The sequence below is a fragment of the Nelumbo nucifera genome, chromosome 6 (assembly GCF_055504915.1).
Source record: "Nelumbo nucifera cultivar China Antique chromosome 6, China Antique-T2T, whole genome shotgun sequence".
Lineage (NCBI taxonomy): Eukaryota > Viridiplantae > Streptophyta > Magnoliopsida > Proteales > Nelumbonaceae > Nelumbo > Nelumbo nucifera.
Genome location: NC_142654.1, coordinates 28602003 through 28878551, shown reverse-complemented (window position 1 = coordinate 28878551; position 276549 = coordinate 28602003). Strand labels below are relative to the sequence as shown.

The 276549-nt window shown below is 38.7% G+C and overlaps 6 protein-coding genes, 1 long non-coding RNA gene and 1 other non-coding gene across 16 annotated transcripts; 5 read left to right on the top strand and 3 right to left on the bottom strand.

The window, feature by feature from the left end:
- The first annotated feature begins 7164 nt into the window (after window positions 1-7164).
- LOC148790713 (uncharacterized) lies at window positions 7165-13492 on the top strand. The gene is made up of 2 exons (XR_016077386.1): window positions 7165-9023; window positions 9105-13492. It is a non-coding gene; the product is annotated as an uncharacterized LOC148790713 (long non-coding RNA).
- A 2006-nt stretch (window positions 13493-15498) lies between these two features.
- Window positions 15499-18792, bottom strand: LOC104598510 (F-box protein At5g51380-like). The gene is made up of 2 exons (XM_010260612.3): window positions 17403-18792; window positions 15499-16192 (listed from the first exon to the last, which is right to left on the bottom strand). The coding sequence occupies exons 1-2, from the start codon at window positions 18611-18613 to the stop codon at window positions 15910-15912; spliced, it is 1494 nt and encodes a 497-aa protein (XP_010258914.1). The 5' UTR covers window positions 18614-18792; the 3' UTR covers window positions 15499-15909.
- Window positions 18793-60452: 41660 nt separating this feature from the next.
- UNE10 (basic helix-loop-helix (bHLH) DNA-binding superfamily protein) lies at window positions 60453-64297 on the top strand. Of its 3 annotated transcripts, none has more exons than XM_010260614.3 (6): window positions 60453-61302; window positions 61456-62227; window positions 62388-62486; window positions 62607-62672; window positions 63518-63871; window positions 63982-64297. In XM_010260614.3, the coding sequence occupies exons 1-6, from the start codon at window positions 61193-61195 to the stop codon at window positions 64063-64065; spliced, it is 1485 nt and encodes a 494-aa protein (XP_010258916.2). In that variant the 5' UTR covers window positions 60453-61192; the 3' UTR covers window positions 64066-64297. The 3 variants fall into 3 exon arrangements, with proteins under 3 accessions (XP_010258916.2, XP_010258915.2, XP_010258917.2); XM_010260613.3 differs by having other exon boundaries at window positions 62385-62486; XM_010260615.3 differs by having other exon boundaries at window positions 60936-61302; window positions 61501-62227; window positions 62385-62486.
- Window positions 64298-108106: 43809 nt separating this feature from the next.
- On the top strand, window positions 108107-110049 carry LOC104598512 (cyclin-U2-1). Of its 3 annotated transcripts, none has more exons than XR_735387.3 (3): window positions 108107-108819; window positions 108907-109315; window positions 109698-110049. XR_735387.3 is itself a non-coding variant. In XM_010260616.3 (2 exons), exons 1-2 carry the CDS (start codon window positions 108407-108409, stop codon window positions 109190-109192), a joined length of 699 nt encoding a protein of 232 aa, XP_010258918.1. In that variant the 5' UTR covers window positions 108107-108406; the 3' UTR covers window positions 109193-109614. The 3 variants fall into 3 exon arrangements, 1 of the variants encoding a protein (XP_010258918.1); XR_735388.3 differs by having other exon boundaries at window positions 109689-110049; XM_010260616.3 differs by lacking the exon at window positions 109698-110049 and having other exon boundaries at window positions 108907-109614.
- Window positions 110050-123652: 13603 nt separating this feature from the next.
- LOC104598514 (cyclin-U2-1-like) lies at window positions 123653-125104 on the top strand. The gene is made up of 2 exons (XM_010260617.3): window positions 123653-124316; window positions 124413-125104. Exons 1-2 carry the CDS (start codon window positions 123910-123912, stop codon window positions 124696-124698), a joined length of 693 nt encoding a protein of 230 aa, XP_010258919.1. The 5' UTR covers window positions 123653-123909; the 3' UTR covers window positions 124699-125104.
- Window positions 125105-129980: 4876 nt separating this feature from the next.
- Window positions 129981-130052, bottom strand: TRNAT-CGU (transfer RNA threonine (anticodon CGU)). Its single transcript has one exon. It is a non-coding gene; the product is annotated as a tRNA-Thr (tRNA).
- Window positions 130053-135980: 5928 nt separating this feature from the next.
- Window positions 135981-241936, bottom strand: LOC104598515 (structural maintenance of chromosomes protein 6B-like). Of its 3 annotated transcripts, none has more exons than XM_010260618.3 (28): window positions 241475-241936; window positions 241259-241364; window positions 240509-240642; window positions 238437-238492; window positions 224706-224792; window positions 224116-224436; window positions 221678-221797; window positions 213287-213421; window positions 204569-204645; window positions 204388-204463; window positions 202125-202199; window positions 201562-201666; window positions 173508-173677; window positions 173316-173418; window positions 166673-166785; window positions 161525-161729; window positions 158517-158648; window positions 158308-158422; window positions 158069-158154; window positions 157889-157984; window positions 144038-144174; window positions 143820-143922; window positions 140601-140680; window positions 140419-140497; window positions 140231-140288; window positions 140005-140102; window positions 139257-139351; window positions 135981-136213 (listed from the first exon to the last, which is right to left on the bottom strand). In XM_010260618.3, exons 1-28 carry the CDS (start codon window positions 241623-241625, stop codon window positions 136156-136158), a joined length of 3171 nt encoding a protein of 1056 aa, XP_010258920.1. In that variant the 5' UTR covers window positions 241626-241936; the 3' UTR covers window positions 135981-136155. The 3 variants fall into 3 exon arrangements, with proteins under 3 accessions (XP_010258920.1, XP_088746233.1, XP_010258922.1); XM_088890107.1 differs by having other exon boundaries at window positions 158308-158413; XM_010260620.3 differs by lacking the exons at window positions 238437-238492; window positions 240509-240642; window positions 241259-241364; window positions 241475-241936 and adding an exon at window positions 224980-225118.
- Window positions 241937-253333: 11397 nt separating this feature from the next.
- On the top strand, window positions 253334-262941 carry UMAMIT7 (Nodulin MtN21 /EamA-like transporter family protein). Of its 3 annotated transcripts, none has more exons than XM_010260623.3 (7): window positions 253334-253806; window positions 253959-254024; window positions 254638-254754; window positions 257453-257606; window positions 260131-260292; window positions 262048-262199; window positions 262604-262941. In XM_010260623.3, exons 1-7 carry the CDS (start codon window positions 253607-253609, stop codon window positions 262734-262736), a joined length of 984 nt encoding a protein of 327 aa, XP_010258925.1. In that variant the 5' UTR covers window positions 253334-253606; the 3' UTR covers window positions 262737-262941. The 3 variants fall into 3 exon arrangements, with proteins under 3 accessions (XP_010258925.1, XP_010258923.1, XP_010258924.1); XM_010260621.2 differs by having other exon boundaries at window positions 257453-257696; XM_010260622.3 differs by lacking the exon at window positions 253959-254024 and having other exon boundaries at window positions 257453-257696.
- The last annotated feature ends 13608 nt before the right edge of the window (window positions 262942-276549 follow it).

Here is a 276549-nt window from a genome sequence, read left to right as displayed (position 1 = left end):
TTCCTCGTTGTTTTCCCCAAATCTCGTAGACTTGGCCTCTTGAATCATGCCATCAAGTCATCAATGACTCGACCACAGTCTAAATGAATTCCTGCTTTCTTTCGACTCTCACTCGCTAAAATAATGTTATTGCGTGACTCTGATCTCTCAGCCCAACCATCAAAGATCTCCATCTCACTCATGGATTTGTAATGGTTCTGAAGCTCCTTCGAGCATTCGAGCTTCTCACGGTAAGTAAGCAAGATCATATGAACAATATGTATTTATCGGTAAATCTTTTCCGTAGTTCTCACTGAGATTTATTTCCTTGAGAATCTATTGGAGATGTACTGAATCAATAGTTTTTCACATTCATTCACTTGATTTGAACCATCTTTTTGTTTTATATGCTCTAATTTCGTAGGTTGAAGCTCAATAAGACAAAGATTAATTCTCGAACCGCTTAAAAGTTTGAAAATCATAACTTTGCCTCTGAAAATGGGAAAAACAGGGAGAGATTGATCTCGTGTAACATCCAAGATCAGATTCCTTAGACTGAAATAGAATAAAGCTCCTCCTTGTTTTCGAGAGAGGGAGAGAGAGAAAATTACCTAAGAGTAAAATGAACATTTTCATCCCTTCTGTTACAATTTAACGACCATGGTAATTGTTTGAAATAGTAAGGGTAGCGTATGACAATAGTTAAGCAATAAGGGTATAGTTAGTCAAATAGTTAAACAATAAGGGTAGTTTAAGAAATTTGCCCAAAATCAAATGAATACAGGTAAGTTTATTTACCTAATAAATAACTTTCCAAAAGATGACCAGGGACCAAACATAGTGTAAGGGAAAGTTCTGAACAAATTTTGTAAAATTCCTTAAGAACTTTTCCCCTTAACTTTCAATTTCTCTTTTATGGGTCCTTTTAAGTCAGTCAGAATTTCTGCCATGTGGAAACATGATGTGACTAATATAGAACATACTCATTTTCCAGGTCATATTTATTCTCCACTTAAACAACTTTTTCTCCAAAGCAATGGGATACAAATTAAAAGCCTTTTATCTTATAAATTCTAAAAAAAAAAGCAAATTTCTTAAAGTATTCCTATGATTTAATAAATTGACTAAGGTGGAATTTGATTGCACTTTTTAGAGGTTTGAATCTGAAAATGCTACTTTTCATACATCACCCCTTGTTTGGTTGTACCTCTTAAACTGGGTCTGAAACTGATTTTCAGATCTGAAAATCATAGACCTTGGGCCAGCTCTTAACACGCTCATACGCATTTCAAAGCCGACCCAATGTCCAAAATATCCTTACAATTTTTCGTAAATGACCCGAATTACCCCGATGACCCCAAACCCAAAAAACCTAAACATTCGATCTCTCTCTCTCTCTCCCCTGTCTTTGCTATGTGTGTGCTGTTCATGGCGATCTATTCCATTGAAGTGGAAATGCTCCCAGCTCCCCTGGTCTGTACGAGTAGTGAGCAAGGAGAGACAAACCTCTGCCTTTAACTTGTTCAATTTTCCCAAAGGAAAGCTCTATAAGCTTCCCATGTCTTTTATAAGTTGTCATCAATGTTTTGGATCTGCTCACGGCTGGCTACCAGTCAATAGTGTTGACATTGAACAACCTTACCTGTTCAATACTCTCACTAGAGTTTAGATCTGTTTTCCAGACCTAAAAAACCCTAAAATCAAGAAACCGATCAACAAGGTCGATGACTGCTATTGTTGGGTACAGAAATCAACTTTCTTCAAATTTCCTTGTTCTGAGTCTAATAACGAAGACTTCGTAGTTGCCATGGCTATGTTCGAGCCATTCAACCCTCATATGGCCATAGCATGGACTTCCATAGATGCTCTTGTGAGGAATAAGTGTTTGGTTTCCATAGGACCTACAGACAAAGCGTGGACATACATTGAAAATCCATATGAGACTTCATATGGAAAATTGTACGAAGATATCTTATATTTCAACGGCCAGCTTTACACCTTCACCAACAATGGAGAACTTCTCCTCTGTGACACAACAAAGGCAGTTAAGTTTGCATCCGAACCGATTCAAAAACAAATCTATGATTATGATCTATGTATGAAGTGGAATAGGTACTTCTTGGTTGAATCATTAGGAGAGTTGTTAATGGTAAAACAATATCGACCTTATGACCCAGTTAGTATGTTTTTCAAAACAAGAAAGTTTGAAGTGTATAGAATGGATTTTGGGAGTCGGAGGTGGGTGGAAGTAGAAGACCTCTACAACCGAGTTTTGTTAAGAGGTGAGGATTAATGTTTGTCTCTGTGGCCGTCGGAATTGCCTTTTTTAAGTTGCAGAGGTAATTGCATCTACTTTGTTGATTCCTTGGTAAATGACGGATCAAGAGAACATTGGGTAAAATGGAATCGTGAATGGGTATTTACGGTATGACGAAAGGCATGTTAATTAGTAATTATTTATTATTTGTATTGTTTCAATATTATTTTGACGAGGTTGAAAATTATTTTTTATAATATAATGCAAATTGAATTCAACATTTCCAAATAGTATGTTTTAGGGGTAAAATAGTAAAATCAATAAATTTCAAATGGTAAAAGGTTGATCCAACGCAAACAAACTTATGGATTCAGATCCTCTAAAAAGTAGAAAAGCATGTATGCCTCTTTTTAGATTTCAAACACATTTAATATATTTTTAACTTTGCATATATGAATTTTTAGATTTATCAAAGGCCACCTAACTTTACCTTTATTGTTTCCATATTATCTTAAAACACCCTTATTTTTTTTTGACAATTGTCTAAACCTCTGTTACCATTAACTTTTCATCGCACATGTGGCATCACCTGATTGATACATTTTCTAAAAATTCTTAAAATACCCTTTTTGACATATAAGTTCACTCCATCTCCTCTTTGTGGGAGAGGATGTCGGTGTATCCTTGGTCTCTGTCGCTGCCACCAGTGAATATGTTCCATCATCGCCTCATCAGTTTCTTCTCGTATAGTGGTGGCAATGGTAGTAACGATCACAGGGGTGCTGGAAGTACTAAAAATGGTGTGACCAAGCATCGCCGATGACTAATGAAACACAAATGTAGGTGTCTGAGAAAGAGAGGAGACGGGGGACATGGCACACACTGGCTCCATCTAGCCACGTCCCTCTTTTTCTCCTCTTAACTTGTGCCTGCCCTTCCCTTCCCTTCTCTGCATGAAACTCACTAACAGAGCCAGGATAATCTTGTACAAACCACACTCCTCTCCCTTCTTGATTCTTCTTTTGTTGGTAGCTTTTCTTTCGATCCAATCGCTGCAAAATCTCCAATTCGTCTTTCCCTCATGGATGTCGGTTTTGATTGTCTGAGAGTTGTAGATCGATGGACCGATATAGGATGCTGCTGAAGCAGAGTCTGCCTCTGGGATTGGATTGGAGTCCCCACCTAATAAATGGGTGAGCTTGTATTTGTCTTTAATGGTTAAATCCACACATCTTCAAGTTTAGCCTCATGCTTCAAGGCAGGATCTGAAACAGATCTGTGACTTCGCACAGACAATAAGGGGATGAAGGTCGTTTGGGATCAGCCAACACCTAGACTAATTAATTAGCTCTGAGGCTCTGGGTTCAATGCTTAAATGAAATTGAGAAAAAGCATCTACTATTGCTTATGAACCCGGATAGACATCCATAACCGAACTAATGGGGTTGAATTATAGGGTGAGTATGTGATCTTCAGTTGAGTAATAGATTTTTGAATTGTGGAAAGAAATCCTAATTAGGGTGTTCAAGTTCGTGGAGTTGTTACATTTGGGGCTATCGTCAATGATGAGGTAAATTTCCTCTTCGGAGGTGTCATGGAGAGGGTGGGGAAGTGAGGTTTTGTAAGGATTGGTGTGGCCTTGTTGTGGGATATCCTTCAGGGTTAGGATGAGATAAACGAAGTCATCCTCCTCGAACAATTGTGCCTTTTGTAGCTTTTCTTGGCATTGATCCATTTCAGCAGAGCATCTACAGCTTTTCCAACAGTTTTCAAGCTAACCCTAGACGACGGAGCAAAAGAGTTGTTTGAAGTCATGGATGGTCAATGAAGAAGATATCGACGACTCTTAGCAATAAAGGAGGACAGAGATGGAGGTTTTGCTTACTCTGGTCTTGTCTGGTCTAAAACCCTAACAAGTTGGAGGTTTTTTTCTGCGAAGTTTTAGTCAAATGCATGGGTTCTCAATCTCTTAGAGTGGGTAATTGGGCACTAGGGGTTCCATCAACAACGATGAAGAAGAAGGGTAATTGGACAGTGGGGATGTCCATGCAAAAGACGAAGATTGGCGTATTTTTAAAAATTTAATGAAGAGTGGAGGGTAAGATCGTCTTTTTCATATTTCATTAACAACTGTTAATGATAAGAAATGATTAATTAATTGTCAGACTTAAGGGTACTTTAAAACAATATGTAAACAGTAGTTAGTCAATTTCTTAAACTATAAGAGTACTTTAAGAAATTTTCCAAAAAAAAAAAGATTCTAAAAAAAGTGAAGTTAGTGGGGGCAGAGTTGTGTGAAACTTATGATATGATAAAAGGCTGGAAAGAGAATAATTGAATCATTTTCGAAAAAGTACAGATTTTCCTAATGCAGATTTTTTATTTACATTGCAGAGCTATAAATATTCAAAAGGACCACAAACCACACTCTCACCAATGCCCGCCCGTAAATTGGCATCAATTCTGAGCTGGCACCTACGTCAACAGTACTTTGAGCCTACAAATTCTGACCCAGGGCTAATCGATCATTCTCCCTTTCATTTTTGGGTTTGGATTGTAAATTACACTGTCGTGTATAATCTCTCTTTTCAGAAAAGGATTGTTGATGGAGAATTTGTGCTCTATGGCTAAAGGAACCTTACATAGTGTAAGTGAAGGCTGAAGGGCTTTACGCAATAGATTTTTAGTTGTGAGGCATGCTCCACTTCCACCTACAACGTCTGGTGAAAAATCCAAAAAAGCCCAAATTTACCATCATCTCACCAAAAGCAATTCAACCAAAGCTTCAGCCCTCTCAAATGGGCCCTAAATTTTGTATAACAAACAATACTCTTTTTTTTCAGTTTGTTATATTTACAAATAAATTACATATCTATACTATTATTAAAGGTATATATGAATGAGAGTCTAGAACTTTTATTTGACTAAAGAACCCCAATTTTTTAATTTGGTCCCTTTCTAATTGTAAGAACATAAATATAATTTGAACAACCACTTTTCTCCTCATTCAAATCCCTCGCACTAAGTTTTATATTTAACATTTATTGAATCCTATTCTTTATTAAAATACCCCTATTTCTGAATTTGGTCCCTCTCTAATTGTGAGGGCACAAAGTGTAATATAAACTACTACATTTCTCCTCATTCAATACCCTCTATTTAAATCTTATATTTAGGATATTAATTTCCATTCTTTCATTGAATCCTATACTAATTAAATGTATTATATTAAACAAAAATAAGTGTGACAAAGAATAATTGTTTTTATTAACCATAGAAATAAAATACAAATTTAAAACTAACCCAAAAATAAAGTCATTCTCTTGTTTGGTGGCGAGTCAATAATCCAACATTTTGGGTCAAAATGTGTTAACCTTTTATGTCATAGTGAAATAATAATAAAAATTTAAAAAGATGAAAATACACAAAAGTATAAAAATATAGCAAGGCTTACTCAATTGGCAAAATCAATTAACTTTACAAAATAATGTCAAATTACGTTGCTAGGAAAGAAATAAGTTTTTTAGGACAAAATAATCCCTACATTGTGACTTTTGTCATGTTCATTATCATTTCTTTCTATATTTGAATTACTCACTGGACAACAACCCTACAAGTACCAATGAACCAAGGTTGGTGCACCAACCCCTTTACAGAAGGCATTACTGCAACCAAACCAGAGGCTTCTCAAGTTCAACAAAGGCATCAAAAAGTTTAAGCCACCCAGAGCTTTGGCCTACCACCATGACTATCGTCATTGCCTTGTTTAAGAACTCCATCCAAATTAGAATAGTCGAACAAATAATGAAATCAATGTTTTTTTTTTCATGATTTTGAGTAATTTAGATATCATCAAGAAACTGGATATAATAGTTTGTGGCCTATTCGTTTGCTCTGACATTGTGAAAGTGCAATAATTATATTAAGAGGTATATTGGTATTGGTGAACTTTTCTTTCTTCTAAACTCTGAATGAAGAGAATGTTGTTCTGAATTCTAAATTCTGAAAATTGTCAAATGTCCATTTTAACCCCATATATAAGAACTTTTGTTTATGTTTTGGGGGTATCATTAGAAAACAAAAAGTTGTAAGGTTACACTTTAAAATATAAAAGATAAGAGGAAGAGGAAACAAACACCCATTTTCCTCTTAAAGTAATAAGATTCTTCTTAATAGATAATATTTAATTAAGAGGAAACAAACAAGCCCTTAGTGATCTTCATGAGACTAAAATTTACTTGGGTGAGGGTGAGAATGGAAAAGGCTCATGACTAAAAGGATGGGGGATTGCTGGTAAGTTACAAGTAATGTTAATATAAACAGGCTTGGTTTTATTTATTGCTTTCTTTTAGTCATTGAAATCACTAATTGTATAATCAATTCGGGATAGCATCTTCTAGCTAGTTTATTCACAGCAAGTGCCTAGGGCTTGTCCTCATTAAAATAAAAATGATCAAACAACATCGAAACATGTTCTCCAAATTCTAATTCATTGCCAAAATCAGGGTTAGCTAGCTAGTAACAGGTGGTAGTCTGGAAGCATTATATTATTGGCTGCAATTTGAAAATCCCATGGTGTGGTAGAGATTTCTATTGATGCCATAATCATTGGAGTTGAGTTGAAATCAGCCCCCACAAGATAGTTTCCCACAACATCCCACAGCACATTTCCGCCGTGTATTGAAAACATTTCCCAACGATTCCTCATCATTTCTAATATTATCACTGGGAGATGTTTCCAATTCATGGCGAGGATGTGCCGTGGGGTGTTGTGGGAAACTATCTTGTGGGGGGCTGATTTGAACTCATTGGAGTTGGGCCCCTGATGATACAATTGGAGTGGAGTCAGGATACTTCAAATTGTTTATAGGAGCCAATCTTCACTCTCTAACAGCTGACCCCAAGCAAGTTGCACGGGGTGCATAGACGTTTCTTCTGTTAATGGAGGAAAAATCCAAATCCAGATTGTTTTTAAGTGCTCGGTTGCAAGAGGCTTCAATATCTCTTTACAACCTCTTTTGTTTGCCTTTAATATCCATTCTTGCTTAGAAATAAAGGTTGTAGCAAGTAGCAACCAACTTGAACCTAGTAAGAGAAAAATCGAAGAGCCCAAAAGGTTTGCATGAATAGAACATGAAAAAGAACAATGAAATCTAGGATTGCGAGACAGGCAAAACTCCAGTGCTCTTGATTATTGGAGATCATCACTTCACTGCAGTCCATCCCAACCCTGGCTTTCTTCAAAGTTCAAACTTCTGCAATTGCCCAAAAGATGTATTACTACAAGATTCCTTGACTTTGTTGTGAGAATGGCTTTAGAACGACCAAAGGCTCTATGTGCAATAGATTCCTTGATTTGAACCTTTTCTGGTTGATTAAGTAAATCTCTTGGGTTTACTTGATCCAGTTGTTTCAAGCTGGGACCAACCTCAACTAATAAGGCAAGTTATATATCTTATTTGTTATGAGGTCGGCTCCAACTTGAAACAACCCAATCCAGTAAACCTAGGAGGATTTATATGGTGACGTTGCATTGGCATTGTGTGTTGGGTTCATCAATATAAATCTGTAAGAGAGAGAGAGGGAACTTGAAATGTTTTGAATTGATTGATACAAATTGTTTCCATGCACAGAGTGGGAAAGGACAAACTTGTCCAATGGAGCTAGAGCTGCCAATGGGTTGGGTCTTGGAAGAGTGAAAATACATATATGTGTAATGCAAATGAAAGTAGATTGTACCTGGATCGGTTCAGTTTGGTTTCATGTACTTGGACTAACCGAGCTGACCCTGTTCGGTTTATCTATTTAATCAACCAAAACCAATCAAGAAATTTGTAAAACAGTTTGGTTTCATTTTGGATGGGGCTAGATTATCTCATCACAATAACAAGTCCACGATTCAAAAGATGCAGAGCACTGGTGGTAGAGACTATCCGTTGAAGTTGGACCGAATGCCTAAAAACATTATCAATTGAAGAGAAGATTAGATAGTCAACAGTGGTCCGTTTTCATTTCTTCTCATGAAAGACACACGTTAGGGACAAAAGGGTTTCTTTTTTAGGATAAGTGGACTGCAATTCACCTCAGAAATCTGAATTACGGCCCCCTCCTAGTCTACTAGTAGCCCCCCTATAAACCACATCCTGCCCATAAATTTGACATCAATCTGTGGGCGAGATTTAGTCCACTCTTAGAAATCCTAATTCCACCCTACCCCTATCTTTTTCGTTTAACATGGATTGTAGAGATCGCCTAGAGCCTCTGGTACCTGTAACATACTTTGCCAACTGCATGGGGACTTGTGTAGTGATGGGCCTGATGGCTGAGAGGGCTGATTTACTGAGACAAGATGGGATTGTCGTCGTAGCACAGCTGATTGAAGACTCAATCAATGGTTTGAACGACGGAACTTTGGGTTTCACGCTTGTTGTCTTCTGGGGTTGAGGGGAAGATTTAGGCTGCTGGGTCAGCACGATGGGGATATGCAATTCAGATTTTGGATGGGGGAGACCAAATAAGGTGGAGTTGGCGTCTGTGGTTCTCCTGTAGGTTCAGTAGGGAGAGACCCCATTACTCTTGACTCTGTGGTTCTGCCGTCAACCACTCATGCCCTGCTATCCTTCCCAAACCAATTGTCCTTGACCCTAACTCGTCTTCTGATTCCTGGGTTCATTCTCTCCTAATCTCCAATAGAAGGAGATCATCTTCAGCATCTCAGCCCTGATTGTAATTCGTGCTGCCATCGTGATTGCCTGGTGTGGTTGTTCTCACTGTCCTCAACCTCCAGGTACGGTCATTCTACTTCTTATCTGCTACAGCCCTCACACTATCGAGTAGAGATGAGTTCAGCCAATCTCCCTGATTTCAGTGTTGGTGCCATGCCCTGCTCAACAAGGATTGTTAACAGACCGCTACAACTTCAGCGGTGCTCAGAGACGGTAATCCAGTTGCCATCAAGAAGCTTACCGTGTCGAGCCTTGTTTAGTCCCAAGAATATTTCAAGAGAGAAGTAAAGAAGTTGGGTAAGATAAGACATCTAATCTTGTGGCGCTTGAAGGTATCCAACCACCTCCTCTCCCCCTGTGTTTTTATTTTTTATCTTCTTTGTTTAACCTCATATACATACAGCCACCCCTACAACTCCAGCAGCGGCAATGTTTTTGTGAACACTTCAAAGGGTCCCTCGATTTCATCAAGGTGTAGGTTAGATGGGTCATGAGCTGTTTTCTAACACTCGGGAGGGGAGTTTCTTGTTGATACCCTCTGGCTTTGACGGTGAATGATGTACAACACTAACTAGTGTGAAAATTTAAAAGAAAATAATGGATAAAATAGTCTTTTCATCTTTCCATTAACAAACGTTAATGATAATGAGGTTTAGACACTTGTCAAAAACATTAAGAGTAGTATTTTTGAACTGTAATCCCCCTTAGAAATAATAATTAAACAATAAAGATAAAACTAATCAATTAGTTAAATAGCTAATTTAAGAAATTTGCCCTTATTATAAATTGGTCAGGACAAGTAGGAGCTAGTGTAATATTGTGAAATGACCTGATGTCATAATCCCAGCAATATTCAATGCATTAAACTACGGTTTGGTTTCGGTTTATAACATAAAAAACCACAACTGAACCAAAGCATCTGGTTTTGCATTTTCTTTTTTTCAAACCGAGACCGCATCAATTTTTCTTGAAAATTGACCATTATAACATTTTCTGAACAGCCCTAATACAAAATTGAGGGATACAAAATAATACAAAACACAAGGTTTTGTACTGTGCATATTTGTATTTGTATTTTTTTCAAGGCTCAATTTGAAAAGAGTACAAAAACAAATATGTACAGTATAAATACATATAGAAAACAATACAAAACAGAAGGTTTTACACTCTACATCTTTGTATTTGTAATCCTTTCAAACATAGCCAATCATCAATGAATTGGGATGGCTATAATGTGGATTCAACAGCCATAATGTTAACCCAATCATCACCTCCACGATCATCAGAAATCTTCTAAAATGCCTTATAGTTACTCTTTTGATCTATCTTAGGTGGTTTAATCTTGCATTTATTGATTTCATGACCTGATTGCTTATAGTAATTACAAAAATTATGTTTCTTGTAGCGTGAAAAATATGTCAGAACTCCTTACATTTTTGTTACCTAACCTGTGAAAATCCTTCAATTGATTGCATGACCTGATTGTTTATACTCAAATTTCTCCTCCCATACTCTTGTATCCTCCTTTCTCCCTGGAAGCACATGAAGATATTGTTTTTGACAGACCTTTCTTCCTCATATCTCTTTATCAATACTAAATCCCCTAAATGGGATCCCTATAGTTGCATCAACAGACCCAAGAATCCAAGATACAATTTTTGCATTGTCAATCTTCCATAGTCGCAATTCCTTCACCTGATCATCATTAGGTTTGGGCTATATCCTATCAATATGGCCCCAGAGACCTCTACCCTCAGCAACAAACTGAAAATAAAACCTTCGTTTTTTTTAATAAATAAAATGAAAAATGAAACCTCCATATTGGATAATTAGATCTATCTAATTTCACAAATATTGCAAAAAGTGAATCACCCTTCTCTATGATATCATTAGCTACTTTTTTAGAAATTTCAACATCATCTACACAAATTCAAATGTAAATCTGATATGGTTAAGATCAAACACACTCACACTAGTCCACCTTCCACAGGAAACAGCCCAATAAGATCCCCTACAAAAGCACAAATATTGAACCTAGAGATAAAAAATCGACACTCCCAGTCACTACTAGCAGAAAGCATAGGCTTAAGCTCAGGTTTCTGGTACTCAAAGTTGTATGCAGCAACAGTCATACAGAAGTAGCAGATTACAACTTGAGAGAACAAATTCTCAATTCAGCAATAGCTACAGTCCAAGAACAGAACCAATTAGGATAACCTACCTCATTGTATACCCAGGAGATCCAGATCATAGGAGTCTTTATAGAAACCAAAAACAAAATAATGTGGAATCTCTCCACAATCGCAAGTATAACTGACCCAATGAGAAAAAGAATCAAATAAGATCTGTAACAGGGCTTTTTCCCAAGCCCGAACTATATTGTTATCCCTTTCCTCCTGATCGTACAGCTTTAGAGATACAAAATTTCAATTGAGCGCCTGGGATACTCTCTTGATGTCAAGAGGATGCTTTAAGTTTAAGCTTCCAAACCTGCTATGGTACCATGTCAGTCATGCAGGCTGTCAGAAAATTATAAGAAAGAGGGATTGGAAAGTGCGGCCTGTCTAAGATCGGTTTCAGTGCTCACAAGACCGTGCTCACACCGTTCGTGCAGCCTTTTACAGCCGTGCATTGGGAATATCTCCATACTATATTTTTTTTCATGGGGAGATATTCCCAATGTAAGGCTGCAAGGGACTGTGCGAATGGTGTGAGCATGGTCTTGTGAGGACAAAATCCAATTTCGGCCTGTCTAATTCAACTAACCCAAGAAAAAAAACAACACTTATATTAAACTCATGTAAATTTACATCAATACCCTTCTAGATGCAGCTCATATAAAGAACAATGATATGGTACAACTGATGTACATTAATATGGTATAGAAATATGGAAATGAAGTGCCATGGACATTGTTTTCTGGTTAGACATGCTAGAGCTTTGGGATCTAGTTTGAACTAAGGGTGATTATGGGTCAGGCCAGGCTGGCCTTTGGGCCTATGGCATCTAATAATAAAAATTTAAATACTTAGAAATTTTAAATTAAATAATGTAGATAATACATGAAAAAATATTACACAACGCCACAAGCCCAAGCTAGGCCAGGCTTGGCTAGGCTTTGGGCCGATAGCACAAAAATAAGGCATGGGCCTCATTAAATTTCTAGACTTGGCTTGACTTGGTTTTCCTATCCTTTTATAGATGGAGGCAAGACCTTCATTCCCATTCCTGAGCAATGTGAGACTTGGAACAACACTCGATAGTGATCCGTTGAGTATTGTCCCAAGTCCCACATTACTTAGGAACAGGAATGAAGGACTTGCCTAGGACTCTAGGAGGACAAGGCTCATATTTGAGTTGACTCGTGTGTTGACTCATGAATATGTATATGTTAAAAGTTTTATGTTTTATATAAAATAAAATATAATTGCACATATATAATATATAATATATTATAATATAAAAATATCACGTGTGTATAGGATTCCCAAGTCAGAAAATAACAGGCTGACTCCTTATCTCAAGAAAACTTTAATTTGGGGTAAACTAAGATTGAGGGAACCATTGTAGAGAAAGTGAGAAACCAATGCAGAAAGTGGAAAAGGAGGTGGTCAACTTTTTGCTGTTTTTTGTTGTACAGCATCTTGTGCAGTTCGGGATTTGTCCCCTTTATTTACAATGCTCAAGATGAAGCTATAAAATGTCTCACTTTAAGCTGGAATATGTTAGAAAGCAACAACTTGAAAACAACATAAAACTAATTATTTGACAGCTGACACCATTCTTCATCAAAACTTGGACAATTGCTTGATTATTGTTAGGGTACAAGGACCAAAAGAAGCAGAAGAGGAATGGATAACATATATGTCATTGGTAAGGGTGCAAGTCAGGCCTGGTTAGGTTGGGTTGAAGTCAAACCCTAGCCCAAGGCATATGCTAGAGGTGAGGCACTGCCAAAATGCCCTAAGGCATATGCTAGAGGTGTATGCCTCATGCACACCTCATACAAAAAGACAAAGAAAGAAAAGGTAAAAGGAAGGAAAGGAAAAGAAAGAGAAGAAAGAGAAGAAAAAAAAGTGAAAAGAAAGAAAAGAAAGGAAACAGAAGGGAAGGAAATAGAAGGGGAAAGAAAGTTTTGGCTGAGGGCTCCGCCCCCGAACCACCTTGGCTGGGGGAACCCCTCCCCCACCCTCCAAAACCCTTTTCAATGTAGCCCAATTTTGTTTTTTGTGCTGGGAGTCTTGTCGGCCAGTGTTATGCATCTTAGTTCTTCTTGATATAAGACATCTTTCATAAAGAAGAAGGTTGGGATCCTCCTTCCTCTTCCACTACTTGCATTCTAAACCACGCCTCACACCTCCAGGTAGCAAAACACCTTGCATCATGCCTCCGCATTTTAAAACATTGGTTTCAAATAATTGAAGTCTATTATGAATTATGATAGACCTATCAAAAAATCAGTAATGGTAATATGGCACGAGGGTTAGGGCTTAAGAACTAAGATAAATGGATTATTATAATATGTAGCAGGACTATAATACATGTGTATATTAGTAATAGTAGAGACTGGTTTGGCTTGCCTGAGGAGTCAACCCTAAACCAACCTGAATTGGAGTTGGTTGGCAAAAGTCAACCTTGACCCTAACCCAAATGTCAACTTGACCTGGGTTGGGTTTGGGCTAACCCAGTCCAAGTTGCAGACTCATTGGATCTATTTCATGTTATTCATCATGGTAGTTTATTATGAATCAAGGACAAATGCAATTGATAGGAAGTCCATTGTATCAGTTGTCATGAGAAGGCAATTACAGCAAAGAAGGCAACTTACCACTTACCTAGAAAGTCCTAGCTCTTGTACGCATCCTTGAAAGTGTCCACATTTGACTTCAAGATCTAGGTCATTACTACTTACCCAGAAAGTCATAACTCACCTTCTACCGAGCATAGAAATGGATGAAGAAAAGGAAATTCATTCAAATGGTTCTAAAAAGCTTTATGAATACTTCTTCCTGGAATTTCTACCACTTCCTGCACGATAAAATTCACAAGAAAAGAGGATGGCATTGATGGATACCCTAGGTCTTGACAACCTCTGTATGTGAGGCCATAAGGATCTCCTGTATGGCTAGTTTTCAGAATCTTCACTAAAGGAAGCCATAGGAGAGCTGGAGAATCACTAATAATGTATGGGAATGTGTGATAAAAAGGGTTTTGATGGCAGGTTTATGGGTGTCAGTTTGGTGCCAAAAACAACAAGGTTTCAAAAGATTACCTCAGAGTTTCAGTAATCCTTCGAGCTTTCCATGTATCTAATTGATGAAAATTCCCCTCATCTGATTTTCCAGTAGATTCATTCACCTCTTTGCACTGATACCAATATATCCATTTCCATGCATTAAAGTAACTCTTACCCTCTTAGTCGAGTGGTGTTTAACAAAGTGGCAACTTTTTATGTAAGAAATTATCTGGCAAGATCATTCCATAAAGAATTAGTATAGCACATTGTACAGGTCTCCACTCTCTAGCAACTGCATTACCAACTCTTTTTCAATAGTTCAGTGGAGAAAGGAAAAAAATAGCAAAGAAAGCCCATTATTTTCACATAAAAAATTGAACCGTTTATCAAAATGTAAAATCTTCCATTTTAATGACTTCTACATATTTCTTCAATAAATAGCATTTTCTCTCATTGCAAGGAATAACATTTCCCTACTTATTCGGAAAGTACAACCAACCTAATCTTAGTATAAAGAAACAAGGTCAGGGAGATCAGTAGCACAGTTTAGAGCACTTACAGATCACCACCACAAACAAGTATCAAAACCAACCGACCAGCTGGAGAAGTGGCAATTGCACCATGACCACATATAACTTCATCCTTCTAATAGTAGTTAAAGGCATAGTTCAACAGGATGGGAGTAGCCAGGGTAATCCAGGACCTTCGGGTATAGGAGGGGTCCTAAGAAATAAGGACAGCAACATAATCTCCTTATTTTCAGGACCAGTGGGAGTGGGTAACTCTAGAAGAGCAGAGATACTAGCTTCCGTACAAGGGATTCAGATTTCAAACTAGCTTGGGGGGGCACTTATTAATTAAAGGTGATTAACAGGTGGTGGTGGGACCCCTGAACCCAGATTCTGCCATTTGGGGTTAGAGATCTCCCTAAAAATGTAAATTGGCTGACTAGCAACATGACAGTTAGTGTTCAGTGGGTGAGCAGATCGGCAAATGCTATAGCTGATTCATTAACCAAACAGGGGGCTTCTTGGGACTGTCTGTATTGGACAACCTTGTAACTTATTCAAATTAAATTTGAGAATCTATCTTTAGTTTTTCCGAAGAGGTTGCACCTCGGGTCTCTTCTTGGGATGCTTGTAACTCTTTACTTTCTGTGATTAATAAATTTCTTCATTCATAAAAAAAAAGACATAGTTCAACAGGATGCAGTGCAGAAAGAAGGGGGCTGATCCCTGTGACGACTCAACAATAAAAATGTTTTATATAAGCCAATAAGCCATGCCATACATCCAAGGCTGTCAAGAAATAGCTATAAAACGAATGATAAAAATTGATATTAAGATATCCAATTACAATAACCCCTTTAAGTAACTTGTTTCAACTACTTAACAGAAAAGGGATTAATATTCCTAGCCTTGTAAACATAGAACTGTATAAGAGATGCAGGGTTAGGGTAAATACATCAGTGGAGTAATTTCAGCTGGGAAAAGTTGAAGCTCAGGCAAACAAGTTACTCCACATGCAGAAATAATAGGTGAAGAGGGTTTGGCATATTTAAAATGATTATCTCCTTTTGCTGGTTCACTGTAGGCAAAAAAAGGTGAATCGTCTTCTGTTAACAATCATGTTAACTATCTAAAATTGGATAAAATAATGATTATACCATACTGATAGTGTAGTATGAACCATCTGAATGTAAGCTTAGATTCTCATTTTCTGGTAGACTTCACCCTCTTGAAAAATTTACGACCTTTCTTTCTCATTCCCGTCCCTGAAACACTTGATGAAAGAAGAGAACGGGAATCTGGTCTCCACTTCAACTTCTTAAGCACAGAAAACAAACTTGACAGTGCAGGAGTGACTTCATAGTCCTTTATATTGTTACATGAGACTACACTAAGCATTTTAAGCTCCTTCCAATAAAGAACTACAGACTCCAGACCATCTGTTGTTAGCAATGAACATCCTTCCAAAGATAGAGACTTTACCCTCCTGTGAAGAAAGTAATCAGGCAATCAAACCTTCAGTAGGTGAATCATTCTAAAGTAGAAAAACATAACCCCATAATAAAAAAATCCTGATCATTATATTAAATCGCAGTTTGTGCAATCAGCCATAGACAAAACACGCCTATAAATAAAAGAATAGGACCAATGGTGGAACCAGGAGATGTTTGTGAATTTCAAGACTTCTCCATTTGTTGCATTAAATGTAAAGTGTTCTCTATGGAGGCAATGAATAGTAAATCCTAAGTAAGGGTATGTGGCACAGCACAGTCTCCAATCAATGCGCTAAGAATAGTTCCCCCAACCTAAGGCTCTGGTGGAGCCCCAGGCCCAAACCAAATGCAAATTTTGTCTAATACAAGGTCCATGCAAGATATTTTTGGGTATTTTGTTTTCACCTACACGTTTATACACATATATAGGAGAGAAGCACAATTATTTGGGTGTTTACAGAAGAAGTTAGAGTTGTAATTCCAGTTGAGAATATGGTGAAATTTCATATAGGTTCAAGTATGGATGTAAGGATACTGCCAAACCGTGTTAAACCTTGTGCTCTGTGTCCAATTCTTTGCTTTGTTATCCATCTCCTGCTTGTCTTGTTTAAAAGTTAAAACAGTTCTGAGGTTGGAACTTAGAATTCTTTAAGTTGATTAGAAGGATAAATTTTTCTGATGATTATTTCAGTGAAGAGAAAATTTCTACCCTTCAAGTATGTCACTATGTCAATAGAAGTATAGCTGCTCAGTTCAGAGCTACTGAGTGCTATACAAGGGAAAGGACCAAAATGTGATTTTGATGGAAAACATGTCATTCTTCCTTGTCAGTCTCTAGGTTTAGCGTGACCAAGTGCATCTTCAAGGTGGCTTTGAAACAAAGTGTCAGTCATTGAACAAAGGAATATACGGAGTTACAGTCATGAAGCTACTAAAGATGTAAAAATAAACACACCATCATTTGAACTCCTTTTTCCTAACCATTATATATACAAAAAAAAAGAAGAAGAAAAAGTACTGCAGCGGATAAACAATAAGAATCAAATCTATATACAAAAACTGAAGATCCAACGGCATGCATGTTCTTGTACAACCATGGTTCACCAATCAAATATTTTTTTTTTTCTTTTGCAAATTCGATGTGTAAAAGTATAGGGCATATTGCAGTAGAAACTAGAAAGAACTGAACACATTAATCAGTACCTGCAAATGCTTGCAAAGTAGAACATCGCATTATCCAAGCCCCAACAGTCCTGAAACACGATCTCTCTGACACCCTGGCAAACGAAAAACAATGACTTAAGGCTTTTACGATCCCGGATTTGGCACCTCTGCAGGTGCAACCGTTCAAGGGTCTCGCAAGACCCCAAATACTCAGCCGGCCCGGGGTTCGAATCGATCTTCTTACATGATTGTAGCCTTAATGTCTTCAAATTTCTACAGAATGACAATCCTGCCATCCACCCTTTATCCATCCTGTGGTCGGACAGCGTGAGCTCCTCCAGCATGTCGCAGCATTGGCCAATGGCTTTGATCCCATCGTAACTCCCCTCACAACCGATCAGCTCAAGCTTCACCAGCCGCTTACACCCGTGCGCCAAGATCGTGAGACCGATATCAGAGACCACCGAACGGTAACAACCATACGCATTACCAATCAATTTCAAGATCTGGAGGTTCTGACAGGCGGCAATCCCACGCAACGAGAGATCCGTGCAGCGGTGCAGCTCCAATTCCTGCAAATTGGGGCACTCCTCGGCGATACTCGCCAACCCAATCTCAGTGGCACCGATTAGAACAAGCTTCCGAAGATTAGGGCATCCACGGGCAATAACTCGTAGTCCACGATCAATTGAAGCATGCGGGAGTAAATTCTCTTCGTCGATCAAGTTGAAGCCATTGGACGAGAAATCAGAATCAAGGTGAAACGAGACGAATTTATGGGTCAAAAATATGCCAGAATTCCTAGGTGCGTCAATACATGCCGGGACGAGATCAACATCGGTAAGATTGGGGAAACGAGAAACAAGGCGACCGGATTCGAGAAAATCCCAGTCGAAGAGCTTGAGGGAGCGAACAAGGCGGCCATGAAGAATTAGCCATCTCTTGCATACAAGAGAATTAGAGTTTCTCTGTGAGTCGGGAAGCTTAGAGAAGATTCGAAGGAGAAGCTCGTCGGATAACAGAGCGGTCAGATCGTTGGAAGCGCCAAAGTATCGACTTTTCTCCGGCCAGATTCTTGGTGACCTCTCGTCATAATCTTCTGCCGCGAAATCTGATGCAGAAGCTGAGCTTAGAGATCGAAAGTGCAGCGTACGAAGAAAACGTTTGATAGCTGGATCTTTGAACCAGAGCTCTGGCAAGCTTGGAGGTCTTCTCAATATCTTGCGTTTTCTCTTTGGTGTAAGTTGCATTGACGGTTAGCGTTTCGACTTTCGAGTCCAAGGTATGATTTGATGCCTCTCTCTCTGCTTCTACTTCTGCTTAACTGCATCGCCTCGATCCCTGTCGCTCTTCTTCTCGCTCCGTGTTTCTTCTGTTTTGCGTCTTCTCTCACTTTTCTCTTTCTCTATCTGGCTTTTTCTTAATTCTTATTAATATTAAGGGATCCTTAATTTTCTTTTTTTCATATATTTTTCTTTCTCTGGGATATATCTGAATCTGGATCTGATGGCTGATGCATAGTAACGTGGGTCCCTTGATTTTTGTATCATCTAATTGTTGTTACACATTCTAGAGCTTTTCATTTTGTTTTTTCTCTGCCATTCGAAATGGTCATTCAACCTGGGGCTTGGCCTTCGCGATTATTACGAAAATGCCAAGAACTTTGAATTTCTGTTGCATCGTATCGATGTAACAAACGCACTAACGCAGCATAAAACGATACGTCATAATCGAAATACATGATAATGCGAAGGTTTTGACCAATAAAAACGCCTAGCATTTCCATTTCCGATATCATGTCTTCGACATTTTTCGTAAATTACATATGACTAGTCTCACTCTAATACTCCAAACTCTTAAGGTGGCGTTGGAAAAGATATTAAAAATGTTTGAAATATGAAAAATTAAAAAGATATTAAAAGTGATTGAAATTTGAAAAGAGATATAATTGTTTTTTTTATTTTTATAGGTTCTGAATAAAGAAGATTGTTTGTATTGGATTAAATCTTTGACATTTGAAATTTACTAATTTTATTATTTTACCCTTAAATTAGACTATTCAATTGTAGCGGCGAGAGAAAAAGAATAAGAAAAGAGAGAGAGAAGGCGAGAATTCGTCGTCGCTAGTTCATCGAAGGAGTTGTAGCGATGAGAAGAAGAAGAGAGAAAGAGAGAGAGAAGGCCAGAACTTGTTGTTGCTAGTTTGCCGGAGGAGTCACTTGCTACCGTTAGTTCGTCGCTCTGTCAAGTGGAGAAGATGAACGATGAGATGGAGAAACGCAAGTAACATTTTCAAGGGTATTTTGGACTTTTGACTAGGTTTGAAATGCACTGAACGCATTTAGTGCCTGACCCATGTCTTATTATTTCAGATCTGAAAATAATTTTCAAACCCAAATTCAGATACACTTTAAAACACCTCTCACGTCTGAAAAACAACATTTTTAGACTTTAGAGGTCTAAAAAGTGTATCAATCACCACCTTATAATAATATCTAAATTTTTTGAAAATTGAATGTAATGTTAATTGAGGTTAGATGGCATGTGATATGGCTCGGGGTTGATCTGGTATGGCCTACGACCTGAACTAATGTGGGCCTATGCCATGTCGTGTTGTGTTGCAAGTCCGCAAGCCAAATCTTGGGTTAAGCCATATTTTCTAAAAATTTTGAAAAAAGTAATGAACCTGGGGCCAAGTTAAGTCAGTCAACCCTAATCCAACCTGAATTGTGGAACCCCCAATTCTAACCCTAACCTAACCTGAAAAGTTTTCAGAGTGGGCTGGGTTTAGGTTAGCTTGACTTCTCTACTTCCTTTGGACAAATGTTTCTATTTTCTAGACTCAAGGGTTGGGATAAATTTAATTTTAACATCATTTTTTGTAATATGACATACATACATACATAGACTCAAGGGGCCAAATCTTGGATACGCCCCTACCGGCATATCGGGCATATCGATATTTTGAACCTTGGTAAAGGTAAATTGGTCTCAAAAATATTAAAAAAAAAGGTAGTTTTGGAATTTTTAAAAAATTTAAGTTGTGCATGTCATAATGTGATGCAGATAATTGACAAACTACTAACGATAGGTACTAAATTGGCAATTTTCTAGAGTTCAAGTATTATAGTTGCATGTATTGAAGTTCAAATACTAAAGTGAGAATTGCCCCAAAGTACAGGGTACTAATATGCAATTCACCCTTTTTTTAAGTTTAATTAGTATTTGGCATGGGAGGTTAGGAGTTTGGTGGACAAACCTGAGAATTCTTGGGTTGGTTTAGCTCACAAGAATAAGGGTTTAGAATTGGAATTTTAATGGACCATTCCAATTCCAACCATTTGATTAAGAGAATTGGACCATTCCAATTCCAACCATTTGATTAAGAGAATTGGAACCCAATTCCCATTCCTAATGGAATGACATTCTCCCATTTGAGGGAATGGCCATTCCCTCCTCCCTTGGGAATGATAATCAATTTCAATTGATTCCAATTCTGATTCCCATTCCCATCTGAACCAAATAGGTGGGGGGGGGGGGGGGGATGGGTCATTCTGATTTCCATTCCAAGAAAATCCAAATTTGACTATAAACCAAACAGACTCTAATTGTCCACAAAACGTTGGTATTTTGGACTTGGGTTCCCATCGAGAGTCCTGCCTTGAATGTTAGGAATTGATTTAATTCTTCTATCCCCAACGCCGTAAAGTTGCAATTTGGGCCAATTTAGCTCATTGGATTGGGATGAAGTTAAGTTTAGGGTTAGGGTTGAAGAGTATGAACTTGATTTAACTTCAGGTTGAGATAGAATTGAGACCTTGGCCAATCCAATCTAACCCAAACCTGAATTAATTTCATATGTGTTATAATCATGATAACAATGTCATATTACAAATAATGATGCTAAAATTAAATTTATCCCAACCCTTGAGTCTAGAAAATAGAAACATTTGTCCAAAGGAAGTAGAGAAGTCAAACTAACCTAAACCCAGCCCACTCTGAAAACTTTTCAGGTTAGGTTAGGGTTTGAATTGAGGGTTCCACAACTCAGGTTAGATTAGGGTCGACTGACTTAACTTGGCCCAACTTGCAACCCCATTGAGCCCCTTCCCCCCATTTGCAAATCAATCCACATTTTACCCAATTCTGCTTCACTTCAAAATGGATCTAAACAATGGAATGTGGTGATTTACAAATGGATTGATGAAGGGAGATTTGGCCCGACCTCGTGCTCGCCCGACGCGTGGTAAAGGCAAGCAGCTCGGGACAGTAGAGCACCCAAAGCGAACATCGGAAGCAAGTCAAAACTCACTGCCAAACCCCAACTCCAGATCGTTGTGTTTAGTCCGAGCTCCTTATTAAAAGCGAACTCCCTGTTAAAGGTCCCAGCTCCCTAAAACCCGAGCTCCCTGAGTCCTAGCCCGGTACCAGGAGCCCGAGCTCCCTAAAACCCGAGCTCCCTAAGTCCTAGCCCGGTACCAGGAGCCCGAGCTCCCTAAAGAACCCGAGCTAAAGGACCCGAGCTCCCTCAAAATTGAGCTCCCTAAAGAACCCGAGCTAAAGGACCCGAACTCCCTAAAAAACCTGAGCCTCCCAAGTCCAAGCTCCCTACTAGGAGCCCGAGCTCCCTGATAAGAGCGAGCTCCCTCCTGAGAACCCGAGCTCCCTGCGAGGAGTGCGAACTGTACTGGGCCCCAAGCCTCACGAAGCCGACCCGAGCTGACCCATGGCAGCTCGAAGCATTCCAAACCGAACTCAAGACACCTCGCTCGCCACTCCAACACTTCCAAAACACCAGGCCCGCCAGACGTACCCGATGCCAAGGACGTCCCCATCCAAGGGCGGCGTACCTGACTGGTTTGGGATCTGACTCCTGACAGCCGCATCTCAAACGGCTTCCTGCCACCGCCACCTGCGACCGTCGTCACCAGCCGCAGAGACGGCTCCGACAGAAGGAACAGTGACGGTTCTGCCCGACCAGAGGAAGTGACACCCGAACTGACAGGAGTTCAGAAGTAATCATGTCCGACCTGACGGAGGCCTGGAAGTGAGTACGCGAGGTGGTTATAAAAGGATTCTACCCCCCCAGGGAGGAGGTATGCTAACTCTCGCGTTATCTGGTTATTCTTGCCTCTAAAGGATTCTAACTTGAGCTTCGGAGCCCTTACGCCGGGTTCTCCCCGGAGCTTCTCTTCCCCCATTTCAGGTTCCTGTTACTCACTCCAGAGGCAAGATCGTCAACGGCTAAGACCGGCCAGATTGTGCATCATCAATTGGCGCCGTCTGTGGGAACGCTTCAAAAAGCCTCCCTCCAAACTTTCATATCCTTTCCTTCTTCCCTGAAAAACTCATTACTTATGGCCTCATCCAGCAACGCCGGACGCGGCACAGAGACAAACACCACCGGGGAACAGCTCCAAGTTCCCGTGGTGTGTGTAGGGCAGTTCACCATCCCCCTCACGGTGGATGGAATCCCCAATCTGACTACGCCACAAGCAGTGGCACCTATAAGCCTGCCCTCCGCAAACATCTCCTTCCCTCTTCCCATCGAGACCACCTTCACAGAACCGACCGCCATCCCCCTGGCAGCTAGCTAGAATCGGTTGGACAACTTAATGCAATGCATGCGGGCAATGCAAGCCCAGATGCAGCAGTTCCAGCAACACCAGCTTCACCAACACCAAGTGTTGCACAACCTCTCCCAATACCACTATCAGCAGTAGTTTCCCCAACTGACACCAAACCAACCACCGCTTCCACCTCGCCACCCTGCCCCGAAGCCAGTAAAGGCCTCTCCGCAGGATGGGCGCCTTCACCAAGGAAAGGCCTCCAGGCCCCAGAATCCCCAAAAACAGCCAGGCCTCGTCCCCAGGCCGGAGAGAAAGAAAAGTCATCCCCGCCTCACGGCTTGCAGGCGGATCAGGAACCTCGCCCGCGAGGTCAGCACCTCGGGTCTCAAAATCGGAGTCCCCACTGGTGGAAAACCGATTCGGCGCACTGGCAGCAGCGGACTACCAGAGTTCCGAGCCCATCGAGCTCGGCAACACGGAGGCCAGCAGCGCCAGCACAAGGCCCACTCAGCAGCGAAGACGCCGTCAAAGTCGACGAACCGCCACCCGCGTCCTATCCGAGCTCAAAGGCAAAGGCGAGACGAGCTCGGACGAGGTAGGAATCGCCCCGATTCTCTCGGTTCCTTCCCCCCTCGCCTCGGAACTCCTGGCAGTCCCCTTGCCTAGAGATTTCAAGCTCCCGCCCCTAGACAAGTACGACGGATCCTTCGACCCCAACGATCACGTGGACGCTTTCCAGTCCCAAATGCACCTCGCCAGGGCCAGTGAATCATGCATGTTCGTGGCCTTCACCACCACCCTCAAGGGGGTAGCCCGCACTTGGTACAGGAACCTAGCCCCCGGATCGATAAAGTGTTGGGCTCAGTTCGTGCAGGTCTTCACTGCACACTTTGTTACCAGCAAACGGTGCCCCAGAGCAGAGGAAAGCATCTTCGGAGTAGTCCAAAGGGAAGGAGAACCCATACGGGGCTACACCAAACGATTCAACGAGGCATGCTTACAGATACCTCGGTTAGACCCCGCGGTACAGCTCGCCGCAGCAAAAAGAGGGGTGACGCACAAGGAATTCAAGTGGCACATGGTAGCTAACCAGCCCGCGACCGTGGCCGAGTTCCTCAAGCTCGCGGACAAGTTCATGAGGACGGAGGAGGAAATCAACCAAAGAACCGAGGGCGGAAATGAGAAAAGAAAGAGGGACGGCGAGCCCTCTAGCTCAGCCGACTGGAAAAACACGGCCCGGGACCCGAAACCGAACCAGTCGTTCCGAGCTCCCCCGCCATCTCGGACGGATTACACGCCACTGAACACAAGGCGGACCGAGATCCTAATGACGATCAAGGACGCCCCCTTCGTGAAATGGCCACCTCGCCTGAAGGGAAATCCGAACGAAAGAAACAAGAACTTGTATTGTAGCTTCCATAGGGACCACGGTCACAGTACCGAGCAGTGCAATAACCTCCGAGACGAGATAGAGGGGCTCATCCGTCGCGGATACTTAAGGAACTTTGTACAGCACAACAATAACAACAATAAAGCGGATCAACCGGGCGAGCACTTAAAAGACGCCCCGGAGACTAGCAGCAGGCCTGCCGAACCGATGCAGCGACAGCCTCCGGCAGAAAGGCCAATGCGGGGAACCATCCACGTAATTGTGGGAGGTTCAGTGGTGGCGGGGTGCACATCAGCGGCAGCTCGGACCTCAGTTCGCGAAGCGGTCCTCGAGGAGCGGAACCCCCCGAAGAGGCCGAAGACCGAAGAGCCGATCCTTTTCACAGAAGACGACGCGCGGGGAGTTCGCTACCCTCACGACGACGCACTCGTCATTAAACTCAGGATCAGCGACTTCGAAGTTAGGCGCGTACTCATAGATTCAGGCAGCTCGGCGGACATCCTATTCAAGTCGGCATTTGATCAGCTACAGCTGCCAAGGAGCGAACTAAAACCTGCGAGCACTCCCCTGGTGGGCTTCAGCGGGGAGGAAGTCAGGCCCCTTGGGAAGATAATGGTGTCCGTGGAAGTCGGCACATGGCCTTGTGCGGTCAGACTCAGCCACGATTTTCTGGTGGTCGCGACCCCCTCCCCATACAATGCCATAATAGGACGGCCAATCACGCATATCCTGCAGGCGGTGGTCTCTACCTATTATTTGGCAATGAAGTTCCCTACGGACTTCGGTGTGGGGGTAGTGCGGGGCGACCAGCTTGAGTCCCGCAAGTGCTACGTCGCCGCCCTAAAGGGCAAGTCCAAGCCGGCCGGCGACCTCGACCTGGAGCGGCCTACGGAGCAAGGCGAAGAACGAGCCTCACCGACAGAAGAGATAGTCGCGATCCCGACCTTACCTACGGACCCATCTCGCGCACTCCAGATTGGTGCTTCTGTCAAGGAACCCCTACGGGCCGAACTGGTAAGTTTTTTACTCCAAAATTTAGATATTTTTGCGTGGTCCACGGCCGAAATGCCCGATATTGACCCTAGTCTTATAACTCACAAACTCAACACTGACCCTTTAGTCAAACCCGTTAGACAGAAGAAACGGAACTTAGCCCCGGAGCGCTGGAGAGCGGTCGACGAGGAAGTCGAAAAGCTCCTCGCGGCAGACTTCATAAGGGAAGTCCATTACCCGAGCTGGGTGGCCAACCCTGTGCTGGTGAAAAAGGCGAACGGCAAGTGGCGCATGTGCGTCGACTACACCGACCTGAACCGAGCTTGCCCGAAAGACTGCTTCCCCCTTCCTAGGATCGACCGTCTAGTGGACGCGACCTCGGGACACGAATTGCTAAGTTTCCTGGATGCCTACTCAGGCTACAACCAAATCCGGATGGACCAGTCCGACGAAGAAAAAACCAGCTTCATAACCGAATTCGGTATATACTGTTACAAGGTCATGCCCTTCGGGTTAAAAAACGCCGAGGCGACCTTCCAAAGACTTGTAAATAAGCTGTTTCGGCCCCTGATCGGCACAAAGATAGAGTGCTATGTAGACGACATGGTCGTCAAAACACAGTTTTCACAAGAATTAATACAAGACTTAGATTCTGTCTTCCAAATCCTGCGTCGGTATAACATGAAATTAAACCCCAACAAATGCGTCTTCGGCGTCACCTCGGGCAAGTTCCTGGGCTACGTTGTCAATCGACGTGGCATCGAGGCCAACCCAGACAAAATACAAGCCATCCTAGATATGAGACCACCCCGGAAAATAAAAGAAGTCCAAAGGCTGAACGACCGCATAGCCGCCCTGAGCCGCTTCATGTCCAAATCGGCAGACCGCTGCCTACCCTTCTTCAAAGCGATCAAAGGCCAAGGGTTCGAGTGGACCCAAGACTGTCAGCTCGCGTTTGACGAGCTAAAAGGCTACCTCACCAAAGTACCAACCTTAGCTCGGCCTGAGGAAGGCGAAGTCTTGGAGCTATACCTCTCGGCCAGCGACGAGGTGGTCAGTTCGGTACTAGTAAAGGAGGCAGACCGGGTCCAACGACCCATATATTATGTTAGTAAAATCTTGCAGGGAGCAGAGACAAGGTACCCGCAGATAGAAAAGCTAGCGTATGCTCTGGTGATAGCAGCACGGAAACTCCGCCCGTACTTCCAGGCCCACACCGTCATCGTCCTAACTAGCAAACCTCTGAGGCAAGTCTTACTCAAACCCGAGGTTTCCGGCCGGCTGACGAAGTGATCCATCGAGCTCAGTGAGTACGATCTCCAGTACAAGCCAAGAACTGCCATCAAGGCCCGAGCCTTGGCAGATTTTATCGCAGAATGCACGTTTAGCATCGAAGCCCCTGAGCCGGTAGAGCCCGAGATCCCCAGTTCGGGCGAACTCGGAGCTCCCGAGCCAAACGAGTCCGAACCCCGCGAAGTAGCAGCCAGTATGGCATCCCTCCTGGTTAGACCAAGCGCGAATTGGGAGGAGGAGCCCTGGATCCTTCACGTAGATGGCTCCTCGAACCAACAAGGCATCGGGGCTGGAATAGTGCTACGCGGCCCGGGTGGAACAAAACTGGAATACGCACTACGCTTTGAGTTCGCGGCATCCAACAACGAGGCAGAGTACGAGGCACTGATAGCCGGGCTAAACCTAGCGCGTGAGGTCGGGGCAAAGCACGTGGTTATCTGCAGTGATTCCCAGCTCGTGGTCAACCAAGTTATAGGCGAGTACGAAAAACGTGAACTCACTATGATTGCGTACTTGGCAAAAGTAAAGGAAGCTCTGCTCAACTTCCAATCACACTTCATCAAGCAAATCCCGAGGTCAGAGAACGCTGAGGCCGACGCCCTGTCCCGATTGGCTAGCACGAGCCACAACGCCAGAAGAACCGTGTACATAGAAGACTCGCCCCGGCCCAGCATTCTCGGTGGGGCAGAAGAGGTCGCTCCCGTCACCGAAGCAGAGCCAAGCTGGATCGACCCACTCGTGAGCTTCCTGTTAGACGGAACACTCCCCGCGGACCTCAACACAGCCAAGAGGGTGTAGCGCCAAGCAGCCAAATACGTCATGATAGACGAACGGTTGTACCGACGATCCTACACGCTCCCCTATCTGCGATGCTTGCGCCCAGCCGAAGCCGAGCTGGTACTCCGCGACATCCACGAATGCTTGTGTGGCGGACACCTGGGGGGCAGAGCCCTCGTCCAAAAGGCACTTCGACAAGGATACTACTGGCCAACGATGAAGGCAGAGGCAATCGAGCTCGTCAGAAAATGCGGCAAGTGTCAGAAGCACGCCAGCATCCACCATCAGCCCGCTGTCGACCTCAAATACCTCACCAGTCCATGGCCCTTCGCCCAATGGGGCATCGACCTCCTGGGGCCATTCCCACCAGCGACAGGCGGGAGGAAATTCCTAGTGGTGGCAGTAGATTATTTCACAAAGTGGATAGAAGCCGAACCCCTGGCAATAGTTACAGCTCGAAACATACAAAACTTCTTTTGGAAGAACATCGTATGTCGCTTTGGGCTACCTCGGGTACTGATCTCCGACAATGGCAAACAGTTCGAAGACATCAAGTTCCAAGAATGGTGCCAAAGTATGGGAATTAGTCAGAACTTCACATCGGTCGCACACCCGCAGGCAAATGGCCAAACAGAAGTAATGAACAGAGCCATCCTCCGCGGACTAAAAACGCGATTGGACCGAGCCAAAGGTTTATGGGCAGACGAACTACCAAGTGTTTTATGGGCACACCGAACCACGGAAAAGACCGCCACGGGTGAGACCCCCTTTAACCTCACCTATGGCACCGAAGCAGTGATCCCGGCGGAAATCGAAGTGCCTACATTACGACTGGAAGCGTACGACGAACGGACAAACGAGGGCGAGTTGCGCACCAACCTCGACCTACTGGACGAAGTGAGAGACCTCGCGCACATCCGAACTGCGGCTTACCAACAAAAGGTAGCTCGGTACTACAACGCACGAGTAAAAAAAAGGAACTTCCATGTCGGCGACCTGGTTCTCCGTAAGGTCATGGTGCCCGAACCCGGCGTAGGGAAACTGGGACCGAACTGGGAAGGACCCTACAGAGTAACGAAAACACTCGGTGGGGGAGCGTACGAGCTCGGAACCCTAGAAGGTACTATCCATAGGCCACCAAAGCAAGTACGCCGAAGTCATTTATTTAAACAAACTGACGGACCGAAATGGTCAGTTCGGCAGAAAATATATAAGCTCGAAGACACCAGTACATGAACAAAAAGACATTTCATTTCAAAACAGGTGTGTACATTTCATTTCATTTCATTTTACAAGCCCGGAGCTACTTCATCGTTATCAGAAGCCTCTCCGACAACGCCCGAAGGACCTGCCTCCCCCTCGGAGTCTGGTTCGGCATCCGCGGCATTAGCCATCTCCGGAGTGATGCGCGAAGTGGATATGGCGTTGGTATCGAGGTCGGGGTACGTATTCCGGATCATCCACCGACTTAGCTTGAAACCCCTCCTATAGGAGTCTACCATCAGGTCATCGAAATCCGGCGAAGCAATGTAATCACTGACAGCCTTCTTCTTCGTGTCTTCGATACCCTAAGAGAAGATCTGAGTCCTCTCCCTGATATCCTCCTGAAGATATTCGACTTGGTGCTCCAAGTCCAGCTTCATTTCCGCCATGCGCTGCACCACCACCCCCATGGCCTCGGCATCCCTCTGAGACCTCGCTTGCCTAGACCGCGCACGGCGAGCAGCAGCACCAGCAGCGCGAGCATTCTCCTCGGCAGCGCGAGTATTCTCCTCGGCAGCCCGAGCAGCCTCCTCGGCAGCTCGCGCCTGCCGCGAGCATTTCTCCACCTGGTTCGCCAAGGCGTGAATGGAGGAGTTCACCTATCAAAGGAAAAGGAGATCAGAGAAACGAATGAAAAAATAGAAGCTAAACTCGGAGGCAGGCCACTTACCACCATGGCGTGAGTAACGGCACGGCAGGCCACTTGGTGTAGAGGGAGCTCGGTCCACGCCGTGACTTCCTCAGGAAACATCGCCTCCTTACTCCGTTGAAGAGCATGCACGGGCGACAGCACGCTCCTGAAGTCCCCCGGGGCCTCCGAGCCCGACGGCCCAGCTTGCATATGAGCGGACTCGGAATAAGCGGGAGCCCCCGTGTATGTGGTTTCAGCATAAGGAGCCCCCGCCGGCCCCTGCATGGGAGGAACCATCTCGGGCTCCTCTGCCGGGCAATCTGGCACCTTGGGCTCCGCAACTCGGGATGGCTCGGCGCGAGCTCGCTTGGCCACCCGCTTTCTCCTCTTTATCCCCTCGAATAAGTGCACACCTCGTGACCCTCGTGAATCCATTGTACCTGCGAAAAGGAGTTCGGCATTAGTAAGACGTAAGCGAAGAACCAGACAAGATCACTAGGGAAAGAACCTACCCGAACTCAGGCCCGCAACAATAAGCTTGGCCTCCGTCAGATACCATTAGCAATCCAGCCCAAGCCGCGCCCATTGCCGAAGGCCCTCCGCCGTCTCCTCATCAAGTGTGATGCCGGAATCAGGAGCGGCCACCCCCCAGCCGGTCTGAAACGGCCACCCCATCGCACTTCGCACCCCGAAATAGTCCCGCTTCCACGCCGGGACCTTATTGGGGAGTCCGTGTAAGAGCTTGAAGCCCGGGCGAGGGGACAGGTAGTATGCCCGCCTACGCCCAGGGAGGGGACCCACTTGCTTTTTTAACATCAAGATAGAAGAAAAAATCTCTAGATCCAGAGGGAAGTTCTCGTCGCAAAATAAAGAGATCGTCCCCACTAAGTTCCTAATAGAGTTCGGGTGAAGCTGGCCAACCGTCACACCGAAGTGGTTTAGGACCTCGGCAACAAGAGGGTGGAAGGGCAGTCGCAGCCCCGCGGCGAGCTGTTCCCGGAAAATCACCATCTCATCAGGGCCATGTTCCCAAGGGAAGCTCCCCGTAGGGATAAAATAACCGTACTCACTGGGCAAATTATAGTAGTCTACGAGGGTTTGAAGTTCCTCAAGCATCATGGTCGAAGGGCCGAACTGATCTACAACCCGGCCACGGCGGGAGGTGGATGCCGACCTACCCGAAGCACCTCGGGTGGTAGGCCCAACCCCTCCCTCAGGACCTACATTGGGCTCGCTTGAACTACCGTCGGACGCAAACTGGTTCGTAGAACCCACATCAGACCCGCTTGAACAGTCTGAACCCTCCAAACCAGACATCGCGAAACGGAACGGGATTCCAAAAAATACTCACCCGGGAAAAAGACAAGCAGACCACGAGAACTCGAACAAGCAGGACCTGGGACGCGAGCTGAAAAGCCTGGACGCGAGCTGAAACTTAAGGCGCGAGCTCAAGATATACGACAATAGCAAGGACGGGCCCCCCCTCGCACTATTTATATCCACAGCGTACGGAAAGCGACGGCCCAGATCGAAGCAAATCCAACGGCCCACAGCCGCGTTAAGGCGCACGTCTTCCGAAACCAATCGGTGCATGTCTTTCAGAGACGACGGAGCGTCGCGCACGTCTTGTCAGAGGACAGGTGTCGGCCCGCGTCTTCCCAAAACGGACGAAGCAACGGCGCACTTCCCCTCGCAATAAAAGCGTCTGCATCGCAACTCCCGAATAACTGACGCCACGACTTCCGAACGCGCGCCCCTTTTTGAAAATCAAATTGGAGCGAGCGCGCTCAGCATGGACCAAAACCCTCCCACTACCTTGCAACTCCCCGCGCCAAGACGGAACCATTGTCACAAGGAGTGGGGGGCAATTGATGAAGGGAGATTTGGCCCGACCTCGCGCTCGCCCGACGCGTGGCAAAGGCAAGCAGCTCGGGACAGTAGAGCACCCAAAGCGAACATCGGAAGCAAGTCAAAACTCACTGCCAAACCCCAACTCCAGATCGTTGTGTTTAGTCCGAGCTCCTTGTTAAAAGCGAACTCCCTGTTAAAGGTCCCAGCTCCCTAAAACCCGAGCTCCCTGAGTCCTAGCCCGGTACCAAGAGCCCGAGCTCCCTAAAACCCGAGCTCCCTAAGTCCTAGCCTGGTACTAGGAGCCCGAGCTCCCTAAAGAACCCGAGCTAAAGGACCCGAACTCCCTAAAAAGCCTGAGCCTCCCAAGTCCAAGCTCCCTACTAGGAGCCCGAGCTCCCTGCGAGGAGCGCGAACTGTACTGGGCCCCAAGCCTCACGAAGCCGACCCGAGCTGACCCATGGCAGCTCGAAGCATTCCAAACCGAACTCAAGACACCTCGCTCGCCACTCCAACACTTCCAAAACACCAGGCTCGCCAGACGTACCCGATGCCAAGGACGTCCCCATCCAAGGGCGGCGTACCTGACTGGTTTGGGATCTGACTCCTGACAGCCGCATCTCAAACGGCTTCCTGCCACCGCCACCTGCGACCGTCGTCACCAGCCGCAGAGACGGCTCCGACAGAAGGAACAGTGACGGTTCTGCCCGACCAGAGGAAGTGACACCCGAACTGGCAGGAGTTCAGAAGTAATCATGTCCGACCTGACGGAGGCCTGGAAGTGAGTACGCGAGGTGGTTATAAAAGGATTCTACCCCCCCAGGGAGGAGGTATGCTAACTCTCGCGCTATCTGGTTATTCTTGCCTCTAAAGGATTCTAACTTGAGCTTCGGAGCCCTTACGCCGGGTTCTCCCCGGAGCTTCTCTTCTCCCATTTCAGGTTCCTGTTACTCACTCCAGAGGCAAGATCGTCAACAGCTAAGACCGGCCAGATTGTGCATCATCAGGGTGAGCATGGGTCTGTTTGATTTATTTCCAAGGAAAAACCTGGAACCTACCCTATCAAAAATGGTTCCAGGGTCCGTTCTAGCCTTGATGGTACAGGGATCAGTTCCGAAGGCTACCCGTGAAACTTATTCTTTCTTTACCCTTCAAAAAAAAGAACATATTCTTTAAAAACATATAATAATATAGTTCAAAACTTATAATCAAACATAACCTAATTGTCAAGGATATTATGGTCAAATTAACACACCAACTATGCAAATAACTCAAATGTGATCAGCATATATTGTGACCTATTTCGAAGATAGCATATTGTATTAACAAGAATTGCCTTTTACACGAAGGATGATACCATTTGATAATGGCGTCATTACCAAAAAAATCCTCCCTGAGAACGTGGGTATAGTGAATGTTAATGTTATCCACTTATCCATGCCCACAATCCTATAGCATTCTTGAATGAGATCTCTAATGAACCATGGAGGTTCATTTTTTCCTTTGTAATCTGTCAATCACCAATTTCGAGTATCCATGATAGTATCGTCCCTTATTGTGAAACTACCTTTGGGATCCCATTTCCAAACCATAATATCAAGGTTTTCAAAACTGACCCGGGCAACTAACTGGTCAGAGGTCCGGTTCTCGAGTCGAATGGACAAAAAAATAAAAAACTGTTAAAACCATTGAGTGGTTTAAATGTCCGAGTCAAGAATTTACTAACCAAATCAATGTTTTTTTGACAAAAATCCAGTTTCAGGGAAAAATGGAACCGATCACCTGACCGGTTCCCGGTTTTTCCAGTCCGACCATCCAGTCTGGTCTGATTTTAAAAACCATGCATAGTATCGTCCCTTGCTTCATGCAAGACAAATATAGTTTTTATTATTTTCCATATATTTTCATTTAGAATTTCCTTTACTTTATTCCTTATCCTCATCCAACTCTCTTTCTTCAACTTTCATGAGTTCTGCAACTTGCATGTTAATATTTTGAATGGGTACCATGATTTGGGTATTAAGAGGTAGATCCCCCCACCATAGATTCGTCGATATTCCATCTTCTATGACTTTCCTTATCCCACTTTTCAACAAATCTCTTTGGGCCAGAGTGCCTTTCTAGGCCCAAGAGCTCCCCTTTCTCTCACTTCCCAGTATGACTCTTTCTTTATGTACTTGCTTGTATGGTTCAGTAAGAATTTTTTATCCCAATTTTGCTAAACAAGCTGAATTCATCCACTTCATGTTTTTGAACCCCTACCCCCCAAGACCAAGAGTGCTCCATTTAGGTCTCCTGTCTGACTTACTCCACATAAATCTTTTTTTAGCTCTTGTCAATATTCTTTACAGTTTCCCTTGGAAGCCTAAATGATCTCATGATGCCGTCGATTTCAGCAAGCTGATTTTCCCTGTTATTGATAAGGTTTTCTGCTTCCATCCCGATAGCTTGCTTTCAATTTTTTATTCAATCTTTCTAAAATGGGTCCTATTTGCTCTTCCTTAAATAATGGGGGCTCTCGTCTTCTAGATAGGTAGTGTCCTTTATTAGGGAACAGTTGGGCAAATAACTGTGTAGGAATGGGCCTTGATGTCCTTAATCACTTATAGAGCATTAGATTTAAGAGTGGATTCAAGCTGAGCTGAGCTGAGTCGAATACTTGGTTATTCAATCTTGGCTCATTGAAACTGTTTTAGGTTCGAGTTCGGTTCAATTTAAAGCTTGCAAGTTCAAGCTCAGCTTGGTTCAAGGTCAACTGCAAGTTATTTTTTTTTCTAAAAAATAAAAAGTATACATAAAAAATAAAAATTATTTACTATTATACATAAAAAGTAAAAATATTATCATATAAAATAAAAATTATTACGGCGGCGATATGCGGTAGAAGAATGGTTCGGAACGGAAGAAGAAAAGGTTAAAATAACAGGATTTCTTGGAGAACAACTCCTAGATATCTTCAGTGGATTTCTTGCAAACACGGTCGGTTTCCACTGGTTTGGGGTTGTCCCTGGATGATAGGCGTATGGCTTCTTCAGGTGATTCACCTCTTTTCTCGCTCCTCGATGACAATATCAATGGGGAATTGCAGAGGCAAGAGGTGGAGATGGATCGATTCGTCAAAGTTCAGGTCTAGCTTTGTATTCGATTTTTCCCAATTGTCGAGCTTCCGGTCAACCGACAGCTCCGATTCGAGGAGAAGAGGGCCAGCTTCAGCTCACGAGTTGCATTAAGGGGAAGGGAAAGAAGAGAGATCGAAGGAGAGAGAGGGAGGACTTCGGTCCGGTGCCGGTACAACAGCTACCCCGCTGCTGTTCCTGTCGTGAGGTCGGGGAAGATGAATATTGTTTTTCCCCGGATGGATATTAGAAGGGTAATATGAGAATCAAAAAATATTGAAAGGAAGATGGATATTAGAAGGCTAACGGAAAGGGGTCTTTGTCTCACGGTCATATTACAGAGGGCCTTTATCGCAAAACAAAGTATAGGGGGTCTTTGTTACAGACCCCATAATACAGGGGAGGTCTTTGTAATTTATCCTAGGTTTTATTTTTAAACATTAAAGAATGCTTCTTTTTTGAGCGTGAAAATAACCAACCTTTTATACTTTTTTTTTGAAAGAATACGATTTTTATTTGCTCAAAAAAATTGCAAAAAAAAAAGAAAATTTAGAAAAAAAATTACGAAATGGTTTTAGATTATCTGTTTTTTTATTTAAATAATAGATTATCTTTTAAAGTTGTAACTTGTAAGCTTGAAACAATGAATGTTAGTGGTCTTGACACCCTCATTAACGCAAGTAAGTTTGTCCAAGCCAAACATTTCTGAGAAATAAACAACCCAAAAATCACAAAAAAAAAAACATCCAAATATTGTTTTGCCCGTCAGTTTTCAATTTGGTCCCAAGCCACAACAATGAGAATTAAGGTTGGTTCCCTAAGGTTATGTTTGGCTTGAAGGAAAAGGTAGGGAAATCCATACAAGGTTTGTAAAGGTTTCCTTACATTTTCTTTCCTTTCCCTACTTTTTCCTTCAGACCAAACACAGCCTAATATGAAAGATATATAGTAAAAATACTTATATTTTGTAGATATCAGGAATTGATAACTTGATCATCTGAGCAGTAGTTGATTAATATTTAACTCTTTTTTTTTGCTGCAATAATTGAATTGTTTCTTGTAAGTAGACCTGTTCATGGGCCGGGCTGGGCCGGGTTCGGGCCGGGCTTTGACTCTTTATTAACAAAAAACTGTTAGGCCCGAGCCCGAGCCCGGCCCGACCAACGGGCCTATAACTTGGGCCCGAGCCCGGCCCTGATAAAAAACCCGAAGCCCGAGCCCGAGCCTGAAGCCCGACCTAATAAAAGAAATTCAAAATTTCCCTATTCAAATGGACATTTTTTATTTTAATTTAGATGTTTTTTCCCCTATTTAAATGAACAATGAGCCTACAAGTGAATCAATGATCTTCTCAAATCAAAAAAATTATTCAAATAGACATCACATAGGGTTTTTACTTAGTTTTAACTATAGGTCGGGGTGGATTTACTTAGGTTTAACTATAGGTCGGGCCGGGCTGGGCTCGGGCTGGACTATTTTGGCAAAGCCCGAGCCCGGCTCGAATTTAATGCGGGTCGGGCTTTTTGGCCCGAGGTTAAGCTCGCAGGCCAAAAAGCCTGTTCAAGCCCGTCCGGGGGTCAGGCCGGGCCGGGCCGGCCCGTCGGGCCACCCGGCCCATGAACAGGTCTACTTGTAAGATTGCCCTCATTGTATAAGTTTTGCTATAGCATTAATGCTTGATGTAATGGACATGTGGGGTTTGAATCAATAACTTTCATGAATTCTACCCATTAAAAAAATTAATCAAATCAGTCTTTCGGTTCAGCCATTTCAACCCTTATCAAAACCCCTTGATATAAGAATGTTTATATTTTTAAAACCTGCATGCAAAACAAAATGCATTAAAAATTATTCAATCAGGCTGATTTTTTATATGTAAACTTAGAGTGTGGCTTCGATCAATGCAATCCCGTACTCACATAATTTGAACATTCTTTTGTAACCTTGCATTGGGAATATCTTCCCAAAAAATAAAGCATATAAATACAAAAATATTCCTAATACAAGACTGTAAAGACTGTTTGAACGGGTGTTGCAAGGTCGAAGCCTAAACCTTGCATGATGGAATGCATGACAGCTATTGAGGCCCCTACCTAGCCTTGAAGGCCCATTCAAAATAAAATAAGGGTTCATTTGTTTTACAGTTGGAATTGAAGCAAAATCCTCCAGAATTAGAATCGGAATTCCATAGTTTGTTTGATTCAAACTGGAATAGGAATTGAAATCAACAGGAATGGGATTTCATTCCCAAGGAAGGTGTAGGGAATGGCCATTCCCTCAAATGGGGGAATGTCATTCTAGTAGCAATAGGAATGAGATTCTGATTCCATCCAACCACAAAGTTGGAATCGGAATGGGTTTTGATTCCAATTCCAGACCCCTATTCCCACGAACCAAACAGGGCCTAAGATTGAGGGCGATTTGTGCCTGGGGTCTAACTGGGTGGACTTGGATTGAGCATTTGTTAAAATTTGAATGGACCTATCCCACGGGCCTGGGCCTAGGTTTTGTGTGATGCTATCTCACAGAGATAGTCTTCCCCCAAACCCCTAGACCCCCTAACTTGAGTGAAGGTGGGATTCCATCCAAGGTCTCTGCTACAATTAATTAGAAACTTTACTAGCAAAGTGGTTGGCACCTTCAAATGAGAATACATATTATACATTGCAAGGTTCTAAAAATCAGACTAGATATGGAACCATTTTGGCCATTGCTTCCCGGTTTGAATAGACGGCCCATTCTGATTTAAAAATAAAATATAATTAAAATAAAAAATGGTCAAAACCCCATTGTCCAGGTCAATGGATCAACTGCCCAGGTTAGTGCATCGCTGACCAAATCAATGGTTTTTGGGTGAAACAAAACCAGTTGCCTGACCGGTCCCCGGGTCAACCAGTCCAGCCGTCCAGTCCGATCCGGTGTCCAAAACCATGGTATATTGGATGTATGTGACTGGGATGGGGTAAACTTAGTCGGGAGCCATCAAAATTATCTTTTCAAAAATTGACTCTTCAAACAAAACAAAAAACACATAACAAAGAAGTTTGTGTTTTTGTTTTAAGTTTCAAAGTTCAAACCCGATGTTTTTGATCTACTTTTTTGGAACTAGTAACAAGAAAATCCAGAATCGAGAATTTTTAATTCTACGCAAGCTCTTGATTTATCTAACACAGTAAAATAATATTTTTGAAGAAAACATATTATCAAGATATTGTATAGAACTAGTTCAAGAAGCAGAGTAATTACTAATTAGAAAACTCATATATCACAAGGCAAATTCAGAATGTGAGAGTAGGAATTGAAGAGTAAATCCAACAGTTTCCTTCTAATTGTTGATGATGTTTTTATACCATCTAACAATGCTGCTACAGGGGTGTTAACGTTGCGTCCATATAAAAATTTTTTACAGCCCACCGGAGATATGTGTTATGCGGTTATGCCCATAAACCGAATGAAGCTTAACTATGGGCTATGGGCAATGATTCATACAAGGCGCGAGCAGGGTAATGACTATGAGAAGGGAATGCATGAAGTCACGTGCACTTTGGTTCATGAATTTTAAAATACAATAATTCAGTGTCCGAACTTTCATAACGTATTAATTCAGTATTTATTGTTAATCAACCGTCAGTTATATGTATACAAGATGACATATGTGATTTAAATTTTTTGAAAATGTTAAAATTATCGTTTGAAATACTGTTCAACATCTTCTTCCAAATTAATTAAGATTGAACCAAGGTAATGATGAACAACCCCAAACCTAACGGGTTTGAGGTTGCATTGAAAACTTTCCAGCAATTGAGTCATGTTTCTGTGTGATCAATGACAGCCATCTAAGCATTGTCCAACATACACGAAGACAACTGCACTAGTGGAAAAAGAAAGAGAGTGGCAATGGTGATTCTTCCATGGTGCAATGGAGAGTTGGAGACAATACGAATTAACTCTAGGTGGGTCAACCAAAGGGTTTTGATCAAGCTCTTTGCTATGCCATTTTGTTTGGTTCTTTTTGTAGCAGTGATTCAAGAAGAAAATTAGATAACACTTGAAGGACATTTGTGTCTTTTTGTATGTTACTTAATGGCTGATTAATGGTAGGTACTAGATTGGCACGTTTTAAAAGTTATAGGCTGAAAGTAGAGTGTACTAATTAAAAATTTTTTCTTCAAATATTGGCCACAACTAGCATATATTGTTTCATTTTTTTTTTTTTTATGTTTTTGGGTTGGGTAGAATGTGTTAGGAAGTGCTCATGTAGCATGGCTTCAAGTAAGTTATTTCTTCCTCTATTTGATATCAGTTAATTAATAAGGCTGTGTTTATTTTCGGTGTAAATACGAATCAATGTAAAACTCCACCGTCGATTTGATTCCGGTGTAAAAGTGTATCGTATAAAACTCCACAACACTCGGTTCATTTTCTCAGGCATTTGTTTTCAATGTAGACTTTTCAATCAAGCTGTTTTGGAGGGCTGAAATTTTAATTGAGCTGCTTTAAGAAGCTACTAAAAGCCCTCTCAAACTAAATAAGATTATCTTGAATGCAGTAGCTGTTTAGCAGGCTGTGAAATCAATAATAAAGCTCCATATCAGTCACAAAATATAATAAGCTCACAACCATTCAATCTTTCTCATTATGGGTCCCATGTATTTTATCACATGGTGCATTATCGTTGGTTCCACAGCCCATTTGAGTTAATCTAAATTGCTCCCAAACAGGCACTGTGTACGTAAGTGGGCCCGCTTGTATATAATTTTTTTTAAGTCAGGTATTCAACTTGGAGTTTGGATCTCCTGTCCATACAAACTCTGCCCACGTCTACCGACATAACATCACAGTCATACATGAAAAACATCTCATCCTCCTATATAATATTATGCAGAGGGAGATATTCCTAATTCATGGAGATAGTGTATTGTGAGTAGACGTGGGCAGATGATCAGTCTCCAACTTGTACCCTTATTTACATCGCCAATGAATAATATGAATCAGCTTGCAGACACATACATAAGCATCAAAGTTTCATGACTAATTCAACCGATTTATTTAGAATGTAAGTAATAACTCTTTTATACATCTCTGGCAAAGCAAATATCGAGGCTTTATTAATTTTTTTTGAAGGCAAAGGCAAATTCATTCATTAAATAATGCTCAGATTATAAATCAACCTCATATATTCAACAGAAAGGTGAAAACAAAGGAAACAGGAGAAAACAGACCATTTGTCCTTTGGGCTCAGTTGGAGAAGTGTGCAAATACATATATGTTCGGTGTAAAACCTTGTATATTTACACTCGTTTCAAATTGAGCCTAAGAAAGAGTGCAAAATACAGATATGTAGAGTACATATTTGTTGTTTGGACTCTTTACATCTGCTTTACATTATGATGAATGAGAAAACCTAAAAGTTCAGCCCAAATATTTAAACCTGGTGTGTTGTGGGCTTTGTCTCGAATTGTTTCATCTTGTCATGGGCTTCAACATTGGGTTCAGGTCCTTACTTAAATTTTTGGTCCCTGGGCTGGGTGTAGTCCTGGAGCTCAGGGTTTTTGCATTTCTTGGGTTGATACTTTTATCTAATGGTTCACTTCACTGGTGTGAAATAGTATCAAGGGCTATTTTTTAATACCTCAGGTCCAGTAGGCCTGTCAATTGATCCATACACGCTTGAGCCTAGTTTGACTGGCTGGGATTGGTCCAGGCTTGGACCTGGTTGACACTGAGCCCAGTCCACCCAACTTGCACTCAAGACTGATCTTATGTGCAATTATACCTTTTTATATGAATCTAGATTTGCTCCTCACAACACTTCCAGCCTCGAATTGGGAACATCTCTACATTTGTATGTTTTAATTCATGGGAAGATGCTCCCAATGCATGGCTAAGGGTGTTGTGAGGACCAATTTTGTGAGGAGCAAATTTGAACTCCTTTTATAATTGGCTCACCCAAAGGAATATGAGAGAGATGGGATAATAGAACATTATGACTGAGGCGAATTTGTTAGGTTGAAAGAGACAAAGGTAGTAAGGTGGTTGTAAATGGATAAGGAAGATTAAAAGAGAAGAATCTAAGAAGTGAGTGATAGCTTGGATGGCAGACCAACATGATGTTCAGATTCTAGGTGGTTGACAACAATGTGATTAATACCAAAGAGTGGGACTCGACTCCAGTCCTTATTTGACTCTTCAACGCATCTCGCATCCACTATCCCCAGTTGCCTTGAATTGATTGTCCTTGCTTGACAGCCCACGGCCGGCTATGTGATAAGCACTACTCTCATGAAGCCGCTAGCATTAGCATTAGCTGGGCTGAAATCTGTGGGATGTAATTGCAAGAGAAAGCAATGAAAGCTAAGCATAAGCTCTTAAGTGCCCCATTTGAGAGGGCTTTCATGCAATAGCTTTTGGCATTATATGAGCTGAGAAACTTGAAACATCATGAAGTCGTGTTTCATAAAAATAAAAAAATATTGAAAATAAGCTTTACATAAACTGCACAATTGACTTTTACTAAGCTATCTCAAATAGCTTCTCCGAAACAGTTCAACACAGCTCAATCAACAAAGCTAAGCATAAACTCTCCTCTTGTCTCCACTGTTTCTCTTTTTCTTTTTATGCGTGAGCGTGTGGGGAGCGTTTCACCTTTGACTTGGGTTAACGTCTTCAATCTCTAAAAACGATGGGTAAGAGACTATCAACCATAAAATTCAATATAAGAAATAAATAAAAAATAATTCAAATATTCCATCCTGGGACCTAACTATTGGAATACCCCATTTCAACTATGTGTTTGATTCCGTGGACGCTTATTGATGAATGCTTATCAGATAAATATTTATATGATGAAAAAGAATACTAAGTTTATTATTTTTGTTATTTGGTTGAGAATTTTATGGATATTTCAAGTTACTTTCCACCTTATCTTAAGGTGCATCACATAAACATTTCGTTTCAATAAATGCCCAGGCATCCGAGGAAACAAGAATTTGAAGTTCTCCCAATGCTTGTGTACATAATTAAAGCATTTCTGTTTTTAATGTTTATTTGATAAATTTTGAAGTCAAACGGTGGTTTCATGTACAATAAACACTAATGTCTATGTGGTGCTTATATAGTGATGTTTTTACAATAAACACCTATAAAACCAAACGTAGCTTATACGTGATTGTCAGTATCCACGTTTGGCTGTTAAAAGTTTCAATAAATATTCCCTTTTGTCACATGGAAAGTTTTTTTTTTTTTTTTGCTCAAATTTAACAGCAGTAGAGCGATGCCAAATAATGTAAAGGGAAACTTCACATAGGATGCTTGGGGTTTAGAGTCACAAGGTCACGAGGGATGCCAAAAGACCACTAATTTGAGAAGGCATCGTCTTCTTATGTTGGATTCTCATCCAATCAGCCATTTTCCTTTTCTAGCTTAAGTATAAACCCGTTCAAATAAGTCATTATCAAAAGGAAAGATTTCTCTTCAACTCTGTAGGCTGTGTTTGGTTGCATTGTACTGATGCAAAGTCATGGTAGTGCATTTCAATGTAAATTATAATTTATTTTTATTTCAAAATTTATCTTATTGTGTTTGATTGCAATATAAATAATGTAAAATAAGGCCTGAAATAAAATAAAACCCAAAACAAAATTAAATCACAATTTGCATTCTTTTCATTTGCACTCCCATGCATTTGTACTAATACAAAAAAAGTTGCACTGCAACCAAACACAACCTAATAGACTCAGTTTGGAAGATGTACAAATGCCCGTTTACAAATACATAGAGTGTAAAACCTTGTATTTTATATTATTTTGTACTATACATATTTGTATTTGTACTCTTTCCAAACTGAGCCTTCTTTGCAAATATGAAAAACATTAAGAATTCCCCAATCTACTAAGTGCCCGTTTGGGAGGGTTTTCACTCAATAGCTTCTTGTGTTGCAAGGTAGGTGCCACATGGAAAAGTCATTAAGCTATATTTGATAAAAACTCAAAAAACCAAAAATAGAGTTACATGAACTGAGCGCAGCTCAATCACCATCAAAGCCCTCTAGAAATGGGGCCTTAAAATTAATCACATCTACGCTCCACAAAGCATGCCCCACAACACATCCCAACCATGTATTGGGAATTCACATCTGCCATCTCCCAATGATAAGTATGGCAGATGTTCCCAATGCATACTGAGATGTACATGTGGTGCGTTTTTGAGACGCACTCTGTGGGGTGCAGATGTGAACTCCTTAATTTGATAGCTGTATTTGAGGTTGTGGGACCAATCATAATGTTCCACGCAAGCCATAAAGTGCATATGATCCACAATTAATGAGTGGCATGGGGTGTTATGATTGGTCCATAGCCCAAAACACAACTTATTCTTTTAAAATGACAAAAAAAGAGTTTTAAAAAAAATAATTATTTTTAACTTATACATGCATAGTATATAAATAAAACATTAACTTCAAAGGTGATAAATACATACACACCAATCAGATCGAATAAAGGGTGATCCGATTTTGACCTAATTTTTGATTGGATTCTATTATCTGATTCAATTTAATTAAAAAAATCCGATAAAAAATTATCTGAATTTAACAAAAATAAAATCATAATCATCGGATCATGATCTAATGCATTTGCACCCCTAATTTAGAAGCGACAACTACTTAAATGGTTTATATTAACCAATTCATCAAAATTGGGCATTTAAATATGGTTGATCTAGATAAACTTGTAAGTGTAGAAAGTACACGACATCCAAACTCATGTCTTAGGAAAGGTAACAGGCTTCATGGAATGCCCCTTCACTCAAGTAATTCTATTTGCTAATCCTTGGAATATCCACTTCCAACATATTTATCAAGGATCATGGAATAGTTGTATTAAAAATCTCTTTAATCAAATTCCAGACTACTCTTTATTTATGAATATTTTCAGCTGGATAACTACTGCCATATACTATATTTAGTATGCTAGAAATGAAATAATCTTTTAAAAGAGAGCCATTCATCCTCTCGTTCTCTTACGTCAAATTAAAAACCCTTATTATCCTTCTCAATATCAAACTAATAATGATCCCCTTAGAAATTTGCAGTTACCGAAAAAAATCAATCTAAATATCTCACATAATGTATATTTTCTTGTTTTTACTGATGCCGGGAAAATTTCAGATTCTCATTATTCTTATGGTGCTATATTAATCTCCAAAAACTTAATGTCTCTGAATATTAGGAGGAAGAACAAACCAAATCTCATCTGTCATCCAAGCTGAACTATATGCTATTTTGCAAGCGATATAAAAAATATCTCAATACAACTTTCAACAAGTTTGTATATACTCAGATGCTCAATAGGTAGTTCAAGCTCTTCAACAGAACACTCTCCTCCCCTGGTCCTGCCAATGGCTTTTGTGTAGGATCAGTTCTCTTTTGTTAAAGTATAGACATGTTTCTTTTATAAGTACAATGCTACAGCTCACAAGGTATCCCAATTAGTGAAATTCCACTGTCTATTTTCTTATGGTTTAAGAGATTATCAGGAAGGGATACGTAGAGTGGAAGACTTTGTTTCCTTTTCTATTGCTTAATATAATGAACCTTTCAAAAAAAAAAAAAAAAAAAAAAGAGGAAACGTAATAGGTGATGATTAATTGTCTAGAATGGATGCTTTTAAAGTTTCATGGGGAGGCTAGGAATGGCAACGGGGTGGGGATCGTATTCCCCATCCCTGATACCGACCCCGATTCTAAAATTAACCTCTATCTTTGTTTCAAATTCTTGTTGGTGATAAAATTTGTCCTCTATTTCTGATTCCTGATAGGATAAATTCCTTATGGGATTCGAATCCCTGAAATGTTTTTAGATAATAGTATTCTTTTTGAAAAATAAATTTATTTATAATAAATAAAATTTTTAAATTATAAATAATATTTTAAATATGTTTTGATATATATTTGAAGAATGGGTTTTGAGCGAAATAGATGGGGCATTGATTATTGAATTCTGACAGCTGGAGCTCATTATGACACCGTACGTAGTCATACGTTGGGTATAAAATAGATCCAAACAAGAAAAGGGAACATGACATGCAACGAGTTTCACATGGTTCAGTAGATTGATTATCATGACAATATAGCTAGATATATGGATTTATTTTTTTACGGAATTCATTGGAAATATTTAATTTAGAATTTTTAATTAGTAGTCATTAAATACTAATATAATTATTTATTATTTATGCAAATTGCCAAAAATCAAGGAGAAAACAATTTTTGATAAATTGTTGTTGGATAAATGGGTTTGACACATCATTGGTAGAAATCCTTTAATACATAAAAATAAATTGTTTTCTTAATTTTCATATTTTTTATTTTTTAGGGAAAATTCATAAATATACTAACAAGGCCTAAAAGCAAACACCATAAATCTTGATGTTTATTAGATTTCTGGATTTTTCCCTAAAAATGAAAAATCAAACACTGTTAATTTAGCTACAAATATCCTTATTTTTGCAATCTAAACACCAAAATACAGAGACTCATTTAACATGAATTATTAAATATAAAACATGCGAAAATACATTGTCGTCATCATCATCATCATCATCTTATTATTCTTCTTCGTTTTGCAAGTTGGGAATCCAGAGATCCTCTAAAACAAGCTTAGGAGACAATAATGTCAAACATAAGAGATATCGACATAACCAAAAGCTATAAAACATGCATTAACAAGTAAAAGAGTGGAGATACCATTAATTCAGACTCAGTATTGCATTCTATATATCGATCAACACAAACCAATACAATGCAATACCATCCAATCCATTTGTGTCACGTGTCTTTTGTTTTGTATACTGATTCAAATCTTGTATTAGATGTATCGTATCGATATTTTGAATCTTATTTCTTATAATAAAGTACAAACAAATTAAAGATATGGATTGATGAAAAAGAAAAAAGCAAATTACAGATAGAAGTTAAAAGTCTACTTTTGATTGTAAAAATCAACACTGAGATTTAGATTTGGATACAAGAATTGTTTATATTGCATGGTCATTAGAAAGTGTGCTTTTGCTTGCATCACAAATGTCCTAAAAACACCGTGGTTCAGTGATGTTTCTTGTTGGAGCCTTATGACCAAGTAGTTAGGCAGGTTCTAAGCCACTAAAATTCTACATCATGTAAGGAGATGACGTTCATTTATGTGATAGAAGCTTTCGGTGGACAATGAAAGGCATTCGATGTCAATTTTGGGGTCTCACCTGATTTGGGCTTTTACCCCTTTTACAATTGGGTAGCTGGGAGGAACCATAGTGATGGGTCCAGCCACATGGTTGGACCATAAAAGGATCTCAAGGGGGTTAATGAATATATGATCACCTCTGATCCAATGTTGTATAAATGATTTTATATAATTAATTACCTACCATAAAAAATAAAATCCATTTGATTATTAGCATTCATAGAAATAATCTACATCACCTGGCCGTAAGAATAAATCATTTGTTACAATATAAGATGGCGATGTATGGCTGTAATTCATGGTGGGTAGAGAGTTGTCGGGACGAAAAAATTAGGGAAAAAAAACACTCCTTAAATGGTTGAAGCATTAAGAAATGATTTAAGTATTCATAATTTATCAATTGATATGACACTAAACCGAATGGAATGGGACAAGGCTTAGATGATAATGATGTTGATTATCTTATCATAGTTAATTTCTATTTATAGATAATATCTATATACTATTAAAAGTGCCCTTACACTATTAAATATATGGAGAAGTATGGATAGACCCAATGCAGATTTCTAATTTTCAGTGCAGAGTTATAAACATTCAAAATGTCAAAAACCTCTATTCTATACAACAATCAATTCTGAGCTAGCACCCACCCCAACTGTATTTTGGGCCTAAAAATTCTGACTCTGGGCTGAACCATCATTCTTCTGTAAATATAATAGACTGACTTGTATAGAAAGTTGGTTTAATTTTTTTTTTAATTTTTTGTGATGCCAGGTAATTGGGTTTGTTTTCTTCATGAATCCCCCGTAAGAAAAATATACAATTAAGCTTATTTTTTTTTCCAAATATTGATCTTAAGGTGGGAATTGAAGGCAAAAGCCAAATAAATACAAATTACTAATTATTAAACAAAAATTATTATTATTTTTTTTGTTTTCTATATAATATTTTTAGGCTTATCCCCGGCCAACCTGCTCTGGGCATTTCAGAATTTGATGAGAGAGAAGGTTTGGATAGAGTTATCCGGTCAACACTTATCTCAGTTTGGCCGCTCACATGGAAAGGTGGTTAGACCTCAAACATGAGACATGGGTCAAGGATAAAATTGAAGAGGAAGGAGAGAGAGAGAGATAGACCCACAGTCGACAGTTTGGAAGGTATATGCCAAAATAGAGGGTGGATAGAATGTGCCGCCAAAGAAGCCAACTGTGACTGTGAGGAATAGCCATTTGTGTGGTTTGAAATTAGCCAAAGCAAAAGGCCAGAAGCTGAGAAGATGATGTTCACATTAGTCAGTCGGTCCTTGTTTCTCATTCATGTTGGTGTTGCGACCTGTACCCCCTTCGTACAAGAACCGGTCCCATTCCTCCGCCAATCGCATCGCTTCACTGCCCTCCGGCGTCAACAGTGTTTCTGGTTAATCATGAAATTGTCCACCACAGACAAAGCTAGCCGACCCTGCAAACGAAAATCTAGGCTGTCTACGTGGGCCATGTATGGATTTCTTTGCCATTGACTTAGGACCCCGTTTGGAACATTAAATATGGGCCGAAGCTTTGATTGTGTTTTCTACTTTTTATTAGTCAGTCGCTTTAAAGAAACTACATTCTCAACATAAATTCACCAGAATTGAGAAATCCCTTATTTTTACCGATCACAAGATATTTCGGCTTTCAGGATTTTTTTTTATTATATTGTGTTCTTTTAGTACTGGCCTTATGGTAAAGAGAGATTCAGTTATGGGGATATAATTTATCATCTCTTTATTTCTTAGGTGGATAAGTAATTTTTTAATTTAGTAAAAAAGTTTATAAAATATAGTAGAACAAATTTGTCTTTTTTATAGATAAAAAGGTTATTATATTACTAATGAACAGAGGTTGGGTAAGTGTTACCCATGAAACATTTAGGCTCCGTTCGTTTTTCGGTAAGTTACTTGGGTAAATGCACTTACTCAGGTAAGTGTGACCCATATTCTTTTATTTCTCATATAAATAAGGTAATAATGACCATTTTAGCCATAAAAATCTATAGTTAAAAATGGTATTTTTGTTCCATTCAAATGTTGGCAACTTTCCCCCTATGTGGGAAAGTTATTTATCCACCTAGGAAAATAAACTTTCCCCGGTCCCCACATAAATTTGAAAAAAGAACATGAGATTCATGGTCAATGGGAACCAAAATCCCATTGACCAACTTTCCCCTCTCTCAAAATCCGAAAAAAAGAATGCCCCTTTACTTGGATAAGTGCACTTACCTATATAAATAAGAAATTTGTAAACAAATGGGCCCAAATATAACTAGGGGTGCTCACGGTCCGGTTAACCGAACTGGTACTACTGGTTTTTGAAAAACCAATAACTGAAACCAAACCAAAGCCTATCGGTTAACTGGTTGATTGGTTTGGTTAACCATCAGTTCGATTCGATGGTTTTTCGGTTTTTTAATTTTTACAATATATATTATACAAATATATAATAAAAAATTATAAATATATAAATATATATAATGCATATTTATTAATTTATAATATATAAAAAGATATAATATATAATATACATAAATATATACAAATATATATACCGATCGATTCAATTAACCGCCATTTTTCTATATTGATTAACCAAAACCAAACAGGTACCTTCGATTTTTTAAAAACATCGAACCGATTAGTTTGGTTAACTGATTTTTGATTCAGTTTCGGTTGATTTTTTCGATCGGTTTAATTTTTCGATTTTCTTTTTTTTTTCTCACCCCTAAATATTGCTGCATCCAGTCCGGTTTTCTAAACCATAGTGAATTTCCATTCCTTTATAAGTTACAAAACTCCAAATTGCCGTCAACAAATTGTCCAATTTGAAGAATTTCTACTACATCAGGCTCCGGTTTAGACTAGGGCCCATTGAAAATTTGACAATTGTCCAACTCAACCCAAACCAAATTGCACCCCTAGTTGCCGATGGATTCTTGGTTCAATATGATCTCTTTGCCAGTAGCTCCCGCTGACCTTTGTGGTAGATTCTGATTTGCCAGTCTGTTGGTCAGAGTATCGCTGCTCAAAGAAGCTTCTTTCATGGGAAACCGGATTCAGTGAGTTCAATGCCCATTCGAACAGTCATTATAACCCATTCGAACAGTCATCATAGCAAGGTTATAATGGCTGTTCGAACAGCGTTCGAATGGGCTTTGATCTGACTGAAGCCGATCTCCTTTCATGGATGAGAGTCTTTCCTTAATTTTACCACCCTTTTTTTCTGACCCTTCTGATATAATAAAGCTAATCCGGATGTCTACGGGCTCATGTATCACTATCGTCGCATTTATTGTCCCAACAGTCATCCAAATCTATCATTGAGAAAATATTGGAAAATAAAGAAAGAAAGGGACAGAATAGTTCATGCATTTATGATTTATCAACTGGTGAAAGGATTAGATTCAGGCGCTCATCCATCAGAACGCAAGAACCATTTTAGCCTTAGCTTTGCTTTTCTTGGCTTATTAACCTCAATTAAACGACATTAATGGATGCAAAAGCGTGTCTCAATTGTACTGATATGCGGTATAAACTTCAACAAATTGATTGAAATAACATATGTATCATTGTTTGCACAATTGTCAAGTGTTGTGTTATATGATACCTGGTCGGCTCCCCTGCTACACGATTCTCAATTGGGAATTGGGATATGCTCCTCACAGAGTACACCTCACACCAACCTCACAGGCACATTCGGTCTCGTCAATTGGCCGGGTTGGGTCCAGATCCAGTTAAGAAAGGAAATAAAAAACTCAGACCCAGACCCTTTAGGGTTTATTCTAATAATTACCTTAGAACTGATTCTATATATTACTAAAAAGACTGAAATTTATCTCATTTCCCAACGTATTGATGTATATTGTATGATACATATTGGTTTTTGGACCCTCCTAAAATGCTTAATAATTCCGAAACATGCATCAGACCGGAAAAGCCTGATTATAATGCAGAGCTAAAAATTTTTCACGAGGGGGGCCAAAACCTAAGGTGGATTGGGGGAGGGGGAAAGGCTCCGCTGAGTCCCCCTGGCTCCGCACCTGATTATAACTAACAAACTTTTAACTTATAATTTGACCATTAACGTAATTATAAAAGTCAAAAATATATATATATATATATATATATATATTTTTTTTTGGTTAGCAAAAGAAATCAAGATATTGGGGGCGATATTTATTATGTGCTAATATTCAGAATTAGTTTGTCTTGATTCAGTAGTTCTAAAACCAATTTAAACCCTACAAGTTGACCCTGACAAAACCTTTGACAATGTAGGTGCCATTTGATAGCACTTTTCAAACGTTGGAGGTTTGAAAATTTTGCTTTTCAGACTTGATTGATGTTTGGGTTTAGGTATAATTAGAGGATCTGAAATACGAATTCAGATCTAAAACGGTAAGACCTAGTTTCATGTTTTACCAAAATCAGTCACATTTTAGATGTGATAGAATGACGTTAATGCCCTCATTACTATCATCTATTTAATATTATTAAGCATTTTAGTAAAAAATATTATGAAATATTGTAATTTAGTAAAAATAATAATATTTATTTAATAAATAATATTATAAAATATTATTTCATAATATAAAAATATTACTTAGTAAGAATAAATATTAGTATGAAATATTTAATATTAATTAATTAATAAAGAATATTATTTTTATTTGAATAATTAACCATTAGTAATAATATTTATTTAATAATAATAATAATAATGATAATAATTTATGTAATACTATTAAATAATAATAACAAATCAATATTGTTATAAATATTTACTATTAATTAATAAATATTATTGTTTCTTTATTTAAATAAATAATATATGTAGTATTAATATTTGTATAGTAATAAGAATAACTAATAATATGTTTATTAATATTAATTAAAATGTTTTTATTTATTATTATTTAGTAATAATAAATAAATAGTATTATTAATTATTTGAAAAAATTATAATATTTGTTTATTGATATAATAATATTTATTTAATATTCTTTTTATTATTTAAAATATTATCAAACCGTTTATTTCTAAGGGTAAAATAGTAAACTTAACAGAATTGCTCTAACTCAAATGACGTTATCTTTCTAAAACCTTTAAAAAGTAGAAAATCATTTCTACTTCTTTTTTTTAGATTTTAGACCCAAATAATAGCTTTTTGACTTTTTAGAAATCAAACTTTAGATTTCTCAAACACCAGGTGTTAAGTTGGAGCATTTAAGGTTACATTTGGATAAGCCTCATGATTTATGTTTTTAAAGCCATAAAGCACAAAGCTCCAATTTTTACAGGATTTTGTTATTGCCAAATATGAAGCTGAGGGCAACAACGTAATTTCTAGCATTCGAGGCCAATGGGTCTAACCTGCTAAGAGAAAAAAAGAAGATAACAAAGGCCCTAGGAGTTATCCAAGGGGCAAAGGCTCCGACAGTCAAGTTAGTAGAGGGCCCCAAGAGGTCGGACCAAGCAAGAGAGTAGACTTAGAGATCGAGTTCTAATGTGTCTTACCTCAATGTGGGAGCCCTTTTTATAGTCGAAGTTGCTTGAGAGGAGGAATAGTTGGGAGTAGGTGATGGCGGTTGGCAGTGATTGATGATGGGTGGTCAGGATGTATTCGGCCGATACAACGTGTTAGGGTTTGTGGGATGGCCGGGATGCATCCGGCCGACGCCATGTGTCGAGATTTGTAAGTTGGCCAGATACCCCTACATCACTTGCCCACCACTCTCGAGGCCATAGCGACCGAGGTTGGTTGGCAGGTTACATTGAGGCCTCGACTTTGGCCAAATAGAGTATGGTACATTTGCATTGAGTCCTCGACTTCGGCTTTGGCTACAGAGCTCTTCTCAGTGGCTTGTGTGACAACCGCTCCTCCGTTTACCCTTTGCGTCAATGAAGGACCATCTAAGGCCGAGGGGACATAATTATGGCCTGTGCGGGTGTAGGCTATCCGCGTCCGTTGTCCGTGCCTCGCACAGGCATTGATGTCATCCGTCATATGTCCATATGCAAGATGGGCATTGTATGTTCGTATGCAGGACGGGCGTCGTGTGTCCATATGCAGAATGGGCATTGGGGTCGACCGAATGAAGCCGTGCATGAGACAATGGGGGGGTTCGGTTAGGCATTTTCTTGAACCGGAGTCGATGGGATAATCGACCCGATCTCTTGGTGTCGTTTTGTCTCCTAAGTTCAATGCCATGTGGAGCCCATCGGTTCAGGCTGTTAGGTTGGTAGGTCTACGGCCGTTGGATCAATTGGATCTGAGCCATACAACTTTTTTTTTTTAAATAGGGAAGCTGGTTGAGAGACTCCCTACCATTCGCTCGAAACCTTATACCCGGTAGCTATTGAGGACACCTCGGCTATCAACAACCAACCCCTTAAACTTTCTTTAACAAACATCTTTAGGTAAAGGATTCCTGTCTTCAACATGTTGGCTTTGGATTTTGGTTGTGAGACTTATAACCTTCCTCACTAGAGTACTCCTAGTAGCATTCCAAGTAGTGAAGGAAGTGACAGTAGTGACTCCGAAAGCTCCTCTCGGACGTCTAGTGCCTAAGTACTGAGGAAGAAAGTCGTATCTCACGGGGTTGAGTGCAATCAGTAGAGTGTGGGCTCTGCAAGTGAGAGCACTTGTTCCATGCAGCCAAGGGTCGATGCGCCAAGAAATGTTCTTGGGCACCTTGATGTGGTGGATGTGGAAGAGGCTGAGGCACCCACGACAGATGAGTGGTTCGAGAATGAGCGCCGAGGCATGATGCTGGGGTGTTATCATTGCTCTGACTTAGATAACACTCTCAGAAAGGTGCAAATTAATGCATTGGACAAGAAGTACTACATCCCGGGGGACTATGGGGTTAGAGTCCCCTGCAGGGGTGATAGGTCGTGGCTTGCTCCTGAATGGGAGGTGTGTGTCCACGAGCATTACCTTTACTTTGGGTTGCGGCTTCCCTTGCACCTCTTCATTCCTGAGATCCTGAACCATTACAACCATTACACCTCTTCATTAAAAGCTCGGCTCGTTGCCACCCCTACTTGTGAAGGAGTTAAAGTCCTCCTTGGCATCAATGGAGTAGTAGTTGGAGGATTCAACCGCAAAGGCAATCGAGAAATATAAGACCTCAGAGGAGCACAAGACGAATCTGACCACCTTTGCCTCACAGGCTTACTTAGAGTGCTTCTACGACTGCAAGGCCCAAGTGATGAAGTTCCTACCTAGCTTTGACGTCGGCTAGTTGGTTCTATTCGCCACTAAAGCTCAGCAGATAGTGGACATACTGGGAACGAATGAGAACCCAACCGCTGATGCCACTTCCTAGGCCACCGCTCAGATTGGAGGGGGCCAATAAACTTTTTTTCTTTGTTTTCTTTTGTTTGGGCTTGCATGCCCCTAATACTTGTGTATTTTTCCTATTCTTTCTTGTAAGGGGCCGACACCTCCCCCATAAGAGGCCCTTTTTTGTAAAGAAACTTGAGTAAGTGCAACTGAAGTTTCCTACTAAAAGATGTCATTCCCTTCTTCTTTTCTCTTCTTCTTTTTTTTGCTTTGTGCTTGGGGCTGATGCCTCCCCCCGAAGAGGCATCTTTGTAAAGAAACTTGTGGTCCATTAATAAAGTAATCCTTTACTTTGAAAGTGTTCTTTACTTAGTCTTTCATGAGGATGCTTTGTATTAAAGTCCTTTAGGCTGATGCTGACACCACGAGTCTTTCTTTACTTAGTCTTGGAACTCTTTGCCTTAGCGAAAAAAAAGGAAGTTGATTGTGGTTGAGGTCGACATTATGCTCAGTGCATTACTGCGTAAGGGCTTTGTGGCCGAGGTCATGAGTGGTTGCCTTAGTGGAGAAGTGCCATTTACTTAGTGTGTTGTTCATCGTGTTTTTTATTAAGTAATTAGCCCACATCGGCTCTTTGACCTCCAAAGACCCTCTTTTCTTTAAGGGTCTTTGAGGCCGAAGACGGGGTCGTGGCCTAGCCTATCAATAGTTGTCGAGGTCCCAGAAGTTCTTGCCTTAGTCATAGAAGGTCAAAAGGCAGTTAGGCGTATGACTTGCAAAGTGTCATATGCCTTGGGCCGCATCTAGTTCGAGCGCATAATCTTAAGGAAGGTCTTATGCTGTGGCCGGTTGGATGGGGGGGGGGGGGCGCCGTCTAGTTTGGGCGTATAATCTTAAGAAAGGTTGTATGTTGCGGTTGGCGACCGAGGGGTCCTGGAAGTTGGAGGGGACAAGAACGTTTACACAAAGAAATATCCAAGGTGAGAGGAACTTGCACTTTTCATTTAGAATTTTCCACTAAGGTATTTACAATTTTATTAAAAGTACATTCGAAGATTCTCAGTGTTTTAGGTGTGAGCCACTGATCTTCCTCCCATATACTCCAACCAAAAGGTGTCGGGTCTTACTACTTGCTTGATTTTGTAGGGCCCTTCCCAATTTGGGCAATGCTTTCCGACGCCGGGCTCAAGAGCCATGACTTTTTTGAGGATGAGGTCACCTTCCTTAAAGTGACGCTATCTGACTTGGGAGTTATAGTATCTTGCGACTCTTTGTTGGTATGCTGCGACTCTGATTTGGGCCTGCTCTCGGACACCTTCCAATAAGTCGAAGTTGTTCCTTAACTCTTCACTGTTTCTCGGCTTCCTGATATGCCTCAATTCGAAGTGTCGGATAGCCAATATCTGTTGGGATGACAACTTCTGTCTCATATATCAAGTTGAAGGGGGTTTCACTTGTGGTAGTTCGAAGTGTCATTCGGTATGCCCAAAGAATGTTGTACAATTCGTCCACCCAAAACCTTTTGGCTCTATCTAATCTCGCCTTCAGTCCATATAGGATTGTCTTATTGGTGACTTCAGCTTGTCCGTTAGTTTGAGGGTAGCCAATCGAGGTGAACTATTGCCTTATCCCTAGCCTTCCACACCATTCTCTAAATTTGGCGTCATCGAACTGTTTGTCGTTTTCGATGATGAACATGTAGGGCGTGCCAAACTGACAAATGATATTCTTCTAGAAGAAGCTCTGAATTGTCTTTGCCTTAATGGTTGCCAAAGCCTCAGCTTCAACCCACTTGGTGAAGTAGTCTACTATCATGACAAGGTATCTCTTGTTCCCCATGGCTGGGTGGAAAGGTCTATGGAGGTCCACCCCATTTTTCAAAGGGCCATGGGTTACTGAGGGCTGAGAGGGTCGTTGTAGGCTGATAGAGGATGTTGGAGTGCCTTTTGCATCGATCACACTTCTGTACCAACTTAATAACATTCTTTTAGATGGTCGGCCAAAATTATCATTGTTTGAGTGTTTTTTGGGCCAAGGCCTTGCCCCCGAGATGATTGTCACAGATGCATTCGTGGATTTATCTCCTTGCTGCATTCTTGCCGGATGGTAGTTGCTCATGTTGCAAGTAAGCGAGAATGGAATCCATCTAGTAAGGCTCAGCTTGGACGGAGCACACTTGCTTCTCTTTGATGTTGGGATGCATTAAGCTCTCAATGTGCATAGTGCAGCCGAGGGCCGACCTTGTATAGTTTGCAAGTTTTGATAGGGCATTGGTTTGTGTGTCCTCAACTCGTGGGACTTGGTGCAGAGCGAAGTGTCGGAAGTGGTCAGCTAGCTCTCTGACTTTGTTCAAATATCTGGCCATATTTGGCTCTTTGGCCTCATATTCTCCATTCACTTGGTTCACAACCAATTATGAATTGTTGAAGACCTCAATGCTCTTGCCTCCGAGGTCTTTTGCAAGATGGAGGCCCTGGGAGAAAGAAAGAAGGTGTCAGAGGCCGTGGGAGGTTATCCCAAGGACGAAGGATCCGACAGTCAAGTTAGCAGAGGGCTCTGAAGGGTCGGACCAAGCAAGAGAGGGGACTTAGAGCTTGTGTTCCAGTGTGTATTTACCTCAATGTGGGAGCCCTTTTTATAGTTGGAGTTGCTTGAGAGGATGAATAGTTGGGAACGGGTGGCAGCGATTGGTAATGGGTGGACAGGATGTGTCCAGCCGACGTCACGTGTCAAGGTCTGCGGGATGGCCGGGATACATCTAGCTAATGCCATGTGTCGAGATCTGCAGGTCGACCAGATACCCCTACATTAGATTTTACTACGGAGGGACTATACTAAACTAGAAAACATTATTCGATAATCTTGTTCACATGATGGCCTTCGGTATCAGCACACTAACATTTTACATTATTTTGGGTTCGGACATTGGGTCAAGCCCATTCAAATTTTGGCAAAAGTTAAAGCCAAGCCTAGTTCACGAACAAGTCTAATTTTGAGAATATGCTATATGGTTCATTGTGGGAAGTGTTTGGCAATGTGTATAATTTTGTTTTCTAAAAGAAAAATAACCACCTCACCCAGGTTCTACTATGATGCTAAAAAAATTTATAACCAATCAACCAACATCATAAAAGTGGCAACCAATCAGGTGTGTTTTTTATCAAAATTTACTTGGGGGTTTGATTGGACCAATTGGTCAAATCCCTTTGAGTATCATATCTTTCCAAAACCATAGGTTTTTCCACCTGACCCCTTTGAATTCATGAACATAGCTACACTTTGGTCCACTTCTTAAATGGCATGCTTGGTTTCATCTTTGCCATAAAACACAATATTCAATGGCTATAGGCAAGGATTAAAATATCGATATGTATTGGTGCATATCGATATGGTCGATACTTTTTTTATGTTTTTTATTTTATAATAATAAGAGGGTCCCATAAGAGGTATGAGACCCTTTGGTGTTTTCAAAATATTTGTGTATCGGTGCATTCAAGTATATCTGAATACACCAATACCAATACGATACATTCTATATACAAATGTATCGGGCATATCATATCGATACTTTTAATCTTTGGTTATAGAAATGTCAATAAGACAATGATATAAAACCTGATTCTAAGGCTCAAGTGCTAAACCACTTCCCAATTCCCCTCATATCAACGGGTTAGTTCAATTGTATGGGGTTAAATGGTCAATGGATTAAGTCATAATAATGTTATAGTAAAAAAAGTTAGACTCAGTTTAGAAGGAGTACAAATACAAATATGTACAGCACAAATACATGCAAAATAATACAAAATACAAGTTTTGCGCTTTATATATTTGTATTTGTACTCCTTCCAAACTGAACATTAAGAACAAAATAATAAAAAAACTGATAACCCGTTAAATAGGTTAGATGGATCTATGGTTCAACCATTTGGGGTAACGATTTATTGACTAAATAAACATTTTTTTTTGAGTCACCAATCCGACAGGTTGTGTTGAAAACAATATAAGAAAGTATCTGATGATAACCCAAGTGCTAGCATCGGCTAGGTCCAAATTAGTAGGATCTAGGTCCGGAATTAAATTTAGACCGGAGCATAGCTTTATGACCAGCTAGGAGTTGGGTCCGATCCCGCACCCTGGATCCGGTTAGTGATTATCTTATCAATATTCAAGTTTATATGCAAACTCATTCTAATTTTTAAGTATTCATGAAATTTGAAATTTGAAAGAGAAAAGGGAATAACGCAATAAAATATAGGTTTTACTTTTTAGTTTTATTCAATAGCGTTTCCCTATGAGTTCGATCATTTGATGGGTCTGGATCTTGATAAAAAACGGTAAAAAGCCCAATATCATACCCGGGCCCAAGTCCGACAAGACCCTATTCAAGCAATACTATAGGTCCAGGTCTGGGTACATATGGACCTGGATCGAACCCTACCCTCTGAAAGTACCAAGTATCCAAGAAAAATGTTATTGCTTTTACCCAATCGCTAACCATCAAGATATCAACTAAGTTTTAAATCTCTGATTTTTTTTTGGGTATTTTGTCAAGTCATATCATTTTTTTTGGAAAAGTACAAACAGATTCAATGCAGATTTCTGAATTCTACTGCAGACCTATAAACATTTAAAATGTCAAAAAACCTCATTCTATACATTAATGTCCACTTGTAAATTGGCATCAATTGGGAGTTGTCACCTATCCCAATTGTACTTTAGGCATAAAAATTCTGACCCTGGACTGAACTATCATTCTTCCTTTTCTTTTGCTGCACCATCTCAGGTTGATCCAAGAGGTGTCAATGCCAAAAATTTAAGAGATGTATCACTAGCAAGGATAGAGACACATCACTGTAAGACATCTACCTAAGACATCAGCAATGCCAAAAATCAACGGGACCCTTTATAATTACCATTTTAACAGTTAGTCAAACTAATCTAAATTAAAGGGTCAACATCATTGTTGTCCATTTTGGTCATTTTCTTTCTTTCTTTTCTTTTTGAAATATTGGATTTTTAAATGAAAAGTTGAGCTTGACTTGAATAAATAGGTAAATGGCTCATCTCTTTTATCATTTCTGTATTTTAAAAACAAAAAAAACATTTTCCCACGGAAAGGAAAATAAAACATAGAAAGAAATGTCCTTTTTCCTGAGTTCGGATCACTTACCAACAAAATACAACCCTCTACCAATATGATCTCACACCACACATTTCATATATGGCGGGTCCCAGCTTCATAATGAGATGTGCGGTGTTAGATCAAGTTGGTAGAGGGTTGGAACGAGTTTTGTTGACAGAAAATCTCAACTCCTTTTTCCTTCCTATCTACCTCCTTGATGCCATCCCTTTAGGGCTAGCAATTTTCTGACCAAATCTGTGTGATCCAGCCCCTGATATCCGGTAATAAAAAAACCCATGTGACCCAACCAACCCATCGATGACCTAGTAGTTGAGATGGTCACTTGGCATCCTTTTGAATATGGAGGCACAGGATTGAATCCGTGTAGGTACACTTTGCTCTCGGTTCTGTGGTTAGGCTCACATACACTCTGCTGTTCCTATTCCCACCCCTTGATCCCCTTGTTATCAGTAATATGTGTACCAAAAAAGTCCCAAGGGCATTCTACAACATGAATTGTTTTTTTTTTTTTTTTTGTTGTCAGTTCCAAAAATAAATCAAAATCATTTTGTTTGAAAATAGATTGTTTTTTAAAACAAAAGCACAAGAAACACATTCTTGGTTGTATATGCATTTTTTTATTTTCAGAACTAAAACCAAAAACATGTTCTGGAATCTGATTTCAAGAACACGTTTTCATTTGATTATTCAATATTTATTCCATAGACATATAATTTTTTTACTAGAAAATTTGTTTTTGTTTTAAAAATCAATATTTTGTAGGTTTTAAAAACATTGTATTGTTTTTTAAAACAAAACCAACTTATTTTTTTCTTTGAAAACAAAAAACAGAGTTCAAGAACATATTTTTGTTTTTTTGCCAATGTAACGATTCCAAAAACAACTGAAATGAAACAAAAACACTCATGTCCTAGAACGGTCCCTTAAATTGACAGGTTAGAACTGCTTGTTCTTTCTTTCTTTTTCAAAAATTCAGGTTTGATGATCGGTTAATAACTGAATTTGATCCCTTATAGTTAGATCGAATATAGAAGCATCCCAATCCGGTCTATCATGGTCTGATACATGCATTTGTCAGTAAAATCGGTTTGATAGGTTCGAGTCACAGTTAAGTTATTTTCAACATCGAAATCGTTTTTAATTCAGCCCATCTCAATCTGACAGACAATATTTAATTCGAACCCGAATGTTAAACAGATTAAATCCATATCCAATTCAATCCAATCATTTTGCAGACTTACCATCGGAAATAATAGTTGCAGCCCTATTTCAATTCAAGAGTTCATGATTGCTAGCATAGTCATGCAAAGGGGGAAGGGGGAAGGGGGAGGGTGTGGGTGCAAGGGCACATCCTTAATATGGGTACAAATCGGGTGCTCAATTTCAAAAGTTCACAGGCTTGGGCCCATTCAAATTGAAACAAAAATCCAAAGCCAAGTCCATCCAAGTTGTACCTCTAATCAGTATTTGCACTCTTTTCAAATGAAGCATAAAAATTCAAATCATTTTTAATGTATCCGATTCCATAAAACCTTTGAAGTTAAGCGTGCTTATGTGAGAATAGTAATAGGATGGGTGATCTCCTAAGAAGTCCTTATATTGCATTCCAATTTTTATTTAACTGATTAGTGGGGAAGAGTTACCCCGTCTGGCATGTATATCTCCCTTGTTTTCCCATAAAAAAAGAAGCATAAAATAATAAAATATTCAAAAAACATTTTGTATTTACATGGAACATATTTATATTTGCACTTTTCTCAAATAGAGCCTAAGGGCCTGTTTGGATAGACTTTTATAAAGTACTTTCGTATTTTGAAAGTATAAAAGTACAAAAAACACGACATAGCGTTTGTATTATATACTTATATTTTTTGCTTTCATACTTTTAAAAGTATGGAAAATCTCAAAAGCACGAAGTTAATTTTTTATACTTCGTGCTTTTGACAAAATTGTGCTTTTGTTTTCGTGCGAAGTGATTATCCTTAGATAAAACTCTCGACTCTACCTCTGCTCGCCATTGCTAGATTTGGATTGTCGTCATCGGTCTTAGACCCCAAAAGCATCGGAAACCATCATTGGAAGTAAAAATGAACGTACTTCTGCCAAAAAGAAAATGATACTTCTGTTTTAAAAAACATACTTTTCAAAATTTTTTATCCAAACGATTTTCAAAACAAAAATACCAAAATAAAAATATTTTATATATTTTATACTTTAATATTTTTGAAAGTACAAAAATAAAAATCTATCCAAACAAGGATATAAGGCTAGTCATTTTCTTGGGGGTGTGCCATGTTTATCAGATTTTAGATGTGATTGACAGGTTGGGTCAAAACATATTCATCTTACTTGGTGTACACCCTATATCTATCGGGTGAGACAATTTATTCCAGAGTGTTAAATATAATCCCTTTACATATGATTGGGATACTTGCTTTGGCTTAACGTACAGGCATTTTCCTTCCCCCACTCTATTCATTTCTTATTCACTAAACTTGTGTTTGGTTTGAAGGAAAAGATAGAGAAACCTATACAAATCTTACCTTCCCAATATATGGACTGTCAATAATCTAGGTCACTCAGAATGTTTCCGATCTGATTAAGACCCAAAGTGATTATGTAAATACATTTTAGTTATAGGAGGTCTAAAACTAGCAGTTTGGTTGTCAAAAACACCTAGCTAAAGGCTTCTCAATGGTTGTGTATCCTGACCCGGACGGTCCAGACCCAAGCCATCAACAGTCTTATAATTGATCAACTCTATCAACGTAATACTGTTAAAAAGAAAAAACAGTGAGACTCATCAATAATCAAAAGGACCCAGCTAACCGGCCCAACCCCTTCTTTAGTTATTAGTTAGTAGAGATTTTAGAGTTTGGGATGAGATATAGATTAGATATTCTTTACATGCTTTCTCTTTTCAACCCTCTTTTCTCTCTCTTTTTCTTCACCACATAATTAATAAATCTCTGCTCCTCTCTCACCTTCTTCTTCCCAATCTTCCTACCTGCAGACATCCCATCTCTCTCTCTCTCTCTCCATAATGGGTTGATTCCCAATCTGAACATGGCCGCTGCTTGCTGATCAGAGAGAGAAAAGAGAAGAAAAAGAAGAACCATCTCTGAGAAATCGATGAAGCACATACATCTATCACTTCTCTCCAAGAACACAGGTGTTACTACTCCAAGTACCACCACTTAGTACTACCAACTAATTGTGCAAATAGACATATTTCTTTCGTTTTTTCAAGATGAATCAGTGCGTACCAAGCTGGGACCTCGACGAAACTCCCACCTCCGCCGGTGGGGTTAGCCTCCGTTCACTCTCCAACGCCGTTTCCGCTGCCACCGACGTCCCAATGTAATCTCTAATCTGATCCGTCTTTCTTTGATATGTATTGCAGCTTGCAAACCTGAGTAAATGCTTTAAACGAGATTAAGCCATAGCTTTTCATCATCCTCCAGGCTAGCCTCATCGTTATACTGATTATTGCTGTTATTGTTTCATTAAAAGGTTGGACTGTGGACGTGGTGGAACTGACGGTGGTCGTCGGCGCAGGTTGGACTACGAAGTGACAGAGCTGACATGGGAGAACGGTCAGTTGGCGTTGCACGGGTTAGGTCCCCCTCGGCCCATCACCAAACCCCTCCCCTCCTCCGCCACCACCACCACCACCACCACCACCACCACCAAGTACACGTGGGAGAAGCCACGCGCTGGCGGTACTCTCGAATCCATCGTCAGCCAAGCCACACGCTCGGCGTCGGCCCCGTGCAAGGCTCTCTTCAACGGAGATGATGACCTCGTGCCCTGGTTTGATCCGCGCGGCACCGCCGCCGCCCAGTCCATGACCATGGACGCCTTGGTCCCTTGCACCAACCGGACGACCTCCGCCGACGACCATTGCACCCGCGTGCCGGAACCCAATCCGGGCGTTGGCACGTGTGCCATCGCCTGCTCCACACGTTTGGAGTCCTCCAGCGAGACTGGCACACTCGATCGCCGGCTGGAGCAGGAGGCGCTCGCCAAGAAACGCCCGAGGCTGGAGCATGTTCCCGTCGAGGGAAGCAGCAAGCAAAGCGTGAGCATCAGCGCTTCCTTCGGAAAGGACAATAGCAGGCAAGACATGACGCTCGACACCTACGAGCTGGACACCGAAGTGGGTTTCACTTCCACCTCTTTGGGATCGCCGGAAAACACAAGCACCGGCCACCCTCGGGCGTCCTACACCAAATCCACCACAATGGTCGACGACCATGACTCCGTTTCTCATAGCAGACCTGAGGTAAAAACTAAAAGCCCCATCTTCTTCTTCTTTCTGAGTGCAAGCTCCCGTTGCATCTGCATGTATATACATTTTTTTTTTCTTTTAAATTATCGGCAAGGAAGTGATTTTAAACAGGTTCCTTTCTTTTTTTCTTCTTCTTTTCTAATGTTAAAAGAAGGAATCAGGTTTTGAAGAAGACAAGAAGGGCCAGACAGGAAAATCTTCCATCTCAACTAAGAGAAGCAGGGCTGCTGCAATTCATAACCAATCTGAACGTGTAAAGTTCTCTTTTTGTCTAGTTTTTTTTTCTGATTTCTTTTAGTGGCTAATAATTCTATTAATAGCTGATCAGAGTTTATGACTAAAACAAAGAAAATTCATGGTGGTGTTGTTGCAGAAAAGGAGAGATAAGATCAACCAAAGAATGAAGACTTTGCAGAAACTGGTCCCAAATTCCAGTAAGGTATGATAGGCATTTCTCTTTTTTTTTTTTGTATTAATCTTTGGTAAATATTCTCAGATGCATGCATTTTAGTGAAAGGAACATGTCAGAAATTAGTGCTGAGAATCATTTACGAGTTATGTGCAACTCTGGAATCGGAAAGGAGAAGACCCAAAATGAAACTAGTCCACACAACCATTTGAAATGGGGACAATTCGCCTGGAGCCACACAAATCGGTCCCATGGTAGGTCCACTTAGAGACAGTATTTGTCGGAAAGTGTAGGAGTGTACAGTTCCGGAATCAGAGATCAGTCGTTGTAAAGTTGTGTACTTGTGTAGACTCTTTGGTGGTGTGTTTGGATGCTACGGTCTTCTAAGATTTCTTTCCCCTGAATGGTATGAAATACTACAGGGCAGAGCCGGTAACTAGACAGTACAGATGAACAGTGTTCCGAGGATGAGGGTTGCTTTTGGGCTTTAGATGATGCAGATGTAGCAAGTACCAAATCCGTGTTAATGGGGGTTGAGGAATTGGGAATCCATGCCTAAGGGTTCTCAACTTCTAGTTGCTGTTTGGCTACAAAGAGTCAAAATAATAGTATGATCAGGATCTGCTATGCAATTGATGAACTTACTAGATTTGATTATCTTACTTGTATGCTTTGAATTGTGATCAAAGTTGGATAATTGTCTAATTGCAGAAGTAGAATTTATCCCCTGTTTGGACTATGGATTTCTAATTCTGCAATCAAGTTTGAGGTGGGTAGGGATGGATATGGAAGCAGCCAACCCCAAACCCATGAAGCTTTGATTTTTGTAGGATGCTTTTGATGATATGCATTTTGACCTCCTTGGTTTGTTACAGACTGATAAAGCCTCCATGCTTGATGAAGTGATTGAATATCTTAAGCAACTACAAGCCCAAGTCCAGATGATGAGCAGGATGAGCATGCCACACATGATGCTGCCAATGACCATGCAACAGCAACTTCAGATGTCCATGTTAGCTCAAATGGGCATGTTCATGGGGATGAACATGGGAATGGGGACGATGGACATGAATTCAGTCACGCGCAACAACATCGCCGGAGTTCCCCCTGTTCTCCACCCTAATGTCTTGATGACCCTACCTTCATGGGATGGCACCGGCGATCGCTTGCCCTCTTCTAGCACAACCATGCCTGATCCATTGTCCACATTTCTTGCTTGCCAGTCACAGGTAGGGACATAGACTGATCATGTTCAGTCATTAAAACCAAACCATGATTTTGAATTGCAAGTTTGATAAACCATGATTTTGATTTGTATTGTCTCTTGATTTCCTTGCAGCCAAATAACATGGATACTTACAACAGGATGGTTGCCTTGTATCAACAGCTCTATCAATCCACAACTTCCAATTCCAAGGGCTAGAGGCTAGACCCTTGGGATCAAGTAATAACTATACATTGACCTACATGGGTTTATCATCTGTTATTTGATTCTTATAAGAAGATCCTTCTTCGAGAAATTGTATTTATTTTTTTCTTGCTATATATGCTAAAAACGCTGTATTTCTTCCTGTTCCTGACTTAATTCTGCAGTGTGAAAGCATTATATAATTGTAATTGTACTTTTGATGTATGATATATACTATTAAGCACTAGCACTTCTAACACTCATCAGATGAACACAAGAACTGAAGCTTGATTGTCATCCTTAATTTATGGAATACTATTTCTTTTGCATTGTTGCTTGATTGGTCTTTGGATGATAAGTAAGGTCGTGTTTGGATAGTCTTCAGGATTTGTGCTTTTGAAGCCCCAAATTACAAAACCCCAATTTTAGGCTTTGTCCTTTGGGGCTTAAAGGTGTTTTGGCTTCATATTATAATGTTTTTAAAAGCAACTCGAACGCTAAGAACACTTTTTCGCAACCCAAGCTTGAAACAAAAAGCTTATCCAAACGATGCCTTAATTTCTAATTATAGCTTCATGTGTCACATATCTCTCTTGCTTGCTCAAAGGAACGAAATGAGCTAGAGATAAATGTCTGAAAAATCTGCCCGCTCCATTAACTGCAGAATCCTGATGAAACAGAGTATGTTGTGCATTCAAAATTATTCAATCCTCCGATAGCCTTCAGAAATGTGCTTCAGTAATACCAGGACCATTTATCGAATAGCTTAGAGAGCTTCTGAGCTCTAAAATGAGGGAATAAACGTCCAATTCAACATCGATAAAAATCACAAAGTAAGTTTCAGAGAGGAGTAAAAGACAGAATGTATAAAACTCCTCATTTCAATGACTGGATCAGAAAAAAATGAACTTTTCTGGAGAGGGAACTTCAAATGTTTTTATTTTGGAAATATGATCAACAGGTTAAACTTAGAAGCTATGCATTGTGGAGACTATAGAACGATCTTAAGGATAACAGTGCAATTTTATTTGTACTAGTACAAATGTATGGGAGTGCAAATGAAAAGAATGCAAATTCTGGTTTAATTTTGTTTTGGGTTTTACTTTCTTCTGCCTCAGGTATTATTTTAGTTTATTTATACTGCAATCAAACAAAATAAGTTAAAATTTGAAACACAAAAAAAAAAATAAAAATTCAGAATTTGCACACGCCATTTTTTTGATGAACGTTGCACACAAGTCATTTGCACTATCATGATTTTGCATCAGTGCAAATAAATTTGCACTGCAACCAAATGCAGCCTAAGGCTTGGTTTAAAAGGAGTACAAATACAAATATGTAAAATGCAATACCTTGTATTTTGTATGCATTTACGATGTAGTCCTAGATTCCGGCACTTTGCCCTTCATTAGTTAGTAGGGTTAATGGTGAAAGTGGAATTGCCAAATTGCTTATTTGAGATTCTATGGGCTGACAAAAACAATAATAAAAATTACAAAAAACAACCATTCTAAAGCATGGTAACCATTGTTTGTTGAGAGAAACTCAAGAGAAATATATGAGAATTAGGATTTTGAAAAAAAACTAAGTTAAAAGGCAAAAATTAGGGTTTTGAAAAAAAAATACTAAGTTAAAAGGCAAAATGGTCTTAAATGTAGTTTGGGGTTTTAAAAATGTATAAACCCCGACTCATATTGGAAAATCCATTGAGTGAACTAAAGTGTTGGAGTCTAGGAATACATGAGTTCACATCTGCACCCCACCTCTCAGAGTGCATTGGGAAATCTCTCGTACTTGTTATTGTGAGATGTTAACAATACATGGTTGCCATGTACTGTGAGGTGCCCATGGGATGCACTCTATGGGGGCGCTAATGTGATCTCGGAAGACATGTGGGTCTTAGTTAACAAAACAAAGTTCGGGGGGCTAAGTATCTTGTCCCCTTAGTATAGGGTGATGTTTGTAACTTTCCCCTTCTTATACAAAAAAGTTAAGCTACAAACATGAACTCGGGTTCAGTCCTCACACCATTCTCACAGCCACTTGTAGTTGTAAATTGGGAATATCTCCCATGAATAAAAACATATGAATACGGGGATATTTCCAATACATGGTTGCAAGCGGCTGTGATGACAGTGTAAGCATGGTCTTGTAAGGACTAAATCTGATCTCTATAGACCTGGTAGTCAACTGATGGAATAGTAATGAAAATGTCAGAATCTAGGAGTACGAGGGGGGTCTTTGTCACAAAACAAAGCTTGGGGAGCTAAGTATTTTGACTTCCTAATTACAGGGTGGGTGCCTATAATTTACCCTTTAGAAACCATTAACTTGGTAAAAAACATGGTGATCTAGCTAATTGATTGATTGAACTATTTGGAGTCATGTGTTTAGACATTAATTCTCCTTTTTCCTAATTTTTGTATTCTAATTTTCATCATTAATAAAAATAAATTTTATTTAATGATGAATATATAATATTAGAGATATGCCCACATATATATATATTTTTTAAATGTTTATATTTTTACAAATTATTGTATTTCTATCCATTTTTTATTTTTTATTATTTAAACATGACATTATGATTTAACCAATTTGACCTAGATGATTGAACCATTAACCTATCACCTAGATGGAAAAACCGTTTTTCTTTTGAATTGATTTTAAATTTTGTTTTTCAGTTCTATCATTAGTAAAAATATTTCTTAATTTTTACAGTTATTTTTGTTTGATATGATAAATATATACTAGTAGAGATGTGCCAAAATGTTTCTATAAGATTTCTATACTTTTTTATATTTTGTGTTTCTATATTTTTTAATTATTTATTATTGAATTATGACATCATAGGTTAACCCATTAGATATAGAAAATTAAATTGTTGACCAATCACATAGATAAGAAAGAACTTCCTTTTTCAATCATTTTAAATTTTGTATTTCATTTACAAGCTTACATTTGTTCTTGTTATACAATTAATATATAATGTTAGACATGTGTTTAAATTTTTCTATATTTTGTAATTATGTATATTTTCTGTTTTTAAAATTTTTATTGTTTAACTAAAACATAATGGGTTGATCTATTTGATTTTAATGGTTGAACTACTAAGCCACTCACACAAGAAAAATGGTTTCATTTCCAAACGAATTTTAATTTTGTATTCCATTTATATCACTAATAAAAGTAGTTATTTATCATACTTGATTTTGTTTAATATGAAAAATATATAGTATTAGAGATGCACCCAAAATTTTCTATACATTTTCTTGATTTTTATCTACTTTTAATTTTTTAATATTTAATTATAACATCATGGGTTTACCTATTTGACCCCAAATGGATGAATTGCATACCTATCACCTAAAAATTAGTTCCGTTTTTATGTCAATTTTAAAAATATAGGTTTTATACTATTAAAATTATTGTTCATGGATTTAACTTCTTTATTTTTTTGTGTTTCATCTATTTTTAATTTTTTAATATTTAACTATGGCATCGTTGGTTTACTTGTTTGAGCCAAATAGTTGAATTGATTGCCCACCACCTAAAAAATAAGTTTTGTTTCTATGTCAATTTTAAAAGTGTAGGTTTTATACTGTTAAAGTTATTGTTCATGGATTTAATTTCTTTTTTTTTTTTATTTATAATTTTTAATATTTAATTATGACATCATGAGTTTAACTATTTGACCCAAATGGTTGAATTGCTTACCAACCACCTAAAAGACCAATTTTATTTCTATGTTAATTTTTAAAAATATAACTTTTTATACTATTAATACTCATGGATTTAATTTGTGGAATTTAATAATTTGAAATGATAATACCTTAAATGTAGTATGTAATGAGAGAGAATGATAGTTAATACTTTAAATATGAGACTTAATAGGATGAAATAGAATGAATTGAAAAGTGGCATTCAAATTATACTTTTGTCCTTACAGTAGAGGACCAAACTCAAAAATAGGGATATTTTTGTCAAGAAAAAAGTCCAAAAACCTTAAAGAACTATTCTTGCTTTTTATAGTAGTATAGATAGTTTAATTGAAAATAACAAAATTTAGGTAAGTGAAGCCATCCTATGGGTTATAAAAAGGCCCCATGATGAAGTCCTAAGAGAGATCACATCTCCGTCCCACAATGCCCCACAACCCATCCCCGCTATGTATTGAGAACATCTCCCGATGATAATACCAGTCTTGATGATAATACCACATCTCCCGCTGTGTATTGAAAACATCATCATCGGGAAATGTTCCCAATACACGGCGGGAATGCACTGTGGGGCGGCTTCTTATGGGGCAGAGATGTGAACTCGTCCTAAGGGCAATTGCTTGCCATGAGAGATAGGTGAAAAAACAAATAATTCAACTGGCTTGCTCCGACTATTAGGTGTGCAAAAATTTCAACTCAGGCAATCCTGCTTGCACCTCTAATAAAAACTTAAACTACATCTGATTTGGGTTCGGGCCCCATTCAAAATTTGATGAATGCTGGACCAACCAGACCCAAGTTGCAACCATGTGGGGTCGGCTAAATGAATCTTGTTCTACGGGTTATCATGGATCATATCTAGGTTGGGCTTTGGACCTATCTATCATTATATAATATTTTAGATTTATGCATAAAATATGTATAAAGTACATGTTATTATATTTTATATGAACTAGTGTAAGACAACTGCTATGCAAGTGTCCCTCTAAAGAAAAAAGGGTAAAAAGTAAAAACTATAAAGATGAAAAGATATTTGTCGGCGTTTGTTTGTGGTATAAAACTCTATTTTCAGTTTATATTTTTTGGCGTTTGGATTGAGTGTAGTTTTACATTATAAATCAATGTAAAACTTATATCAGAAGGGAAAAGACCAACCTCTCCATGAGAATCCCAACGGGTAGATTAATTTATGGGTAGTCGAGAGGGTCTCTTGGCACCCCCTCCAATTTGTGAGTTGAGATCTTCTGTCAACAAAACATGTTCCAACCCTCTACCAATTTGATCTAACACCACACATCTCATTATGAGACCAGCACCCATCATAAAAGTGGGACTCACCATGTATGAAATGTGCGGAATTTGTAGGTACGGGATCAAACTCACAGAACCATAGGCTCTCTCCGTGGTATGGCTAGCGGGCCTCGTGTGCACCTTGCTCTCCTCTATCCCTGATTCCCTGTAATGTGTAGTATGTATGTAATACTAATGCCGAGAAAAAAAAAAAAGATTTATGTATCAATCACAATATCAGAATCCCCTTGCCAAGCCCCCACCTTCGCACTTAAAAGAAAGAAACAGAGGAGGAAAGATTCCAAAGAAAGCTACACTGCATTTTTTTGGTGGGGATGACATGAAATTTTCAACCACCGTCTCTTTCTGTGTACCAAACTCAACGCCTCACCCGAAAGCCAATCCATCCAAAATTTGATTACTTTCTAGTGTTCCAACATTAAAAGCAAATTTTTCTGCACTCTTGACAAAGTTTGGGTGATTTCTTGTGTCTTATAACCACAAAGTAAGAAATATCCCTTGGCATTCAGTTCTAGCTGACATTTAAGTAGAGGTTCCACAAGAGTTGAAATCTCCTGCCAACAAAACACGTCTCAACACCCTACCAACAAGGTCTGACATCGCAAATCTCACCATGAAACTGAGACCCATCATGCATGAAATGTGTGGTGTCAGATCATGTTGGCTGGTTGTTGAAATGTGTATAAAACAAACAATCCTTAAAAAGGTAACATTCTAAAAGCCACTTTAGAGGGTCCTATCCATCCTTACACTCTTCTTTTTGTGCTATCACAAGTGCAACTTGGTTATATATTCTAGGAATACAACAAATTAAACATGACTTCATGGAAAGACTGTTGCATCCACAACAAATTCTCATCTGGTGTATTATTGTAGTTTGGATCAGGTAGGCACGACATTGTAAATACGTTAAATGAATACTTAGAATTTTTTTTTGACACCTGCCCCTTAAAATACCCAGTCTACCCTTGAAAAAGATTAATACCCACTTTAATAGTTGTCAAAATATTTAACAAGTGCTCATTTAACGTGCTTACTAGATCCGATCCCGTATTATTGTCACTTGGGGTGCAACTTAAATACGCCTGGATTGGAATTTTGTCAAATTTTGAATAAATTCGACCTGACACCCGAGCATAGCACAAGAAAGTGTAAAATTTTAGCCACATGATCATGAGTCATGACCGATGACTTCTTATTATTAACTGCTATCTAGAATTATTGTTAGTTTTGGAATGCATCTTCTAAGTTGGTTGCTTTATGCCTCAGCCCTATTCAACCTTTCTTGTTGTTACTGTCAAAGCTTCAAGTCTTCCAAATAAGAAGAAATAACCTGCAAATACATAGCTAAAATTGTCATGAACCATTCAACCTAAAATCTTAAGTTGTTAGATCAAATTTTGAATAGGATTTCATTCTCTAACAAAACTGTTGGGCAACAAAGCACAAGCTAGAAGTAGGGCTGCCAATTGGATTTGGATCCAATCTAATGCAATCCAAATTTTATATTGGAAACTTCCAATTCCGTTATAATATTTGGATGTCTATTGAATCTGATTAAATCTAATTCAATCCAATATAGTAGGATTGTTTGTACCGTGCAATACTTGGCTCCTACCATGTTGGAGGAAATGCATCCTACCACCTCCTGATTTTTAGATCTAAATCATAAATTCTTAAACCATAAACCCTAAAATCTAAACTCGAAGTCCTTAACTCCTAAACCCTAAAACCCTAAAATCTAAACTCTAATAAATCTTCAACACTAAACCCTAAGCCCTTAATCCCTAACCCTAAATCTTTAAATCCTAAACTCTAAACCCCTAAAATCTAAAATTAGTTTGTAAAATAGTTATGGTAGGACACATGTCCTCCAACATATGGTAAGAGCCAAGCATTTTCCTTTCATACCAAGGTGACATTAGTATGCTAGATGGTGATTATTTAAGTAGAGGAAATAAGTCATAAAGAAAATTTTGATTTCCCTCCTTTGAGAATGGTCCTGAAAGCACTTAGAGCTGCACATTGATAACATCTACCCATAATAAATCAAAATAAATATAAGTACTGGAGATGTTCTGATGCTCAGCTGCAATGCACTGTGAGGAGGAAATCCAAACTCTCATAAAGAGGTTAAATGTAGTTCCAAATGGCGTCAGCATTCTCGATAATTTGTCACCGGAATAGAGTAATTGAAGCATGTTCTAATTAAAATAGTATTTGTTATTTGAATACTCTAATAATGAAGAAAATCAAGACCATTACCAAAACCTTCTCTTTGTTGTATTTGATCTATTGGGTGGTTAGTGAATTATCCAATTTAATCCAATAGCGGGCTGTAGAATCAATGATAAGGTTCTATATCAATAATAAATTCAGCGGGCATAGAACCTTATCATTGGTTACACACAAGGTTCAATATTTCGATATGCTTCTATGTATTGGTACCAAGACCTATGCGTTCTATGTTTTTTTTTTTTTTTCAAAATTTGATTTTTAGGCATATTTTTTAAATGTTTCTTATTAAAATAAAGGGGGTCTTGCCTGTAAACAGGTGTATCGGGACCCAAAAGATACAATATACCTGATACAGGATATATCGTATTGAAAATTTGAACCTTACTTCCATAGCCCACTGAACAGCCATCGCATTTGGCTAATCTGAATTAGGGGTGATCATGGGCCGGGCCGGGCCGGGTTGGGCTTTGCACTCATGATAAGGGCTATAGCTTAGGCCCGGGCCCGGGGTTCCGGGCCTGATTCCAAGCCAATGTCACTCATATATAAAATATTACATATCTATATATTAAATGACATAACATGCATATAAAATTATTTTATACATTATATAATATAAAATGTTACATATAATATAAATTATACATGTCATGTTATAATGTTAATATATAAAATATATAATATAATATAAAATAACATGTATACATATTTATACATTATACACAAAATGCGTAAGTTTAAATATATGCAGACCGGGCTGGGCTTGAAGTATTAAGCCCAAACCCGACCCTAAAATTTGCGGGCCTGATATGGGTCCGAACCCAAACCAAATTTGAACACAAAACCCAGATCTAAGCCCGAAACTTCTGAACTGAAATGAAATGATCACCCCTAATCCGAATTCCCAAATTGGAGGCATTAAATTAAAGAAGAGAGCTTTTAATAATTGGATTGGAAGGAGAATTGATGTTCTCATCTTAGGTACAAATTAAAGAAGAGCAGCTCTATGGTATATTATAGAAATATGTTTCAAGGTATTGGTATAATAAAATACACCTGACCTACAAATGTTGTACTATATAACATTACAATTAATGTTGCACATGGATGAATGCAATATTTCATGGGGTACAACATTAATTACAATTCACACGTTCAAATGTTTCTGATTTTAGTTGCAATTTATATTTATCATGTGGGTAGCATTTAAAAAAGAAAAATTATAATAAGGACCCAGTTTGAAAGCAGCGCGAAGACAAATATGAACGGTACAAAGCCTTATATTTTGCATTTCTGTTTGCATTGTATATATTTATATTTATATATTTTTTTCAATTAGCTAAATAAAAATAAGTATTACTATTTAAATTTTTATATTAATCATTTTTAACATGTTAGAGGTGTAATTAAAGATGTCATATGATTTATTTATAACTATTGTTGGTTCACATTTTATATAGGGAAAATTCCAAATTAGTATACTCTGTATTTTGGGTCTAGTGTTAATTTGGTCCCCAAACTTTAAAACAGGACAATTTAGTATCCAAACTTTCAAAACGCGCCAATCTAGTATATGCCATTAATCAGCCATTAAGTGCCATTTGAAAAGACACAAATACCCTTCAAGTGTCACCTAATTATCTTTATCAACCATCCAAATATTGACAAAAAATGAACAATCCCAAATCTTTGCCTCTTCTGTTCAAGAAAATCAGGGTCATTAGAATGCCCACTGAAACATAATCCCAACTTACTTGAATAGAAGAGGCAATGATTTGAGACTGTTCATTTTTTATCAACATTTGGATGGTTGATAAAGAAAATTAGATGATACTCAAAGGGCATTTGTGTCTTTTCAAATGTCACTTAGATGACTGGTTAATGGATTGGTCAATGACAGGTATTGATACATTTTGAAAATTCGGATCTGAATTATCGCAATTTAAAGTTGGGGGACCAAAGTAACACTAGGCCCAAGTACAATGGCTTATGTCTTTGCTTCATCTCACATGTAACATCTCATATTTCCATTGTTACTTTGACAGTATAAAAAAAAAAAAAAAGAAAAGTCAATTTGTTTTATGATATTGATATCAGTATCATGCTGTTTTAACTAAGGCTGGGTTTGATTTAAAAGGTAGGAAAAAACCTATACAAAATAAAACATAGCCTTGAGGAACAAGAATCTTTGCACAAGTTTGACGATGTTTTTGGATCAACTTATTTGATAAAGTCAACATGATGTGACAATGAGTTATAAGAACCGACTAATCTTTTGGTTTAAATGTCACGAAACAGAGGAGGAAGAGAGTCCACAAATGAGCTCTGATGTGTCTTAAACATGTTTCCTTCATTGTCCCATCATTCTATCATCTCTTTTCATTTGTGATCCATAACCACTACAGATTTGTTTGAAGTTCATGGCTTCATGCACCCACCCCGACATGTTGAGACAACATAATCAATTAGGCTTGAAGAAACAGTAAAAGAGGTCTCAGGGCATATGACTGGCCATGTGTTTTAGATGAAGAGGTTTGGACTACAATTATTTGGGTCAGAAATAAAACCATGGCAGTGATTTGCACAGTGTTGAGTTTACTTGGTTAGAAGTTCTGTTACAAGGATTTTTCATTCCCCAAGGCTATGTGTGGTTTGAAAGAAAAGATAGGAAAAGGCAATTTAACCTATACAAGATTTGTAAAGGTTTTCCTATTTTTTTCTTTCTTTTCCTACTTTTTCCTTTAAACCAAACACAGCCTAAGTTTGCAATGTAAATGCCAGATGGGTGCATTAATGCACTTTGGTACCTTTTGCATTTGTACTTTGTAAATATGTGTTTGTACTCTTACCAAAAGCAACCTAAATATGGTAAAACACAAAGCATCATGCATAGCTGGCCCTGCAGCCAAATACCTAGGCAGGGGAGGAGTTACATGTATTTGAGTGGGGTCAATTGACCCCAGGTTCAAGAAAAAAGAAAAAAAAAAAAAAACATCAACCCTATGTTTGGTTTGAAGGAAAAAGTAGGGAAAGGAAGGGGAAGGCAGGGAAGCCTATATAAACATTGTATAGGTTTCCCTACCTTTCCCTTCTTTTCCCTACCTTTTCCTTCAAACCAAACATAGCACAAGTTCATGTGTTGTTTTAGGCTTTTCAACCCACTTTTCCATATTGATCCCTACAAAGATAAATGAAAATATAGAGCGCAGAGTCATTTAGGCCATGTTTGGGAGTGTTTATTCGAAATAAGTGTTTATTTAGGCCATTAAGCACTTATTGGTGTTTGAGAAATTAGCCCAAAATAAGGGCTTATTTTTTAAGCCCAAATTTCCAGTTTTTTCAAGTGCTTATACAATAAGCACTTATTCAATTTTTTCTTCCAAAATTATCCTTAGTTGAATTTTATAAAAGTAATTTTGTAAAGGTGCTTTTATTAAAGTGCTTTCAATAAAGTACTTTCGTAAATAAAGTACTTTCATAAAAGTGTTTTCGTAAAAATACTTTTATAAAGGTGCTTTCATAAAATTTGAAAGAAAATGAAGGACAAAATAGTCACAAATGCTTATTTAAGTGCTCATTGGAGAAAAAGACTACCAAACGCCCAATATGAAATAAGTGCTTATTTTTTAAAATAAGTACTTGAAAAAATTGAATGCCAAATGCAAATAAGTGCTTATTCGAATAAGCGCTTGTTTTAAGCACTTATTTTTTAAAATAAGCACTCCCAAACATGGCCTTAGGCATTTTATTTGGACTTTAAACTAATTGGCTTTTAGATTAGACTATACATATAAAAAACCCATTTGGGAGAGCTTATAGGGTGATTGAGCTGCATTAATAGAACTACTTCTGAGAAGCTACTAGTACCTACAATTGCTTAATTGGAAGGTTGATTTTTGAGCCCACATAAGCCTATTTTTAGCTTTCCGGATTTTTGGCTCGTACAATGCCAGAAGTTGCTGTGTGAAAGTCCTCCCAAACGGATACAAAGGAGTGCATTTTGACATTTAAGAAACTTTAAGTTATTGTATTTCACTAGAAAGAGAATTTTAGCTCTTAGCTTTTAACCTCTTTTAAGACCATATTTGGTTTGAGAGTATAATAAGAAAGATCAAACAAAAATAATTGGAGAAAAGTTTTTTAAAAAAAAATTATAAAATTTCTTGACAACTTTCACTTATTTTCTCAAACCAAAAACAGCCTAAGAATTTCTGGCAAGGTCAAAACCATGGGAGGAGGCACATCCCACTGAGGCAGAAGATATCCAATCCTCCTAGAGCTACTTTTGTCTGTGTTATTTAACAGACACAGCTTCTCTGGCTAATCACATCATCATGTTCCCATTTTATCCAGGTCCAGGCCTGGTCTCCAAGATCACTTGGTTTAGGGCAAATTAAAAGGTAGTTGAAACAAGCTGCTCAAGTGGCTGGTTGAATGGTTCAACCATCCAAAACCTTGAGACCCCCCGGTCAAACTTGTTTGGTTAACAACGGTTTGAAAATAATAGATTAATTTAAAAGTAAAGGAGATACAGTCTTCTCATTTATTCGAGAAGGTAAAGCCCTAATTTCAGAAAAAAAAGGGTTAGATATAACACCCCACAATTCTCCGTATTGTAAAAAAAAAATGGATTAAGGCATGTTTAGGGATGGCAATTTTCCCCATTCCTGGCAGAGACCTGACTTTTTCAAGCCATTGGGGTCGGAGATGGGGATTGCTTTGGCAGAGTGGGGATGCGGATGGGATTATTAGGGATCTCTGACGGGGTTGGGGTCGGGGATGGGGATTGAGGTCCCCTCCCTGCCCCAACCCCGATTATATAATATATATTAGATATTATTTGTATATATCAAAATATATTTAAAATATTATTTATATTTTAAAATTTTTATTTATTTTAAGTGAATTTATTTTTCAAAAAATACTATTAACTAAAAACATTTTGGGGATTCGGATCCTCGCCAGGAACTTGTCCTCATCGGGGATCGAGGATGGAGGACAACTTTTATCCCCGGCAGGGATCAGGGACAGGGACAGGGATAGAGCTTAGTTTTAGAATCGGAGTTGGGATGGGGAATATAATCCCTGCCCCGAATTAGGGGTGCAATTTAGGCTCAATTTGAAAAGATTACAAAAATAAATATGTGCAGTATAAATAAATAGAAAATAAAACAAAATATAAGATTTTGCATCTTATATATTTGTATTTATACTCTTTCTAAACCGAGCCTTTGGGAAGGCTTTTGTCAAAATTTGAATGAAGGAAAAATCTATGATGTGGATTGGCTACCACGCTTTATAATTCTAATTGATTGGCCAAACATTTTTCAGATATATCATATGTTTTCCATATCATAGTCGAACCCTTGAATGAAAATAAATACAGTCCAAAGGTTCGAAAACCTAAATCCAAAGCAGTGTAAAATGTTAATTCGGGCCAACCCGAATTGCACCCCTAACTAGAATTGCTCATTTCAGAATTCTTGTGACCTCTCAAGGGTAATTTATTGTTTTATTTGGCTCTTGGAGCATTTGAGACCGGACAAAGCCTTGTGACCAATTCACAATTTCGCTCTGAGCATTTATTAAAATTTGAGTCATATATAGTTTAAATTCCTCAAATTTCTTCAAATTTTAAACACAACTTGCACCCCTAAATTGCCTAGAAGAAAACAAAATTAAAATAAAGAAAGGTTTATTTAAAGAGAGAATTGGTTATCAAAAAAAAAAAAGGGATAGAAGATTCAAAGATTCCTCGTCTATTGGATTAGGTAGCGAGTTGGGGCCTTTTGGAGTTACAGTCCATGACATTGTCTGTTCATTAACATAGCATGGTTTTAAAAACCGGACCAGTAAATGGACCAGGCGATCGGTCAGTCAAATGGTCCAACAGTCTGGTCTAAAACCTGATTGGACGGTTTTGAAGTTTAAAATTGGACCTGGAGCCATGACCAGTTTCTGGATCAATCGGTTTGATTGTCCAATTTGGTCAATTTTCAAAATCATGCTGCTAAAGGCCCATTTCGTTCCTAATTGGAAATAAAATCAAAATCAGAATTAGAATGAGATTTCATTTCCAATGAAAAAAGAGGGACTGGTCGTTCCCTTGAGAAATACCAATCCAGCAGTAATGAAATGAAATTCCGATTCCAATTCCCACTAAAGGCCTAAATTTGTGCCCATGATATCTATAAATACAATTTCTAGTTGACATCATTACATGCATGCATTGACAGTCTTTATTAAATCAATTAATGACTCTCATTACTTCAATGACTCAGATACACACAGATACTCTGTTTTTAGACTAAGAAAGAAAAAGCTCTTCTCTGTAAAGTTCTTAATCAATCACTTTCACGCTTTATGCTCATTTTTTTTTTCTTTGCAAATTTGGTTGGAACACTTTAACATGCGATGCCCACTTAATTAAAGACCTATCCTTGGTCCATGCGTGTTCAATTTTTTCATTGTTTTCTTTTTGGATTATGAGGTGGTGTACGAATTAAGAAGATTAATCAGATAGTCATTATTGGCGGGCAGGGCCGAGCTGCAAGAATGAGGCCGTGTTTCAAGACCTATGATCAAGGAAATAAAAGTCAGAGTCCTAAAGAGTTATTCCTGCGTAAGTACTCTAACACTCAAGTCAGTAGGAGGTGGTGGAATGGTCGGGCTGAGCAATCAGGATGCTGGTCCGAGCTAAGTGGCTATTTGGGTCTTAGAAAATTGGATCCCTTACCTCGAGCATGGAGTGTCTTTTTATAGCCAAAGATTTGTGTCCTGGTCAGATTGTACTTCAGGGGTTGTCGGGGTGAGGTTATCCACCGAAGTATTCGGGATAGAGTCCCATTCCCTGGCGGAGTCATCTTCCTTGTTCCTCTTCGGCCGTAGTTGTGCTCATCCATGTGACGTGTAGTTGATGTGGCTGAAAGGAAAAGATGGGGGCCACCACAGTAGCATAGCTCGGCTGAGCTAGGCCGACGTGGTCGAGCTATACCAACGTAGGCGAGCTAGGGTGACGTGGTAGGGCCGGGTTGGCTATGACCCGATCACCACTCCCCCAGTTTTGAAGTCAAGGAATGAAGTCTCCTAGGTTCATTGCCCGGCTGAGGAACTTCCGAGCATGCGTATTATTCATGCCGTGTTGGTTGTGGCCGAGTCCTCCAATCGTCGGTTGCAAAACTTAAATAAGAATCGAAATTTCGATTCCCGAACCACTCCCCCAGTTTTGCTGCCGAGGGGGGGGGGGAATGCTCGACCAGGCTATTGTGCGGCCTAAACGAGGATTTGCGTTGAAGGCTGAACCAGTATGGTAGGTCTCTACATCGAAGGTTTCATCGGTGCAGTAGCTGAACCGACGTAATTAATGGGTGCAACCATTGTCTACCGAGGGTGTCGCTTCGATTTCCGAGGCTTCCTTATGCTCGTTATTGGCTGCATCGGTTGGCCTTCCGAGAGGTGCTTCATCTATACCATTGATCTCTCCTCGGTCCGTGCCCCTGATGGCTATAAAAGAGAAAAAGGGTCCCCCCCTTTCCATCCTTAGTGTCATTTGCAAGAATTTGGCATCCATTGCTCGGTAGATTTGTCGGTCACAGTTCAGTAGATAGCTCAGCAAGTAGCTCGACAAGTAGCTCGACAGCTTTCACTCTTCAGCTCCGCAAATTGCCCGGTATGTCTTCCTCATCTCCTCAGTCCTCTCCCTTGTCCAAATACTCTAGTAGTTCTAGTTCCAACTCTTCTCGCGGCTCGACCTACAAGCTCGAGTTGAGAGACTTCATGGTTGCCGAAACCAAGGAAGCCGAGGCTGGTCCCTCTGGGATGGAGATGGAACTTCCTCTTCGAGAAGGTCGCCGGTTTGGTACCACACCCGACGTCTTGACGGCTGGGGATATGGCTCGGATCTGAGCTACATATGTCATTCCCACGGAATACCAGATTAGGTGTTCGCTGCCCGGGGAGATGGCTACTGACGCTCAGCCCAGTGAGTTGTGCATTTGAGCACAACTTGGAGGCTAGGCTGAGGTTCCCGTTGATTGAGGGGTTCGTCGAGGTGCTAAACTAGTATAAGGTGTTGCCGGACTCCTTTAGATTCTTGCTCAGCCTCATGTCCTATTGAGCAGTCCGTGACATTGATCTGACCCTAGGGATGGTGAGCTTTATACTCCAGTTGAAACACCACCATTAGGGGTACTACTATTTCTCCACTCGGCAGAACATTCGGTCATTGGTCGGAGCCCCTTCTTAAGTAAAGCACTGGAAGGAGTCTTTCTTCTTCATGCGAATCCCTAGGGGTCTCCCTTTTTCTGCCGAGCTGCGAAGACCGAGGACGTCTTTACTGCAACCCCAATGGCCGGCGCTTACTTGGGAGGAGAGGTTGGCCCTGAGCATGAACCATGAAATCGACGTTATAGCGTACACATGCTCGGAGATGCTAATGCTTGCTGGGCTGATGGAGGGGGTGGCTGGTCTCTTTCCTTTCACTTCTGCTTGCTGATCTAATTTTATCTTTGTCACCTTTGTACTGATCTTGGACCTTCTGTGTTGTAGGTGCAAGCATGGCCAGCAAGGAAGACATTGTGCGTCGGATGAGGGCTCTTCAACAGAGGCAAGGTGGCCTGTCGGCAAAGAAGGGTTCGTCAACTAGAGGCTGGGGAGGACGACGTTGTCGTGGTTGACCCTCAAGGGGTCTGTCATCCTACTGGTACGCCGATGACCAAGGCAGTCAGCTTTCAAGTCTGCATATACCGAGGTGGTCGGTTCGTACAAACGACAATCTAGACACTCCCGAGGTTCTCAAGCAGTTGCTGCGGGGGTGCTCTGCTTCGGTCGGGGTTGGTAGTGGAGCTCTAGAGTGTGCTCTGCTTCGGTCTGCCACCTAGGTAAAATCTTCTTCCTTTTGCTCCTTGCGCATTGCTTTCCTTTTCAATGTACTTATCACCTTATTTTTGTTTGCAGAATGCTTGTGCGGCGGTTACTCTGGTTGATTGTCTTTGGGACGTCTGATCGACGTAGAAGCGGGAACATTTGGAGTATCTTCGACAAAAGGCCCAGCTGGCTGAGTTCCAGGCTATTGGGGAGCGGTCGGCCGCATTGGAGAGAGAAGTGGCCGAGCTGAAGGTGCAACAGGCTGAGCAAGTTGGTCTTGTCCGAGAGTTGAAGCGGGAGATTGCCGAGCTCAAGGCTAAACGAGACAGGCTAAGGCAGGAGGCCGTCGAGGAAGCCATCTCCAAGTACAAGGTGTCTGATGAGATGTAGCTGCATATGGAAGAGTACACTGAGGCCTCTTTTGCGGCTGGGTTCAACCTTTTCCGACTAAGGATCCTTCGTCATCACCTAGAGTTGGCCAAGGAGTCGTAGGGTTGGGACGCTTTCGACCAAACTTCTCCTGAAACCGCGGTTGACGCTGTTGATTCTGCCGCCGAGGACTAATCGTCGGCCTTATGTGCCCGTTATTCTTGTTTTGGTGTTGTGCTGCTTCTCTCTTGTTTTTGTTGGCTCGAAATGCCAGGCTTTTAAACAATTGTAATGGATTGTTTTCAAGTTGAATAACAACTCTTCTTCCTATGCTTCTTGTCATTATTGTTGTATTTGTGCATGCGCCTTTTCTCTTCGTTTTTTACCCGCAACATGCCTAGCCGGGCTATTATGCATGTACCATTTTCCTATTGCTGGCTTGGGTGAGGTCGGCTGGGCTGCTGTGTGGGCCTAGTCGGTCTGTTTTCATACTTCACGCTTCTAGTTCGTTTAATCGAGGTATAGTCGATTGAGGTATGGCCTATGGGAGTAGCAGGCCGGGCTATGCCTTGGCGTCCCCGGTCTTGTGTTGACCGAAGTTGCTTTCAGCTCGGCCGGGCTATGCTTTGGTGTCGTTGGTCGAGATCTTTTCGGTTCCCGAACCATGACTGAGTTTGTTGTTGATCGAGGTGTAGCCGGTTGGGCTATGCGTTGGTGTAGTTGTTCGAGATCTTTTCGGTTCTTGAACCATAACCGAGTTTGTTGTTGACCAAGGTGTAGCCGGTCGGTCTATGCGTTGGTGTCGTTGTCCGAGATCATTTGATTTCTGAACTCTCAGCTATGGGATGCTCAGTTTCTGGTCTCAGGAGCCTTTGAGGCCCTTCTAGGTCTAGTCGTTTCTCAGCTAGCTCAGCCGTTAAGTCGGCGGTAGGGCGGAGTTCCTTGACCGCCCTTAGGTCTTGGTGGGCGGGGACGCTCTTCCTTCGCGTTTAGGCTTAGTTATTGGCAACTGAGTCGGGTAGCATATTTTGGTAGTCCGCTGCCGGGCTGAGAGTAATAGGCTCAGCCGTTCCGGGGGTCGGTGGAGTCAGTTCAACTGGCAGTGTGACTTAGCATGTGTGTGTAGTGCGCGAAGTTGGTCGTGGGTGTGCCTTTGGATTGAAGAAGTAACATAAAAAGAAGACTTGTATTGCTTATGGGTCTACTGGTAGTACATCCTGAGGTTTCCCGAGTTCCAACTCCTCAGAATCGGTCGTTCTTCGAGATCTTCAAGTCTATAAGAGCTCGGTCTGAGGACTTTGGTGACCCTATACGGTCCTTTCCCAGTTCGGTCCAAGCTTCCCTTCTTCTGGCGTTGGTACGATGACTTTACGCAGAACGAAGTCGCCTGTCTTGAATTCGCGTTTTCTTACCTTAGAATCGTATTTCCATTCCATCTTCTACTATTGCGCAACCATCTTCACATGTGCTCGGTCTCGAGCTTCTTCTACCAAGTCTAACTCCGCACGTAGATCTTCATCATTCTGTCCCTCATCAAAGAGCTCGATTCGAAGAGTCGGGGATCTTATCTCCATGGGGATGATGGCTTTGGCCCCGTAGGCCAGACTGAAAGGGGTCTCTGTAGTGGTAGTCCGTGGGGTCGTTCTGTAAGCCCAGAGGATGCTCGGCAACTCTTCAACCCATCTTCCCTTGGCCTGATCCAGGCGTGTTTTCAAGCAATGTAGTAGGATGCGGTTGGTTACCTCGGTTTGCCCATTGCTCTGAGGTCAGTGTACCGCAGTAGTCTAGGGATCGATCCTTAGGTCAACACATAAGGCCTCAGACTTCTTGTCGGTGAACTGGGTTCCGTTGTTCGTGATGAGTACGCGTGGGATGCTGAAGCGGTAGATGATTCCCTACCAAAGGAAGTTCCGGGCATTGTGAGTGGTGATGCGTGACAGGGCTTCGGCTTCTACCCACTTCGTGAAGTAGTCCACTACTACGATGATGAACTTCTTTTGTGCCACTGCGGTGGGGAAGGGGCCAAGGATGTCCATTCCCCACTGAGCGAATGGCCATGGGCTGGCAATCGGTCTGAAAGGGGCCGCAGGCTGGTGATGTAGGTTGGAGTGACGTTGGCAACTATCGCACCTCCGGACTAACTGGGCGGCATCTTGCTTCATCGTCGATCAGAAATACCCCTGTCGGAGTGCCTTATGGGCCAGTGTGCGTGTGCCGGGGTGATCTCCGCAGATGCCCTTAAGTATTTCCCTGAGGACGTAGTCTGCCTCGGCTGGGGAGAGGCACTTTAAGTAAGGAAGCGTGTAGGAACGGCGGTATAGTTGGCCCTGTATCAGACAATACCTGGTTGCTCTGTGTTGGAGTTTCTTTGCTTCTGCCTGATCTTCCAGGGAGGTGCCCTCTCGAAGGTACTCAATTATGGGGTCCATCTAGGTTGAGCCATGTTGCACTAGGAGGATGAGGACGACTGATGGCGCGATGCTCGGTTGGGCCTACATATCTAACCGAATGGTTGAATCAAGGTCAGACCGCGGTGAGCTTTGAAAGGGCGTCGACTCGAGTGTTCTCAGTCTGAGGGATCTGTTGGATGTCAAAGTGCTCATGCCGATGGATGAGCTTCTGGACTTTCTATAAGTAGCTCGCCGTAGAGGGAGTTCGAGCTTCGAACTAGCTGTGGATTTGGTTGACTATGAGCTAAGAGTCGCTGAAGGCCTCGACCCGTCATGCTCCGAGGTCCAAGGCAACGCGGAGCCCAATGATCAGGGCCTCATAATTGGACTCATTGTTAGATGCCTTGAACTCAAATTTGAGGGCGTGTTCCATTACTACGTCATCTGGGCCGAGGAGGATATGGTTGGCGCCACTGCCCTGTTTGTTTGACAAGCCGTCAACGTGGAGGGTCCATGCTGGGGGCAGCGGGGCCGGTTCCTCCACTGAAAATGTACATTCCGCGATAAAATCTGCTAAGGCTTGGGTTTTGATTATCGGTCAAGGGGCATACGTAATGTCAAACTCACTTAGTTCCACACTCCATTTGACCAGGTGGCCCGACACTTCTGGTCTCTGTAGCACTTGCTTGAGGGGCTAGCTAGTGAGTATTCGGACGCGGTGATGAGAGCTAGAGCCATCTTCTCGAGATTGGAGTACTGGGTTTCTATGCCATTGAGGACCTTACTAGTGTAATAAATCGGCTTCTGTACTCGGTCTTCTTCTTTAACTAACACCGAGCTGACGACCTCGTCCCCGACCGAGAGGTAGAGCAATAGCTCATCCCCTGGGCTCGGCTTAGTCAGGAGGGGCGGTGAGCTCAGATACTGTTTTAGTTCCTGGAAAGACTACTCACACTTCTCCATCCATTGGAAGTCCTTTGGTCGTTTGAGTGCTTTGAAAAAGGTGAGGCACCGGTCTGCGAATTTGGACATAAACTTGCCGAGGGCGGCTATTCTCCCGATGAGCCGCTGCACCTCTTTGTGGATCCGGGGGGATGGCATGCCAAGGATGGCTTTTTTTTTCCAGGTTTTCTTTAATTCCTCTCTGTGTCACCATGAATCCCAGAAACTTGCCAGAGCCAACCCCGAAGGCGTACTTGGTCGGGTTCAACTTCATCTTGTACTTTCTAAGTGTGAAGAAGACTTCATAGAGGTCGGCTAGGTGGTGCTCGGCCTTTTTGCTTTTTACGAGCATATCATCGACATACGCTTCCACATTCCTATCAAACTGCTCCTTGAATACCTCGTTCACCAGCCGCTGATACGTAGCGCCGACCTTTTTGAGGCCAAAGGGCATTACCTTAAAGCAGTAAGGCCTCGGTCAGTGATGAAGGCCGTCCACTCTTGGTCGTCTGGGTCCATCTATATCTAGTTATAGCCTGAGAAGGCATCCATGAAGCTTAGGAGCTTGTGCCCTGCAATCGCGTCAACGAGTTGGTCGATCCGAGGAAGGGGAAAGCTATCTTTGGGACATGCCTTATTTAGGTCGGTGAAATCGATGCAGATCCTCCACTTTCCGTTAGCCTTCTTCACCATCACTACGTTGGCCAGCCACTCGGGGTATTTGACTTCCCTAATGAAACCGGCATCGAGCAATTTCTTTACTTCCTCGGTGATCACTTGCCACCTTTCTAGGGTGATGTTTCTGTTCTTCTATTTCACAGGTCGGTAACGAGGGTCGACGTTTAGCCGATGTGTGATGACTTCGGGATCAATTCCAGGCATGTCCTCTGCCGACCAAGCGAACACGTCGGTGTTGTTCCTCAGCAATCGAACGAGCTCCTATCGGAGATGGTCACCTAGCAGGGAACCAACTTGGACCATATTTTCGGGGTCTTCCTCAACCAAGGGGACCTGGATGAGGTCTTCCATAGGTTAGCTGCAGTCTTTACCTCATCGCGCAAGTCGTATGCTTCCGCCATCAGTGTCTCGGTCACTAGACGTGGTCCTCGGCAAGATAACTGGTAGCAACGTTGCGCTGCTTTCTGATCCCCGTGCGCCACCCCTATGCCTTACTTGGTTAGAAATTTAATGGTGAGGTGGCACGTTGAGACTACTGCATGCAGGGCATTGAGGGTCGGCCTGCCGAGGATCACGTTGTAAGAGGAGGGGCAGCGTACCATGATGAAATCCACCATGGCCGTTGCAGTTATGTCACCATCCCCGATCAAGAGGGGAAGAGTTATCCTCCCCGTTGGCTAGAGGGACTCTCTAGAAAATCCCATCAAAGGAGTGTTGACTGGTGCAAGCCGATCTCTGGCGATGTCGAGCTTTTCGAATGCATCTTCAAACAACACGTCGGCGGAACTCCTTGTGTCAATTAGGATCCACTGTAGCTTGAAATTGGCCACTTCGGCAGTGATGACCAAGGCGTCATCGTGCAGTGTCTGGACTCCTCGAAGGTCGTTGTCAGTGAAGGTAATAGACATGCCTGCGCCTCCTTTTGTGACCATGGTTGTCGATCTCGCACAGCTGAGCATATCTCTTCTGTCCCGAGCTGCTTTTCCCTCTGGAGGCGCTTCTGCCCGATATCACATGGATAATGCCGGCTGGGGGGCCACGAGGTGGAGGCTGCCGAGCTTCATCCGCTCTTCTTTCCTCTTGGGCTGACTTCTCCATTCTGTCTACGAAGCCGCTGAGATAACCGCGCCTAATTAGATCTTCGATATGGTTGCGTAGATCGAAGCAATTCTCTATGTCTTGGCCATGGTCCTTGTGGAACTCGCAATATTTGTTTCGGTTCCTCTTGTAGCTTTGTGTTTTTATCTTCTTAGGCCACCTGACATAGTTACAGTTGCGGATTTGCATCAAGACTTCAAACAGTTGAACATTAAGCGGCGTGAAAATCTGGTAAGTCGGTGGAGGGGTGCGAGGCCTATGGTCAGCCTGACGATCTTGCCTCTTGGGATTTCTATCTGCCCTCTCTGACTTCCACTCGTCGTTCTCTCTCCTTTTTCTATCGGGTTTCTCATCCTTGTCTTTGAGCTACGCCTAATCCTCTTTAGTGTTGATATACTTCTGTGCGTGGCTCATTAGCACGATCAATGTTTGAGGAGGGTTCTTGGAGATTGAGAAGTTGAACGGGGAAGGGCGGAGTCCGTGCTGTATGGCGGTCATTGCAACTGATTGAGTTAAGTCCTTGACCTGAAGCGCTTCTTTGTTAAATCTCGCCAGGTAGTCCCTTAGGGACTCTGCTTTCCTCTGTCGGATTTGCATGAGGCTGACCGAGGTTTTCTAGTGGTTTTGACTTGTTGTGAACTACGCTAGGAACTGGGTCTCCAGTTATGCCCAAGATGCTATGGACCTTGGCAGCAGGGACGAGTACCATGCCAAGGTCGGGCCTTGCAATGTGGTCACAAGCGCTTTGCACATCAGTCCCTCCGACACACCATGTAGCATCATCTAGGCCTGGAGCGCCGTGATGTGGTCGAAAGGGTCAAAATTTCCGTCGTATTTGTCGAGTTGGGGGGCTCACCATCCGGCAGGGGGTACCTTATCCACGATGTCCTGGACGAAGGGCGGCTCTTTGGTGATATGCGCGATGGCCTGCATAGGTTGATCTGTGGTGGGGATTGCACTTCTAGGGGCGGACATACGCGCAATCCCGTCAACGGGAACGGGCTGTGGTGGTGGGCCTTTGGGTCGTGTCCTGTCTCATGTGCTCAGGCCGTTCTCCCCTTATGTTTGTCCAGTGCACTTTGGGGTCCTCGGTCCGAGTATCATCCTTCGTGCGCGTTGGGGCGTGAGGGGTAGCCCAGTTGAGCGGCGCAGCAGATCCTAGTGTCTACATAAATTCGAAGATCTTGTCAACCTTTCCTGCATGGCTCGGAACTGTGCTTGATCTACCGCGGCTGAAGGCTATAGGACTTCTTGGTGCGGGGAGTGTCGGTTCTCCCGAGTCGGGGAATGGTCAGCTGATCGCTCAGGCTGGATTTTAGGCATCTGATTACCTCCTTGATTACGCTGCGATGAATGAGATTTTCGGGAAAGGCTTTTCGTACCAATCCCACAGACAGCGCCAATCTGATGCTGATTAATCCGAGGTGGTGCATGAACTGAGGAGAGCAACCAGATAGTCCTTGTTGGCAAGGCGGGGCCGAGCTGTAAGGACGAGCCCGTGCTTCAAGACCTGTGATCAAGGAAACAAAAGTCAGAGTCCCAAGGAGTTATCTCCGGGTAAGCACTCCGACGCTCAAGTCAGTAGGAGGTGGTGGGATGGTTGGGCCATGCTATCAGGATGCTGGTCCGATCTAAGTGGCTATCTGGGTCTTTGAAAATTGAATCCCTTACCTCGAGCATGGAGTGCCTTTTTATAGCCAAAGATCTGTGTTCTAGTTGGATTGGGCTTTCGGGGTTGCCGGGATGAGGTTATTCGCCGAGGTATTCGGGATAGAGTCCCATTCCCCGGCGGAGTTGTCTTCCCTATTCCTCTTCGGCCATGGTTGTGCTCATCCACGTGACGTGTAGTTGATGTGGCTGAAAGGAAAAAATGGGGGCCACCATACTAGCGTAGCTCGACCGATCTAGACCGACGTGGCCGAGCTAAGGTGAGGTGACAGGGCCAGCTTGGCTATGACCCGATCAGATTACTTAACACTAATGGAGGCTCCCACAAAGTACAAAGTTTGTCTAGCTTACATTCTTCACTTCTAAGATGCTTGTTCTCTAGCTATTTCACTTGGACAAAAAATTCATCTCCTCTTGTGATTGGAAACATATATAGTTTGATCATTGCATTTGAATAAATCAATTCAAAAACTGATTGAACATCAATAGAAGATCATGTAGACTACTTGTTAGAAGAAGTGATCTATTATTACAAGTTTAATGAGCTACTAAGGGTGCAATTCAGACCGGATTGGTTTAAGTTAGCATTTTATACTGATTCAGATTTCGGCCTTTGGATCGGGTTCATTCAAATTTTGATAAAAATTCAATCTGAGTTCACCCAAATTGCAGTCTTAGGAGCTAGAATAGCTAGTGAAAGCCCCAAAAGCCCTTGGGTGGAATTAAATAGTAAGAAATGATTTAACACCCATAATTCAATGACCGATATGGCATTTGAATAGAATGGAATGATGAAACAGGATTCATGTAATGGGCTCAATATAGTTGGGACAAGGCCTAGATGACTATGATGATGGATGAACTAATTAATTGATTCTCATGCTATCTATATCTATATATTAAAATGGAAAGTGGCAAGATGACACTTTCCTACTTTCTGGTTTTTTCTCAAAGATATTGATCTTTTTTCTGATGTTTTTTATTTTTCTTTAATTTTAAAATTGAACAAAATAACTAAAGTGGCCAATCACTTTAAAGACTTTTAACTCTCCTCATTAACTCTATTCTCATTAACTCTTTTAATTATCTCTTCTCTTTAATTATGTCATTAACTCTTTCCTTCAATAAATCATGCCACTAATTCTCTCTTCTCTCCATTATTTCATTAAATTGCCTAAAATTCATTAAATTCATCTATATCTGTATCTATTTCAATTTAACTATAATTATATATATAAGATATATTTACATTAAATAGTAATTATTAATAAAGATTAATTATATTGAAATGTAGATATTCAATGATATATTATTAAGCCTAAATAATTTACTTCTATTTAAGAAATAGTTAATCAAATAAATTGTATTTCAGAATAAATATTATTTACTTCGCCTAACAAATAAAATCAGTGTTTTAAAAACTGATTTGGAGGTTGAATAGTTTTTGCCTCTAAGTCACAGGTCAATGGTTTGATTGTCCGGGTTGAACGAGTCAAAGCCTGACATGTCATCCATATATATATATATATAGAATATTAGATCTATTTGTTTTTAATATTTTATAAATATAAAACCCAAAAATTGAAATTAGAAGCTAATAATTAAGTATTTTTTTTACATAGTGCGGTTATAAAGATCATGCAAAGCTAACCAAAATAAAAAGATCCCCAATCAGACAATCAAGCACAAAGTTAAATCCTTCAAAAGTTTTCAATACATTGTATATTGTAACATGTGATCCAATGATTGCATCAAAAGGGTCATTGGTTCAACCACACAAGTCAAACAAGATAGGTTTTAAGAAACTCATAATTAAAAATAGGATCAAGTGATGGCTTGAATAGTTCAACTATCTGAGTCAATGACGGGTTGAAAGCATTGAATAAAACATCATAAAAATTATAATCCATTTATATTCCATTTGAAAAATAACAAAAATTAATTATCCATAGTAAAAACAATTTAGTAAGTTACTTAAATAAAATAAAAATAATTGTTAATTATTGTTATTCATAAAAAAAATTAATATAGTAAAAGTAATTTAATTAATAAAAAGGAATAAGATAACTAAATATGAAATTGGCCACTCATTAGAGTACAAGTTGGATTGTGATCGAACAAACTAGACATAACCCAAAAAATAATACCTAGGTACCACTTAATTGGAAACATCATGGAGCTCTGTACTAAACTTTGCTTATAAATAAGGCTATAAAGCCCCTGCATGATACGGGTCCCAAATATCACTAATTAAGGCAGAAAGGTTTATCAATGTAGTAATCAATCCTTGAGCTGAAAGAAGAATGGTTTCCTTACTTATATGTAACAACTCAGTGGGTCTTCAGTCCTCTTGCAATGTTGACTAAACAGGGTCAGAGATGTTGGTAGAAAATTAATGCTCACAAATTGAATGATTGTAAGCCATTGAGAAATTATGAATCAGCCAATCAGTAATCAGTCTCCGGCCAAAATTTTGAGTACCATCTGACTCTGGCCCAAAAGTACTTTTGGAAAGAGGTTATGGAATAGACCTGAGTCTCTCCGTCAAAGGCCCAGTTAGAACATAGAACAATCAATAATTAGGAATTAGAATTTCATGCTTTTTCTCCTTTCAGCACCCTTTTTATGCAAGTTGCAAAAGATAGTTATTTTGTCAAACACAAAAATATTGGCTTTTCATGCTTCTTAGGGTTGTCTATTAGAACCCCAGAACTTTCTGAGTTGGAAATCTGTTGGGTTGAGTTGTAACTGGCTGAGTCAACTAATCAGTACATAAGATAGTTAAAATTCTCATATATTTTAGATATTTATTTAAAATAGTTCTAACTTTTGTTCATTTCTAAGCAATGATTTAAATGCCCATATTAAATATGAAATAGAATAGAATAGAATGGCCCACCCAAAAGATGATGATCATCACCATTTTGCTCATAGAACCACTTTATTATATACCCATGTTTCAGAATAGTGTAGTTCTGGTCAAATTTTGGATTTTACATTTTTGTCTGAAACATGAAGACTATCAGAAAACAAATTTACCGGAATATTGAGACTCGGACATATACCAATATGAGAAATAATGGAGTAAGCACAGATGCAGATGCTATTTCTGGAGCAAAGACAAAAAGAAGTGGATGCAAAAATCCCTTTCTGTCTCCCTTCTTTTTCCACCACCTCAACTCAAAAACAGTCTAAAGTCTATAAAAAACAAACACTTAAAAGCAAAAAAAAAAAAACAGTTATAAAAAGAAATTTGTAAGTTTTATACTCTTCAAATTTTTGTAAGCTCAATTTAAAAAAATACAAATATAAATATGTACAATACAAATACATACAAAATAATACAAAATATAAAGTTTTGCGCTTTGTAAAAATGTTAAAATTATTTATTTATTATTAACAAGTTTGAATTTATTTGGTAGGTGGAGTAAAGTATTGACAACTTCACATTTCCCCACCTGAAACTTCTATCATTTATGGCAAATAGGAAATGTCAACTCAAATCCATTGAAATAGGAGTTGGTGAATTAAGAATCACCTCCCCTAAAATTGTCACCCAATTGAGTAATGGGATCTGAAGCTTTGAATTGTGACCGAGTCGGGTTTGGTTTTGACAGGGGGACAGAGGACATAAGCATATGATCAGTGTTTCTCAATTTGGCTTCACTTAAAAAGTGTCCCTGTAACATCCATTAATGTCTGTTTGGATGTGAAGGAAATGGGTACCCACTTGCTGTCTCTTTTAAGATTGCACTGGAGATGATTGGAAATTAGAGGAAACGCTTGGACAAGAAGATCACCACATGCTATTGTGGAAAATCAATTCTTTTGCTTCCCAGGAACCTTTGCCTGGTTTTGTTTGTTTTCATGTAATACTCAATTATATTAACACCAAAATAAATCATTTTGATAGATTTATGCTTCCTCGTGTAAGAAATTTAGGGTTACAAACAGACCGAATCGAATTGGATATAGAGAGATTCAAATTTGATTAATTTATATTCGAATTCAAATCGGAGATCTTTCTTTCCTGTGACAGAATATGTTCTGTTGCAAATAGAAGAGCTCTTTAATGTGGATTATGGGTGAAGATGAGTGATCTCATAGGGACCATGCATAACCCTAATATACTAGTCTTTGTATCAGCCCTGGAAGCTGGAAAACTCCATTATTTTTACTTGTAATGGCACTCAGACTCATCTCAATGTACTGCTAGTGGAGCTCATCTAAGTACTAGGTGTGTTCATTATAAGATTTAAACCGTAAAATCAAACTGAATTTTTTAAATTGTTATTTGCAGTTTTGGTTTGGTTTATTAAATTTTATAAACCAAATCAAACCGTAAACCATAAACTGTAAACCGAAATTATATATATATATATATATATATATATAATATAAATACATGATATATAATGTCCCTTTTTGCTTTTCGGTAAGTTCTTTATCCAGATAAATGCAGTTATTTGGGTAAGTTTTTTCTGTGAAACACTTATCCGGGTAAGTGCATTTACCCATGTTCTTTTATTTCTCATGTAAATAAGGCAATGACCATTTTAGCCATAAAAGTCCATTATTAAAAAGAGTATTTTTGTCCCATTCAAGTGTCGGCAACTTTCCCCCTAGGTGGGAAAGTTATTTAATACCTAGGAAAATAAACTTCCTCCGTCCCCACATAAATCTGAAATATTTTTGTCCCATTGACCAACTTTCCCCCCTCTCAAAATCCGAAAAAAGAATGTCCCCTATATATGATATATCTAAATGGAATGTGTAAAATTATAAATATATAATGAGCTCTTTATTTTATAATAAAATAATAAATAAAAATTTTAAGTTTTAATTTTTAATTTTTAGGGGAGCTATTTGAGCTTTTTAATTGGATTAAACCCAAAAGAACCGTAGAATGGTCCAAAGTCCCTAAATCGTATTAGAAACTGTACCAAACTGTAATAAAACTATTTGGTTTGATTTGGTTTCTATAACAAAACAGTTTAGTTTGATTTAAAAATTTCTTAATCCGTAATTTATTGTTTTGGTCTGAAATCTTCTCCAAACCGCACCAAACTGGACCGTGAACACCCCTACATCTAACACCAAACGTTAATGTCAGGTACATCAGACGGTTGAAAGCTCTTATATAAATAGCTTTGTTCTTAGTAGCATTGGCGAATGCTTGTGTCCTGAACTTAATTACTCGTTATGTTTTTTCTCTTGTACAATGACAAATGCATTGAAATTATTCTAATAAAATAAAAAAGAAAGAGACTTCCCAATAATTTTTCCCTTTGATAAATCAGATTTAGCAAATTGGGTTTACTGAACTTTCTTGATAAAGAAGCTTCAATAGCAGAAAAACTACATAAAGCAAACTATTAATACTGCATGTGATATGTTCCTTTCTGCTTATCTATATTTGGTTTCAGTACAAATCATAAAAGTTCAATTCAATACATATTTGATTAATGCTTATTTGCACATGTGCAGCACACGCTCTTACATTAATATCTATAAATGCAGATTTTTAAAACCAATCAAAACTCCCCGTAAATTTTGATGAAAACCCACCTGATTGATTATCAATGATGATGATGGATTGGTTATAAAATTTTCCAGATCATACATATTTCCAGCATCATAGTCAATACATATATATATTTGCACTTAAGGCTGTGTTTGGTTGCAGTGCAATTTTATTTGCACTAGTACAAATGCATAGGAGTGCAAATGAAAAAAATGTAAATTTTAATTTAATTTTATTTTGGATTTTACTTTATTCTATTTCATGTCTTAATTTACTTCATTTTTATTGAAATCAAATAAAACAAGTTAAAATTAAAAAAAAAAATCAAGATTTACACTCAAACCAATTGCACTGTCATAGTTTTGTATCAATGCAAATTTATTTGCATTGCAACCAAACACAGCCTAGGTATTTATTTCGATATTTTGCAAAGGGACCGGATAGAATTGAATATGACCCATGTGCAAATTTATTGAGATTTGAATCGAATCAAATTGAACTAAAAATGACTTACAGTGTATAATATGAATAAAAAGATCTGAAAATAACTTCTATCAGACTTATGACTTGTAAACGTAAGACATATATAGATTCCAATTTGGTTCAATTATAAATAGATGGAAGAACATTGGTCACCCTTAACCAGAATGATTAATTCCAATTGTATGGGTGTGTTAATTTTGTCGTTAATGCCCAGTTTGTTTGCAGTTCAATGTCATTTTGAATTATGCTGGTGCAAAGTATGGGAGTGCAAATTTTGGTTTTTTTTTATTGTTTTAGGTTTTATTTTATTTTATTTGTTTGCAGTGCAGATGAAGTAAGCACAATGATGTAAAACCTGAGACAAAGTGAATCATATTTTTCATTCCTGATTTACAAGGTTCAAAGTATCAATATGATAATATCCAATATGGGCCGTGTAGTTTGATTTTCAAGGCCACCAGTATGCATTTTATTCGAGGCTAGGGTATATATTGGTGTTTCAATGCTTTTAAATGATATATTCTTGTTCATTTGGACTGTCATGCATTTATACTAGTGTACTATTGGTGAAAATGAAATTGCATAGCAAACAAAACAAACCTAATTGAAACTAAGGCTGTGTTTGGTTGCAATGCAAATAAATTTGTACTGATACGAAATTGTAGCAGAGCAAATGATTTGAATGTAAATTTTGATCTATTTTTGTTTCAAATTTTAGCTTATTTTGTTTGATTGCATTACAAATGAATTAAATTAAGACATGAAGCAGAATAAAGTAAAACCCAAAATAAAATTAAATGAAAATTTGCATTTTTTTTCATTTGTATTCCCATGCATTTGTATTAGTACAAATAAAATTGCATTGTAACCAAACACAACCTGCAACCTGAGGTTGTGTTTGAAATCCATATAAACATTTACGTCAGTTTAGTTTTATCGACATTTAGAAAGAGTGTAAATCAAGATCGATGTAAAACTCCACTTCAATTCAGTCTTATGTACGTTTGGAAGGAGTGTAATTTTACGTCTTAAATCGATATAGGACTTCATCGATGTAAAACTCCGCTTTTATTGTCACGCTTTTCGAAATTCAAGCAGTCACTTTTTATATAGTTCGATGTAAAACGTCATCTATATACTTTTACGCCGATGACGGCTTACATCAATTCCAAAAGTAGCCTAAACTGACCAAATAGCTGATTCTTTTTTTTTATTTTTTTTTATTTTTGGGCTTTATACTCTCACATCATATGAAAAAACCTTTTTGTACGCTGTATCATTTGTCTTTTCTTTTTTATTTTTTAACCTAACTAGAGAGCATTAAGCATAAATAACAAGTTAGGTATGGATCATGGTCGGGAGTATATATAACTTGGGTGGACTTGAATTTAGCATTTAATAAAATTTAGGGGGGTCTGGCCTAAGGACCAGGGCCTGATGCTATGTAGATCCTTCAAACTTTGGCACTCGACTTTGGACTCCTAGCCCATGGTTGAGGGTTTAACAAATTGCGTTGGGCTAGGTTTGACCTTTACCCAACCTAGAGTTAGACCCTTGTTCAATATATTATATTGTCTTTAGTTGGAAGTTGGAACAGAACTAGCTGATTGGTGAAACTCCCACCACTCAATTCAACAAAGTCCACATCTGCTCCTCACACCAATCTTACAGCATTTTCCAGTGGCACATCATGAGGATCTCTGGTACTTGCATATTATTATTCATAGGGATATGTTTCCAATAAAGGGTGGGATATGCATGTAAGGTTGGTGTGAGGAACGCTCTGTGAGGAGTAAATCCCAATTCCACTCATCATCCTTTGCTTTTTATCTTATCTAGAGCGAGACAGGATATGCTCTCAACAAAAAAGAAAAAATGTTTTCAACACATTCTAACATTACCTGACAGACTGACATTGCACAGAAAACCCAATATGTTCCTCACGAGACCGGATCTGCTTCTCACACCTGGTGCCTCACAGGCGCCTCACACGCACATCTTACCATGCATTGGGAACATCTCTAGTACTTATTAATTATTATTCATGGGAGATGTTCCCAATGCACGGTGAATGTGCCTGTGAGGCGCCCATTTGTGAGGAGCAGATCCCGCTTCGTTCCTCACATAGCACTATTCATACCAACATCACAGCACGTTGCAGTCACACATCTAGAACATCTCCTATACTTTCATGAGAAGATATTCCCAATGCATGGCTGCAATGTATTGTGAGATTGGTAGGAGTGCTCTGTGAGGTGTGAATCCAAATTCATGGTGCGCCCATAGTCTCATGATGAATTGTACAATATTAGATCATATTGGAATGCATTTTGTTGGGAGCAGATTCCAACTCAGTGCAAACAGTTCCCAAATGACTCAGTCCTCCAAGCCCAAGGTGCCCACTTCACAAAGAATTTGAAAAGTACATACATTAAAAGCTCAGATTGCGGTAAGTGGAAGTGCTGGACCACCATTTAATCTAATCCATTGAACCAAGTCCATATCCAACCCATCAAATTGGTACACATCAATGAATAAAACTTCGTACCAAACATGTCAAAACAAATTATCCTACAGTAGAGCTTGTTAGAATTCATCCAATTGGATCCTTATTTACCTTGGGCCCATCCCATTCTGAGTCTCACTAAGCTCAAGACGATCCAATTAACTGACTCAGTTTTGCATCTACGGTTGAGCGACCATGTTACATGGGCCGGGCTTTGGTCCATGTAATTGTTCGTAGTTTAAGGTGCTACCCGGGGTCTCAATTGCACTGGATTTGATCCAATCCAATCAGGTCCAATATGAATTTATTACAGATGGACCAGGTCCAATTTAATCCAGTAAATACTTTGGACCATTAAGTCTGGAATGCTCCAGTTCAATATGTCTTATTGGTCAGTCCAATCCATCTAACTTGATTTTCATTTGAACAGAATCCAATCCAAAACCGGTTCAGTAATACCCCTAGATGCTATCTTCTGTTCAGATTCGGATGGAGGAATATAGAGTCGCCCTTCTTTTATAGAATGCTCTACTAATTGGGCTACTGGCTGCATTGATAGAATACGTTTTAATGATAATTAGTTTAAACCAAACCCATTTAGAGATCAGGAATGCTAAACATTTGAAAATGCAACGTTGTGTGACATTACGACTACGAGTTAAAGACTCGAGCCTCATGAAGTCATGGGGTGTTTATATAATTATATGGGCTGTGATAAAGGGCCTGAAAGGGCCCATACTATGTCTCACTAGACTCAGGTATGGGCCCAGCAGTATGCTATTAATAAAATAGTCAAAACCTTGAGAATGGACATTTGTGTCTTAAGCTCAGTTTGGAAGGAGTACAAATACAAATATATAGAGTATAAAACCTTGCATTTTATATTATTTTATATGTATTTGTACTGTACATATTTATATTCGCACTCCTTCCAAACTGAGCCTTAGGGATCAATTTCAGTTTCAATCCAGTTCGCACTCCTTTCCTTTGTTTCTTCTTTCTTCTTGTCAGTTTTCTTACTAGGCATTTTATCAAACAGCTCATGTTGAAATTCATACTAGTCTTGTCAATGTAGGTGGAGCACTATCTTTCCTTCTTTGTTACAGTCACCACCACCGTCTCACAATCACACCCTCTACTTTCCTTCCACTAACCTTCAGGCTTGGTGGTTTGAAGGAAAAGGTAGGGAAAGGAAGGGAAATGTAGGGACCTTTCCCTACCTTTTCCTTCAAACCAAAGACAGCCTCAGAGATAAATCATTAATTCAACATAAATTGACAAGAACAAACAAAGAAGATGTGCTAACCAGAACCAGGTTGGTCTTAGTTAGGTTGATATCAACCCTAAGTCAATTTGAGCTGATGAAACCCTAATCCCAATGAAAAAGCCAGAATTTTTATTAAAGGTTGTAATTTGGGCGGGTTCGAGTTGAGCATTTGTTAAAATTTGAATGCACCTGGCGTGAAATCGAGGGTGCAATGCAGTGTAAATTCTTCAAATTGGATATCCAATTTGCACCTCTGATTTTTCTATTTCAGTCAAGCTAATGGGGTTTAGAGGTGTAAATCTGTTCGGCCGCTATGGTTATAGGTCAGCTGCTGGGTGTAGCCCATAGCTCAATCTCAGCCCAGTGGGCTGGACAGAAGCCCAACTCAACATAGTAAGATATGCCTCAAGCCAGGCTTTGCTTGGCTGAGATTCTTAATTCCTATAATGTCGTACATTTTTTGATGTATTTATCTATAGTGGCCAAGTAATGATTGCGATAAATTAAAATGAAAGCATTGCAGAAGTTATAAAATACAATAGACCCAATTTTAGGGTTTTACACTGCATTAAGGCTGGGATTTTAAGCTGGGCCCATTTAAATTTTGACAAAATCCCAATCCGAGCCCACTTAAGTTTTGGGGTTTATAACGGAGGACATTTATGTTTGTCTTTCATAATTTAAAGCCCTCAGATTCAAAATAAAAAAAAAAAGGAGGATTTCAATCTAATACTCTTTCTCCTTATACCATAAGGGCATTAATCCCATCGACTTTCAAATTTTAAAAGACTTTAGGGTCCGTTTGCTTTGCAGTTGGAATCAAAATTGGAATCCTTTGAAATTGAAATCAGAAGGAATGGTCTATAGTCAGGAATTAGATTTCATTCCCAAAAGGGGGGAAGGGAATGGCCATTCCCTCAAATAGGGGAATTTTCCCCATCCCCAACCCCGACTGGATGGCAATTTTCCCTATTCCCTCTATTAGGGTCACTTATTAGAACACACTTTTAGGGATGACAATTTTCTCCATCCCCGACCGGACCCGACTTCCCTGACCCGATGGGGCTAGGGATGGGGATTGTTTTGGCGGGGCGGGGAAGGGGAAGGGGATTGAGGTCCTTGCCCCACTCCGACCCTGATTATATATATATATACACACACACACACACTATTATATTATTTATATTATATATATATCAAAACATATTTAAAACATTATTTATAATTTAAAATTTTTATTTATTTAAAAAAAAAATACTATTATCTGAAAACATTTTGGGGATTCGGGTACCCACGGGGAATCCATCCCCGTTGGGGATCGGGGATTGGGTTAATTTCAGAATCGGGGTCGGGGACGGGGAATATAATCCCTGCCCTGTTGCCATTCCTATACACCTTATAGTTTTACACATTTACTTAAACCTACCTTATAGTTTTCATTTTACAAAAACATCTCATATATTTTACAACTTATTTACTTAATCAACCTTTCATTAAGAAGTGTTTGTTTTGCCATTAGGCCCATGTTTTTTATTCCAAAAATACCCTTAACACTTTTTTTTTTGTATAAAAAGCAAAATTGACCAAATATAGCCAATAGAGTGGTTGCCCGTGTCTTATTAAGGGCAAAAATGGTATTTTTATTTTTATTTTCTTTTGATTAAATTTATTTAAATGAGCATTAGGGTCTATACTGTCATTTTCCACTGTCATTTAATGGAAGATTGATTAAATCCATTGCAAATTATAAGTGGTGTTTTAGTAAAATGCTAACTATAGGGTAGATTTTAGTAAATCCATGAAACTATAAGGGGTATTTTATTATATGACCCTTTCTATTGTTTAACGTTCTCTTAATAAATCCTGTGCATCGCACAGGTCCTCACTAATTCATTTTTAAAACAATGCATACATTAGGGCCAAACAAGTAGAACACGCGGAAATAGTAGAATGGGATCAAATCTACAGTACAAGTTCTCTATGGTAATGTCAATGGAGCTTCCGTGCACCTTGCTCTCACTACCCCCTTAATCCACTGTAATATGTAATATGTACAAGGGAAATAAATAGCATAATGGGAATTCTATTTTGGTTTCATGCCACCACAATCCAAAGAGAAACTTAATTATTACTATATTGTTCTTAGGCTCTGTTTGATGATTAAGTACTTGTTGCATAAGTACTTCTATTTTAACAATCACTTAAGACTGTTTGGTAACCTACTTTTCAAATCACTTATTATGTTTTTAAGTACTTATTGGGGTGGGGATGTTTGGTAAGCTACTTTCCCCATAAGTGCTTATATTGATGCAAATGACAATTTTAGCCCTCACTTCACTCATACATATATACAATGCTTTTCACATGTTATGTTATACATTTTAACTGAGAGTCCACATGGACCCACTCGTGAATTGCCATGTGGACCCAATAACAATAATCCTAATAAATAATAAATAATAAATACTTTGGCCTCCCTCTCCATCTCATACTTCTTCCTTTTCTTCTTCAGAACCCCCCTGGAATCCACTTTTCATCATCTTCCTCACGACACAGAACCAACGGCGGTGGTGAATCCATTCCGATCTCCACCTCCACTCTCTCATCTCTCTTTCTTCTTTTTTTTTTTCTTCTTCTTCTCCTTAGTCTTCACTCTTTCCCTTTCCCTGTTCATCATCGCCGTTGCAGCGGTGGGTTCAAACCAGCAACAATGGTGAGTGGTGGCATTGAACAGGAATGATGACTAAGGAAGAAAAAATAGATTTGCAATCCCAGAGTTCGACCGCTGTGGCAAGGCTGAGGACTGAGGAAGAAAAAAACAGGAACGGTGAGATCTGTGAAATTATTAGGGACTGGTTCAAGTGTAGATCTACGAAACCCCAGAAAAAACTAACCTCTTGTCATCGGTTAGTTCAAGTGTAGATCTACGAAAAAACAGACAGTTCAAGTGTAGATTTGCAAAGAATAAGGAATTCAAGTTAGAAAAAACCAAAAATAAATTGATTAAATGAGAAAAAAAACTTCAAAAAATAGAAGAAAGTGGCCAAACGACAAGTCCGCCGGCTACTTTTCCTCACTGCCGCTCGTCGACGGTGGACCTACAACTGGTGCACCGCTACCTAGGTTTGATGTTCGAATGAATGGAGAAGCAGGAGGTATAATCATCACAGGGGTATTTTAGGCATTATAAAAAATTATTAGGGATTAGTTCGTCCCATTTTTTTGGAGAAGTACTTCTTCAACATGTACTTAAAAAAAAGTCAACTTGAAGTCACTTTTTTAAAGAATTAATTCTTTAAAAAAATACTTCTTCCCCACTTTTTTATCAAACACACAAAACCACTTAATACCACTTAATGTATGGTCTCGACTCTTAAAACAAGTACTTCTTTTAATTATTCTCAAACACTACCTTAGTTGAATTCATGATCGAAAAAGGCTTTGCGATATAATACATCAAAATTTCAGCTAACCATGTTACTTATCACTATTTTTCTTGAGCCCAACTACGATGCGTTTATAAATAAATGAGATAGAGTATATTAAAATTTCAGTTAAATGATTTACTTACTTTTCATTGTTTCACAATTTTACAAGATGTATTTACCATTAAGACTTCGATATCATTAAAGATCTTACTGTGATCGATGTATCACATCTCACTTTATCATTATTCACGTTTCTTATTACAATTTCTATACTATAATTTTATCATCAATCAAATTTCTCACGCCATTATTTGTTTCCTTGCAAGAGAAGGAAAAAGAAACATTTGAATAAATACAACAACCGATTAACATGTAAAAGTTATTGTCATTACGGTTAGTGGGTGGCATGTTGCCTGTTTTCATTAATCATAAGGAAAAGTCTTAACTTTCCTATGCATTCACTTTCAATGATACATTGTTTCTGTGGATAAGAGTGAGGTGGAATACATTTCCTTTTTTTTTTTTTATTTTGTGTACCAAATTGGAATAAAGTAAAATTAAGGACAAGTATACACGAATTAGATAAGATATTATACGAATATTTCTATTATATAATGGGGAGTGATTTGGCCATCTCCCTTTTTTTTATGTTGCCCCTAAGCATCACCGACAAGTATGTCTTAAAAGACAAAAATACCCCTTATGTTTTGACTTGTTTTATAAAGTAGTTTTATTTGTCTGACTTTTTGTGAAATTGTGACAATGAAAAGTGATTCCTTTGTCGCCTTATTTGGAATGTGCGTGGTTTATAAAAAAAATGGAGTCCTGATCACTTTCCAGTTCCTCCAATGACATTTGGTGTCCGTAATAAAGAGAAGTTATTGAGGTATTATTTTTCACAAAAGTGGAATTCAAGCTTATTTATCCTTTATAATTCACAATACATTAAGGTACCATTTGGCAAGGCTCTTTAAGAAGATCTTCTAAGAGTCTTGATGGTCAAAGTAATGAGATTTTGGGGTATTATTTTAGACTTTCATGAGTTTCTTAGGGCATAAATCTTTCTAATTCCTTGTCTTTTATTATCAAACAAAGAGAGACCAAATTTTGGTCTTCCAATCTTTGAAAAGCCCGAAAGACCACACTAAAAGATTTTGCCAAACGTCTTTTAATTTTAATAGGCCCATATCCATGTTTTCTTCTTCTTTTGTGTGTGTGTCGGCTATTGTGATGAATAATAAATATGTAGCCCAATGTAGCCTATAGATTCGTTTGAGTGAAGAACAAAATCAACAAATGATTTAGGGTCCATTTGGTTCATAGTCAGAATCGAAATCAGAATGGTTTATTCCCATAGCCTGTTTGGTTTAGATAAGAATTGGAATCAATTAGAATGAGATTTCATTACCAAAGAAGGAGGAGGGAATGACCATTTCTTCAAATAGGGGAATGCCATTCCACAATAAGAATGAAATTCCGATTCCATCCAACCAAACAGTTGGAACCGGAATTTCCAATTCTAGACCCTATTCCCGTGAGCTCTCATTTTGTGCGCCCGTGGGTGCACTGGATGAGTGCACCCACGAATGGCTGATTGACACGTCGACTAGGTCAACGTTAATGTGCGTTTGAGCGTTAACGTGGTCTATTCCAGTTCACGCGGAAAGCCCCTTTTTCCAATTTCTTCGATTCTTCTTTCAGTTCTTTCTTCCATTTCTCTCCTCCGAACCCTACCCATACAACAGAGTAACCCTTGTCCATTGGCGGCAACCGAGCTCTGGTGGCGAATCGACAACAACAGAGCTCTGGCGGCGGCGACGTATCCTTCTTCTCTTCTTCTTCGACTCTCCATTAGAATTTCTTCGACTCTTCTTCTTCATCTTCTCCGGTGGTAGGTCCAATCTGAAGGACGAACATGTAGGACACATCGACCAAAAACATCTCACATCCCACATCCCACCATTGTTTCTCGATTTTGAATGAAAATCAATGACTGATGAAACAGGGGTTAGGGCTTGGGATGTTTAATCTACTGAAACAGGGGTTAGGGCTTGGGGAGATTAGCTTTGTTCTGACGACTGATGACTGCTGGTGTGAGGAGTAATGATTCTCAGAAGAAGATGGGAAGAAGAGGAAGAAGAAGAAATAAGAGTCATTGGGAGATTGGAGAGAACTTTTATATATTTACCATCGAAATTCTTGCCGCTGTCGGTGGACCACGCTTATGGACGCCGGTGTATGTGAGTGGCTGATGGGATGATTTTCTGGGTTAGGACTGGGACTAGGAGAACCAAAGAAGTGGAGGAAATGGGAGGGACTGAGGGAGTTTGAATGAAATCCCTTTATGGGCAGTTCAATCGGAGGAGAATCAACAATAGCCGGTTCAACCAGCCAAACTATTAATAACGGAGAAAACTTCCGTTAATTCGTGTTTGCCTCTCATTCGTGGCGTCCAGTGCACCCACGGGTGCACAGAATGCACCCTCTATTCCCGTGACCTTATTCATAATGAGGCATGGATTATAATTAATTTGTTGCAACTTAATAGGCTAACCAGGAGTCTATGACCGAGGGAGAGGACATCGGCTTCGGTCAGGGCAAGTTCGTGCTCACACTATCCCAACAGCCTCTTGCAACTTTACATCGAGAATATTTCTCCATGAAATAAAACACATAAGTACAGAGATATTCCTAATGCAAGGCTGTAAAAGCTGTTTGAACTGGCATTAATGGAAGCCGAACTCGAGGGAGAGACTCTTAACCTTTTCCTTTTTCATTTTATGGTAATTGATTGTTAATGTTTTTCTTTTTCATTTCAAGACTTTCTTTTCTAGTTTTCCAAGAGAAATTTTAAGAAGTAAGCCAGAAATATATGTAATTGAAGCCTGATGAATAATTCATTTGACTGTAAGAAAAGAAATTGATGTCACAATCTTGAATGTTGGGTTGCAAAGAAAAGAGCTTGGAATAGTTGCAAAATTGCTTCTCCTACTTGCTTTGTTTTAAGCCAAAGAATCATCTTTTCTGTGTCTCATTTGCTCACGAGTATGACATTGTCCAAACGAAGACGATATTTCATCAAATGGGTACTGACTTTGTGCCTAAGTCTGTCCCATTCTCTTGTAAAAGGTCATTTTTTAACCTTTTTTAACTACTTCTGACGCAAACAGAATTAAGGGAAACTCTTTCCCTTCTCAATTCCAGGCTTGTACAGTGACATTTCAACAACCCCATTTAATCAAAGTGAAAAGGATTTGAAAACAATATTGTCCAATAGCTCTCATTATATGATTAAGTGTGACATAAACCAAGTATATGATAAAGACCACAAAATCAGGCGTGAATGTTAATAGTGGAGCATTTCTGTGATTTGGATAACCGTAGGGCCCAAGTTCATTTGACTACTATTAAATATCACATAATAAAAGCACAGATACTTGGTCGATCTGGCCGGTTCTCATTGGCTTGATGGAGCCTACACTCTGTTGTTGTATTTGTTGTAATTGCTTTGAAATTGAAATCCCATTACACGGTTATATGTATAAAGTTCAACTATGATGCATTTATTAATATTGTTTGTATGTTAAATCCAAATCTTAATCAATTATATTTAAGTCTATTTATTTTTTAAGGGTTTTTATAGTTCAGTCCACTCTTAGGGTGGAGTTAGGATTTTTAGGGATAAACTGAATCCTGCCTGTGGATTGATGCTAAATTTACGGGCAGTATGCGGTAGGGGGGGGCTACTAATAGACTAGGAAGGGGCTATAATTTAGATTTTTGAGGTGGATTGCAGTCCACTTATCCCTATTTTTTATTGATTCACATTTCACAAAGTGTAGTACTTTGACATTTTACAAGGTGCCCTTATTATCATGGATTCCATCTTGGGGTTTTTACTGTTTAGTCTATTTTCAGAAATTTTAACTCCACTATACAATTGGGGTAGATGCCAGTTCGGAATTGATGTCACTTTACGGACAGGTATAGGTGTTATAGGTAAAGTTATTTTAAATTTTGAATTAACAGTTTAAATCAGAATTGTGAGGTGGAGTGCAGCATAAAAAATCCTTACATCTTTTGCTGCACAGTGCACAAGATGTAGCATAAATTTTGCCTTTATTTTATTGGTTGTTTGAATTTTTCATTATCATGAAGATGGTCGTTAAAATCACCAATCAGTCAGTCAATCACCATCCAATTACCATCCAAAGTGCTCTTGGAAAAGGTATTTTAGTTGAGGGTGAAATCTCCATGGGCCCAGGCCCAAGAGATTGAATAGAAGTAAGTTTTTTATTTTTATTTTATAATATATATTTTTTAAGGTGAGAGGTTAAGATTTTTTTCTCTCTTTAGTTTTGTCATTGACTCCTTGTCTGTCAGTTTGTTAGGCTTGTGCCCATATGGGCCTATATCAGAAAATGATTCATTAAAGTACGAATCCTCTCAGGATTCAGGAAACTTTAGTTAAGAGAGATTTGATGTTTACATGTCCAGACCTGCAAGATGATAAGTATGGATCTTAGTTGCAACTTGCAAATCAATGCACAATCTCGTCCATATCTCCTTCCTCTTTCTCTATTTTAGTTACATGACTATCACTTGTTTTTTTTTTTTCTTTCTATCTATCAAAACCAACTAAAAAAATCAAATTCATTGAATTTCTTCTACCTCTTTTTTCTATTAAATTAAATTAGTGAAGCCCTTGGAGGGCCTCATAATATTATTCTTCAAAATTTATGCTCTAAATAAAATATATTCATTAATATAATGTAGATGGAAATTCACAAGAGGTTTTGAATAGTCAAATCTTTTCCGGTATCATGTATTTCCTACATTATAAATTTTTCCTATGATCTATAATATTATTTACCGGTTTACCAATGGATGTGGCATCAAACAGAGTGGATTAGTGAAACAGGATTCATGTAAACGGCCCCATATAATTTTAGGGTCTGTTTGATTCGCAGTTGGAATTGGAATGATCTATTCCCATGATCTGTTTGGTCCAGACAAGAATCGGAATGAAAATTAGAATAAACTGAAATTAAATTTTATTCCTAAAAGAGGAAAAGAGAATGACCGTTCTCTTAAATGAGAGAATGTCATTCCACCAAAAATAGAAATGAGATTTAATTTCACCCAATCAAACAGTTAAAACCAGAATGATCGATCTGATTCCAATTCCAAACCCCTATTCCCACAATTATATAAAGGCATATTGAGATACCCAGATAAAAGGTAAATCAATAACAAAACTGCTAACTCAATTCAGGACAAAAAATAATTGCTCAATGCCACTTTACTAAAGCATCCAGATGTAAATTGAGATGGTGTCCTTTATACTGCCCGGAGACCCTTGACAGAGATGTCTATATCACTGTACACATACCATGGTGCCAATGCCGACGACCCAATAACTATTGCCAATTGCCATTTGGCCTCATTCCAAAAGCCGTTGGACCTTATATACACCCTGCATTGTCTTCATGCAAAGTTCAGTCCCACCAAGATTTAAAATATCCCAACGTATCAGATCATTGAATCTACCAAAATGCCAAATATCAGGATTTAGGACGAAAGGCCATATTCAATAATAAATACCCTTCCTAGAATCCTAGAGATAGGCATGGTACAAAATTTGAAACCTGAAACAATTTCAAACCATGCGTGTCGCTCCCTCGAATTGCGCGTATCACATCTATCGATACTTTAAACCATGGTCCCTACCAACACCGACTGACTTGCTAATACAGGTAACTAGTAAAAGAGCACGTGTTGTTATGCACATATGTAAGATCAAGTAAAACAAGTAGCCTTACATGAATTCCAATAATTTGATTAAAATCAAGTAAATATATGTGATGTTTTTCGATCTAAGGTTTTTTAAATTGAGGTTGTAGTTAGATAGTCCTGTCAACTGGACGAGGCCGAGGTGGAAATATAGAGTCACGCAGCAAGAACTAAAATAAAAAAAAAAAACAGTTAGAAGCCCGAGAAGTTATTTCCTAGTAGACTTGTTCATAGGCCAGGCAGCCTGACGAGCTGGCCCCCAGACGGGCTTGAGCATGTATTTTAGCCCGCGGGCTTGACCTTGGGCCTAAAAGCCTGAGCCCGATTATTTTACGAGTCGGTCTCGGGATTTGCTAAAAAATCCCGTCCCAGCCCGACTTTTGTATAAGTTAAACCCTAACCCTAAATATTAATCCCTCTCTTCTCAACCCTTCTCTTATCACTCATCTCTTTTTCTTAGCCGAACAAACTCCCTTCTCGGTCACAGTCTCACATAGCCAAACTTTCTCAGGAAGACAAAACCAGCACAACCAGTGAACTCCAGCGGTGACTGGTGAGTCCTCTCTCTCTCTCTCGTTCACCTTCTCACTTCTCCTTTTCTCTCAAAATTGATCTCAGTAGCTCATTTATCAGATGCGAGTCATGCAAATTCAGGCACCAGCTATGAATCCTCTCTCTCCCTCTCTCTCTCTCTCTCTTCATTGTTCGGTTGTTCCTCTTCTCATTCTCAGAATCTCAGCTCAATTCATTTATTAGACGTGAACTCAGGCACCGGCGAACACAGGCATCGGCAGCGAGTCCTTTCTCTTTGCCCTTTTGTTCTATTCTTCTCTTATTGTTTGGTCGGCGGCAAACACAGACACAGACATAGGCACCGACAGCAAACACAGACACAAGCATCCGATCTATCTTTTTGTTAGGTCAGGCTTCGGGCTTGGGCTCGGGCTTCAGGCTTTTTATTAGGGCCCGGCATGGGCCCAAGTTGTAGGCCCGTTGGTTGGGTCGGGCTCGGGATTGGGCCTAACAAAATCCTGTTTATGAAGAGTAAAAGCCCAACCCGGCCCGGCCCATGAACAAGTCTATTCCCTGGGTAAGTACTCCGACGCTCAAGTTAGTCGAAAATAATAGGTGATCGGGCCGAACAATTGGGAGCAATGTTGAGTGGAGATAACCTACTTATAGCTGAAGATCCATGTCCAATTCGGATGAGGCTTCTAGGGTTATTGGGATGAGGTTGCCCGCCAAATTTTTCGGGATAAGACCTAACCCCCGACGTAGCTGTCCTCCTTATCCATATGATGCTCTCCTATCTTGGTCTCACTTATCCGATAACATGGTGCCAACGTAGACGAGGTGATAAAGCGATCGCAGAGATGACATGTGGCACTCGGGGCTAGTTCAATCATAACCCAAACAATATGTATAGTAGGACTTGCTGCATACCCAACATTGTAGCCCTTGTATGGGGTTCTTCATTTGGAGGAACAATGACTACTATCTGCCCTCTACAATGGCAAATCTCCTCTATACAATGCCCATATTCAATTGTTCATACAGCATTTGGGCCTGGGTCTAGGGCTTCTTCTGACCCATCTGGGCCACTGATTAGTTGTTTGATGGATTTGTGGGCCAAACAAAACCAAGGTAATATCTATTTGAATGATGGATCACCTTCCTAGTTCTTACCTCTTACAGTCTTACTACGGTGCTAGAGATAAAAACATTAATATCAGAAGCAATATTCTGCGTTATTCGTACATAAAACATTAAAACCTACCCACTGTCGGCGAATTTCTTTTATAAGATCAAGAGGGAGACATGTAATCTTACATGATCGATCCTCCTTTCCAACCGCTTTCCATTGATCGATCCATTCCCTGATAACCTCCCTTTTCTTTATTCACATCACAACTAAGACTGATCCCACTCTGCTCACTGCTCGCCCAAAGTAAATGAAAATCTAACCCTCTTTATTCTGGTATAAAGTCATTCTCAGAGCTCCAGCATCTGACAGACACGTCTCCTCTCCTCCTCCTCTTCCTCCACCCTGCAAGTGATAATCAACGCTATAGCAACAATGGGTTCATCCCCAATTCCAATTTCCCCAAGAAAACTTCGCTCTGATCTCTACACCTTCTCGTCCCAAGAAGATTCGACTTCAAGCACCCCTTTGGTCATCTCTGTTCTTGCTTCTCTCCTCGAGAGAACCATTGCTAGGAATGAACGGATTTCGGGAAAATGCAGATGGGCATTGCCGAAAGATGCTAGAATTCATGTCTTCGAATGCTGCCAGGTGCCAAACATGACAATTCAGTCCTTTCTCGAGAGGATTTTTCGCTACACTAGGGTTGCTTCCCCAGTTTACGTCGTTGCCTATGTCTACATTGATCGCTTGTGCCAGATCCAGCCTGAGTTTCGCATCACCTCAAGCAATGTATATAGGCTTCTCATCACCACCATCATGGTGGCCTCCAAATTTGTTGAAGACATGTGAGTTGCTAAGTTCATCAATTCTTTCTTTCTTTTTTTCACTGTTTCTTTCTTCTTTACTTAATTCTTCGCTCCAATTTCGCGCAGGAATTATAGGAATTCGTACTTTGCGAAGGTTGGGGGATTAACGACCAAGGAGATGAACAAATTAGAGGTTGATTTTCTATTCTTGATGGGTTTCAGATTGCACGTTAATGTAAGCGTGTTTGAGAGCTATTGCTGTCATCTAGAGAGGGAAGTTAGCATAGGAGGAGGATACCAAATAGAGAGGACTCTGAGGTCCATGTGTTCCGGAGATATCAAATCCGAAGGAGGAGGGGAAGAAAATGATCTCAACCAGCTTGCGCGTGTTATCCGATGCAGCTCATATTAGAAGCCCCTTTGTAACATTTTTGCCTGCAACTGTCGGGCAGGATAAACTCATGTACAGAGAATCGTATACAAGAGTGTTACTTTGTTATCCCCGTCAATGAGGAAGGAATTACTGCAATTTTATGTAATCTACCATATCCTGTTTTTGATTTACTGTTACTTACTTTGGATCACCATGAAGCTTTCTTACAAGGGTGTCAAATTAGATGAAGTAAAGGAAAAAATTAATGTAATTAATAAGCATTGAGAGTGATGAATGGGTGGGTGTTTTGAATTCCAGAGGATCTGTTACAAGCAAAACAGAGCCAAATGGGGTGAGCTTGCATAGAAAGAAGAGATGAGTTTAATTGTCAATTAGGAGAAGCATGAGAGATTGCAAGAAGATGAATAAATTCATAGTGGAACTAAATGGTTGATTCTTTATATTTCTTTTTCTTCTTTCTGTTCCTTTTTCTGGTTGATGCATTGAGGTTGAATTTAGAATTAAGATTGTGCAGCTTGTGCAGATAATGTGCTTGCAAAAATGGCTCAGGAGATGTTGGAAGGTGTGAGCAGGGCTCATGCATGATGAACTTGCATAGATGGCTGTCAGGGTGACTTGGTGAGTGCTTGGCTGCTTGTTAGGAAGGATTTGGTCATTTGGCACGTAGAACTAACATGCATTTCAGCTGGAATACGGAATGGACCATAAACTTGATATATGAACAATGGAATTAACTCCCTGGAGAATCCATAACTCCACCTACAAGAGGAAACTTTTTGTCCAAATGATAGTTTCTTATGTTAAAGATTTCCTTTCTTTCTTGAGGAGTAAAATTTGGAACTCAAATGTGGGGAGTAAAATTTTACTCTTGTACAGTTTTTATTCATTTGGTTCACTCAAATTTTATTTGGTCAATCCGTGAAAATCAACTCTGGGCATCAAGCTGTTCCTAGTCATTTGAGCATTTACAACTCAGAGAATCAGAAGAAAATCGTATTTGCCACTTGAGCTTTTACTCTCCCTCCTCTCTCTTCCCTGACATTGTAGCAGTGGGTAACCCTAGCCAACAATATTTCCTTTAAGAACACAGTATTTTCTACAGGTATTTCCCATGCTTCAAGCAAACAAAAAAGTGAGCAAATAGTGGGAAAAAACTAACCCTCTTGCCAGATTTTACTTCACCCAATTTTAATTTGGGCTGTATTTGGTTTGATTGAATATTGAGAGAAACACTTCAGGGAAAGTTGTTCAGGCTCCATTTGGGAAGAGTGCAAATACAAATATGTAGACTGTACTCTGGTCCATGCAAATGCAAAGTTGGTTTAGTTTTGCAATTTGCATTGATAAATTTATTTTCTTGATAAACGGTTTTTAGTTCTAATTGGTGAAAATATGTCCCAAGACTGGAATATACCCTTTTAACATTGATCAACTTTGAGTGCAAAGTTTACATCCACTTTTTAGATGCAAACTTTGCTCTTGTTTTCAATGCAAACATGTCTTAGAATCTGTATTTGTTGTCATTATCAATACACAAATGCATTCTTGCCAAACACTAGCAGAACTGAACCAGCATTTGCATCTTCCCAAACGAAGCCTAAGAAATTTCACAAAATTTATTAACAACCTTTCCGACAACATTTTTTTTTCTCTTTTATTTTCTGTCAAACCAAACACAACGTTCGGTTCTGTTGAGTTCTTTGTAGATGTGGCAATTTTTTTTTTTTTCAGTCTCTAAAATCAATTCTAGTTATATCACAAAAGTTTATGCTTTACCTCTTTTACATAGAAACAAACACATCCAAAGTAAAATTATATTTTATATCCAAACAAATAAATGGAGCAGGAAGGAAAACATATCCTCACATTGTGTGGCAGGGCTTTGGATGCAAAGTGATGAGATTAATGGCGAGATGTGATTAGTTCTTGGGATAGTTCAGATTCTCTGATATTACTCTCCAATGTCACTGACATATGGGTTCCCCCCTGGAGGATGGAGGACACAAAAGAGATTTCACCCAAACTTTTCAGACACAGAGAGACCAATGGCCACATATCTATATAACCCCTAGGAGCCCACCTCAACAATCTCCTCTAGTAACATTCATTCATTGGATTCGAAAAAACAGAAGGAAATGGTAGACCCATTAGTGCTTATGCTTTTGACTCCACCAGCACTAGAAATCATGTTTAACAGTTTAAGTAGCCCATTTGATCATTATGAAGATACTTTTTTTTTGACCAAACCACTCCAAAGCGTATATTTATAAGAAAGATGTGGGGAATGGAGGCATCTGATGCTATTCCTTTCGTTTAGCAAATTTAACACGACCATGTTAAAGGGGCATTTCTACAAACATTTGGTCCTCTCATCCTGACAAGTTCTTTGATTTCATGGAAGCCCATACAGAATATTATACAGGAATTCTACTAGACATGTCCAGCGTTGGCTTGTGGCGTTCATTGCATGGATCCCACCATGTCTCTAGAGCGTGGAATGGAATAGCTCAGGCTCATTGTTTACTAGAATTTCTCAGTGGTACATATAATGAAGCTGCAATAGTTTATGCCCAAATCCTAATGTGAAAGAAAGCACAGAAAAGGTACTGAGATGATGAGAGGACAAGGGTTCCTACGAGGAGAATCTACTTTACGCATGCCCCAACAAATAAAAGAGGGAGCAAATCACTCTAGGCCCTAGGCCCTTAGAAAAATTTGACTGTCTCAGTAAAACTGAAAATATACAAGCCTTTCCTCAGTTGCTTGCTATATCTATATCATGACAATACATCACTAAATTTACTATTGATTGATACGTAGAAAGTCGGGGTGTTCACGGTTTGGTTAATCGAACTATGGGCTTATTTTTTAAACCAAACCGAGGTAATCAAAATTGAACCGAAGCCGATCGATTAACCAGTTGATCGGTTCAATTCGTTGGTTCATCGATTTTTTATTATTTACAATAAAACACTAAATTATATATATAATATTATATATTTATATATAATGCATATTTATTAATTTATAATGTATAGAAAATATAAAATGTATATAATATATATAATACACATAAATATACATAAAATATATATAAATATATGTATACTGGTCGGTTTGGTTAACCGCCGATTTTCTATTTTGGTTAACCAAAACCAAACTGGTACCTTCGGTTTTTTTATAATACCGAACTAACTGATTCGATTAACAGAATTTTTAGTTCAGTTTTGATCGATTCAGTTTTTCGGTTTTTCTTACTCACCCCTAGCAAAAAGAAAGAGAGGAAACATCCCAGAATCTGCTCGCCAAGAGATGAGATAAACTGAGAAGCAAGTTGTGAAAGGCTTTTTGATGCTGAGATGGCATGTTTGCATACTAACCATGGTTGATGGAGTGTAGCTTATGTTTCACCCTTTCTAACTCATTGACAGCTTGCTATTGTTCCTTGTTGCAGTCTGCAGATACAAACTTGTGTTGCCAATTTCTCATTTTCACCCAGAGATCAATGGTAATTAGGGCATGTTCGTTTGCTCTGAAGTTTGGCATTTGAAAGTGCAATAATTACGTTAAGAGGTATATTGGTATTGGTAAACTTTTCTTTTTTTTGAACTCTGAATGCAGAGAATGTTATTATGAATTCTAAAAATTATCAAATATCCATTTTGACCCCATATATGAGAGTTTTTTTTTGTCTTTTGGGGGTATCATTGGAAAGTAAAAATTTGTACGATTACACTTTAAGAGATAAGAAATAAGAGAAAATGAACAACCATTTTTCTCTTAAAATTAAAAGATTTCTCTTAAGAGATAAGAATTAAGATGAAACAAACAAGCCCTAATTTCATTAGTCTTGGCTGCATCGCAGGACAAAGGTTAACATATCACAAATACAAACTTTGAATTTACCCCTCCATTTAATTTCACTCCTTCCATACCAGATCTAGCTGCATCATACTGCTTCTTGGGGTGCTTAGATGTGCTTTGGTGTAAAATTCTTTGAGCAGTGGGTCGACTTGTGAGAAGTTTAATTTGGATCAATCCAAATCAAGTTTTTTGTTCGGCTTAAGCCCAATATATAGGCTTATTTGTTAATCAAGCCAATTTTAAGTTTGACGAATCTTGAACTTAAAAACTGGTGAACCCAATTGAGTTAATATTAAAATATTTATATGTATAATAAAAATAACTTATATATATATATATATTATATATTAATTTATTATATGAAGCTTGACCTCCTATTGAGCTCGAGTCAAACTGAACTCAAACATATGTGCTTTTGAGTTGAGCAGAATTCAAGCTCAGGTTTCTAACACGAATCCAACTCGAGCCTTATGTTTTTATGTCGAATTGAGCTCAAGCTCATGTTTCAATCTGGTTGGACTGTTCAATTTGTCACATGGTCATAATATTGGCTCAAGTTAACCCTTATCCTGTTGAAACATAATCAAACGTTCACTCGGATCAAAAACCTAGTAAAAACCTTTGATTTGGTTGACCTAGATAACTAGAGGTAGGTTCACCACTTCCAAATCAATATCCTATCAAATAATTTATTTTCATTTTCAAGGCTTATTTATTATAATAGGTTCATTTATGTATACACCCCTATAGTTTTGCAAATTTAATAAAGCCTACTTTAGTTCACATGTTATTCAAACCTACCATTTTATTTATCATTGTTTTTTTTAGGCGACAATGGGAAATAACATTTTTATTTGCACTGATCATAGATGAATTAACTAATCATATTTTAGAGGAGGTCTTTTGGTGCATATTATTTGTTGATGAAATTGTTTTAATTGATGAAACTAATAAAGGATCAAATGTTTATGAGAAAATACTTTAACAACAAGAGGTTTTAAAATAAGGACTAAAATAGAATATAATATATGAATTTAATAATAACAAGAGTGAAAATTAGGGCAAGAAGGATTGGTGATCGAGAGTTAACTCAACGTGACCTTCTCTATTATCTAGGTTCAATAATTCATAAGGGAGAGACTGAAGAGGATGCCACCCATAGAATTAGAGTAAGATGGGAAAAATGGAGGGGTGAATCCAAGGTTTCATGTGATAGGTGAATACTACTTAGATTAAATGGAAAACTTTATAAAACGGTTGTAAGGCCGGTAATGTTGATGGAGTAGAGTATTGAACAATTAAGAAAGAAAATGTCCTCTAGAGGAGTGAATTCAGAATTTTATGTGATAAACAAATACCATTTACATCAAAATGAAAACTTTATACAATGGTTGCAACATCAGTTACATTGAATGTAGTGTGTTGGGCAATCAAGAAAAAACATGCCCAAAAGTTGAGTGGTAGAAATGCGTAGCTAAGATGGATGAGTGGAAAAAATAGATAGGACAGGGCCAAATATGAAGTCATTCTAAGAAACTAAGAGTATGCCTCTAATAATAATAAAATGAGAGAAAGTAGACTAAGGTATAATAAAAGATAGTTTGCCTAGTTATGTGCATAGAAGACCATTGACAACACCCTTAAGAGGAAGGGATCTACTTCAAGTCGAAGGTCTAAAAGAATTAGAGGGGTAGATAAAAAAGGAAATAGGTTAAAGTAGTAAGAAATGATTTAACATTGGATATGACATAAAACAAAATAGAATGGTGAAACAAGATTCATGCAGTCAATTCTAAATAGTCCAGACAAGGCTTGGATGATGATAATGATGATGATGATGATGACGACGACGATAAGTAGGAGATAATGTTTTTGATATGAGAAAGGGATTTTGTTTCTAAAAGGTTGATAATGAGAATTATTAGGTTTATTTTTGGAATAAAAAAATCCTAGGTCCATCCCCTTTCACATTTTATAATTGTTTTAAGAGGTCATATGGCCATTCCCAAATGAAAATACAAAGAGTTCTTGATGGAGGGTCAATTAAGTAAAGTAGTTGCACATTAGAGGTGTATTTTTAGTAACCCATCAAACTATAGGGGTGTCTAAATAAATACCCATTATAATATATTTAAACTTTATTTTTTAGTAACTAGATAATAATATTATTTTGGTATCCTAAGGTTTGAGGAAACTACTTATATATGCCTTGGAGTTTCAAAAACTGACTTATGTATACCTTGTAAGATAGCCCCACATAACACAAATAGGCCATCCATTAAGAAAACATTGAGGGCCGTTTCACATACTCTTTAATTTTTTTTTCAAAATCCCATTTTACCCCTTATTTTCTCTCCTTTTTCTTCATCATCTTCCATCTCTTGACCAACCAAACAAACCCAAGTGGTAACACCCCATTATTCTCTCTCTTCCTCTTCCTCTCCTCCTCGTCCTCCTCCTCCAAAATACCTACATGAACTTTCCTTATTTTCTTTTCCTCGCCCTTTTCTCTAAAACCCTAATTGACCCAAAAATACCTCCATTTTTCTCCAAATGAAACCAGCTAAAATGATATTGAATCATTTCAATGACATAAAAAAACAAGTTTCTTTAAATTCTTGTTTCATTTCACTGACATGAATGTCTCTCTTTCTCTACCAAGAATCATTTTCCACTCCTTTCTCTAATAAATTAAGAAAAACCAAATGAAACTTTAAATTTATATATAAGAAAGAAACCTCTACCATTTCATTTGAATATCAAATCCATGTAGAAATTCACAAGGATCTCTTAGAGAAACCGAGAGGACTTTGATTAATATTATATTTAGAAAAATAATCAAACTATAAGTTGTTCAAATAAATAAGAAAAATGGTAGTTTGGGGAATTAAAAAATTTAAATAGTTGAATAAGAATCTTTTTCGAAGTCAACTGATGAAACTCTAACAAAATGGGGTATTTGTCAAAATGTGAAAGTTCAAGGGGGTAATTTTCATTGACCCCATAATAGGGGATTTTGCCATAAATGAAAGTTCAGGAGTAATTATCGCTAATCCCATAGTAGAGGGGGTCTTTATCGTAAATAAAAGTTCAAAGGGCAATTGTCACTGACCCCATAGTATATGGGGGGTCTTGTAATTTACCCAAAAATAAAATGAATAAAAATTTTGGATAAATGAAACTATCAACTGGAAAATCATTTTGCATAAGTTAATATTTTGAACAAGGTTCAAAGTATTGACATGTATCGGCCCATAGCCGATACGTATCATGTCGATGGCTTCCCGATACGCCCCTACAGGGATTGTATCGGGTCAGCCACTGGTTCAGAGGGTAGTTGAGCTGGTACGTCCGTCGTACTGGCCCGTGTCGATATTTAGAACCTTGTTTTGAACCATGTATATACATAGACAATTTTGAAGACTAAGATGTTTTGGTGTGAAGTATGGTACTCTTTAAAACACAATGATCCCCATACCATGCTAAAAATAATTAACCTTTACTATGCTTTGATGAAAGTTGTATTAGAAATCACATTATCCTTAAGAAATTTCCAAATATATCAACCACTAGTTAGCTGGCTTATATTCCATATCTAGGGTGCTTTTGATCGTCATTGAAAATTTGAATGTTTGTTACATATCCAATATCCAGACATTTCAAGCCTTGGATTTTTGGGACACTAAAGCTAACCCTAACCTTTGTTAATCCCGAGTAAGGGTGCAAGTTGGACGGGTTGGGCCGAGTTTATGGTCAACCCAAGCCCAATCTTAAGGTTTGGTTCTAAGGGCCAAGGCTGAGGTCAAGCCTAATCTTTTCAACTTGATCACAGCCTGCACGGTAATTTAATGCACTCAGGTTGGGTTCGAGTTGGTCAATGAATCCACTCTAAAATTGTATAGGTATGTATGCATTTAAGCAAATATGTATACATATATTTATTTATGTAAATATGTATTCAAATATGCATGTATATATGTAAATATATATCTATATATGCATGTATGAATGTGTATTGATGAGGGCGGATTTGGCCCTCCAATGACATTGTGACACCTGACACCCAGGACCACTTTGGCAACAACTTGCCTTTGCTAAGTTGATGGTGTCCCACTAGGCGTAGCCTGGCACAGGCGCGGCCTGGCACGGGCGCGGCCTGGCGCAGGCGCAGCCTGGTGCAGGTGTGACCTGGTGGCCTGACCCTGGCGCGACCTGGTCTTGGCACGAGCAGGCAGCCTGGCCCTGGTGCGACCTGGCCCTGGCACGAGCTGGCAGCCTGGCCCTGGCATGAGCCGGCAGCTTGGCACGAGCTGGCAGCTTGGCCCTAGTGCGACCTGGCCTTGACATGAGCTGGTGGCCTGGCCCAGGCGCGACCTGGCGGCCTAGCCCAGGCACCGACCTGGCGGCCTGACACAGGCGCCAACCTGACAACCCCGATGAGCTCACCATCGTACCTCGCATTTTACGGGATTGTGACTTGTAACGGCTATATTAGCTCACCCACTCCCCGAGTCAGGCGGAAATGGGCAACCTTACCAATTGGTGGCTTTATCCCCACCTAACACGAAAGCAAGTCCCATCACAGCGGGAATCCAGGAACTGCTCCACCTAATCCACGAGGACTCCAGTATATAAAGGCCTCACCCCCCAGGGGCGAGAAAAGGGATGGGTAACCTTTGCTCTCTAGCTCTCTCATTCTCTAATATCATTCTCATCTCTTCACTAAGTGCTAACATAGGCATCGGAGTGACCTCGTTGGGTTAGCCACCCCGGGTCCTCTGACATTTGGTTCCTTCCAGGCCTCTAAAAGAGCAACAAAGCTCATCAAGGTAGCTCACCACTAGGCAACTCGCCACAGGTAGCTCGCTACAGGCAGCTCGGCACCAGGCATTTCACCATTAGGTAGCTCGCAACCAAGCAGCTCGCCAGCAGGGAGCTCTACTTCAGCCTCACAGGCCACTTGGGAGCAGACGAAATGACAAGGTACTCAACCAAAAAATTGACACATCACGAAAAAATGATATGTGACCAGAATCCGTCACATCATGTATAGTCAGGGTTGCGCTTGGACTTTGAGCCCGAAGATAAAAAATCTAAACCCAGTCTATATAAAATTTCGGGCTGGATTAATCCAGGCTCGGGTTGGACCGGCCTAGTTGCACCCTTAGGCTATATTTGGTTTGAAGGAAAAGTTAGAAAAAAGGAAGGGAAAAACGGAAAGACCTATAGAATGTTTGTAAATGTTTCCCTAACGACTTCTGGACTTCTAGCAGTTATCAGTTCTCTTGAAAATATAAAGTTCCGTCTTTCTTTGTTTGTCTGCATACATTACATTAAGAAAATCACCTCCCTTTTTTTCTGATAAAGTCTGACAGAATTTTGACAAAGTTTTCTTATTTCAAAAAGAAAGATATAGTTACAAATGAAGGATTTGATTTAATAATTCCCTACCTGAAAAACATGACAATTCACCCAGAACTTGACCCAACCCAAGAATCAATATTAGTGAATTGGTAAAGGTTTAGTACATGTCTAACGCGGTGTACCCAATTCCATGCTACAACTGTTCACAAATTTATGTTATATCTTTTTTCCGGGCAGAGTTCGGAAAAGATTGGACAAGTGCTTTGCGTCTACACAATGGCTCCAATGTTTCTAGAGGCAAATGTCCTCAATAGATACTCAAGGCATTTGGATCATGCTATGCTAATTCTAAAAACCCAATCCAGAAAGCTTAAATGCTATACTCATTTCCATTTTCAACTTATGTGGATAGATCAAAGTTTTAAAAACTGACCCGGAAATGGAAATGTTTTGACCTCCGATTTCTGGGTCAGAGGTTCAGATTTGAACATGTCAAACCGGTAAGATTTAAAATAATGCAATGAGGGGGGGCGTGAGATTTTGAGAAGGGTAACTGGTTAAAACTGAAGAAGAAGAAGAAGAAGAAGAAGAAGGAGGAAGAGGAGGAAGCACCAGCGGCACACCGTGTTCACTGTTCATAGTTGCAGAACTGTTTGCCTGAGGAGGAGGAGGAGGAGGAAGTGCCACCAGCACACCATGTTCATGATCACCACCACTGCAACACTGTTTACCCTCTTAGATCTCTCTCATCTCTCTAAGTCTCTCTTAGATCCCTAATCCTGTTTGCTTCATGTATCTCAGATTTCAAATCTCAAATGATTAGTGTCTTATCTCTCATCTCTTACATCGATTGATTTTCTGATCTCTTCATTTATAGGATTTGCAATTTCTTAGTTGTTTACAACCTAGAAAACTCAAAATCAAAATAGAAAAAATAAAAGCCCTAACTACTTTTGACCATTAGGAATAATCGAAGAAGATTATGAAAGGTCTTTTGCTTTTTTTTATTTTAAAATAAATAAAAATGGAATTAATTTGAAAGAAACCCAAAAGCCAATAACCGGGTCAAATGGTTTAGAGATTAAACCATCCAAGTCAACGGTTCTCTGACCATTTCAATAGTTTTTTGAAAAAAAAGGAGTAATAGCATATAAGGGCAACTTTTGGGGTTTAATATCAATAAAAGTAATATTTAAAAAAAATCAAAAATAGGTTAACTTTTTAAAAATAATATCAATAAAGGGCAAAACACTGTTCATCATCTTCTTCTTGCCATTTGTTTAGTAGCGTCATTGCCTCCGCCTCCAGCAACGTTGCCGGAGGTGGTGGCGGCGGCGCTAGTGAACAAATGGCAAGAAGATGATGAACAGTGTTTTTTCCCTTTATTGATATTATTTTTAAAAAGTTAACCTATTTTTGAAATTTTTTTAAAAATATTACTTTTATTGATATTAAACCCCAAAAGTTGCCCTTATATGCTATTATCTCAAAAAAAAAAAAAAAAGGTTTAGAGCCAAAACGGAACTAGTGACCTGACTGGTTCCTGGCCAAATAGTTCAACCGTCCAATCCGATCCAATTTTCAAAACAGTGGGATAGATAATCCAGAGTGTGCACACATTATAAAAGAAGAATGGGAGAGATCATTGGAAAGTGATGTAACAAGAAGAATAATACAAAAACTTACAAGATGAAAGCTTAACCTTAAAGGCTAGAATAGATAATGTTGCAGGTTTATTAATGCAAAGCTTTGTCACATAGATGCTGAGTTAAATATCTTGCAAAAGAAACATCCACATCTACATTCCCATGATTTCCATGCCTTGCAAAATGAGTATTATACATGGCTCCTGAAGGAAGAGCAATTATGGAAGTTAAAGTCTTGAGAAATTTGATTAAAAGAGGGTGATAGAAACACACAATTTTTCATTAGTGGAGAAAAATTAACTACTATGAGGGTGTGAAGGATCAAACTAATCAGTTTCTAACCATAGAGGAAATCCCAAATGATTTTTAGGAAATGGCAAAATAAGTTGCAGGGGAAGAAAATTGTGAGGGTGATATAAACCTAGTAGAAATAAATCTTCCACAGTTAACTGAAGCCCAAAAAGGGGATCTACTAACTGTTCCTTCTTTTGAAGAAGTATGGCAGGTGGTTAAACACATGAATCCTCATACATCCCCAAGACTTGATGAATTCAACCCATTTTTTTACCAAAAGTTCTGGAATATAGTGGGAAGGGAGGTCTATAAATTGGTCCTGCACCTTTACAAGAAGGGTCATATCCCATGGGAAAAATCAATTGAACAAAATTGTTCTATATCCCTAAGAAACAAAATCCTAAAGAATTAGTCATTTTAACCCATCAGCTATTGTAATATCTTATACAAGATAATTGCTAAAGCTCAATTTGGGAAGAGTACAAATACAAATATGTACACTACAGATGCATACAAAATAATACAAAATATAAGGTTTTGCACTCTATATATTTGTATTTGTATTCCTTCCAAACTGAGCCTAAGTGTCTAGTCACCCAACTTGAAGATAAATTGAAGGATCTAGTATCTCAAAATCAGGCAGCTTCTATCAAGGAAAGGCCATGCCTAATTGACATCATCATAGCCTGAGAGCTCATTGGAAAGATCAAAAAACACAAAAGAGGGGTAGGTTGGGTGGCGATAAAATTAGACATGTCTAGAGCCTATCATAGGATGAATAGAAATTTTCTTTTATAAGTTCTCCACAAAATGGGTTTCCTTCAACGTTGGTGCAATGTGATTAAATGTTGTATAAGCACCCTAAGCTTTTGAGTTAAAGTTAATGGGGTCCTTTTTAAGTTGTTTCACCTCAAGAACAGTACAAGGGAATGTGATCCTTTATAACCATACATATTCATGCTAGCAATACAAGTGTGATCTTCACTCCTACATGTTAAAGAGGTGAAAGGATTCATAAAAGGAATTAGTTTGGCAAAGAATATCCCCAAATAACACACTTTCTTTGTAGATGACTTCATTATTCTGCAAAGCATGAAAGTGATATAGGATGATGAACCTTCTTATCATCTGTTTTTTACTTGCCCTTTCATCTTCCAAGGCATGAAAGTGAAGAGTTTATACATAGAGCTGTTATTGCTTTCCGAGTGATATAGGATATGAGAAATAGGAAATTGAACCCTAAGAACCCTAAGAAGAAGAAATAGCCTCGTTAGCCAGCCAGTTCACAGCTTGATTTGCCTTGCGATAAGAAAATAGACACAAGGAGGCCACACCTTCCTTCTAATAAGTCACAACATTTCCCGCCTATAGAAATACAGCAACATTGTTTATATGTGGATGATTCGTATATTCATTTCATAAATAGAGCTGCTAGTTCATGTGTTAATTAGGTTGCATTTGGAAACAATGCAAATAAGTGTGAATGCAAATACTTAGAGTGTAAAATGGTTCATATAAATTGCAAAATTGGGTTAGTTTTGAACTGACAAATTTATTTTCTTACCAAGCAGACTTTTAGCTGTAATGGATGCAAACATGAATTCCAATGAAACATATGCTTTTTTTATCAAAAGCCCACTTGAATGCAAATTTACTTCTTTTTTATTGATGTACTTTTACATCTTATTATCAATGTAAATATGCATTGGTCTGTCATTTGTCAATGCATAAATGTAATATTGCCAAACACAAACAAAAATGAATCAGAGTGCAAATTTACCCTGAACCGGGATTTATACTCCATTTGCATTGTTTCCAAGCACAGCCTTAAGGATGAATATAGGATAGTAGTACAACGGGCATCAAGGTTACAGCTCAACAACCAGCTGAAGTTGAATGGAAGACAGTCATTTGGAGCTACAGGAAGCTAAGAGGAGAAAGAATCAAAAGCTTACAGTTCTTTGTGATGACTTGGTCATTGTACATACTATAAATAGTAATGAACAGACATGCAAATAGATCAACAAGCTGTATAGGGATCAAGTGGCAAGCCTACTGTGTAAATAGAAAATATAATGACATAGCTAGAAGGATTGCATGTATCACTTTTCAAGTCATTAATATAAGGCCCCATTTGGTTTGCAGGAATCTGTCTGGAATCGGAATTGGAATGAGCTATTTCGTTTTCAACTATTTGGTTGGGCAGAATCGGAATCTCATTGTCATTCTAAGGGAATAGTTATTCCCTGCCCCTCCCTTGGGAATGAAATCTTATTTCTGCTGATTTTAATTTTCATTCTCATTCCTATCTAAACCAAACAAACTATGAGAATAGACCATTCTAATTCCGATTCCTGCTACGAACCAAACAGATCCTAAGTTTTCTTTCTGTTGGAGGAAAAAAAAAAAGTAGAACTGTAAATAGACTCCATGGTAAATCCCCTCTTCAACTGTATTGGCCAATGAAGGGGAGAAGAAGACAAGAGAAACTCTTTCACCTGAAGCAACATTGGGATTGCTTAACTAAACAGGTCAAAAAGGAAGGAATAGGTCTGTTAGTCATGTCATGTAGACAAGTCTAAGAGACCCAGCCCTTTAATTTCCAGGTTGTAACTTTAGTTGGGGGGCCCCAAACAAAACCTTGCCACGTTTTAGAATAAGTTCATTTTGTGTGCTTTCTTAACAAGACAGCTTGGACGACCACTATTGGTAAATCATATTGGGAGAAAGAATCCAAATCCAATACATTGGAGAAGTAAGCTAAGCGATTGGGCAATCCAGAGGGAATGGTTTAATTGAACTTTGGATTCTCTGCATTTGCATCATCAATTTGCAGAGACAGGTGGCAGCTGCAGGTGCAGTTGTATGGATCAGATGTAGATTGCCAGCTTGGCCTTATTTAATTTATTACAAGCAGGAGAGCAAAATTTACCACCAACCCACTTCTACCTTTTGGTTCTCTCATTCAATTACATGAATTCCCCTTGGATCCCATTATTCCCAAACCCTTTGTTTATCCTTTTTTCCCATGCAAATCGCCCACTGCTTTCAGTTTCAGCCTGCTACATTAAAAATGCTTATTCAAGGAAAGGACAGACCCTATTTGTTTTTTAATACCTGCTCTCTCTCTCTCTCTCTCTCTCTCATATATATTTCTTTAACTTTTTTTCTGCAATAATCAATCACTGTGTGATAGTCGTCCATGACTAGTGATTGGTAAATGAAGGAAGAAGGAAGTGCAGGGAAAGAGTTTAGGAAATCCCGAGTTCCACTTGATTGTCACCCCTCCTTCCAGCCACCTTCCAATTGGCCGAATACAGACCCAACATTCGCTTTCTTTATTCACGTCACAACTAAGTCTACTCTTTCCCTACCCACCCGCTTCTTATTCTATAAATCCTTCACATCACAACTAAGTCTACTCCCCTACCAGCTTGTTTCTTTTATAGATCCTTCCCTCAGTACCCAACACTCCCCTAAACTTTCTCTCTCTCTCTCTCTCTCTGTGTGTGTGTGAATTCAGTTCTTCTCAGGAATAATCAAGGATACACCAAATTAACCAATATAATGGATTCATCTTCAACCTCAATTTCCCCAGCTAAGCTTCGATCTGATCTCTATTCCTTCGCATACCAAGACGAGTCCAACAGCCCACTGGTGATTTCGGTTCTTGCTTCCCTCATGGATAGAACCATGACGAGAAACGAAAGAATTACAGGAAAATGTAACTGGGTGTTGTCCAAAGATTCCAGAATCCGTGTTTTCGATTGCCATCAGGTACCAGACATGACAGTTCAGTCTTTTCTCGAGAGAATCTTCCGCTACACTCGCGTTGGACCGCCGGTTTATGTCGTCGCATATGTTTACATCGATAGACTGTGCCAAATGCATCCCCAGTTTCGAATCACACCCAGCAATGTACACAGGCTTCTCATTACAACCATCATGGTGGCTTCTAAATTCATCGAGGACATGTATAATTTCTTCTGTTTTCCTCCTTTAACAATCTTTCTCATTTTTTGATGAATTGGGTCTGAAACGGAACTCATCATATTTCATGTTCTGTGCAGGAACTACAGGAACTCTTACTTCGCAAAAGTTGGAGGACTGACGACCAGAGAGATGAACAAATTAGAGATGGATTTTCTCTTCTTGATGGGTTTTAAGCTGCACGTAAACGTGAGTGTGTTCGAGAGCTACTGTTGTCATCTGGAGAGAGAAGTGAGCATAGGAGGAGGATACCACATAGAGAGGACTCTGAGGCTTATGTGTTGTGGTGAAATCAAGGCCAAGCATAGAGAGGAAGATGGCTTCAACAATCAGCTTGGCCGTGTTATCGGATGTGGTTCACATTAATTCATTTGAACGCGCTTGTGTCCTAACATTATACGTTCTCTGTATATAGACTAATTATTAAGAGTTGTTGGTGTATGAACTTCATTGGAAGTTCATGTGCAGTCGGTCGATCTGCTTGGTTAGAACTTAATTATAATAAGTGTAAGACGCCATACTTAAAAGAATTTAGTCCGTGTCCCATGGCTGCTGTTTGTGCGTGATGGAATCATGAAAACTTTTCAGAGTTTTCACAGAGAGAGAGAGGGTTACGATGTGACTGTGACCGACAAACTGACAGGGGGATTGGTGATTACGCATGGGATGATGGGAATAAGTGTTTGATTATTAGTAAGTAACACAATAATCAAGATACTCCTGTTAGGTTATTAAGATCCGTCCCTGAATAAGTTTTTATTCTTTAACACACCCATTCATTCAAAAATACCATTAGAAAGGTGTGGAGGCAAGGTTAATTCAAAGTATGGATACGTATTAACTCGTATTAATCCATATGTATCATGTTGATGGCTTTCTGATATGTTCTTTCAAGAGTTATATCAAGTCAGGCCATACTTTAAAGGATAGTGGGGACTTAAAGCAATCCCTCTGAATCAGTTTTGAGAAATAAATAAATAAAACATAAAAAAAGTATTGATACAGATCGATACACCTGTATCGATACTTTAAACCTTGGGTGGAGGAATACAGGTCCATTCAGGAATTTAATTAATTGTAGTGGAGAAGATAAGGATAGAACATTAGATCACTTATCATACTGAAGAACCATTTAAGTTAAAATTTTAAACTGGTAGGTGAGGTCTCTCTAAATAGATTTTTATACTCTAACGTAGGTTGTATGTAGTCATTTTACAATTGTCTTTCTATGGACACATTCAAGTTTCTGTGTAGAATCTATATATAGGATTTAATCTCCAATTTTATTATGAAAAGGGTTCATTTGGCCAATTAATCATAATCATCAAGAAGATCGATCTCGTATGTAGTGCCCCTCAACACAAAATTGACCATATCATGCAAATTTTAGGAGCTTAAATCTATCCCAGGAGTTTAATTAATGTTGCCACCTGGTACCTGCCTTACCAAAAGAAGGTGATTTTCCTTGGTTGGCTGACAAGAGAAAAGAAAAATAAAAGAGTAAAAAAAGTTACATATAATAGTACTAAAACCGATGATAGTACCCCCACAAGGAGGCGCCCCACAACGTTTTACAGCACATCCCTGTCATGTATTGGGAACATCTCCCGATGATAGTACTAAAACCGATGATGTCATCATTGGAAAATGTTCTCATGCAGACGGGGATGTGCTGTGGAACATTGCGGGGCACAGATCTGAACTCGATACCCTCTAATACCTATAAAATTTAAAAAAAAAGTAAAAAAGTTAAAATAAAAACAAAAAATATTGATCATATTGATACACACTAATACCCACTTAAGAGTATCAGATATATCTATTTTTATCTTTGCTCCCAAGTTACGTTTTGTGGCATCCAGTTCATGTATAACAGTCCATTTACATTCACCCTCCAACAAATAGAGAAAACAGAGGAAAATAGCCTGGAGCGAGAGGAAAAAAAAGTTGTGTTTGGAGCAGTTGGAAGCCAATTCTTATTCTAGGCTCAAAACTCATTTAAACCTAAGAAAAAAAACTCAAAAAAGTGAATTATTTTTATTGCTCAAAATTCATTCTTTAAATAGTGATTATTAGAAGCAGAATTTTAACTAAACATGGCCAGAAGGCCCAGAACTGCCACACTATCTCCTAAAAGAGAACTTTGTTTTATTTTTCCAATCTTTTTTTTTTAATTTTTCTTTCATTTTCTTTACAACCAGGATGGGTGTAAGAATTCAGCCAAAGTTTACGTATGAATTTGAGAAAATCAAGTATCCTCTACTCAGGTTGTGTATGTTTCATTATGTTCTACAATTCAACCTTGTTTCCAGCTATATAGAGGGATAAAGTCAAGTGGCCAATTCAGTTTTGATGATTTTAATTTCTTAATAATTTCCATCATCCAGACCATGAAGTAGTGAAATTACATATATATATATATATATATGGTTGAGAGTTGAGACTACTTAAGATCAAGATCATCATGGGTATTACCATGGGTATGGATATGGATATGATAATTTTTTTTCCCTTTTTATTCTTATTTTAATTTGGTAAGTGAACAATCAACTCCTCATAGTCATACATATGAGGATGTGTTCATCTTAATCTGGTACACGAGGCTGAAAACAAGAACTGGAGACTGATTATAATTAATTAACAAGGGCTTATGCCTTAATACATTATTAATTATGAAGATTAATTAAACCAAGGTTTTATTCATCAATCATTCAAAGGGTGCCATGAAACATGGAAACATCTTTTTCAGAGTTGTAAGGACTAAGGGGTGTTATTCCTTTTCCGGTAGGGTGTGTGAACCCTGAACGGTACCCCCTTCGCTGCATCACTGCACGGGTCGCGTGGGATGTCTATCTCCTACCAGCAAAATCAAAATAAATATAAAGTATCAACCAGCTTTCTCCAACCAAAGATGGGAGGGAGAGAGAATAAAAATGCTAGGGTACTCATTAGTTGACAATTGTGCAGGGACAGTCACCTAACCTTGAATGTTTGTTAATTTAAAGGCAACCGGCCGGCCTCTCCCCCACTAAATGAGAAGTTTCATTTGTTATATAATCAGAGGAGATGCGATTCAGTCTTCACAAAACGTCACAGCCACTTTAGCTCTGCATTGGGAATATCTTTCCATGAATAAAAGCATATAAGTATGAAAATATTTTCAACGGTTGCAAGTAGGGGTGTTGATATTAAATGTTAAACCGATCAAATTGGCCGACCCAATCCGAGTTTATCAGTTCTTTAAAACCATCGGTTGGTTCCAACTTGTGTGAGAAAATAAATTGATAACTTAGTTCGGTTTTCGGTTTTTATACATGATAACTGAAATCGAACCGACCCTATATGTTTTAAGTAATTACTAAATAGTCCCTACTCAACCCTACTCCCAGTCATAATTAATTTTAAATTTAAATAAAGTTATTTATTAACTTTTTGGGTTTAGCAAGCATTGACGTGAAGGATCTTGTAAATTGGAATGGACATACAAGTTGGATTGTTGGAGTCTTCACTCCTCAATTTTGGAAAGAAAAAAAAGAGAGGTTAAATAAAGTTTTTTATTACCTTATCAGTTTATTTATTACCTTTTTGGGTTTATCAAGCATTGTTGTCAAGGACTCTTGGAAATTGGAATGGAGAGACAACTGTTGGAGTCTTCACTCTTTGGTTTTGAAAAGAGAAAAAAAAGATATACTAAATAAACCGACTAAACCGATAAACCAACCCTTCATGTTTGGGTCGGTTTTGCTTCAAGGTCGGTCGGTTTTGGTTTAGTCAATAAATAAACCAACTAGGTTGGGTCGATTGAAGAAAATTACTCAAACTGACCCAACCCGACTAGTGAACACCCCTAGTTGCAAGTGGTTGTGAGGATGGTATGAACATCGTTTTGTGAGGATTGAATCCAAGTTCTAATCAAAGAGCCCATTTTGCCATGGAAATGGGACGAATTTGGGTCAATAACCATACTCCCCGTTCCTGACCTCAAATTTTTTGACTTTACAAATTAGGGGAAATTTCACTTTAGTATCCTGAACTTTGGGGGTAGTGTCAAGTTAGTACTCGAACTTTCAAACGTGTCATTGCAATACCTAAACTTTCATAAAGTGTCAAGTTGGTCCCTACCGTTAACCGGCCGTCAGTTATTTGTTGAAAATGTCAAAACTACCCTTCAAAAGAAACTGTTCATTATCTTCTACTTTGAGATTGAACCAATTATCTTCAAAGAAAAAGAGAGAAAAAACATGAAATATGATTAAGGGAAACAATAACTGAAAGCAAAGAAATAACTAGACAAGAATGTGTTTTAGATCTAAAGGTAGAAGATAATGACTTCATTAGTCTAGAATCTCAAACACCTCAACCGGTTCAGTCTCAAGGTAGAAGAGAATGAATAATGTCTTCTTTTGAAGTGTAGTTTTAACATTTTAAATAGATAACTACGATCGATTAACAGTAGAGATCAACTTGACACTTTTCGAAAGTTTAAATAATGCAGTGACACATTTGAAAGTTCCAATAATAACTTGACACTACCCCCAAAGTTCAAGGTACTAAAGTGAAAATTTTCCTTTTACAAATTCTACAACAGTGTTTCCCATCAGCGAGAAACCAACTTTCATCTCTAACTCCAATGGGAGATGGGTTCCCAGCCCATTGGGGATTTGATCATTTGAATCCCTGAATTTTATTTTTTAATTAAAAGTTTGTTTTACCTTGAGAAAAAAGATTTTCTTAAAGGAAAAAAAAATATTATTATAAATGAGTTTAATATTTAACTAACATTATTAATCACCAAGTATACATAGATATGGACTTCCATCCCACCCTAACCCCAAATCCAATCGGGTATCTTTCTCCATACCACAAGAACTGTCTCCATTTTGAGGGGCCACCAATCAAATGGGGACAAGAAAATTTGCCATATATCCCTAAATTCATCAATCACGTTTTAATTAGTTTATATTTTATTCACAAATGAGAAAAAAAAAGGTTTATCTTTTAGTGAATGAATTTGAAGTTCTACTAACCTGCTCAAACAAAAAGCCCAAGAGGTGAGAGGTCCAGCATAAGGAATATAGACAAGGCCTGAGGGAAGCTACACCAACACGTTTGTCAAACCTTTGTTTTTGGTTAATGTTTGGTGACAGATGATCCATGATGTCCCCCACCAGCACCAAGAAGAGATGCTTTTGCAAATGTAGGGCAGGTTCCATTGTCGCATCATTAAATTGGGCCCACTGTGGGGCTCCCCAAACTTCCAATACTTCAATCCTCTCCGTCCGATTGCCAGATTGGACCCAAACCAAGGAGTGGATCAATGAGATTCCTTCTTTTATCTGCACTATATAATATAATGCGGATGCTTTGCTTTGGCCTCACGTCAAGACGATCATCCCAGTTTTTTTTTTTTTTTATTCATCAGACGGCGGAGAATACAGATTATGGTAAATTTGGCACGTTGTATAGTAATATTGACTTTCATTCTGAGCTAAAGTGGGAGAAGTTTTAAATGATTCAATTCATTATTGATGGCTCCTACCAAAGAAAAAAGAAAAAGAAATGTTATGGATGGCTGAGATTGACCGGTACGAATGATTGGATGAGGATGGAAAAATAAAAAAGGTAGAGGACAATGTATACCAAAATATAGCTCCCGGCGAGGATCGAACTCGCGACCTTTCGCTTACGAAGCGAACGCACTACCACTATGCTACGGAAGCTGGATGACACTGCAATCGAAAAAGTAAATTATAATAGTAAAGTTTAGAAAATCTATAACAAAAACATAACATCAAAGAGTTCAAATCAGCCCCTACAAAATTGTCCCCAACAACGTCCCACGGCACATCTCCGCCGTGTATTGAAAAGTGGGAATATCTCCCCATGATGAATCATCATTAAGAGATGTTTCCAATATAGGAAAGGAATGTGCTGTAGGATGTTGTGGGGGACTGATTTGATCTCAACATGAAAATAGCTTTGACCAATAAAAACACCCTATGAGTTGTGATGAATACCACGTGATTGGTCACCTTTTTTATGATATCAGTTAATTAGAAGTAATTTTTTCTAGTATCATAGTCCAATCCATCAACCAAGTATCAAAATCATTTACTATATAGTTTTTTTACAAATTACCACATGTATAAAAGAAAAGCAATAGTACGTTGTTCTTGTTTAAGCTTAATTATCAATTAATAGTTATAAAAATATATAATTATTCTTAAAAGTATATTGAACCCATGAGAATGCAGAAGATTCGTAAATCCCAAGATCCAAGACACAAATCGTTAAATCAAATCTATGAGTTTTCACAGTTTGGAGGTCTGTTCAGATGGTATTAATCAAGGTTTGAAGTATCAAAGATGTATCATCCCATATGTATCAATTTTTTGACAAATTGATATCTGATATAATAGATTTCTTTTCTTTTTTTTTTTGGTATTTGGTGCCACACACCACTAGTAACCCCATTTTTCTCAAATTGGTGGTTGCAAGATCGATTCTACATCAATGCTGAAGCGAGTCAGCTAACATACCAATGAGCCATTCCTCGGTTGGTGGCATAGAAGATCCACCACGAATTGAGATTGTATTAGTGTGGTGTATTGATCACCGTTACAAACAGATACTCAATTATTAAAATCATTAAAACTATCATAAACTAATATTCAACTATTACAAACAATTACAAACTCAAACACTGAGATTAGCATGAAACCTGAATTTAGGCAGAGTAATTTGGAGTCAGACGGCAAGATCCTGATTTCAAGTAGGCTAAAAGCTTCAACTTATCTCCTAAAGTGTTTTTCCTTTTCTTTTCTTTTCTTTTTTTTTTTTTCTCTTGTGAAAGGATATTTTGGACTTAGCTGAGGTGCTTTCAGTCTCCTTCTGTTTTGTTAGCAGGGAGCTCAATAAGGTGGCGCATTCTCTGGCTAGGAAAGGTGTGGTTCAACAGGGTTCCTTTGTTCGTCCCTGCCCTGACTGGGAACAAGCTTTGGTGAGAGTGGACCTGATTAACTTGTAGATTTTTGTTTCTTGAATATCTCCTCTACTTGTCTTTATTAAAGGATTCGGCTATAATACCGAAAAGATATGATATCAGAAAGTCTTACGGCCAATCAACTAGTATCATAAAAGAGGTGACCAATCAGATAATATTCATGACAATTCACAAGAGTGCTTTGATTGGTCAAAATTATTGTGGTGTCATATCTTCCAATATCATAGAATTTCTCTTTCTTAAATGTTGTTCCTTTAGGGATGCACTGCAGTATCCCCTTGGACTTGTATCTATTGACCTTGGTTTCATTAATGAATTCCTATTTTTCTTTTGTCAAAAAAATAGAAAAAAAGGTATTATAATCATCCTCAAAAGTTAAAATATTTTTGTTCAATGGGTTCTTTTCTTTAGGAAGATTGATATGATAGCTTTTGGGTATTAATAACTTTAGACACATGGCTACCTATAAAAAAGCTAACTACTCCAAAGGATGTGGGGTTCATGTTAATTTTTTAAACTAATTTTGTAGATCAAATAAAAATTTGTTATAAAACTTTTAAATTACAAATTAAACCCGATTTAGTTATTTAAATTAAATAAAAAATTCATAGTAGATAAAATTATAAGATAAATAGTGAATCTAAAAAAATGATATTTTTGCCAAAAAAAATGATAGACAGGTGTAGCTGCTCTATATTTAGCACATGATCATTAATTCTCTACTACTCAAACATTACAAACTGAAGCTAACCTATACTTAGATTTCACAAACCATGCTCAACTCTCACAAATTCATACTCAACCATCATAAATTGAGATTCGATTAGAACAAACTGTTACAAACCCATAATCAATCATTACAAATCTATACTAACTACTAGAAATCATGTATAATATTGTATAATATTTACATACCCATACATGACTATTACAAATCAATGTTCAATTTAATACAAACCAAGATCTAATTGGTACTTATCATTATAAACCATATTCAACTATTACAAACCCCATGCTTAAATCATTACAAATCCCATACATACATCTCTATTTCAAATTTGAATTATCTTTATCAATTAATGCTGCTACAAATCATATACACATAAATGCAGTTGTCAAGATCTGATCACAAACAACAACATTAAAGAGAGAACTCTTCACTAGGGTTCAAGTTCTGATAACTACTTTTCCTGATACTCTTTATGTCTTTGAACTTTGGCTTACCAAGCGACAACCCATAACCTCAAGAAATTACTTGGGTAAAAAGTGTTTTTAGTATTATCAAACACCAACCGATGCATCGAGAAATCTGCACATTTTCTCAAAATGTATTCAATACAGAGATGGGTTCGGATCTCCTACCCGCAAACTCTTCTCACATCCCGATCCACATGGCATTGCAGGCTCACATTGGGAATACCTCCTTTGTCATGGGGAGATGTTCCTAATTCATGACGATAGTATTGTGTGGGTGGTAATGTGGGAAAGAGTGTGTGGATAGGAGATTCGGAACAAGTTTCAAAATATCGATACACTCAATATGCCGGTAGAGGCGTATCAGAGTGTATTGGTAGTTGTTTCTTTTTTTTATAAATCTGGTTCAGAGGAATCGGTTTAAGGTCCATCCACTCCCTGAACCCACTTAGACCCCGAAACATCCCCTTTAGGGACGTATCGAGAAGCCCCCGATATGATATGTATCGGCCGATATGGCCTGATACATATTGATATTTTGAACCTTGATCTAGAGTATACAGAGATGGCTATGATTCCCTTCGAAGGATGTATGTGAAGTCGATACACATTTCATTCTTTAATGGGAAAATCTATGATAGGGAAAAGATATGATATGGAAAGAGTCTTGACCAATCAAAACCCACCCATGAATTTTGATAAATAACACCTGATTTGCTACTACGTTTATAATTCCAGTTTATTGGTCAGTTATTTTTCAGATATCATATCTTTTCCATATCATAATCGAACCCCTTGGTTGATGCAAAAGTCATTGTATGACATCTGATATATTGATTATAATGTCTTTCTTATGTGCTTTTAATGTCATTGAAGTGTCTGTTGGATTTATGACAATTTTATTGATGCTTGAATGTGTTCAAACCATTCTACATACATATCCAATGGATACCATGATACATATCCATTTTTTACATTAGTGATACATTTTGCACAAACTGATGGATGGTTCAAATGGTATGGATGGTTCAAACTTACAGATAACCTAATATTAAAGCATATCTGTAAGTTTAAAAACTGATATGCAGGTGCTAATAATTTGAATCTTGGGTGCTGACATGAAAATTTTAATAATAGTTTAAATGTTGGTCTTTTGCATTAGTCTTACGTTTAATTCTAAAATGGTATCATAAAACATAACATGGAATTGAAATATTAGTAGTTTTATTTCACAAAACTAAAAATTAAACCAATTTTACATGTACTCGTTAATTGACAACCGATGCAAATGATTCACAAACAAAAGAAGATCTTGGCGTACAACATCGATGATAACATTCTGTATTTTTCCATAGGCCTAATTTTGTTTGTTATGCAATTTCATTTGCACTGGTTCAAAAGCATAGGAGTGCAAAATTGCAAATGAATTGAATGCAAATTCTTTCACTGTCTACATTGCAAATGAAGTAAAATAAAACTGAAAGAAAAGTAAACCCAAAGAAAAATTGAACTAGACTATACAATTTTTTCTATGCTTTCCTATGTAATTGTATTAGTGCAAATGAAATTAGATTGGAAGCATAGCCTTGAGAAAATTCTCCTTTCACAATATAACTTTCATGAAACTCCTTGATCTTTCATTCTTGTTTTACCTTTCAACAAAAGTGCATGCTAATATACTGACAGTGCACAATCCAACTATGCATCAGAGAATCCATACTTGTATATGTAGTCATTCATGGGAAATGTTCTCAGTACACAGGTGGGCTGCCCTGCTTGCTAGCAGGTTTTATTCTGGGAGAAGGTCAGGAGCCAATCTCCAAAAGCAAAAACCATGCAGACACTCCATGGCATCCAGCCGCACGTTAGTAATGTGCCCCTACATTTTTTAAATTTATAGGGAGATGTTTCCAATGTGCAGCTGAATGCCATGTCAGGAGATAGGGATGTTCATCATATTGGTTAGACCGGCAAACTACACCGAACCAAATCAAAATTAGTGGTTTGGTATAATCTGGTCATAAAACGACTTGATTTGGTCTGCAAATTCCTCTGATCATAATTTTATAGTTTAGTTTCGTTTCAACTTTGAAACTTGTAATTTGATACCCAAGGAGATATTTATATTTGAGAAAGTGTGAATGACCAAGGTTCAAAGTATCGATACACCGGTCCGTATCGTGCCAACGGCTTCCCGATACACCCCTCCAGGGGTTGTATCGGGTCAGGTACTGGTTCAGAGGGTGACCAGGCCTTAAACTGACCCATCTAAACCGGTTTCAAAAAAAAAAAAAGTAAAACCTAAAAAATAATACCCTGTGTCAATACTTTGAACCTTAAATATAACAGTTTGATTTCCATACCCAAGAAGTGTTAACACAGTTTTTGCTTTCAGTAAATCCCATCTCCATAACTGGGACCTTTCAATTTAATGTTGGTGACAATTGTAGCCAGATTTCTTTTTTTCAGATCCAAGGGATTACACACCGTGGGAGGGGAGTAGCCCATCCCCCAAACCCATAAACCCCCAGTTCAGGTACAAGTGAGATTTGATCCAAGTCTGCTACAACTAGGAGACCTTACCAACCAACCAACCAACCAGTTGGCACCTTGCTGTAGGCAGTAGGAGTGTCAATTGGACTGGAATTGGTCCAATCCGGTCCAGTCCAATGTGAATCCATTATAAATAGACTAGGTCCAATCCAATCCAATAAATGTTTTGAACCAACTTGGACCGGTCCAATTCAATGTCTGGACCAGATATTGACTTAATCCAACCCTATCAAATATAAATTTGTTATGGACAGGCCAGGTCCAATCCAATCTAATAAATATTTTAGGCCAGATTGATCCAATCTAAAATGTCTTGTTGGTCCGTCCAATCCATCCAAATTGATTTTGGGTCCAGTCCAAAACCAGTCCATTAACACCCTTAGGCAGAAGAAATCCGAATGCCAAAAGTGCATGGATTTTAATGCGTTTGTTTACAGTTAATTTACTTGAATTTAATAACGAAGGCAATATTAGGGGCCTTATAACACAATGACCATCAAAACCCATCTTTTGTTTGATTCATATGAATAATTAAAGATATCTTAATAAATACAACTTTAAATACAGATATATTCGCACCATTGTAGTTTGAATAGATAGACCGTAGACGAAAAGGTGTGAGTATATAGGTAAGGTGTCCCTGGAAAAATGAAGTATAGGAACTTGGGAAGAAAAGAAAGTTAGGATTTCAACGAACAGGGCTTCTTGCATTGCATCCATTCAATGGTGGACCTCCAACGGCTGATCCGTTTATAAGACACGTTTAAAATTTCAATTATTTAATAAAATAAGGTATTGTCCAATTTTTCTTTAGAAGAAAATTCCTTGTTCGTAGATCTTAAAACAAAACACGGTAAAAATAAAATCTGCCATGATAACACAACCAGAAAAAGGGAAATGGAGAAGAAAACAATTAGCATAGACAAAATGACAATATTATACACAGATTACGTACATTCAACAAAAAAATGAATACAAGATAGATAATGGAAATTCCTATAATTACCTCAAGAGCACAATTAGAACTTAGAATTTACACGTGAGAATATAATACAACAAACTGCCCTTGAGAATTAAGAACGAGGAGCTGCCATTTGCTGCTTCTTCACCCTCTCCCCTGGCTTCACCATGCTGATCAACAAGTACCATAGAAGTTGGAATTCAAAAAATAGAAATAAAACTTCAACTAAAATAAAAGTAAAATAATCCCAGTTCCATGGAGTAGAAATGAGCACTTCTCTTCTGATTTCCTATACTAGATGCCACTCTTGCTTGCAAATTTGGCATCATTGTGGTTGACATGGCATGTCAAACTCTACATACTGAGCACTTTACGTTAAGGCCCCATTTGCTTTTTAGGAAGTTATTTATCTGGGTAAATGTTTATTGGGAAATACTTGCCCGGATAAGTGCATTTACCAGTGTTCTTTTATTTACAATGGCTTCCCGATACGCTCCTATTGGGGGTGTATCAGGGTTCTGACCGGTTCAGGGGGTGGAGGAGCCCTAAACCAGCCACCCTGAACCGGTTTTGAAAAAAAATAAAAAAAAAAGCATAAAACACACTATCGATATCGCCCGACATATCGGGCGTATCAATATTTTGAACCTTGGTTATTATTAGAAGGGGAATTTTTGCCCCATCCAAATGTTGACAACTTTGCCCCCAGGTGGGCGTATCAACTTTCCCCCCTCCCAAAATCCAAAAAAAGAACAGGCCCCAAGTCGCAAGTGGGAGATCGCAAAACAAAACGTTAATTCAAACATCCATTTATTGTTATTAATGCTCCTCATACGTTAGCTAAGTACTCAAAGCTCAAAGTGTCAATACTCTCAATACACAACTTTAGTCTTGAAGCACTCTTTTTTTCTTTTCACTTATTTTCATTTTGACAATTTCGAAGTAAATAGTATATGGAACTTATTAATGATTAAAACCATTGAAAAGTTCAAAATCCTAATAGCACACATATCGGCACCCACACCACCATGCTGTGATATTTTGAACCCTGTAGGTACTACATAAGTTTTTCCTTTTTTGTATTACTTTACAATAATGTTCAAAAATTTTCTGTAAACCTATATCCAACAATTTGTCCTGTCATTTCCTTGCAATATCTGGGTAGCATAGCTTCTTTTCATGGATAACCCTTTTTGACATCATCATCATCATCATCAAAGCCTTATCCCTACTACATGGGGCTAGCCACATGAATCCTGTTTTTCCATCCTGTTCTCTACTATGCATGGGGCCAAACCATCTTAGTCTACTTTCTCTCATTTTATCACCTATTGGAGCTACTCTTGGGTTCCTTCAAAGGGCTTCATTTATGACCTATCCTTTTAATTTTTTCAACCATCTATCCCAGCATGCGCATTTCTGGCACACTCATTTTTTGGACATGTTTCCTGATTGCCCAACACTCAGATCCATACAGCATAGCTAGCCTTACAACTGTTTTATAGAACTTTCCTTTTAATCTAAATAGTGTCCTATCATATAAGATTCTCGATACGTGATCCACTTTGCCAATCCTGCTCTAATTCTATGGGAAACATCCTCCTCAATCTCTCCCTTGTTATGAATTATAAAAGCAAGGTGCCCGAAAAGGTCACTTTAAATAGTTTAGCTATTTAGGCATGCTCCTCTTCTTCTTGAAGTAAAGAAAAGAGCCTCTGCTTTCATGCTCCTTCTGATCCTTCTTGCTTGCTCCGTTCCTTGGCTTCAGCTATTTAGGCATCTTTTCTTTAATTATCTTATTAAATAGTTTAGCTAGCCACAATAAGCCTATTTAAATACCATTAGGCCCTAACACCTTTCCGTTCTTCATCTTATTTAGTGCCCTCATTCACTTTAGTAGTTTTGATAATTGATAAATCAAGGTACACGCTATTTTTAACACTATTGGTATTACTAACCTTTCCTCCATTAATACCCTCTATATGTTCATTTAATAATTTTTCAAAATAGCCTTTCCATCTTTTCTTGATTTCCTCATCTTTTTACCAAGATTCTTTGATCTTCCTCTTTAATGCATCTAACATGGTTTAAATCTCTGTTCCTTCCTCTCATCTTTGCTAGTTTATAATTCATTTTTCTCTATCTTTAATGCCTAATTTATTATAAATCTCATCAAATGCCTTAAATTTAACTTCACTTGCTTTATTTTCAACTTCCTTTCTTATGGTTCTATATTTTTCTAAGTTTTCTCTATTTTTAGTCTTTTGCCAATCTTTACAACATGTTTGATTTAATCTGATTATATTTTGAACCTCTTCGTTCCATCACAAAATTTCTTTAGCACTTTTCCATTTCCCTTTAGATTCTCCTACAACATCATTTGCTACTTATGCAGTTATCCATTTCAAGCCACATATCATCATCAGTCTTCCATCTAAATTCCACTTTCCATCTACTATCAGCTTGTCTCTAAATTGTGCTAGTTTTTTTTTTTCTTTTAGTTTTTCCTACCTAATTCTTGGACATCTATTTTCTTCTCCGTTTTTCTTCCATTTATTAATATGCACATCTACCACCACTAATCTATGTTATGTGGTTAAGCTAGAAATCATGTCAATGGAGGGATTTGTGTAAACATCCAAGGTTTTATGGTTGCTTCAAGAATAAAAATTACATTTCCCTTGCCCTTTGATTATAAAAAAAGAAAAGGAATTGCAGTGCTGCATTTACTGCATATTGAGCTGGGACAATGATCGTTGCACTTATCATTTGATTATAAAAAGAAAAAGAATTGCAGTATTGCAATTACTGCATGCTGAGCTGAGACAAGTCAAAGGGTTACTACAGACTGAACAGTAAATACCATTGGAATCAGGTATAACTTTAGGTCTTTTAAGGTAGAAGGAAGCTTTTATGAACTCTTGATTTTAGCAACCCCAATTTGCCTTGAGGCAAAGGTTTTACAGTGCAACCAATGCAGTAACATCAGTGGCAGGGGCAGTGGATGGTATAAAGTGGGGAGTTGGTTTTGGTCAGAGCAGGTTAACCAGCAGTTCTACATTCTTGGTGAACAGATGTACACTGCAGTATAAATATCGTCCACCTATGCATCAACAACATCCATTCCTGAAGTGCGCAAGCCTCTTAAATATTGAAATGCCAATAATGTGATTTTGTAAAAAAAAAAAAAAATATATATATATATATATATACCTGATATCATGTGGAGTTATGAATATCCATTGTGACCCTTGTGTCAAGGCAAAATCCACAAGGGTGTCCAAGCTGATTTTACGGCTAACAGCATCCTGAGAATAACAGAAACCAAGGAGAACCTCTTAGGGTGGGTGGACTCAGAACCCAATAAATAATGGTAACCACACACTAAAATAGATCTTCAATTTACCATTTTAGACAGATCAATATTTGAGAATACTTTGTCTGTTGGGGAACAACAGCCTGGGATGTTGAAGTGGTTTTTCCAATTCCACATGACACATCAACCCATTCAGACCCCTTTTTGTCTTTTTACCAAAGGATTATTGAATGCAATTACTCTTTGGCCCCACACCCATGGTAGCGTGTCATGTGGAAGAAACTCCTCAACAACATAGGCTGTTGGAGGACAACAGACAAAGTTTCCCCCCAATATTTTGGGACAAATTCTAGCTTATCAACAATTAGGGTTTCCAGTTTTAACTTAGATATTCTTGTCATATTAAGGTACATCAATATCCAAAACTTTATACTGTTTTTTGTATTTCATAACATCATCATCATCATCCAAGTCTTATCCCAACTATATGGAGTTGGCTACATGAATCCTGTTGCATAACTCTTATGAATGCAACAAACAGCATGGCTGTATCATGTTTTTCCAAGGCTGGTAAATCTAGCACTCCATGTCGACTCTAATAGAATGCTACTCAAGTCTCAATTACATACGAAATGAACTACTTACCATAAATACATCAAACTCATCCATTGCTCGAAAGGGGGCTTCTGTCATCTCATGAAGTGCTAATGCAAAGCATAGAGTAGAGAAAGAGCGTTCCCCACCTAATAATCAAAAGCAAACAACTATCTGTAGCTACTGTGATTTATATTTCAAAAAAAAAAAAAACAATCAAGGGTCATTGTATCCATGTTGCAGATCAACAAGAACAGAAAATTTTGAGTAGGAAAACCTGAAAGCCCCCTGGTATCACGGACAGTGTTACTCGATGCATCTTGTGGCATTTTTATCTATAAGAGAGAATTTGCCTAGGTCATTAAAAGGGGAAATGTATATGTTTCTAGAATAGATATCATTGGAATCACGTTCCAATCAATAAACAAGTGGATTTAATGACCTGCTATGAAAAAGATTTCTCACCTCTACAGAAAGTGTCTTATCTTCATAACTAATCTTGATGTGCCCACTGATCCCTTTCTTCCTCAAATGACCATTAAATCTAACCAAGAATAGAGTAAGAAACAGAACATACATGTATTTTAACATAAAAGCAGCTTTTCAATGTACTCAATGATTAAGTATTATGAAGAAACATGACATACTGCCAAGTCAACTGACGTTTAAGCAGACTTGCATTCCTTTGGAACTTGCTCCAACGTAATTCCAGGGCTTTCTGGCATGCCTAGATTCAACAATATACAATTCATAAAGGGAAACAACTTACTAGAAAATGAGAGCAGAGCATAGCCAAAGATAAACAATACAAGTAAGTCACAATAACAACCAATTTAATTATATTTTCCCAACTTCCATAAGTTCTAGAGATTTTACTATAAATAGGGGAATTATTATAAATAGTAATTTTGTTTTTCCAAAATTAATTACTGTCATTTTTAAATTGCTTTACTTTTAGAGGTTGTTTGATCTTTTCACTTCAGGATTTTTTTCATGCCTAAGAAAGTATCCTAAATATTTTGCCGGAAAGTTCCAAGAAAAATCAGAGATTTGCTTTGATCTTAATCATTGTCAATGAAGATTGTTTTTAAGTGGCAATCTAGCATTGTTTGGTCATTTGCATGTTTCTACAGAGGTAGGAAGTGACAGATTTTCTGTGAAGTAGGGGCAAGCTCCCACCTCTTCTCCCTCTATTTTAATATCAATTTATAATGGGGCTAATCCCTACAGTGTACAGTTATTTTATTTTCAACTAGGAGGAGCTAAAATATCCAATTGAAGGTTGGAGGAAAATCGTATTTGACAATTGCAAGACCAGTAATTCTTTGATTGTAAACTTATTTCTTTTAGTTGAAGATTCTTGGTGATGCATGTTGCTGGCTTGTTCAAGTTTTCTAGGACCAAGTTTCATTGTGTCTTACACATGCTTGATGAAATTCTTAAAAGGATATAGGTCTTGATTAAGAGGGATTCTTAGACATGTTTAAGTACCATCTATTTTGTTTTCTGTTATCAAATTATTACGATATTTCCTACCAGGCAAGCTAACTAGTATCTTGAGAGGGATTGTTGATAGCTTTACTTGTCTTTTATTATTCTGTTTTATTCATTGGTTATGGTGGCAGAGGTATTTCTATAATTTTTTGAGTTAAGAATCATGATATAATAGGATATGAATGAACGGGGTGCAAACAAAAATCAGTTCAGTATTTTCTCTTGTCCTTTCCGCTCTCTTATTTCTTGATTAAATCACCATAGCTTTGTTCAATTTTTTCTTTATTTTTGGAGATCTTTGAAGATATTTTAAGGAATATTAAATTGTCCTTAAGTCTTAACTAGAAAAACAAGGCCACAAGGCGCACAACCAAGGCTATTAAACTATTTATTGGTGGAAGAAGAAAATTAGGGAACCTTATTGGTAAGATAAAGGAACCCAAAGAAGAAGATCTTACTCATGAAAAATGGAATAGGCATGGTTTAAAGGGAAGGAGGATGAAGAGGAAGGGGGGATCTCATTTTTTTCTTAGTTTTAATAAAATCTTTTATATTAAGAAGAATAAAGATGCATAACATTAGTTCAAAGGGGGGTTTGGGGGCGAAGCCCCCCAGTCAAAGGGGCAGGGGGCAAACCACTTTCTTTCCCCTTATCTTTTCTTCCCTTCCATTTCCTTTTCTTTTCTTTCCTTTCCTTTTTTTTTTCTGTTTTCTTTTTTTCTGTCTTTTTATATAAGATGTGCATGAGGCGCATGAGGCGTATGCCTCTAGCACGGCTCGTGAAAAAAGCACATGAGGCGTATGCCTCTTGCACCTGAGGCGTACACCTCAGAGGTGTCAGCGCCTCTGGCATAAGCCTCAGGGTGTTTTGGGAGTGCCTCGCCTGGGGGCCCATACCCTTTAAAACACTGGTTGGCTATGATTCAAACTCCTAGAGAATTTCAAATATGAGTATTGCCAAAAAACAAAAGTACAAAACATACCAATAGGTGCTGCAAAGTACATCAACATTTGAATCTAGAAAGATTCCACAAAGGAAAATAGGAGATGACAAAATTGCTATTGCATCTACCAATGAATCTTAGTCTAGCATGAATTCCATTGCTACAAAATTGCTATTACATATACTTCCCATTCTCATTCACCTTCTTTAATCAACCCCAATGTGTTAGACTATATTATGGGTTTGTCATCTTTTTTCTTTTCTTTTCAGTTCTTAAGAGTTGTATCTAGATAGAGATTAGACTACCATTGATGATAAGTCTCTTGCATCTATTTCTTGCAAGGGAGATCATACGTGGTAATTAGTTGTTGCTGTGTGCCAAGGTTAGGTCTATATCTAGTCCACCAATCCGAAGCCCCAGATAGTTGGGACCAACATTGTGGATAATGGCCTTTAGTTATCTGTTGCTATTCTTTGTTCTTTATCTCCCACAGCTATAGTGTTTTAAAAGCGCAAGGGGCAATTTGCGCTCGAGGCACAAGGCGCAAGGCAAGGTGGGCATCTTTTTTGAAGCAAGGCGTAAAAATACAAAAATGCCCAAAAAAATAAAAAAATGTCAAAAAAATGCCAAAAAATAAAACATGTTAAACATAATATTAATAAAAACATAAACTTAAATAAAATAAATATTTTAAAAAACCTATTATCTAAAATTAAAATACATAAACATAACATGTAAAGCACATTCAAATGAAAATTTAAAAATAAAATCAAACATATTTAACATTTTCAAGCATGTAAAGCTCACAATCTCTTTTTTCCTCAATTGCATTGCTGTAAATAGCTAATGTGATGTAAAATATCTTGCATTACTGATTCTACGAGCCGCCTTTGTACCAAGCCCCTCGAGGCAAGCCCAAGCAAATCCATGTTAGGGTCATAAGTTCTTAATCCTTACACAAAAATAAATGATTTTATAATGTTTAATTGTCTTTTAGAAGATATTTTACTAGGATGAATGAATGAACAAAAGGTGCAAAAAATTAAAAAGGAGCAAGTCCGGGCTGAAGCGCAAGGCACAGCAAGTGCACTCCTAGACACACTAGGTGCACACCTTTTGAAAGTGCCACACCTAGGACCTAGGCAAGGCACAAAACTTAAAATGCACCTTGCCTAGGCATGCCTGAGGCACACCTTTTAAATCATTGCACAGCTAACTACTAATCTTTTGTCTATAAGTAATCTTAAATTAAACTGATGTGTAACCTTGTTTCCTGCTCATTGTGTTGCCATCCTTTTATTCTTACAAATTTCTGTCCTCTTTTCAGCCTCTGTAATTGAAAAATATTGTACAAACCACTAAAAGAAGAATGGTATATAATATAGTTATAACCAACATTATCATCAAGAAAAGCTAATCAGAACTTACACTAAGTTTCTCCCGAAAAGCTTCATAAGTTTGCTGTTTCCTAAGTATTTTGCGCTTTTTCTTCTCATATAAAACTTTGAGATCATCAATAGATTCAGAATACCTGAAAAGAGATTATAACAACATTCAGCAACATGGAAAAACAAGCATTCTGAATAATATAAACAGCTTTAGGAAGTTCCATAACACTGATAAAAGGCATACAATTGCATGCTAACCTTTGGCTCTCTTGCTGAAGTCTCTGATTTAGTCTACTTAGTTGAGCGCTTAACTGATCTGGTGTGGTCCCATCACAGCCTCCTAAAGCTTTGATCTCACTCTCAACACAGATAATAGAAGCTTTCTTGGAACTCTCCTGCAATATAATATCAAATGACAACCATATGAAACTCTTGGAAATAGAAGTACAAATTACTTGTCAAATTAAACTTTACCATTAAAAATAAAAAACTATGGATGAAGCAGCTAAGTTAAATGTAGCATTATTGCAGATATTAGTTCATAATCTTAATGTTGGATATGACACTTAATAGAGCACAATGGCGGAACAAGATTCATGTAGCTGACCCCATACAGTTGGGACAAGCTTCTCTACGTTGAGTTCATAGTTTGAACAATTTAAAAATTAGCATGTCAGACACTATCTTGCTTTGTCCAGAAGAATATTTTCAGCAAACAGAAAATGCAGATATTTCCTATAGTTTATTCTGTGTCATGTGTATCTAAAAATATTGCTTTCATGTGAATGTTTCATACAAGGAATATACCTAGAATATGCTATGTAAAACTATATAAATGGAAAATGCAAGATCCATGAAAAATAAAGTAAAAATCAGTACAGTATTTGTCTAGATGTGATGATGCAAAGCTGGAAGAAGTAAAAGAATCCTGGAGACAAATTGCGAGAAAGTGGGAGAAATCTAGAGATTTTCTTTTTAGAGCTCACAGGTCTTTAATGCAATCACAACCCAAATTGATGCCCTCTAGAGAATGTCAAAACAAACATGAAGGCTCCTTAAGTCCAGTGATCAGAGTATTTCAGGAGAGATTCAAGTTCTTCCATGTAAGGGTTAGTGGCATTTCTGTTATTGATCAAAAAAAGGGTTAGTGGCATTTATGCAGCGTCATATACCTGGATATTCTCTTTAACATTTTTATTGAGAATTGATTTCTATTGTTTATACCTATAAAACTTCTAAGTGAGACTTGGTGTTTAGGAAATTAGAAGGAAGAATAAAAGGAAGAGGAGTGAAGAGAAAGAAATTTGTGAGAACATTGAAAGTGTGAAGCATCAACCTATCAACAAAGTAAAATAACCATAATACCCTTGTTCGTCTAAGAAACAATATATAAAATAAAAGGTAATGAACCAATAAAATATACTGTTTCAACACTCCATCTAAAGTACATTTTAGCCTCAGATGAGGAACTCCTTCAGTGAAAAAGTCTGTTAACTATTTATATGTTATTAAAAAGGCATACATCTCCTAATAACATCAGCTCAATATGTTTGGTGCAATCATTCTAATACTGCATTGTGAACAATGTTAATAGCTGCTTGATTATCACAACAAAGCACAAAAGGCATATTCAAAACAACTCCCACCTCCTCCAGCAGTAAATATAACCATAAAGCTTCTAGACCAAGCACCATAGACCCATACTCTACCTCCAAAATAGAACGACCAACAGAAGACTACCTCTTGCCTTTCCAGGAGACAATGTTACCTCAAACAAATGTGCAAAAACCAAAAGTAGACCATGTGTCATCTAGCCATCCAGTGATCATACCATAAAGCTTCTGAAAGACCATGCACCGTAGCCCCTTCAAGTAGGCATGTATATTGTAAACAATAGCAAGGTGTGCACGTATTGGATAACAAAACTCATTGTGTATGCAACATCAAGCCAAATCATACACAAATTTAGAAGTATACCAACTAGCCACTAATAAATCTCACAATCCTTAATGGCATTCATGGAGTTGCCCTCCACACATAGGGAATGAAGGGCAAGCTGTCTAGAAATCCTTAGTCCAGTAAAAACCACCAAAACCTCAGCCTTGGAAGAGTCTGCCATACCAATAGGACCACTGAAGCCCAACAAATACTCCTGTCTTTCCTTAAAATGATCCCACCAATGCCTGCCTCCCCTAGGTTCCCTTTAGAGTTACCATCAAACCTAAGAATGAAATCAGCCTTCATCTTCCAAGTGAAGTTAACTGAGTGTCACATGAACTAGAGGAAAGAAGAACCTCCTGGAGGTTTAGGTGCATACCCCTAACTGCAACACCTTCAAAGATAGTAGAAAAAGTGCATGCAAGATACAAAGATTTCCAATGTGTTCAACGGTTCAACCACTTCCTCAAAAGGTCTTGCTTTGTTCTTAAATATACACCTATTATGCTTCTCCCATATGCCCCACATGGCCTCATGACTGATAATACCCTAAAAGAACTAACCCCTCGTGTACCAACTCTTTACAATGCCACTGAGTAATAAAATCCACGATATTTCCAGGGGCCACCAAGAAAAGATCAACTAAGCTATGAATGGATATAGCAAGAGCTGCATACTCAAAGAAACACTATGACCATTATGAATATTGCAAGAGCTGAGTAATCTAAAGGGTATATCTGTACCATAGGTCCATAACTAAGCTCTCCCCTTATCCTCTTCAACTATGAACAAGAGAGTAGACCAATGATAGAGAAATGTCACCTATAGTAAGGATGTGCTGACATGTAAAATCATATTCAGGATTCAGCTCCTACCAAGAATTCAAACACATTGTTTCTATCTATAATCTTCTGGTAGACAATTGCACCTTTAAATATTCCACCTCAAGACTCAACTATTTCAAGATAATCAATCTCTTGTCATATTTTTTTCAACATAGAGAAGTACATAGAAAAAGGCTTCTCTTTGCTGGAGGTTACTCACCTGACACCTAAGTTGGTAGGCCCTAGCAACAATGAGGTCTTGGGAATAAGTTGCAGATGCATTATCCTAGATTTCTTTAGTTGTTTTCATCCACAAATAATCTCTACCGAAATGTCATTACATAGAATTTACCAGCTATTATATCACAAGTAAAATCTCCTACATCCGTGGTTTAAAATGTCCCTAATTTCCCTAATATTTCCATGACATATTTCCATTTCCATGGGTAGCGACACGAAATTTTACTGTAATTGACATTTCCCCAATAAACACTATCAACACTATGTGGAGTACAAGAAATAGTTTCCAAGACATATTTCCATTTCCACTTCAATGGGTAGCAACGTGAAATTTTTCTAGAATCGACATATTCCCCAGTGAACACTACCAATACCATGTGGAGTCCAAGAGATAGTATTATAACAAAAGTTGCAGACAATATTGTAGGTATGTTAACTAACAATGTTATTGTCTGCCTAACTTACAATGATTACCACTTTGAGCTAGTTCAATATTCATTTCAAAAATGAAGTTAAATATTGGTTTTTTGTTTGTGTAATAGATTATTTGGTAGATCTATTACAACCATTTACATTTTCTATGAGTTAAAATTTTGCTTTAAGTCATTCTATCATGAAGCTCTAAATCTTAAGGTTTACAGGGCAACTTCAGAATGTATTCTTTTGTCTATAACCTTAGTTTCTTACATAGTTACCAAGGTGCCCGCCTAAGCGTCACCAAGGCGACTAGGCATCCTTGGCTGAGTGCCTCACCCAAACGCCTTGACTTTTAGCAACTAGGTGCCCTTCTAGGCGACTAAGCGCCCGCCTAGGCGACAAAAATGACAAGGCGGGTGCCTCTTATAATATCATCTACATTGATGTATCTTATTAATGTATGTGTTAAAACATTTTATTATATGCTATATATATATATCAATATACTTTGTTTTAATGTTTTCTATTCTATCTCTCTAATTAAACAAAACAGAAACTCCATCCTTGTTTTTTCTATTTTACTTTCCATCTTGAATATTTATCATATAAAGTTGACCTTCTTTAGCTGCTAATTGATATGAAATTCTCTATTAAATTGTTATTATAGCAGTATTATTTTTTAAAATAATTAAATTAATATATGTAAAAGATTTTTGTCTTTTAAATATGATGATTTGCCACATTTTTAGACGAAATTTAATGTTCTTAATAAAGAGAATTGCTATTTTTCGAATATTATACATGGTGAATGGTATATAAAACTAGGGAACTAGTCAAAAGTTAGATTTTTATACTATAAAATTTTTATTGCCTAGGCGCACGCCTAGGCAACTAGGTGCCCCAGTGTTGCCCAACATCGCCTAGGCACCTTGAAAACCATGGCTTCTTAGCTTTGTTTAATGATATTTCATTAAATATCATTCTATATTTTGCATATTTTACAATGTTTCCACCATGTCTATAATTTTTACAATATTTCCATACGATATTTCTGACATTTCCGACATGTTTCTTATATTTGAATGACTGACATATCCACCAACATCGACATTTTAAATCATGCATCCAATTCCCATTTTCCAGAACTTGGATATCTAGTTCAACCTCTACTGCTGTTAGGTAACCAAGTTTACCATGACCTCCTATAAACATGCTTGCAGATTCAGCCCATTCTAAATAATTGTTCTTGTCCAATTTCACATTACTGATTAGGGTGTTCAGACCATCTCCAAGACTAATTACACTCAGACTAGGGTCCCATCCTTGCTTGTAATCACCTCCTATCGAATCCATATAGTGATAATCTTTCAAGGATGTTGCAAAAAATCCACTAGGATACGCAACAAAGGCTCTTAGGGTTGATCTTCCTACAACACTATGCATATGTGTAGGGAATCTCCTACCCTATAACTAATAGAACATGGAAATCTTTGTGACACTCGCTCTAAATCTTCCAAAAGCCTAACCAAACCGAACTACCCTCTCTAGGAAAAGCCAAGTGCTACTTTAGATTGATCCCAACCTTGCTCAAATTGAGGAGAAAAAATCTCTGAGTTTCTTGATATTGGGGAAAATGAAAAGATCTCCTTCTTGAACACCAATCAACCATCGATAAGTTTGTTGAAGATTAATTAGTTTTATGATGTTTTTCTGAGTAGATGCTTTATGTTAGTTGTTAGATAGGAGGTGGGGACCACAATAGTTATGTGAGTCCAAATTTTATTATGTTTTTGAGTCTTATATATGTTGTTTTATGTTTTGCCGCCCTATAAGGGCATAGTTGTCTTTGTACTGCTCTATTATTTTTATTATAAATAATAAGTGAAGGGGCGGCCAGATTATTGCTCTCTTTTCTTTTCAACTTCTCTTTTTCTCCTTCTCTCTTCAAAAACTACTTTTCTTTCATATTTTTTAATTCAACAGATTTCTACTTGGTATCAGAGCATCAGCTAGGGTTTCTTGAAGCATTCTCATGCAGCTCTAGATCAACTGACTGCATGAAGTAATAAAAGGCTGATCGATCTGCTATAGATTGCCCAGTTCTTGGATTTTTTGGTGGGATCTAGTCATCAGGAAGGTGATCTACTGTTCGGCATCAAAATCAGGAAGAACTGGAGTACGGGGAAGAGTCCCAGAAAAGTTGGACTCTTTGCTTTCTATCTGATCTTTGGCGCCCAAGTATTGTTAGTTTTCTTTTGATTTCCTGAAGAGGGCAGTTTGATTTCTGGAATTTTTTGAGGCTCCTGGAGTGATCGATTCACTCTTCTCTGTTGGGAGGCATGAGGAGGAGAGAGATTTCTCTCCAGATAGGGTTTTCTTCTTTCGGAAGGGTTGGTTTCTATGTGTATGATATTAAAATGTTTTTGGAAAGTCTCCAATCTATTTTTTCTTATTGTTGAACTGTTTGACGTAAGATGGAGAGTTGGAATACCGAGATGAAATCTACCGGTACTGTGGGACTAGGTGTTGGAGGTAGTAGTGAAATATTTGGGTCCGGGATCATTACTACAAAAAAACCTGATGGTACAAATTATTTGGAGTGGGCACAATCAGCTAAGATGGCTATTGATGCCTGTGGAAAATTAAGGTATCTCACTTGGGAGAAGAAGAAACCTGATACAAACTCTTCCCGATGGGTGCAGGAGAATTACATGGTAATGCCCTAGCTGTGTAATTCTATGTTACCTCATATTGCAAAAAAAATTCCTATGGGCTAATATGCTAAGGAGATTTGGGATGGAGTGATTGAAACCTACTCTCAGAAGCAAAATGAAGCCAAAGCCTATCAGTTAAGAAATCATGTGATAATTATGAAACATGGAGAAAAACCTCTTGTTGTGTATTTCTCCATGTTGAAAAATGTATTCTTGAATGGAGAATTACATGAGGAAGTTTATATGTCCCTCCCACCAGGGATGTAGACATGGAGGGAAAAGTGTGCAAGTTGAAGAAGTCTCTCTATGGGCTCAAACAGTCGTCTAAGGCGTGGTTTGAAAGGTTTAGGGCTGCTCTTGTTAACTTTGGTTACATACAGACTCAGTCCGATCATACCCTCTTTGTGAAGAGGAGAGGTTCATTGGTGGTATATCTCATAGTCTATGTTGATGACATTGTAGTGGAGAGGTTCAGCACTTGTTGAAAATTGTACTCTTTACACCACAAACCCTACTCCTACGGTTACCTGAAATCTCACCACTATATGATCACAATTCTTCCTTCGTAATACACAAAAACAACATAAACCCTAGCACGCTACTATCTGAAACCCCAACATACTTCCTATTTGATCCATAACAGAAATCATGCAAAGAAATCTCTTACCTTGTCACTGAAGGAACAACCACACGAGCAGAAAATCAGTCCACACAAGACAGCCACTGCACCACACAGATCGACCCTCTTCTCTTCATCAATTAGGGGAGGGCTTGGAATCCAAAACAACCGACCACACAAGACATGACTGGAGGCATAGAAACCTCCAAGGGGAGAGAGTGATCACTCCTTTTCAGCCCTTTCCCTTATCTCCAGTTGAATGCAGGAAAATCAAGAGAAACCCTACACTAGGTGCGCAGAGAATAGAAATCTAGGCAGACAGAAATCTAGAAAAATCCAAGTTGCTCTGATACCATGTTATGATTCGGCCTGCCTTGGAGTTCTATTTGTCTGAGATTAGTCACGTAGAGAGAGGTAGAAAGGTGGAAGAATGAGAGAGAGAGAAAAGGAGAAAGTCTGGTTCGAACTGGAAGTCAAAAAACCTGACTCCCATTCGGCCAGACATGTGCTTTTATTATTAAAATAAATGGAAAAGGCATACGTGCCCTTATTTAAGTAAGGAGCATTGGTTCTAACATAATATTACAAATCAACAACCTTAATATAAGTATAAAGGTAGAAATACCCCTTACGCTAACACTCCCCCTCAAACTGGTGAGTATATATCATATAATCCCAACTTGTTACATATGTAGTCCACTCTTCCCCGACTCAACCCTTTTGTAAATAAGTCAGCCCACTGGTTTCCTATATTAACGTATGCAGTGTCTAGCTCTCCATCAGCACCTTCTCCCTCACAAAGTGACAGTCAAACTCAATGTGCTTGGTTCTTTCATGAAACACCAGATTAGAAGAAATATGAAATGCAGCCTGATTGTCACAATAGAGTTTCATTGAAGTATTGATGTTGTACCCTACTTCCTATAGAAGGTTCCTTAGCCACACTAATTCACAAGCAGTATACGCCATAGCCCTATATTCTGCTTCTGCACTACTTCTTGCCGCGACTGTCTACTTCTTACTTTTCCATGTCACCAAGTTACCCCCCAGGAAAGTGCAATAGCCTGTGGTAGACCGCCTATCAGACATAGAACCGGCCCAATCAGCATCAGAATACCCTTCTATTTCAAGTTTTCCACCACTTTTGTATATCAAACCGCGACCCGGAACCCCTTTTAAATACCTCACAATTCTCATAACTGCATTCCAATGAGGAATCAGAGGTTTCTGCATGAACTGACTTACAACACTAACCACAAATGAGATGTCTGGCCTAGTAATGGTTAGGTAATTCAGTTTACCTACAAGTCGTCGGTATCTGCTAGGGTCTTCAAACACTTCACCCATATCACTGCTTAGCCTAGTATTTGTGTCCATAGGTGTTTCAATTGGTTTAGCACCCAACAAACCTATTTCTTCCAGCAAATCAAGCACATATTTCCTCTGGCACAGATTAATACCATACTTAAATCTCGCTACCTCTATCGCCAAGAAATATTTCAGTTTACCAAGATCCTTTGTTTGAAAATGATCCTATAGATAAGTCTTCAACCTGCCAATACCCATGTTATCATTCCCGGAAATAACAATATCATCTACATACACCACCAACAGTATTCTTCCTCTCGGAGAGTCATGACTGAATACAGAATGATCAACTTGGCACTGTTTAATACCAAACTTCTTTACCACCTCACTGAACCTACGAAACCATGCTCAAGGAGACTGTTTAAGCCAATATATAGCCTCACTTAGTTTGCACACCTTACCATCCTCCCCCTGAGCAATAAACCTTGGAGGTTGCTCCATGTAGACCTCCTCGAGTAAGTCACCATGCAAAAAGGCATTCTTAATATCAAGTTGATATAGCGGTCAATCATACATAGCTGTATAAATAGGTTTGGGAGTACCCTTTGGCAACCAATCGCGCTTTCAGGTGTTCAACAGTACCATCAGGCAGATACTTAACTGTATAAACCCATTTACAACCAACAGCTTGCTTCCCAAGAGGAAGAACGGTGAGGTCCCACGTATGATTGTGATGAAGGGCTGAAAGTTATTCTTCCATCGCACGGCACCACCCTGGAGAGGCAAGGGCTTCCTGGACATCCTTAGGGACAACAACTAATGATAACAAGGTGACAAACTGACGATGGGAGGCGGAAAGGTGAGTAAGTGAAACATAATTACAAATATGATGAAGGGTGCAAGTGCGTTTACCTTTCCACAAGGCAACGGGAAGATCAAGATCAGATGCTGGGTTCGGGTCTGGAGTCGGATCTGTCAACGGTGATGTAGCCGGAGTAGTAGATGGTGCGCGTGGGCGATGCGTATACACTTGACGGATAGGTGGGCGTTCAACAGGTGGTGGCACTGGAGGCAAGGATTTGGTCACGGCTGGAACAAGGGGAAGAGGGTCGGCAACGGGGAGTGGAAGAGGAGGTGACGAGGAGGAAAAAGTATCACCAGACTCCAAAAAGAACGGAGTAGACTCAAAGAAGGTGACATCAGCACACACAAAGGATCGTCGAGAACTAGGATGGTAACACTTATACCCTTTCTGGGTCCGAAAATAACCAAGGAAGATGCACTTGAGAGAACGGGCATCGAACTTGTTCCCAGGACCTAGATTATGGAAGAAGCAAACACACCCAAATACCCTAGGAGTAAGAGGAGACGGAGACAAGACGGGAAACAGGATCGTAAACGGAGAATGACCATCAAGGATGGATGTGGGCATCCGATTAATCAGAAAGCAAGAGGTAAGCACCACATCACTCCAAAAGGGTTTGGGAACATTCATGTGATGCATGAGGGATCGTGTTGTTTCCAAGAGATGGCGATTCTTTCTCTCAGCCACCCCATTTTGTTGTGGGGTGTAGGTACATGAGGTCTGATGTATAATGTCGTGTTGGTCCAGGTATTCTTGATGAGGATAAATATTCACGGCCATTATCAGAACATAAAACTTTAATGTGAATACCAAATTGATTACGAATCTCAGCATAAAATTTTTGAAAGATGGCAAACAATTCACTTCTTTCTTTCATTAGATAGAGCCACATCATCCTTGAAAAATCATCTACAAAAATGACAAAATATCTATACCCATTATATGACATCACTTTATAAGGACCCCAAACACCGGAGTGAATCAAAGAAAAAGGACTCGACACACGGTTATCAACCCTAGAACTAAAGGGAACACGATGGTGTTTCCCAAACTGACACAACTCACAATCCAAAACAGAAAGTTGACTCAAAGACGGAACCAAAGACTTCAAAACTTTCAGCGACAGACGACCAAATCGACAGTGCCACTGGAGAGGAGAAAGGGATGACTGGAGAGCTATTGAAGTTTTTCCACCACCGTTAAGGTAATACAGTCCACCAACTTCATGCCCTCCACCAATCTTCATCCCCGTCTTGAGATCCTGAAAAACACACAGAAGGATAAAAAGTAATGGAGCAATTAAGTGATTTGGTCAACTTACTAACAGACATAAGATTAAAAGGCAATGTATGAACATACAAAACTGAGGATAGGGATACAAGGTCTAGGTCAACATTACCAACCCCACAAATTGAGGATGTGGAACCAGATTGTGATGTTAAGCAATGAAATAGGGAAGAAAACACACCTGGAGTTCCAGTCATGTGATCGGAGGCTCCAGAGTCAATGATCCAGGGATTGGGTGTGGATGCCAAACAAGCCATACTTGAGTGAGCGAAAGTAGTTGTGTTCTACTATGATGTGGATTGGATAAACCTCTCATATTCATCACGGGGAACACTCACCATCTCCTTCACGGGACCATCTGTGGATGTAGGAGGTATCTGATCAGATGAACGATTCTCCTGTCTAAAGCTAAAACTGGTGTCACTAGTCACAACATGATTGGCCCAGGTTGAGGGTGGACCATGTAGATCATAACAATAGTTAATGGTATGTCCATCCATACCACAATGAGTGCACCTCCTCGAGCCTGAGCCACGTCCTCTACCACGGGCTCCCCCTAAATCTCTGCCCCCAATACGACCACCATCACGATTATAAGTAGGCCCACCATTGCCACTTCAGCCATACACCGGACCACTACTACCACCACGACCAGACTGAGCTCCCCGAGCTCCACCTCTAGAACCATAGCCTCTCGACACAGCAAAGGCAGATCTATCTGAGATATTAGAGTTCTCAGTAGATCCGATAGAAGTCCTCCGGAGTCGAGCAAATACCTCTTCTAAAGAAGGGAGAGCTGACCCTCCTAGTATCTGAGCCCGTGCTGGTTCATATTCAGATTTCAGTCCCACCAAAAATCGAGTCACATCAAGTTCTCTCTGTTGTTGCTGAATTTTGACATCAGAAGTGAGAGGGTGATAGACATTCAACTCATTACGTATGTTTCTCATACTGGCATAGTACTCCTCAAGACTCTGATTACCCTATTGCAGATTAAAGTACTCCTGATACAACTGATACACTATGGTTGTATTGTCCTGACCTAAATACAATTTCTTCGCATGGTCCCACACATCTTTGGCAGTGTCAAGAAACATGAAATTTACACTAATCCTGGGTTCCATACTATTCCATAACCATGTGATGATCTGAGCATCCTCTTGCTCCCAGTTTTCATACTCGTGAGAGTCGGTGGAGGGTTTCTCCTCTCTTATGTGTTTTACTTTCTTCTTTGCCTTCAAAAAGACTTCGACGGATTTAGCCCAAGGCACATAATTCTCTCTATTTAGTTTAATGAAGGTCATCTGAACATTCAAGTAGTCTGTAGGCACCATCACATTAGATTTACAATCACTGTTATCTCTCATTTTGTTATCACCGATTCTGCACACTTGTTGAATTCTATTATCACTGAATTCTGCACACTGCACACGACTATATCACACTTGTCACACTGATTTCAGCACTTGTTGTTGCTGAAAATTGTACTCTTTACACCACAAACCCTACTCCTACGGCTACCTGAAATCTCACCACTATATGATCACAACTCTTCCTTCGAAATACACAAAAACAGCATAAACCCTAGCACGCTACTATCTGAAACCCCAACATACTTCCTATTTGATCCATAACAGAAATAATGCATAGAAATCTCTTACCTTATCACTAAAGGAACAACCACACGAGCAGAAAATCAGTCCACACAAGACAGCCACAGCACCACACAGATCGACCCTCTTCTCTTCATCGATTAGGGGAGGGCTTCTTAGAAACCACAGCAACCAACCACACAAGACACGACTGGAGGCATAGAAACCTCCAAGGGGAGAGGGCGATCACTCCTTTTCAGCCATTTCCCTTATCTCCAATTGAATGCAGGAAAATCAAGAGAAACCCTAGACTGGGTGCGCAGAGAATAGAAATCTAGGCAGACAGAAATCTAGGAAGATCTGAGTTGCTCTGATACCATGTTATGATTCGGCCTGCCTTGGAGTTCTATTCCTCTGAGATCAGTCACGTAGAGAGAGGTAGAAAGGTGGAAGAATGAGAGAGAGAGAAAAGGAGAAAGTCTGGCTCGAACTGGAAGTCAAAAAACCTGACTCCCATTCGGCCAAACATGTGCTTTTATTATTAAAATAAATGGAAAAGACATATGTGCCCTTATTTAATCAAGGAGCACTGGTTCTAACATAATATTACAGATCAGCAACCTTAATATAAGTATAAAGATAGAAATACCCCTTACGCTAACAATCTTAAATCCTTCCTTCATACAAAATTTGAGATCAAAGATCTAGGGGAGTTGAGGTATTTCCCTAGTATTGAAGTGACTCGATCTAAGGATGGAATCTTTATCTCTCAGCACAAATATGTGCTAGACTTGCTCACTGAAACAGGCAAATGGGTGCAAGACCAGTGACTACTCTTATTGATATGAGTCACAAACTTTCTGCATCTGATGGAGAACTGTTGAAGGATAAGGGAGTGTTTCAAAGGTTATTAGGAAAACTACCATATCTTTATATGACTCCGCTTGACATTGCATATGTTGTTAACTGCATTTTCCAGTTCAAGCATGCTCCCAGGGACACTCATATGGAAGTAGTAGGACGGATTTTATGTTACTTAAAGAGTACTCCTGGGAAGGCATTCTTTTTTGCTAAGCATGGTCATATGAAACCGGAGGCTTACATAGATGTTGACTGGGTAGGCAACATTGATGATAGGAGGCCAACTTCAAGATACTATAGTATGGTGGCAAGTAATATTGTTTCTTGGAGAAGCAAGAAAAAATATGTTCTTGCTAGATCTTCAACTGAGGTCGAGTATAGGGCTATGGCTAATGGGGTTTCTGAGTTACTTTGGCTTCGATCCTTGATGGAGGAACTAGGTGTTGAATATGATAAGCCATTGATGCTATATTGCAATAATCAGGCCACCATCAACATTACCCACAATCCAGTGCAACATGATAGGACTAAGCATATTGAAGTTGACAGGCATTTCATCAGAGAAAGACTGGCTTCTAGAGAAGTTTGTCTACCATTCATTACATCAGAAGAACAAGTAACTGACAATCTTACCAAATGAATCTCCAAGGCCAAGCTACAACATGATACTGGCAAGCTGGGCATGATTGACATCTATGCTCAGCTTGAGGGGGAGTGTAGAGAGGATGGGCCGAATGGCCCATAGGCTGTTCTTATTTCTCTATGTTTCTATTCTTTTTGTTAATGAGCCTTTACTAATGGGCTTTTATGTTTCTTTATGTTTCTTGTTTAATTAAGTTAATCGCCCAATTAAGGCCCTACTTGTAATTACGAATAATTTGTAATTATTTTTAATGAAAAGATTAGGGAAAGGGAGAGAGGTTCGAACAACTCTTCTCCTAAACCTAATCACAGCCAATCACTTCTTCTTCTTCTCACTTTGCTGCTGATATCCACCTTATTTTCACACTTTTAAAATCAGTTTTCTCATTCTTTTGGACTGTCTTTCTTCTGTTATGATTATATATTTTAATTTGACATATAGGCATTTTAAAACATTTAGTTTAAAATTAAAGTGTATTTTTTAATTAATACTATTTTTAATATTTCTTGATTTATTTGTATTTTTTTACATTAACCTCGCCTTGCACCTCAGGCACAAAAAGCCCTTTGTGCTTTTCTTTTGCACCTTGCACTTTTAAAACACTAGCCTTCTCCCAACTCTATGCAGTTACATGAATCTTGTTCTGTTATTCAACCACATAGTTCCGTTAAGTGCCAGTTTAGTTGAAAATCAATTAACAGGAATTCGCAAGCACCGCTATGCAGCAAAGGATATGCTGGTCCAGTCTCCACTTGCTATTCTACATATACAGTTCAGAAACACAAAAATGGTGGCATATACCTGCCGCTTGACTTGGAGCTCCTTACACGTTGCCTCTGCTTCTTTTACATCTGGAAGAACCTTGTTATGCATGACACCTTCATAATGAGCTTTCTCCTGAGATGAAAGAGTATAAAATTTAGGATATACCAATCTCCAAAGGAAATGATAGCAACTAGATTTGCAAGCAGAAAGAGAAACCATCTCTAGTGAACGCAGATCTTCTTCAATTTGCATCAATTCCTTCTCTGCTTTCTCAAAGGCATCAATGTCCCCTTTTGCCGACTCTACAATTTTGTCAAGGACATAACGAGAAGTAAACATCAAGTACAACAACAAAAATAAGAACAATAAGAATGATGACAATATAGAATGTAATGAAGATGGGGGGGGCTTCTCAAATCTTCATTTACTTGCAAGACAAGCATTTACTTGCATACCACATAAATTCTCAAATGATGATTTTAGATTGCTTGCTTTTACTTCTGCTTCAGTCATCCTTGCTTGGAGATTCTCTAATAACACTTCCTTTTCTTGAATTTCTTCCTGCAGTTTCTACACACCATTCAAGAAAGAAGACAAAAGTGTAAGCCAACCACCAATTACATAATCAAGAGTTGCCACTCTTAGATGACAAGGGAGAACAGACCAAAATTTCATGCTGGAGCTCATCTACATCAGGTGTGGGGAGCAAACTCTTTTCAGCAACATATGAATTCCTCACATCTTGTAGAGTTAGTTCCTTGATCTTTAAATCCCTCTCTGCATTTTGGCGCCGCCTCTAAAGGTAGTAATGAAGAGAAATGGATGATTAAGTTAAAATCTTGAGTATAGTATGCCATGTAAACTGATTACAACAAAAAAAAACTCTGGTTGAATTGAACCATGTATATGATTATTATTCTAAAGTAGAAGCCTAGCAATCAAGTGTATAAAATATCATTCAATCCTCATATTCAACATCAAATAACAAGAAAGATTGTTTCATCAAGAACTTCTTTCAAAAGAAAACAGCATTCTGATATAGGTGGCATTTGATAACGCTTAAACAGCATAAGTCTGAAAAACTTAATTTTCAGACTTCTGGCCAGTTTGAAACATTCTCTAAACACTACGTCTGAATGAAGAATTAAGATCTGAAAGATTCAGTCATTGGACTAGCACAGAACGCAGTTAGACACATTTCAGACAATGGCCAATGACTGAAATGCCCCTAAATAATTTCAAAATGACTCAATTTTCCCACTTTTAAACCCAAAATTTAGCCCTAGATACCATATTCTCCACTTGAATGTTGCTGGCGTAACCTTGTTCTTGACACCACTGCTCGTCGTCATCAGCCATGACCATGAAACAGGTAGGTTTCTTCCACTTTCACCATTTTTCTTCCTACACTTTTCTAAGCTGCTGCTCTTTTTTTTTTTTTTCATTTTTGGCAGTGGCTTCAAGCCCTAGAATCACCTTCTCCTCCACTTGAATGTTTCTAGTATACCATTGCCACTGCTCACTGTCGTCAGCCATTAACAAGTAGGTTTCTTCTGTTTATACACAATTATTCTTCCTACACTGTTATCCGCCACTGCTCATTGTTTTTCTTCGTTTTTGCAGTGATTCCAAGCCCTAGATGACCTTCTTGTTGAGTTCTGAAACAGGTGCATTCTCCACCATTCTCAACTGCTATTTTTTGTTTCTTTATTTTCATTTCATTTTATGAAACTAGAAGTCTTTGGGGTGGGTGTGTGTGGGGGGGAGTTGAATCCTATACAGGGGTTTGGCAGGGTTTTGGTGTGATAAAAATATTGTAAATGTCCATTTTATTTAAAAGGGTTTTGGTGTGTGTGTGTGTATCAACCAATCTATTTCCAATGCTAAAATAGTAAATTTGACATTCTCAGACGTTGGAGAATTGCTCCAACTCAAAAGATCACAATTTTTCACTCTCTAAAAAGCATAAAAGCATTTCTGCTGCTTTTCAGGGTGCATCTTACACAACTTAGAAGAGCTGAAGAGTCCACACAACACTAGTTTGGAATGGATGGTTGTAAAGGGTGGCCAAGTTTGATGGAGTTCAGGGTGCATCTTACACAAATGGACAAAAATCCATTTTTGTAAAGAAACCCCAAAATCCTGGAATCTAGGTTCTAGAGGGAGTGCAAATAGACCTGTCACGGGCCAGACCAGGCTGGGTTCGGGTCAGGCTTTGCCTTTACAATAACAGAAAATGTTGAGGCCCGAGCCCGAGCCTGGCCCGACGATTGGGCCTAGGTCTTGAGCCCAAGTAGAGCCCGAGCCTAACTAGAAATTTGGAAAAAAAAGATTTTTCCTTTTTAATTCAATTAAAAGTTGTTTTATTTATACTAAAAGACCTCAAAACCTAAAAAATAATGAAAAGTCTCATTATTACTTGAAAAAAGAGAAGAAAAATATATTATATATATGCTTTTTTATTATATAAAATATATTTTATTAATATAATACATTATCAAGTCGGGCTCGGGCTTGGGTTGGGCTATTCTGAGAAAGCCCGAGCCCGGCCCAAAAAAAAAAAAGTCGGGCCCGATATTTTAGGCTTGAGCCCGAGCCCACAGGCCTGAAATCTTGTCCAAGCCTGACTAAGATCGGACCAGCCCGTCGGGCTACCTAGCCCATGAATAGGTCTAAGTGCAAAGACAACATAGAGTTTTCAGATCAGAAACACTTAAAAAGATTTGCAGTAATTCAACATATATTTATATAATCATTTTGGGAGAGTTGAATCGGGCAAAAGAAATGAAAAACCCTAAGACAACGTTAGTCTAATAAAATTGAATATATGGCAAGAACACAGCAATACAATGACTGTAAAATTTGAAAAACCCTTGTCAAAGGATTCGTACAATTCTAGCATATTCACTAAGATCAAACCAATAGACCACCCTGGACAAAACCCAACTCCACTTGCCTAATCATATTACATGTTTGAAATATATATATAATTCATTTGAAAAGAAATCCATATAGCATACCAATAGTTTCTATCCTCAAATATAGTATGACCCACTTTGTCACCTAAACCTTTAATATGGTGCAAGAAAAGTTGATACCAAAGAGTGGAATAGAATGCCTAATGAATAGGTATTATAGCATCTTTGAACCTGTTATTGCATCCTTTCTTTTGAATAAAGCAAATATGCAGGCAGAAGAGCAGCGACCAAACCAAAAACTAGAATGTTGTGCAATCAAGAAAGAACATCTGCACAAAGTAAATTAACCAGAGGTGTGGATGGTGGCATGGGAAAGTCAAAAGTGGCTAAACCAAGGACAGAAATAGAAATAAGCACATCTATAAGCCTAGGCTTAGCACAATATCTGACAAGATGATGGAAAGTTGACTAGGATTGTTTATGATGTGAATAGGAGACCAGCTGCTGTGTCACTGAGAGAGTGATATGATGCAGATTGAATGCTCTAATTTCTACAAGAGAGACAAAGGTTGAAATAGGTATTGGTTGAAGCAGACTATGAACTCAGAATTTAAGAAAAGATAATGGTGCTTGAAGAAAAGAATGAGAAAACAGGAGAAATATAGCCAGCTGCCAACCCCAGTTGGGAAAATGTTTTGTTGAGTTGAGCTTGAGCGTATAAGAGTAGTAGGGCAATAGCAGCAAGAGTTATTACCTTTATGCTTTTTATTTTCTCTTCAAGATTCCAGAGACTTTGCTCTGCATTTCGTTTCTTCCCCCTGCTTTCTTGGGCTTGTTCTTGTGCCTTTAATGAATCTTTCTCCAAATCTTTAATTTGATCATCAAATGAACTGCTAAGTCGTCCACTTCTAATTTTCTTGTTAGGAGGGAGAATTGTCTGGACAGAACCACGAGAAAACCTAACAAGGCATTGGAACCAATTACTTCTTGATATATATTGTACCCAACCATCTAGAGAAGTTTGCAATAAGAGGATAAAAAACTACAACATATTCAAAAGATAAAAACTAGATTGTGTGTGTATATATAGGACTAACTTTACAATTATTAAGAACTTTATTGCACAAAAGGAAATATAAATACAGCTAAAAAAGGAACTAGTGTCACCATAATGATGATGATGATGATGATGCAAGAGTAATGAAGATGATAACACATATAGGTGAGAAAGGTAACAAGACCTCTAAATGAAAGAAAGGGAACTTCTAATATAATTTCCAGCAGTGGCAAATTTTCAGTCTTTGTTAGCTAGCCTAAGTTCCTAAATGGTTGAGCTTTTGGGAAGAAACCCAAATAGTGTGAATATTCAGTTTAACCACAAGCTCAAAGGGTATCACTCCTTAGTTGTCCCATAATTCCCCAACCTTGTCAAAAAGATTTGCAAGATAATATAGGTGAGTCCAATCAATACTGTATCAATCCATGTATGACATAATAAGGTCATAGTAGACTTATAGGACCTTAAGCACGTAGAGGAGTGTAGTAACAACTTACAATGTAGAAACTTGTATTTGTTCATCTTCTATGATTTCAGACATCACACTAAGAGCCTGTTCGTTATCATTGAAATCTTATATCTAAAGTGATTCTGTACAAAATCTCAAGACTTCAAAGTGTTCAGTTGCCAAAAGGCTGAACGTTCTAGAGTTGTACGAACAGGCCCATCATTCAATTAAATGGCAAAGTCAATTCTTGTTTTGCCCTTGGTTATTGTAGAAAAGTGTTGTCACAATATTTTGGGCTTTTTGGGCCTGTTATTACTGTTACTTTATGTTTCTGTTTGTCCTTCCTTATTAATGGGCTTGGGCCTTGTTATTTTATCTTTATGTCTTATAGATTTTTGTCACATGTTAGTCACATGACCACTTAAGTTACAACAGCCCTATTAGAGGCACTGATGTAATTTGCTTCACATTAGTCCTTGAACATAAAAGTAAGTAGGAGACTAACAGTCCCCAACGATCTCTTCTACTAACAGAAGTCTGTGGTCATGTGACCAACTGTTTCTTCTGAAAACTCACAAAAAGTCCGTGGTCAACAACTGTTGTCACAACCATACCCATATTCCAAACAGGTGCATACCCAATTCAGGTGACCCATGTGGAGTACGGATCCGAATAACAACAAAAACAATAACAAATTTTAGATATGGCTAATAGAAAATGAAATTATTATAAAACAATAATAAAAAAGTTAATTACATAATAAAATCAGAAACCATGTCTTTTTTAATTTTTTAAATTATTTTACAAATTTTCTATTCATATATTATTTATTTTAATAATTAATTATTAAATTAGTTATTTTAATAAGTAACAAACATATTAATAGTTAAAGTAATTATTTTGTAATAATTAAAATAAATATTTTAATCATTAATTGTCACATAATTAATTTCATTAATAAGTAATTATTAAAGTAATTTAATATTTAATTTATAAACATAATTAATTGAGCTTTTAATAATTAAAGTTACTAATTTTTAATTAGTAAAATATTTACTTTCGATATTAATTATTTAATTATTCAAAAGGCACTAAATTATCACTAATGATTACTAATTAAATAAATAACTTTTAACTAATAAAATAGTTATTTTAATTATTCGATATTAAATAATTACTTTAATTGTTATTATAATTGAATTAATTAATTATTTTATTTATGATAATAATTATTTACTAATTAAATATTTTTTCATTTACTTATTTTAATAAATTTTTATTCATTTTATAATGTTAATTAATTTTTAGTTTAAACATTATACTATTTTTTTAATTATCTATACATTTTTTTATCACTTTCACTATTTATTAATCATTTAATTAATTGTTAACTAATTTAATAAATAGTTATTCAAACACACTCCTCCCCAAGGTTAAAATCATCAATTTTCATTTTTCAAAACTAAGCATTTAGATTTCAAAACAACATTCTCTGCATTCAGATATCAGCACCAAGAAAATTTCACTAACTCCCATGCATCTCTTAAAATAATTATTACTATTTCGACTGCTGCTACAGTAGTCCGAACAGGAAGAGGAGAAGAAGAAGAAGAAGAAGAAGAAGAAGAGGAAGAGAAGAAGAGGGGTCAGTCGAAAATCTGATGGTTAACCCATTCAGTCGACCCCCTTAATCTATATTAGCTTCTAATCATGTTTACAAAGACAGAAATGCCCTTACTTAAGTGTGGGGCAGAGTAACTCTAATAACACAGCCACATAAGCAAGTTACTTAATAAACAGAAGAAGACTAAACTACCCCTATTCGACACATCTTAACACTCCCCCTCAAGCTGGAGAATATGTCATATAATCCCAGCTTGTTACATAGATAGTTCACTTTCCCTGAGCTTAGAGCTTTTGTAAACAAGTCTGCCCACTGGTCATTGGAGCTCACATGTTCTGTATTTATCTCTCCGGCAAGAACCTTCTCTCTCACAAAGTGGCAATCAACCTCTATGTGCTTTGTTCTCTCATGAAAGACAGGATTGGAAGAGATATGGAGTGCAGCTTGGTTGTCACAGTACAATTTCATAGGTTTATCCATGTGAAACCCAATTTCTTGTAGAAGATTCCTCAGCCACACTAATTCACAGGTAGTGTGAGCCATGGCCCTATATTCGGCTTCAGCACTGCTTCTGGTTACAACCGTCTGCTTTTTACTCTTCCATGTCACAAGGTTTCCTCCCAGAAATGTGCAATAGCCTGTAGTAGATCTTCTGTCACTCACTGAGCCTGCCCAGTCTGCATCTGTATACCCAACTACTTCAAGTTTTCCTCCTGGTTTATACAATAGCCCACGGCCTGGAGCTCCTTTCAGATACCTCACAATTCTAAGGACTGCATCCCAGTGAGGTATACGAGGGTTCTGCATGAATTGGCTCACCACACTGACTGCAAAGGAGATGTCGGGTCTCGTGATAGTCAGATAGTTCAGCTTTCCCACTAGTCGTCTATACCTTCCAGGATCTTCAAATACTTCTCCTGTATCACTGTTCAACTTAACATTTGGTTCCATAGGGGTCTCAGCCGGTTTTGCACCTAACAGTCCTGTTTCTTCCAATAGATCAAGGACATATTTCCTTTGACACAGATTCACACCTTGTTTTGACCTGGCAACCTCAATTCCCAAGAAATACTTTAATGTTCCAAGGTCCTTTGTTTGAAAATGATTTTGCAGAAATGCCTTTACTTTGCCAATCCCCAATTTATCACTACCAGTGATGACAATATCATCCACATAGACCACTAATAAAATCTTCCCAGCTTCTGAGTCATAGCTGAAATCAACCTGGCATTGCTTCATTCCAAAACTCTTCACCACTTCACTGAACTTCCCAAACCAAGCACATGGAGATTGCTTCAACCCATAAATTGCTTTCTTCAGCTTGCACACCTTACCACCCTCCCCCTGAGCAACAAACCCAGGTGGTTGCTCCATATATACCTCCTCCTCTAGATCACCATGAAGGAAGGCATTCTTTATGTCAAGTTGAAGGAGAGGCCAATCATACATAACTGCCAAAGAAATTAGAACACGAACGGAACCAATTTTAGCCACCGGAGAGAATGTCTCCATATAGTCCACACCATACGACTGTGAGTAACCTTTAGCAACAAGTCTGGCCTTCAGACGCTCCACACTACCATATGGCAAGTATTTCACAGTATACACCCATTTACAGCCCACAGCATGCTTCCCAAGTGGGAGAGTAGTGAGTTCCCACGTTTGAGTATGTTGAAGAGCAGAAAGTTCCTCCTCCATTGCCCGCCGCCATCCAGGTGAACTAAGAGCTTCTTGAACATTGTTAGGTATGGAAATAGAAGACAAAAGTGAAACAAACTGGCGATGTGAGGTAGAAAGACGAGATAATAAAACAAAATTGGAAATGGGATGGAGTGTAGAACTACGTTTACCTTTCCGTAAGGCAATGGGTAGGTCAAGATCTGAAGGTTCAGCAATAGGAGCCATGAGAGGATCCGCAGACGAGGTAGAAGTAGGAGGAGGGGCCGGTGTCGTTCGACGTGTATACACTTGTCGGATCGGTGGTCGTTCAGTGGTGACTTGCACTGGATGAGGAGATGAGTCTACTCCAACAACAGCCTCTGGAACTGAATCACTGACAGGAAGAGGAAGAGGAGGTAAGGGTGAGGACAAGGGTGCTTCAGGACGGGAGAAGAAGGGAACAGACTCAAAAAAGGTGACATCAAGGCAGACATAGCACTTTCGGGAAATGGGATTATAACACTTGTACCCTTTTTGAGTCTGAGAGTAGCCAAGGAAGACACATTTAATTGAGCGTGCATCTAGCTTGTCTATTCCAGGACTCAGATTATGAACAAAGCACACACAACCAAAGACACAAGAAGAAGAAGAAGAAGAAGAAGAAGAAGAAGAAGAGGAAGAGAAGAAGAGGGGTCAGTCGAAAATCTGATGGTTAACCCATTCAGTCGACCCCCTTAATCTATATTAGCTTCTAATCATGTTTACAAAGACAGAAATGCCCTTACTTAAGTGTGGGGCAGAGTAACTCTAATAACACAGCCACATAAGCAAGTTACTTAATAAACAGAAGAAGACTAAACTACCCCTATTCGACACATCTTAACAATTACAGTTACATATGTCAAACTTCCGTACAAAAGAATAGGCCCTAAGAATTGTAATTACTTTGGTTAATATGCTTATACTGTTAAATTGACATAAATTGATTAATATGAATTTACACATATTTGCTCTGATGCAACACAAACTATGAAGATCTAAAATAGAAATAGTCAAAAATTAAATAACAGTATACGCATAGATGAAAGAAATAAAATTCAATTTCCAATCTTACATTCTATATCCCTCTATTGTGTAAACATCCTTAAGGTTTGGAATCCTTTGGTCAAATGCAACAGTTTTTCCCACTTCGTAATCTTTCACAAGTACTTGCCTCTCAGCATTACCCTAGAAACAAAGCAATGGTATTAGATATAGTTGAAAGGATTTTTCCAATCAAAGATATTTAAAAAATGTTCACAAAAGATCTACCTATCTAGATCATGTTTAATAAAGAAGAAGAAAGAAGAAAGAAAATGTTATAACCAAAAAAAATGAGCATTCACTGATGATATATAAAACTAAATTATTATCTTAAGAGAGGTAAGATGCATTGTATGAGAAGATTATCATGAGAAATTATTTATGCAACATAACTGAAAAAGTTTTTTTCAGAACTGTAAAGTGCTTTCATAAAAAAGATCCACTACAAAAGGAAAAAAAAAAAAAACCCTGTCACAGAGGATATACAAAACACCATCTCATCCTGATACAGCCTTAATCCCTCCAAACAAAAACAAAAAACTATCCGTTCCTTACAAACAGAAAATTGAAGTCAAAAAATACACTTGGATGTCTGCCTTTAAACATTGGGTGTATTGCCAGCCACGAATGGATCATCCCCAGATTTTTTCTCGGTACATCTTCTTTTGAGTTCTGAGTTCCTTCAAATATTCTGTCAGTTCTTTGACTCCACACCATCCACATAACAGCAGCGGGGATGATACTCCATGCCATCTTTCCAGCCTTACTAAGATGCCATCAAGCTTCTATGAGCCCCTTTACATCTGCTGGAAAGCACAGCTTAGCCTCAAATAAATCCACCACTCACAACCAAACCCAGTGTGTAAAATCACAGTGTAACAGTAAATGACTTGAGGATTCCACATTCCCACTACATAGGGGACAAGCCAAGTCAGCCACTTCTACCCCTCTTTTGGCCAAGTTCTCCTTGGTTAGGATCTTGTCCAGTACTGCTGACCAAACAAAAAATGCTATCATTGAAGGAACAGCTATAATCATCTTTTTTGACTTGGAAAAGAGATGTCTTCCTCCTCTGAAACAACTTTAAAGAAAGAGTTCACAGAGAATACCCCTGATTTCTCAAAGCTCCACAGTCTTTTATCTTCCCATATTCCTGGTATGATTGAGTCATACAGCAGCTGGAGTAATCTGATTAGGGATGCCACCTCCCAATCATTTAAATTTCTCCTGAACAGGGGGTTCCAAGTGCATTGCCCATTCTGTCTTTCCAAGCAGTCAGCAACTGTTGCATTTTTGTTTGTGGAAATTTCAAACAGATCTGGAAATGCAATCATTAGGGGGCCTTCTTTACACCAGTCATCCTTCCAAAATTAGACCTTTCTACCATTTCCCACTTTGTATTTAATACCCTTCAGAAACTGGGGCTGTATTTTTTGAATTGCCTTACAGTTTGAGCAACCGTATGGGGAAGCTATTTCCTCTGTTTCCCAACCTCTGGTACTCATCCCATATTTGGCAGCACCTATCAGCCTTCTCCACAAATTTTCTGTCTGTTCATTAAACCTCCATAGCCATTTTCCAAGCAGAGCTTTGTTTACCTCTGTTACTGATCTAATCCCTAGGCCACCATTTGCCTTGGAACAGCAAATTTTCTTCCAATTCACCAGGTGGCATTTTGATTCCTCCCTCCAACCCCTCCACAAAAAGTCCCTCATCTTTTTTTTTCTAAAGCTGCAGCCCATTTAGCTGGAATAGGGAATAAAGATAAGTAAAAGACAGGGAGGGAGGCCAACAAACTTTTAATTAAGGTTACTTTGCCACCTTTTGATAAATATTCTGTCTTCCAAGAGGCTAGTCTCCTGTCCACCTTCTCCAGAATCGGTTCCCATATAGATTTGGATTTACAACTTTCTCCCAAAGGTATGCCCCAGTATTTACCAGGAAGCTTGCCGACCTTGCATCCCCAATCATCTGCCCATTCTTCCATATTTAACACCTCCCCCACAGCCATTACTTCACTTCTCAAGATGTTTACATGTAATCCTGACACCACCGCAAACCATCTCAAAATAGCCTTCACATTCCAGAGCTGCTCCCAGGAAGCATCACAGAAAAATAAGGTGTCATCTGCAAATTGAAGGAGAGCTATCTCCACCTCCCCACTGCCTACTTTAAAACCTTCCAACAGACCTCCCAACCGGGCTCTTTCTACCATTTTGAGCAAGGCTTCCGTCACACAGATGAACAAAAGGGGAGAGAGAGGGTCCGATTGTCTCAGACCCCTAGAACTCCTAAACATTCCACACACACTGCCGTTTAACAAAACTGAGAAAGATGGAGAAGATATGGATACTTTTATCCAATTTCTCCACCTTTTCCCGAAATTAAACCTTTTCAGCATATAGACAAGAAAGTTCCAGTTCATCTGATCATAAGCCTTCTCCATATCCACCTTGCACAGCAGACCCACTCTTTCACTTTTCCTTCTTGAATCTGTTAACTCATTTGCAATCAGAACCCCATCCACTAGCAGCCAGTCCCCTATAAATGCCCCTTGAGATTCTGCAATCAGATTTAACATCACCTTAGCCATTCTATTAGCTAATACTTCAGCTAACATCTTGTACATGCTACTAATTAGGCTAATTGGTCAAAAATCAGCCAACTTCACTGCCCCCTTCTTTTTTGGGACTAAGGTGATGAAAGTGTGGTTTAGGCTTCTTTCTAAAGTATCCCCTTCATGAAATTCTTTTAAAACATTCATCACATCCATCTTCACAATTTCCCGACATTTCTTGCAAAACAACATTGTAAACCCATCCGGACCCGGTGACTTATCACCCTCAAACCCTTTTACCACTTCCCACACTTCTTCCTCTGTAAATGGCTTCTCCAGATCACTAGATTGCTCGGTTGAAAGGGATTCAAACTGTAAACCTTCTAACAGAGGTCTACGCTTCCAATTTTCTTTGTACAGGCTTTGGTAGAACTTTACTATGTGGGATTTAATCTGCCTTTCCTCCTCTATATCCACTCCCTGCACTTCTAGTTTTTTTTTTATTTTGTTCTCTCTCCTTCTTGCACTAGCCATTTTGTGGAAGAACTTTGTGTTACTGTCCCCCTCTCGAAGCCATAAACATCTTGATCTCTGCCTCCACTTAATTTCCTCTTTATAGGCTAGCTTGTCATACTCCCTTCTTTCCATGTCCCTTCTTACTCTTTCCTCTTTGCGAATATTTCCATTTTCCTCTTTCCTATCAATTTCAGCAATTACCTCCAGAAAATTATTCTTTTTATGCTCACTTTCTTGGAAAATCTCTCTGCTCCACTTTGTAATCTTCTGTTTTAACACCTTTAATTTTTTGCTGAAAATGTGACTTGTCGTGCCTTCAAAGTAAAACCCAGCCCATCACTCAGCTATCAAATCCAGAAAGCCTGGTTCCTCAAACCATGAATGCTCAAATCTGAAAGATAAGTGACCTCCCCTGATACCACCACAGTCAAACGTTACTGGGGCTTCCAAGGTCAGATTTGGGAATAAATCCTCCCACTTTGTTGATACTACAAACCTGTCTAATTTGACCAAAGTTGCTTCATCTTGGTTGTTTGTCCATATATATTCCCCCCACCCCCCAACAAAGGTAAGTCTATCAACTCCCATCTCCTCATGAATTCTACAAAACCCCTCATTCCCCTCCTATTCTCCCTTTGACCCTTCTTCTCATAAGAAAACCTGATTGAATTAAAATCCCCACCTATAATCCAAGGATGACTCCATTTTCACCTAATCTCATCCAATTCTTCCCAGAACAAACGTCTCAAACCCTCCTCATTTGGACCATAAACCACAGTCAAGACCCATTCCCAATCTCTTTCTCGTGACTAGAGAAGTAAAGAGATCGAGAACTACCCTAGAATTTTATCCTTCATTGATACCAACTTAGTGTCCCACACCACCAAGACCCCCCCATTCGTTCCCCCCATAAGCTTCTCACCACTGCCTGATTCATTTTTTCCATCTTCATTTCCTGCAAACACAGAATATCTGGATTCCATTTCTTTAAATAAGCATTTGCAACCACCCTCCTACAGCGTGAATTCAACCCCCTTATATTGCACGACACTAACTTGAGCAACTCCATTTGTACACTAACTTAACAATTAACCCTCTCCACACCCTTCCACTTTTTCACCACCCCTTTCCCAATTGCTGCCCTCTACTCACACTTCCAGTCTAAGTTCTTTCTCCATTCTTCTCCATCTTTTTCCTTTCTCTTCTAAAACTTTCTTTCAATTTCTTCCAGGAACTTCTTTGTCACTCCTTCCAGTCCCTTCATTGACACCCCTAGAAAATTTCCTATGCCTAGGAGCTTTGAAAAAGCCCCAACTTGAGACTTCCACTCCCTCTTCTAATGTCGATTGAAGATCCCTCTGCTTGTTGTCTATCCATTCCACCCTCTCCTCCGCCATTACCACTGCAAGCGGTTGCACCTCTTCTTCATCAACCATAGCATTATTCTCTGCTACCGTGACTAAATCTCCCCCTCTATCAGTAACTTCTTTTCCCGTGCCCCTTGTTTCATCCTGCACTCTATCGTCCCCTCTTTCTTCTTCTCCTTCCCCCGCCAACATCTCCTCTAAACTCTCTTGTCTGAGACTACTTTCTGCCATAGCTCCCCTATCTTCTTCTCTTCTATTTTCCCTTCGGTCCTCCCTCATTTCCTTTTCACAAGAGCAACCTTTGCTAGACACTAGTCCAACCAGACCGAGCCGTTGACTAGTTCTCCCACAGTTGGCCCCCTTCTTGGTCCCCCACGATACCTCCTCACCAAAGTTCGTAGGTGGGTTCAGTCTCCTATCAGCGTTTTCCCACTACTATTCTAAAAATCAAGTGGGGACATGAAAGACCTAGATCGCCTTCTTCCATCGTGTCTTCTCGATCTACTCCTCCCTCTTCGATGGCCTAGATCACCCCATCTGCCTTCTAGCATCTAACAGCATCCCTCCACTACTTTTTCACACAACCTTTCAAAATTTGAATCTTCTAGAAGGTTAAAGCAAACCCCCTGCCCATCCTCTGACAATTTGCCGCCCACTCCCTCTGGCTGAATACCCCTATAAGCTTTACCTCCCATCCGATCGGTGGCAGTGCTTACAATGTCTACAGAATCCGCCACGCGTCCCACAACCATAGTTGTCCTTGTCCCCCTAGCCTCTCCTTCTCCGGCGTCGGTAGGTCTATCCCCTTTGTCTCCGTAGGTTGTCTTCCCATTCATCTTTGCTCTTATTTCTTCTTTGATATTATTCCCTAAGAGAAAGGAATTTATCCAGGGCCTCTCCGCTAACACTGCTTGCCTTGCTTCTTCCGTTTTCTTACATTTTTCTTGTGGTACCTCCGGCCACAATGTTCCTACCACCATTTCATTTCCTTCCACAACATTTGTTGTTGTCGACGGATACCCCTTCCATTTTACCATAATCCTCACCCATTCTGCCTTTTCTTTCACCTCTTGTGAGTTATCCCTCTCCACAAACCCTCTGCATAAATCACCTATCCAAATAACCACTGTCTCACTCCAAAGTTGCAACAGGAGCCCAAAGATCTTCCCCCAGTATTTGTCGCCCTCTTTAAGAGGTTTACCCAGTCCCCCAGAAAACACTTCCCAAGGGACCAAGTGCATCAAGGAACTTCCAATATTCCTTGCAGCTGTATTCCAGACCGTCGTCGCCTCCTCCTCAGAAGGCAAGATGAAAAGGTAGCTTCATCCCTGCAGTTTGCTAACCCTCACCCCGAAGGCTACATTCCATTTTCTCACCGCCCACTGTTGCAGCTTTGAGATTGAGTACAAGGTCTCCACCGAGCCAACCAAGCAAGATTTTAGAAACTTCCTTCTCTTCTCCTCCCCTGAACCACTGACTTCCGCGAAGAAATTTTTTCTCCCCACTTTAATCTTGGCTTCTCACTCCTTTGTCCATCCAAACCCTTTTGCTTTCTTTGTGAAGGACTCCCCTCTCTGAATTTCCCCTCCATTGTACCTCTTACCGTTTAGTCCCTCTGCTCTTCTTGTTCTCTAGGGAAAAGGCCTTTGGTAGTAATGGGGACGACCTCCACTCTCTCTCAAGTGGAAGCTTTTTCGAGCAGATCTATTCCCTAACATCTCTGGTCACCTCCAAACAACCCAGAGCATCTTCGATCATCTCCAGCCATGCTGAATTTCAATTATCTGAGATGAAGAAGTATACTTCTGAGCCTTAGCATCATCATAGAATATCTCCGGAGGAGCTTGTAACCCATGCCTCAAAGACATCTATTTCACTCCAACTAAGAAAACCAGATGCCAAGTTCTTCATACAACCCCTAAAATCATATTCTAGATAGTTTTGATTCCTCTGAAATAATCCCTTAAAGCACCGAAAGCCTTTTCTCTCCTACTTCACACCCAATAGCCTCCACCCTCCGATGGTTGGAGAATCAAATGGAACAGCCGCAAGGGAAGCTTCTTTCTCAAAAGCCATGGATGGAAGAGCGGACAAGTGAAGTGACATGGGATTTTAATCTTACCTATACATACACAGATTGAAATGAATCAATCACAGATTGAAATGAGAAGTAACAAGGTAAACAAGGTAAAAAGTAAGAAAAGCAAGAAATAAATAGTTATGCTAAAGTTTACCATATCCACTAGAACGTTCATTACAGTAGGATTATCAAAATGTAAAACGGAAAGAGTAGTTGGGTGCTTTGTCTGGGGAAGCATGTGACTAGGAATGTTTAACCTACAAAAGAAGTTAATGATGGCTTAATAATAAGTTTAATAATGAAAACTAGATTATATAAAATCTAAGTAACAACACCCCATCATTACCTTGGTCTAGCAAAATCATATATGATAATTTGAAGGTGGTTGTAATTCGCCTCCCTTGCACATTCTCTCAAAAGAAGATTATCTCTATGATCTGTGACAATAAAAGCATTTAGCAGCTTCCCTATGGCATTTTCAACAGCTTGAGCCCACATATCACCATTAGCCAATGTCTGCATTTGCATAACCACAAGGACAATGCAGAATAGTTAGTTGCAAGAAACTAATGATCTATAGACGTAATTTCATAAAAGAAAGTGTTTTTATTTCTTTCTCAGTTCTATTGTCAAGTGCAAGAGGAAACAAAACATAACAAAGAGATAATGGTAAGATACCAACTAGTTATCCAAGAATAGTTGTAGGCAACTCCACAAATTTTTTTGATAACTCCTGTTTCTTCCCTTTTGCTAGGAAAAGGTTCTTGTGCTTTTCACTCTTTTTGCTTCTACCACAATTTTTTTCAAAAAACAAAGTATTCTGATATGGAAATGACACTAAACAGAACAGAATGGCAAAACAGGATTCATGTAGCCGACCCCATATAGTTAGGATAAGGCTTAGGTGATGATAATCATGATGAAAAAGTGTCCTGAGAGCTTCAGGCACACCCTACTAGAAGGGCTACACAATTCTTTGATATAGGGAATCACCCTACCCACTGACTCCCCAATGAGCTGAAACAAGTCTTCATAGGGATATATGGCTCTGGAAGAGTAAATTCATTGGTCAATGAGCCAAATGCTCCAGCTATCCACCTCGAAAGGCAGGGCATAAGATAGTCTAGTACATCAAAACACTTGACTAACCCTATGTGGATTTTCTGGTCTAACAAAATTGATTTATTTAGATGTATCAAAGGAAGAGAGAAAGACCAGTATATCCCTGGTCATGTAACCTCCATAACCACAACAAAAACAGAAAAATATATACTTACCAAGCCCAAGGAATACTATAAGAAGACAAATGATAAAAGACTCCAACTTAAACCCAAATACTGTTAAAACCAGAAAACATACAAACCATACAATACCCCCCAACCCAAGCTGATTACATAGCTTGCATAGGTTTAACTGAAGCTTGAGCCGAGAGCCTCATGAAAGAATGCCTACTAGCTTCCTATGATCTGTCTCGATGTATGAAAGACCCACTTCCCCAAACAGCTCTCTCCCCCCATATAAAATGGCAATCAACCTCCATGTGCTTTATCCTATTATGTTGCACTGGATTATGAGCTATGTTAATTGTTGCTTCATTACCACAATATGATATCAGTGGTTCATTGATCCCAATACCAAACTCTTTAGGTAGTGTTTGGTTTGAGAGAAGATTTTGGTGGCATGGGAAAGGCTGGGATGGGATGGGATAAGAAAGGGAAAATAGGTGAAAATATTTACATTCCATTGTTTGGTTGCGAAAAGGAAAATAGTCTGAAAATGAACCCCAATAACAATTATTAATTAATTAAGCAATTGGTAATATTTTTATTATTTTGTATTTTATTATTAATTAATTTTATAATTAATTAGTTTATTCATTATTAATTAAGAATTAGTATTTTAAAATGTAGTTAATATTTTATTTTATTAATATTTATAATGAATTATATAATAACTTTTCTTTTTTTATGAATGAATGGTGTTTTTATTAAATGGAGAAAGAAATAGTACAATCACCCTAAGAGGAGGCATGAGATGTTACCTCCCCTTAAGGATGATTCCAATCCCAAACTCTTCTCAGATTACAGTTTACAAAGTAGCCCAAAACAGTGAAACCCTTGAAGCCCCTTGTTTAGCTAGAAAATCTGCCATGGCATTGGTCGATCTGCTGACCCACTAAAATCTAGCTAACATAGTCCTTGTAAGCCATTTAACACTTTTGATCATATCCTTAAAGCCCCAAATGATAACTTTTATTTATTATTATTAATTATTTTTAAATATGTAACATTTTCATTAATTATTTATTATATTTATTTATTTAGTAAATTAATAAAAAAATTATTTAATTATTCATTAGTTACTTAATTTAATTATTACTATTTTGGTGTTGATTATTAAATGACTATTATTTAATAAATAATATTTTTAATTATTTATTATTTTATTATTAAATATTAATTATGTATTAACTATCAATTAATTAATATTAATAATTAGTTAATTAATTATTAACATTAATTGATATTTTAATTTTATTAGTACTTATGAATTAATTAATAATATTAATGTTTTATTATAATTAATAATTAACACTTAATTTATTTTAATTGATTAATATTTCTTTAAATTTACTTATTAATTCCTTTCATTAAATTATTCTGGTGGTATGTCATTAAATGATTAATAATTTATTAATGGGTCATGGTTCTAATATTAACTCTTGAAAATACTATAAGGGAGATGTTTTTTTCTAATAGAAAAGTCCCCCCATCCTTTCCACTTGTTTTACACCAAAATGGTGGGATTCCACACCCCAAGAATTGAGAACTGTAATCCCACCTTTTTCCCATCACATCTTATGACACCCCACAAACCAAACATGTAAGGAAAGAATATTCAAGAATATTCCTTTTTTGCAGTTCCCATACACAGACTAAACAGAGTGAACAAAGACCACAAAGAACCTCTAAAACCCCACGTATCATGGCTTTGTACCTAGTTTCTGCACTAGAATGAGCTACAACAAACTATTTCTTACTTTTCCATGGCACTAAATTTCTACCCACAAAAGCACAGTAGCTTGAAATCAATTGTCTACCAACAAGTGATCCTGCCCAATTAGCATAGATGAAAACATCCACCATCAAGTGACTATGGTGAAAATACAAAATTTCCTTCAGTGGAATTCCTTTCAGTATGCAAGTGCATGTTCTATCCCTGCTAGGTGTGTGCTACAGGATTCATGTATATACTTGCTAACAGCATTATTTGCATATGAATCTAAATTTAATAACTTACCCACCAATCTCTAATACATGACAAGGGAGAAATTGGGGAGGAAGTTGCCCAAAGAATTAGAGCAGAATGGGAAAAATGGAGGGGTGCATGAGGATCTTTATGTGACAGGCAAATACCACTTAGGCTAAAATAAAATTTCTATAAAACAGTTTTTAAGGCCAGCTATGTTGTAAGGAATAAGAGTGTTGGGCAGCCAAGAAACAATGTGTCTAGAAAATGAGTGATGCAGAACTGGGAATGCTGAAATGGATAAGTGGAAAAACTAGAAATGACAGTGATACAATCTATTAGTCTCATCAAATGAGCTTATTCAAGGGATCTCTTCCTCCTGAAATGGAGAGTTACAGGAGAAGAAAGAAGAGGGAGAAGAAACTTTGGTTTTCCTTATTCTTTCAGATCTCACATAGGGTATTTATATCCCACAACATCTGGGATCTCATGCCAGTTTCATGAACATGGAGGGGCTACATTAAGTTATGCTGACATGGCTTCCTTGTATAAACAAATTTGATTAGGGACGTGACATGAGATATCCTCTGTGGGTTGCTCAACTGGGAGTCCATAGCAGCTGGGACATCGGCCTGCGCCTTATGAGCCTGAGGCTTGTCTGAGTACAGGTTTGGGTCTAATAATTCCATCCCCCTTAAGAGTGACCTTGTCCTCAAGGTCAAGGTCTGGGTAATGCTGTTGTAATTTAGAATCCTCCCAAGTTGCATCTTCCACGAGAAGATTTTTCCAGGCAACCAAGGCTTGATTGATGGTCTTCATACCAGCCTTGACCCACCCAAAGTCCAATATTTGCTGAGGTTCCCAAAAGAACATTCCCTCTTCTGAAAATTCTAGTTAAGGTGGAACCGAACATGGCAGATGAAGATGTGCATGGTTTCAGCAAACTAACATGGAATAGTAGATACAATTTGGAGGATGATGATAAATCCAGGTGATAAGCTACTTGCCACACCCTTTATCACCTTGAAGGGGCCAGAATAGCGAGGTGCTAACTTCTGCCAGGCTTGTTGAGCCAAGGAAAACTATCGGTAAGACTAGAGCTTGAGGTAAATAAGGCCTCTTATCATAAATTCCAATTCTATGTGCTTTGTTTTTTGGCCACATCTCACACCACATCCCTTTAAGTCAGTTGTTGCTCTACCTCAGCAACAGTGGTGAACACTTTCTCATAGGGTAAAATTTCTGGTGGGTCTCTGCCATACAACACCTTAAGGAGGGTACTGTCAACGGAAACTTGATAAGAAGTACCAGAACTTGGCCCATGGCACTTGGCAACCATTGGGCCCACTGTTTTGGCTTTTCTCCTATGAAACAATGGAGATCGGCTTCAGTCAGTGCAAGACCCGTTCGAACACCGTTCAAACAGCCTTAACAGCCTTGCATTGGGAACATCTCCATACTTCTGTGTTTTATTTCATCGGAGATATTCCCAATGCAAGGCTATAAAGGTTGTTGGAACAGGCCTTGCACTGACTGAATCCGGATCTGAAACAATGCAAGTTTGTCTCCAAGCAATGGTTGACCACCTCAACTGTCCATCTATCTGAGGGTGGTAGCTGGTTGTGCACAACATCTGGACCCCTTGGACTTGAAAGTAAGCCTCCCAGAACTTGGCCACATCATTTACATAGACCTTATAGGCCTTAGCAACTGAACAGGTTGTATTAAGATGTGGGAGAGCTACAAAATGAGAATACTTGCTCAAACGGTCAACCACCACCAAAACTACTGATTTGCCAGTAGACTTGGGCAAACCCAAGATAAAGTCCATAGTTATTTCATCCCAAACCATCTCAATTATCAGCAATGGTTGTAGCAGGCCTGCTAGGGATTGGGTACTATACTTTTGCAGCTGACATGGGCAATCAAAAAAAATTTTTGGACAATTGCCTTCATCCCCTTCCAATAATAATGCATAGCCAAACGCTTGTATACACATCCGAAACTGGGCTAAATCCAGATTTTGTTGAGCTTCCATTTTCAACTGATCCAAGAGATGGTACCTAGGCCGTGAGCAGGGTTCGAAATTTCAATAAATATCAGACCATATCGACTGATATGTATCGTATCGGGTGCTTCCTGATACACCACTACAGGGGGTGTTTCGGGATTTAACACAGTTCAGGGGGTAGACAGGCCTTAAACCGACCCCTCTGAACCAGGTTTTAAAAAAACTAAAAAAAAAAGGAGAAATCAACTTCGATACGGCCGATGGGCGTATCGGCCGTATCAATATTTTGAACCTTGGTCGTGAGACCAACAACCCCCATTATCCCATAAGGTGCAATTCTTCGATCCGGAAGAGACCATCAACCACAGCATTGGAATGGCTAAGACAATGGCCATCAAGTCATCATTTGTCAACATTGTACTCGATGTGAAAAGCATAACCCAACAATTTATAGGCCCAGAGTTTCTGTTCTAGGTTAAGGATTCTTTGTTCTAATAGGTGTTTAATGCTCCTGTTGTCAATACAGATTGTGGATCTGTGGCCCAGAAGATGGTCTCACCATTTTTGAATGGCTAAGACGATGGCCATCAACTCCTCATATGTCAACTTGGATTGAACTTATGGGGTTAAGGATTTGCTGTAGTAGGCTGTTGGCTCGCCTTTCTGCATTAACATGGTTCCAATCTCTGTCCCAAAAGCATCAGTTTCAACAGTGAACTCCTTGGAGAAATCAAGAAGGGCTAGAGTAGAAGATGATGCCATTATTCATTTAAGTTCCTTAAATGCTTGATCAGCATTCTCATCCCACTCAAAGGAGTTTCTTTTGAGTAATAGGGTCAACGGAGCTACAAATATACCATACCCCTTAACAAACCGATAACAAGCTGGTAAGGCCCAAAAATCCCCTTAAGGCCTTCTGTGTAGTGGGTCGGCCCCAATTTTACATATAGTCAACCTTTTTTAGGTCAGTGTACACCCTTCCACCTGCCATAATGTGTCCTAGATGCTAAATGTTTGTCTGCCCAAATGAGCACTTGGTAACTTTAGCAAATAATTGTTGTTACCTGAGTAGAACCATGGTAATGTGCAAGTGTTCCATGTGATGTGGGATTGCCAAGTGGAGCTGTTGACCAGGACATCATCAAAGAAGATCCATATAAAACAAGCAAAAAGGGTCTAAAGATGTCAATTGTACGCCTCTGGAATGTTGATGGGGAATTGCTTAAGCCAAGTCGTATAACCATGAATTCATAGTGCCCATTCAACGTTTTGAAAGCTGCTTTGTGTGCGTCTTCAGGGTGCACATGGATCTGGTGGCACACCACCCTCAGATCCAACTTGGAAAATGTCACCTTCCACAAATTGTCAAATAGCTCTTCAATAAGAGGTATAGGAAACCAATCTTTCACAATAATATATGTTAGAATGTTAGAGTGATGTTCGGCTGATAAGAGTTCTTATTAGCCCATTCTTATGTTTAACTTATCTTGTAACTGGGCTTGTGTTAATGGGCCTAATCCTGTTTAATGATTTAAGTCATCTGGGTGTCCCATCACTAATCAGGGGCATCCCAGTAATTTCTTGTACCTTGTACTATATTCATCTATAAATAAAGAACTGGTCGACTGGCTAGTACAGTTCGACATTTTCAGCATCTCTTCTTCTTCTCCTCTTCTCTGCTACTTAGACTACAGTGGTTCAGCTTACATGGTATCAGAGCATTGAGCACTTTCCTGGTTACTGCCAGCGCCATCTCATCTTTCTTGCTGTAGTTCACCTTTTTTTTATCTGGGTTGCTGCTGTGAAACCCTAGGGGTGCAGGAGAACAACACAAGGTTCGACCTAGGGTTTCCCTTGGTTGTAGGGCGCAAGGGAGGTAAGACCCTGAAGCTGGAGTCCTACTAGTTTCTAGCAATTAGCAGCTATTCGGCTGCTAAGAAGAGGTCTGTATAGGACAGACCTAGTTGAGGACTGATTTCAGCAGTCCCAGTGTTGTCTGTAAGGAGGGAAACTCCCTTTACAGTAGCAGTACTCGAAGTGCAAAGTGGAGTCTACATAGCACAGGTTGGTTACCAGCCCAGAACATTTTTTGCTGCTGTAACAGAGCTGCTTCAGAACTGTGACAGTCTCGGCAAGTCTGAAACTGTGTTGCGAGCTGTCAGGACCTGCTGAGGTTACTTCAGATAATCAGAACCTGCATCAGAACTGGTTCAGAAAAACCTTTACAAGACTGTGGCGACTTCAGTTACTGATCATTTCCAGGTCGGTTACCAGCCCTACTCCAGCTCTGTGAACTGGTTCAGTTACAGGACTTTTTTTTCTTGCTGCTGTACCCGAACTGGTTTAGTCCAAGTGAAGCCTATCCGGTGTGCTATCAGCACTGTGAACTCTATGACTACTTCAGCCAGCCCTAACCAGAACCACCAACAGTACTGTAAACAACTCCTTGACTGAAGTTAGGATGTCATCACTATCCAGTGAAGTTTCTTCTAAAGATAACAGACCTCTTATAAGGTCTTCAAACCTGGAGAACCCTAATCTGCATAGCTTGCATATTACAAGTGTGCTATTGGATGAGTATAACTTTAGAGAGTGGTCTGTCTCAGCAAAACTGTTTATTACCTCTCGTGACCTCACTAGCTATTTGGATGGAGACAAGAAACAACCAGAAATTGGCAGTCCTGAATACACTGTGTGGCGTAAGGAAAATGCCACAGTCATGTCTTGGTTGCTGGCCTCTATGACTCCTAGGGTGGCCAGAACTGTTCATCACTTCCCCACAGCTGCTAAAATTTGGGAGAAAGTATCCAAGACATATGGCCAGAAAAAGAACAATGCTACAATCTACAGGCTGAACCAAGACATTGCAGCCCTAAGGCAAGGAGACATGTCCGTGGCAACCTACTTTGCAACACTGGAAGGCCTCTGGGAAGAGCTTGACCACCATTTGATTTTGGATTGGGAAAATGCTAATGATAAGGGGAGGCATGATAAGCAGATTGAGGAGGGCAGAGCCTTCAAGTTTCTGGCGGGTCTTGACCCTGTATATGAAAGTATAAGGTCACAGATTCTAGGGAGAGATGAATTACCTGAGCTTCACCATGTCTACTACCTGGTGAGGAATGAAGAAGTAAGGAGAAAGGAGATGCAAGTTGACTCCCAGACACAGTCAACAGAACAACCTGGAGAGCATTCAGCCTTAATCTCCACTAAGGGGAATAGATTTTCAGACAAGAAGTCCCTCAAGTGTACACATTGTGGTGGTGAGAAACACACAAAGGAGAAATGTTGGGTCCTGTACCCTCATCTGAAGCCAGCTGCTCTGAAAAAGGACAAAAGGCAACAGAAGGGCCACACAGCAAGTGGGAATCTTGCCACCAATAACAGTAGTGACAACTCACAGAGTATTCAGACAGTGTCATCTTCCACCGCAAGGCAGGCTGCCGACTCCTCTGGACCAAGTACTTTGGGCTTCACAGCTAGTGAGGTAGAGATTCTCAGTCGGGCATTGGCCCGTCTGAAGAACAATTCTTTAGCTTCCACCTCTCTTGCCAAGTCAGGTACAGCCTCTGCATTTAGTGCATCTAGTTCCATTAAATCTACCTCTTGGGTGATTGATTCCGGAGCCACTGACCATATGACACATATGTCCTCCTTATTCTCCACATATCATTTGTTGTCTGGCCAGGATAAGATGAGAGTAGCTGATGGGTCCCTCTCCACCATCTCTGGAAAGGGGGTGGTTGACCTAAGCAAGGATCTCTCTCTTAAATCAGTCCTACATGTTCCTAGTCTTACCTCAAATCTGTTGTCTGTTTCAAAACTTACAAAAAACTTGAACTGCAGTATAACTTTCTTTCCTTCTCATTGTGTCTTCCAGGACAGATTGACGAGGAGAACGATTGGGAGTGGTCATGAGTATGGGGGCCTCTACTACTTTGATGAAGATGTCAGCTCAGCCATGCAAGCTTCTACTACTAGTCCGGAGAGTGTGGAGTCAATAGCTAGGCTACACTTGTGGCATGCTAGGCTAGGTCATTTGTCCTTTTCTTCCTTAGCAATGTTGTTTCCCGCATTATGTAAGGGCATTTCGAGTCAAAGTTTAATTTGTGATGTGTGTCAAATGTCAAAACAATGTAGATCAATGTATCCAATTTCTAGTAATGAAATTCAAGCCCCTTTTGACTTGGTTCATTCTGATGTTTGGGGTCCTTCACCCATTGTTTCCATTGATGGCTTCCGTTACTTCATCAGTTTTATTGATCATTATTCTCGGTGCACTTGGATTTATCTATTGAAAGGACGTGAAGAAGTTCCCCGAATAACTATGATGTTTTGCAAGATGGTTGAAACACAATTTGATAAAAAGATCAAGCAATTCCGTTCAGACAATGCAGCTGAATACTTTGAGAGATCCCTGAACTCATTCATGGAAGATGCAGGCATGTTACATCAATCATCGTGTGCTTACACCCCTCAGCAAAATGGGGTCGCCGAGCGCAAGAACAGACATCTATTGGAGACAGCTCGAGCCCTTCTTTTCCAGCACAATGTGCCCAAGCAATATTGGTCTCAAGTTGTTCTCACTGCATCATACCTGATAAATTGGATGCCATGTAAGGTACTGGGTATGAAGACCCCTTTCTCTGTTTTGTGTCCCACTCTTCCAGAATTTCCTCTTCCCCCGCGGGTTTTTGGTTGTACATGCTTCATACATGTGAAAGATCCAAAGAAGACCAAGCTGGATCCTAAGGCTACAAAGGGAATATTTTTGGGGTACTCTCCTACGCAGAAGGGGTATAAGTGTTATGATCCTGTCTCCAAGAAAAAATATGTCACCAGGGATGTAGTCTTTTTTGAGTTTCAACCCTATTTCAAGTCTTCTCAGAATCCTCTTCAGGGGGAGAGTAGTGGGTTGGAAGAGGATTCTCATTCTCCCTTCCTTTTTGTTCCCATTTCAGCACCCTCCACTACTACTAGCTATAACATTCCGGGTCAACCTAGTGAGACTTCCACTGTGCCAGTTGCTTCTCCAGATTCGGCTGATACTTCTGAAGGTTCCAGTAAACAAGAGAAAGAGATACTTACATACAGTAGAAGGAAGAAGGCCCCTCAACCTCATGATTGCAACCAGTTGAACTCAGATCAATCTGTCTCTGCAATCCAAGGTAATTCTGATTCACTCAATTCAGATTTGGATCTTCCTATTGCTCTCCGTAAGCCTGTTCGTTCTTGTACCACTCGGCATCCCATAGCCGATTATGTTTTTTACTCACACTTATCCCCTGCCTATCATTCCTTTGTGTCTGCCCTTTCCTCTGTATGTGTCCCTTCCAGGTATTCAGAGGCGGCATCTGATCCAAGGTGGAAAGAAGCCATGAATGAGGAGATGAAAGCCCTAATGAAAGCAAAGACAGGGGAATTGGTGGACCTGCCAGAAGGGAAAGGCACTGTTGGGTGCAAGTGGGTATTCACAGTAAAGCACAGGGAAGATGGGTCAGTTGAGAGGTACAAGGCCAGACTCGTGGCAAAGGGGTTTACACAAAAGGAAGGAATTGACTACAAGGAAACCTTTGCCCCAGTAGCAAAGCTCAACACAATCAGGGTTCTACTGTCACTAGCAGCAAAATTCTCTTGGGAACTTCATCAGCTGGATGTGAAGAATGCCTTCCTAAATGGTGATCTTCATGAAGAGGTATTCATGGAACCCCCACCTGGATATGATGCTGGAAAGAAGGTATGTAAACTAAGGAAAGCATTATATGGTTTGAAGCAATCTCCCCGGGCATGGTTTGAGAGACTTTGTTTGGCCATGAAGAAAGTAGGGTACACTCAGAGCAGTGCAGATCATACATTGTTTACAAGGAGACAGGATGACAAACTTACAGCACTCATTGTGTATGTGGATGATATGGTGATTACGGGAAATGATGTGAGAGAGATGAAGAGGCTGAAGGAGTTCTTAGCTTCAGAGTTTGAGATCAAAGACCTGGGAAATCTGAGATACTTTCTTGGAATTGAAGTTGCTAGATCAAGAGAAGGAATCTACATATGTCAAAGAAAGTATGTGCTGGATCTCCTAGAGGAAGCAGGCATGATGGGGTGTAGGCCAGCAGACACTCCAATAGAACCAAGCCATGGATTACAAGAATCAATGGGTGAGGAATACTGTGATAAGGAAAGGTACCAAAAGTTGGTAGGAAAACTGATATACTTATCCCTTACTCGGCCAGACATTGCCTATGCAGTGCATGTTGTCAGTCAATTCATGCACTCACCAAAGACCCCTCATATGAGAGCAGTGGAAAGAATCCTCAGATACTTGAAGACTTGCCCAGGGAAAGGAATTTTATTCAGAAAAAACAGCAGACTTGAAATTGAAGCCTACACTGATGCTGATTGGGCTGGGTCTGTTGGAAACAGAAAATCAACCTCAAGTTATTGTACATTCTTGGGAGGAAACCTAGTCACATGGCGTAGTAAGAAGCAGAATGTTGTGGCTAGATCAAGTGCAGAAGCAGAATACCGGGCTATGGCACACGGGGTTGCTGAATTCTTATGGCTCAGGACTCTCCTTAATGAGCTTGGTATCAAGACAGAGGGTCCTCTCAAGCTGTATTGTGATAATAAAGCTGCTATCAACATTGCCAACAATCCTGTGCAGCATGACAGGACAAAACATATTGAAATTGATCGACACTTTGTCAGAGAGAGAATTATTTCAGGAGAACTCTGTGTGCCTTATACTCCATCAGAGATGCAGATTGCAGACGTATTAACTAAAGGGCTGGCATCAACGAAGTTCAGGGGCATACTTGGCAAGCTAAACATGATTGATATCTATGCTTAGCTTGAGGGGGAGTGTTAGAATGTTAGAGTGATGTTCGGCTGATAAGAGTTCTTATTAGCCCATTCTTATGTTTAACTTATCTTGTAACTGGGCTTGTGTTAATGGGCCTAATCATGTTTAATGATTTAAGTCATCTGAGTGTCCCATCACTAATCAGGGGCATCCCAGTAATTTCTTGTACCTTGTACTATATTCATCTATAAATAAAGAACTGGTCGACTGGCTAGTACAGTTCGACATTTTCAGCATCTCTTCTTCTTCTCCTCTTCTCTACTACTTAGACTACAGTGGTTCAGCTTACAATATATTTAGAGCACAACAATCTATGTAAAACCACCAAGAACTGTCCTCTTTGACTAAAAGGACTGGTGGAAAGAATGGATTATTGCTAGGTTTGATGAATTGCTTCACCATTTTTTCAATTTACTTTCATTAATAGTGTGGGTAGAAAGTAGAGTCTCACATTAGGGTTGTACATGGGTCGGTTCGGTTCGGTTACACAATTTTTTGAACCAAACTGACCACTAGAGTTGAGGTTTTGTCCAACCGAAACCAACCGACCACTCAGGTTGAGAGTCAGTTTCATGATTTGGTAGGTTTTAAGCCCAATAACTTTTGACAGTCTTGATTTTTAACATTTCAGGTTTACAATACCCCAATAAAAAGTTTGCTTGACCTAAAAAGTAGAGCTTGTACAGCAAAGTGTCATTTATGCAGTTTTTACCTAAAAAAACATATATGATTGTAACAAACAAAAAGGTCAAGACAAAGCTTACTAAAATAACATCAGTTAAATGGCATTTGAGTCTTTCACATGTTAGGCTAGAAAGAAGGCATCCTTAAAACAAAAGGAGTGAAAACAATTAATGAAGAGAGAGAGAGAGGGTTTTCTACTTTTGTTAAATAGCATTGGTTATTAAAATAGCATTAATTAAATAATTTGAAGTGTTTCACAAGTTAAGCTAACAGCCTCAAAAAGAGTGAGAATTAATGAATGAGAGAGTGAACCAAACCGAAAACCAAAAACCAAACACATAGCTGGTTTGGGTCGGTTATTTTCAGTTTACAAACTTACAAACCAAAAACCAAACAGACTATTTGGTTTTCACGTATTGATGAACTGAAATCGACCCAAAAACTTTAAAAACTGGCTATATCATATCAGTTCGGACAAATTTGGTCGGTTTGGTCAGGTTGGTGATTTTTGTGAACAGCCCTATCTCACATTAGTAGGAGGAACCCATGTTGAATAAGGACTTTGTGATCATGGACTCATACCAGAGGTAAGGCATTGGGCTCTTAAAAGATATCGAAAAACTCATACAACAACAACTAGAGTGAAGCTTGATCGACCTCTCATACTTCTCCATGGGGAGGTAAGGATAGGACCAATTCCTAACCTAGTGGGCCTAGGTGCATGAATGTGGGAACAACATAAATCTGGCAACACTTCAACAATACCTTAGTGGTGTCTAGAGCAATGCCCATGGTTCTAGCCCAATGAGTTGATGTTGGGTTTCATTAATGTTGAAGTGCATAGTCAATCTGGCCTAGTCACAAACCACTGGGCCTAATTGGCAAAACCATTGAATTCCAAGGATGATGTCAGACCCAGAAAATCCCAATGGATGCAACCATACAAGTCCATATGGAATAGGCAACCCTGTAGCTTAGCCCAACCATCTTACATGATGTAATCTCAGTTATGTGCCACAAGGGCATTTTTGTCTTTTTAACCTTTTATTTTTTATGTAGTCGCCCTAACATATAAATACAAATCCTGGGCACCGCCAGTTTACGTTTTTTTGGTCTAAATATTTCGCCTCTTTCTTCTCTCCTCTCTTCTTCTTTCTTCTTCCTTCTTCTTCTCTCCTCCTCCTCTCATCTCTTGATCGAGATCATTCTTCATGCTGAAATCACGGTATCAGAGCAGGTTGGTGCTCTGTAGATTTTTTTGGTCGATGACATCCTTTGTGTTCACTTGACTGAGAATGAAGAAACAAAGTCAGCTCTGGACCTGAGAACTCATCGGCTGAATCCCCCTCTCCGGTTCTGGGCAGAAAATCAACTGAAGTGATTGCAGAAAATTCTTGATGACTGGTTGAGTCCTTCCAAGAGGTTGGCGGCTCCTTTTTTTTCTATTCTCTTTTATTATTCTTGGACTGGAAAATCCAGAAACCACCTGAACTGAACTTGGACAGGTTTTTTTTAAAACCTTTTTTCTTTGGTTCTTGGTGCTGGTACCAAGAACAGGTTGAGGGTTGCCTTGACCGAATGGTATAAGGGAGGTCTAACCCTTTCTTTGTGGGTCGGATAAACCAGAAACCTGTGAACTTGTGGAATTAGTTGTAGGTCATGAGTGACCTGGTTTGGTTGACTGTTACAGCAACCATGTACTGATGCTTGTGGCTTATATTAGCCTTGGAGAAGTCTGTTACACCTGTGAACTTGTTCAGATGGCTAGTACAGAAGCAGAGTACCGATGCTTGTGGCTTATATTAGCCTTGGAGAGGCCTGTTAGATCAGTGAGAGTGTTGCAGCAAGGGCTGTGATTGTGTTCTAACTGTCAGAAAACTTAAAGTAAGGGCTGTGTAGTCCATTTGTGTGTATTGACTGAAGTGAAGGGACAGTTGTTGTCTTAGTGAGCATCAGTCATGAATTCTGAAGATTCAGCAACCTCTGGAGCCTCTTTTAACCAAGGAGGAATGAACAGTATTGACTCCATGAGCTTTCCAACGACCATTACTCCCTTAGATGGCAGAAATTATTTGACAAGGTTTAAGGAGATGCAGTACATCACACCTGGGGTAAAGCAGGGTATATCAATGGAAAAGTGAAGGAATCTAAGACTGGTACGGCTGAATATGATAAGTGGGACCAGGAAAACTGCATGATTATGTCATGGCTCTTGCCTACTATGCAACCATCAGTGAAGCAGAACTTTATGTGGGCTGAAACAGCCAAGGAAATATGGGAACAAGCAAGGTCAACTTACTCCGAACAGAGGCACTATGCTAGAATCTATCAATTGCAAGCCGAGTCTGCCACGTGTAAACAAGGGGAAAGAAGCTTATCCACCTACTATTCTGCCCTCACATCTATCTGGAAAGAGTAAGATTACTATCAGAATATTGACTGGGAGAGTGAAAAGGATGCCAAAGCCTACAAACAGTTAGTGTCACAGCAGCGGGTGTTTGCTTTTCTGTTGGGATTTAATCCCATATATGAACCCATTCGAGTTCAAATTTTGGGCAGCAAGGATCTTCCTTCTGTCCAAGAGGTGTATGCGTTGGTTCAATCCGAGGAAAGTAGGAAATCTGCCATGAATCCTCCCAAGGGGGAGACCATTGCCTTAGCCACAAGAGGTAATATCAATTCAGCAAGAAAGGGAAATGGTCAAAAAAGGGTTGATGATAAGGATAAACTGTGGTGCTCTCATTGTCAGAAATCCCGACACACACGGGAGACATGTTGGGAATTGCATGACAAGCCAAAGTGGGCACAAGACCTAAATAAGAAATCAGCACAAGAACAGAACAAGAAACCAAATCAGAAAAGGTTCACCTCGGCTAACTTGGCTTCTCATGAGTTGCAGAGTGGAGGAACTACTATGAACTCTCAAGATTGCCCCCCCTAGGTCCGATCTTAAGGAAAATATTATCACTGCCTTTCATGACCATTTGGAGCAATATGGTAGGGCCCTCACACAAACTGATTTTGGACCCACTCCTTCAACCTCTTTTGCCTCTTCCTCAAGTAACTTAGCTTCTGCATTCCATGTGTCTACCGATACCTCTGAATCCCCATGGATTATTGATTCTGGTGCTTCCAATTACATGATGGGTAAGTCAACCTTTTTCCAATCATACACCCTTCTTTCTAGCAAAGATAAAGTGAGGTTAGCCGATGGATCCTTCTCCTTAATTGCTGGTCGAGTATCTATATCTTTGCCATTTGGCTTACCCCTATCAGATGTTTTACATGTTCCAAAACTGCCTATTAATTTACTATCTATTAGCAACATTACACACTCTTTGAACTGCTCAGTAACCTTTTTTCCTCAATCTTGTGTCTTTCAGGATTTAGCCTTCGGGAGGACGATTGGTAAAGGAAACATGGTGAATGGCCTCTATGTGCTGGAGAATAGAGTTGGTCTTGCGGCCTCAAAGTCTTTGAGTCGATCAAATAAAAGTCGGGTTACTTTGTGGCACAATCGTTTGGGTCATCTGTCTTTCGAGCCCTTAAAGTATTTGTTTCCAAAATTGTTATAGTCTGTGTCTATTAATGATTTTCAGTGTCAAGTGTGTCAGCTAAGCAAACATTGTAGAACTTCATTTCCTTTACATAATAAAAAATCAGATGTTTCCTTTTCCATTGTGTATTCTGATGTTTGGGGACCTGTAAATATTCCAACAAAGCATGGCTACATATACTTCATATCTTTCATTGATGACTTCTCTCGATATACGTGGGTGTACCATATGCACTCTCGATACGAAGTTCCTAAACTTGTGAAAGCCTTCCAATGTATGGTATACACACAATTTCAAATGGAGATTTGAACTTTCCAATCAAACAATGCCAAAGAGTACTTTCATGGTGACCTCACAGAATTTTATGAAACTTGTGGCTCTATTCATCGAAGTTCTTGTGCTCGAACCCCTCAACAGAATGGGGTTGCAGAGAGAAAGAATCGCCATCTCTTAGAGGTTGCTCGGGGGTTGTTGATACACATGAATGTTCCAAAAAGGTTCTGGGTGGATGTTGTTATGACTGCGGCTTATCTAATCAATCGGATGCCATCTAGTCTCTTGGAGTACAAGTTCCCTCATCAGCTCATCCTCCCTACAACTCCATTGTTTCCTATCCCTTTGCGTGTCTTTGGGTGTAAGTGTTTTGTCCATGATCTATCACCTACCCGTGGTAAGTTAATCCCAAAGCCATTGTCTGTGTATTCCTTGGCTATCCCCTTTCTCAAAAAGGTTATCGTTGCTTTGACCCAATTTCCAAAAAGTACTTTGTATCTATGGATGTTTCTTTCTTTGAAGATGTGCCTTTCTTTCTTGCTTCTCCCCAGGGGGAGAGTCCAAGTGAGGAGAGATAGAGACAGGTTTTGTTGCCTTCTCCTTCTGACCCCCCTCCATTTCGGGTCTTTAGTAGATAGCGGTACAAAAGTCAAGGTCGTGATCAACGAAGTTCAATAAACACAGAGCATCTTGAAGTTGTGCATCCTGTGCCATTGAACTCTCAGGGTTAAATCAATCACCGCATCCAGGTACTATTGTTCCAATTGACATCCCTGAGCCCATTGATATTGATACTTCTAATTGTGATCTAGATCTTCCTATTGCTAAGAGGAAAGGTGTCAGATCATGCACCACACACCACCCAATGGCCCTTTCCTTATCCTATGAGCATGTTTCACCCCAATGAAGGACGAGATCAATGCACTTCACAAAAATGGCACGTGGGAGCTGGTAGATCTTCCTGAAGGAAAGGAACCTGTGGGGTGCAAATGGGTATTCTCTGTGAAACATAAGGCAGATGGCACAGTGGAGAGGTACAAGGCCTGGCTAGTTGCAAAAGGTTTTTCACAGGTGTATGGAGTTGATTATGCGGAAACCTTGGCACTTGTAGCAAAAATGAATTCTATTCGAGTTCACCTTTCTTTAGCAGCAAATCTAGATTGGGAACTTCATCAGTTGGAAATTAAAAATGCTTTTTTCAATGGTAACCTAGAAGAAGAAGTGTATATGATCCAGCCTCCAGGTTTTCTTGCTAAAGGAGATGAGCAGAAAGTATGTGGACTGAAGAAATCTTTGTATGGTTTAAAACAGTCTCCAAGGGCCTGGTTCAGTAGGTTCCACAACGCAGTTCAATAAATGGGTTTAAGTAGTGCCAGTCTGATCATACACTCTTTGTGAAGAGAGAGCAAGAAAGAATGGCAGCTTTAATTGTGTATGTTGATGACATTATTATCACCGGTGATAGGAACTCAGAGATACAAAAATTGAAGAGATTCTTGGCCACCCAATTTGAAGTGAAGGATTTGGGGCCTTTACATTCCTTGGAATTGAAGTGGCCCGCTCTAATCAGGGTATTTTCATCTCCCAAAGGAAATATGTTCTTGATCTCCTGAAAGATACAGGGAAGCTTGGAGCAAAACCTGCTGGCACTCCTATAGATGTAAACCACAGGCTCGAAGATTGCAATGATGAGCCCATAGCAAATATGAAGCAGTATCAAAGATTGGTGGGCAGACTTCTCTACCTATCTATGACAAGACCTGACATTGCGTATGCAATGGGAGTCCTTAGTCAGTTTATGCATGCTCCCAAGGCCACACACTTGGAGGCAGCACACAGAGTTCTTAGATATTTGAAGAAATTCCCTGGGACAGGACTCTTGTTTGGAAAACATGGGCATATGAGAGTTGAGGTTTACACTGATAAAGATTGGGTTGGTTCTGTGGATGACAGAAAATCTACTAGTGGCTATTGTGCTTTTGTTCGGGGAAACGTGGTTACTTAGAGGAGTAAGAAATAAAGTGTGGTGGCCAGATAGAGTGCAGAAGCTGAATATAGAGCCATGTCTCATGGTGTAGCAGAACTTCTACGGATAAAGAATCTCTTGGGTGAATTGGGCTTTCCTCTTAGTGATCCTATGTCATTATACTGTGATAATAAGGTTGTTATTAACATTTCAACCAACCCTGTTCTCCATGATGGAACTAAACATATAGAGGTTGACAAACACTTCATCAGGGAAAAATTGGAAAAAGGAGAAGTTTGCACTCCCTACATCAACTCTGAGGAACAACTGGCAGAAGTAGAAATCACAGATTGCAGATTTAGTCGAATTTCTTGTGAAGGGAAAGAGGAGGAACATAAAGATTTCAGCAGTAGAGAAGAAAAGAAAAGGAGAAAAGAGTAGGAAGTCAACCAGGACTCTTAAATTAACCATAGCCGCCAACCCCTCATTATATTTATACTTAACTTAAAGAATGAGATATTACAAGGATGCCCTTAGTAGGGCGGCTACAAATGTAGTTGAATAGTCACAACTTAAAAACATAAATTGTTGGGCCTAAAGCCCAACAACTTCCTAACTAAAAAACTTAAAATAAGAATAAAAACAACTAGGCCCAACTCAACACTCCCCCTCAAGTTGGGAGTAAATGTCACACATTCCCAACTTGCGTAGATCATGCTACAGCTTGTTCTTTGCAAAACCTTTTGTGAAAACATCAACGAGCTGCAGATCAGAAGCAATGTATGGAAGACAAACTTCTCCAGAAGTCACTCTTTCTCTGATAAAATGTCTATCCACTTCAATGTGCTTAGTTCGGTCATGTTGGATTGGGTTATGGACAATGTTAATTGCAGCCTAGTTATCATAGTATAACATCATAGGTTCTTCTGCCTGTACACAAATTTCTTCTAATAGGGAACGGATCCAGAGAAGTTCTGAAACTCCATGTACCATGGCCATGTATTCAGCTTCAGCACTTGATCATGCCACCACTGTTTGTTTCTTACTCCTCCACGAGACAAGGTTACCCCCAACAAGGGTGCACACTCCTAAAATTGATCTCCTGTCATCAAGGCATCCTGCCCAATCTGCATTTCTATAAGCCTCTAATTTCAACTGTCCATTATCAATAAACAATATGCCTCTGCTCGGGTGTCCCTTCAAATAAGCAAGAATCTTGTCAACTGCCTCCCAATGTTGGACTCGTGGAGCATGCATGGTAAGGTCCCCACACATACGAGAGGGCACCCTATTAATCAGATATACTGCTGTGAGAACTACATTACCCCAAAACCAAACTGGAACAGTAGATGTGATCATCATGATTCTTGCAATTTCAACAATGTGTCTATTCTTCCTTTCTGCAACACCATTCTGTTGTGGACTGTACGGACAACTAGTCTAATGGACAACACCATATTCTAACAGATATGAGGCAAGGTGTTTTTCAAAATATTCCCTGGCATTGTCTGATTTGAACACCTTTATTCTTGTTCCAAACTGTGTTAGCACCATCTGGCATTGTCTCACCAAGGGTGGTACTTCATCGCGGGATCTTATCAGGTAAATCCAAGAGTATCGTGAGAAATCATCCACAAATAAGAGAAAATATCGATAGCCTCCCATAGAAGGAACATGGTAAGGTACCCACACATCAGAATGAATAACATTAATAAAAAAAACACATTTTATTACTAGGTTTAAATGAATGTCTACAATGCTTTCCAAGTTGACAACCTTCACACTCCAGACTTGACAAACTAACAGACTCAAAAAAGTTTTGGAAACAAAAGACTCAAAGAAGAAAAAGGTAAATGGCCCAAACGATTATGCCAAAGCATAAATTGGACCACAGACCCTGACTCACTATCCCTGCTAACATGATGACTCTAATGAGGAGCAAGTACATCCAGGAGGTAGATCCCATTCACTTCACGACCACTCCATATCATTCGCTTTGAATCCAGATCCTGCAAAATACAATGACCAGGAAAAAAAATTACTGAGCAGTTCAGGTTCTTAACCAAACTACTAATAAATAACAAATTAGTACCAAAACTGGAAACATGAAGGACAGAGGGTAGAGAAATAGAATCACTAATCTTGATAGATCCCTTCCCAGCAATGGGAACATGGGATCCATCAGTTATGGAGACCCTATCTCTGCCAGAACAGAGCTGGTAAGAAGAAAAAATAGTAGAGATATGGGTCATGTGCTCTACGGCTCCAGAATCTATAATCCAAGGAGGTCCCTCCTTACCTAAAGTAGAAACATAATTTGTAGTGACGTGTGAACTACCTATGTAAGCAAAGGAAGTAGAGTGGACTCCACCAGTGTCACCTGTACCTTGTTGTCCGCTTGCTGCTGAACTGGAACTGGTTGTATCCCGCTGGTTCAGAAGTTGTCCATACCTCTCAAGTTCGGCCCTTACTACAGAAGCTGCAACAGACTCCAGAGCAGCTGTAGGAGGGGCTAGAATGTCATCAGTAACTGCCATGTGTGCATTTCCCTTCTTATTTTTCAGTCTAGTCGGCACAAGGTGTGGGTGAAGCTTCCAGCAAGTATCTCTTGTGCGTTTAGGCTTCTTACAATAGTCACAGATCAAATCTCTTTTATCTTCCTTCTTGATTTCACTGCCACCCCGATCTCCACTTTGTTTAAGTTTCACAGTACTCACCATGGCAAACTGATCAGAAACAGGATTTTTCATCATCACATCTCTCCAGTTCTCCTCCCCTAACACAAAGGCATATGCCTGGGAGAGGGTAGCATTGTCCCTGGAAAGAAGATGTTGTCTTGCAATATCAAACTCGGGATTAAGGCCAGCAAGAAATTCAAACACCCTATACTTCTCTAGATGTTTCTGATAGGTAGTTGCATCCTTAGTGGTTTCCCAAGCAAATGTCTCAAAATTGTCAATCTCCTACCACAGGGTTTTAAGGGCTGAAAAATAGGCTACAACAGGTCTATCTCCCTGCCTTGTAGAAATAATCTGATTTCTCAACTGATAAGCCCTAGCAACATTCACCCTCTGTGAATAGGTTTCTGCAACCCCATCCCATATTTCCATAGCTGTATTTGCCCATAAAAAAATTTTACTTATATGGGGCAACATGGAATTACACAACCAAGTCATCACCATATAATTCTCCTGTACCCACCGGGAGTTGCTAGTTTCGGGTTTCACTACTCCACCGGTGATATACCCAAATTTCCCACGAGCACCAATAGCCATCTTTGCAGATTGTGACCATTCTAAGTAAATTGCACCATCCAACCAAACTATAGTAATGGTCCCAGTCCCGAAAAGGTCTCCAGCACCTCCTCTCACTAGTCTCATTTCACTCCCGGGCTTATTTTCAACTCCGTAACCCTCCATGCTTCTCAAAAAATGTAAAAAAAATAACTGAAATATGCAAGAAGATCAAACGAAACACTTCTAGAACCAACAACACCTTTCTGGTTTCCTAGACTGTCTTCCCACAAAAGATTCCTTTTCTGTGGGACGGGAGAAGAGAGAGAAAAGGCAGCCGCCCTCTCTAGAAGCCTCCAAATTAGGCAGGACTTGAATCGCCCCTTGCAGAAAACTCCAAGGAACCCTAAAAAATTAGGGTGCCACTTCCAAGGTCAAAATTGAAGAGTCCAACAGAAACAGGACTCTTCCCCTTTCTCCAGTTTTTCTTGGTTTTGATGAAAACACTAGACCAGCTACAAGGCACACAGATCCACCAAAAAATCCAAAAACTAAGCTTACCTGAGATCCTTGATCAGCCTCTTAAATCACCAGGCAGTCGGCCGATCTAGGGCTGCATGAAAAAACAACTCAAGGAACCTTCGGCCTGCTCTGATACCAAGTAGAAATCATTGATTGCAGATTTAGTCGAATTTCTTGTGAAGGGCAAGAGGAGGAAGATAAAGATTTCAGCAATAAAGAAGAAAAGAGTAGGAAGTCAACCAGGATTCTAAGATTAACCATAGCCGCCAACCCCTCATTATATTTATACTTAACTTAAAGGATGAGATATTACAAGGATGCCCTTAGTAGGGTGGCTACTAATGTAGCTGAACAGTCACAACTTAAAAACATAAACTAATGGGCCTAAAGCCCAACAACTTCCTAACTAAATAACTTAAAATAAGAATAAAAACAACTAGGCCCAACTCAACAGCAGACATCCTTACTAAAGGATTAAATTCCATGCAGCACTATAATCTTTGTGACAAGTTGGGGATGAATGATATCTACACCCCAACTTGAGGGGGAGTGATGTAATCTCAGTTATGTCCCGCAGGGGCATTTTTGTCTTTTTAACCTTTTATTTTTTATGTAGTCGCCCTATCTTATAAATACAAATCCTAGGCACCACCAGTTTACGTTTTTTTGGCCTAAATATTTCCACTCTTTCTTCTCTCCTCTCTTCTTCTTCTTCTTTCTTCTCTCCTCTCTTCTTCTTCTTTCTTCTTCCTTCGTCTTCTCTCCTCCTCTCATCTCTTGATCGAGATCTTTCTTCTTGCCGAAATCATTACACAAGCCATCACAAGTAATACGATTATCATTAGCCACATGAACTACAAAGGGTGTAATGGGCTCAACAATAAGTTCCAACTATCTAAACAAATGGGTTATAACAAAATTTAGGGAATTACCGCTATCAATCAGCACCATTACACTCTAACCCATAAGCGTGCCCATTATCCTCATGATTTGAGGAGACCCCAACCCAATGAGGGCCTATAGTGATATCTCATAATATTTATGGGGTGGAACCTTTGCTCTATGGGGTCACTTAATTCTTCCCTTTCCTCCTTAGGCTCTTCTTTTGTCTCATCTAGTTGGAGGAGGAACAATTGTCGGGCCTTGCACTGAATACGAATTTTTTGTCCCAATTGTAACATAGGCCCTTATCCCTATAGGCCTGCATCACGACCCAAGTCAACCTCTTAAGGGGCAAGGTAGTTAAACCAATGGTTTTACTAGCCCCTGGTTCAAATTGGGTGGAGGTGTTTTAGGTGAAGGGACTGTGTCCAACTTGGTTGGTAGGCCTAGGATTGTCTCGAGTGTTGGACCAATGGGCCAAATGGATTTCTTAGAGGGTTGTATTGCCTTCACTTCCAACTCAATATCATCTCTGAGTCCCCCCACAAAGTAACCGTTAAGAGTCTTCTCTAGCCACCTCTGAACCCTCAATGCCAATCTTTCAAATTGGTTTTGGTATTCCCTCACAAAGCCAATCTATTTTAATTTGGAAAGGGCTTCATCAAAGTCCTAGAACCCAAAAGGGTCAAATTGGATGGTAAGTACCTCAATGAAATCCAATCATGTAAGTTGGGTGAGATTTCCGATACCATTGGTACAAGAGGTTGGCTTCTCCTTCCAAGTGAATCAAGGCAATTGACAACCTCTAAGAAATCAAAACTTCCATGGAATTCAAAATATTGCTCAACACAATAAATCTAGGGAACATGGTCCTCACCTAAGAAGATTGGAAAATTAATCTTAATTGTTCGATCGGGGTAAATGTTGGACAATCTATGGCTAACAATGCTCAATCCTTCCTGGTCTTCTACCCGTCCAATTGCAACTATCATGTTGGGAGACAAGCAAAGAACGCCACTCTAATCTCCTTCAAATCCCCGCTCATTGTGTGCAAGTATACTTCCAAGCGATCTACTCGATCAACTACAAGCTCAATCTGGTATTAATCATACCAAATATTGCTTTGATACCAATTGATACAATCTATTACAATTTGATCAAATGAGCTTCTTCAAGGGACTTCTTCCTAAAATGTAGAGTTATAAGAGAACAAGAAGAAAGGAGAAGAAAGAGAGAAAGGAAGAGGGAGAGAGGAGAAACTGTAATTTTCCTTATTCCTTCAAATCGTATGGTATTTATATCCCACAGCATCAGGCATTTCATGCCAATTTCATGCAGGGACCGCATTTAGTTATGTTAACATGGCTTCCTTGTAGAAACTCGATTGGGGGTGTGACATGGGCTTAGGCCTTGTGAGTTTGAGGCTTATTTGAGTACAGGCTTGGGTCTCTAATAATAATGAAGTCATTTAAAGGAAGTTGGGAGTAACTCCAATAGGTGACAAAAATAGAGAAAGTAGATAAGACCATCTAACCAACCCATATAGTTGGGACAAGGTTTAGTTAATGACGATGATGATGACCAACCAACCTCTCATACATTTTTTTATCAATAACATATTTCATTAATTAATCAGAAAAATATTTACAAAGGGGAAGATAAAACTTTCTTATCTTCCAGCTGAGGCTTGAGCCCCCAAGAAAGGAAAAAAGAGTTACAACTGAGCTCAAAGCAAAGAATCCCTCTCCACCCCTTGTTTAGCTAACCCATCAGCAAAAGAGTTAGTTGATCTTTTCACCCAACTGATCTTGACTTCCATCTCTTGAACCAGCCACCTAAATGTCCTCCTCTCATTGCTGTAATTCCATAACCCACTGTTGTCTTTATTCAGCCACCCTACCACCACCTCCAAGTCCCCTTCAATTGGGCCTGAGAACAAGGCTGAAACAATCCCATTCTCATCCCTAAACACACCCCCAGTCTCCGAGTGTCCAGGATTCCCTCTAATACTCCCATCAAAGTTTAGTTTTAAGAAACCAGCTGGTTCACAGATTGCACATTTGAAGGAGGTAACATTGTTTTCTAGAGGAGCAAGAAGAAATTTGTAGCCATAATATAGAACCTAAGTACAAGCTACGGCCCATGAGGTGCCAAAACACCTATGGTTGAAGACCTTGTTAGGTGAGTTGGGCATCATCTTCATCATCTTTAACAGTCTGACAAAGCTCTACTATGATAGCCAGGCAACTATCAATATTGAATACAATCCAAGTCAACATGGCAACACCAAAAATATAGAGGTTGGCAGACATTTCATTACAGAATGTATAGCAAGTAGAGAATTGCACTTACCGTTTGTTAAAGCTGAGTTTCAGTTGGCCAACATTCTGATAAGGCCACTGTTAAGTCTAAACTAAAAGATAACCTATGCAAGCCAGGCACGTAAAACGTTTATCTCAACTCGTGGGGGAGTATTGAGAAGTTAATTACTATGTAATGCAGGGCTAGTAAGGTCATTATGTAATCATGGCAATGCTTGTAACTTCATCATTAATATAAAACCAAATGACCGATGTGGGCCTTAGCACAATTCCTTCTCTTTTCTCTTCTCTCTTCTTCCCCTCAATATATTATATTGAAAGCCCATAGGAACAAAAAAGGAGCATCTGAACCTATACAGTGAAAAACATTACACAGTGAGACCAAAAAAGAATAAAAAAAAGGGAAAGAAAGCCATATGAGAAAGGACCAAGTTACACCCCAAAAGAACAGAGACCAGAAAGGAAAGAAAAGACAGGTATGACTTTGAAAGCAAAGCCCATCAACATCCAAGAACAGAAGTGCCCAACGTCTTTCCTCAAAATCTGATGTTTTTTTTATCAGTTTCCTCAAAATCTGATGTTCTTAAGCCTTTACCTTCAAAGCTTCTTTAATTTATTTCCACCCAAATTGACCAGATTACAACTGCTGGAATGGAAAGCCAAATAACTTCACTTCTTCTATTCAAACGTTTCATCCAACAAGTTTCCAACAATTGCTGAAACTTGGGAAAGCCCAGTAAACATTCAAAGACTTGGAGAAATGGCTCCAAATTTTACATGAGAGTGCAGTGTGCAAATAAAAGTTCAATGACTTAAACTGGATCTGATTCAAAGTCATACAAATAGATACCGTTTAAGGTCAGAAGTCCAGTAACTGACTACAATATCATTCTGCTTCTCATCTGACAGAGTATTGTTGTCCAAAACCCAGAAATACAGGTTCAAATGGCACCCAACAACAAAAGAAAAACAGAGATGAAGAGAAGAGAACAGAGAGAACACACAGATTTACGTGGTTCAGCTTATAGCCCATGTCCACAGGTGAAGGAGCAGAAATAGGGCTAGCAATCTTGACCCCAACCCATTTGACCCAGCCAATCTATTGGCGGGTCAATATGGGTCAAGTAACCCATTAGGGTCAGTGGAAAAGGGTCAGGGTGGGTTGGGTCGAGGGTACCCATTAGGTTTAGGATGGGTTGGGTCGCATAGGTCAGGATGGGTTGGGTCAAAGTCAGCTCTATCTATACTTGCCAGATCCCAAAAAACAGCAGTTGAACTTACTTGAACTCAGACCTCCTAACCCGTCTACATCTCATTACAATTCCAAACCACCACGCCACATTTCATTTTGAGATTAAAAGTGAAATAAAATGGATTTTATTAACTTCCGTGTTCACATGCAATTTTACACAAAAGCACTTCAACAAAAACAATTTTATAAAGTAATTTTATGAAAAGGACTTTTACGAAAGCATTTTACAAAAGTACTTTAAAATGAAAGCACTTTTATAAAAAGTACTTTTACATGAAAGCACATTTATAAAAGTAATTTTACGAAAGTACTTTTACAAAAGCACTTTTACATGAAAATACTTTTACAAAAACATTTACTTTTACACGAAAGCACTTTTACGACAGTACTTTTATGAAAGCACTTTTACGGAAGTACTTTTATAGAAGTACTTTTATCAAAGTACTTTTGCGAAATCACTTTTATAATTTTTGGTATTCTCTGCAATTTTTAGTTTTTTTTTGCATTTTTCGTAATTTTCTGGTGTTTTTTGTATTTTTCTGCAACTTTTTAGTATTTTTTGCACTTTCTGCAATTTTCTACTATTTTCTGCATTTATCTACACTTTTTGCATTTTCGGGTATACAGGCTTACCTAACTCATTTTTGTCACGTGGCAGTCTTGAGAGAGATTATTCTCTCAAAAGTTATTATTTTGGGTATACAGGCCATCCCGACCCATTTTTTGTATTTATAGGTGAGGGTAGGTGGGTTAGTATGGGTGAGGGTGGTTAAGGGTCAATATGGATGGGTTAAGTGGGTCGGGTGGGTCAGGGAGGGGTTAGGGTTAGGGTGGGTTATGACCCTTTAACAAGGACTGATGATGGGTCATGGTGGGTTGGTGGGTCAATATGGATGGGTTGGTATTCAACCCTTACCCAACCCAACCCACCCATTTGCCACCCCTGCAGAAATCCACTTTGTAGTCAACAATGGTGAAGAATACAAAGTTGTGCACACACAACCTCACTCACAAAAAAACCTAAACCCCAAATACACCCAAATAGCTCGACTTCTCTCTCAAGCCAAAAACTAGTAGACAAGAGAAAACCCCAAATCCATAACTCTTCGTATTCGGGCCGAGCCCATGAGCTGCATATGGATCAGGTACCCAAAAAAAAAAAAGTTGTGCTTCCACCACAAACCACTATGAAATTTTGCCTTTGGATTTTTCTCAACTTAATTCAGAGACGGTCATGAAGAGGGTCACGACAAATAATTCGAGGCACAAACATAACAAGTATGATAAAGCCCATAATATTGATTATCCCCAACCTAAAAGCAGCTGCCAGTTGCTTTAATTGAACAAGAAACCAAAGGTGTTTCCCAAGTCATGAAATAATGATAAAATCCTTCTATAAAATGCTGGGAAAAATCCTGAAAGTTGTATTACTACGGAGAAATTTTTATCAGTATTTCAATGTAAAAGTAATATAAAAACTTGATATCTAATGGCTTCTTCAATAAATTCTATCTCCCATGACTATTAGAGTATCAATAGTAGTAAAATCATAAAGACAGAAAATACATGTACATCCATATGCACTCACCACATGAGCCCCAATAGGACCAATTGGGGGCCTTCTGAATTTTTTATGGTGTCTCTCAATTGCACGTAAGAGATAGCTTACTCTCTCTCCTCCAAAAGCTGTTACCTGTTGAGACAGGAAATGATGTCATACATCCAAGATGATAAATGTGCATAAGAAAATTCTGCTAAATACAACCATATGACATTCTAGCCTTCAGAGACATAACAATAGACATATGGTGGACCTAGTGGAAATTAAGAAGGGATAATGAGGCCCAGTTAAGGTTGGCTAAATCTCAAATCCAAGACCTTAAAGTTCACTAATCATGATAAAGATGTCAAGATCAACATGGAAAAGACAGGTCTAGTCAAGTAGAGGCAGCTTTGGGATGAGAAATGCCATCCTGCATGGACATGGGTGGAGTGGCTAAGTCGGGGCAACAAATAGGTACCCCAGTACACATGCATCCATGTTTCATGTAATGATCCTATAAGAAAGTCCGGCTGATGTACCCTCAAGAATATATCTCAAACTGAAGACTGACTTTAAAGAGTTCACCTACCTAACAATTACATCAGTACCTTGTTTGTTTTATGCTGCTCAAGTTCACAAATTTGAGAACGTATTTCACGAAACTTTTTCTCATTATAATCGATCTGAAACATCAAGAAACAAATCAGTTAAAATATAAGCAAGATTGAGCAAAGTGAAACTTTTAGATTCCCACCATTATCTTGTTAAAACCAAGAACATAAGACCAATTTTAAAATTATTCAACTGAGCTTACAACCAAAAAAATAATGTTTATGCAACTAGGTAAAAAAGAAAGAAAGTTGAACATAAAAAGAGACTAACTAGTGGAAACAAAAACAAAAGGAACAAAATTGAAATATCAAATCTAGAAGCTGGCATTGATAAATTTTTGAGAAGCTAACGAGACGCTTATGGATTCTATGAGACAAGCACTCAAAAACCAAGATTAAATTCATATGAATTCTATGAGACATTCATAAATTTTATGAAGCCCAATGATTAAATTCATATGCAAGCACTCAAAAACCAACTCAAGAAGCATGAATAAATGCTAAGCTCTACAGAAGTCACTCAACCTCTAATTCCAGGTTCCTAAAACCCATTGTTTTGTCAAAAATCAAAAACCATTGACTTGGTCAGAACCCATTTGACTAAAATTATCCAACTTTTATGAAAGTAGATTATTTAGACTACTAATATATCATTGAATATTAAACAGATTATAAATTATAATTAAACAGAATATATTTTATTGTGAAGTAAATAATTGCTATATTAATTTAAGGGTAAAATACAAAAACCTCCCCTGAAGTTTCTGACAATCATAAAAACCTCCCCTATCGTTTCATTTTAACAAATATCTCCCCTGAACTTTTGAGAAACTCAACAAAAACCTTCCTTCCGTAACTGTCCTAGACGGAAAACGTTAGATTGATGCACCAGTTTTTTTCCAAATATCCATTCTACCTTTTTATAAATTATTTTACATACAAAATTACTGAAATAATCCCATTTTAACTCAACAAAAAAACATATTTCGGTAATTTTGTATGTAAAATTACTCAAATGATCGTTAAAAGAGGTTTTTATTGAGTTAAAATGGGGTTATTTCAATAATTTTGTATGTAAAATAATTTATAAAAGGTTAGAATGGGTATTTGGAAAAAACTGGTGCATCAATCTAACGTTTTCCGTCTGGGACAATGACGAAAGGGAGGTTTTTGTTGAGTTTCTCAAATGTTCAGGGGAGATATTTGTTAAAATGAAACAATAGGGGAGGCTCTTATGATTGTAAGAAACTTCAGGGGAGGTTTTTGTATTTTACCCATTAAATTAAGTTAATTATGTTATAAATTGTAATGATAGGATTTGAATTTTTAATAATCTTTATAATTTAATTTCAATATACATAAGGTATATAAAATTATAGTTAAATTGAAATGGATAAAGATATAGATAGAGTTGATGAATGTTAGGCAATTTAATGGAGTAATTGAGAGGAGAAAGAATTACTTGCATGGGTTATTGGAGGATAAAGAGTTAATAGCATAATTAATGAGGAAGGATAACTAAAGAAGTTAAGGAAAAAGAGAGAGAGAGGGAGTTAATAGTGAGTTAATGAGGAGAGATAAAATTCTTAAAGGTGATTGGCTGAAAAATTCCAAAAAAAAAACAGAGCAGAAGGTTGACAACTCAGATCATTCCATTTTAATATACAGATATAGATAAGTGGTTGATCAAATGTTGGCTAGTCAAAACATTTTGAATGCAGATCCACAGGCTCATCTTTAATCTTAGATTTCCATCTACTTTTCATCTTTTGCTCCCCCAACATATTAGTACTTTATATTGCATCAGAATGACAAAGTCGAAAGAAAAAGCACTCAGTGAACATATATGAAAGAGATAAAAGCAAGAGATGAAGAGTTAGTAAAAGAAGCCTACAACTGAGAACATATTGTTATTGGAATAATCAGATATAATACCTTTACAGGAAAAGGAATAACAACAAAAGACATATATCATGCTACAGCTACAGAACTTTATATGGTCATCACTCATCACGATAACTATAAAATAGGCATCCAAACTAATGTAGACATTTTCCTATAACCAAATTTTGCAGAAAGAGAGCTGTAGATGAAGCCATAGCAAGAGCGTTGTCATATAACGGCATCCTCCAAAAGAAATTTCAAGCAAAGCATTTAAAACATAGAAGAGAGAAGATAATAAATCCGTGTGACAGGTGATAGAACTCAATAGCATATCTGTCATTTATAAATTTAAGATAAATCCAAGAGACATGCACACCTCAAAAACAATTTTCTTGATTTCACTTGTTATGGTCAATATGTCTTCAGAAAGGGAATTCTCTTCTTCCATCAATCTGAAATGATTCATTGCTACGGTTAAGAGAAACTGAAAGCAGTACAAGGCAAAATATATACAGACTATCTGGAATGGGCACATTGATGAACAATAAGAAAATAACCTTGTAAAATGTAAATTGGCCACAACAACTTCATCTTCTAGTCCTTTCAGTCTTTCTTCCATCTCACATTCTTCAGCCTTCCAGAAATGACAAATACAGTATAAGTCACATCCTATCGCTGCTTGGCATAAGTAATAAAATCAAATCTGCATGCCCAACAATCAAATCATAATGCAATTTCACATTCATATTAAGAAAGACTTAAGAGCCCCACTATGGTATCAAAAGGCATGGTACCTAACAACTTAATAACCAATCAATTGGTATTTCATTCAAATTCACCTTGGATTCTGATTGGTAAAACTCCTTTAGGTACCATACAAAATTGCCAAGATTAAAATGTCATTTCTTAGTAGATGTTGTGACACTAAATGTGTCATTTCTGTCAATACATATCAATATAGGCTATGCATATTGTACCGGGGTTTCATGATTAAGTTCTAAATATCATCTTGTTGAACACCAATGGATCATTTATAGCTGAACCTGACATATTGAATCAATTTAAACAGTTATGCTAAATTGTTCATATTGCATTATGGTCTCATAATTAAATTCTATAACCCTTTCTTGTATAACTCTGATAGATACAAATAATTTATAGCTAGACCTCAATGGCTGAGTCAATTAAGACAATATCTTGACCAAATAGCTTGTCTTGAAAAGTAAACCAAGACTGTCAAAACTTCCCCTTAAGCAAGTTCCAGATCACTTTGCCTGGAAGGAACTAATGTAATAATCCGATAACAAAACAAAAAATAAATAGGCCTTGAACATAACAAAGACCCCCTCCCCCAATCAAAACCGGTAGCATTTCAAGAATCTCATCAAGAACATATAGAAGGCACAAAGAATCTCACTACTATAAACACTTAAACAAGTGAGAAATATCTTGACCAAATAGCTTGTCTTGACAACTAAACCAAGACTGTCAAAACTTCCCCTTAAGCAAGTCCCAGCTCGCTTTGCCTGGAAGAAATAATGTAACAATCTGATAACAAAACAAAAAATACATAGGCCTTAAACATAAGAAAGACCCCACCAATCAAAACCTGTAGCATTTCAAGAATCTCATCAAGAACATATAAAAGGCACAAAGAATCTCACTACTAGAAACACTTAAACAAGTGAGCAATATGCATCACCTAGGATCTTCAATCAAAACAAATTAGCTCACAATCAAAGAATCATTCATGAATTATCATCTTGTAATTGTTAAATCTGATGTTCCTTCAGCTTCCAACTATACATTCAACAGTTCCCGCTAGCACACTAAACAAGAGTGTCCTTGTAATTAGCCCCAAATAAATCCTTATTAAATTGTAATGAACATATAACAAAAAATAGAATCAAACTCAACCTTACAGGGAAGATTTACAACCTTATTAGGAGTTGCAATAACTGGATAAATAGGGGCACTCACTCTAGAGGCCCTGCAAACCTCCAGAATCAAAATTGCCCACTCCAGAATGATCCAACTTCCAAGAAAACTAGAAATACCTGTGTGCCACCGCAGATTCCACCCAATATACAAACATAAAAATCGTTTCATTCTTAATTATTTAGGAAATGCTTCAAGACATCTTTCTTCATCTCAATGACTCCTTGTATTACTTAGCATCACTAGTATCATTCATTGTTTTAAAAGTCAGTGAGATGAGGCAGAGCCAAACTGCCTTGCCTCAGCTGCCTTGTGGCAAAAGGCAGATACCTCATCAAAATAGCATCGAACTTAAGAGCATATTAATGTAAAATACTTTGCAAAATTGAAGAAAACTTGGTTGGTTACAAATAAAATAAAACAATTTACACTCAAAAAATCTCTCATAGTATATCTCTCTCTTAAACCAAAAATCTCTTCACTATTTTCTTACTTAATTTAATAATCCTAATGTGCAACTCTATGTCTCGATGTACTGTATGTGAGAATAGCATCTCCATTGTTATGTTCACCCATGATACATGACATGGGACTGACCAACCCGAAACTAAAAATGGTAGTAATGAATTTTCTTTAAACCAAAAAATAAATAAGAAATTATCAACACAATAAAGAAATTGAGCAAAATTATTAAGTTCTTTTTATCCACTCTCACTTAGAAGCCATTTAGTTCCAATAAAGAAGTCGTATATGATGAAAAAATATTCATTTGAACACTTTATAAAATTATTTACACTGAAAATTAGAATAAAATGCATGTAAATTGAGTAAAGAGATTATTTTATTAAGGTAGAAAAGTTTATTAATATAAAATAAAATTTCAAAAACATAGAACTCATATTAAAACGAATATATATATAAGATAAGTAAATATAAATTGGCCAATTAAAAATAAATTGTACCCAAAATGCATAAAAAATTACAAATAAACTTACTAATTTAGTAATATATAAATGAATAAACTAACATCTACATAAAAGTACAAAAATATTCAATTTATGTAGATAAGCTTAGATGTTGAAAACAAAGTTTCTAAACATAATATTCATATTAAAAAGAAAATATATAAATTGGTTATAAAAAAAACAAATTGTACTCAAGCATATTAAAACTATAATAAATAAACATATTGGACATTGCACTTATATGCATAATGACTAAAAAATTATATGCAGATCAGAATTTTAAGAAGGAAGGTAAAATCTGAACCTTTAGATTAGAATATTAGGTCATGCTAGGTTATATATTTGATAGGAGAAAGGAGACAACTTTAGCTAAGTGTCTCACTTTCAATAAACATTAGAGGAGAGCAGACCTTGGAGTATCCAAACTGCCTGATTTGCTCTCTTGTGCTGGAGACAGCTAATCATATTTTTCTGCACTGCTTCTTGGCTAGGATTTGGGGTCCCTTGCTTGCTACCTTTGGGTGGATTAAAAAAGAGAAAATTCCCTGGCAAAAACCAAAATCCGCTAAACAAAATTTTATTATTTGTCTTGATTAATTAAAGAAAACAATGACAACACTTCAAATATGGTACATCCAAGAAGTAGATTTAAGAAAGAGAGTAGAGAGAAGAGAAATGGTGAGAATGGAAAAATCAGTTAAGAGAGGGAAAACTTCTTGGGGTGCATACACCTCTCTCTCTCTCTCTCTCTCTCCTCTCCAACCGTCATCTTTTTCGGGAGGGCGAGCTCCCTCGAACCAGCTCATCGGCCACCCAGAAAGAGCAGGGTCTTAACAATTGGTATTAGAGCCTAGCTACGATGCCGACCACCAGATCCTCGTCTGCAGAGGAACGTATTGACCACATAGAAGGTGAAGTCCGCCAGACCACCAGTGAGTTGAGGGAAATCAAGGAGACTCTCTCAGCTCCTGTAGGCTTGTTCGAGCAAATCTCGGTAGGACCCAGAACCCCAAAGGCAGAAGGATCAAGCAGCAGCGGCGCATGGCGAGGAGTGTACCCAGTCAAGGTTGCTAAAATCGACTTTCCTCTGTACTCAGGTGTTGATCCCATCCCCGTTATGTGGTACCAATGGTACCAGAAACCTACCCTCAGACCACCTGGCTAGACCTTACCAAAGCACTACGTGTGAGGTTCGGGCCTTCTAGGTATGACTTATGAGAACTTTAATGAATCACTCTCCCGAGTGAAGCAGACTAGTACGGTAAGAGAATACCAGAAGGACTTTGAAAGGTTAGCCACCCGGGTTCATGGTTGGCCGGAGACAGCCCTAGTGGATTGCTTTATAGGCGGCTTAAGGGATGAGATAAGAATAGAAGTGAACACCATACAGCCGACCACCTTGATGGTGGCAGTGGGCCTGGCCAAGCTCCAGGAAGAAAGGTTGGACAAATTACAGAAGTTGGGGAGGCCAAATGGGCCTTAGGTGGGCTTGAATCAGAAAGAATCTTACCCCAAGATTGACTCAAAACCAGGACCTCTACTAACAGCACCCACCACCACCCAAAACCAGGACCTCTACTACAACAACGATGAAAAGTCCGTTCCTGGCCACAAATGCGAGACCCAACAAGTGTTCCTACTACAAGTAAAAGGGGGAGAGGACCCGGATACCCCAACGGGAGACCCGGGTGTACAACAAATGGAGGTGGTACCGGAGGAGGAATAGTACGTCATATCCCTATAGGCTTTGGCAAGTTATCAGGCCCCCAGGACCGTGTGAGTGAAGGGGCTGATAGCAGGGAAGAGCGTTGTTGTCCCGAATGACAGTGGGATCTCTTTGAACTTTATTACTCCTCGGTTGGCTGATCAACTAGGGTTAGCAGTAGAACCGGTTTCCCAATTTGTTGTAAACGTGGCAAATGGCCACCAAATCACATGTGATGGGAGGTGCAAAGCTATAGAGTTGTGGATTTAGGGGTACCAATTCAAAGTGGGCCTACATCCATTAGAGTCCACAGGGGCTGATATTGTCCTGGGCATACAATGGCTAAAATTGTTGGGCCCAGTGGTGTGTGACTGGACCGAATTGACCATGCAGTTCACCTATGATGGTAAACCTTATACACTGAAGGGGGTTAAGGCCCAGCCCATAGCCACGGGAAGTTTGCAAGTCGTCCTCAAGGCCTGCCAACATGACTCAACACCCTTGCTGATGAACATGGGCTTAATGCATGCTGGGCCCACTCCACTCACAGGAGGTAATGACCCAACTCCAGTTACTACTTCGAGCCTATTCGGATGTTTTCCAAGAATCCACTACATTACCACCCCCTCGAGCCCATGACCATCGGATCCCCATCCAACCAGGAGCCCCATCCGCCAATGTCAGACCCTACCGCTACCCCCATTGCCAAAGAGTGGAAGTAGAGCGAATGGTGACAGAGCTGTTAGACAAAGGATTAATTCGGCCCATCAACAATCCATACACATCACCAGTGATTTTGGTGAGAAAGAAAGACGGGAGTTGGAGGTTTTGCGTGGATTACAAAGCCCTGAACTGCATTACGGTCAAGGACGGGTACCCCATACCACTGATTGAAGAATTGTTTGGTGAACTGGGCCAAGCTAAGTATTTTTCAAAGATGGACCTATGGTCAGGCTACCATTAGATCCGGGTCCATCCAGATGACATCCACAAAACTGCCTTCAAAACCTCAGATGGACATTTTGAGTTCCTTGTGATGCCATTTGGGTTGACCAATGCCCCTTCTTCATTCCAGAGGATTATGAACGGAATTTTTAAACCTTACCTGCGTCTCTTTGTTCTGGTGTTCTTTGATGACATACTAGTTTATAGTTCCAGTTGGGCTTCTCACTTGGAACACTTGCAATGTGTGTTAAACTTACTACAGCAGCACCAACTATTTGCTAAGCCCTCAAAATGCTCGTTTGGATATACCCAAATTAGTTACTTGGGCCACATCATTTTTGGAGGGCAGGTAGGCACAGACCCTGAGAAGACTGAATGCATGATCTCCTGGGCCTGGCCCAACTCCCCAAAAGCTCTTAGGGGGTTCTTGGGGTTAACAAGTTACTACCAGAGGTTTATTAAGGGGTATGGAATACTTGTAACACCTCTCACCCAACTGCTTAAAAAGCATTCATTCAAATGGGATCAGAAGTTAGAAGAAGCCTTTCAAGCACTTAAGGAAGCTGTCACCTCACCTCCTACACTAGCTCTTCCTAACTTTGAGCTGGAGTTCATAGTAGAGTATGATGCTTCGGGTACCGGAATTGGTGCAGTCCTGATGCAGCAGGGCCAGCCCTTGGCCTACTTCAACAAGGTCCTCTCTCCGCAAGCCCAAGCCAAGTCCACCTACGAGAAGGAGCTTATGGCTATCGCCCTAGTAGTCCAAAAATGGAGAGCTTACCTGTTGGGTCGGCGGTTCATTGTCAGGACTGACCACCGCATTATCAAGCACTTATTGGAGCAACGAGTTTTGGGCCTTGACCATCATAAATGGGCCTACAAGCTGATGGGGTATGATTTTGCTATTGAATACAAGTCGGGACCTTCTAAGGCAGTAGCAGGCGCCCTCTCTAGAGCTGAAAGCATGTGCTTATTGGGCCTGTCTCGGCTGAGCTACCCATTGTCATCACAACTAAAACAGGAAGCCCAGGACAATCCCCAATTAACCCAAATACGGGCCCAGGTCCTGAGTGGGATAGAATACACTCTATGGCAACCAAGTGAACATCCTTGATAACATGCATGTACAAACAATTATTACAACATATAAATCTCTAGCCGACTCATGCACATGTATGATAACCTTCCAACCCAAAATAGAAGCATCCCCTTGTTTGCTTGTCTTCAAGTATCTATCCATCTGAAGCTAATAAATGGGCATGCCCACAGATTTCACACCAGTATGCTTGTATCCTCCAAAAACTCCAGGGCCTCCAGAAAACATGCCACGCATGGATCGAACTACCTCAATGCCTAGAAAATACCTTAGTACTCACGTCTTTAATTTCAAATAAAATTCTAAGGAAGAACATCAGCTGCTCAATTTTTTTTTATCAATAACAACCTTTTATTAAACTTTCAATATAGAAAGAAGTACAGAGGGAGGGGTAAATTCTCTTAATCCTCCCCAAAGAAAAATAATTCAATTACAAAATGCCCAAAAACAGTTGTTCCCTTCCCACCCCTTGTTTAGCAAGGGTATCGGAAAAAGAATTAGCACACCTCTTAATCTACTAAAACTGAATCTCCACATCTTGTGCTAGCCGATTGAACATTCTTTTTTCATTAGAAAACTTCCAAAGACCTTTCTTTTCTTCTTGAAGCCATCCTATAACCAACTTTGAATCCCCCTTTTTTTTCATGAATGATAATAAATTTATTAATTCAGAAGCAGATTTAGAGTGAGTTCATACAACATCCCAGGGAGAGGTGCGAGCTGCAGCCCCTTCTTGAATCTTACAAGTAAACTAGGAAACAAAAGCAAGAATCACAACTGAGCCCAAAACAATTCTCCCCTATTTACCCCTCGCTTGGCTAACACATCTGACAAAGTATTTGCTGATCTCCCCACCCACTATACAGTGACCAACATATTCCTTGTCAACCAACTAAATTTCTTCATTTCATTCTTGTAACACCACATAGCCTCTTCAGGATTTTTCAACCAACCCACCACCACTTTGGAATCCCCCTCGATTGTTAGGTGTTGTACCCCCATTCCGGATAATCCTGGATTTCCCATGCTACTTCCATCAAAGTTCAACTTCAGTGAGCCTTCGGATGGAGGAGACCATCCCTTCAACAAAAATCCCCTTCAATAATGAGTTTGCTGCAGCCCAGCTCCCTCGCCTTCTTAATTCCTTCATCACAGCCAGAATCTCAGCTCATAGAGAATCGCCCACATCAGCTGCTCAATTTCAGCCCAATTATTTTTCTATCACAACAGTATCATCTACATACCCAATTTCGGCCAAGTTCATTATATGATTTATGTATCATGGAGCACAAATAAAATACCACATATGATAATGTGACTGCACCGCCCTTTTCTTGCCTAAGAATGCACCAAAAATGTATGCAAAAAGGTGCAATGTAAAAGCAGCCCCTAGAAAGGAATTGTCACTTAGACACCCACCTAAGCATCATCTTGATCATTTTGAAGGTGGTGATGCATGTCAGTACTTCAACCAATGAAAAAAAAAGGATTAAGGATACAAGTTCCTTCATAGTGGTTGCACTCATGCTTTGCAATTACAATATTAGTGCACATTTCACCATGTAGAAATTGTGAAATTTCACTGATATTTCACTAAATTTGCTAAGATATTTGGAAATTCTAAAAACTCAAGAAAGTTTTCTAGAAACACATAATTAGTTAATAAACCTTCATGAAATCATTACAAGTATAATTGCACATTAAAGCTCAAAAACTATAGCAAAGAACTATATAAATCGACTAGGAGAAAATTAACAGACTAATAGGTATCTTTCTCTGTGTCTCCCTTTTAGTCTTTTAGACATCTTCTCTTCATTAAATATGTTACTTTTTTATCAGCTTAAATATGTCACTTATTTTCCATTTTGACTTTTGTCTTTTTTGGTAACTACATGTTTTGGTTAGATTGAAAATACACTTTAGTAGTTATATGCATCTTTCCTTTTTCTTTTGAACCTAGTAAGTGAATAATATCAAAATAGTAAGCCAATTTTTTATTGGAAAAATAGTAAGACAATAATCTAATAACCAATTCCCCATTAATTTTTTTGGGGAAACATTTTAAAAAAAAAATGTGATGATTTTAATGAAATATCGAAAAGTGTTTAATAATATTCTAAAATTTTAAACATTAAATATATAGTTTAACAATGAAACCTGAAATATCGCCAACATATCAGCAAAATATCAGAGATATTTGGAAAAAAATATTCCCTGAAAGTTTCGCATTGTCACCTAGCAAAATGGGGATATTTCATGGAAATCTTGCTAAATATCACCAATACTTGCACTTACTCTTCATTCAGGAAAAGAAATAGTTTACTATTTTAGTTCAAGGAAGAAGATATTATCCCTTCAAGTGAGAATAAACTACAAAATCTAGTTTTAGTCAAGTTTTTCTAGCATTTTAGTGACTAATCATGTATGGACTGAAAAATTGTAATATGCAAATGTCCCTAAGCTCTAAAATGAATGAAAAGAAAGTAAGCTGCATAAAGCAATAAAAGATGACAGTTAAAATATCAAGTCGGAGATGCACAAATAGAACAAGGAGTTGCAATTTTAGAATTACTAAACCTAACAAAAAAAGAGGTACTGTAATTCACAAGTCAAAAAGAACAGCAACCTGTGTATTTTTTACATGTTGCTCCTGAATATCAGAGATTTGTTGCTCAAGCTTTTGAACATCCTTGACCAGGTTATTAATAAGGTTAATTTTGCGCTTCTGTTCCTCCTCTAGTTCAAGCCTCTTTTTTGTAGCCTAAGAAGCAGCATTTGCATATGTAATATAAGAATCCATAACTGTAAGATTCTAGGGCTTATCAAGAAAAGTTTGCAGACAACTTTACAAGTTAAAGACAACCAAGATGACAACAAACTAAACAAAAAATTATAATAGATACAAAGTGGAAGTGGATAGAATCAACATGCATGAGTAGAGCATCATCTGACGGATTGCCAAAGGTGGAATATCAAGAAGTGATATTCCAGGCCAAGGCATCCTTGTTTCTCTGTTATTGTTTTCCCCTTTTTGGTGGAGTTCTGGGGTTGAGTCTATTTTACAGTAATATCATTTATAGATGCAATTTAATATTATTGCTCTCTGGATGATAATTTGAGTAGATGGCATCACATAGACATAGATTCTTCAACAAGGTGAAACATTATCCCCATGGCTCCGCTCCGCACCCCCTGTAGCTGAATCTGATGGTTGCTTGTTAGATGTAGACAATAGTCAAAAAGGGTACTTATGTGACTTGCCTACGAAGAGTAGGGATATTTTTGTCAGTCTCTTTCTGCTTAAGGGTAAAAAGGCCATTTCAATGGCTGAGTTCTTATTCTACATTAATTCTTTTCTCTTCCCCTCCTCTGTTATTCCTCCTTCCTACTTTACACTGTCATCTTTATTTTTTCTCATTGATCAAAACCTTGGTAACAGAGCAAGTGAAAATAATTCTTCCTCTAATGATTCTTTTCATCTGTGCACATGAGGAAGACCTTATGACTCCAGTTAGTGGCATAAAGGTAGAGTAAGAGCACTGACCAATTGTGTTCTATCTTGGACCTAATTTTTAGAGATGCTTAAGTGATTTTTTTAGATTCTTATTCTGCCTGCGTATGTTAACCTAGAGAGGATCTTCAGAAGTTTTCCAGAAAAACCGGTTAGGCTTGTAGATTAAATCTAGTCAGGCTGGCTATGAAAGTTTGATCCAGAAGATATTTCTTGAATGCCAGAATCAATCAGTGAGTGATTTGAAAGAATTGAAGGTTATGTGAGGATCCCGGCGCCTATGTTTTACCACTGCCCATAACTAGTGAGATAGAATTTGTAGGAGGAAGTCTCCCTATGCTTCAGGTGATACCTAGGAAAGATTGCTGCTACTAAGCTATATTCTTTTGTCTTGGGGTGGTTGTTTGGGTGGATTCTTGGCAATAAGCAGTTGTTGGTGTTATCTTTTTTTAATTGTTAAGGTGACCTGTTGATACAGAATCCAGTAGTGCTAGTTCAAGTTCCATGGTATAGGAAGCAATTTTGGTACTTGATCCTATGCACATACCCATCACTTCTAAAGCTTGATGGTACAAATACCAATGGGCTCAATTGAAAAAGTTTAGAATAGGTGGACCCGTCAAAGAGAAAAAAAAATGGGATACTTGACTGAAAAGGAACCTAAACCAGATAATGACAATCCAAAATATGCTAAGTGGGAGCAAGAGAATCTTCTGGTAATGTCATGGCTTGTGCTTTCCATGTAGCCATGCATAAGTAGAAATAGTTTATTCTTGCCTACAGCAAAGGCAATTTGAGATAAAGTGAAGGAGACTTATTCCCACATATTACTGGTTTCTTTATTTAGTATCTAATACATGAGAAAACAGCAACTCTGCATATGTACTAGAAGTATTGAGTTGAAGAATATTAACACATAAAGCGCATACAGGTAAGGTTATCGTCAATTAATTTTCACTTTTTCTAGGTTTTTCATTTCATCTATTCTCTTATTAATCTACTCATTTTGCATGTGGAAATCCTAATATTATTGAAACGTCTTCAGTAGATGTTCAAGACTGCTATCAGCCTTGAACCCTAATAGATTTCAGGTTCGAAAAAGGAGAAAAAGGTATAGAGGAGAGGGGAGAAAGAGTAGAGAGAGAGTGGGACCACAGCTGTGGGGCCCACATCAGTGTTCTCTACACTCCCCCTCAAGTTGGGAATAAATGTTCATCATTCCCAACTTGGATACATCCGCCTCTAGCTTCTTTCTTGATACGGCTTTGGTGAGGATATCTGCTAGTTGCATACTGGATGTGATGTAAGGGAGGCATACTTCTTGAGATGAGACCCTCTCTCGTACAAAATGTCGGTCAACTTCAATGTGTTTCGTTCTGTCATGCTGCACTGGATTATGTGCTATATTAATAGTTGCTTGATTATCACAATACAGCACCAGAGGCTTCTCATACTCAATACCCAACTCCTCAAGTAGAGATCTCAGCCATAGGATTTCAACCACTCCGTTAGCCATTGACCTGTATTCTGCTTCGGCACTAGATCGGGAGACAACACTCCGTTTCATACTTCTCCAAGAGACAATATTACCTCCCACAAGAGCACAATATCCTGAGGTAGACCTTCTATCATCAACACTCCCAGCCCAATCGGCATTCGTATAGACCTCCCACCTTCATGTGGTTATTGTTCTTGAACAGTATACCCCTACCCGGGCATCTCTTCAAGTATGCTAATATCCTTTCTGCCGCAAGAAGATGTGTACTTTTAGGAGAATGCATGTACTGGCTGACAACACTAACAGCATAAGTAATATCTGGTCGAGTGAGGCAGAGATATAGGAGCTTTCCTACCAATCGCTGGAACATAACCTTGTCTTCAAGAGGCTCCCCACTCTCTGCACTAATCCTGTGGTTCTGTTCAATGGGTGTATCCGCAGGCTTGACACCTAACTTTCCAGTTTCTGCCAGCAGATCTACAACATATTTCCTCTGAGAGATAAAGATCCCCTGTTTGGATCTAGCAACCTCAATACCCAAAAAATACCGAAGTACACCAAGGTCTTTCACCTCAAATTCTTGATGAAGGAGTTGTTTAAGGGACTCAACCTCATGGCTATCATTCCCTGTCACCACAATATCATCAACATATACTGCAAGTAGTGTCAAGGAGGACTCTACCCTCTTGATGAATAGAGTATGATCTGACTAGGCCTATACGTAACCGAACTTCACAAGGGCTAGTCTAAATCTATCGAACCAAGCCCTAGTGACTGCTTCAAACCATACAAAGCCTTGTTGAGCCGGCAGACCTTCTTACCTGTTTCTGCATCATAGAATCCAGGAGGCAAACGCATGTAAACCTCTTCCTGCAGGTCTCCATTCAGAAAAGCATTTTTCATGTCCATTTGGTATAAAGGCCAAGTGTGACTTGCTGCAAGGGATAATAGGACTCGAATGGTAGTCATCTTGGCTACCGGGGCAAAGGTCTCCAAGTAATCTATACCATAAGTCTGGGTGAACCTTTTTGCAACTAACCGAGCTTTATACCTCTCAATGGATCCATCTGCATTGTGCTTCACGGTAAATACCCATCTACAGCCAACTAGTTTCTTTCCTTTGGGCAGATCAACTAGCTCCCAGGTGTTATTTTTCAACAGGGCATCCATCTCAACCTGCATTGCATCTTTCCATTCCGGGACGGATAGGGCTTCTTGCACTGTTCTTGGAATAGGGGCATTGGCAACAGAACTAAGGTAGGACCTATAGGTAGGAGATAGGCGATCATAGGATAAAAATTGGAAAATACAGTGGGCTGTGGATGTGGTACAATGTCGTTTCCCTTTACGGATGGCAATCGGAAGGTCAAGGTCATCTGCAGGAGGTGAAATGGCAACAATAGAGGAAGTCTCTGTGGGCCCTGGGAATGTAATACCTGGACTTGGAGTTGCAGATGAGATTGGAGCTGGCCTGAACTGCTGATGACCGGGATCAACCTGCCTGCATCGCCTGTGATAAACCCTCAACTCTTGATCCCTCTGACCACCCTCACCATTGCAGCTCTCATCTGGAATAGGTAAAGGAATTGCCTCACTCTCACTGCTCTCCCCCTGAAGAAAAGGACTCAAACCCCCACTCTCACTACTCTCCCCCAGAAGAAAAAGACTCAAACCCCCACTCTCACTGCTCTCCCCCTAAGGAGAAAACCCGACGACAATAGGGTGTCTCCTCAAAGAAAGTGACATCCATGGAGACAAACTTCCTCCCTGAGACAGGATCATAGCAGCAATAACCCTTTTGAGTTTGTGCATAACCAAGGAAAATGCATTTGGAGGCCATGGGTTCAAAGTTGGAGTGATGGGGTCCGATAAGCTAAACAAAGCAGGTACAACCGAATGTTTTAAGGGGAATAGAAAACAACTCCTCACTTGGGTATAGAAGGGAAAAAGGAGATCTCATATCAAGGACTCAAGAAGGGACCCGATTAATAAGATATACCGCCGTGAGGATAGCATTACCCCAGAAGCGAATAGGGACATTGGAGGTAAACATAAGACTTCTAGCCACCTCCAAGATGTGCCTAATCTTCCTTTTTGCAACTCCATTCTGCTGAGGTGTATGAGGGCAAGAGCTCTGGTGTATAACCCCATGATTAAGAAGGTAAGATGCCAATGGTTTAGCAAAGTATTCCTTTGCGTTATCGGATCTAAGAACTTTGATCTTGGCATCAAATTGGGTTAGGATCATTTGGTGAAAGTTTTGGGTCAGGGCAGGAACCTCATCTCGTGAACGCATGAGATAAACCCAAGAAAAACGGGTATGGTCATCAACAAATAACAAGAAATATATGTACCCACCCATGGAAGGGATGTGAAAAGGCCCCCAAACATCAATATGCACAAAATCAAAAGAATTATTACTCCTTTTATTACTCAATAAATAAGACTTTCTACAATGTTTAGCAAACTCACAACTTTCACACTGCAACTGAGACAACTCAATAGACTCAAATAAAGCTGGAAACAGACTCTTTAGAGACCGAAAGGACAAATGACCCAATCGGTAAGAATAATGAACTCACACTCTGAGAAACAAAAGACATCTTCTCTACTGACTCTTCCTAACGAGACCTCTCTCCGAGCAGATAGATCCCATTCGTCTCATGACCAGTCCCAATCACCTTCTTCGTCTCCAAGTCCTGAAAAACACATCGGTCAGGGTAGAAGGTTACTGAGCAGTTCATATGCTTGGTAATACTACTGACTGAAAGAAGATTAGTATCAAGCTTAGGAACGTGCAAAACAGATGACAGGGAGATAGTATCTGATAACTTGATGTCACCCTTCCCAGAAATAGGGACCAGGGAGCCATCAACAATAGATACTTTATCCCTACCCGAAGACAAATGGTAAGTGGTAAACAGTGAAGGCAAGCTAGTCATGTGGTCGGATGCACCTGAATCTATTACCCAACAAGGTTCAGTAGTACCTGGAGTTGAGGCATGGTAGGCTGAAGCTCGAGTGCCTGAATGTGCGAAGGCAGATGTGGCAGGAGCTAATGGTGACTGCGGTGGCTGAGATGAACTTCCAACTTCCTTTTCTAACTGTATTAGGGCAGCCCAAACTGCAGCTAAGGTCTCTAAAGGTGTTCCTCTTGTGCTAGATGAGGATGTTGAATCAGTGTTCACGGCCACATGAGCATTGCCCTTCTTGCTTCTCAACTTTGCCAGAACCAAGTGAGGATACAGTTTCCAACATGTTTCTTTTGTATGTTTGGGTTTCTTACAATGTCCGCATACCACATCCCTTTTGTCTTCCTTCCTCCCGTCCTTCTCTGAATCACCCCCTGATTTGGGTTTGACATCTACAAAGGCTGGTGTGAGAGGCTGAGGTTGCATCATAACTTTCCTTCTGGTCTCTTCACTATGTACTAAGGAGTATGCCTGAGAGAGAGTCACACTGTCTCTAGTCAAAATCTATTGCCGCACAATATCATACTCTGAATCTAGGTCCGGCAGAAACTCAAACATCCGGTTTGTCTCGACATGCCTTCTATATATTTGTGCATCTTTGGGACTCTCCCACTCAAGAGTCTCTAAGTGATCAATCTCACGCCACAAAGACTGCAAGGTAGAGAAGTATACTGAAATCGGTTTCTCCCCTTGTTTAAGGTTTTTCACTTCACATTTCAATTCATATGCTCTGGCAACATTAAGGGGTTGGGAATAAGTTTCTTTCATAACATCCCATATCTCCTTAGCTATCTTTGCCCACAAGTAATTTCGGCTAATATGAAGCTACATAGAATTACACAGCCATGTCATAACCAAGTAGTTTTCTTGGATCCACTTGGTATACGTAGGGTCTCCCTTGGAGGGTTCTTTCACATCTCCCAAGAGGTACCCTAATTTACCTCTTCCCCCAATAGCCATCACGGCTGATTGGCCCATTCCAAATAGTTTGATCCATCAAACTTTAAGGTTGTAATCTGACCACCTGTCTCAGAAACACTTCCATAACTGTTGTTCCCAAAACTACCTTCTGCCTGATTTTTAAACTCCATCTCGGTCAAGTCTCAAAAACAGCACTTGGACTACCAATCACAATCAAAACAGTGTAGGACCAATCTGTATTCACAGTGTATGTGCACAAAACAGGTATAAATCTGATCTGAAACCAACTAGCAAACACAACAGAAGCAGTCCGTACAGTTCTCACCCCTTAAGAGAGTTCGAAAACCCCAAAAGGATCTGAAAAATCAGCTTAGAAGCAGGTCTGATATGCTTGGCAGAATTAGGGTTTTAATCAGTCCTTAAAGAAAACATTTCAGTTGCACATTCCAATCAGTACCGTACAGATAGACTTGCAATAGGGTTAATATGAAACCCTAAAAGCTGATCAATGCTAACAAAACTTGAGGACTCCAGGTAAATCGCAAGGTTCACTCTAACATTAAGGCTTGCCGCAAGCTTATTAGGGTTTGCCGCAAGATCACTTTCAAACCCTAAAGTAGGAGAAAAGAACCCTAAGGCAGTTCGGCCTAACAGTAGGGTTTGCTGTAAAACCCTAGAGAATAGAAGGGAGAAAACCCTAGAATGGTTCGGCCGCCCTTTCCAGATAGGTCCAACATATCCTCTCTGATAGTACTTCTCTTAGAAAATAGATAACTTACAAGGAAAAATTGTTCGTTGCCTTCCAAGGTTACCCGAACCCTAGTCTTCTCTGATTCTTCCTGATCACCAACACTCTGCAACCGTGACAAGTCTTCAACAGCTGCTAAACCCTCTGGCGATCTCCAAGAATCAGTCCACGAACTCCACTTTCTCAGCTTCCAGCCCTAGGGGATTCTCATGTGGTCGGATGGACTAGACTCACATGAGAAACCCTAACCTTGCTTTGATACCAAGTAGATGTTCAAGACTGCTATCAGCCTTGAACCCTAATAGATTTCAGGTTCGAAAAAGGAGAAAAAGGTATAGAGGAGAGAGGAGAAAGAGTAGAGAGAGAGCAATAGAACACCAGAATTGAAAGGAATGACAGAATCTGAATGTTCTGCAGCCGCCACTTCTATTTAGTATTTATAGGTTATGGTAGTTACATGAAAGGACAAATCTGCCCTTGGTATTTACATAACACATAAAACAATATAAAACTGAAATATAAATAACAACTGGAATAACAGATTGACCATCAGCTAACCCTAGGATGACTGGGGCACATTCTACCCTACGGACAGAGTGAGACCACAGCTGTGGGGCCCACATCAGTGTTCTCTACATCTTCAAATTCTTTGTCATGACACTTTACAGCATATGTCAGAACAATGTTGGGGTTTATTCTGACAGTGTGCCATTACATCTTCTCCATAGAAACAGATTTCCCTGGAATTAGTAAAGCTACGGTAGTGCGTCATTGCATCCCACTAAATTATTTTAGGGTATGTTATTGCTTGTTTTTCATTCAAGGCTACATAAGCATCTGAATGTATTTTGTAAGCAATCAATATTGATATTCAATCTCTTTCACAGAAAATTAGTAGTTTTGAATTGAACAACATTTTCTTCCAAATGATAAAGTATCGTTTTGCATTCATTACTAAACAGTAGAGTCCTAAAAGAGATGAACTCTATTATCACTTGTAAGTCGTAACTCACTGTTCCTTTTTTACGGGTAACTGGGTCAGTCACCATTCACCAGTCATGTGTAAGGCAGGATTTGACACAAGTATAGGGTACAGAACTCCAATTACACTTCTTTCCAGCACGCTTCATACACACCATACAAGGGTTAGAGGCAATGTATATAACATAGTTTCTGTTCAGACGAACATTTGTTTAGAATTCATGTCAAAATCACTTAAGGTAATGAATTAGAGGCTATGGGTGTATTAAAAATAGAATCCATAAGGAAGCAGAAGCTAGAAGTAGCACCTAATTAATGTCTAATAGTCATCAAGATAGGATTATTATCCTTTAAAAGCATATTAAGCATACATAATTCCAGCATACCAGGGAAAGATCATGTCCTAGTTCTTCCTTCATTCTCCTAATTGCTGATGTCTTTTCCATCATATGTGCAATATCAGCTTTCTTTTTGGTTAGTCTTTCCTTCAATACCTCCATGTTACCCTGTGAAACAAATCTAGCAAGATGTTATCCAAAAAAGAGGATAAAATAATCAAACTTTGTGAAGGAAACACCATAGAGAGCAATACTTAAAGGATGAGCGGTTCAAAATCAATAGAATCCTTTCAATGGACAACAAGAATGTAACCCTGTGAAACAAATCTAGCAAGATGTTATCCAAAAAAGAGGATAAAATAATCAAATTTTGTGAAGGAAACATCATAGAGAGCAATACTTAAAGGATGAGCGGTTCAAAATCAATAGAATCTTTTCAATGGACAACAAGAAACTTTTATTAATTATAAAAAATGCTAGGTACAACTGATGTTTAGCCAGCTACCAGCAATAGCTAGCACAAAGACCTTCCAGTAGAGAACGGAGCTCAGCACCTGTTGGTGGGGTAACTGAAAGCCCATAATAAGTCACCATTAGATCTATGAAAGAGGTCACCTATTTTAGCGTTTTTCTTTTGCAGGAGAAGTGCCGAATAATTGTACCCAGTTTCTCTGCAAGTCACCATGGTATGCTTTAGCAAAAAGGCTGTTGTTTACCATCCAAGAGTTGAGAAAGGTATGGATATGGACTCTTAGGGCCCGTTTGGTTCACACCCGGTAGCCAATTCTGGCTCATTCTTGCCAAGATTGGGCAGTAATGGGCCAAGATGATGTTTGGTATGGATACCTGTTCAGTTTCTGTCCAAAATGGGCAAGAATTTAAGTTCATTTCTTGCCCAAGTGTGGCATGCCCAAAAGTCCTGCTGCACTTGGGCAAGAGCTGGCTTCATTTTTGGAAGAAATGTTGTGACATGTCCCTCATATTTGGGAATACCTATTCATGCTAATAAAGAGAAGCGTTGGATCAGTGATTTAAAAGGCACACCTAGGAGCACAGGCGCTGGAAGTTTCACATGCTTGCATTGTTGAGTGCTTGAATATGTGTTATATATTATGTTTGACTTTATTTTTACATTTTACATGTTTATTTCTGTATTTTATTTTGAGCTATGTATTTTTACATGTTTACTTTCTATTATATAATTTTTGTTCCTCGTTAAATAAAACCAAACAACACTACAAGTTTACTCTCTCATTTAAGAAAAACAGCGGCTCACCTTTGTTTTTTTCTTTTACTTTCTATCTTAAATTTTATCATATAAAAGTATAGCCTTCTATAGTTGCTAATTTTGTATGAAATTGCTATATTAAAAGTTTTTCATATTAGTACTGTTTTGAAAGTATGGAAAATTAATATATTTGAAATACTGTCCTAGAGACAATGGTTTGCCGTGTTTTGAGAGGCAATGTAATGTTCTTAAGAAAGAGAATTGTTATTTTTTCAATTAATATGCATTGCCAAATGGTATATAAAACTAGGGAACCAGGTAAATTTAGTTTCTTTTTTTATTTTATGAAATTCTTATTGCCTAGTCAGAGGAACCAAGAGGAGGCCCAACAAAGTTGTTCTAATGAAAAGGTCAGTCCATCTCAGAAGTGGGCCAAAAGTTTATTATAACCTAATATTAGAATAAGCATATTTGAACATTTTAAAAGGCATTTGAGGTGTACACCCAAAGGCATGACTCAGGCGGCGCACACTCAAAATGCCCTGAGGCATACGCCTCAAGCTCCTTTTGCACGAGGAATATACCTCAAGAAAAAAAAAGAAAGAGAAAAGGAAAGAAAGAAGGAACTTGTCCTTGAGGAGGCTTACACCTCTTGCGCTTTGCAGTACACCACAGGTAGTGAAACATCTCAAGTCATGCCTCCATGTTTTAAAACATTGGTAGATTTACACCATACCCTCTACGTACAATAGATAAAACAGATAAAAGAATTATGATATGCAACATAAGATTCACAGTAGCAGTATATAAAACAGGTCTTAAACTCCTCTTATATACAAAAAACAAGGTGGCAGTAGCAAATTCATCTTTCCCTGATGATTATATCTTTAAGTTGCAGCAACAAGAAAGTGGACCCACAACAAGAAAGCAAGACCCTTAACGATGACCAACTGACAGTGGTTCAGTTGGTAAGTTCTCTGGCTAGTTGTAGTGACTTGGGGTCAAAATCCCATTGCCACCAAGGTTGGGAGGTTATGGATATGGGATTGGGCTACCCCTGTTGTGTTGCCACATGAAGAAGAAAAATAAGACCCTTCAAAATGACTACATAATCTCTTTTATGCTACATAATATTGGAAACCAATGTCAGGGAAAAGGAGGGAGAAGAAATGAAATACTACTAAAAGTTAAAGACCAACACTGACCCTCCAATATGGGCAATAATCTGAAAATAAAGTTTTAAATATATTCTACTCACTAGCTGTTGATCTATTTTGGCCTGGCAAGTAGGTATGCGATCTTTCAGCTTCTCAATCTTTGCATTTTGTTCCTTGATTTGCCTATCAACATCATATACCCAACACCACGCGAGCTTCTTCTTTAAGTGTTGTACTTGCTGAGATATTTCTTCAACATGTTCCATGTTCTTTATCTTGCTTTGTAACTCATTAAGCTCCTTCTGTATAGGTCTTATTGAAGATTCTAGTTCATCGATCACAATATTTGCTGCATCCAACTTTTCCCTAATACTTTGTAGAAGATCATTTACTTGTTGAAGCAGTGTAGCTTTGAAAAAGAACTACACAATAAAATATTACCATTAGTCACTGATAAGTTTTCCACAAGTATAAATTAAAAGTAAAAAGTGTCAACAGGCATGATATGCTACTGAAGTAAAGAAATCTCTTTCTTCTTTGTATGCAAATTCTAAAAAAAATGAGCCACGGATACAAAAGAATAGATAAAATATTTTTTTTGACAAGTAAGAATATGAAAGTAAGAAATGAAATAAAATAGAAGCAATTAAAAAAAAAACATATAGCCATAGATACAAAAACACACTTTTACCTTAAATTTCTCTTTGTCATTCCCTGAATGCAAAAATTCCCTGCTTTTGTCTTGACTCATTATCACACATGGATTCTCAACATCAATCTGCAAAATCACATGGAAAACATTTAGGAATACCTTTGAAATGGTTAAAATGCACAATAAGCATGAAAAGTAATGTTAGTGCCTGGAGAATTAAAAGATAAAGGAATTAGCATTTCAGAAAACATTCAAATGGAGAAGCGGCAAGAAGGACTCTTCGTACCAGCGAGAAGATGGAGAAGCGACTTACAGTTTGAAGCTAAAAGATTTTTGTTGAAGGGAAGAGTCGAAGTCAAGAGGTACTAGAGATTAAGGAGGAAGGAAGGGCTTCCATTTTCCTCGTTGGAGATGCTGTACCATGGTTGAAGGGGTTCATCAATGGAGCAATCTTCTCTGTCAAAAGCAATAATGGAGGAGTTTGTTGGAGCTCTCAAGGAGGAAAAACCAGATAACATTAAAGAATAATTGCAAAGGATGGTATGTGGAGATATCAGAGATAATAGGAAACGAATGGTTTGTGTTCCAGAAGGGAAACAGGGGCACAGTTGGAGGTTAATGGCACAGAGAATCCAATATTTCTTACTAGCTACAGAAGAAAACCGAAATCCTCTGTTGATAGGAAACTCCAAACGATGATCAGCAACAATAACACATCAGAAAAGAATAATCCCAATTCTAAGGACTTATCTAAGACACAAGTTTTTCGACAAGAAGAATATCAACAACAGTTTATGGTGGTTAATTCATGTAAGTTGCTGAGGTTTATTCTGGAGAGTGGTAAAGGGGATTGGGAACGTAGGCTAATTATCAAGGCAGGAAGAAAGGTGGATGACTGGGAAATAATAGTTGAAGCTATTATGGGTAAACTACAAGTTAACTCTAGGATTGTAGTCTACCCTTTCGATGATCATAGAACCTTTCTAGAAACAAGGGAGAGGATGATCGATTTTTGAACGTTGGATACTAGCTTAGGGGTGGTTTTAATTGAAAAGTGGTTGTTCTCTTGTAACTATAAAGAAATCAATACCGAATATTTTGAAGTTTTATTGGTCGGCCTTCCATTCACCTTGTGGAAGGAAACTTTCATCACCAAGATCGTCACAATGCTAGAAGGGGTCTTGCTCTAGTTCAATACTATTAATCTCTGGGGTGAGGATTAGGATGACCAGAGTTAAGCCTGAGCTTGTTCCCCGGTTGATCGATAACATGTTGAGCAGGGCTTAGAGAAGGGTTTGGCTGGCTATGGAAGTTGAAGTGACACTCTAGATTGAGAGAGAGGTTGAAGATGATGATGATGTGGCATTGTGGAAGACACGTGGCAGAAGTGGAGAGGGAGGGCAAGATAGGGTTCATTTAATGTGGATATTTTTAAGGTAAATGAAGAGGCACAGGTTGGATTGGGCCTCAAAATAGAAAGTGGCTTAAATAGTGTTAAATCAAACTTTAATGTTGCAAACTCTAAGTCTTATGCCAAGATGGTTAGGCGTGGGTCCAACTCAAGACTTGTCATTGGACCAGCCTATTTAAAAAGTAAGGAGAACATTGTGGTGGACCAAACCAAGTCTGATCCACTTAGGGGCAAATGGTCACGTGACTAGCATCATCGCCCCAACCCAACTCTGTCCATTAAAGGTAATTAACTTCTTGACAAAACAATCCTCTTCAATGGGTGGTGAGACATAAGGCAACTTCTATGGCCTCCTCCAGTACAGCAGACAAACCAACCGAACCCTAGATACACCAAAGACAAGACAAATGATTTGGAAGAGGCGGATAATGGTTGGGTGGGTTGTGCTTAGTTTGAGGACGAAGACGGTGAGTCTATCACAAATGTTACCACAATAGAAGATATTTTGGAGATGGAGGGGAGAATGTGGTGGAAAACTCAGAGGACTTGGGTACAAATCTATTGTTCACTGAAGAGATGAATGTTGTCAGACACTACCCTTCTCTGAAACCAACGACAAATGGTAGTGGCTCTCAATGGTCCAAGTATTATTAGGACAATAGGGCAGAAAACCAAAATCCTAACAAGGGGTTATCAAGACCAAATACATCAAAAAGACAAGGTGTTCATAAGGGATCGAGGGAGATTCACTTGAAGCCAAGCAATGGGACATTGATGGGGGGTAAGTCACAAAATAGTGGAAGTGAACAAGGTGTTGGTTTTTTAAAGGAAAGATTCACAACAGACGCCTCAACTAATCAGATTGGTAATCTCCATGAGATGGTACCAGAAAATTGTTTGTCCATCCCTGAGATGGACAAATCTTTTAGTAAGTCAACTTATGGTAACCTTGTAAATTCGTTTTTGGGGACTAACCCTTGCTCTATGCCTGTGTCGAACATGTCAAGTTCCCTAATGACCGTCATGCCACAAAGTGAAAACAAATCTATGACTGAGATAGAGATGATAGAGAAAGAGAAGGGTAGGAAAATTTGGGAATTGATTTAGAATTTCCTAGAGGAATTGGAGAGAAATGATTGAGAAGAATAACCATGGGGAGAGAGTTGAAGGAAGCACTGATGGAACAAACAGTGGGGAGGGTTATGAAGAGTCTGTTTTGATGGTGAATAGTGAGAAGGAAGACACATTAGCTGAATTTGTGGAAAAGTTGGGATGCAAATTGAAAGATCCAATGATTCAAAAGCTTTTTTGAGGAAGAAGGAAATAGGTAAGATGAAGAAAAGGAAACTAAGTGAGGTTGAGAAATTGAGGAGAGATGTGGAAGGGGACAAAGAATTTAGTGGGAGAAAAGGAAGGGTCAGAGGAAACAAATACGAAAGGTAGAGAATAGGGATCCTAAAGTCAAGTGGTGATGAAGATTCTAAGCTGAAATGTAAGAGGTCTAAGTAGGGAGAAGAAGAGGACAATCTCTAAAATAGTGCTTAATAAGGAAAAATCGGATGTCACATTGTTACAAGAGTCTAAAGTGGCAACTTTTGATGGTGATAGGCTAGAAAAATTATGGAAGAATAGAGGGCTCAAATGGGTTGCTTCCCTATCTTGGTGAAAGAATGGTAGGATCCATCTAATGGACGCTAATAAGGTTGCGGAATGGGTGGGCGAATTTCAAAACTTTTCCTACCTTCTTCCAACTGGGAATCATATTCCCTAAATTTAGAATACTATATTCAAGGATCCTACTTGAATCATAATTGAACCAGATCTGAACCAAAAAGCAAAAGGGAGGAATATACCTGATCCGGAGAAGCAGTATCTCCCAAAGTTGGTGTTCACGCCCAAAGAAGAAACCAAGATCCGCCCCTGCTGAAGATGACACAGCTGTGGATGGAACGGAAACAGCAGGGTGCGTCCTACACACTGGATCCTTCGCAAGAATCCTCTGGAAACTCTGAACACTGAATCTTTCTCAGTCTTTTTCGCAAGAATGTCAAGAACTGAATTCTTGACTCCCTATTGCTGCAAAGATCAAATCTTGCAAGAGGGAATGGCGGCGACTGGAAGAGAACTCCTGGGACGAAGATGGCTGAACTACTTCTCTTCTCTCTGGAGTCTGTATGAGATCTAATCTCAATTCGCAAGGAGTTTTCCTTGACCAAAACCCTTGGTTCGAAATCTGATATATTTCTCTTGGGTTTCTCCTCCTTTCTTCTTGATTAAGAAACCTCCTAATTAGGAGTTATCCCAATCCAATTCAGTATTTGGATAGGGGATTATCTTAATCCTATCTGCAGATTAAGTTAGCTTACTCCTGATCTTATCAGGAGGTTACCAGATTCAAATCTAATTTGAATTTGGTCTCCTGGAGTAGATAAGGTTAAAGGCCCTATCATTTTACTAACATTAATCTCAGATTCGCCCCATAGATGGGTGATCATATCAGCCCAACTCGAAATGGGCTTTTGGCCCATTAAGTGTTCAGTGTTTAACTAGTTTCCAATCTGCTGCCCAGTTGGGCTTCTTTGTATGGCGTGGGACCCAAGCATTGATCTACACACCAGCCACATGGGTTCGGCCCAGCCTTTATTACAAGGCCCAGCCGAATTCACTGAAAAGCTCAGTGAACCCCTGAGCCCATCACATGGACCCTATGGGCCCAACACTTGCATTAAGTGGTCCCTGGGCCAAACCATCTTATAAAAACCCAGAGACTGTGGGCAGGTGCAAGATTAGCCCATCAGATATTATCCTAAATGGTCTTACACTTAACCTCTCAGCCCTTAATGATCAAGCAGTGCCCAACAAGAGAGAACCTCTCCCTCGGCTGCAAGGAACAGTGCCGCACTCTCCACTCACATGGATCCCAGGAATTAAAACCATTTGCAAACATTTCGAAACCGTACATATATATATATATATATATATATATATATATATATATTTTAATTTTGCAAAACAAAATTCCAACGATTGAAATCAACTGCCGGCAGTTTGGTTTCCATCAGAGAGAGTGCATTCCCGAACATTACCCTTGTCCGACAAAGGGGCTGATCCTGTCACTATGATCACCCACTCAGATGAATTCTCAGACTGTCCCAACATACCTAGGTTTTGATACCCATCTAAAGATTTCACTGATTGGCATATCAAAGACACCCCGATCCGACACCTAGTGAAGTGTCACAATCGAGTCTAGGGGTCAAGTGTAACTTTCCAGTTTTGCCCATCTATCTCCAAGGTCCAGGGCAATACTGGAAATCTGGTCCAGTTCAAGGATTCAAGTAATCCCATACTGCATGTGCCTTGGGTCTTACCCTGGTGGCCGAGACAGGCCATCCCAACACTTGGTGGCACACCAATATCAGCCTTGGCAGGATAAATCTCCCCAGACTTATCCAATGGTTGTGAACATTTAAAACTAACACGAGTCTCTATAAATGTCCAGTTTTAGGGTCTTACACAGAATTGTACCAAACAACATGAATCAAACATGCACTTTATTTATTTCCACTAAATAACAAAAATACATCAAATCGGATTGAAGCTAAGGGCATACAAAACTGTCTAACACTTGGGGATCTTTAGGGGGATAATCACAAATTAACAATATGGAATAGATGTGATTCAGTCCAATAAACTTGAAAATAATCTCAGACTTCAGCAAGAAAAGAAGAGAAGATAGAAGAGAAATAGCAAGAACAAAGGAAGAAGAAGATGGATAAGAGGGGAGAACAAGAAAGAAGTTTGATGTCTTATCTCCTTACTCTCTAATCATTTATTAATCTCACTTAATTAGAGATAATTACAATTTTGCCCTTAAGTGGGCAGCCAGCCAGCTCATAAGAATGAGGGCCATTATTAAACAAACACATATAAGAAATAACAAAAAAAGGCATTAGGGACCATTCGGCCCAATCTCTCTACACTCCCCCCTCAAGCTAAGCATTGATATCAGTCATGCCCAACTTGCTTACATAATGTATCAACTTCCCTGTTGGAACACCTTCTGCCAAAACATCAGCCAGTTGTTCTTCAGAAGCAATAAATGGCAAACAAATCTCCCCTGAAGCAACTCTCTCGTATAACATGTCTATCAACCTCTGTGTGCTTAGTTCTGTCATGCTGGATAGGATTATGTGCAATGTTGATGGCTGCCTGGTTATTGCAATATGGCATCATTAGCTTCTCACAGTCAATACCTAATTCTTCCAAAAGTGATCTACGCCACAATAGTTCTAAAACTCCATGTGCCATTGCCTTGCACTCTACCTCAGTTGAGGATCTAGCCACTACAAACTGCTTCTTACTCCTCCGTGAAACAATGCTCCCTACCACCATAGCACAATATCCCGAGATGGATCTCCTATCATCAATACATCCATCCCAGTCAACATCAGTGTATGCTTCCAACTTCATTTGTCCATGCTTGGCAAATAAGACACCCTTCCCTGGAGTACCTCTTAGGTAACACATAACCCTCTCTATAGATGCTAAATGTGTATCTCTGGGGGAATGCATGAATTAGCCAAAAACACCACATAAGAAATATTTAGCCGAGTCATGCAAAGATATAACAACTTCTCAACAATTCACCATCAGTAGCTAAGAGCTTGTGATTTAGGTCTATAGGAGTGGAAGCTGGTTTAGCACCAAGTTTGCCAATTCTACAAGTAGATCAAGAACATACTTACATTGAGAAACGATGATACCATCCTTGGACCGAATAACTTCAATTTCCAAAAAATATCTGAGTTCACCCAAGCCTTTGATCTTAAATTTAGTGTGACAAAATCTTCTAAGATTGATTAACCACTTCCTAAGCGTCATCACCTGTAACCACAATGTCATCAACATAAACAATCAAAAGGGTCACCAAGGAATCTCTCCTCTTAACAAATAGAGTATGATTAGACTAAGTCTATGTGCGACCAAAGGTAACAAGGGCAGCCTAGAATCTCTCAAATCCGGCTGTAGGAGAGTATTTGAAATCATGCAGAGACTACCTCAATTTACGCGCCTTCCCTTGCATTTCCTTCCCATACACTTCAAATTCTGCCTTTATTATTGTTCTGAAACCTTTCTAGGAGAAGATCTGATGTAGTTTCCACCAGGTGTCCTTGGTATGTTTCGGTTTCTTGTAGTATTCACATATTACCTCTTTCTTCTCAAATAGCCCCTTTGGCTTTATCCCAGCATGTGCAAAATGCTCTAGGGGTAGAGGTCCCTATAATTGTACTTGCCACATACTCTCTTCACCACTAACCATAGAATATGCCCAAGCAAGGGTTACTTCATCTCTAGCCAATCTGCTTCATAACATCAAACTTAGGGTTGAGTCCTGTGAAAAACTCAAACACCTTGTTTCTCTCTACTAGTTCCCTAAATGTCTCTGCATCCTTAGTGCTCTCCCATACAACTGTCTCCATTGCATTAATATCTTGCCACAATGGCTACAACATAGAGTAGTAAACAGCTACACTCTTCTCCCCTTGTCTCAAATTGTTCACATCATTCTTCAACTTATAAGCTCTTGCAACATTCAATTTCTAAGAATATGTTTATATAACATTGTCCCAAATTTCCTTAGTAGAAGTCATCCAAAGGTAATGCTGACTTATATGAAGTTGCATATAGTTAACTAACCATCCAATCACTATGTAGTTCTCTTGCATCCATTTTTCATATGTAGGATTAGTCTCTACCAATTTGTCCCAAGCTAAGTCATTCTTCAACTTTCCTTGTGACCAAGTAATTTGTCCCATATAACTTAATTGTAGTCACTCCAACCATAATGGAATCTATTAGACCAAGCTCAAACACCGAGATATGCTTCATCTCAATTCCAAATTGCTCCATTAACCAAACAAAAATCCAAAAACAAGGTTGTTAGTTTCTATGAACCTAACTGGGGTCTGTCCAGTAACTGTAGGTCCCAAAATTAGGGTTTCACTGCACCCAACTATGTGAAAGAAAAGAGAGAAGAGTAACCTCTCCTAACAAAGCTTCCCAAACTCTTTCCAACTTCAACCGCCCATTTCTAGAGACCAATAGAGACCCCTCAAGCTCTAAGAACCACACTCAATCTATCTCCTTAACCCGTAACTATGAACTCTCTACTTGGCTAAGGTTTGGGGCAAAAAATCAACAGCCTCACTTTCTTGGCAATCTATAGCCAGATTTTGTCTCTCCAAACCCTCCACCAAGTAGGCACAAATGTTCTCAAAACAATCAGCATCTCATCTCTCCATGCACTCTTCTAATCAAAGGGTGTATGGGAAAAAAGGGAAATAGAAGAAAGGCATAGGTGCTTTGGTAGCAAGATGTGATTCATTCCAATAAACATGAAAAAAATCTCAAATTTCAGCAAGAAAAGAAGAGGAGATAGAAGAGAAATAGCAAGAACAAAAGAAGAACATGGAGAGAAAGGGAGAATGAGAAAGAAGTTCGATGTCTTCTCTTCTCTCCTTACTCTCTAATCTTTTATTAATCTCACTTAATTATAGATAATTACAGTTCTGCCCTTAAGTGGGCAGCCAGCTCATGAACTCACTTAAAAAAATTAAAAAAAAAAAAGGTTAACAAGCCCATAAGAATGAGGCCCATTATTAAACAAGCACATGTAAGAAACAAAAATAACAAGAAAAAGGCATTAGGGCCCATCGGCCCAATCTCTCTACAGGAATAGTGAGGTTGTTATGGGAGTTGGGGAACTGTGGGGTAAGTTAACTGTCTCAATTAAGTTTAGACAAGTTAGTAATGACTTTGAATGGGTGATGACAAATGTGTATGGTCCCAATGGCTATATAGAAAGAAATGAGCTTTGGGAAGAATTGGAGGATATAAAAGGGTTGTGGGCCTTGGTGTCTAAGGGGAGGGGGGATTTTAATGTCATTGGAATCACTAAGGAGAGATAGAGAATTTGTATAAGCATAGGAAGTTTAGTCAAATTATTGACGGGTTTGAGTTAAAAGAATCGCCATTAACCTACAACAATTTTACAAGGTCCAACTTGCAAGCTAACCCGATTTGTTCCAAACTAGACATATTCCTATTAACAGTGGATTGGGAGGAGCACTAGGGTAATCTAGTTTCTAGAGCCTTACTGAGGATTACCTTAGATCACTGGCTGATTACATAAGACTAGTAGTTAAAGAAATAAAAACACATACGGAACTAATTTTGGCAATGAAAAAGGTATCAAAGTAATTAACTCCATAGGTTAGTATGTGAATATGTTGATTAACCCTATTTCAGTTCTAGGTCCGAACTCCGAAGTAGGTAAGAAGAATAGAAGGGTTCGGTCAAGGAGAGAAAAAGATATCTCACCCAGCCGACCCACATTGTATTTATATTGTATATACTGAACTACAAAAGCCAATATTGTCCCTCATTAAGTATGGAACACATAACTTAAACTCAGATAAAACTGGCTATCCAATCATAATTAGATAGACAAAGGACCAAAATACTTGTAAAGTCGACTCTAACACTCCCCCTCATGCTCGAGAATATATGTCATATAGTCTCAGCTTGTCACATATGTAACCCACTCTACCTCGAGACAGCCCCTTTGTAAATAGATCTGCCCACTAGTTTCCTAAACTTACATGAGTTGTAATTATCACTCCATCGATCACTTTTTCTCTTACAAAATGGCAATCAACTTCAATATGCTTTGTTCTCTCATGGAAGACTGGATTAGAAGAAATGTGTACAGCAGCTTGATTATCACAGTATAACCTCATGGGTTTATCAATTGAGAACCCCATCTTGCAAGAGATTTTTCAGCCATACTTGTTCACATGTAATATGAGCCATAGCCCTGTACTCAGCTTTTGCGCTGCTCCTTGCTACCACTGTTTGTTTCTTGCTCTTCCAAGTTACTAGATTGCCACCAAGGAAGGTACAATATCTTGTACTTGACCTCCGATCTGACACAAATCCGGCCCAATCAGCAACTGTATACCCTTCTATCTCAAGAGTTCATCCACTCTTGTATAACAGACCACGACCTGGAGCACCCTTTAAATACCTGACAATTCTTAGAACTGCTTCCCAATGTGGAACCCGAGGATGTTATATAAACTAACTCACTATACTTACAGTAAATGATATATATGGTCGTGTTATAGTCCAATAGTTCAATTTTCCCACCAACCTCCTATACCTTCCAGGATCATCAAACTCTTCACCTACATCAATACACAACTTAGTACTCGGTTCCATGGGTGTTTCAACTGGTTTAGCACCTAATAGCCATGTTTCTTCAAGTCAATGACATATTTCCTTTGGCACAAGTTAATTCCATGCCTTGACCTTGCAACTTCTATTCCTATAAAGTATTTCAGCTTACCAAGATCCTTTGTGTGGAAGCGATCCTGTAGAAAGTTTTTCAATCTGTCAATCCCATTGCTATCACTACCAATTATGACAATATCATCCACATACACCACTAGCAAGATTTTCCCATCTTTTGAGTCACGACTGAACACAAAATGGTCTATTTGACACTATTTCATGCCAAAGTTCTTCACTACTTCATTGAATCTACCAAACCACACACGTAGAGATTGTTTTAGCCTATAGATTGCCTTTTTAAGTCTACAAGCTTTACCATACTCCCCTTGAGCAACAAACCCTAGTGGTTGCTCCATATATACTTCCCCAACTGGATCACCATGTAAGAAGGCATTCTTGATGTCTAGCTGAAAGAGAGGCCAATCATACATTGTTGTTAATGAAATTGATACCCAAACTGAACCAATCTTAGCCACAGGAAAGAATGCCTCTGTATAGTCAACACCATATAACTGAGAATAGCCCTTGGCCACTAACCTGGCCTTTAATCATTCCACACTGCCATCTAGGAGATACTTCACTGTGTAGACCCACTTACATCCAACAACATGCTTACCGGGAGGGAGAGTAATAAGTTCCCACGTGTGATTGTGTTGTAAAGCAGACAGTTCCTCTTCCATTACTTCTCGCCACCCTGGAGAAGTAAGGGCTTCCTGGACAATCTTAGGAGTGGAAACAAAGGATAGCAAAGATATAAAATGGCGATGGGAAGTAGAAAGGTGAGCAACAAAAACATAATAAGAGATAGGATGAGATGTACGACTACGTTTACCTTTCCGCAATACAATAGGAAGATCAAGGTCAGAAGGAAGAGGTGTAACTACAGGATCCGTCAACGAGGGCTGAACTGGAGAAGGGGCCAGTGATCTTCTGTGAGTATACACTTGTGTGATTGGTGGCCTCTCAGTATTAACCTGCAATGGAGAAGGTGGGGATGGAACTTGAACAGGAACCACGGGAAGGGGGTCCTCAACTTGAACAAGAACCACAGGAAAGGGGTCATCAACTAGAACTGGAAGTGGAACCATAGGAGCAAGAGGAACATCAGTACTTGAGAAAAAAGGAATGGACTCAAACAAAGTGATATTTGAGCACACAAAAGACCAATGAGAGCTAGGATTATAACACTTATACCCTTTTTTGGTCCTGGAATATCCAATGAAGATGCCTTTAGTGGCACACGCATCTAACTTGTCTAAACCAAGTCCTAAATTTTGAACAAAGCAAACACAACCAAAGACTCTAGGAGTGAGAGGGAACAAAGAAAGAGTAGGGAACAAGACTGAGAAAGGTGATTGACTTCCAAGGATGGACATGGGCATCCGATTGATGAGGAAACATGATGTTAGGACAGCATTACTCAAACGCTTTGGGACATTCATATCAAGCATAATGGACCGAGCAGTTTCAAGTAAGTGTCAATTTTTCCGTTCAGCCACTCCATTCTATTGCGGGGTATAAAAACAAGAAGTTTGATGAATTATCCCCATGGTGCTCCAAGTATTGCTGAAATGGTATTGAGGTGTACTCTTTTGCATTACCTAAGAGAAGAATTTTAACATGAACTCCGATTTAGGTACATATTTCAGCATAAAATTTTTGAAAAATAGAGAACAATTCACTTCAATCTTTCATAAGATAGAGTCATGTCATCCTTGAAAAGTCAACAAAAATTATAAAATACTCATAACCATTGTATGACACCACTTTATTTGGACCCCAAACATCTAAATGAACTAAAGAAAAATGACTCAAGACACGACTATCAACTCTTGGACTAAAAGAGACTCTATGGTGTTTCCCAAGCTGACACAACTCCCAATCCAACGATGAAAGTCAACTTAAGGACAGAACCAACAACTTCAGAGCCTTGAGAGATGGATGACCAAGTTTGCAGTGCCATTGGAGAGGAGTAAGAGATGACTGAAAGGCTACTGATGGGCTACCACCATCAAAGTAATACAATCCACCTGCTTCATGCCCTCCACCAATCTTCATCCCCGTCTTGAGATCCTGAAACACTCAAGAAGAGGGATAAAAGGTTATAAAACAATTGAGTGACTTGGTTAGTCTACTAACAGACATAAGATTAAAAGGAAACTTAGGTACATATAAAACAGAGGATAAGGACAAGGAGGTCAGATCAACATCACCAACACCGTAGATGGGAGAGGTAGAACCATTAGCAAGAGTAACTGTTTGAGAAGTAGAAGGTGAGGAAAATGAAGAAAACATATCTGGAGTCCCAAACATATGATCCGAGGCTCCAGAATCAATGGTCGAGTGTGAGGGTTTGGAAGCCAAGCAAGCCATACCTAAATGGGCATGGGTAGTTGTATTCTGCTGAGAGGATGTCTAAACGAACTTCTCATATACCTCACATGGGACGCTCACCATTTCCTTCCCAGAAGCACCGGTAGATGTGAAGGGGGTCTGATCAGTCTGCTAATTTTCACTAACTGTACCACTACTACTAGTCATAGCATGATTAGCTCAAGTGTTGGGTGGACCATGTAAATCATAACAAAAATTAACAATATGTCCCTCTAATCCACAGTATGTGCATTTTCTAGTTCCATTGCTTCTTCCTCTGCCACAACCTCCCCGTGACTCTCGACCTCCACTACGGCCACTAGTACGATTAAACATAGGACCACCTCACTTTCCTGGAAACCCACGGCCACCACCTCTATTTCCAGACCTCCCCCCTCTAATCACCACAAAACTAGACTTGTCCGAGAGAGAGGAAGACTCTATAGAATCAATAGAAATCCTCCAAAGACGGGCAAACACTTCTTCAAGAGAGGGGAGAGAAAACCCTCTCGGTATTTGTTCTTGAACAGGTTCATATTCAGCCTTTAGACCCACTAGAAACCTTGTCACATCAAATTGCTCTCATTGTTGTTGCTGAACTTAAACATCTGGAGTCAGAGGATGATATACATTAAGCTCATTACGGAGATTTCTCATGCTTGCATAGTATTCTTCCAAGCTTTGGTTACCCTGCTTCAGGTTAAAGTACTCTTGGTAAAGCTAATATACTCTAGTGGTATTATCTTGGCCAGAATAAAGTTTCTTAGCATGGTCCCATATTTCCTTAGTTGTATCCCAGAACATAAAATTCACATTAATTTTAGGTTCCACGCTATTCCACAACCAGGTCATAATCTGTGCATCCTCCTGTTCCTAATCACTAAACCCTAGAGAACCAAAAAAGGATTTCTCCTCTCTCACATGTTTCACCTTTTTCTTGGCTCTTAAAAACACCTCCGCAAATTTAGCCCATGGCACATAGTTCTCACCATTTAATTTAATAGAGGTCATTTGAACATTTATGTAATCAGGAGAAATCATAACACCTGCCTGATTGTCACTATCCTCTCCAGTTGATGTCATCCTAACTGATTCACCTCACCCCACAAAGAAATCACTGTTATAAACAAAGAGTCACCCTCTACCATTCAGCACCACACCACACACTACACAATAAAATATAATTATGACCACACTGCTTCTGTCATGGGTTCAGCACTCGAAAACCCTACTTTCAACTCACATATCCAGGCATAAACAGAAGGAAAAAAGGTTTATATGCATACCTACCAATCCACACTGCCACATAAATGAAATTACTAAAACCAGCACTAGCCTTTCTTTTAAATTGTTTGTACCTTTCTATCCTAATGTGGTAACAAATTGCACTTGTCCTTGCCAATGATGAAAAAAAAATTACTGTAACCAGCACTCATGCATTTTGACAACACTAACATAGACATCCTCCATTCATGGATCAATTATCCATCAAGCAATTCAATGCAAAATAATAGTTAGGTAATTAATAGGACTTTAGAAATATAATAATTAATAAGCCTTGATAGATGCCTAGAGATAATAGAAGGACATATAGAACATGGTTTGGTTGGATAAGAGTGAAAACAACTTACATTAAAATGCTCTACCAGCTCACGAAGCTCATCCTTCCGACTGGCAACCTTTCTTCCTGGAAAGTATTAGTAAAAGTAAATATCCAATTCATACAGTGAAAGATAATAATACATGCATATATTATATAATAGGACTCAGAAAGAGGGGAGAACAAAACTCAAAAAATTGAGAGCATCAAGTGGAAATATTTCATGAAATTTTGGTTTTGGGCACACCATCCAACATGAAATAAAAATATCAAGTCAAAGTACTTCAGATGAAATTTCAAAATTCCATCTAATGTTTTCAAATTATAACCATTTATTTCACCTGAAACTTTGGATATAATATTAAAATAATATAAATACAAAAAGGAAAATGAAAGCATCATTCTTGGTTCAATTTGGCCAACAGGTTGCATACGTGGAAGATCAGAACCATTACCAAAGAGATCAGACCCTAGATATTCCTAATCCCAATTTTCAGGAGAATCTACCCATCCTGATAGCCACAATTTCTGTCCATTAAAGCTTTGTGAAAATAGAGTTACCAGGTTTTAGATTATGTTCCAACCTCCATGGACCCAAATTTTACAAGTAGCATTTTTTTATAGGAAACGGTAACTTTCATTAGATAAAACTATAAGAAACAACTGTCACCTTCCAAAGTAAAAGGTGGCCACTGAATAACAAAAATCTTACAACACTGCACAAAACAAAAACTCCCCATTCACCCCCTGTTTTGCTAGGTAGTCAGCTAAAGCATTTGCTGACCTCCTAGACCAATACACTTTTGCATCCAACTCCCTTGTGAAGCTCAATAATTCCCTCACCTGTTGTCTAAGGGACCACGTTTGCAAGTAGCATATTTAGAGAACAAGCTTCTAAATGAGCAGTTCTGATCTGCCATATGGCTACGAATTTAGGCACATTAGACCATTGGTGACTCACCCACAAGTGACCAAATAACTGCCCATACAAAATGCTAGAAATGTTAATAAAAATAATTAAGATTTATTGCAAAATGTTGTCCAAAACTCTAAAGTTTTGAACACTTTCATGATGGACCAAGGGTCGAAATGAACTAAATTTAAAACCTTGGGCCCCAATAGTAATATCAATCACCTTGGTGGAAAAGATGAGGAAGAAAAAGGAAATATATCAAAAAATATCATCTTGATGCTATAAAAATTGTGGAGGAATCGAACAACAATCTGAAATGCTTGAAATTTCCATGTAATGGTTAAGAAGCATATCCTTTAGCCGACCCCATATAGTTCGGATAAGGCTTAGATGATGATGATGGTTAAGAAGCATATCTTTTCCCTTTTATATATAACATAGAGTTCCAACATCATTACATAAGACATAAAAATGATACCATAGGACAGGGTATCAAATATAGAATCTACACAACTTGAAAGTGTCCAACATAATGCAGAACCCATGTAGAGGCACCAGATATCATGGTGGAATGCAAACACAAAATGGGTCCTCATGTAATACTTAAAGCCAAATTTTCAATCCTATGATGTAACCCAAGTAAGAGTTCAAGAAAGGGGGTCTAACCAGTCAAACAAAAACTAGGCAATGATATTGCAACTCCACTTTTTTCTATTGTAACTCTTTCCTTCTTGACTTACACAGATATTAAAAACTGAAGTGGCAATAGGTTCTCCCAAAAACAATAGAAACCTAACATGTATGAGTGACAAAAGTATGGTAATGGAAAAAAAAAAGAAAATAAAGAAATATGCATACGGCTCTAGTAAAAGCACTGAGGAATGGAAATATCTTAAAAAAGGGTAGCCTAGTGCACAAGGCTCCCACCAATGCGAGGTTTGGAGAGGGACAGATGTAAGCAGCCTTACCCCTGTAGATACACAGAGAGGCTGTCTCCAAGATTTGAACCCTGGTCACCCAGGTCGCAATGGAGAAACCCAACCATTGCACCAAGGCCCAGCCTCAGGAACAGAAATATCTAAAACAATGGTAGAAAAGACATTTACAAAAAACAATGACAAACTAGAAATAAAAACTAAGTTTTACAAGAAATACAATATTAGAAAAAGCAATGATGCCAGATATGCAACCTTGATGATCCTTTAGAATGATGGAGCTAGCTGATTCTGAAATCCTGCGTTCCACAATTATTATATCACCATAAATTTCTGACTTAAAAGCATCTTCCCCTTGATTTTTTATCTCCACTTGAACAACAGAAGAACTGCAAAAAGATAAGATAATAGGTACATATATATGCATAAAATAATTAAAAGAACTAATACAAGTTCATCAAATCCTCAGGCAAAATTGGACTTCCACGACTTAGAAAAATACATTTTTACAGTTTGAAAGAACTTCAATAACAACTAAAAGTTAACCAAATATTATCTACCAAGTGCAAAAGGGAAAATGATAAATTTTCTTTAGCTGTCAAAGAAAATTGGCAACGACCTCGTGCTTTCTAGACACAAGATCCGTGATCTCATCAACACATACAAGGGGAGACTTCTTCCACCCACTGCAAACCAAGTGGAGTATTTTCCTCATCATACAGCTTAAGTTTTCTATTCTAGAAAGGCTACTATCCAATAGCGGGGACCGCTATTCTGGATCTTGGAGGGCTAGACCAGACTCGGAGCTAACCTCCAGATTGCCCTGACTTCTTTCTTAAACAAAACATATTTACCACAGAATCTAGCTTGAAAGACCACGAGTTATTTCAGATTAGAATAAACTTTAATCCCTTATTACCACCATGGTAGTGGTCCAACAGCCTAGTAATTGGAGAAATGAATAGTCTTATCTGACACAAAAGAAAAATTAGAAAACAAATAAACCTGCAACCAGTCTTTATGAAATCCTTCAACGTTGAGGCGCGCTGAGTTCCTTTTGCTCGGCAACCGAAGGCAACGCACAATGCTGTTAATATCGCACTCTTACCACCTGCAGATGAAATTATAGGGCAAAATTTAAAAAAAAAAAAATCCATGAATTCAACCAGTTGCTACATTACACGGGTTGCATTGGTGACTACAGGAGTACATTCAACTTACTTCCATTTTGGCCAGTAATGAAATTAACCCAGTCTCCAAGCTCAATCTGTAAGCTACTGTGGCACATGAAGTTCTCTAAACGTATTTTCGAAATAATCCCTGCACCCGATCGATTTGCGAGGGATTCAGCAAAAACCCTAGAATCTCCCATTGCTCTTTCTCCTTCCAAGGTTTAGGAAGCCTATTAACCAACGGCAACCTAAATGACAGAAGGTAGAATAAAACTAAAAAAAAAGGAAAATGAGAGGAAATGATTGAACCCCATGGAAGAACAGAGGCGTCAATTGCTCGGTCACTCGCCTGGTAGAAAAATGGCGGGAAAACACAGAGGTTGCCAAAAGCGAGAGACAGTATTTATGGTGAATGATCTGGTAGTTGAAATGGGCACTTGTCATCGCTCCCAAATCGGAAGCGCGAGATCGAACCCGAAATCTGCAGGCTCTTTTGGTTTGGCCTCACTCCAAAGTCCGAAGTCCCAACTCTCTACTAACTTCATCTAACACTGCACACCTCATGAAACTGGGATGGGACCCATCATAAAAATGGGACTGAGATCATGTTGCTAGAGGGTTGGAACCTACTTGGTTTGGCCTCACTCTGAAGTCCGAAGTGCCAACTCCCGAGTTGGGATCTCTTCTACCAACAAAACGCGTACCAACTCTCTACTAACTTCATCCAACACCGCACACCCCATGAAACTGGGACCCGCTATGTACAAAATATACGGTGTGAGGTCATATTGCTAGAGGGTTGGAACCGATTTTGTTCGCTGGTGACAAGTCCCACCCCTCCCATCCCGATCCCATTGACAGTACTACCGTCGAGCCCGACTAAACGATTAAACCGAAGGGGAGACGGAAAACACTGGATACTGGGTCAACAGTTCACCGTTGTATCAAATCAAATGGGTCGTTCCGTCTCCGTTTTCTTTTTTTCCTTTTTTTTTAAAGGGCTACACAATGGCGCTTGGCGCTTGGCGCTTGGCGCTTGAAGGGAATAGTTCATCACTAGACCTGTTAACAGGCTGGCCCGCCCGGCCCGGCCCGGCCCGACCGCTGGACGGGCTTGAACAGGTATATGGGCCCATGGGCTTAACCTCGGGCCAAAAAGCCCGATTTGCAATAAATTCGAGCCGGGTTCGGGATTTGCCAAAATAGCCCGGCCCGAGCCCAACCTGGCCCGACCTATAATTAAATCTAAAAACTCTAGTCGAATACCCCTCTTTTTTTCACCTCTTTCTTATTTTTCCAGCCAAACCTTCTTCTCCACATCCTTTTTCCCTTCTTTATATTCTTTTTTTAATGTAAATAAATTTTGAATTTATATTCTTTTTTTAATATAAATAAATTTTAATTTATATTGATTATTGAATAGGGAAAATTTCTAATTTTTTTTATTAGGTCGGGCTTCGGGCTCGGGTTCGGGCTCAGGCGTCGAGCTTTTTATCAGGGCCAGGCTCTGGCTCGGGCTCGGGCCTAACATATTTCCATTAATGAAGAGTAAAAGCCGGACCCGACCCGGCCCGTGAACAGGTCTATTCATCACCAGACTTGTTCATGGGCTGGGCTTTGGGCCCGATTTTACACTGTCTCTGGCTCGAGCTTTAAGTCAGGCTCATTTGAATTTGACAAAAGCCAAGCCCGAGCCCAACCCATGAACAAGTCTATTCATCACCCAACTCTGGCGGATTCCGAATCTACCCCCCTCCCCCGTTAAATTGGAAACATACTATGCAGAGGGTGAATTCCATGTGTGACTGAATTGACCTCAAGCTTCCGCTACAACGAGCAGAGGCGTTACCAAGTGTATCACATAATAATTATTTCTTATGATGGAAACGATTAAATAACTAAAATTAATTAAAATTTAATACCTAACGTGTGGCATGCTGTTAATCGGTTCAAATGATTTAGATGGTGTTGGATCTCATTGTCATTTATCAAAAAACTAGTGAATTAGGTGTTTTTTGTAACGGAGATTAAATATTTGTTTTGTTGAATCGGTTATCAAAAAAACAATTGTCCCGATTATATGAGAGATGTTTAATATTAAAAAAACATCAAAAACGATGTTTCTTACATTTAGGGGTGTCAATTGAACTCCATTAGGTCCAATATGAGTCAATTAAATATGGACTAGGTCCAATTCAGTCCGGTGAATACTTTGCATCATTTTTTGACTGGTACAATTTAATGTTTGGACCATTCAATCTGCTCAAATTGGTTTCAATTTAGATTGGTTATAACCCAAGCCCGGTCCATTGACATCTATATTACTATATTTTATCAATGGACTTGATATTCGTTCAATCCAACCCAATCACATATAAATCTATTACAGATGGACCAGGTCCAATCCAATCCAATAAATACTTTGGACCATTAAGTCAGATTGGTCCAATTTAATGTATTATGGTTCGTTGGACATTTAAAAACAACTTATACATACTCTTTGACCTTCCAAGCATTAACTCCAGCCAATAAAATTTAAAGGACTAAATTGTCCTTAACTAATGATTAAATTTACAAAACATACCATTCTCTTTGATTCCAATCGATTTTCCTATTTTGTCTTCCTTTATTTTTCTTTATTTTTAAATAATAAACAACGTTGGTGGCCCTCTCCCTCATCATCTTGGAGTGCATCATCACAACATCCTTGGTTCTCTTACTAGTTGAATGAAGGAACTTGAACTTGAACCCACCTTTCTTCTTCCTGCTCATAGCTTCCACAATACGTTTTCAGGTAACAAGGGCCATCAATCACCTTGTTTAGTCCCCGATTAGGGGATTTTTGCATAAAGTTCCAAACCCAGATTGAAATATACCTCCCGCGAGATCACATCAGCACCCCACATGGCATGTCCTATAGGCACCCCACATGTACATCTCAGCGTGCATTGAGAACACCTCCTTTACTTGTCATTGGGAGATGTCTCCAATACTTAAATGGGATATGTTGTGGGCACGCCTTGGCATTGATGTGACCTCTTTCTAATGTGGGCAATATTAGTATTATGAAATCATTTGGAATAAGTATTAGCAGATCTAAACAGTGCAATAATAACGGTCCAATTTGTGTTATGTGGGATTAATCAACGAGATATGTATAATTTGTTTTTGAAAGTTTAGGGTATATATAAGTAGTTTCTCAAATGTGCAAGGCATATATAAGTAATTAACCTTTGTCTTATTGGTCTATCCAACCCGTGCAAATTGATATGGATTTGAACAAGGTCCAACCCAAAACCAATCCATTGAAGATACAAGGAAACCAGCAAAAAACAACACACATAGAGAAAATATAACAATCAACAACACAACCTAAAAGCACACTAAAACTAACTACAGTAAACTAAACAAAAAACAAACTAGATGCAAAATACAAACACACACAAAAACTAAGAATCCAAGACCATACCAAAGGCAAGTGATCCTATCAATATCGCTATCAATGTCAGCTTGAAGCCAGGTCGTCGAATTAACAGTCATAGACTTAATTAGAACTATTTTTCCTGCTCTAGAGAGAGTATTGGCCTTCTAGTCACTTAATTTGTCTTTAAGCTTTTGGATAACTAAACCAAGACTACTCTTTTTGCTTAGAATACTAATAACAATGGCCACTAAATATTTGTATATTTCGTAGCATTAGGGATTCCAAGATTTCGAGCAACAAATTTTTGGACTCTATTGGGCAAATTTTTGGAGGAAAAAACTTTTGATTTATTAAAGTTAACCTTATGGCCGGATGCCATCTCATATTGATCAAGGATTGATTTGATCTCAGTGCATCCATTAATACACACCCTACCAAATATCATGTAGTCATTTGTAGATTGTAGAATAGGAATATTCAGGCATCCCGAGGTTAACTTAACCCCTAAATTCGATTATATACTTTGAGAAGCCTTTATGATTTTGCTGCAAGAGATTCTGCACAAATGATAAAGATGTATGGTGAGAGGGGGTCACCTTGCCTTATTCTTCCACTTGTTTTGAATCTTGGGCCAAACAACCCATTAACAATTATTCTAAATGATGGGGTAGCAATGCATTGCATAATCTAGTTAATCCACATGTGGTTAAATCCCAATTTCTGGTGGCATTCTTCAATAAATTTCCACTCCAAACGGTTGTACACTTTTTCAATATATAATTTGCAATTCACCCAAGCTTTTGCTCCTTTTGTTTTCTTTTTCATAGAATTGAAAATTTCATGTGGACAAATGCACTCTAAAAAGGCGAAATGATTTTTCTAATATGGGTCTAAGCCTATTAACTAGAATCCGAGCTATTATTTTATATGTCACATTAGAAAGACTAATTAGTTACAAAGACTAACTAGAATCCGAGTTATAGTTTTATTTCCTTTCTAAACTTACAAAACACATATTTTATAAGAACCAAAAGGAGTGGAATTATGGCATGGGCACAACCGCGCATGTTTCATAGGATGGGTCTAGAGCCCTTGAACCTCCTCTAGGTGCAACTCATGTTAGGTTGGCCTGTAGTGGTGGCAAATCCAAATGCAGCCCCTATTAGGCTCTTACCCACCCACTTACAACTAAATTCATCCATTCCATTGGGTCGGCTGAAATGGAGTGGGTTCGGTTGGGTCAAGGATACCCATTAGGTGGTTAAGGTTTTTTTTTTTTTTTAACTTTCTCAGTTTCTCTGCACTTGTAGTACTTTTACAACCATGTATTCTTGATCTCCTCGAAATAAAAGTTCTAATAGATTACAAAAAATGCATAAAGAAATTGAATTAATAATTTTTATGCTGAAAAGTAAAAATGAAATTTTTATAATAAGTTCAGGTATTAATTTGAATATAATACGTGGTTTAGTTGAATAATTTCCAGAAAAAAGATGAAATATTAATTGATTATTAAAACATAGAATAAATAGTAAATTCTTTTGAGAACAATGAATGCAGCATTGATTTATGAAATCCATTGATTCAACCTAAAAATTATGAGATGAGAACTAAATAAAAGAAGGCTTAAGAAATATAATTCATGAAACATCTTGTTCCACCGAGAAACTTCAATTTGTGATTGTTTGTATCGTGTGAATCAATGTTTTCGAACCCCGTTGACTCAGACAGTTGGACCGTTCCACTATAGACAAGCATACGAGTATGGGAATGCATCATCACACGAGTAGGGGAGATGCTGCTGATACACAGCTGCAATATGTTGTGGGGAGCACTCCAATCTGTACTCATCTTTTGCACGGTGTTAGGCTTGGAATTTTCCCATCCTATGGGCTTAGTGAGGCCTTAGGGTTTGCCCAAGTCTGAGTTGGACTGATTTCACGTACCATCTATCTATAAGGAAAACCTATGATGATGAAAAGGCATGGTACCAAAAAGGTTTTGACAAATCAAAACTCCCTTGAATTATAATTAAAATCGAGTTGATTGGTTATAAGTCTTTTCATATCATGTCTTATGTCTTTGTGGCATCATTGTAGAACCCATATACAATAATATATTATCTTGAACATGATTTTGGTAGAGGTACAAGTTAGTTACTCATGATGCACGATCTAGCAATTCCCTATTGGAGTACAGGTCGGATGTCGAGTTGGCAAGTTCTTTGTTGGAAAGTGGCTCGAATGTTGAGCTGGCTAGTTCGTCGGGTCTACCAGTAAAGAGATAATGTTAGAGTGCCCGGGTTGCTTTACCTAAGGTGGGCATTCTGATGTTTAAGTCAGCGATGTGGAGATTTTAGAGAGAGCTACGAGAGCTAAGTTGCGCATACCTTCTAAGGTTGGAAATAAGACATTTATATATGTATTGTTTGGCATGGGCTTCACGCACCGCATTTGAGATCTCCAGGAAGATGTGGCTGGCTAGTCCGAAGTCCTTGGAGGTAGTGGGACATGTAGACCAGGCTTTGTGCTTTATTCAGTTTCCTCTAAAACATTTAGTGCAGGAGCTGACTTCTGGAAGACCTGGGAGTGACGGGATGCACACACGGAGGAGGTCGACGAGCACATATTGCAGGTTGCCGCTTCCTCGAGGGAGGTCGCTCCTCACATCGAGGTACCACAGGTTACCCCAGGACGAGGTGCTCCTACCCGCCCAGTCGAGGTACCCGAGTTGTGTATGAGGTCGCCAATTGGGACTCTATCAGGTTGATGGAGGTAGGTCGCCAACTGGGTGTCCAGTAGGTCGGTAGTTGGGTTTTCATCATTTTGGCTAAGGCAAGTCGTCGCCCTCATGGTGTCGAGGAGTTGTCCAGCAGTTCTGAGATGCCACGTGTCATAATGCCAGCAAAGGGCCAAATTTGCGCTCATCAATTGCCCCCACTCCCAAGACAATTTCAGTTTGGTGAAGGAAGTAGCTCGCTATAGGTTTTTGGCCCGAAATGATTGGTTTGATGAGCTCGTAGGCGTTGGTCTAGATTGCTCCCTAGGTCGGAAGAGTCTAAGGGTTGAATGCAGCTTTACACAGGATTTTATGATCATGATTATCTGGGCATAGGAGCGAACTCATCCGCTTGAGGAGAGGTGGTGTAGGCACCCCAAAGGGTTTTTGAAGGGTAAACCAACTGCGTGAATACCTCGTCAGGTCGCTTCTATCACGTAAACTACAATGCAATGTGCCTTCAGCCAGTTCTCGAAGGAGTTGCCGACAAGGTCAATGCGGAGCCTGAAACTGAGGTGGAGGACGACTGTAAAGAAATCAACCGAGTTTGCATGTTTGTCGCGGTGCTGAAAGCGAACTAGTCTTCATTTCCTTCGTTTCTCTTTCCTTTTTTTTAGGTCGGCATTGAGATGCCCACGTCCTTTGAGATCGATTTAAGTGTAGTAGTGGCAGTCATAACACTAATGAGCTAGATAGATGGAGGGTTGACCTGCTTAGGTCGGTCTACCTGTTACCAACGTGTTTCAAGGTCGGCTTGAGGGGGCCTTAGCTAAAAAGTGGGGTGGCTTTCCCTTAAAATTCAATTTGACCAGGTCGCTAAAGCAGAAGGTCGTAATTTTGGCTGCTAAAGTATCCCATGGTCGGCGTAGGGGGCCTTAGCTAAAAGCGGTTTGGCTTCCCCTTAATTCGATTTGACTAGGTTGCCAAAGCATAAGGTCATAATTTTGGTCGTCAAAAAGGCACTGAGCGATTGAGCTGCCAATGTATCTCAAGATCGATGTAGGGGGCCTTAGCTAAAAGCGATTTAACTTCCCCTTAGAATTTGATTTGACCAGGTTGCCAAAGTGGATGGTCGTTTTGTAGTAGCTTTAAACGTGGTTGCATCTATGCCATCACGTGGGATTGACTCTCCTAAATCTACGTTTGTGGGTCAATGCCGCACATGTACTGCACCTTGTCCTTGAACTATTGGTCATCCACTCCTACTAGATCCATGGGGGGGCTCACCTTGAGGGGGTGGCTCTACTGTCTGCGGGTCGCCTACTCTCACGGGACCCATGGATCGCTCGATCAATAGTGAGGCTTTGTAGTTGGGATGGGAGAAAATCTAGGCAAAACCACTGAAGCTCACCTAGGTTGGTCGTCTAGTTTCTACTTCCTTATGATAGTATTGTTGATATGTGCGTCACTGTTGGTGCTTGAACGACGGATCGGTGCCACGGCTACATTACGTCAGCCCTTAGAAACGCTGGTTGTCTTGTCCTATGATAAGCCACAGGGAGCTCAACATGTGGGGGTGGCTCTACTAACTGTAGGTCGCCAGCTCGCACGGGAGCCTTGAAAGGCTCGATCCACAGGGGTGATCGTAGAGTCTGTTGGCTGTCGACTCCCGCAGGAGCCACGAAGGGCTCAACCTATAAACGTGACCTCGCGAGTAGAGTTGACAAGGCTCATCCAGGCTGATTACTATTGAATGTGAGTTTAAAATTAGTTGAGAACCTAGCTTTTAAGTGAGTTTAAAATTAGTTGAGAACCTAGCTTTTAAAATTGATGATGTGCGATTTAGCAGCTCCTTACTAGAGGATAGCTCGGACACCAAGCTAGTGAGTTCCCTACTGGAAGGTGGCTCGGATGCCGAGTCATCTAATTCGCTAGGTCGACCTGCAAAGAGACAGTGTCAGAGTGCTCGAGTTGCTTTACTTGGGGTGGGCACTTCGATGCTTAAGTTAGCGGTGTGGAGATTTTAGAGAGAGCTAAAATGCTTGAGAGCTAGAAAGCTGTGAAAGCTATGTTGCACATACTTTATGAGGTTGGAAATGAGACCTTTATATAGGCGTTGTTTGGCGTGGGCTTCATGCACCACATTCTAGATCTCTGGGAAGATGTGGCTGGCCGGTCCGAAGTCCTTAGAGGTAGTGGTGCACGTAGACCAGGCTTTATGCCTTATTTGGTTTCCTTCAAAATATTCAATTTGGGAGCTAACTTTCGGAAGACTCGGGAGTGACGAGATGCAGACACGGAGGAGGTCGGCGAGCACGTCTTTCGGGTCACCACCTAGACCTCAGTCGAGTCGACAAGTCCTCGAGGGACATCGCTCCTCGTGCCAAGGTTCCTTGGACTGGTAACGACATGGTACTACAGGTCAGCCCTGGACGAGGTGCTCGTAGCCGCCTTATCGAGGTGCCTGAGTTGTGTATGGGGTTGCCAGTTGGGACTCTATCAGGTTGGCGGAGGTAGGTCGCCAGCTGGGTCTCCAGTAGGTTGACAATTGGGTTTCCATCATTTTTGGCTAAGGCAAGTCATCGCCCTCGTGGTGTCAGGGTGTCATCCAACAGTTATGAGATGCCACGTGTCATTATGTCAACGGAGGGCCAAATATGCCCTCATCAATTACTATTAGAGCATATTTGGGAGGGATAAAGTTTTGATTGAATTGCTTTGGAGAAACTACTAAAAGAAGTTTTGGCATAAAGTTGTATTCTTGGTTGTAATAAGATAGTTATTTTAGGTTTGGTTATTGCCCCAGTTAAAAGAGGCATGATGTTGAATAGGAATGGCAATGGGGTGGGGATCATATTCCCCGTCCCGACCCCCGATTTTGAAATTAACCCCCACCCCCATCACCGATCCCCGTGGGGGATAAAATTTGTCCTTCATCCCCGATCCCCGTAAGTTTTTAAATAATAGTATTTTTTGAAAAATAAATAAAAAATTTAAACTATAAATAATATTTTAAATATATTTTGACATATATAATTGGGGTGGAGACAACAACCCCCATTCCCGACCTCATCGGGTTGGGGAAATCGGGTCCCAATCAGGGATTGAGAAAATTGCCATCCCTAATGCTAGAAGTTGTTTGACTATTGCCCTAGTCTAGTAGGCCTGATTATCCAACTATTCCACATAGAGCTGGGTTGGGCTAAACTTTAGGGCTTCCATAGTGGTCTCTGCTAGATGGGCTTTGTCCAAGATGCTAATAGAAAACAGTTGTAGATCTCTCCATCCGATTAGCTACATTTGATATCTGTGCTCAATGGCGAGTTAGGAATTAATTTTCTTTTATTTGAGTTATATATATATATTTTTAGCTTATATAATGAAAAAGTTTTATTAAATCAATTACATTATTGAGATTCGCAACATAAACAACAACGTAAGTATTGCTACAAAAAAAAAAAAATGCACAAATGATATTATGGGTGAGAGGAGAGGACTGTCTTATCTTTTGGTTACGTTTCGTGTCAACTATTAAATCTCATAAATATTGGGCTGTCAACGGGTTGGGTCTAGGGGTTATCATTTCACCCTGGCCCGGCTCGAAAAGTCCGGGCTTGGGCCTGGGTTTTGTGTTCAGGCATGGCTCGGGCCCAGGTCCACATTAGGTCCACAAATTTTAGGGTTGGGCTTGGACTTAATACTTTAAGTCTAGTTCGGGCCCAGTCCAGCCCGCATATATTTAAAATTACACATTTTGTGTATAATGTATATATATGTATATATACATGTTATTTTATATTATATTATATATTTTATATATAACATGACATGTATAATTTATATTATATGTAATATTTTATATTATATAATATATAAAATAAAAGTTTATATGCTTGTTATGTCATTTAATATAAAATATTATAGATATATAATGTTTTATATATGAAAGACATTGGCCCAGAATTAGGCATTGCCCAACCTGGGCCCGCGTAGACTTGGGCTAGGGCTTATGATTTAGGCCTGGAACCCTGAACTGGGCTGGGCCTAAGCTATAGCCCTTATCATAAGTGCAAAGCCCGGCTCGGCCCGACCCATGATCACCCCTAGTTGGGTTTGGGTCGGAATCAGCTGGAATTGGAACCAACCCAGTATGAAATGTTGAAGACTCGAACTTGATAATTCTCGGGACAGTCAGGTCTGACCCGATAGACCCGATTATAAAAAATAAAAATTAAATATTTATGTTGAATATATATTAAATATTCTATATTATATGTATAGCATATATAATTTATTTAATATATTATACATTAAATATATGATCCGAATTGGTTCCGGACTAGGTGGAACCAGTTCCGAACTGATAGTAATCGGGGCCCTATATAAGAACCCACAATTGACCCGTTGCTTCCAATTTCCGGAACAAGAACCAGCCCAATCTTTTTGGGTCCATCAGGTTAGACCCGACCCATTAATAGCCCTACATAAATACTACTTAATTCTAAATGTAATTGAATTATTTTTCCCATGGACTCTTCTTGTCAAAAACAAGAAAATGAGAAAGAGAATAAAAGAGGTAGGGTTTACAGAGAAACAGGGAGTGAGGGTTTCGGTCTATTATGACCTTTTTATGAAAGAAAAATGGTTTTTCATTCAATCATTGGAGTTAAGTGGGCCCGTGGGGGGCATTATAGAGTTAAGACTTTTAATATTTTAATGGATTTTTTTTTTGTTTTTTGGGAGCCAAAACCCCACTTTATTACCTATCCTGTGTTGGGCCTGTCTAAACCAATAAAAATGGCCCACGTCGGTCAGCAAATGCACTTACCCCGCAGGGCTGATATGGGGGTATTATAATTGGATAAAGCATAGCCATCTAGAGAACCTGGGGACCTCGTTTTCCATTACTTTTTCAGCTAAGCTTATCCAGTATTCAAAATTTCAAAATGTGATAATTTCGTATCTGAATTTTTAAAATGTGACAATCCAGTACCTGCCATTAATCAATCCATTAATTAACCGTTAAGTGATATTTGAAAAGTCAAAAATGTCCTTTGAATGCCATCTAATTCTCTTTATCAACCATCCAAACGTTGATAAAAAATTAAACACTCCCAAATCTTAGCCTCTTCTATTCAAAAAATTTGATAACTATTTAAAAGAATCTAGAATTTGGGACTATTCATTTTATTGTTAATGTTTGGATGATTGATAAAGATAATTAGATGGCATTCTTAGGGCATATTTGACTTTTCAAATATCACTTAACAGCTGGTTAATGAACTAGTTAACGACGGTTACTAGATTGTCACATTTTGAAAGTTACGAGTACTGAATTCATTTTAGAATTTGGGGACTAAATTATCACTTGAGCCAAAATACAGGGTATTGATTGAAAATTTTCCCTTAAAAAAATCATAAGATATAACTTGGCCACATTGTTTGGTGGTGCATATTGGATTTGATCTTCGGAAGTCGCTGATCCAAATGGGCCTCTCTCTCTCTCTATATATATGTACATTCTATATCATATTTAACATTACGCATAATATATAACCAATATGTCTTGTGGTATTAGAAATTGATGGATATATCTTGATCGAGTAAAATTACTTATTTTGATTAGTTGGTGTAAAAGTTTTTAGGTGATAAGGAGGGGCAAAGATGAAAGAAAATGAAGACCACATTTTCAACCTTACAGTTTTAACGTCCCATGCACGTACACATACTATTTAAACTTAAGCAACTACAAGCAATAACCGTTTGGTACAAGTTTCCACCAATTCTATTGTCTCACCCAAATCAAAACGACAGCTTGCTCTTCCATTCCTGAGGGCGAGGCGAAGACTGGTAGGAAATGGGAGGGGAGCCATGAACGTTAGTTGAGTTGGGGGGTAGAGAGAGAAAGCTTGGATCGACAGGAAGAAGAAAGAGAAGAATAAGGAGGAACAAAAAAAAGGAAGAAGAAAGAAAAGGAGGAGGAGGAGGGTTGAATTTTAGAGCAGCCACGAATTAATCGGCGGTCTCAACTCTCAAGAGATGTTTGGGTTTTTGGGAGGTGGATTTCTGGAGGAGGTTGTGATTGTAGTCGGCTTGATAATCGTTCAAATTTTTTATTCGGTTTATTCAGTGGCTGTGGCTCGTCTTCTGTCTATTGGTTTCAGCCCTCTCTTTCTCACTATCTGTGGAACTCTTGCCACCTCTGTCGTCCTCTTTCCTCTCTCCATTTGTTTTGAAAGGTGAGAATAATTTTATTACTGGAATTACCTTTAGTTGTTGTTCGTTAAAAATTGTTCCGTAGAATAGAAACTCTTCCTCTTCTTCTTCTTCTTCTTTTTTTTTTTTTTTTTTTTAAATAAAATTCTGGCATCTGTCTGTTTAAATGCCACAGGCACAAATGGCCCAGGGAATTCAGTCTCAAATTGCTGATTCAATTATTGCTTCTTGGCTTTGCAGGGTAAGGAATTTCATTAGTTTTTAGCAGAAAAAAACAGGTCCATATAAATTATGGGTCTGTTTCGTTGGCAGAGTCTGATAATGGAATTGGAATGGACCATCATTTGGTCGGTTGGAATTGAAATCTCATTCTATGGATAGGGCGGAGTTAGGAATTTTTTATGAGGGGGTCAAAAGCTTGGAAACATAGGTAAGGGGGTAAAAACAGTATTTAAATGGGTTTTATGGGAATTTTAAAGGCATAGGAGGGGGGCGGGGGGCATGGCTCCCCTCCGCCACCGCTTGGCTCCGCCCCTGGGAGTGGGGGGAGGGGGAAAAATATACATGAGAGAGTGTAATAGACGTGGGGATTTCTGAGCCATATGGGGGCCACGGCTCCCTTGGGTCCCTCCTGGCTTGGCCGCTGCCTATGGAATGGCATTTCTTCTCCCCTCACTTGGGGATGAGAATATCAATTCCAATTTCCGTCTGAACCAAGCGGGCGGCAGAATAGACCATTTTGATTCTGATTTCAATTCTTACCGAGAGTTAAACGGACGCTATATTTTCTCCATTTCCATTTAATTTTTTGAAGAAACAATTGTGAAAATTATTCATGTTTTGTTCATTTTTAGGGTAACTCTTTTCCAAGTCTTCATGCTAATAGGCGTCAAGATGACTTCTCCAGCAATTGCTTCTGCCATGCCCAATCTTGCTCCAGGGCTCATCTTCATCATCGCCTGCTGTCTCGGGTATGATTTCGCTTTGCTACAAATACACACATGTTGACATGAACAAACAACAAGCACATAACATGATCCTACATTTGATATCCCCTAAAACTGACATGATTCTGCTTTTTTGTGTTGTAGTTCCCATATGTTATGTTTGGTTTGAAGGAAAAGGTAGGAAAAACAAGGAAAAGGTAAAGAAACCTATACAAGGTTAAATGCTTCCTTTCCTTTCCCTTCTTTTCCCTACTTTTTTCCTTTAAACCAAACACAGCCTAGGTTGGTCCAACCAGTGGAAGCATATAGGACGATAGAGTTTAGACTTACTGTGTTGATGTTGACGATGATGATAAAGGTATAACTTAGGCAGTTTTATTGGGCCCAATGTATTAAATATGGCCTCAAACGGTTAAACCTATCTAAACTGATAGATGGTTATGTATGTATGTAGTTGGGGCTAATATGGGATGGGCTAGGCTTGGGCTACCTAAGGTTTTGGGCCTGGGCCAACTTTAGAATAAAATCTAAGGCCAACCTATATAAATTTGAAGTTGGGCCTGCCCAAGTTGCGCTCTAGATGATGATGGAAACTTATATTACATCTACGGGAACATCTCATTAAATATCATCATATATCAACCATGTGATTACATTAAATTAAAATAATTAATTATGTATGGCATTACTATAGAGGTTTGGGAAGGGGTTTAAAACAATTTTTCATTTTCCAAGTTGAGTCCAGCCAATTAATCTGCTTGATTTACCAACATATTATCTTTTCTTCCCTTCCTCTTACCTCGTTTTCTTCTGCTTTGGTTGCAAAAAGATATTGTTGAAACCAAGGTTGTGCTTGGCACCTTAGCTGTTTTTACTTGAAACGTTTTGATTTGATCAATATAAAATTGTATATAGTTGTTATTTGGGTCTGTTTATAGTTGAACTAGGTCTATTTTAAAAATACTAGTGATGGAAGGACCGAATCTGTTTGTAAAAACATGAAATTGACATTTCTTACTCAAGGGGTGTGAAGTTTAATCGTTCTAGTTGAAATAACTCTCATATGTGATGAACAACACATATCTCTGACTAATTTGTATTGATCAATCCAAAACATTTCAGGCAAAAAACAACAATGATATCAAACACAACTTTGATACTCTCAAGTTCTAATTATTAGCAAATCACCTTTTACTATCCAAGGTTCAAACTATCAATATTTTACAATCTTCAGAAAAACAAGTTAAGTGATTGATCAGGATACACTTGGAAAATGCTAGAATATAGTGGAATAATAAAAATAAACATTATTGGATATGATAGAGAAATCCATCTAATTAAGGGGGTGTTATGTAACATAGATGAAAAATTGGGTAGTGTGTTTTTATAGTGTGGATGAGAATGCATCACACTTCAACACGCTATTTGTTCTGAACCATGGACAAAGAAGTGTGGATTGAACTACACTACACTCCCATAGGCGTTCTACAAGATGTGGTGCATTTTAGTCAACACCTTGTGTTTTGACTCCATGCATCTCACCTACAACATGTAGGGCTATAATTGGATTGGACTCGAATCAGATGTAGCAAAATCCACATCTGATCTGATTAATGAAAACCTGCATCTAAATCCAAACGGATTTAAGTATTCATATCAGAATACGAATCCTAATAGACCCAGACCAGATTTAGATTTAACCAGATTTTGCTTTAAATTTTTTAAAGTACTAGAAAATTTTAACATTTAATTATTTTCATATATAACATAATATATACAACATACTTTTATAATTTTAAATATAATTATATAAAGTTTATATATTAAAATTAATAAATATTATAATATAATTGGATTTGGATGGGTCAAATCTGAATCTGATTAGATTACATAAATACATCAGATAATCGGATTGAATGTCAAATGGGCCTCGGATTTTTGGGTATCGGTAACAGGCCTAACAATATGTAAGGCGATTATGTTGTTAATAAGAAAAAAACAATATTTTATTTTATAAAAATAAAAGAAATCATTAGGTTTCCAAGAGTACTAATTTTATATAAAAATAATAATTAATAAAATATAAATATATTTAATTAAAAAGTAATAAAATATATACATTGAATTAAAAATGTGGGATAGATTGGATAAATCGTACCATGCAAAGCATGGAATCATTCTTAGTAATGTGGATTTGTCAATGATGAAAACCTATGGGTGAGAAGTTTACTTGTGGTGTGTACCGATCGACGAGATAGTGTGGATCCATCCACACCATAGGCCAACCGAATATCTTTAAGAGGTCATGGTGCATTTCAAAACACAATATATCGTGGTCACCAAACATCCACTAAATCTCACAAATACATCAAATAACACAGATTCTACAGCTCAATTAGCTATAGATCTAACAAACAAACACACACACAAACCCTTTATAATTCCTAAACTTGTGTGTAAATTCATTATCTATTTAAAGATAAATAAATTTGATTATTTCATTATTTCGATAAGTATATATAAGATGGATAATTCTAACTACTGACACCAAATTAGTACATAATGCTGTCGAGGGTTCAAGGAACCCATGCCCTAGATATGAGATTTTAGCTTCCCCCCCACCAATCTAGCTATGACATGGATTCCCTGAACCCTCAAAACGTTCAATGTGGCTCAAGCACGGTATAACAACTCTTTAATATTTTGTAGTTTTTCTCTGTAGGTTTGAGCGAATCAACCCAAAGTGCATCTACAGCAAGATCAAGATCATAGGAACTGTTGTGTGCATAACTGGGGCAGTTATAATGAGCGTTTTATATGGTCCTGGAGTCTCAAAAGCAATTCCGGATACAACAGCAAAATCCCCGACCCTAAAAGTACTTACCTTGATTGATAAAGACAATATCATCGGTTGCATCTATCTACTTTCTGCAGTTTTCATCTTATCGTGTACCATTGTTTTGCAGGTATGGTGATCCCTTGAGCCCTGATTAAATGGGAGGGATTTAGTTTTATTATGGTTGTGTTTGGTTTGAAGGAAAAAATAGGGAAAGGTAGGAAAATCTTTACAAACCTTTTCCTTCAAACCAAACATAGCCTAGGGGAAACTGTTTTCTTACCAGGCTTCTCTGGACAACATACACTCTTTTTGCCACGTGGACAGCTCACATTGCCAATCCACATTGCTCATTAGACAAGGAATTAAGGACCTTTGGTTAAAACACTCAGAAAATAGTGATCATTTTAGACACGTGGCAATCTTTTAAGCTGAAATTTACATTATAAATTTGTCTTAGATTGGAAAGAGTATAAATACAAATATGCAAATTGCAAAGCCTTAATATTTTGTATTTCAAAACATCATTAAGTTATTACTGAGGCTCAGTTTGAAAAGAATACAAATACAAATATATACAGTACAAATACATACAAATAAATACAATATTTTGCATTCTATATATTTGTATTTGTACTCCTTCCAAACTGAGTCTAAACAATTAGAGGAGATCAATGCCCCACAGTGAACTCCATTTTGAGTAGATTAGAAACTCTCACCTTATACATTGGGGATTGTGATGAGTTCTGATTTCCTGCCATCACAACCACACATGGAGAACATCTCATCCTTCTAGATAGTATTGTATACGGGGAGATGTTCCCAATGCACGGGGGTAGTGTGTTGTAGGTAGATGTGAATAGGGTTCTTGTGGGTAGGAGACCCGAAATCGGTTGTGACACCCTCAAACTTTGTTTTGCAATGACTCCTCTCCTCTGTATTCTTGATTTTAGAATTTTGCCCCTGTCTCAGTTTGGAAAGAGTACAAATGCAAATATGTACAGCATAAATACATATAAAATAATACAAAATACAAGGTTTTGCACTCTACATATTTGCATTTGTACTCCTTCCAAACTCAGCCTAAGGCTTAATTTGGAAGGAGTACAAATGCAATTATGTAGAGTGCAAAACCTTGTATTTTGTATTATTTTACTTATATTTGTACCGTACAAAAACAAATATGTGGAGGGCAAAAAGCTTAATAGATTTGAGAAGGTTGACAATGAATGTGTACTTACCAAATTACCCATTGAAGATTTTACTACGGACCAACAACACAAATTACAAAAATACCAGTTTTGAAGCACAAAGGGCAAGGTCATGAATTACCACCAACCTTTGTTGAAGATGATGAACCGCTTGTTTAGTTGGACTTTCATAGAGGGCATGAGTCGCAATCAGCCTTTAATGAGAAAAATATTAATAAAATAAATAAGATAATATTAAATAAATTAATAAAATAAGAAAGATAGTTAAAATAATAAAATAATAGTTAAAATAATAATAGTAGTAGTAGTAGTGAAACATATATTAGTAAAATTAATAAAATCATTACAACAATTAAAATATAATCAAAGATAACAAAATAATATATAAAATAGTTACAATAACAATTCAAAATAATTAAATAAATAATGGTAATAATTAATTTAATAATAATCAAATAATTAACATAATGAAAGTAATAATTACAAATAGTTAAAATAACAAATTACTTACATTATTTTAATCATATTATTATTATTTAGTTATTTTCAATTACTATTGTAACTATTTTATATATTATTTTATTATGTCTAGTTATATTTTATTATGCTTAAGCTTAACTATGATTGTTTTTAATAATTAAATTATTTATTAAAATAATAATAATAATTTATTATTATTTTATTATTTCTTTTTAGTTATTCTTCAAAATATTTTAACTATTATTTTATTATATTTGTTTTTATATTAATTGTATTTTAAAAATAACGATTAATATCAATTTATTAATTAATGTAAGTATCTATTCTCATAATCAATTATTTGGGTAAAATTGTAAAGTAACTATATTCAAGATTCAACATTCAGGTTTCAACTTAACATATTCTATATTCAGATATCAAATATAGCAAAAAAACCAAATTTCAGATCATTTTTTCTTTTTAGACATCAAATTTTAGACCAAAAGAACAACATCTAAGTTAAAAAAGCAAAATGATCTCAAAATTAAAAGCAACATAAGGGTAGTTTGGTGTCTTAAAATGTATAAATATTCACATGTCAGTTATGCCTTATATATGGGAATATTCCATATAGTTAACTGAGAGAATGGTAAGAAAGGTACAAAAGTGCTGGAGTACAGAGATCTGTCTTTGTTGCAAAGCAAAGTTTGTTTGGGAGGCTAAGTGTCACAACTCCCGAATATTATTTAGAGATAATCCTCAGTCCTCACCATTTCATTGCATTTCCTTGCAGAAAATTGATCAATGATTTCATATATATCTTTAGCAATTACAAGCTGACATGTTCTTAATTTTCCAATATTTTTGTATCTTCGGTACTCAAATGTTCCACAGGCTGCAGCTTTGGGTGATTTTCCGGCACCTATGTCGGTTAGCGCCATTACTTCCTTTATTGGTGGAATCCTAACTTTAGTTGTACAGTTGATTGAAGACCATAGAATTGATACTAGTTGGCAACTTGTGAGTGCTCTTCAAATTATCGAGTATTCTCTATTGGTAAGCATAATAACCCTTTTGTTTTTTCTTTTCTCCTCTAATTTAATATTCCTCAAGAACATCCGATCCTATTGCTCAACTTCTATGTACGTAGTCCTTTCATATTAATCTCTGTTGTTGTCTAAAGTCTGAAATATGTAAAGCTTTCTGCTTTAAACTAATTGAAGTAGACGGATTATTGATTGTTTTCTTTACTTAGTCAATTTCAAACCTGACTTCATCTAGGAGATTTCTTTTTAACTCCAAAATTTTTAGCCCTGTTTGATTCGTAGGAATAGGGGTTTGAAATCAGAATTGGAATGGGTTATTCCGTTTTTAATTGTTTGGTTGAACAGAATTGGAATCTCATTCCCATTCTTATTGGAATGACATTTCCTCATCTGAGAATGAAATCTCATTTTTGCTGATTTTAATTTTCATTCCCATTCCTGTTTTAACTAAACAGAATATGAGAATAGACCATTTTGATTTCGATTACGACCGAAAATCAAACGGACCCTTATTTTGTTTACTAAATTCAATCCAGTATCAGATTCAACAACCCAAATATTCTAACAGATGGTTAAAGGAGGTGAGTTGCCTCAAGTTGGTAGTAGGCACTAAAACTTCTACCAAATTCTCATCAACAGGATATTATCTAGGCAACCGGTTCTATTTTACCCCAAACCCGGTATTTGGCAAAAAATCATCGAAAAAATCAACAATCCATTGACTCGGGCAGTCGAACCGTTGACCCATTTAATGGTTTTGACCATTTTTTATTTTTTTAATTTGTTTGTCAGAAAGGGCCGTCTGTTCTAACCGGACCATCAGACTATCAACCGGAAAATCGATGGTCAGAACAATTCCAACGTTGATTTATATTTCAATCATCCAATCTATCTATCTATCCACACATACACACAATTGAAATTGGGTTATATATGTATTTGATCTAATTATTGAATGGTTCCAACTTTGAGTTCCATTTGTTTATGTAAATCCAAAATAATTGGATCCGGTCTTGGACTCTCATACCACCACATTGAGTCATTGACAGCTCTAATTCAGATATGTGCATAAACCTATGTTTTATCGGAAGACGCATTGTATTACATAGATCTGTGTAACTTGTTATATCATACTATCACCAATGCTGGCATGATCATCCAACCTTACTTCTACTGTTGCTTCTATTCTGGATTCAGAGTTTTTTAGACTTCAAAAGAAATTGTCTACAATTATCTAGAAGTAGAATCTCCTTGTCAAGTTTTATACCGTTGAATTCAAAGAGGGGTGGGTATTGCCTATGTATACTTAAAAAGGATAATGAATTCTAACTAAGGGCCTGTTCATTTGCTCTGAAATCTGACATATGAAAATACAATAATTACATTAAGAAGTATATTGGTATTGGTGAATTTTTCTTTCCTCTGAACTCTAAATGCAGAGAATGTTGTTCTGAATTCTAAACTCTGAAAATTATCAAATATCCATTTTGACTCCATATATGAGAGTTTTGTTTGTCTTTGGGGGGATATCATTGGAAAATAAACAGTTGTATGATTACACTTTAAGAGATAAGAGGAAATGAACAACCATTTTTCTCTTAAAATTAAACTATTCCTCTTAAGAGATAAGAGTTAAGAGGAAATAAATAGGCCTTAAAAGCTTGGGTGTGTTAAAGACCTGTGAGTTAATTGGATCACTTTCATTTGTTTGATGATTTCTTGTGTGTCTCCCCACATTTGATGTTCAAAGCTTTTGTTAATGCAGCTAGGAGTTTTCAGTGGACTATGCACTAGTTTTAGTGCTTGGGCAGTGAAGAAAAGAGGCCCTGTCTTTGTGTCCATGTTCAATCCCATTGGAACTGTCTCCTCTGTCACTCTTTCTGCCATCACCCTAGGTGATTACATCACCCTAGGAAGGTATGTATGAATTTCTTTTTTCATTCTATGCCATTTGGTTTGTGGGAATAGGGGTCTGGAATCGGAACTAGAATGGACCATTCCGATTTCAACTGTTTGGTTGGGAAGAATCGGAATCCCACTCCCAATTTTGATGGAAAGACATTCCCCCATTTGAGGTAATGGCCATTCCCTCTCTCTCGCTTGGGAATGAAGTCCCATTCCATCTGATTCCAATTTTCATTCTGATTTATGTCTTAGCTGAATAGATTACGGAAATAGACCATTCCCATTCCAAATCCAACTTTGAACCAAATGGACGCTTAGTGTGGGGAGAAAATCCCCTCTCTCTCTCTCTCTCTCCATGCTTTCTGTGTCTATAGGTAAAATTTCAGTATGGGTACTGAACAGTGCTTGCTTTGCAGCCTGATAGGAATGTTGATCATGTTTACGGGACTCTACTTTGTGCTATGGGCTAAGAAGAATGAAGGATATATTGTCGAAGAAGATGTTCTGAAGTTGAAACAATGTGATTCAGCGAGGCCTCTCTTGAGCTAATATTTTCTTCATTTCATCAGCCATTAGTTCACTCTCTCTGTATTATATATACTCAAGTTAATTAGAACCTCAGACTAAAATTGGCTTAATTGCTTCTTCAAATGATCTAGTCATTGACAAGATGTATATTTAACCTGAAGTAACACAGTTGGAGTCAAATCAAACTGTGAAACCATGATCATTGGTGGTGATGTATTTTAATTTAGGGCTTTGGATGCTAAACATTAGAATTTTACAATTGGGCTCTTCTTGCAAAAGTAGCCCAATGGGCTAGAGTTCTAATTGAGAGCATACACTTCAAATTGACTACTATTTGGAAGGTGAAGTTAGGCCAACGTCCATCATAGGCTTGGTGGAGTCTTCTGCTGGGTCATGATTTGTTTCAGAAAGGAATGATACGACATATTTGGAAATTGTAATGGATAACCTGTGACAGAAATTAGGTGGCGGAATTGATTCAGAAAAGGTCCAGAAGAAGTAATTTGCAAGTGCTCCAAAATCTGTTCACATCTGCAGAAGCAGAATCAATTCTGAAAAGTGAAAATACCTCACTTCTGTGCATAACTTTGTCTCAAGCCCATTCGGTTCCGTTGGTGAGAGCCCATCCGCTACACCTACTAATTTGCATTGGGAACATCTTCCCATGACAAGTACTAGAGATGCACCTAATGCCTGCTGATATGTGGAATATGCTCTGTGGGGTATGTTTTCATCCCCACATAATGCTTCCCACACCATTCCCACAGCATATTGCAGTTACACATTGGAAACACTCCCAAACTTGTATGTTGCTATTCATGGAGAGATATTCCCAATACACAGCTGCAATGTGCTGTGGAGAATATCCGGACTCAACACAAACTGCTTCTTAATTTCCATTGTTGGCATGCATGTTTTGGATTGGAGGGTCGCAAAGGATTGCTGCAACCATGGTCACAGCACATGTAAGCCTGAAATCAAATTGATGACCTTTTAACAACTGTTTCAGTGTTTCTTGTAAACACGGACAGGTTAGCAATGGAAAGAAATTAAGGACATAATGTGAATTGATTCTTAATTTCAATAGCAGGCATGCCCGTGTTTCATTGGTGGGGTGTGAAGAACTGTTAAAAAGGGGATAAGTCTTTGTTATGGGGGCACAGGATCCATATACATCCCCACTCTTTTCATCAGAGGAGTCCGGATCTCCTGTCCATAAGAATTCTGTTCACATCCATTCATATAATATTTTAGTCATACATGAAAGATATCTCATCCTCTACATAGTATTATGCATGGGGAGATATTCCCAATGCATGGAGATAGTGTGTTATGAATAGATATAAGCAAAGTCCTTATGGGCAGCAGATCCGGAGTGTCACCAGAGTGGTTGAAATCTTCTATATAAGATAATTTTTGGTGCACCTGATTTTAAATAGGACCCAGCTGATGGTGAGTTCCAATGCTCCAACAAGAATCAGACAAGTGGCAGGTTGTGGGAACTCCAGACCCATGACCCATGTATTGATCAATATGTCCCCAGACTGCAGCTCTGACCTTGCAAATGGGCATCACCCTACTCATTCTGAAAAGGCTTATTTCAACCACTATTACATTGGATTAAGAGATTATTTTGACAGTATGATATTGACATCAGAGAGATTGATCCATTAAAAACCCACATTCAAGAAAAGTAGGACAAAAATGAATCAACCCTCTTCTGAAAATAATAAAAAATCTAATGGATCATTAATATGGGTGGTTTTGAGTACCTAATCAACTCAATGCAAGTATATGTAGAGATTTTGTTATTATTTTCGCAATGCATACAAGAAAGAAAGAAAGATAAGTTGGAGGCTTCAAATTGAAGCCAAACATGAATGAAATGAACTACTGTAAAAGTTATTAAATTCAAGCCCAAACTTCAAAGTTCATGACAAACCCTTGGTTCTAGTTCCTCTCAAGTCTTAATCACTTTCTTGAAACTAGCAGTTGACTGGAAGAGCTACGCTTACACCCAATCACCCATACCTCTATAAAATAATGAAAGGAGCATATTTGGATCCAGAACATGCATGTGGCACTACAAGCATCATCCCATGATTTTTTCAACTTGATAAAACCACACCTTTATTTTTCTTCCTTCAGTACTGTTAATTATAATTTCCATTGACCCATCATTTACTACATAGGGTTCTCCCAATCGTCCCCACCCTCAAATTGATGGGCCTGTTTGGGAAGACTTGGCTGCTTTCACTGAATGAATTCATGATTAGGGTTTAGGTGGGTTGAGTCAAGACACTTTGGGTTGATTTTAGGTTGGTTTGAATTTTGGATTGGGTACGGAATATCCGAAAAAAAAAATAATTTAAGTTTTACAAAATACAAGAAAAATGTCAAAAATAAAGGATTTAACCCTAAAATTCTAAAAATAAAATAAAAAACTTGAGTATTTAACAATTCAAAGAATAAACATTAAATAGTAAAAAATAAAGAGTGGAGATTTCTAACAATACATAAATAATCTCAATTAAACCTAACAATCTGTCATTCTCAAATTCAGGTACCTAAATATGATACCCTAATCCTGTTTTTTCGGATTAAGTTGAATCAGGTTCACGGATTGAGTCAACTCTTTGCCAGGTCTACCAGAAGCTGGTGCATGAAGCACTAACAAACGGACACTTGTTGTCTAAAGGGCTTTTCTGGGGAGAGAGAATTGATCGAAGGGCAGATTTCATGTGTTGGATGGAAATACACCATGTGAGCAGTTTGATAAAGAAGAAAATTACTTAATTTCATGTTCTCCTGGTCCTGGTGCAGGGGCACTCCTCTTATTTAATTACTACTGTGACTACTCAGCTTTGCTGGTAGCTTTGGACCAGGGCAAGTGAACGAATTATAGGGACTAGTTAACAGTCCATCATGTCACCAACTACCATTATAGTCAACCCACTACACTCTACACTAATTAAAGAGTGGCATTTGCTATGTGGGGTGGGTTTTCTTTGTTCAATTAGAGTTAGCTGAGTGAAGTAAGGAGTGAAAGAAAGTCCATGTCCCAACCCCACCACTGTTGAGACCTCACCACCAATGTTGAGATCTCAACTTCAACCTATTTTCTACCAAACATGGGTCTGAGTTTTGATTGTTTCTTGCAAAGTAAGTCAGTTTTGCTATGTAATGCCTTTTCTTTTAATAATTTTGATAGGGTAAGTACTTCAAGAAGAAGGATCCATAAGGGTTCATTTTTGGTTTTAGTTACTCCTGATTTTGATCATTCTTTTTAACTTTCAAACATCGAAGCAGTGTTTGAAAAATCGATCTGAAAATGAAATCACACTTTTCAGTTTGGGTGGTAGGTCAGTGCTTCAACCATCGTCTTGTGACTGTAAATTAAATAATAAAAATATAAAATAAATAAAATTACAGAAGAATACAGAAGCTTTCAGAAAATTTTTGTAAATAAATTAGAGGTATCTATGACATTATATGTTCATCGTATTAAAAAAAGTGTGATAGTTGAGTGTTATTATTATTAATGATGTAAATGGCCCAAAATACAAAAAATAAAATAAAATAAAAAGAGAATTAATGTCAAATCCAAAACCCACTGATTAGGTCAAATGATTCAATGGTTCAACCAACCGGCTCACTAAGTTGTTGACTTAACCAACATTTTGTTTTCAAGTAATTAAGCAGTTATTGGGTGAAACCGACCTGAAAATCTGGTCAGGTGAGGGATTAACCTATCTGATCGGCTGGTTCAACACTTCAACTTGGGTTGAAAACATTGCATTGAATAGGTTGGCATACTACCCACTTCAATTCGGGTTTGGGTCATGTCTAATCCGTCTATGGTGTCATAAAGACCGAAGAAAGGTAGGATCTAGAAGTGTAGATGAACACTTTTCGCCCACATTATTTTATGGGTATAGTATACTGTATACCACTTGCAAATCTGACATATACCCATGTTGGGTCTGGCCGTCAATATTCACAGAGCTTGCCTTTTCCCTTTTTAATTTGTGTTCTTTCTTCTTCTTTGATTTGTTTTCTAATATTCCATAGGACTCGCCTAATAAACAGACCAAGTGGGTACGAATCAATTGAACTAGAGGATCACTGGCTCCATTTGATGCCCCATATATTCTAAAGGTGTAGTTTAGTGTTTTCTTCTTTTAATTTTTGCCTTAATTATTACTTCAAAAGGGTAGCCAAGATATGTGAGAATATGAACTTCAAAAGTTTCATTGCTGGCTGACTTATGTAATAAAATAAAAGAAAAAAAGCTGCTTTCAGGTACGGGTTTTTAGCAAATGGAATGAATGGACTGTGTATACGAATGTGGAAACTTTAGAAAAATAATGAGAAGCAAATGGGGTGAAGATAAGGGAGTGTTTTGATTGGGTTAACAAGGAAACTTATGATTCAAGGAATGGAAGATGATCAAGTCATTAACCCATTGTACAAGTGAATTAATGGGTTGTTGAGTCTTCATCAATTAGTGAGAATTGATTTCAGTTGAGGTAAATTGTGGCATGTGAAGCTGTGCCAAGTGAATGAGAAAGTTAAGAGAGAAGGAATCTATCCTAACTACCTTATTTGCTTTGTGTTTTAGTTCAAAGAAGTTTTTTTGCATTACAGAAAGATATATCACAAGTAGATTGGTCCACTTGAGTTTTTTCTTTTCCTTTTTTTTTTTTTTTAATTCATGTTAGGAGTGGAATGGTGACACAAGTTAATGGACCTTTACCCCATAAACAAGAGTGTTTAGAGTCATTACCCACCCATTTGGTGGGCAATTCCACCAGATCTCATTGGTTCCACCAGCTGTAAACTTGGGAACAGCTTCATTGTCTGGTTCCACTGTTTCAGAGAGCAGTTTTACTGATTTGCTTAGAGACTTGATTGATCTGTTTATTGGGTTGTTATTAATTATAATTGAGGAGAGAGAGAGAGAGATGAGTGCATCATAAGTCGGTGTTCTTAATGAAACGAATAATTAAGGATGGATTAATTAATGTTCCATGACGAAGGCAATCCGTCACCTTGGTCTTTTATCATCCCGAGCTGGTCCAACCGAGATCACATAATCTGTACTCTGTAGCAATGTTTTACGAACTTACTCGATACCGGAGCTGCTTTAACTACCAGTTTCCAGTTCAGTAATCCAACCATCCAGTTCGAATGGATTCAGTCTGTAATGTCTTACAAACAAAAAGGAAAACGGCCCGAAATTTGTTGTTCGGGTCAAATGGGTAAATGGTTTGGTCATCTGGATCAGAAGTGCAGTCTGATCAGGTAGCACACATGGTGAGTGTAGATTGAGTGAGTAAGCATTTGGAAATTTTTTTGACATCTATCCTTTAAAATAACCATAGCCCATGTTTTAAAAATCGACCTAGAGGTTGAATTATTTTTGCCTCCAGGTTGTGGGTCACCAGTTTGATCGGCCTGGTCAAACGGTTCAGACTTATATATACTTTAGCAATAAATTATGTATAAATATGTTTTAGATATGTTATATGTATTATTTTATATTTAATATATATTTTTATTTATAAAAATATTAAAAATTGTAATTTGAGGTTAAAAAAGGGGTTTTTTCTCAAAATTAGCGGGGGCACCTTGGGATGCATAGATTTCGAAAAGTTACCCAAAATAAAAAAACATCCCAATCGAACATCGGAGTGCAAAGTTAGGGCCTCTGAAAGTTTGCATGTGGTCAGAGTGCAACCCGCGACCCGATTACCGAGTCGAATAGTTCTTGACCAAGTCAATATTTTTTGATCGTCTGATGGGTTTTGACTGAACCGGACCCAAGATTCTGACTGAGTGATGATTCAAACGGCTCAATCGGTCAGGTCAACAATGGGTTGAAAACATTGCCCCTAACTATCCTAGAAAAAAAAATTAAAAATAATTTTTGATGCAATTGTAAGAATATTTATAAAGTGCTTATTGAATGTACTTCAAATGCTGTGCCTACCAGATAACCACTCAAGCAAGTGGCCGACAAATTTAATAGCATTTTTAGGAAAATAACCATTTCGGGTGAAACAAACCAGTACTCTGCCCGGTTTTTGGGCCGACGACTATTTGGGTCAACGATGTGATGGTTGGAAAACCTTGGTCTGTAGTGTGTGGTTTATAGCCCGGTCCTGTGAACCGTGATCGTCTTGATGAAGTGAGTGATCCAGCACGATCTGACACCTGTATGGTCCCTATACGAATAGAGATACCTAAAATTGCCACGTGTAAAGAAAGAAAAAGAAGGAAGGTAGAGGCAGGACCAGCGTCTGAAAGACTGAAACGTACCAACGGTAAGAAAGGATTCATAGCGAATCCCCTTCTCTGTTCTCGCATTCCAGCGAGGCAGTGACCATTACCAAATTTTTCTTAGTTCCTTTTGACTCTGATGGAATTTGGACAGGATGCAGAAAATAATTAAAGAAAAAAAATTATAACAGCACAAAAATGTCGCCACAAATGGGAACAGTTGCTGATTGGTGGAAAGTGGAATCAGGAATTGGGACGACAAATACATGGACTAGTCAAAATAGATTCCAACGTTCCAGACAAGTATTATTAATTGGACAATACGTGTCGTGCCCTAGTTGTTGCCACATGGCCAGTTGGATGTCAAAGCACTCCACTCCCTTCCCATTACTATTTACTTAAATAGGTAAAATATAAATTAATACAATTAATTAAAAATAGTAATTAGGAAATGATTTGGGCATATAATACCTCATGTTAGATGATCTTTATATATTGAATTATTTTTATTATAAATATAGGGTATTTTTTGGATTTTCATTGGGGATGTTCCACCAACAAATGAATGTTTTTTTGTTTTAACTTTTTGTTGAAACTGCCACATTGGTAAAAAACAAAAGACAGACACATCTTTGAACCGTGTTTTTGTATTTGGATAGTAAAAACAACTTGCTTTGTTTAAAAAACCATCAAAATGACAATCCTTAAAACAAAAATAATTTTTGTAATATATATATATATATATATATATATATATATATATATGTGATGTATGAAAATAGATGAAGCATATTCTTTAAACCAACAGTCCCATAAGATGCTCTTTGGTTCAGTTTTAGAAAAAAAAAGCACATACAACTAATAACATATTTATCATATTTTTGTTTTAAGAAGCAATTTGTCATCAAATTAATTAGAAGATTTTAACTTGTTTTGGAACTCACAACAAGAAAAATAATCGATAGATTGAAGAACACGCCTAAACGAAAAAAAAAGCGAATAATCAAAGGCAAGATTTTTAAAATCGACCCGAGTGGCCTGACTGTTCGAACCGAATGGATGGTTTATTCTGACAAAAAAAATTGAAAAACCTTGCCTTAACGGATCGAATGGACGGACAGACTGAATGTCCAGATCAACGATTTATTGACCAAATCAACGATTTTGGGGGAAAACAGAACCGGTCACCCGATTTCTCTGGTGTGGTCTGGTTTGGAAAACCATGATCAGAGGTGTGTTTTGTCATTAGATGCTTGAAGTGAGGTATCAATATTCTGAAATTTCTGATATAAATCCCAAAAATTTATGCCATATGGAAATACAACATGCAAAGCAAGAAACCAAGAAAAGCAAGTGCTAACATCAATGTTTTAAAAATCGACCTGGAACTAGAACCGCTTTGGCCACTGGTTTTTGGGTCAATAGTTTGACTATCCGGTCGAAAAGACAGCTCATTCTGATTTAAAAAATTAAAAAGTTAAAAAATAATTAAAATAAAACAGCCAAAAACGTTGTTCAGGTCAAGGAGTTGATAGTTCGATTGCCTGAGTCAATGGATCGCTGACCAAGTCAACGGTTTTATTCTAGGAACAGTTTTAGGGTGAAACAAAAGAAGTTGCCTAAATGGTTCCCTAATCAACTGGTCTGACTGTCCGGTTTGGTCCAGATTTCAAAACCATGGCTAACATAAAAAATAAATAAATAAAGAAAAAACATTCACAAGAATACAATTTTTCATCACAATGGCCAAATCTTGACCAAAGCCCATGACTAGGGGTGATCATTTTAGCCCAGCTCAGAAAATCCGGGCTTGGGCCTAAGTTTTTTGTTAAGGCCTGGCCCAGCCCAGATATTTACATATATATATATATATATATATGTGTGTGTGTGTGTGTGTGTGTGTGTGTGTTATTTACAAATATTTGATAATTGATGTTTTATATATTAAATAGAGATTTGTAGGAGATTAAAGGTTTTAATCCAATGGTCTTAGATCTTACCAAGTTCTAATCTAGTATTTAATGAAATATAGAAATTACTAGAAAGAAATTACTAAAACCTAATCTTCTCGGCTCTCTCTCTCTCTCTCTTACACCAATTTCTCAAAACCACTGCCGCACCCAATCCCTCTCTCACCAAAAGACGAATCTTCTAGTGATGAAGACTCCACTGATGAAGATAAATCTAAAGTTTAGAGTGGTTGGAAGTTTTGGGTAAAATTGAAACCATTTTCAATATTTTATTACTTATTTATTTACATCAATTTGAACTATTTTTTCTTAGTTTGCTAATATCTTTTTTATTTCGCTTTTTATTTGTAGGAGTTGAATTGAAGATGGAACCCCTTATAGAGATGTTTAAAGTTGTTTTGTGAATATTACATGACAATGGTTGGTTATTTTTTGATAGATATTATAAGTTTTAGGTTGATTTTTTGTTGGTAGAAGAATTTATTTGTTAAAATTATCATTTTTAGCATACTAATGATCAATTGAAACTTATAAATTACAAGGTATAAGTATTTAATTTTTTTTTTATGTTAGAAGCTTTTATTTTGATATTAAGTTTAAAGTTTCTTACAAGTTACTAAAATCTCTACGACAATAAGTGAAAAAAAAATACAATTATTTAATTTTAGAACTGAAATATAATAATTAGGCCCAAAATATTAACCCAGCCCGGCTTAGGCTCAAGCTTATATTTGTAGGCCCATAATGCGGGCCAGGCCAGGCTCGGGCCTAACCTAAGCCCATTGTTATGAAGGCAAAGCCTGGCCCAGCCCATGATCACCCCACCCCTACCCATGACACTCGACATGTATAAAAAATATATATGGAATAATAGAAATCCTTTGCAGTTGCAACTTGTATAGCAGAGAATGAATTAGCGCCCAATTTAGTATACTTCCTGCAATCTTACTGTGGGGAATCCTATTTCAAGGATTTCCCGGCTGGTCCTCTCAATGGGTTTTCCTTTTTGCCCATTTCAAAACAATTACATAAACCAAAGTATATTACAGCTATGCTTCATATCCATGGAGGGTCTTAATTACCACATTGACCTCCGCCAACGTTACATATTCCTATCCTTGCTCCCATAATTAGACTCGATGTATATTTCCATGGACCAAAAACTCATGCAACTACGGAGGTTTTTTCATTTAGGCTTAAAAAGAAAAGAAAAAGGGAGACTTGTTAATTTGGTTTTATGGGGGCGTTCTTTGTTTGAATTTTGAGAGGGAGAAAGTTGGTTAATAGGATTTTGATTTTTATTGACAAAAAACCTCATATTCTTTTTTCAGGTTTATGTGAGAATCAGGGAAAAGTTTGTTTTTCTGGGGTAAGTGGTACCCATCTCATAGGCGAGTAAATAACTTTCTCATATGGGGGAAAAGTTACCAACACTTGAATGGGACAAAAGTATCCCTTTTAGATTTTTATTGCCAAAATAATTATTGACTTATTTACTTGGGAAATAAAAGAACATGGATAAATACACTTATCCGAATAAGTGTTTTCCAAAAATAACATACTTAGGTAATTGTATTTACCTGGATAAATAATATAAAAAAAACAAATAAGGCATATCAAAAAAGAGAAATGACCTATTTACCTTGTATACTGGTCTCGTTTTAAAGTTGCTTCCTCATCATTGCCTTCATGTCAAATACTAAGGAAGGAGTATAGGACTATCCTTTTTTAAATTTATTTTGTTAATTTAGACACTCTCTAACTGCTTTATTTAAATGTCAGAAAGGCCTGGAGATATCCCTACTCAAACACACTGATTGGAATTGATTGTTTCGTTGTTGTAGTGGTATTATATATACTGCACAATAACCTTGGGGGATCAGATAATGTCCCAAATGATATTTGGTTTGGGCACATTAATTTAATTTTTTAAAGGGGTACACCCATAATCTTGGAATCTGGAGTTACTCTTCATAGAGTGCACCTCACAATTCACACCAATCTCAAGCAATTGCAGTTGTGCATTGGGATCATCTTCGCATGAGTGATGTTATAAGAAGGGGAGATGTTCCCCAATGCACGGTTACGATGGGCTGTGAGGTTGGCCTAAGGCATACTTTTTGTGAGGAGTAAATCGATTAACTAATCTTGAGCATTGTTTTAAAATGCTATTAAGGCGAATCTAATAAAAAAAGGCCTGGCCTCAATAGTCTTAGATTCCCTTAGGATTTAAGTTGTTTGAGGCTTAGGCCTTTGGACTTTATGCCTCAACTATTTGGCATGCTAATTTAAACAGGGGTAAAATAGAAATTTAAGAAAAATGCTTTGTTTTATATAGATTGGCGTTTGAACAAATACATAAACATACAAATAATTAATAAATGTATAAAATAGCTTGTTTTAGTTTATATTCCGTATGTTCATGCTTTATGCTTACCCACTTTTACCCCATATTTGATTATCTATTTTGCATCACATACAAATGCATACAAGTGCAAGAAACACTATTGGTTCATATCCTTGAGCTTAAAAATTTGACTATATTATTTTGTTCTATCGTTTAGATTTTAGGAAAAAACTACTATGTTAAGATTCTAACCGTGCAAAGTTTAAAGTATTGATACGATATACTATTGTATCTTAGGGTATTGATACTCATTTTTAAGGTATTTAAGAAACTCTTTTTAATAATTAAATAATACAAATTAACCATGTTTTTAATGCAAAATTTAAAAGAAGTCCATGGTTCAAAGTGTTGATATTCGATACACCCTTTCGGTTCATTGGGGTATATTGATACTAATTTTGGGTCTAATATATCAAACAAATCATACCAGATCTTAATTTTATATTTTTCATGTCTTTATTGTTTATGAATATATCCATTTTCTTTTGCTCGAGGCTTATGACTCAAAACGGCTTGAGGCTTATGCCTCACCCTTATACCCAACCATCTGGCCTCCGGCTTTAGCCTTTTAAAACCTTAACATGGAAACAATAAGTTCATCTTTAAAAAAATAAAAATGCCTTTAATGTTGAATTAATTATTACAAATAATGGTTCCTTTGTTTTTTCTTTAGATTGCGCATGGTTTATGTATATAAAAAATGGTTTTTTTTTCAACCAATAGATCTTATCTTATTAGTAAACGTAACTTACAATTGGTGCTTAAATTGAACAACTCTCATGGGGAGTGTTGGCCAGCTTTGAATAAGGGTGTTTTTGTCTTTTAAAAAACAAAATCCGATAACGAACTCAAAAATGAGGCAGCTCCTAATTTTTATTAAGCATGAAGTTTAAGTAGAGGAAACAACTTTAAAATGAAGGAGTTCGAGATAATTTTTTCAGAAGGCTCAGTTTGGAAAGAGTAAAAATATGTATAAATACATATAAAATAATACAAAATACAAGGTTTTGAGCTCTACATATTTGCATTTATACTTCTTCTAAATGGAACCTAAGACTTATTTCCGAAAGAGTACAAATACAGATATATATAGTATAAATAGATACAAAAATTTGTATTTTATATATTTGTATTTGTCCTCCTTCCAAACAAAGAAAAGAAATCCCAACAAAAACGTTGTCATTTTTCAGAAAAAAATACATCTGAATTATCAACTTTGTACGGGACACTTTCTGGAAACTACAGCGACAAGCGTTTGGTAAAGAAACCAGTCAACACAAGAATCTTTGATGTGGATAGCTAGCTAGATATAGAAGGTTCCATATGAGTGTCACCCGCAAATTGCGTGTCTATATTTTACGATAATTTCGATCAACTTTGTCCAACCATTGGTGCATTATAAAGTTTTTTTTTTTTTCTAAAATTTGGAATTCTAGGACTTTTTTGGGTTAAGTTTTAATAGATTTACAGTCTATATTATTATTTTTTGTTTTAATATTATATCCAAAATCGTGGATGTAAATACCTGAAACTGAAATTTTACAAGATTTCTTAAAAGTTATTTATCAGAATTCAAATAATTGCCACATCAGCAAAATCACATAGTTTTTACTGATGTGGCAGTTGCTTAAAAAAGAAAAATCATATATTATTAATGTTAGCACACGAGTATGGATCTGCTGCACTTTCTTTTCTTGCACTAAGCATCAATATGTGTGACAGATGTTCAGGAGTTGGTGTAAAAGGAAAGGAGAATATCTGAACTCAATAGTTGTTGAGTAGGTTGTGAAACCAAGAATAACACTTCACACCAGTTATAAAGTATATATATGGGGCTCACAACCATTCAATTTCTCAGTGGGGATATTTTGTCATCAGCATGGGGCATTATCATTGGTTCCACAGCCTGTTATACACAGCTAAAGGGTCTAGCTAATCAGAATTTGTGTAAAACTCAGTTACTACTTGTATAAAATGGAAAACTAGCCACACACTAATTGCTTAATAGTAAGTATAGGAAAAAAGTGCAGTAGATCTGGATACTTGGCCAATGGCCACCTCCCATAAACGGAGGGATTTGGATTAGTTGAACGCGATGGCTGTTCAGCTGGGTGTGGAATCAATGATGAATTTTCACGTCAGTAATAAATTCATGTGCCCCACTGTAAAGGATGCGAGTCTCATGCATTTTATTATTGGCATGGAACCTTATCATTGATTCTACAGCCCGCTGAACAGCCATTAAGTTCAGCTAAACTTTGCTCTAAATGAAGAGCCAATTAGTTGAATTTGATGGCTGTTTTATAAGCCACAGGACTAATAATTTTGCTCCACTCTAGTTATAAATACAAGTAAGAGATTGAGTGATTATGGACTGGGGGCTGGTGCATGTGGGGCAAAATGATTGATTCCACAGCCAGTAAACTAGCCATCAAATTCAGTTAATCCTTTCCCCCTTAAATCATGTTTCCCAAATCAAAAGAGTATAATGACACACACATATAGTTTGACGTTGGCCTAGGCAGGCCCAATTACCAAAGGGTCCTACATCAAATTCCAAAGAACTCTAGTATATATTTTGAGGTTTGCACGATCGGAAAGAATAAGAATGGACAATAATAATGATAACGATTTTGTAGTAAGGAATAACCTTTTGAGACAAAGATGGAGAGAGAAAGAGAGCCCACAAATACCATGTCTCAATGGATGTAATTGGAAGAAGAAAAATAAACAGTAATCTATACTACTTTAAAAAGTATGAATAGCCTCAAGAATATTCTTGAAATTTTGTAATAACAAAATTTACCCCTCTATACTTAAATTTATTGATAAAAAATGAGAGAAATTATGTTAATTAATTATTTATATTAAATGAGTTGAAAAGAGTTAATTTTAAGATATTCAATGCATTCAATTATCTTTCATTAAATCGAACATTTACGGTATTAATTTGCATTCGTCTTCATTGAATCATATATTTAAGGCTTCTTCGTTTCTTCTCGTCTTTAAATTCTATAATTAAATAAGTACATAATAAATTAATAATTTTAATAACATAAAAAACCTATACTTTTAAAATTTACTTTAAAAAAAGTGTTTTCATCTAAGTGGTGGTAAGAAATTAAACCATTTGGGTCAAATGGGCCAATCCATGTTGCCACAATTAAATAATAAA

Coding starts and splice junctions, on each gene's coding strand:
- LOC104598510 (XM_010260612.3), bottom strand. CDS start 18,613: ATGCAACTTACACCAAAGAGAAAACGCAAGATATTGAGAAGACCTCCA. Junction 16,193..17,402: donor TACTTTGCAAGCATTTGCAG/GTACTGATTAAT, acceptor CTTTCTTCACAG/GAGGGTAAAGTCTCTATCTT.
- UNE10 (XM_010260613.3), top strand. CDS start 61,193: ATGAATCAGTGCGTACCAAGCTGGGACCTCGACGAAACTCCCACCTCC. Junction 61,303..61,455: donor GCTGCCACCGACGTCCCAAT/GTAATCTCTAAT, acceptor TTTCATTAAAAG/GTTGGACTGTGGACGTGGTG. Junction 62,673..63,517: donor TGGTCCCAAATTCCAGTAAG/GTATGATAGGCA, acceptor GGTTTGTTACAG/ACTGATAAAGCCTCCATGCT.
- LOC104598512 (XM_010260616.3), top strand. CDS start 108,407: ATGGGTTCATCCCCAATTCCAATTTCCCCAAGAAAACTTCGCTCTGAT. Junction 108,820..108,906: donor TCCAAATTTGTTGAAGACAT/GTGAGTTGCTAA, acceptor AATTTCGCGCAG/GAATTATAGGAATTCGTACT.
- LOC104598514 (XM_010260617.3), top strand. CDS start 123,910: ATGGATTCATCTTCAACCTCAATTTCCCCAGCTAAGCTTCGATCTGAT. Junction 124,317..124,412: donor TCTAAATTCATCGAGGACAT/GTATAATTTCTT, acceptor TGTTCTGTGCAG/GAACTACAGGAACTCTTACT.
- LOC104598515 (XM_010260618.3), bottom strand. CDS start 241,625: ATGGGAGATTCTAGGGTTTTTGCTGAATCCCTCGCAAATCGATCGGGT. Junction 201,667..202,124: donor AGCAGCATAAAACAAACAAG/GTACTGATGTAA, acceptor CTGTCTCAACAG/GTAACAGCTTTTGGAGGAGA. Junction 143,923..144,037: donor CTTCAGCAAGAGAGCCAAAG/GTTAGCATGCAA, acceptor ATCTCTTTTCAG/GTATTCTGAATCTATTGATG.
- UMAMIT7 (XM_010260621.2), top strand. CDS start 253,607: ATGTTTGGGTTTTTGGGAGGTGGATTTCTGGAGGAGGTTGTGATTGTA. Junction 254,025..254,637: donor TTGCTTCTTGGCTTTGCAGG/GTAAGGAATTTC, acceptor GTTCATTTTTAG/GGTAACTCTTTTCCAAGTCT. Junction 260,293..262,047: donor TTATCGAGTATTCTCTATTG/GTAAGCATAATA, acceptor TTGTTAATGCAG/CTAGGAGTTTTCAGTGGACT.